The 239,405-nt window shown below is 40.1% G+C and overlaps 18 protein-coding genes and 1 long non-coding RNA gene across 24 annotated transcripts; 9 read left to right on the forward strand and 10 right to left on the reverse strand.

Annotated features, from left to right (window-relative positions):
- Positions 1-4,008: 4,008 nt before the first annotated feature.
- pirt (phosphoinositide interacting regulator of transient receptor potential channels) lies at positions 4,009-6,941 on the forward strand. The gene is made up of 2 exons (XM_014470289.2): positions 4,009-4,149; positions 6,193-6,941. Exon 2 carries the CDS (start codon positions 6,194-6,196, stop codon positions 6,647-6,649), a length of 456 nt encoding a protein of 151 aa, XP_014325775.2. The 5' UTR covers positions 4,009-4,149; position 6,193; the 3' UTR covers positions 6,650-6,941.
- A 2,315-nt stretch (positions 6,942-9,256) lies between these two features.
- LOC102227266 (transmembrane protein 238-like) lies at positions 9,257-9,763 on the forward strand. The gene has a single exon (XM_005803228.1). The coding sequence runs from the start codon at positions 9,257-9,259 to the stop codon at positions 9,761-9,763; it is 507 nt and encodes a 168-aa protein (XP_005803285.1).
- A 1,341-nt stretch (positions 9,764-11,104) lies between these two features.
- On the forward strand, positions 11,105-12,356 carry LOC111611599 (putative transmembrane protein). Its single transcript, XM_023348661.1, has one exon. It carries the CDS (start codon positions 11,125-11,127, stop codon positions 11,461-11,463), a length of 339 nt encoding a protein of 112 aa, XP_023204429.1. The 5' UTR covers positions 11,105-11,124; the 3' UTR covers positions 11,464-12,356.
- A 6,366-nt stretch (positions 12,357-18,722) lies between these two features.
- On the forward strand, positions 18,723-30,323 carry LOC102218968 (forkhead box protein K2-like). The gene is made up of 9 exons (XM_005803199.3): positions 18,723-19,230; positions 25,767-25,961; positions 27,104-27,257; positions 27,794-27,940; positions 28,018-28,211; positions 28,855-29,057; positions 29,138-29,371; positions 29,777-29,974; positions 30,040-30,323. The coding sequence occupies exons 1-9, from the start codon at positions 18,935-18,937 to the stop codon at positions 30,225-30,227; spliced, it is 1,809 nt and encodes a 602-aa protein (XP_005803256.1). The 5' UTR covers positions 18,723-18,934; the 3' UTR covers positions 30,228-30,323.
- A 2,272-nt stretch (positions 30,324-32,595) lies between these two features.
- On the forward strand, positions 32,596-42,773 carry anapc2 (anaphase promoting complex subunit 2). 2 transcript variants are annotated; one of them, XM_023349057.1, is made up of 15 exons: positions 32,596-32,939; positions 33,823-34,069; positions 34,675-34,993; positions 35,073-35,205; positions 36,132-36,339; positions 36,970-37,089; positions 37,328-37,445; positions 38,390-38,568; positions 38,765-38,906; positions 40,220-40,295; positions 40,368-40,571; positions 40,645-40,777; positions 41,227-41,468; positions 42,170-42,416; positions 42,460-42,773. In XM_023349057.1, the coding sequence occupies exons 1-14, from the start codon at positions 32,841-32,843 to the stop codon at positions 42,377-42,379; spliced, it is 2,430 nt and encodes an 809-aa protein (XP_023204825.1). In that variant the 5' UTR covers positions 32,596-32,840; the 3' UTR covers positions 42,380-42,416; positions 42,460-42,773. The 2 variants fall into 2 exon arrangements, with proteins under 2 accessions (XP_023204825.1, XP_023204824.1); XM_023349056.1 differs by having other exon boundaries at positions 42,170-42,773.
- Positions 42,774-43,287: 514 nt separating this feature from the next.
- LOC102226755 (ras-related protein Rab-35-like) lies at positions 43,288-53,062 on the reverse strand. Its single transcript, XM_023349058.1, has 7 exons — positions 52,909-53,062; positions 49,381-49,883; positions 47,427-47,477; positions 46,342-46,465; positions 46,142-46,266; positions 45,362-45,486; positions 43,288-44,227 (listed from the first exon to the last, which is right to left on the reverse strand). Exons 2-7 carry the CDS (start codon positions 49,433-49,435, stop codon positions 44,078-44,080), a joined length of 630 nt encoding a protein of 209 aa, XP_023204826.1. The 5' UTR covers positions 49,436-49,883; positions 52,909-53,062; the 3' UTR covers positions 43,288-44,077.
- A 2,475-nt stretch (positions 53,063-55,537) lies between these two features.
- On the reverse strand, positions 55,538-66,747 carry LOC102226495 (serine/arginine repetitive matrix protein 2-like). The gene is made up of 14 exons (XM_023349180.1): positions 66,540-66,747; positions 64,401-64,652; positions 64,134-64,229; positions 63,569-63,754; positions 63,093-63,176; positions 62,941-63,009; positions 62,828-62,854; positions 62,633-62,746; positions 61,683-61,821; positions 58,397-60,741; positions 56,655-57,269; positions 56,502-56,576; positions 56,019-56,126; positions 55,538-55,899 (listed from the first exon to the last, which is right to left on the reverse strand). Exons 2-14 carry the CDS (start codon positions 64,646-64,648, stop codon positions 55,845-55,847), a joined length of 4,161 nt encoding a protein of 1,386 aa, XP_023204948.1. The 5' UTR covers positions 64,649-64,652; positions 66,540-66,747; the 3' UTR covers positions 55,538-55,844.
- Positions 66,748-68,959: 2,212 nt separating this feature from the next.
- Positions 68,960-78,641, forward strand: arl6ip1 (ADP ribosylation factor like GTPase 6 interacting protein 1). The gene is made up of 6 exons (XM_005803198.2): positions 68,960-69,136; positions 72,381-72,514; positions 73,180-73,299; positions 75,158-75,275; positions 76,016-76,100; positions 77,843-78,641. The coding sequence occupies exons 1-6, from the start codon at positions 69,101-69,103 to the stop codon at positions 77,959-77,961; spliced, it is 612 nt and encodes a 203-aa protein (XP_005803255.1). The 5' UTR covers positions 68,960-69,100; the 3' UTR covers positions 77,962-78,641.
- Positions 78,642-81,298: 2,657 nt separating this feature from the next.
- LOC102225596 (transmembrane protease serine 9-like) lies at positions 81,299-101,117 on the reverse strand. 3 transcript variants are annotated; one of them, XM_023348881.1, is made up of 17 exons: positions 101,058-101,117; positions 99,124-99,144; positions 98,833-98,998; positions 97,452-97,720; positions 97,228-97,373; positions 96,852-97,146; positions 96,485-96,644; positions 94,839-95,107; positions 94,022-94,173; positions 93,688-93,946; positions 93,078-93,237; positions 91,765-92,033; positions 90,603-91,100; positions 83,659-83,830; positions 83,277-83,530; positions 83,095-83,192; positions 81,299-82,389 (listed from the first exon to the last, which is right to left on the reverse strand). In XM_023348881.1, exons 1-17 carry the CDS (start codon positions 101,110-101,112, stop codon positions 82,036-82,038), a joined length of 3,597 nt encoding a protein of 1,198 aa, XP_023204649.1. In that variant the 5' UTR covers positions 101,113-101,117; the 3' UTR covers positions 81,299-82,035. The 3 variants fall into 3 exon arrangements, with proteins under 3 accessions (XP_023204649.1, XP_023204648.1, XP_023204647.1); XM_023348880.1 differs by having other exon boundaries at positions 90,603-90,873; positions 90,949-91,100; positions 93,688-94,173; XM_023348879.1 differs by having other exon boundaries at positions 93,688-94,173.
- Positions 101,118-109,405: 8,288 nt separating this feature from the next.
- On the forward strand, positions 109,406-128,188 carry LOC111611630. Its single transcript, XR_002754135.1, has 5 exons — positions 109,406-109,604; positions 112,938-113,139; positions 126,416-126,447; positions 127,508-127,588; positions 128,152-128,188. It is a non-coding gene; the product is annotated as an uncharacterized LOC111611630 (long non-coding RNA).
- LOC102233122 (transmembrane protease serine 9-like) lies at positions 110,680-123,092 on the reverse strand. Its single transcript, XM_023348883.1, has 10 exons — positions 123,033-123,092; positions 119,956-119,976; positions 119,665-119,830; positions 115,526-115,794; positions 115,302-115,447; positions 114,962-115,220; positions 112,949-113,120; positions 112,567-112,820; positions 112,385-112,482; positions 110,680-111,679 (listed from the first exon to the last, which is right to left on the reverse strand). The coding sequence occupies exons 1-10, from the start codon at positions 123,085-123,087 to the stop codon at positions 111,365-111,367; spliced, it is 1,755 nt and encodes a 584-aa protein (XP_023204651.1). The 5' UTR covers positions 123,088-123,092; the 3' UTR covers positions 110,680-111,364.
- Positions 128,189-132,420: 4,232 nt separating the features above from the next.
- On the reverse strand, positions 132,421-155,452 carry LOC102226242 (xylosyltransferase 1-like). Its single transcript, XM_023348882.1, has 11 exons — positions 155,078-155,452; positions 147,454-147,946; positions 145,013-145,176; positions 144,396-144,598; positions 141,068-141,148; positions 140,239-140,455; positions 139,613-139,789; positions 137,813-138,081; positions 135,252-135,447; positions 134,285-134,621; positions 132,421-132,828 (listed from the first exon to the last, which is right to left on the reverse strand). Exons 1-11 carry the CDS (start codon positions 155,369-155,371, stop codon positions 132,506-132,508), a joined length of 2,754 nt encoding a protein of 917 aa, XP_023204650.1. The 5' UTR covers positions 155,372-155,452; the 3' UTR covers positions 132,421-132,505.
- A 6,302-nt stretch (positions 155,453-161,754) lies between these two features.
- On the reverse strand, positions 161,755-167,438 carry LOC102225983 (oocyte zinc finger protein XlCOF6-like). The gene is made up of 2 exons (XM_014470302.2): positions 167,125-167,438; positions 161,755-164,216 (listed from the first exon to the last, which is right to left on the reverse strand). The coding sequence occupies exons 1-2, from the start codon at positions 167,318-167,320 to the stop codon at positions 162,295-162,297; spliced, it is 2,118 nt and encodes a 705-aa protein (XP_014325788.1). The 5' UTR covers positions 167,321-167,438; the 3' UTR covers positions 161,755-162,294.
- Positions 167,439-168,260: 822 nt separating this feature from the next.
- Positions 168,261-183,457, reverse strand: LOC102217855 (ras-related protein Rab-40C). The gene is made up of 6 exons (XM_005803196.3): positions 182,406-183,457; positions 175,460-175,520; positions 174,475-174,535; positions 174,318-174,395; positions 171,136-171,358; positions 168,261-170,762 (listed from the first exon to the last, which is right to left on the reverse strand). Exons 1-6 carry the CDS (start codon positions 182,545-182,547, stop codon positions 170,488-170,490), a joined length of 840 nt encoding a protein of 279 aa, XP_005803253.1. The 5' UTR covers positions 182,548-183,457; the 3' UTR covers positions 168,261-170,487.
- A 2,470-nt stretch (positions 183,458-185,927) lies between these two features.
- Positions 185,928-197,558, reverse strand: pigq (phosphatidylinositol glycan anchor biosynthesis class Q). Its single transcript, XM_014470298.2, has 14 exons — positions 197,478-197,558; positions 196,341-196,506; positions 195,427-195,613; positions 194,571-194,770; positions 194,258-194,454; positions 193,379-193,519; positions 193,173-193,293; positions 192,220-192,346; positions 191,986-192,139; positions 188,693-188,804; positions 188,044-188,124; positions 187,590-187,704; positions 187,460-187,521; positions 185,928-187,371 (listed from the first exon to the last, which is right to left on the reverse strand). Exons 2-14 carry the CDS (start codon positions 196,491-196,493, stop codon positions 187,219-187,221), a joined length of 1,803 nt encoding a protein of 600 aa, XP_014325784.2. The 5' UTR covers positions 196,494-196,506; positions 197,478-197,558; the 3' UTR covers positions 185,928-187,218.
- Positions 197,559-198,989: 1,431 nt separating this feature from the next.
- On the forward strand, positions 198,990-203,062 carry eef2kmt (eukaryotic elongation factor 2 lysine methyltransferase). Of its 3 annotated transcripts, none has more exons than XM_023348349.1 (9): positions 199,005-199,127; positions 199,894-199,956; positions 200,039-200,119; positions 200,225-200,326; positions 200,729-200,862; positions 201,450-201,694; positions 201,932-202,072; positions 202,797-202,893; positions 202,973-203,062. In XM_023348349.1, exons 1-9 carry the CDS (start codon positions 199,026-199,028, stop codon positions 202,986-202,988), a joined length of 981 nt encoding a protein of 326 aa, XP_023204117.1. In that variant the 5' UTR covers positions 199,005-199,025; the 3' UTR covers positions 202,989-203,062. The 3 variants fall into 3 exon arrangements, with proteins under 3 accessions (XP_014325782.1, XP_023204117.1, XP_023204118.1); XM_023348350.1 differs by having other exon boundaries at positions 200,228-200,326; XM_014470296.2 differs by lacking the exon at positions 202,973-203,062 and having other exon boundaries at positions 198,990-199,127; positions 202,797-202,917.
- alg1 (ALG1, chitobiosyldiphosphodolichol beta-mannosyltransferase) lies at positions 202,906-210,473 on the reverse strand. The gene is made up of 13 exons (XM_005803221.2): positions 210,177-210,473; positions 209,151-209,228; positions 208,978-209,081; positions 208,736-208,884; positions 207,954-208,043; positions 206,888-207,001; positions 205,696-205,811; positions 205,585-205,623; positions 205,444-205,503; positions 205,194-205,304; positions 204,780-204,894; positions 204,249-204,324; positions 202,906-203,132 (listed from the first exon to the last, which is right to left on the reverse strand). Exons 1-13 carry the CDS (start codon positions 210,466-210,468, stop codon positions 202,998-203,000), a joined length of 1,479 nt encoding a protein of 492 aa, XP_005803278.1. The 5' UTR covers positions 210,469-210,473; the 3' UTR covers positions 202,906-202,997.
- Positions 210,474-212,157: 1,684 nt separating this feature from the next.
- c16h16orf89 (chromosome 16 C16orf89 homolog) lies at positions 212,158-218,688 on the forward strand. Its single transcript, XM_005803193.2, has 8 exons — positions 212,158-212,414; positions 213,239-213,391; positions 215,204-215,354; positions 215,467-215,584; positions 215,759-215,921; positions 216,117-216,221; positions 217,149-217,238; positions 218,141-218,688. The coding sequence occupies exons 1-8, from the start codon at positions 212,234-212,236 to the stop codon at positions 218,242-218,244; spliced, it is 1,065 nt and encodes a 354-aa protein (XP_005803250.1). The 5' UTR covers positions 212,158-212,233; the 3' UTR covers positions 218,245-218,688.
- A 99-nt stretch (positions 218,689-218,787) lies between these two features.
- Positions 218,788-232,445, reverse strand: LOC102225196 (tetratricopeptide repeat protein 30A). Its single transcript, XM_023348361.1, has 19 exons — positions 232,252-232,445; positions 231,878-231,943; positions 230,629-230,838; positions 229,542-229,598; positions 229,324-229,459; positions 228,440-228,544; positions 228,237-228,365; positions 226,911-226,960; positions 225,741-225,893; positions 224,744-224,809; positions 224,617-224,670; positions 224,443-224,508; positions 223,509-223,585; positions 222,325-222,532; positions 221,552-221,623; positions 221,127-221,230; positions 220,903-220,981; positions 219,954-220,083; positions 218,788-218,975 (listed from the first exon to the last, which is right to left on the reverse strand). The coding sequence occupies exons 1-19, from the start codon at positions 232,297-232,299 to the stop codon at positions 218,839-218,841; spliced, it is 1,947 nt and encodes a 648-aa protein (XP_023204129.1). The 5' UTR covers positions 232,300-232,445; the 3' UTR covers positions 218,788-218,838.
- Positions 232,446-239,405: the final 6,960 nt, after the last annotated feature.

The raw sequence follows: 239,405 nt of genomic DNA on the forward strand, positions 1-239,405 counted from the left end.
TCAGGGCCGATTGCAAAGGGAAGGACTAGACTCACCGCCGGCGCTGCAGAGGAAGATCGTTTCCTGGTTTTACTGCTGCTGACTTTTGGTTTTTATTTCCCAGAAATCTGATTTTCTTTTTCCTGCTGTTTCTGCTCAGACCGAACTGTAAGTATGAGAGAGAGAGAGAAAGTTTCAGTCTGAACTCTGCAGGAGGTTCACAGACATGAAACACTAAAACATCAGCAGGTTCTCATGTTTCTCTTTGCTCTTTCCACACTTTGTCTTTTCTGTGTTTATTTCTAAAAACATTTAATAGTAGAAATAGATTCAAGATGTAAAACTTTTTAATGTGCATTTATTTATATTGTCATTTTAATTGTTTACTGTGGACATGTTCACCACCAATCCATTTTCTACATATAATAACTATAATAATTATGCTTTTCCATTTACCTGATTTTAACATTCAAGTGATAAAAAGCAAAAACAGAAGAAAAAAGATTTTAACAGCCATAAAAGAGGAAACCAAAAGTTGTGCAAAGAGGAAAGTTTTTCAGAAATATTGTTCTCATTTGTAAATAAATATAATTTTGGATGATTTAATATTTTGTCTTTCAGGCATAACTTTTAGTTTGCATATTGATAAATGAGCAACAATCCATTCAGATCCAACAGGAAAATGAACCAAACATGGAAAAACATTAAATAACCTGAGAAATTATTTAATTCAGCATGAAAATAATCCACTCAGATTAGATCTGAGTGGAGGAAAACAGGCCGATGCTGCCCTCTGGTGGTGAATACATAGTATCACAATTTCGGACTTTATTTTATTTTATTTTATTTTATTGTCTCTGATAATCTGATGAAGCTTCAGATTTTTGCTCTGAAAGTTTCGGTTCAGTTGCAGCTGGAATCAGATCTGATTCATGCAGCAACACGATGCATAAAACTGAAGTAGAAAATAATAATTTCTCTTTCCTGGTTTAACTTCACCACACAGACCTGATTGATTCCACCAAAACTACAGATGACCGCCAGGGGGGGCTGCTTTGGATCAATGTGTTGGAAAGTCTGAGTTTGGATGATGGAGGCAACAGGGGGCATTTCCTGATCGCTGCCCCATTCTGGTGCCTCTGTGGAGAAACAGAAACAACCTGGAGCCGGAGATTTAGTCTCCTCAGAGTTTAGTCTCCTCAGGTTTTAGTCTCCTCAGGTTTTAGTCTCTACAGGGTTTAGTCTCCTCAGGGTTTAGTCTCCTCAGGGTTTAGTCTCCTCAGGTTTTAGTCTCCTCAGGGTTTAGTCTCTACAGGGTTTAGTCTCCTCAGGTTTTAGTCTCCTCAGGGTTTAGTCTCTACAGGGTTTAGTCTCTACAGGGTTTAGTCTCTACAGGGTTTAGTCTCTACAGGGTTTAGTCTCTACAGGGTTTAGTCTCCTCAGGGTTTAGTCTCCTCAGGTTTTAGTCTCCTCAGGGTTTAGTCTCCTCAGGGTTTAGTCTCCTCAGGGTTTAGTCTCTACAGGGTTTAGTCTCTACAGGGTTTAGTCTTCTCAGGGTTTAGTCTCCTCAGGGTTTAGTCTCCTCAGGGTTTAGTCTCTACAGGGTTTAGTCTCCTCAGGGTTTAGTCTCTACAGGGTTTAGTCTCTACAGGGTTTAGTCTCTACAGGGTTTAGTCTCCTCAGGGTTTAGTCTCTACAGGGTTTAGTCTCTACAGGGTTTAGTCTCTACAGGGTTTAGTCTCCTCAGGGTTTAGTCTCCTCAGGTTTTAGTCTCCTCAGGGTTTAGTCTCCTCAGGGTTTAGTCTCCTCAGGGTTTAGTCTCTACAGGGTTTAGTCTCTACAGGGTTTAGTCTTCTCAGGGTTTAGTCTCCTCAGGGTTTAGTCTCTACAGGGTTTAGTCTCCTCAGGGTTTAGTCTCTACAGGGTTTAGTCTCCTCAGGGTTTAGTCTCTACAGGGTTTAGTCTCTACAGGGTTTAGTCTCTACAGGTTTTAGTCTCCTCAGGGTTTAGTCTCTACAGGGTTTAGTCTCCTCAGGTTTTAGTCTCCTCAGGGTTTAGTCTCTACAGGGTTTAGTCTCCTCAGGGTTTAGTCTCCTCAGGTTTTAGTCTCTACAGGTTTTAGTCTCCTCAGGGTTTAGTCTCTACAGGGTTTAGTCTCCTCAGGGTTTAGTCTCTACAGGTTTTAGTCTCTACAGGTTTTAGTCTCCTCAGGGTTTAGTCTCTACAGGGTTTAGTCTCCTCAGGGTTTAGTCTCCTCAGGTTTTAGTCTCCTCAGGGTTTAGTCTCTACAGGGTTTAGTCTCCTCAGGTTTTAGTCTCCTCAGGGTTTAGTCTCTACAGGGTTTAGTCTCCTCAGGGTTTAGTCTCTACAGGGTTTAGTCTATACAGGTTTTAGTCTCCTCAGGGTTTAGTCTCCTCAGGTTTTAGTCTCTACAGGTTTTAGTCTCCTCAGGGTTTAGTCTCTACAGGGTTTAGTCTCCTCAGGGTTTAGTCTCTACAGGGTTTAGTCTCCTCAGGGTTTAGTCTCTACAGGGTTTAGTCTCCTCAGGGTTTAGTCTCCTCAGGGTTTAGTCTCCTCAGGGTTTAGTCTCCTCAGGTTTTAGTCTCTACAGGGTTTAGTCTCCTCAGGGTTTAGTCTCCTCAGGGTTTAGTCTCCTCAGGTTTTAGTCTCTACAGGTTTTAGTCTCCTCAGGGTTTAGTCTCTACAGGGTTTAGTCTCCTCAGGGTTTAGTCTCTACAGGGTTTAGTCTCCTCAGGGTTTAGTCTCTACAGGGTTTAGTCTCCTCAGGGTTTAGTCTCCTCAGGTTTTAGTCTCCTCAGGTTTTAGTCTCTACAGGGTTTAGTCTCCTCAGGGTTTAGTCTCCTCAGGGTTTAGTCTCCTCAGGTTTTAGTCTCCTCAGGGTTTAGTCTCCTCAGGGTTTAGTCTCCTCAGGTTTTAGTCTCCTCAGGGTTTAGTCTCCTCAGGGTTTAGTCTCTACAGGGTTTAGTCTCCTCAGGGTTTAGTCTCCTCAGGTTTTAGTCTCCTCAGGGTTTAGTCTCCTCAGGGTTTAGTCTCCTCAGGGTTTAGTCTCTACAGGGTTTAGTCTCTACAGGGTTTAGTCTTCTCAGGGTTTAGTCTCCTCAGGGTTTAGTCTCTACAGGGTTTAGTCTCCTCGGGGTTTAGTCTCTACAGGGTTTAGTCTCCTCAGGGTTTAGTCTCTACAGGGTTTAGTCTCTACAGGGTTTAGTCTCTACAGGGTTTAGTCTCTACAGGGTTTAGTCTCCTCAGGGTTTAGTCTCTACAGGGTTTAGTCTCTACAGGTTTTAGTCTCCTCAGGGTTTAGTCTCCTCAGGGTTTAGTCTCTACAGGGTTTAGTCTTCTCAGGGTTTAGTCTCCTCAGGGTTTAGTCTCTACAGGGTTTAGTCTCTACAGCGTTTAGTCTCCTCAGGGTTTAGTCTCCTCAGGGTTTAGTCTCTACAGGGTTTAGTCTCTACAGGGTTTAGTCTCCTCAGGTTTTAGTCTCTACAGGTTTTAGTCTCCTCAGGGTTTAGTCTCTACAGGGTTTAGTCTCCTCAGGGTTTAGTCTCTACAGGGTTTAGTCTCCTCAGGGTTTAGTCTCTACAGGGTTTAGTCTCCTCAGGGTTTAGTCTCTACAGGTTTTAGTCTCCTCAGGGTTTAGTCTCTACAGGGTTTAGTCTCCTCAGGGTTTAGTCTCGCCAGGGTTTAGTCTCTACAGGGTTTAGTCTCCTCAGGGTTTAGTCTCCTCAGGGTTTAGTCTCCTCAGGTTTTAGTCTCCTCAGGGTTTAGTCTCCAGGATTTTTAGTTTCCTGGAAATTATACTTTCTTGGAGGTTTTAGTCTCCTGGGGTCGGGTGGTTTAGTTTCCTGGGGGTCGAGGGTCAGGGGTCAGGGTGGATGGGTTTCCTGTCCGCCTGCTGCAGCATCAGGATGCAGCCATGCTGAGTGGCGGTGAGGCTGCGGCGGTCGGGGTTTCCTCGGAGGAGGTGGAGAAAGCAGAGGAGGTGGGCAGAGGGTTGCTGAGAGGGAATCTGTGGCGATGCCTCTTACTGGTTTCTCTGGTCAGGCAGTGGGAGGAAGGTTTTCTCAGCTGATTCTGAAGATTTCTGCCTGTTTTTGCTTCTTCATGTGACTCTAACCTGTAAAATCAGAAGGTTTGAACCAGATCTAAACGGTAAGTCTGTTTCCTCTGATCTAAAAGGCTTCTGACTCTAATTTGGATTAAAAATATGAAGAATGTTTGTAAAGATAAAGATTATTTTTTTACATATGAACAAATCCTTTGTTGTTCCAGTGATATGTAGTTGTGATGGAGGGTGGAGGGTGTGGCCTAACATGATCAATACTTCTATCAAAGTGTTAATAATTGATAGGGAGCTTCATTATCTCCAGTAAAATAAGCCTGACAATAAAAGAACTGAACAATTTAGCAAAGATCAATTATTTACAGAGAAGCAACGTTCCTGAAATAGTTCATCTGCCTGAAATAAACGACTCAAACGAGAATCAGCGACAGCAGGAACGACACAAACAAACTCCAGAAGATCAGGAAGGCAGAAAGCAGTTTGTTTCTGTGCAGGCAGAGACAGCATGAAGCTTTTTGGGACGGAAATCGACTGGAAGCTTCAGGCTGTTGGAAACAAACGGATGTAGCCACCATGATGTCATTTATTGATCAGTGGAATCACATTTCAAACTGTCTTCTCCTGTTTTGACTGGAACAAGAGATCTGCTGATCTGATTGAGAACAGTGTAATCCACAGTCAACCCATGAACAGAAAGGAACAACTCTGAGTTTTATATTAAGTCTAAATTGGTTCAAAACTTTGAAATAATATGTAGAACTGTTTTCCTGAAATGAAGAGAATGTAAAACTTGCAGCTTCGTCCTTGTTAAAGTCAGGTTTTTCATGTAAAACTCATTTTCCCACATGAAATATGACATAATGTACAATTCAGATGAAAAGCAAACAAATCTGTTAGAAAAATCTGTTTCATCAAATGTATAAACTTTTAAATGAAAACGTTGCTGAAGAACTAAATTTAATCAGCTTCAGTGTTCTGTCTTCCTCAGTCATCAGTTTCAGTCAAACATGAAATAAATCTGATTTTCTTTGTAGAAATTATTACAAAGGGTCAAAGTATCTCATTGTGCAAAGGTATCAGTCAGGATAAGGACAGAGTGAAGTCATTTACTTGTATTTGGAGAAAATTTGGGATTTGTTGTCATTACAAAACCTGGACATTTCTAAAAGCTGATAAAAAGACATTCGATCGCTCAGAGACGCTTCCAAACCACAGGAGCCGAAGGAATTCGATCCAAGTATTATTTAGTCATTTATTCCTGGAAAACATCCAGATCTGCTGGAAAATCTCCTCAAATTTCAACCAGGATGTTTTCTGATCTGCTGAAACGAAACGGCAAAATCTGGGACACAATTTCAGGACAACATCAGCAAAAAGACACGTTTAAACAGGGAGGCACGGTAGTGGCAGTATCATTCTGGGATCATTTACATTTAGCTGGATCTGGATGAAGTTCTGAATAGTTCTGATTACCATCCAGCTGCAACCCAAAACCTTCAGGCGTCTAAAGATGAAGAGGATTTTATTTCTCAGTATCAAAGTGAGTCGGCAGTTTTAGCTCAATTTACATTTTTACTTCATGAATAAGAAACTAAAGAAAAACTGATTTAGTCTTACAGAAAAAGGCTGTTTAGATACATAATGTTTATGTTACTTGTGGTCGAGTTATTAATGATCCTGCAATGACAATGTTCATCAAGTCAATACTGATAAAGTATATTTTAAAATGTATTCAGAAATTATTTGAAATGAAAAAAACAACAATTAAATTAAAAAGTAATTATTTAAGAGAATTCAAATCCTTTGTTTGGTTAAACATGTGAATGAACTGAATGTAAAATATGAGGCTGGATTTCTGTGTTACTGTCGCTGAGTCATGATCCGACCCACAGTAACTAGATATTATGTCTGTTGATGTTTTATTTTTATTCAAATCAAATGTTCCTATTTCTGTTCATGTAACTGTAAAACAGTGCAGATGTCATAAACTTACATTAAAATCAATATGTTCAAACATATTTACTCCACAAGGTGACAGAGATCAGTAATAAATGATCAAAATAAATAAAATATCACCAATGTGGGAAGATTCAGTGTAATCTATGATCATTTTAATAATCTCCCTGGTGCAGGATGAGCCACGTTTCTCCTCACGGACCGATTTCTCTCCCCCTGGAGGTCATGCCGGGCAGCCCAGAGAACATCCCCCTGGGGGAGTGCGCCCTCTCCCAGTCCCAGGACCGGCTGACGCCGCCCAGCCACGCAGCCAGCACCGTCTTCTCTCTGTCCCGCAGCGAGTCGCTCTGGACCCCGGAGCCGCCGCCCAAAAGATGCGACGTGTTCTGGTTCCCCATTCACTTCATGTCCACCGGGGGCAGCTTCCTGGCCTGCGGCGTCATCATCAGCGGCCTGTGCTTCGCGGGCCAGTGCCAGCCGGCCCCCGCCCTGCTGGGACCGGCCCTGCTGTCCATAGGGCTGATGGTGCTGGTGGTGGGGGTGGTGCTCATCCCCATCACCAAGAAGAACAGGAAGCGCTCCCACATGCGGAGGCCCCTCGGCTACTACAAGCCTCCGGTCGTCGACGTGTGACGTCATCGGGGGGTTTCCCGGTGACGCTGCGGCGTTTTCAGCATGAGATGAAATCCAAGAAATATTTACGATGCGGCTCAGCATGGAGACATTTCTGTTCCCCGCCGGGTCAGCGGGGGGCCGGGCGTAGAGTTACACTGTAAAACATTAACGGCAACATTTAGGTTGACTTAGTCTGTCACGTTATTCATACATTTATAAATGTCAGAATCCCAAAGTAAATATTTAGTTTACTAAATATAAAGTTATCAGGCTGCATATTTAGTTTCAAACTAAATGCTTACTTTATATTTAGCCACAAATTAAATATTTATTTTGCTAACTAAACATTTAGTTCCAAACTTAAATGTTAAGTCTGAACTAAATATTTAGCTTTCAAACTAAATATTTAGTTTGCAAACAAATATTTAGCAAACAAAATTTGGGTTCCACTGTTTTGCTAAGTTAATATTTAGTTCCAAACTAAATGTTTGTCTGAGCTAAATATTTAGCTTGCAAATTAAATATTTAGTTTACAAACAAATCTAAACTAAACATTTTGTTGGCAAAATACATTTTTAGTTCCAGACTAAATATTGAATTTGAAAGCTAAATATGTAGTTTGCAAACTACATATTTAGCTTGTGAATGAAATATTTAGTTTAGTACTCTGACATTTATAAATGTGTGAATAACATGTTGAAAATATGAGTTTGAAAAATGAAAACCCACAAAATATTGCTGTTAATTTTTTACAGTATAACTTTGTGAGCGACTTCCTGTTGCGATTTTTCACACATTTACAAGGTTTTAGCACAGATGAGCGCGAGCAAAGAGACATTTTAAATATTCATACGAGAGAGAAGTGAAGTTTCAGCCTCATGAATAATTAAAAGAGTTTATAATTATTACTCTCCGTTTTATTGTCTTGTTGCTTCCAGTAAGCAGCTCGCTGTGCAGCAGAGGAAGGAGTAGAAATACTTTCCGCCTTGAAGGATGCAAATGATCAGAGTCTGACTGGAGCGAGGCAAAAAAGATTAAAATAGTAAATGACAAGAAAAACATTCAGATTCAGCTGCAGGAGGATTCAGTGATAATCAACCGGCTGTGTGCAGAAAATAAGTCATCTTTATGAATTCATTCATAATAACAGATCCTGTAGCAACAATCAGCTGATCCAACTTTATTTCTGGAAAATCTGGGAATCAACAAGTTTCTACAGTTTCACTTTAGTTTCATCAGACGTCAGGAAATGACAGAGTTTAACCCCCAACCTCCCCATTTCCTCCAGTTCTCCATTAGATCCCCTCTGATAAGCAGATATTATTATTTATGTGTACATGAAGACTCGCTGAATGACGCACTCAGTCACCAAGAAGCTCATCTTCAATTTTCCTAAGAAATGAAATGCAAATTGAGTTTTCCCTGGGCTGCAGCGTGGCGGAAAAACCCAGGCTGGTCATGAGCTAAACATTCAAACAAGCTCAGTGACAGACATGTTGGCTTTTACTGTCATCTGACTAAATATAGTTTAAAGAAAATCTCTGCAAGCTAACCTGACTATGTGGAAAAAACTTTTACTTTCTAAAATAAAACTGAGTTCAGAAGCAAACAGGCTGGACTGCTGACAGGATGCAAAAATCATTTTAAAAAATTATACTTTTTTATCATGAAATGTAATCTTTTTTAACTTTCTTTTTAAATATAAGCTAAAATAATTTTCTGAAATGTTATTTTCCATCTTCATTTTTTCTTGCTTCTCGAGTTCAGAGCAAAACGGACAAAACGGTTCTGACCAGAAAAGACCAGAACCGTCCAGAACCTCAAATCTTCTGTTAATAAATGTTTACATGTGTAAATATTATGACATTAAACTTCTGCCAAAAACATTAATCTCATAAATTTACTAGGAAAAATTAAGATTCTGAAGTTTCAAAAGTAAAAAACATTTCGACTTTTGATCCTCAAAGGTTTTCTAGAAAATGTCAGAAAGTTTCCTTGTAAATTATCAAACATTTAAACTCTGAAGTTTTTTTGTTTTTTCTAGAAAATAAACTGCAAATAAAATGTTTTAGCAAAACTTCGATTATTCAAGTTTAGACGTTTCCTTGTTGTTTTACAAAATTACTGAGTTTAATTTCAAAATTTCTAAAAAGAAATCCAAGTTCATAGTTTTTCTAGAAAACTTAATCTAAAAGTTTCTGAGTTTTTGGGACATTACTCCTTTTTCTAATAAACTACAGACAAGAAAGTTGATCTAAAAGCCTTAAAGTTGTTGTTTCTTTCACAGAATGAAGATAATCTCTCACAGAAATGACATTTTATTCCAAATCAATCACATTTTAAGAACCAGCTCGTCCTCAGGTGAGATGTTTGCTGCAGCAGCAGCTGCTGCAGCAGCAGACCTGCAGTAAAAAGGTGAAAGGTGTTTCCCTCCTGCTGAATATTTGACAAGCAAATAATATGTTAATGTTCTCCTGGACGCCCTGCATGTGGTTGTTGCTGTAGATGCCCGCAGCTTTGGCTCAACCCTCAGCAAACTGCGCTCCGTGCGGGTGAAGCTGTTTGTCTTAAGGTGGGGCGTTTCTCTGCTGGTGCGCGGTCCCGACCTGCTCCGCTATACAAAGGATGAAGGATCCCGGCCAGAGCAAAGCCTCAGCCCGCTGCAGCATGGCTCTCCTCCAGCGCATCGGGACCTGCCTGCCCTTCTTCCTGCTCGCCGTCACCTTTGACATCCTGGGCCTGGTTCTGCTGTTCGTCGGGATCTTCGGCGACCTGCGCATCGACGGCCTCTTCTACGGAGACTTCTTGATCTACTCGGGCTCCCTCATCATCTTCGCCAGCCTGGCCTGCTGGCTCATGTGGTACGTGGGCAACATCCAGGTGTCGGAGTACGACGGGCAGAAGAGGAGCAGCATCGCGCTGCTGGCCGGGAAGATCTCGGAGAGGCTGAGCCAGAAGGTGACCGCGCAGGACCGCGTGAAGTGCGAGGTGGAGGACGGGGACCGCAGCCCTGCGGGGACGCTTCCGCTGAAACAGGGCAAGGTGACGTGGGGCAAATCCACGGCGTACCTGAACGAGGGCTACGACGGCTCCACGGACGGCGCTGACGGGGAGCAGCAGTCCGTGGACTGATCGGCTCGGTTCGCATCCAGCCGGATCCAGATGTTTAGAAGTTGAACTTCCAGGACTGAAGGTCCAGTTTTCACTAATGTCTCATAGTTCAAAAACAGTCTGCAATTATCATTTCAAGTATGTTAATGTTTTAACTAGACCCTTTGCACTACTGAACTGATTCTGATTATTTATTAGGAAATAATCAATAAGTCATTCACTTTCAGCGCCTGTAAAAGTTAAACGGACCGTTTCTCTGATCCAGTAGAACATTTTATCTTTCCTATTATAGCAGATTAATTAATGTAGCTGTGAAATCAGAAGACTGAAGCTTGAAGCTGCATCCTTGCTGGTGAAGATTAGGGTGATGGTACAGAGTCAGTCCGGAGCGCCTCTGAAAACCAGTGAAAAAATGAAACTAAAAAATGTTCTGATTTCTGAAAACTGATTATTGAGAAGAAAATATGTCATTTTTATTCAAATGTATATAAGAGCAGATTATATTCTAAATGAATATTCATTTTATTTTGTTTTATTATATTTTAGATCAGACATTTCTTGGTTGACAAACATTAAATGTAAATCTGTCAGCAGTGTGAATAATTATGGATTATGGATAAAACAGCTGCGATATTTCAGTTTATTTGATGTGAAGTAATTGTTCTGTTCATATCTTTGTGCTTTTCTTTCTGATTGTTGAAATTTCACACCAACTCAAACACACAAAACGTAACTTCAGTCTGATTTCAGTCGTATAAAGATCCTCATAAACTCAGGATTTGTTGTCAAGCAGGAGGAAATGTCACTGACAGAATGTAAAGTTTCCCCTGTTTTTGTTTCACCTGCTCAGCGGCGGCAGAAAAAGGCCCAGTCATGCTTCCTGTTGGCCTCTGGTCAGACTGGTTTGACTTCTTGGTGAGCTTTTGTTTGTTGTGGGATTAAAATCCTCCTCAGAGCCTCAGAGGCTCCTGACTCTGAAACTAAAGCTGAGACAAACGATCCCACCTGAAGGAAACAAATTCCAGCTTCCTCTAACCAGAGCCGAGACGTTGTCATAACCCTCTGCGTCTCTGACGCATCACTTCCTGTTAGACGGTCAGGCGGGACGGAGGTCAAGGTGTGAACTTTCCATGATGTCCCAGAACTGTTACAAAATCTCAAATCAGTAAAAATCGCTTTGCAAAGACTGAATTTGACCAACCTGCTGGGTTTTTCATGTCAGAGGTTCTGATTGCCACCAGGTTTCTGGTTCAGATGCAGAGTCAGGCATGCAGGGAGGAACCGGGCCGTCAGCTGGAGGTACGGCCCGTCCGTCCGGTACCGGTCCTGCCACTAACACTCAGGTATGACAGAAATGTAAGGCGTGCTTTCAGTGAATAACAATGATACTTCAGACCAGAGCAGAGTTTTCTGGAGCGACCGGCTCCGGGTCCTGTCACTCTGCCAGCAGACACCCAGCCGTCCGCACCGGCGCCGCCGGCCCAAACATGGAGGAGGGAAAGTGTACCGGCTTCTTCATCGGCCTGGCCGTCTTCCTGGACGTGGTCGGCCTCCTGCTGCTCCTCATCGGCATCTTCGCTCCGCTGCCCTACTGGGATTTCTTCGTCCTGTCCGGGCCACTGCTCATCTTCCTCAGCCTGGTTCTGTGGATATTCTGGTACCTGGGGAACCTCACCGTCTCTGAGGAGGAGCTCAACCTCCGAAAGCTGGACATCCTGTGACCTCCCTGGCCTGGACGAGGGCAGATCGGATCGGGCCGGGTCGGATCGGGTCGGGTCGGGTCGGATCGGGTCGGGTCGGATCGGGTCTGAGGCGTCAACATGAGGAGAGAATGGACGGATCCACATGAAGCAGCCTGGAAATCAGGGTTGATCTCTGGAGCCTGACTGAAGAGATTAAACCTGAACTCTTGTTTCTGGACCAGGAACCAGAACCAGCGGCCCGTCCAACTGGACCTCTGTGAAACGGCTTCTACTGAGCTTTTATCAGCTGGACGCTTTAAAGAACTGAGCCTGGTTGTGTTTCTGATCCACATGTTGTCAGTTTGGGTTTAAATTTCAGCAAGTCTTTGCACATTTGAAGGACAATAATCTGAAATGAGCGACTAAAAGTGCTTTTAAATGACTTGTGTGTGTTTTCTGTGTGACGCCGTTTCTCTGACCCAAACCAGCCGGACTGGATCTGCTGGTCGCTTTGTTCAGCTAATTTTAGCAGCAACATCAAACCGCAGAAAGCGTTTCCATCTACACTGCAAAACAACGTTTCACCAAGTGCTTTTACTGTAAATGTCTTCAAACATTTAAAATGAGACAAAACTAACTTACAAGCTTTCAGCAAAATATAGAAGCTTGTTGTAATGATTACCTTATTGATTAATTAATTACTAATTAAATACTAATTAATTAATAAGTTCTGGTTATAAGTGAGATAATCTGCCGGTGGAGCGAATCGTTCCTCCCAGGTTATAATTCAGAATAATGAAATCATCTTTGACTTGGTTATTATTTTAGGAAGGTGGCAATGTTATAATTTATATTATATAATAACTTAAAATGTGTGAAAAATGTTTGGTTTGTCTGGCAGATTATTAAAGGAATTAAACAAGCCAAACAAGCTCCTGTTTCTTGCTGAAATGTTTCTTGTTAGTGAATTTTAATTTTAAGTGTGATAAAAATATTTGAACTAAAAACTAGACAAAAATACTTCTTATGATTTTGTGTTTTTGCAGTGTTCTGGTAAATTTGCATATTTAGTAGCTAATGAGGTGTGGTGATGCAGCAGTGGCCTCATTCATATTTTACGTTTATTGTTTTTGTGGATAATTCGTTTTTGAAGTAACCAGCTGATCCAGATCCTTCCTGATTTAGGAGCCGTGATTCTGCCTGTGTGCATCAGAACAAAAACTCCTGCAGATCGTGTTTTTAAAATCCCTGCAGTTGGAGGTTATTGAATCCTTCGCCCTGGAAGAAAAGCAGCTCAGATGCGTCATCAAGGCCCTCAAATTAAAATGGCGTTCAGCGCCGACTGCATCTGGACGCTAATGGTGTTTAGAGGAGCTGAGAACGAGGAGAAGCCAGAAAGCTTCGCCTTAAGCACCACTACAGCTCCATGAAAGTCAACAGGGACGCTGAAACTAAAACTCCTCATCCACGCCCAGATCCTCCAGCCTTAATCAGCACTCAAGGCCCCATTATCTCCCTCAGAGATGGGGAAGTGTTATTAATGCGTCCATTCGGCTCCTGCTGCTGGAGAGGAAGTGAAGATGAGGAGAGACGGGCCCCGGCCCGCTCCCTCTCACATCCCATTGATCCAACGCGTCCTTACAAACCTTAATCACAACTGGACACGTTTGTGCACAATAGATTCTCTCAAGAGAGATTCAGATGGCAAGAGGCTTCTGTGAGAAGAGCCAGGCTCAGATTTCCTCCCTGCTGGTGAAAATGATGAAGAGACGCTCGGTGAATCCCAGAGGAGCGACAGGAGGGGTGAGAGCAATTAGAGGCGGTTGTTCTTCCTGGACTGAGGCAGAGTCAAGAACATGAAGAACAAGAAATTATTCTGCTAATTACAACAGAACTTAAATTAGCAATAAATGAGTGAGTTTAAACCAATGAAGACATTTACCAGATCAGACAACCTGCAAAGTACTAAATACACTGAGGTTCTAATTATATGTTTCATGTTAAACTCATAAACACATTTCTTCTGTTACAACATTTCTGGTTCAGCATAAAAGCTTCAAAATATGAAAACATGTTAAACCTTAAAGAGGATAAATGTCTCCCTCTAGTGGTTCATTTCTGTTATCACTTTAAATCTGCAGACTGGTCCTCAGTCAGAACCAACCAGGCCTGATTAAGGTCCAAATGATTATAAATCATGCTGCATATGACCACAAATATCCAGAGACTTACATCAGAAATCAGAGCTGGAGGCTCCCAAAATCTACATTTAGTTGATTTATTAAAAAATGACCCAAATCCTGCTGCTGTTGCTGAAAATAAACAGGAAAATAATTAACCCTAAAGGAAAACATTTTATGAAAACATTTCCTGTCAGTTTATTGTTGAGGAGATTTTAAAAATCATATTTTGTAGGGATTTTATATAAAGACACCTTTCTTTGTGTAATTTAGAAAAAATATATTTTAAAATCTAATATTGTTTTTTAAAATCATTTTAATGGTTTTTACCTAACACATTTTGTTTGTTTTCTTACTTAGAAAATTAAATTTTCAGGGAAGACAAAACTCCTTCAGCATTTGGGTGTTTAAAAAAATAACAATTTGGTCGTTTTTAATTTTGAAAAAAATTGGATGACTTTTTACCATGAATTTTAGAAAATCTTTTTAAAAATCTATTCTTAGGAAAAAATCACATTTTGGTGGTTTTTATTTTTAAAATCCCAATTTATTTATTTTTTTATTTTTAACTTGTTACACATTTAACCAGCTGATTTTGGCCCATGTGGCTGAACATGTTATAGTGCAGCAGGGTGTGTGTGTGTGTGTGTGTGTGTGTGTGTGTGTGTGTGTGTGTGTGTGTGTGTATGTGTGTGTGTGTGTGTGTGTGTGAGTCAGGATTTACTGTATCTGCTGCTCCACTAACTTTTCCACATCAGATTTTCCAGACCAGAGCAGAACCAGAGACGTTTCACCGTCAGTGAATCATCTCCGTTTCTCCCTTCATGCCTGGTTCCTGAAAACATTCATGTAAAAATGAACAAACTGTGAAACATTGTGATGGACCAGATCTGTAGGAAAAATAAGAGCACATAAAAAATGTTGAGCAAAATAAAAAACAACATAAATAAATTCTGACTGTTTTTCTTTCAAAGAGTCGAGTTTTTCAACATGATTTTATTTCTGTCAATGTTTCTGTTTTTATTTGGCTGCATGCGTTGCATCCTGTTGTGTCCGGTTCTTATAGAGGATCTATTATTATTATTATTACACAAAATTATGATTTCTAAATACAATCCAAGCTTTTAAAAAAATCCACCCAGCTGTTTTTAGTCAGTAAGTTCATGTTTTTGGTGTCTGGAAAACAAGCCGCTTCAAAAGCCTCACGATTGTAAAGCCACATTTAAGAAGTACCGTGCTGTTGCCTAGCAACTATAGCAAAGTCCAGTCCTGTTGCCTAGCAACCCAAGCTGAGCTCCAGCTCATTTGGTCAGCTGGTTTTCCTCTGTATTCGCTGTACAATGGCTGCTGGAAAACAGAAGTGTTCTGTTGTTGACTTACCATCCAGAAACCACTCGCTGCATTCTTGTTGGTTGTGCGGGAGGCTCCACTTATGCTTTTCAAAGATGTATTGTTGTATAATTGTGCATCTGTTTGCATCTGTTTAATGTGTGAGTGTAAACGTTGAGTTGGGGGCGTGGCCAGCAGCAGCTAATTTGGATTTAAAGTGACAAAACGCCTTGAAACAACTAAAAATAAGTAGAACTAAGCAGACTAAAATCTCATTATCTATAAATGTAATGCACTTGTTTTGTATAGGCCATGGAGCTCTCAAACTAATAAGTCGTGTTTAAATCTCAGCTCATGAAGACGGGACATTTGAAGGACAGAAAAGGAAAACCGTCTGTCTGCATAGATAAACTTTAACAGATCATTGACTGCTCAGAGGAAAATATGACAGAATAACCAGACGGTACATCCTTGGTGTTGCCCTCTGACCGACTGGACTCCGGTCCAGGCTCCGCCCCGCACGCTGCAGCTTACCAAGGCATTCACACTGATCCGTTCCGTACAGAGGAACACAAACTAAATGCAAACCAGCAAAAACCCACAGCTTCCTTCTAGCGCTGAACATTTCTGTACATTTATTATAATAAGTGTTGAGCATTTTAAATCACTCTCCCATAGTCTCTTTCTTCTTTTCCAGCACAACGTGTCGGTCATTAAAGATTTGCCTCTGGTGGGGCTTTAGGGGCAGTTAAAGTTCATCTGCATGCAGAGAAGAAATGCTTGACATCAGAAAGATAAAGTGGTTCTTTGAGACTGTCATATTGCATATGATGATATTAATAAAACAGTTCTAGTTTGATATTTTGTGCAGCTCATTTGTTATTTATTCTGATGTTTTATGCTGTGTTGACCCTTTAGATCAGGGGTCAAACTGCAGTCCTGGAGGGCCACTGCCCTGCAGCTTTTAGATGTGCTGCAACACCTGAACAGATTAATTAGGTCATTAAGGTTCTGGAGATCTGATCCACACCAGGAGGAGGTGATGAAGCCGTTTCCTTCCAGTGTTTTGTACCTGTGGCTCATCTAAAACCTGCAGGGCAGCGACTGGAGGCCTGCAGTTTGACTCCTGTGCTTCAGAGCCTGAGCAGAGGCTGAACCAGCTTTATGTGCAGGATCATAACTTTGTTCTATGCATGAAGGAATCCTCACCACAGCTAAATAAACCACTGAGCTTCATGTTGGAGCAGCAGCCCTGCAGCAGGAAGGTTCCCGGTTCGAATCCCAGCCTGGTCTGCATAGAGCTTCATGTTCTAGAATAAAACGCTCTGCTACGTTATTCACATTTGTTCTGTTCATGCTTCCTCTGGTTTTGGATGCTGTGCAGCTCAAAGGGTTTCTGCTCTTTTTTACTTTTTTTAAACTTTTGGACAGTTGCTATGATACATAACCATGGCAACAACATTGTGCTTTTACAACTGATGGCAGCTGATTAGCATCTGAAAAGCTCAAATAATACCTGAACTCAGGCCTGTTGCAATAACAAATGTAGCTGGACCATAAATCACTGTAGCGATAAACGATAAAATTGTTATTTTGAGATTATTTTCTATAACGGTAATGACACAATAATGCAAAAACACATTCTCAAATATCAACAAATTTTACATTTCTATTGAACATTTAACACAGGAAGATATTTTAAATACCCAAAATAAAGAAACAAAACAACAGAAACAACAAATAAAATAAATTATGAAGTCTGTTTGAGACCAAAACACCAAACTGAAGACTTTTTCTCTTTTCTCTCTTTCTACCAAAAACTGGATGATAAAACAGTAAATCATGCAAATGGAAATTATTGAGCTCGTTTTTATTTATCATGCGGTTAATTGATCTATTATTTATTGTGACAGAACTACCTGATCTTTGACCTTAACTCCCAGAGGAGTTTAAATTCCAGGGTCAGGATGATCATATCCTGGGCTCTTACGGCCAGACCGAGATTTAAAGAGCAGACTGACTGCTACAGTTTCAACAACTCATTTCCTTCAGGGATCAATAAAGTATTTTAATTGAATTAAACTGAATGTTTTCTCTGTGTTGGTTCTGTCTGCTGCTCCGGCCTCCCGCAGTCCAGACATGTCAGACTCCTTAGTTTCTCTCTGTTGCTCTTAGGAAGTGTTTGTGTGTCTTTCCTGCCCTGTGACGTACAAGTCACCTCTCCGCCTCTACCTGCACAGGTAAACATGTAAAGGTGGGCAACCTGACTTTACAACTGGTGTGTAAAGTGACATTTATCTGGTTCTTGTTAACAAACCGTGCGGCTGAATTGTGACATAACAGACGGCAGAGCAGATTTAACACGTGCAGGGAAACTATGTGTTGCTGTTTACAATAATCTTATAGTACACATGCAGCAGCAAGACGCTGCAAAGACCTCAGAGTAAAACCAGACATGGACTCTGGTGGAATACCACCGTGGCTTTGCAGCGCTGCGGTGTAAAAGCCACAGCAGAGCGGACTCCTTCACATCCACACTCCCACAACTACACCCAGTTTATTCCCAGGTAACAGCGAGAATCCCGGGCTGGTGTCAAGAAACTGCCGCGGATTATCGGTTATCTGTAAATGTGGTGATTTTGGAGGATGATAGCATGTGTTAACCTATCGATCCACTCCCGTCCTGCTGCGACAGGCTCCGCCTCTTACCTCAGCCCGAAGCATAGACATATGAACATAGACGCTGAGTGAAAAGCAGGGTCGACCACCCAATAATAATAATAATAATAATAATAATAATAATAATAATAATAATAATAATAATAATAATAATAATAATGAATTTTGGTAGTAGTAGCATAACGTCTTAAAGAGTTTAACAGCAATCTGTTAAATAATAGTTAATTAAAAAGAATTTATTTTGATTAAAACTGTAAATTGCCAGTACTCATCTTCAATAACTAAAAAACAACGTTAAAGGGTTTCACATCGAGCCTTAAAAAACACAAAGCACATCGTATTGTTCCTTATAAGGTTCCATACATGCAAGTATGTCGTTTATATTCTCATGTATGTTTATATACGAGTTGTGCATTGTGCATTTATTTATTTATTTATTTATTTATTTATTTATTTATTCTAGTTGTATCTTTTAGTTTAAGTTACTTTTTAACATGATGATCCTTGTCTGTTTTTAATGATTTTGTTTTCTCCCTGTTCCACTCTGCCATTATATTGCATCTTGTGGACAAATAAAATGTTACTGAATTTAATTGAATTGAACTGAATATTGTTATAAATGACCAAATAGATGGTTCAGTATATCTTCAGGTGTGCATTAAAGTATGTTTGGGTGAATTTTCAGAACATTATGAAGATATTATTTACATCTGTTTCAATAGTCACTAATATTAGTACTACTACGGACATGTATTATATATTAATAAAACTTAGTTTATCGTAAACTTATTCATTTAATCATAAAATCATATTTCCAAACTTACCTTTATGGATGTCGGAGAGGCCTGCCACTAGCAATATGGCGGACGCGCTGACGACTTGTTCCTTCTGGCAAGGAAGAAGATGCGACGTCTACTCGTTTACGTCTATGTTCCCAACAGCATATGCACGTACAACAGCTACACACCAACCGACCTTGAATATGTCCTCTGAAAAATACTCGCATGTGATTGGCTGAAGTTACAGAGTTCCATCACCTTCCTGCATTGTGATTGGCGGACGTCGGTGGCAGTTACACCCTACCCGCCTCTGGCCTCTTTTGGTTGGCTGCCTCCGCTCCCCTTTCTCTCGGCGGTGGGTCGGAGCCGCTGTCCCTGGCCTCGCATGTTTCCCTCTGGATTCCTGTTTTCAGTTTGATGCCCCTCTTGTAGATGCGCTCCGTTTGAACGCCTTTGAAGGGCCACAGTCGGGCGTGCGTGCTGTGGTGTTTAGTTGCCCCCAACATTTTTATTTTGAGGCGTTTCGAGGCTCCAACCCCGAACATGGCTGTTCAAGTTAGCGGATCGTCTGGGCCGATTGCCCGGCTAGAGGGCCGTGAATTCGAATACATGATGAAGAAGCGCTCGGTGACCATCGGCCGGAACTCCTCTCAGGGCTCCGTGGACGTCAGCATGGGCCACTCGAGCTTCATCTCGCGGCGGCACCTGGAGATATTCACGGCCAGCGACGACGGCACCGGCAGCGGGGACTTCTACCTGAGGTGTCTGGGTAAAAACGGGGTGTTTGTGGACGGAGTGTTCCTAAGACGGGGCGCCCCTCCTCTGCAGCTACCACGAATGTAAGTTCACCCTCCAGCACCGCCACCCATCGGGGGCAACGGGGGCAGTAGCCGGAGCACCCGGACAGCTGAAGTTAACATTTAACAACACTAGGTTTACATTTGCGAGCAAGGGTCGAGAGCACCACGTGTTTAGCATGTTAGCAAGAAGTCCGCATCCTGTTTCCTAAAGCCCTTCTCTTTGTTGACATTCCTGTTAGCAACGTTTTCACGAGCCTGCTGCCGTCATTCCACGCACATTCCACAGTCCACCCGTGGGTCAGCTCAGCCTTTCTCTGCCCCCGCTGCGCTTATATTGGAGCTAGTTGATGTTTATGCGCCTCTTATTGAAAATGGTGCTATTTTGCACATTTCCATTCAGAAATGTGCTGCCATGATGCAGTAAAATCGCCACTCTGCGGTGTTTTCCCACTGTGGGTTGTGTGTATTAATTGTGAATGAATCTCTTCTCGACCCCTGAACGTAAACAAACCAGCCGGTCTCCGCCCTGCGCTGCACAATTTGCACAAGCCGTGACCTCCAGTCCACTAAATCAGATCCCAGAGCTCCTTTCTCCGCGTAGTAAACACACCTGAACGCATCACGGTTGCACTTAAACTCCACTTTGCGCTTCAAGAGCGACTTTACCGATAAAACATGCGGTAGAATCTGAACAGTCTGAGATCTCAGGAAACTGGTTCCTGTCACTTTCCCAGTCGACTGAATCTCATATTATCCTCATAAATGTTTCTAGTTTAAACTGAGAAGAAAAATAATAAATGTGTAAGATTTTATTTACTAGATATCTAATATGGCGACAAAACAACAACAAACAGAAATCTGCTCAGCTTTTGCAATAATGTTTCACCATAATATAGAATGAGGAAATATCTTGTACAAATGTTGACTGTTAGTGTGAGAGCAACAGTTAAAAAATCCTGCTTTAAAGTTACAGTTCACTACGGCTCAATTAATACAAATTCAAATATGGGTTTTTAAGGTTTTTCTTGGTTTTTAAGTAAACAAATATTTTTCAGTTTCTGAAATTTATTTGGTTTCATTTTATTTTGAAACACAAACTGTAAAGTTCAGAACTGACCGGAGGTTTGTTTTGGGATGAATGGATTAAACATTACAACTGCTTGAAAACAGGCAGCATAGATATATGTATATATATATATAGATATTAAACAGAATCATGTTTGACAATAAAACATGATTAAACCCTGAGATGTGATAATCCAGAGTTTCTGCTCTGGCAGCTGCGTTTGGACTCGGACCTGTTCTGAACGTTTTGGACTCGCCTCTCTTTCTCTGCATCATGAACCTTCATCCTCCCAAACAGCTGGAAGTTTCCTCTGCTTGGTTCTGGTGTCACTTTTTAAAGTTTCCCTACAGAACGTGGCGTTACATTCTTGGTTCCCAACATAAACATTCTGCATGTGTTCAGGTTGAAGTGACTCTGTTTTCGTTCATTAATCCCCTAATAGTTTAGTATTTTCACCTATTATGACTTGTTAAAATGTTAATAAGCTCTTTTTAATTTTGTGCAGATTTTATATCAAACCATTTTCCATAATTATGGTCCCAAGCTTCATTTGATCCAGTCGTTTCTTCTGCAATCTAACTGATTAAACCAGAATAAGTCAGCGCCCCCTGGTGGTAGATGTGATTTATCAAATGTTAGAAAAGCCGATGGTGATAATGTTCGTAAATTTTTAAGTTTATCAGTTGTGATTTATGCCCATTTTCTCCTGAGTATTTTGGTTTAAGTCGTTAATGTTCAGTGTGAGAAACTGGCTAATTATTAAAAATGCAAGTTTGTAACACTTGTGTTACGTTAGCTTTCCATTATCGCTCCAAACTGTCTTCTGCAGTAGGAAAATTGTACGATATATTCACAATACATCGTTCAGCATTATTGGTGTCATAAAACCACATTTTCTTAGAATAAAAACTAAAGATCGTAAGATGTCAGATCGGGAACAAAATGTCCGGTAAGTGGTGCGTGGTCGGTTTGTTTATTTCTGACTTGCTGTTGAACTCATTCCTGCCAGTAGAAGATGTAAAAAAAAATTCTTTAAAAAATCACAGTTATAGAAAGTTACATAATTTCATGGTTTTTCTTTTAGTTTTGGTTTTTAATCCAAACTAAATGCAAACTATTTATTTGTTTTATGACCAACATCTCAGTCACATTATCCCTATTGGTTTCATTTTCAGCTTTTATTTTATTTAATCACCTCCACACACACATTCTCTCTCTCTCTCTTTCTCTCCTGGGAACTTTATCCAATTATCCCGAATGATTAAAAACGGAAAAATCTGGAATCTTGAAGGACAGAAATGGTTGTGAATCCAGATTAAAAATCTAAGTAAACTAAAGACATGAAAGGAAAATGTAAAAACGTGCATCTGATATAATATGTGAAAAACATTTCACATTAAGGCCTGAAAATATTATCAACCATTTTAATGTAGCTAAAATGACAAATTGAGTGAAATAAAACATTTTTAAGTTGTTTGTAGAATTGCAGTCATGGCAACAACATGGCTCTGACTTTTTTTATTACTATTTTTTTAATTTTTGTTCATAAAAAATTTTCGTTGAGGTTTTGTATGCTGGGACAATTCCTCTCTGTGATTTTTTAGGTGTTTTTGCTCTTATTGTTCTCCATATTCCCAGATGGGGGTTTAAAGATTAGTGGCAAAAGCAAAGGAGGTGGATTAGCAGAGCTAGCTAACAACTGATGGTTTCCTCCTGGATGTTTCTGTGGAATGTCGTCTCTGCTGCTTTCATATGGCTGTCAGCAGGTCACACAGCAGCAGTCTTCAGTCAGAGGCCTCTTTAGGTCCTTTGCAAGACTGACTGCTACCTGAGGTTCTTCTCTCTGAAGATACTTTAAGGCTGTGAGTTGCACCAGTTTCTTTTGGGATAAGTATTTTTTAATAGATGGGAAGTTTTAAGGTGTTTTTATGTCTCTTTCTGTTTGCAGTAGCTCTGTGCAGCAGAAGCTCCATCGCAGCCCAACATGTTTCTGTCGCTTTGTTTTGGTTGCAAACGAGTCGATTTTTATTTGTTCATCTGAGTATTTTCAGCGTTTGCCGCGTCCCTCACGCTGCCGGCGTTGTTTACATTTTGTTGAGACAGATTTGTTGGAATCTGGTTGCAGCTTTTCACAGCAGCGCCTGCAGTGTAAACAACCTGGCAGCTCCTGCCAGCGCTGCTCAGACTTTGCACACCGCTCGCTCTCTCTCATTGCGCAATCTCCCAACATGAATCCATTTTCTTGCGCTGAGAAAACAGCGACTTGTTTTGACTTGATGCAGTTTCCGTCCTGGGTGAATGTTTTCCTGAAACCTTGAAGGAGTTTACAGTTTTCTGCTTCTCTAACACACACACACACACACACACACACACACACACACACCCAGGTCCTCGAGTTGGAGGTAAAATAAGTGACTTTAGATGAGTTTATCTCTGTGGAGCTCTGAGTGGTTTGTGTTGAGGAAGCAGATTGGCAGCGTGAGGGAGCCGCGGCTGCTGGTGTTGCTGGGATTCCTCTGCGGTGATGTCAGTGGATCCAGCAGGGAGGAACGGCCCTTTCCCGCTCCCTGCTGCCTCGCGGCCCGAGCCGCCGCTCTTCCTCCCTGCCTGTCCTCTTTGTTTACATTCTGCTCTGCGCCGGGTGGGGGTGAAATTCAAGTGAAAGCTTTCAGTTGAACAAGCTTTGTTTGTTGCCGTCCTCGCGGCTTAGCAGCGTAGCAACTGTGTTTTCTTTCTCCTTTTTCCAGTTTGTGCCTCATTGTTGCTGTGGGAGAGAAATGGGGTAATAAAGAGGGATCTGTGACGGCACACAGGGTGGGGGGCTCAATCACACCCTGACCTCTGCTTTGATTCTGCTCCAGATCCAGAGTTTTCTAAGCATTAAAGCTTCTGTTTTATTGAAATAAACAGGTTTTTTCTCTTGGTTTTGTTTCAGTTTCCAGAGCAAATATCTGAAATAAGAGAAAACTAACTTCTCAGCAAGATACAGGAGCTTGTTTTAACTAAATAATTCCTTAATATTGATAAAAAGTTTTAGTTCCACTGGCAGATTATTTCACTAAAAATATGGGGAAAATATCTTATTTAGTGAAATAATCTTTCAGTGGAACTAGAACCTTTTTATCAGTATTAATGAATTATTCTCTTAAAAAGCTCATACTTCTTGTGAAAAGTTATTTGTAAGTTAGTTTTGTCTTATTTCGATTGTACTAAGATGTTTGCACTAGAAACTAGACCAAAACTACTTAGTAAGATTTTGTGTTTTTACAGTGTAAAGTTACTTTCTGTGATTTCAACAGGACAGCAGCAGTTTAAATCATGTTTTATTGAAAACATTTCTTATCAGAGATAAATCCCGGTTCCATAATTCCTGTTAAAAATATTCCTTTCTGTTTTTCCACTGATGATCGACCGATACTCGCAGGAGAAACCGATTTTATCTGAAAATCAGAGACGTTGTCGCTGTATTTGGTGACTTTTCCGACCAAATGAATCGGCATCAGCAGGTGTGTTTTATTGAAGACCTGTGATTGGCCATAAAACTGCAGTCAGTGCAGCAGTAAAGTTTTAGGGCTGAAATCATTAATCGATTTTTAGTTATCAATTCATCATTAACTGGAGCATAAAGATTCAAAAAGGCCATTTTGCTGAAAGAACAACATATACAGAGCAATAATAAAGCCAAAACTATGAAAATTCCAACATTTAGCATTTTAGATTTTAAAAAAACTATTTTTCGGTAAATATGTTTTTCCCATAACTCATCAAGTGTCAGTTTCACCTTTACCTGATTCAAATTCTGTAACAAATATCTCGTATTAAGTACCTTTTGCTGTCCAATTATTAATAAAAAATAACAGATTAGTAGATGGTTTTTATTTAGCTGCAGAAGCATCAAGCGTTTATTAAAATGTTTTTTTGCATTTTAGGATTAAAAAAATGTTTTTTTTCTTATTCACAAAACTAAAAGAACTTTTTGCTTATTTGCATCTTTTATTAAACTTAAGTGATTAAGTAAAAATTAGCAGCATGTCAGAGTTTTTATTAAATTAATTGATTACTAAAATAGTCGTTAGTTGCAGCCCTACAGTTCTAAAAAAAAAAATGATTTCATATGTGATAAATGATCACAGGGCGGATTTATCGTTGCACAACCTTAAGAGACAAACTGGACAGTTTGACCTGTTTTTACATCAGAAACTCTAAAAACGGTCAAATAAATGTAAAGTTCACCACCATGATCCGTCTGACTTTAAAACGGTTTTAAGTTTAAACATCCATCCGTTTCTGTTTTTCCTTCCGTGTTGTGCCGCCATGTGAAGCTGAGTATTTCCAGTATGTTTTATGAACTGCGGTGACATGAGGAAGCTGTCAGGTTATTGATGTATATTTAGATTTCATAGAGCGCTGACAGTCTCTGGATGAGTCTGATGTTATTTTTACAGCCTCGGCTCCTCCTGAGGCGCTTCAGGATCCTGGGAGACGCAGCACAGCCAGTTCAGACGAAGGTAGCTAACGCTAGCCAATGCTAACGCTAGCCAATGCTAACGCTAGCCAATGCTAGCTCTGTGAGAACCTGGTGCAGGAAACTGAAAGTATGTTTTAGCTCCTTTTGTCATGAAAGGAGATAAAACATGTTGAACAATGGATATTCTGCATTTGGGAAGGAAGAAATGTCCTAAAATATGAGCTATGAGTAAATTAGACGGTTTGCAGCTGTAATAGTTTTATTGGTGGCAACATGGGCAGTTACCCAGGGCAGCAAGAGAGAAAAGGGAGGAAGGCGGCTGTGGCAGCAGCTGAATTTTTATGTATTTATTTATTGCGCGCTGCGTCCCCATGGCAACAGATCCTACATGTTTTTTCGTTTATTTAGAAGATTCCTCATTTGCGAAAGCATAAGTTAAAATTCTGAGAAAAATCATAGAATTCCAGGAATTCTAAGAATTTTCTTAAAACAGAATTTTCCTAATTAGTCTTTGGACTAATTTTAGTCGTAGGACTAAAACGAGAAACTAATTTTAGTCCTGGGATTCTTTGGGAATCCCTGATGTTTTACTGGCCTAGTCAAAGTTCTGGTTTCCATCAGTGGGCGGATTCTAGCTACTTTGACTTATAGGAAACTTTTAATTGAGCATTAAAGGTAACAAACATAAAGTAAAGAAGAGCTTCAGGTCGGGGTAAAATGAAAAGCTTGTCCCCGGTTCTGTCCTGGTTCGTTTTATTTATTATTATTTTACTCTGTTTTTGTTTTAACAGCATGAAAAAGTTTAGATGTATTTAAAAATCTCTATATTTTTGATCAGGATCCTTTTGCTCCCTGCTGGGTAGAGGCAACATTTTCTTTAAATTCTCAAACTGAATCCAGTTTTTATGTTTTATTTTTAGTTCGTCAGCCATTTAAAACACTTTACAGCCCAGATTTTTCTTTTTCTCCACTGACGTGTCGATGAGGCGCCTTCAGGCTGACTTTCTCTGTTTTCTACGTCGTTTTCTGATTTTTCTGCAGGTGCACGTTCAGGTTTCCCAGCACCAACATTAAGATCAACTTCACGGCGCTGTCCAGCGGGAAGAAGGCCAAGCGAGAGGCGCCAGAGTCCCCAGTGAAACCAGTACAGCCTCAGATCTCCCCACTTACCATCAACATTCCAGACAACATCGCTCACCTGATGAGCCCGCTGCCGTCTCCCACCGGCACCATCAGGTACCCACAAAAAGATCCACCTGCAAAACCATCCGTCAAAGGTTAAAGGTCGGAGGAAACCAGCAGGTTGTTAAAACGCAGCTCCTCCAGAGCCGCCGCTCTGGTAAACATAAACATTCGGTATCCATGGATCCATCAAAAAGACACTATACGGAGCTCTGGTAGTGCCAAAACAAGCTTGTATTTTTTTGAGTAAAATTTGCTGAAATTATTTTCAAAAAATCCACTGAAATTCGAGTCAAATATAACAATTTCTAACTGGATAAAGAATATTGGTATTTTAAAAAATACAAGCAATTTTAGCCATTAGAACAAGTTTATCAATCAGTCAAGTTTATTTGTGTAAAACATTTCAGCAGCAAGACGTTTGAAATGCTAAACATCATAAAACACAAAAATACAAAGCAATAAAAAACACCATACAGCCAAAAGTTTAGAAACCAATAACATTCTGATGAGTGACATCATCAATATCATCAATACAATATCAATATCAATACACGTCAAATATGTTGGTCCACGTTTCATTCATGATGATTCAAAAGCAGCTCCGAACAGGACGCTTTTATTCTGAAGGGACTCGGTGTTTCCTTCTATTACACTTATTTACATATAATTAGTTAATTACAGTTAATTAGTTAATTACTGTTAATTAGTTAATTACTTATTTACACATAATTAGTTATTTACAGTTAATTAGTTAATTACTGTTAATTAGTTAATTACACTTATTTACACATAATTAGTTATTTACAGTTAATTAGTTATTTACGGTTATTTTTGCTAATTATGAAGCAAATAATGCTGAGTCTTTCTGTCTGGCCAAACATGACAGAACTTTTATTGACAGTTAGTTAATGAGAATAAATAGTAAAGTGCAATATTTTCAGAAATATTGTAGTTTTTTGCTGCTCTGAACCTTGGTGGCCTGTGATGATGGAATCATGTTTCCATTTCATCCGTTTCCATCCCGTTGCTCCTGAAGTCGTTGCCGTGTTGCCAGTCAGGCCGATTTGCGTCGCCGCGGCCAGATGAGCTCGTTTGAAGCAAACGTTACGTTTTAAGCTCCGGATCCAGTCGTTTAGTCCTGATTTGGTTGAACAACATGAAACTCATGGTGTTGGTGTGTTTGTTCCTGGCAGCGCTGCTAACTCCTGCCCCTCCAGCCCCCGGGGGGCGGGCTCCTCGGGCTACAGGATGGGGGGCCGCATGGTCAGCTCCGTGGAGCTGCAGCTCATCAACGACAACTCGCAGCCCGAGAACGACAAAGAGGCCTCCGGAGGGGACAGCCCCAAGGTCAGCAGGGTCCTGAAAACACAGCGCAGAAAGTTACTAATCACACTGGCAGCATTTCATACCGGGGGGACAAAGTGCGGCCCGTGGGCCATTTCTGGCCCGGGGACTGATTTTGTGCGGTCCCCGACTGCAATCCAAGAATGATACAAATTTTATCACAGACATTATTTCCTTACAGTGGAAACTGTTCATTATAACACAAAGTATTTGATTTTTTAAACCACGAGACTTTTACTGAACAGCCAACTTTGCTGAACCCAAATCAGCTTTTTATAATTTACTGAACTTGGCTAAATATAGCAAACATATCCTGTTCTCAAACTCAGATAAATTTGTTCAATTGAGCAAAAAAAATTGAGAACTAGACAACAAACGTGCAAAATCTGTGTTTTTATTTGTACTCTTTGGTATTTTACTGGCAGTTTTTGGTGTTTTTAATCAAACTTAGTTGTATTTCTTGTTTTCTGATTAGTTGTGAAGCATTTGATCCGCTGAGGTTGCAGTAAATGTGCCGTTTCCTGTGCTGCTCTCTGCAGGACGACTCCAAGCCGCCGTACTCCTATGCACAGCTGATTGTCCAGGCCATAACGCTGGCGCAGGACAAGCAGCTCACACTAAACGGAATCTACAATCACATCACCAAGAACTACCCGTACTACAGGACCGCCGACAAGGGCTGGCAGGTGAGTCCCACCGCAGCCCGCTGCTTCTCCTCTTCCTCCTCTTCCTCTTCCTCCTGTCACCGCTTGTCTCGCTGCAGAACTCGATCCGTCACAACCTGTCGCTGAACCGATACTTCATCAAAGTGGCGCGGTCGCAGGAAGAGCCGGGGAAAGGTTCGTTCTGGAGGATAGACCCGTCGTCGGAGGCCAAGCTCATCGAGCAGGCCTTCAGGAAACGACGGCCCCGCGGGGTCCCCTGCTTCCGGACCCCACATGGACCCCTCTCCTCCAGGTCGGCCCCAAAGATGGACGACTCACACAGCGGCACCGCACACAAACCTGAGCTTATTTTAGATAAAGGAAACATGAAGCTGCTCAGATCAGATTGAAACTTCTGGGTCAAAATGAAGCATTTAGAAATTACAACATTAACAGTTATTAGCAATCGATTATTCTATTGATTTTTCTGCTGATTAATCAAATCAGCAAACAAAAAAACCATCAAGTTCTACAGAAACTACTTAATCGTGTTTGGAGTTTTACTCATACTTAAAAAATAACATTTAATAATAAATGGATTTAACAATCCATTTAATTCCTACTAAAATGAAAAACCTGCATATTGAACCTCCAGTTCAGCTCTGATGTGTTTTAGTGATTAAATCCTTAAACACTTTAAACAAGAATTAAGATTTAAGCAACAAATAGTTTCATCTCAGGCCATTAATCAGCTGCAGCTGCTGCACATTTCCTGCAGCCTGGCTAATGACCAGCAGGGGGCGATTATCGCATTGCAGCAGGATATTTTCTTCTTTCCTCTCTTCTCAGGGAAAGTTTAACTTTTGTGTTTATGTCTCATTTTTACTTTATTCCAGTTCTAACCAAACATGAGGACAATACTAAACATTGTGTTCATTTCGCTGTCTGACCTGCAGGAGCGCTCCAGCGTCCCCCAATCACTCCGGGGTGCTCTCCGCTCACTCCAGCGGGGTGCAGACCCCGGACAGTCTGTCCCGGGAGGGCTCCCCGGTGCCCCTGGAGCCGGACACGCCCTCCGCGCCCCCCCCAGTTCCCACCGCCGCCGTCCAGCCCAAACTGGCGGTCATCCAGGAAGCACGCTTTGCACAAAACACACCAGGTGCCACATCGTCATTCTTCTTCTTCTTCTTCCCTTCCAGACTGCAGCTCTGTTGCTAACCTGTCCCCCCTCTGGTCCAGGCTCCGCAGTCAGCAGCCAGCCGGTCCTCATAGCGGTCCAGCGCCAGTTACCTCAGACCATCAAGCCAGTGACTTACACCATGGCGTCCCCAGTGAGCACCAGCAGCTCCCAGCCCGCCGTCCAGACCGTCCACGTCCTGCAACAGATCCCAGCCGGCTCCACCGTCATCGCCCAGCAGGCCGCCATCATCAAGAGCGAACCGCAGGAGAACGGGGAGCACACGGAGGTCAAAGGTGAGGCCCAGAAGCAGGAGGAGAACCTTTCAGGAAGGAGCTCTGGTCCTTTTTGGGGGGCGGAGCTTATCGATGGTTAGCGGGGAAACGTTTCTGATTGGCTGAATTCTTCCAGGGTTTAAACACTGTGTATTTAGGCCTGTTGTTATGGTAACAAGTTTTGCTGGGTCATTAATTGTCCCTGAAATAATTACAATAAATTATAATAGTCACTTTGAGACCATTGTTAACTAATAGCATAAAAATGGCACAGCAATCAAATACATCTCTGTAAACAACAATTCAAAATATACGAATCGTCAGAATGGATGAAGCTTATTTTAATTTACTATGTGACTAATTAATTATTGCATCAGGCTTATTGATTGGTGATTAATAGATAATATCTGCTTCCTCTCCGTCCAGTGAAAGTGGAGACGGTTCCCAGCATCGGTTCTTTGGGCGCCTCCAGTCGCATCATCCAGAGCTCCCAGTCGGCGGCGCTGCAGACGGTCACCATCGTGCAGCAGGCGCCGGTGGGTCAGCACCAGCTGCCCATCAAGGCCATCACCCAGAACGGCACCCACGGCCTGACCACCGCCCTGCAGGCGCCCTCCAGCTCAGGTGAGACGCCAGGTAGCCGCTAGCTGCTAGCCGCTAGCTGCCGCTAACTCTGCTGTCCTCTGCAGTCCCGGCCGCCGCCAGCCCCCTCCACCTGCTGGCCACCCACGCCTCCGCCTTGCTCCCCACCAAGCGGCAGAACGGAGACCAGCTGGCGGGGGAGCAGCCGGACGCCAAGCGAGGGAAACCCGAGGAGGAAACGCCCGCCGTCGCCGTGGAGACGGACTCGCCAGCAGCCGGAGAGCAACCAAACTAGCCGTCTGGACGCCGCGCCGCAGAGCTCCGCCCCGCCCACCGTCTCTCTCTCTCTCTCATCCCGTCGTTTGTTTCGTTTCTCCTCCCGCCGCTGACGACCGAGGTGCCAAACGGAGAACCCCCCCTCACGCCCGCCGCCGCTTTAAAAACTGGAACAAAGAAACTCAAAGTTTCCGTGTGAGCCGTGACCGAAGCCTTAGCAACAACGAGCCGACCTTTGACCTCCGGCTCGGGCTGGACGCCGCCTTTCTGTCGCATCTACCTCAGAGCAGATCGGAGCCTCCAGCAGCCAGCAGGACCCCCTCAGACCCCCCCACCCCGACGTGACCAACCAGGCGGCTCGTTTCTCCGTTTTTATCGGTCGAATCCAGACAAAGTCATAAGGGATCAACTTGGAGCCAATCTTTAATTCCTGGCAGCTAGCCGCTCATTACTGACCCTGTTAATCGCAGCTGTACGTAGAAATTCAGTATTCTGTGGTTCAACATGTGGAGCATAGCAGTTTTTTAATGTATTTACACTTAACTAGAGACGTAACAAACTAAAGGAAGCAGAGACATTTCAGAAACTAAGTTAGAGGACTTTTTACGTGAACTTTTTCTGTTTGGTGAAAACGCTGTAACAGTTTTTGGTAAACCCTCTTCTGTCCCCCCTCCCCTACATGTTGCTTACGATCCGGCTTCGTTGCTCGGCCCGCGCAGATCTGCGTGTGCAGCTCCGGGCGCCGACCCTGCATGAATCCGACGACAGAGAAGTCAGAGAGAGGCCAGAGCTGCACTTGATTTAAATTTCTCTTCCTGCTCCTCTTCTTCTTCTTCTGTTTCCATCACACACACACACACACACACACACACACACACACACACACACACACACACACCCTCATGGTCCCTCCAGGCTGTGTTGATGTTGTGGTGTTGGCAGACCCCCTCACCCCTCACACATTCATTTGCTTATTACGTATTTTGCTCTGTTCAGGCGACCTGGCGAGTCTGTTTCTGATTGTACACGTTCCAAACAATAGTAAGAAAAGAAATTGATGTTTGTTCTGCTTCAGTGGAGAAATGCTTTTTTAAAATAAATTAATTTAAAGTCCTTAAAATCTTTTTGTTTTGAACTTTTTTCATGTTGAAATTAATTTTTGGGGTAGTTCTCCAGTCATCCTGAAGAGGGCAGTGTAGGCTAGTTTTCAACATTGTTCGACTAAATCTGGTAAAAAGTTAAATATTGACAGGTGCAAAATTTAACTTTGTGATTACAGAATCTTTATTTAAATACATGGACATCAAATAAACAAAATAAAACAACATAAATTAGATTTAGAATCATGAGTGGACATACAAACATTAACTTTTAAACATAAATGTATTTATTTACTTATTTAACTCTAATTTCTTTATACTTTGAGCAATTTTGTACTGTTAAATGTTGCTGCTAACAGAATTTCATTGTCTTGCCTTTGCATTAGATGACAAAGTTCTCTAAATAAATTCCAGTTTTATTGACAACTTTAATACTGAAAGTGAACAGAAACAAAATTAAGCTACTCTGGAAACTTAATTTTTTAAAAAAAGCTTCTAAATAAGTGTACATATGTAATGTAAATTATTCACACTCTTAGATTTAAATTCAAAATACGTTTTCAACCAGTCCTGCCTTGTCCTGTCTGGAAGCTGAGGTTGGAGTTGGAGATTATTGTGATGTTTTTTTACGTCCAAATCTGGAAATCTGCGGTAAAATTGAGCAGAGCAAATAATGCAAATCAGACATAAAAAACAGATCAGATAAACAAATTTACTCACATTTTTCACGATTAAAGGAGCTAAATTTCAACTTGTTTTCTATGATGTGTGAATTACTGATTTACTAGCATGAAAATGTTATTAAAATATGTGACTTGAAAGGGCTGCACACTAGTGCAGTTGGTAGCACTGTTGCCTTGCAGCAAGAAGGTCCTGGATTTGATTTGGTTCTTTCTGCATGGAGTTTGCATGTTCTCATGTGTGGGTTCTCTCTGAGTGCTCCGGCTTCCTCCCACAATCCAAAAACATGACTGTCAGGTTAATTGGTCTTTATAAATTCTCCTTAGGTATGGATGTGTGTGTGCATGGTGTCTGAGAGGCACCGGCAGCCCATGACCCACTAGGGACAAGGGTGTAAGAAGATGGATGTGACCTGAAAAGTAAAAACAAAATTGTAAATATATTCTAATGTATATTTTAGAAACCCTCGTCAGACCTGCAATAATTTCTTTTTCACTTTGCTTCACTGAAATATTGTATTTTATTTAAAAGTAAAAATTTCTGAACGTTTATGTGATCCCTTATCATTCCAGTAGGGGGCAGCACTCAGAGGGTCCGTGTGGGAATTATTAGAAGAAGAAACCGTCTGCAAACCCGCCATGTGAATTAAGGAGTTGTTTAGCTTCCTAATAAATTAATTACAGAACTTTTGACAGCTATTAGAGATTATTATTAAAAACATTTATTTAAACTCATCTGAAATTAGATGCGTATTTCTACTTGCTTTGTTGTTAAGTCAGACGCCGAGCCGAAGCTAAAATGTTAAGCTAACGCCAGTTGGTCCGGGGTTTTGGTGAAAAAGGAGTCAGAAAATGGAGGAAATGGTGGTGGAATTAAACTCTGGGGAACCGTCTGCGCCCGGATCAGACCAGGGGGTCGCCAAAGCCTGGGAATCGGTCACTGCAGCTTTGGTGAGTGGAACCGAACCCCGGTTTGGTGCAGTTAAACAGAGATTGAAGAGCATTTTCAGAACTCTATTCAAATATCTGATTATTTAAGACTTCCCCCCATAGCTTAAGATTATTAACAGTTAGTCTCCAAACTCATTGTTTATCTGGTCAAATAAAATGTTCGGCCGAATTCGGCTGATATTTGGTAGTTTGTTTATGTTTGCTTGCATATTTTATAGGCTGATTACAGATCATTTCAAAGTAATGTGTTGTGATATGGCTCTGGAACAAATTAAAGGGAAGCAACGCATGGGATAACTTAAAATTAGATTTATTTAACAGAAATAACTGGCTAAAGAAAGAAAGAGAGGCAAGGAGACAGAAGTAATGGGCGGAATAAGAGAGAGAATAAAGCTGATGGATCTGACGTCACACTGTCCAGCTGCTTCCATTTCCAATCAGCACCAATTAGAAGCTGTGAAACAGAGTAGAGACCCAGAGGAAAGACTTTGGGCCGTTACAAATGCAAGAAAATATGATTTTATTTCAGTAATTCAGTTAAAAACGGGAAACTTTCATACTCTGATATCCTCAAGTAGGACAAGAAACAAAAGGTCATTAATTGCTAAAGAAGAGGCTGTTCAGAGTGTTGTATTCCAGTATGTTAATGGAAAGTTCAGCAGAAGGAAAAAGTGTGGTTGAAAAAATACACAAGCACCAGAGATACATGCAGTCTTAGAGTTTAGAAGATATTCTCAATGTTTGTTCATGTGAACATAGAATGAGCAGAAACTGGTGTGAAATTCTGTTTCCTGAGAAATTGGGAATCAAATATTTCAGGTGTTTAAAATAATTAGAAGTGGGAGCAGATCCGATGGGTTCTGATGGGGTTTTGTCTCTGTAGGTTTCTCCAGGCAGCTCTCTGTCAGAGCAGGACCGTCTGAACCTGGCGCTGCTCTGCTCTCATGGTTTGGGTCGGCTGCTGGGCGTCTGGCTGCTGGAGTCCCTGCAGGTGCGCCTGTCGTCCTCGGTGGTTCCGGAGTTCTGGTCCGGACTGGAGCAGCCGCAGGACCAACTGGAGGAACGGGACCGGGCCGGAGTTCTTCTCTCCGCTTTCCAGACGTTGCTGGACCGGCTGGATCCGTTCCTGAGTTAGTAGAGCAACACAAACCTCCTGGACCTGGAAGTCTATTGGCTGCTGTAAGCCAGCGGTGACCAAACTGTGGCTCAGGGGCCGCTTGTGGCCCACAGACTGATTTTTTTTTTTTTTTGCCCCAAACTGCAGCTTGTTTTGTTTATTATTCTTCGTGTTTTTAATCAGGGAAAAACTGTCACAACATTTTTCTCTTACAATTTACCTTTTTACAAACAATTTGTTATAATAAGTAGAACGTTTAAACAAACTTTTACTGAATCGGCAACTTTCCTGCACCAAAATCGGCTTTTATTTTGTATTAAACTTGGCTAAATATAGCGATCCAAGTCCTGTCTTTATGACTGAGAATTAATTTGTTCAGTCAAGCCTAAAATAATTAGAAAACTGAAACCTTTCTTTTAATTTAGTAAAGTGCAAAATTCTTTTCATGTGAATTTTGCTAATTTATTCAGTTTTGGTTTAATTGCTGGACTGACTGTGTTGTTCTTCCAGGATGTTGCTTTTCTTTGAGTCTGTTTTCTCCAGCTAACGGTGAATTGATTACTAAATTAGTTTAATTGTGATTAATTGATTAATTGTGTGGCCTGTGGTCTCGTTCAGGTGGGTTGGAGCAGCTGGGGGCGTGGCAGGCTGAGGGCCGCTGCGGCCTGTCGGGGCCGGGCCCTGGGGCCCTCCAGGACCGGGCCTTCACCACCATCCGGGCCTTGCTGCTCTTCTCGCCGCCCACCGTCCTGCAGCAGCGGGTGCTGGAGTTTTACAGCCGGACCTTCTCCGTCTACATGAGCCGGGAGGGCGGGGAGGACGGCCCCGAGGTCCTCGAGGGTCCCGACGGGGGGGCGTGTCCGGGCTGCAGGGCCCCGGCGCTGCACTGCTGGTGCCCGGAGGCCCTGCAGCGGCTGCAGCAGCTCAGCCTCGCCCTGTGAGCCGCCGCCGGGGGTTCTGGGTAAGGGGCGTGGGCGGCGGCGGGTGTGTGACGCGGTGGTTCTGTGTGGCTGCAGGTCCCGGCTGCAGCTGCTGGAGTGGGTCAGCGCCGAGGCCGTCACCGCCATCCTGCACCGCCTCATCGAGCAGCGCATGGAGCAGCACTGCCGCGGCGAGTACGAGCGCTCCTTCCTGCTGGACTTCCAGGAGGTCAGGCGCTTCCTTCACAAAATGGCCGCTAACGCCGCTCTGTTTTCAGCCGTTTGACCCGGGTTAGCAGGTCAGAACGGGTTTCTCTGAGCTGCCTTTAAACGCAACATGAATGTTGCGTTTAAACCGTAGCTGTGTTTAAATTTTCTTCTAATTTTGAGACAACAGAAGTTCACAATTGTGGTGTTTCCATTAAATAAGAAATTAATTTAAACGTGAATAAGCTTGTTGACATGAAAAGTCATTAGAATCAACAGATTTAAACAGTTAAATGAGATATATTCATAATTCAGCTATGGTGGCGCTAGCGCTCATCATCTACCAGCCAATCAGAGGAGGCATCCTCAGGTGTTGGAGCAACAAGCCCCGCCTACTGGGGTGCAGCTACATATGCAGAGTTTGGGTTAAATATTTGACATGAGAGTTATGGATTTAACAAATTGTAATGAAACAAAAACATTATTCTCCAACCACTTCCTGTCGTCTCCTTTGTCGTCTCCACCAGTAGTAACATCCGGCTGTTTATCACTTTACTGATACGATGTGAAAAACGTTACAATTTTTACAATTCCATTACAATTTTGTGAAATAAATCTATTCCGATGCAGATGAAAAATCAACTCGTGCAAAAACATTTTAGTGAAATTGGTGAGTTTTCTTTAAAGAAATTTCTTTTCATAATTTCAAAGTTCACCATTCTGTAGTGAATGGAAACGCGTGATGCTGCTGCTGCTGCTGTCATGACAGCAAAACACAAAACTTTCCTAATCTGAACAGAATTACTCAGCATTTTCTACGTCACTGTTTACATCGTTATTGTTTTTTGTATTAATAAACTTGATTATTTTATTTGAAAGGTTACGTCGATGTGTTGAATTTAAAGCCGGTCTGTCGCTCTGTGTCTGGACCTGTCTCTGGTGGAGCAGTGGTTGGAGCTGGTTCTGGGTTGGCTGGGGAAGGTGTTCGCCACAGAGGGGGGCGGAGCTGCGCCGGTCCCCATGGATCCCAGCGTTCCCAGTACTCCCAGCGCCTGCGGCAGCCCGGTTCTGAAGCAGTGGCGGTGCCACATGCACCAGTTCTTCTGCAGGATCTACGTCAACATGAGGATCGAGGAACTGTTCAGCATCATCAGAGGTGAGAACGAAGCGACTTCATACTAATCCGTTCATCCCCACCAGCCTGTTCAGTCCGCTTTAATAAAACTCCAGTCCGTTTGTCTAGAAAGTCCAGTTCTGGTGTGAATGGTAATCGACCTCTGACCTCTGGTCCTCTCAGTCTGGGTTCAGTTGAAGTGAACTCTTTTTCAGTTTGAATAGATATGTGAACACCAAGCGGACCGGAGACTGTGCCAGAAGCAGGAAGTGGACTACAGCGCAGGGCATTCTGGGTACAAACACAAAAAGCTAACCTGTTAGCCTAGCGCTAGCAGCAATAAAACGGCTCCTGGTCTTTAGCCAAAGACTAAAGAGAAAAATCTGACGCCTCCATCTTGTTTCCATCTGGTGAAGAAGGAAGTTGCTCTCAGTGTCTTCAGAGGTTTTTGTGTCGTTTCCTTCAGTGGTTCTTGGTGCAGCGCCCCCACAGGCCAGGAGGGGAACAGGTTGGTTTGGGTCAGAACCACAGCAGGAGGTGGAGCAGGTGATGGAGTTCTGGTCACTAATTGAACTGATTCTACTGGACTATCAGGAGGGAAAACTGCATAAAAGTAGTTTTTGTTTTTCATTTTGTTCTTATTTCTAAGCACATTTTTCCTTTTGTTCCCAGATTTCCCAGAATCCAAACCTGCCATTGAGGATCTGAAGTTTTGTCTGGAGCGAACCAACCAGCGCCAGCAGCTCCTCACTTCGCTCAAATCGGCCTTCGAGAGCCGTCTGCTGCACCCAGGTGTCAGGTCTAAATACCTATTAAACAAACACAGGAAAGACAAGAGAGTTAGATTCTTTGTTTCTCGCGAGGAGAGCAGACAGAGATGTGCTTTCAGTTACAAATCTCCAACCGCTCTGAAACACATACAATTTACCTAACACAGGTCAGAGTTCACCTGCTGGATGTTTCACCTCAGTAATCAGCTTTATAAAACCTGCAGCACCGGTTTCCATGACAACACCTGCTCCTCCTGCAGGTGTTCACACGTCCGACATCCTCACCGTTTACATCTCGGCCATCAAAGCTCTGCGGGAACTGGACCCGTCCATGGTGATCCTGCAGGTGGCGTGCCAGCCCATCCGGAAGTACCTGCGGTGAGTCCGGCCGCTGGTCCGGTTCAGACGGCTCGGAACGGCGGGAAAATGAGCCAGAGGCAACGGCGTTCTGGTTGAGGAATCAGAATTTCAGCATAAACATTATTTACAACAGTTTTTACAAACATCATTTTAATCTTTACTTTGCAAAAACAAACAGAAATAATTTTTTTTGCAGCTTGGAGCTGCAGGCGCTGCTGATTGATTTTAGACGCTCGTTTAGATCAGTGTCTTATAAAATAAATGTTTCCACCAAGTCTAACTACTGCTGATGCGAGGAGCGGCCATATTGAAACACCTTAAAAGTCATAACTGGGGCAGTTAGTCGCTCCCAGTTTCCCAGTGGGAATTCCAGTTTATTTTATTTTCCAGTTTCAAGTGCAACTGGAACACAGCATGAATCCAGCTCTAATCCTCAGTAAAAACAAGATTTATCACTTTTATTTGGGAAAATGTTTTTAAATATGCTTTATAAATAAATTGGATTTCAGTTCTTAACAGGAAGATTTTAAAATAATTTTGCACATTTGAAAATATTCAGAGAAAATGAGCCATAAACTCATTGAAAATGTTTTAGATTTTTTATGGAATAAACTGAACAGATTCAGAGATGAAGCATCTGAACCAAAACACAAAGGTTACTTTAAATTTCCAACTTTGTTTTAGTTTTATTTCTGTTTTGATTTGGAAAATTTAAAAAGATTTTTTACCTTGGATTTTAAAAAAGGAGTAAAAATTATATATCTGTTACCAATATGCCAACCCAAAATGCAAACATGTGATAACTTATTTCTTTTTAAAAATGGGAATTTTTTGTCTTTTTGTTAGGAGTGTTTATTTCTTGGACATTAAAAATTGTTTTGTTTTTCACTAGTAATTTTTCTCAAGTCATGAGAAAGTCATATTAACATCAATCCTGAGCATAAACAGTTTTTTTGCTCCAGAACTCGGGAGGACACGGTGCGGCAGATCGTCGCCGGGTTGACGGGCGACGCCGAGGCCTGCTCCGACCTGGCCTCCGAGCTCTCCAGAGGTGACCCCGTGACCCTGGAGATGCAGGACAGCGACGACGAGGGCAACGACCCCGAGGACTGGGCTCCGGATCCCACCGACGCCGTTCCCGGTCAGTGAATGTCAGTGTTGTAGTCAAGACCACCAAACCCGAGACCAAGACAAGACCGAGACCAAATGCGGTCGAGGCAAGACCGAGACCATCAAAAAATGGTCTTGAGACCAAGACCGGTCTCGAGTTCTACGACACCGGTGAACGGCAGGGGAACCGGGCGGGTTTCACTGAGTTCTGCTTCCACGTTTCTCAGATAAACTGGGCTCCAAGCGGCGCTCGTCCGACATCATCAGCCTGCTGGTCAGCATCTACGGCAGCAAGGAAATCTTCATCGACGAGTACAGAACCGTTCTGGCCGACCGACTGCTGCACCAGCTCAACTACAACACGGCCAGGTGGGCCCGGCAGAACCGAAACGGAACCGACAGGGCAGCAGATTTTAACAAGAACAAACTTGGCACAGATGCTGCCAGGGGTTTGAAATTTTGGAGGAAAAAAAAGCTTCAGGATGGCAGAAATTATATTTACTGAAATTATTTAGATTTTTTTTTAAGATGCCTAACATGACTGAAATGGAAAATTTATTTTTGCACTAAAATAGCCGACATATTTTGAACCACATAAATATAGAAACATATTTCTTCTTCATCTTGTATTTCCTTTTTCTGCTGGACATGTTTCAAAATGGCTGCCACTTTTATGATGGACAATAGATGTTTGCATTAAAATTGGTAGTATTATTAGAGAGGACAGCTAACCAAAAGTTAGGTTCACTAACCACTAATTCACTAAACAAGATTCTTAACTGCTAAACATAAAAAAACAATTGTGGAAGCTAATGCTAACTGCTACACAAAATATAGAGAAAGCTAACACCAAGCTTCTAAAGCAAAGCACTATGAAATGCTTTGTTGCTGAAAATGTGCTATAAAAATAAAATTGCCTTCTAAACACAAACTAGCAGAAGCTAATTCTAACCTGCTGCACTCATGAAGAATTAGCAGAAGCAAAAGCTGAACTGTTAAACATAAAAAAGGTGGAAACAATTACTAAACCTTTTTCCAAAAATTTAGCAGAAGCTAACAATAAAACGCTAAACAGTTTTAAAAATAGCGTTAACCACAAAATACAACATTAACCTGTAAACAAAAAAAATCTACAAAAGCTAATCCTAAACTGCTAAACACAAAAAATAGTGGAAACTATTGCTAAACATTTTCCAAAAATGTATCAGAAGCTAACAATAAAACGCTACGCAATTAAAAAAATTACATTAAACTAACCCTACACTGCTGAACACATTAAAAGTTATTGGAAGCTAACGCCAATTACACGCTAAACACGCAAGAAAATTAGCAGAAGCTATCGCTAACCATTTTCTCCTGCCAGTTGTCGACTAGCAAACAGCAAAATCCCAAGTTTCTGATCTTCCTGCATATTATTACTTTAAAGTTAAATATGATGACCAAGGTGAAAAATTATACATAAAGTTCATCCTAGTCATGAAAATTGGAAACATTTTCAGGCAATAGCATGTTTAACAGGCTTCAAAATGGCAGCCATTTTGAAAATGGCTGCCATTTGGAAATTTAAATGGCTGACGGGAAAAATGGGAAACACACAGCCTGACTGGTTCTGACAGTAAAACTTGGTGCTTGGACTAGAGCTGCGTTTCCTCTCTGACCTTTGACCTGTCGTTCCTCTTCAGGGAGATTCGTAACGTGGAGCTGCTGAAGCTGCGCTTCGGAGAGTCTCACATGCACTACTGCGAAGTCATGCTGAAGGTCAGCCCCTCGTTTATTCACCGACGCTCCCTGAATGCCTCACCGTGGTTTAACGTGTCTGTCGCTGTGCAGGACATGGCCGACTCTCGCAGGATCAACAGCCACATCCGCGAGGAAGAGTCGAAGCTGAGCGAGGAAGAGCAGCCGCCGCTGGCGCTGTCCGCCATCGTCCTGTCGTCGGAGTTCTGGCCCACGCTGAAGGAGGAGAAGCTGGAGCTGCCGGCCGCCGTGTGCCACGCCATGGAGGCGTACACACGGCGCTATGAGAAGCTCAAGGTGAACCGTCCGGCGGTTTAACCTGACTGTTAGCTTCCTGATGGTTAGCTTCCTGACGCTGTGGTTGTTCCAGGCCATGCGGACGCTGAGCTGGAAGCCTCACCTGGGCTCCGTCACTCTGGACCTGGAGCTGGAGGACCGGACCCTCACCAACCTCACCGTGTCGCCCTTCCACGCCGCCATCATCCTGCACTTCCAGGAGAAAAGTATGAGCTCTGGGTTTAGACTCAGGTTTGGCTTCATAAAGTGAAAGTCTCAGGTTCATTTTCCTTCAGATGGATTAGATCAAAAAAGATTCATGTGTTGCAAAGGCCTAGTCAAAGTTTAGGCCTAAATCAGATAATTTGTGACAAGAAAAAACTGATGGCAGCTCAGATTGGATGGAGAACGTGAGGTTTCAGCAGAATGTAGTTCTAAGGGGGGCTGAATATAGGTGCAGGTCACACTTTTCAGATTTTATGCATACTTTTTGTTAGCTGAAGCCTTAAACATGATCAGGTATGGAAGGGGTGTGAATACTTTTGCTAGTTTGAAAATGAAAGTCTTTTTTTTTTTCTGCATTTTAAATTCTGATGCTGATCCAAACCGATCAGGTGATTCCTTTGTGTCTCCTCTTCCTCCTCGTCTTCCTCCTGCCTGTCCTTTAACCTGGCAGGCTCGTGGACCCTGGAGGAGCTGAGCGTGAAGCTGGGGGCCCCCAAGGAGCTGCTGCACAGGAAGCTGGCGCTGTGGCAGCAGCAGGGCGTCCTGCGGGAGGAGGCGGCCGGCCGCTACGTCGTCATGGAGACGGGCGCCACACGCGACAGGCTGGACCGCGGCGTGATGCTGATCGACAGCGACGAGGAGCGCGACTCCAACACCACCACCCAGTCTGAGCAGAGGGAGGAGAAGCTGCAGGTCTGCAGTCACTTCCTGCTTCCTCCCAAACGCAGAGGGAGTTTTAAAAGTCAAAGAAAGAGCAAAGAAAGAGCTAAGAAAGAGCTAGCACAGAAATAGATAAATAATATTTAAACTGCTGTCAATGAAGGTGGACATCAACTGAGCTGAACGCCAGGAAAATCCACCTGCAGTACCACAGTTCAACCTAAAGAGGGCAGCACTGAGACACATTTAGGCCAAATAACAGAACTGAACAAAGTGACACAAAAATATGATGCTGCACTTAAAGGTGCAGCATCATATTATCCACGTCGTGTTTTAATGTTTTTCCCTCATCAGATACAAACCTGGAGTTTTATTTTGGATTCTTTCATGTTTGAGAAATCTTTCATCTCCATGGCAACCATTCAGCTGCAAAACGCCTGGGTGGACGTAGCCCCGCCTTCAAGGTGGAGCTCCTCCCCCACTCAGCTCCTATTAGCTATCCAATTAGCAGAGAACTACTGGAACTGAGCTGCTGCTCAGAGCAACGCTGGTAAAAACGTTGTAATAAAGGAACCATGTGGGAATAAATTCAAAATAACGTAGGTGTAAAGTAATGAAATTATAAGATTAGTTATGTTATTATGAGAATAAAATAAAGATGTTAAGAGAATAAAGTCATAAGCAGCATCAGTTCTGTGTAACTAAACGACCTTTGACCCTGTTTGTTCCCACAGCTGTTCTGGGCCTACATCCAGGCCATGCTCACCAACCTGGACAGCATGACGCTGGAGCGCATCCACACCATGCTGCGCATGTTCGTCGCCACGGGACCCGTTGTCACGGAGATGGACGTCAATGAGCTGGAGGCCTTTCTGCAGAGGAAAGTCAGGGAGCATCAGCTGATCGTTTCCACTGGCATCTACAGACTGCCCAAGACCAGCTGAGGAGGACGGGGCGTTCAGGGGAAACGGGAACGTACAGGACTGAGGAGGATGGGGCGTTCAGGGGAAACGGGAACGTACAGGACTGAGGAGGATGGGGCGTTCAGGGGAAACGGGAATGTACAGGACTAAGGAGGATGGGGCGTTCAGGAGAAACGGGAACGTACAGGACTGAGGAGGATGGGGCGTTCAAGGGAAACGGGAACGTACAGGACTGAGGAGGATGGGGCGTTCAAGGGAAACGGGAACGTACAGGACTGAGGAGGGTGGGGCGTTCAGGGGAAACGGGAACGTACAGGACTGAAGAAAAACACCTGCCTCCTGACTGCTACAGATAAAAACCACTGAATGAAGTTTTCAGCGTTTTGCTTCAGGAAATTAAAATGTTTAAGATGTCTTTTTTTTTCATTTGCATTTCTAAGTTTTTATTGAAATTTCAAAATGCTAAGATCTTATGAATATCTGATAAAAAAAACAGAAGCTAATTTAAGATCTCTAACTCATCTGGAGATAAAATTACAGCTCGATATTTCTAGATCAGTTTTATTATTTACTTTCTAGATATCTGCAATTTAATTTGCACTAATTGAATCAATAAATCTTATTTAAAAATAAAGTCTTTAATTGGACTTATGACTATTCAGAACATAAACAAGATCCCAAATTTAGGTTATAACTTATAATTTAATTAAAATCTGAAATATCTTTCAGTCATTAATTAATTAGATATGTTGAGTTAAAGTTCCATGCAACTTATTGGTAAATCTGTCATTTGGTCCTAATTAGAGATATTATAATTTACTAACACATTTAGTCATAACCTAACATCCTGAATGTGGTGAAGCTGATTTTATGTTAAACAGCTTGCCATACGGTCCTGCGTTTCCTCTGAACAGAAGCTTCAGTCCGTCTGAAACTTTCAACGTTTATTTTCTATTCAAAGCATCACAAACAGCAGCAGACGGATACATTTCTACACATTTCAGGCAGAACAGGTTTACATTTTTATAGACATAAAGAGGATTATTCTGGACCAGCGTCTCAGCTCAGTCACTGTCAACAGAACTTTTGGACTTATTGCTTTATTTTAACATTTTCATGGCAGCAGACATTAAAAGCTCACAGGAGGTTAAGTCATTCAGACTGAAATAAGGCAGATTACCAAACTCATCACTTCAGTAACAAACCGTTCCCTTTTGAAGGATTAAAACAGAAAAACGTAACAGGTTCAGGAGTGAAGTTAAAGGAACAGGCCGGTGTTTCTACCCTTTCAGCTGAAATCAGACCAAACTGGGCAGAAACTCTGGAAGGTTTTCCAGACGTCACCAAGATATTACAGTTCTGTTCAGGAGGAAAAATCAATCATTTTAATATTTATGTTTAGTAGGATATTTTTAAAGCTTCAGGTGGGAAAGTGAAAGCTGATCATTTGTATCAGTTTTATCCATAAAACCACAAACTTTCATCTTATTGTGTTAATTTATAAAATATGTATGAATGGATTAGATTTGCCTGAAACATCCGAGTGCATATGAAGGAATATTTAGTTTTTCTAAACGTGGAACAGCCATGCAGAGAGTGTGAAACAGCGGCCTGCTCCCTCAGCTCCTGGTCAGTGCTGCAGACTTTTCCCTCAGGTTGAACCGTGAACCGCCGGCCGCTCTGCGCTGCAGCAGCGCCGTGCCGCAGCAGCGCCGCGCCTCAGCAGCACTTCTTGGCTCGCTTGCGGTGGCCGCGGTCTTTCTGGGTGCTGATGTTGACCGTGTCTTTCTCGCGGAAGCGCTCCCTCTCGGCACGGTCCCGGCTTTCCTTCTTGGCGTGGAGAACCATGCGAGTAAACGCCATGAACATCTGGAAACACGAGGAAACCCGAGCATGAACAACAGAACTGGATATGCTTCAGAAAACGTCCCGATTAAATCTGGATGTTCTGCTCCTCAGTCATGAAGCTGCTGGTTATAAAACCCAGAAACATCTGGACTGTTTCCAATAAATAAAACATTTTTAACTGGGAAACATCAGACGTGACCTAAATGACTAAATTATTCATGTTTATGGTTTTTAAAACAAACATTTTAGTTTTCTGCTGAAAATGTGTTTAATTTTTTATTCTGTTTAATAAAAAGTCATAATTCAGTTTTGATAAACCAAAGACAGGAAGTATAAGTAACAATTAGGGTTTTTTTCTGCTCAAAATACTAAAACTTCATCAGATTAGTAAGTTAGTGTTTATATTCTTAGCAATTATATATTTAGGGTGCAAGCAATTAAAAAAACATTTTTTATGAATTTAGATTGTTTTCCAGAAATTAACTTGATTGACTTAAAAGAAAATAAAAAATCTTTTTTAAATTTTAATAATTAACGGGAGATTTTTTTTTAATTGCAACTTCTACTTTATTGCAGCTTTATTTTGAAAATCACAGAATGTGAAATAAACAACCTTAGAAAGTAGTTTGTTCTTCAACGTGAAAAATAAAAACCAGAAAATTTTGATGAATTATTAAACGGATTTTTAAAACAAATTATAAAGACATTTTTTTTCTCATCATAGCAAAAGCTAATGTTAGCAGACATTAGCTTTTAGCAACATCTATGCTAACAGTAGCTTGCTAGCTAATGTCCTTGATTCTGAAGTCAAATCAGTACAAAGGTTAAAATCAGCCATTTTAACTTTCCTTCAGGTTATTTGGTAAAAATGTTTTCTATAATGTTTTTTGATGCAGGAACTGAGAATCTCGTGAAAAAATCTTTTTCTGTTACATCAACATTTCCATAAAAAAAGCAACAATCCCATTAATGCAAAACTTTTCAAAGGTTTTCAGGATTTCTGAGCATCTGCTCAGGTTTTATTTGGACCTTTGTTCCTTTTTTTTAGCTGAAAATAAACATAAAATAAAATAAAAGTTTGACAGAAAATATAATTTTAGCTGCAGCAAGATGATTAGTTGGAATCTTTGGGTAAAAATGAATAAAATCTTTCACCTCTTCTACATTTTTATTTTCTTTGGCACTTGTCTCAAAAACCGGGACGCCCAGTGATTCCCCGAACTGCACGGCGTCCTGGGTGTCCACCTTCTTCTTGGCCGGATCGTCGTTCTTGTTCCCCACTGAGCAGAAATAAAGAAATAAGAATAAAACCTGGTTCTGATTTTCTGTTTTTAACGACTCCACATCCAGAAGGAAGTTCAGTCGGTTTGAACAATGAGAGAGCGCATCAGGTTGCAGTATGTTATCTTTTCCTTCCTCAGAGCAGACAGAGCGTCTGCATGGTGCAACAGAATAATTAATTAGAGCTGCAACATTTGATCGGTTTATTGTAAATTCCTCCAACGTCTCTGTCACATTACAACGTAAACCTTAAACTTATTTTATGCTATAAACCAACAAAGTGCATTGCTATGAAATGGAAGAACTTTTTTTTTTTTTTACAAATTGAAATCTGAAAAGTGTGGCACACACACGTTGTAGAGACACCATTTGATGTAACAACAGCTGCAGATCTTAGAAACAAACTGCTATAAAAAAAAAAACATCCAGCCGTTTTTGGTGTCTGGAAATTGAGCTATTTCAAAATCCTCCAGATGTTCAGGGTTTTGTTAGTAATTTTATTTCACACACTAGTGTAAAATATAGAAAACTGTCTGGTTTTCCTTCAGCTTCACAGTAAAGAGCTACTTTATATTAAATCCATCGCCTCTTTAATCTGCAGAAGAAGAGAAAAGGTTTCGGGGTGTGAATACTCGCGCGCAGCAGCCGACCCACCCAGGATCTTGCAGACGGTGTCGCAGTTCTCGGAGATCTCGTTCAGCCAGCGCTTGACGTTGACGAAGGACTCTGGGTTGGTCACGTCGTAGACGATGATGACGCCGTGCGTGTTCCTGTAGTATCTGTCGGCACAAGGCACAGGATCAGCGCTACGATCCGACACGCAGAACAGAAACCCAGCAGAGAGGCAGCGTTACGTGGAGGTGATGGTTCTGAATCGCTCCTGACCCGCCGTGTCCCAGATCTGCAGCTTGACGCGTTCGCCCTCCATGTCCACCGTCCGGATCTTAAAGTCCACTCCGATGGTGGTGATGTAGCTGCCTGCAGGAAGTTAGAAAAGCGTCACAAACCATGCATTCTTACTGGTTGTGTTTTTAACTCAATATTTGAATGTGTTGCTTCATTATTTTGTGTATCATTGACTTCTACGCTGAATCCATTGAATGACTAATTTATTTCTATTCAGTTCGTTTTCTGCACCTGAAGTCGTTTTTACTGTCGGTTTTTTTATCTCATGTTCGGATATTTAATCTTCTCTCCCAAATAAGGGATAAAAAAATGTTTTTACTAAAACAAACTAATAGCTAAAATTAGCTTTTTATTAGTTTGTTCAACATGAACATATACAAATTTGCATTTGATGCATATTTGTTTAGGACTTTTGTTACTCATAATTTAATCATAATAAAATATTGGAGGAAAATATGTCGATAAAAAGATTTGAAAAACATTTTTCTCATTTTGAAATGACTCAACAGATCAGAGTTAATGTTTCAGAGGCTCCTGGGTTCAAAAATGTCCCCAAATAATTCAATTAAGAAAAAGGAATAAATATTTTATTTAATAAAAAAATGCAATTTAATTACTAAACTGTCTTAAGCTTCTAATTTCAGGGTTTGTGTGAATATTTACTGTACATATTGAGGACAGCACATCAAAAGAACAAAAATGGCTGAAAATACATTTTCATTTTGCTCCTTTAATCTATTTGCTGTAAAGTTTTTATGCTGATGTTTGAAACGGATCAAATTCCTTGTTCTTTCACCAAATCTGATTCTGCATCAGTTACTGAGCGTTTTAAAATAAAACCAGTTTATAAAGGCTGTTTGTTCAGCCTGCAGGAACCCTGCGGGTTGGGAAACAGAACCAGGATAAGCGGCTCTCTGCGCCTCATTTCCAGTTTTTCTTCATAACTTCGCCCTGCAGACGTGTTGGGACGCCTGGCAGCGCCGACGATGCCTGAACCTGATCAAACGGCCGACCTGCAGCCAGAGAAACTCACCGGAGAAGGAGTTGTCTGCGAAGCGCAGCAGCAGGCTGCTCTTCCCCACATCTGAGGAGGAACAGATGAGAGAGGAGATTAGAAAGGCGGTCAAACTGGTCTGAGGAACCAGCAGGTGAGGCGGCTTCCTCCCAGTAAAACCAGCAGGGAGAGACCAACTGAACCAGAAGCTACTGGAGCAAAACTCAGATTCAGCATCAAAATGCTGATTTATTTTAGTTTTACCTTCCACTCAACTTTCCAGCAACCCACTGGCTAAACCAGCCTTACTGTCAAGTGTCCTCACTGCTTCATTAGGTAAAACCAAACTGGGAGCGTACTGGTTACCTGACAGGTGAACCTGAACAGACCAGCAGCAAACAAACAAACTGGAAACAAGAGAATAAATCTGGTCAACAGAAAAAAAAACTTTTTCAGTAAAACAGTTTGAGGTTTTTTTTTCAGCCGTATTGAAATCGGTTTAATTCGTTAAACTGTAATGGAAACGATTTTTTCTTCATCGTATGGGTCACATGATCCACCGCCAGACGGAAACGACAGGAAGATGATGCAACGCGGGTTTTTTTACCCCTCCAGGGTCTTTTGTGGCTCTAGTGTCTCTTATATGACAGCAGGCTGACAGGAAACGAGGAAGGAGGGGGGGGGAAGACATGCGGCAAATGTCGTCGGGTCCGGGAGTCGAACCCGCGACGAGGACTCAAGGCCTCCAAATACGGGTCGCGCTAACCGCTACGCCACCACGGCACACCCAATGCAACGAGTTTTTTAATGATTTTCACCTAAACAAACGTTCAGAATTGTGTTTATTATCTAATGGAATCAAAAAGATTTTTTACTTCTGACTAAATTACTAACATAAATAACTGATGTTGTAATTTACTGAGTGGCAGGTTTTGTTAACCAGGAAATGCTGACAGTGAAACAGACAAACGGTTCAGGAAACCACTGAACTCCAGGATTCTCCAGGATTCTCCAGGATCTGCTGGGTTTCTGTCCTGATAAAAGCTGCAGCCAGATCATTTTATTTATTAGTGTAACTTCACATGAAACTTATTTAACATTTCTTTCATCTTTATATGTTATTGTGGTTTAAAGGCTTATTAACAAAAATGACTTTCCAGGGGGAAATATTTAAGATTTACCCAAAAACTGAAGATAAGAATTAATGTTTTACTGAGATTTTTTTAAACTGCGATAATAAAGACACAATATCACCAGAATAAAGTTGTAAAATTACTAGAAAAAAGTTGTTTTAATGAGAAAAGCTTCAGTAGTTAAGTCGTCTAATATTATGACTTTATGCTGGTAATATTAGTTTGTCGAACTGTTACAACTTTTTTCTGTTATAACTTTTGTGTATTATTACAACAACTTTCTCAAATTAAGACGTTTTTGTTGAGACTTTTTTCTCATTATTCTTGTATTATTAGCTACTGTTTATTATTTAAACTTCATCGTCAGACATCTTAATTCTCATATTACTTTTAAAAAAAGACTAATGTTTTATTTTGACTTTATTCTTGTATTATTTCAGCTTCATTGTTGTACATTTTTATTCTCGTAATTTAATTATTTTTTCCTTAAGCTGGCTCCCACTCTGCCATAAATTAGACGCCCCTGTCCTGCAGGTAAGATACTGACTGCTCCTACTTACTTCACACAACCACTATAAACATGATGATTACGTGTTTGCCTTGTTTTTATGCACCAACATGATTAAAATGCTCAAGAAAAATGAGGTGAATAAATTTAGCTAGTCCAGCAGAAATGCTCCTCTTCCTCCTCCTCGCTGTGATGAAGGTTAGACCATAAAAATGATGTAATAATAAATATAATCTGTGGATCCTGCAGTTCAGGATAATAAACTCTACTTTATGGGGAAATAAAAACATTATTGACCCGATTCTGAGGTAAAGGAAGCAGAACTGAAGGAGTTTTAGTAAAACATACTAACTGGAGTCTCCGATGATGAGCAGCTTAAAGAGATGATTGTAGTCTTTTCCTGCCATCTGAATGGCCGTGAATCCACTTTCCCAGTAAAACCAGTTTCATATGAGGAGGTGACCTCTGACCCCCCCAGGAGCACATGCAGTTTGTGTTTACTTCAGCAGCTCCGGTCGGGGAGCATTTCCAGGTGAATCTGCTGCTGTAGTCGTCCAGACGCAGCGCGCGGCGTTTCTGCAGCGCCGCAGCGTTCAGCATGCAGGCCGCATGTCACAGCCGCCCTCCTGCAGCCGAACCCCGTCCCGCCGGAGCAGCGACGCACCCACGGCTCTGGACCCACGGCTCTGGACCCGCAGCTACTCCATCACCGAGGCATTGTGCCGGTTCTGGTCCTAAATCAACCGGAGCGAGGCGTTCCTGTTTCTGTTCCTTTGTTTCACTTCACTTTCCCCAGCGGTCAGGTGAAGTCACAGATCTCACTTCTTCTTCTTCAGGGTTTTAAGATGAGAGAACCTAAAACAGACAGGAGGAGAAATGTTAGATGAATGTGGTGATGGCTTCATTTTTACTGACTGAGCTACAGGTGCAGCTTTCTGGCTGATTACCGATCTTTAAAAGTCGGACCTGCCCATTCTGATTTTGGCCGATAATTTTTTTTTGTCAGAAATGAAAGTTGCTGAGTTGGCAACAGCAGGGTCACTAATGTTACCTGCAAACCTGCAGGGCTCAGCCTGGTGGGCGGGGCTAATCATGTGGGCGGGGCTAACCCGGTGGGCGGGGCTAATCATGTGGGCGGGGCTAACCCGGTGGGCGGGGCTAACAGCCAAACCTCTCAGTGCAGAGCAGAAGAGGACAGCGGCTGATTTTAAGGCTTTTGCTGAGGAAGATAAGATCTGCTTCACGTACAAGTATTGGCCGATCATCAATCTCCCAAAACGAAGGAAATCGGCGCCGATAGATCGGTGCGCCCCTGGACTGAGCCGCTCCTGAGTCACTACTCACTTCCGGCTCTCTGACTCAGCTGGATCCGGTGCTGGAGGAACCCAGCAGGCGCCAACCGGGCCTTCAGGGCTCCTTCCACACGTCATGGATTTGTAAATGCAGCAGCTTCTGTAGCAACCAGCGCTTCCTGTTTCCAGCGACCTGCTGGAGATCCGTCAACTCAGCTTTTCAATCCGCCGTTACGCAGGACGCAACGTTTCACAATTAAAACATTTTTATTGTACTTAGTGAGATACGACTATTATCTAATATAATATCTTATTCATTGAGAGTTGGATTGGCAAAATAATTATTTATGCTTGAAAAAAATTAAAAGTTACTCATTTGCATCAAAATCAACATACACAGAAGCTTTTATAAGGGACTGTTGACGGATTTCACATGCTAACGTTGCTAATGCTACATCACTGACCATGGAGAGCAACTCAAAAGGGTCAATGAAAGAAACTCCATTAACTGAAACAGTGAAGCATTATTTCCACTGTTGAGTTAAGCTAACACTAGCTGGTTAAATATGAGTAAACACACCAAACGGCCACAGGATTGCGCTCTGAGCGCCGTCGAGATGAGCTTCCCAAAATCCCACAATGCTCCATTTTTCTGCGGCACGAATCAGAAAAATGATCAGCTGCTCAGTCAGCTATTAAACGGTGAAACAACCAACCAAACCATTGCAAGTTTTATTTGATCACTACAGAAAATATGATGTAAAATTACCAGAAAGAAAAACTTTACAGAGCTGCTGCTTTATAGATCTACATGGAGTAGAGCCGTGTTTGTTTTGAAACTGTTTATTTTAGTGTAGAATGATTCATTATTTGTTCCTCAGCAGTAAAATTAATTTTATCAACAGCAAGCAGACAGACAAATGGAAGCAAACAATATAGATAAGCAGCTATAATAATATAAAATAATTGCAGAGGTGACTTAAAGATTAGATCAGAATGTAAATATTTTTTACTGTCCCTCTGGGTTTACAGGCTGCCAGTTAGAGGATAATAGAAGCATGGAAACTCAAATACATTAAAAAAATACATAAATATTTTTATTTATGTATTTTTATGTATTATCAGACAGAACAAGAGACCGAAGAACTCAGACAAAAACTGTTAAAACTTAGGGTTACGTTTGGAAAGTATAACACATTCACAATGTCAGGCTCCAAATCTGAGCTCATATAGTAAATATTTATATGACTATTTCTCCCATTTCAGGAGAAAAGTTGTCTGAAAGCAGGGGTTGGAGACCTATCGAACCAGGACACTATGGAAGGATTTAAAAGCGTTGTGGATCGCCCAGCCTTACTGTAATCATCCACAGTGGTGAATAACCACTTATGAAAAAAAAGAAAATCTCCTGGTAGCATTCAGATAATTGCAACTTTTGCTCCACTTCTGACCAGCATCTTGAATATGATGTGGACTAGCATAAGCGCCCCACTTTTTCCTCCAACATCTTTGTACTGGAGTCACACATAGGTTGTGGTTAGACACAGAGAAAAATGGTTTCAACTGAAGGAAGCTAATTATCACGGCTAAAGATAAAGGAGAGAATCTGTTTTGCTTTTTTCGTTATGTGGTCTGGCTGTTGACTCTGTGCGCTGCTGCGTAACGGCATTTCTGAAGCCACTTGTGCTCAGTGCATGGTTTTCTGTGTCGTCTATGAGCACACATGCATTTCTGGTTATCCTGTAGAAAAGTTTGCTTTGTTGTTAAAAAACTACAATGACAGATTTTGACGGGATGCTGTGAGGCGTGCTGCGTCACCGTCCTTTTATGGAGGTGCGTTTCCGGTTTTGAGGGCATGACTCATCAGGCTCCTTTTGCTCAGACACTTAGGGAAAAAACTATGGAAATGTTGATTATGATTCTTTTTATATTTACTTTCAAGAAGTTGTTTGGCTCTGGAGATTTTTGTTTTCCAAGGAAGTGTAGCCTAGGAACTTATAAAAATATTAATACTTACTTTTAACATAGTTTCACAATTTAATCAACGTATTTCACATTTAAACATCAATCATTTGCATATTAGAACATTCTCATTCATTACATGATCCTTCAAATGGTTTCAGTCCCTTAAAAGGAACCAATTTTTTTAGCTAAACATAAAAACGCAAAAATTATAATTTTCAGATCTCTGTATAGTTTTCTTTCGCTGACATTAATCGGAATAACTTGTAGTGAAACTAGTTCTCCATTTAACAACATGTCACTGTGGACTTTTCTGGATGTGAAACTGATGTTTTGCACCAACGGTCAAAAGTTTCAGCTACGAACCGAACCGGTGGGTGGTCCCCCTGGTCGGTCCTAAACCCCCAAAATAGACACACAAAACACATTTTAACAGCAGGACAGTCCAACAGGAAAAACAAATATCCATTTAAATGAGTTTGTTGGAGAGTGTCCACAGTCATGGAGCCCTCCAGGTTTGTTTTCCCACCCTGGAATGACGGAGTGGGCCCTGAATCTGGAATGTCAGGAAACTTCCAACGGCCCGGACAAACTCCGGAGCAGCTGCGGGAAAATGGAGCACTTACTTCGGTCATCTGGCGGACTCGGTGCTCGGACGGCGGCTCATGTTTCCAGGCCCCGCGGCAGTCGCTAGTTTTAGCCTCGGTGGAGCCTACTGGAACAGCGCTGTCTCCGGTCGGAATGCCTCCCCACCGCCGCGGCCACACCTGACTGACTGACGGCGGCTGGTGATGAGCTGATGCTGCGTTCAGGAGGGTGGGAAAATCCAGAGCTCCAACTGGAAAATCATTAAATACGTTGAATATAGAAACTTCTACCAAAAATATTTCTAACCTTTGTTTTTAATGCAAGATAAACTAATCTTACCTGCCGAAAAGTCAATAAACCTTTCTTTAACGTAACTAAAGTACAATTCGGCGTCATGATGTATGGCAAGCTGTTAGTGACAAATATCTGCACTTTTCCATACCGTCTAAAACTTGTTATAAAAATTACCTCGTCTGAATTGGGACACTGTAAAAGTCAGAGAAAATAAACAAAATATTGTAAAGTGCTCAAGACTGCCAAACTCCCACTAATCTTTTTATTTCATACATTAATGTCTATACTTATTTTTTACTGGTATTTTCATATTTTTTGTTTATTAGTTTATTATCGGCGCCTTGAACCACATGGATTTCTTTACCAGCAATTAAATATTTTTTTCTGTTATTTATATAGTAAGCTCTAAGGGTCAAACATTGGGTCCAGAAATCCACCTGGGGGAAAAAACTATAAAACATTACAGTCAGAATACTATAAATATTACGAAAACAACAATAGAAAGCCAGGCAAAATCATTTTTACACTTATATTTTTAGCAGTGAGAAGAACAACGCTTTGTCCTGTCATCAAACTTCTCTTTTTAATAGCAACAAATTACTTAACTGCTAGAAAAAGTGCGGTTCACAGACTAAACAGATTTGACACCAACGGCTTGCCGTAGGCTCCCACCAGTTGCGCTTCTGTACTGCGTGTGCAGCATTTCGTCTCTATGCTGCATTCAAGTCAACTCGTACACTGGACTATCCGCATTAATATGACTCCAAAATGTCAAAACGAGGCCTTTTTAACTTTTCCACATAGAAAATTATCACAAAATTTAAGTGTGCACTTAATCTACACTGAAAACAAAATAAGTGAAGCTAATTTTTATATATTTTTCAAACCTTTTCTGTATTGATAGTCACTGGTGTGTCTTAGGGTGTAAACAAAACATTTTGACTTCCATTTTCCATTCCATGTTTTTCTACGAAAGCCATATCCATAAAGTATGGATATGGATTTGGTTCAGTAAAACTTTTGGTGACATGATATCACCTGTGTGGTTTAGTTGTTTTTTGGTTAAAGGTTCAAATTTCACAGCGAGATTCAAATGAAACCAGCAGAAAATTTTCGGAGTAGAACTGATTTGAGCTTCAGCTGATTTGAGATGACAGACGCTGATGTGGACATCAGCTTCCTGGTTGCAACATCAGAGTCGCATCCTGTCACAGTTAGCGTTGAGAAACATTAGAGAGTTTTATAAAAACCTCAGAATTTCTGCTACCTGCTGAAGTTTTAATCCTCCTTGTTGAATTTTGATCCAAATGTCAGATGAAACTCAGGATTATTTTAGGCTACAGAAAATGCAGGTGGTTTTACAACGACATTTCTTAGAGCACACGGACTGTGTTAAATATATAAAATAGTTCCTTCTTCAAAAGATCAGGTAACTTTAGTGGCTCTAAGAGTTTTATTCTGTTGGGCGGAAAGCTAAAGTTTGGGTTGTAAATGTTGCAGACTCTTGTTCTACATACAGGGTGTCCAAAGTGTGGCTCAGGGGCCTTTTGTGGTCCTTGGAGCAGCTTTGTGTGGCTCTTTAGTTTAAGAAAGGTTTACTCCATTACTGATGCAGATGGAGACTTTTTCTGGATTTTCTTTGTCTGACTTTTTCAATAACAAATTTATATCTAGGATAGAAAATTTTAGGTACAAACCAAATATTTTTCTTTTATTAGCTGTGAAGTTTTGTCTTTTAAATTTAATTTTAATGTCATAATAAGAAGGGCACAAATCTCCAGCAACTTTTAACATCAAAACAGACTTAGTCACACCCGATAATTACAATGTGTTGAATCCAATTACGGGTTTTCAAAGACAGTTCTTATTTTTGCTCCAGCATAATTTCCATTTGCCTGATTTATAATTTTTCTCTTTTTATCAAAAACTGGATGACAAACGTCTTTAGTCTGGTGTTTCAGTCTCAACCAGAACCTTTTCTGAAGGACAATTTTATTTACAGAAACTTCATAATTCATTTTATTTGCTGTTTCTGTTTTATTTTTAATGTTTAAGATGTCTTCCAGTTCCAGTGATATATGTTAATTAGGATTTAATTTTTTTTGATTTTTGAGAATGTTTTCTTGCATTACTATTAGTTGAAATGGCCTCAAAAACAATATTGTTTATGGTAACAACTTCTGGGACAATTTATCATCCATCAAAGTTTAGCATGACAAGCCAAGTTACATAAATAAGTTAAATTGATTTTTTAAGTTCTCCTTATAATACTGAGCTGGGATTTGAGATAAAAGCTGATAATCTGCACTGATCCAAGAGTTCAATTATTAAACCAGTAAAAATGCATAAAAACCAAGAAAATTTCCACCCAAATAAAATTTACAATTACTTTTTATTAATACGATGAATCATTTTCAACAAAAGACATTACCCTAGTTTCAGTTTCTGCTCACATCGCATGGAATCGTTTACCTGTTACATAATAATAACCAAAATACAGACAGCTCATATCTACAGGAAGGACGACATTCAGCACAGGTACAGTTAGGTTGAGGCGGCTGCAGCCTGCAACGCTCCACTTTAAACCTAAAACAGATCACTGCAGGAGCAGTTCTCCAGAACGAGTGCTGGAGTCCAGGCTGGCAGGAGGAAGAGGAGGAGGAAGGTTTCTGATGATCGCTCATTTTCTCCGCCTGCTGCCGGACGAGGATCTGGGCGACCGCCGGCCTGCGCTCCTGCAGGGAAAACAGAAACACTTTCATGAAAGTCTCACCGACGCGGAACAACACGACAGAATACAGATTTATTTACTTAGAACGGAACTAGGATCGGAAATCAGGACGTTTCTGCTGACCTGGGAGCAGGAGAGGATCGAGCGGCTCGGATGTGTCTGGGAGGAGAATAACTGAGAGAACGGGAATCTCTGAGAGAGTCGGCCGGGACGCGGTGAGGCCGCGCAGGGCTGAGGGGGAAACAACAACAGCTGCATTAAACTCACACATTACACCTAAACACACACAGGAAACAGAGGAGGCAGAGAAAGGAAGGAAAGAATAAAGGAAACACTTCTGACTGAAAAGAAGAATAGGAAGGAAGACAAAAGACAGAAGGAACGACACAAAGGAAAGAATGAAAAAATGAAGGAAGGAAGGGAGAAAAGGGAAGAGGAAAGAGGTAAAGAAAGAAGGAAGGAAATAGACAAAGGAAGGAGAGGATGCATTCTCTCAGTCTCAAACTTTAGTCCATCATAACTGAATAAACATAAACTGATTTTATTCCGGATTCTGGTCTAGTTAAATCACATCACTCCATTTCTCCTCCTCCAGACGAGCATTACCTGTTTTTCTTGGCTTCCCCTTCATCGCTGGATGAGGAAGAGGAGGACTGGGAGCTTCGTCCTTTCTCTGGCTTCCTGTTGAAAAGAAAACAGTTTGATGAGGAAACCAACGGATCCAAAACACCCGTCGGTTCCTCAGCTGCTCCTGCTCACCCTTTGCCCTGCTCCGCCTCCGAGTCAGAGCTGTCTGAAGATGAAGACGAGGATGACGAGGATGATGATGATGATGATGATGAAGACGAGGACGACGAAGAGGAGCTGGAGCTGCTGCTCCTGCTGGCCTTCTCCTTCCCGTTCACAGCAGTGTCCTTCCTGGTCGCTGGCGGCGACTGCTTCCCTTCGAGACCAGCCGTTGGATGCCTGCCTTCTGATTGGCTGACGGCCGGCGACCTCCTGATGGCGTCATGAGGCCGGCGCGGGTCAGATGGTGAGCTTCTCCGGCCCGGTGCCGCCGCGGTGCGGGGGGAGTCCCTGGGAGGAGCCTGAGCCGACGAAGAGCGACCCGCCGGCTTCCCGTCGTCTGGAAGCGGCCTCTCTCTCTCCGCCGGAGGCTTCACCTCCTTCCTGTCCGGCGGCGGAGAAGGAGACGAGGAAGAGGAGGAGCTGGAGCTGGATGAGGAGGAGGAAGAGGACGACCTTTGGGGCGGGGAGGCGACCTTTGCAGGTGGTCTCTCTGGCTGCCGGCCCCTCTCTCGCTCTCTCTGCCTGTCTGTGGAGGGCGAGCGACTGACCCGCCGCCGCTGCTGGGGAGACAGAGAGCGGCGGAACCTGGAGGGCAGAAACAGCAACGTTTCAACATTTCAGGGCGTTGATAAAAAACTAAGCTGTTCATTTCTAAACTGTGTGACGGACAAACAGGCTGATTTCCTCCATGTCAGTCAAAATAACATCAGTGACTCTCCTCCTACGCAGGAAGGAAACAGCCACAAAATGTTAAATATTTTCATTACCTTCATCAGTGCTACACTCAGATTAAGTTGTCTGAATGTCAATATGTGGTTATAATCTCTAAGGAGGAAATTTAAGCCATTAATTTAGAAAAATGTAAATAATCCATAAATTAACATACTTTAGACTTTGGAACAATTCTGGGTTTGCTTCTGCTAATCAGCTAATAGCAGAGCTAATCTTTCTTTTAGTGATTTAGAAAATGTTTATGTTGTAACAATTCAATTCAAAAATACTTTATTGATCCCAAAGGGAAATTAATTGCTGATGTTTTACATTAAATATCTGTGTTTTACACCAACTGGTTTTATTTTTCACATCCGGTTTAATAATTGAGCCAGGTGAAGGTCGCTGTCATGACAAGCGTACGCCAGCAGGTGTCACTGTTGGCATTCCAGCTAAATACACTGAAACGCTGCTGGTGGAACAATAACACTTGAACAAACATCTGATTCATGTAGTAAATTGTTGCATTCTGTAGGTTAGTCACATTATTTTCCTTTCCTTTGGGTGTTCATTCAGGAATATTACAGATGAGAAATGTTGTTTTCCTTAAATTTGGATGTGAACCACTCTCTACCTTTCGGTAAATATAAATAGCTTTAGATGTGTATTAATGTAAACATTATAGTGGCTTATAATATATGTTATAATCTGCTTCATCAAAGTGAAGACCGCAGGTAAGACGTTCACTTTTAAGCAGAGCATTACGCCAGAAACTTTTCACACCTCAAGGCTCCATCCTGGAACCCCTATTTAAATCTATATGCTCTCATTGGCTCAGGTTATAAGAAGAAATCAGCATAGCTACCATAACTACGCAGATGATGCACAGCTCTACAACCCATCCAATCACTGATCAGATGCTTAGAACAGATAAATGTGTATGAACGTTTTCTTTAAAGCTTGTATTGTTGACGGCATGTTCATAACTTTACTTTCATTACCTGCTAGGGGGACTTGGCCGTCTGAGGATCCTTGGACTTCTGGACCTAGATCTAGTGCGTCTCCTTGGACTTTTAGGCCTAGATATAGGCCTGGACCCACTGCGCCGTCTTGGGCTTCTGGGCCTAGAACCACTACGGCGTCTCAGATTTCTCAGCCTAGACCCACTACGTCGCCTCGGACTTCTGGGTCTAGAACCACTGCGCCTTCTTGGACTTCTGGGTCTAGAACCACTGCGCCTTCTGGGACTTCTGGGCCTGGAGCCATAGCGTCTTCTCGGACTTCTGGGTCTAGATCCGCTGCGTCTTCTCAGACTTCTGGGCCTAGACCCGCTGCGTCTTCTCGGACTTCTGGGCCTAGACCCGCTGCGTCTTCTCGGACTTCTGGGCCTAGACCCGCTGCGTCTTCTCGGACTTCTGGGCCTAGACCCGCTGCGTCTTCTCAGACTTCTGGGCCTAGGACTTCTGGACCGGCTCCTTCTGACTATTCTGTCCCATTCTCGTCCCTTGTCCCTGTCCCATTCTCGTCCCTTGTCCCTGTCACGGTCTGATGGGAATGGAGGCGGTGACGTTCTTCTGAACCGGGACGGGGGTTCTTGATACTGCCTTGGAGGAGTGCGGGCGGCTGGTGGGATGGTAGTGGTCCTCTGGGCTGGAGAGCGTGGGCTTCTAGCATTGGGGCTGGCCCTTGTGATTCTCTTGGAAGCGTCCTTGTCCTTCGCCCTGTCCCCAGCTCTGGCCTCAGGCGGAGAGAACCTCCTGCCTCGGTTGTTTTCGGGTCTCCTGGGTGGAGAGGGAGACGGACTCCGGCTTTCCGCCTGAGTGGGACTGTACCGATCTTGTCCTTTAGCTTGAGATGGGCGATCCTGGGCGGGATCTCTGAGCGGTGGTCTTTCACGCTCGGGTTTGTCCGGTCCAGGTTCCCGGTGGGGACGTCTGGGTCCGTCACCTTCAGAACCAGCGGCGCTTTCTTTCCTCCCATTGGCCAGAAACCTTTCAACAGCAGCTCCGATGGCCGACGGCGCACTTTTCCTATGAATGCTTCTCTCTTGTTCTGGTGATGCAGTTTTATCGGCGTTATCCTCTTCCTCAGAAGAAGATGAAGAGGAGGAGGATGAGGACGAAGAGGAGGATGAGGAGCTGTCACTGTCGCTATCACTGCTGCTGCTACTGCTTTCTGTTTGTTTTAGTTTCTCCTCCCGTCTTTTCTCTCTCACCGGGCTCCTCTGCTTCTCCGGAGGTCTGGACCCGTCCCCTCTACCGTCTGCAGAAGGCCCGCCATCTTTCCTACGTTTCTCACCACTTTCTTCCTTTTGCTTATTCAAATGCCTGTCTGTCGATCGTTCTTTGTGCGTTTCTTGTCTCCTCTCAATCTGGCTTCCATTGGTGCAGGATGGGGACAAAATTGGCGATGGGAAATCCCGGCCGCCTGGTATCTTGTCTCCTCTCTGTTGGCGAGGAGACGGTTGTCTCTCTCTATCCTGCCGCTGAGCTTCACCTTTTTTGACGTCTCTTTCATTTCGTCCCCTTGTCTTTGACTGAATGTCCTTCTCACTTGTACGTTCTTTATCTACACTCCTTCCTCTTCGTGCCTGTTCCTTTTCAGGAGGAGGAGACGGAGACGAAGAGTCATGTCTCATCGTTCTATGTTTGTTCCTGTCTTTTTCCCGCTCAGGGACCCTGCTTCTTTCCCCCCTTGTTTCCTGCTGAGGAGGGGGAGGAGAAGGAGGAGAAGGAGAACAAGAAGATGAAGAGGAGGGCTCCCGTCTGATCCTCTGAGGTACGTTCTCCTTCTCTGTGTTTCTGATTTCTCGACTCTTTGACCGCCTCCCCTTCTCATTGTTTCTAGATTGTTCTCTTTTGTCCACCTCTACGCTCTTGGAGCGCCTCCTCTTCTCCACCTCCACGCTCCTGGAGCGCCTCCTCTTCTCCACCTCCACGCTCCTGGAGCGCCTCCTCTTCTCCACCTCCACGCTCCTGGAGCGCCTCCTCTTCTCCACCTCCACGCTCCTGGAGCGCCTCCTCTTCTCCACCTCCACGCTCCTGGAGCGCCTCCTCTTCTCCACCTCCACGCTCCTGGACCGCCTCCTCTTCTCCACCTCCACGCTCCTGGACCGCCTCCTCTTCTCTGTCTCCAGATTCCTGGAGTGCTGTCTTGAGTCCATGTCTATGCTCCTGGTCTGCCCTTTTTCTCGCTCCCTTTGTTTGCTTCTGGATTTTCTTGCTCTCCCCTGATCAACGTTTCTGTCTTTCTCTGGAGACGGAGAGGGGGACGAGGAGTCATGTCTCCTTTTGGTCTTCTCCGTCTCCCGGCGTTGCTCTTTCTCCCTCTCAGGATTGGGCCTCCTCTGCATGACAAGGGAAAACATGTTTGAAATCGTCCTCTAGACATTTTCACTCTAAATCACAACAGTACAGTTTTCAATAAGGATGCATTCACTCCAGCCCTGTTTGGTCCTCTGTAATCAAACTCTAGTTGCCTTAGGAAGTCCGGTTCGGTTGGTGAGGTGCCAATACTAAGCTAACTGGTCCTCCAAACCTCGGTCTGCTTTCGGTTGAAGTGAACTCTGGTTAGGTTTGAATGTGAACGCCAAGCGGACCGGCAATTGCTCCAAAAGCAGGAAGTGGACTACAGCGCAGAGCATTCTGGGTAACTACAACCAAAACAAACGCAGTAGCCTAGTGCTAGCAGGAAAAGTGACTTGTGGTCTTTAGTCAGAGACAAAAGAGAAATCCTCCCACTGCTAAAATCTGACGCCTCCATTTTTGCTTCCATTTTGTGAAGTTGGAAGTTGTACTCAGAGGTTTTGGTGTCATTTCCTTCAATAGTTCTTGGTGCAGTGCCCCTACAGGCAGGAGGGGAACAGGTTGCTCAAAGAGTTTGGTTTGTTTGACTCAGTGCAGTGTGAAAGAGAACTGCAGCAGCTGAAAATATAGCAAATGTCTAAATTTGGTCCTGAATCAAACCGAGTCTACTGGACAAACAGGTGTGAAAACACCCTAAATCTGCCTGTGCTAAATGTAAAAAGATAAAAGCTGATTACTCAGGCAGGAAACAAGTAAAATTCATATTACCCTGAATCTTGAGGATGGAGTTTTCAGGGGAAAATGTACTAAACATTTCTACTCTGAATGTTACTCTAAATCTCATTTCCTTCAGTCACCTCACCTCAGGATCGGGGATGTAATCTAGTAAAACAGAAACGCGGAGACGGAGGTATTTCTGGGGGATGAAGATTCGGGTAGCATAACGGAAACCTGGAGCTGTTAATGAACGGTGAACTCTCACCCCGTCACCCGCTTGACGCCGTGGGCTGCGCTCCTCAGAACCACGGCGCCTCCTGTCTGGCGAACGCCCCTTTCTGCCTTCTGTGTTTTTTGCGGTTTGGTCCTTTGGATGCGATCTGGATGGAGGTGGAGATCTGCTGCTGTGAACAACAGAAACAAAATAAGACATCAGCTACTGCCTGTGATTCTGGAAGTTTACAGTACTAGATAGAAGTAAATTATTTTTTATTTAAATGGAGTCAGGCTCCCTCACAATCTTTAAAAAATATTGAAATGTTTACAAAATGTTAATTTATTCCAGCAAATTTAATTATATATAAAACTGATTTATAGATTTATTAAACACTGATATATTTAAGACCTTATGTCTGCTAACTGATTACTATAGCTTTGAGGTAAATCAGTTTTTATCTTATTAAATATTGTATTTTTCTGAGTAACTTAACAGCCAGTATAAAAATTAACAGTAAAAATGTATCACTAAGTTTATTACACCTGAACAGAGTTAGTGAAATAAATCAACTTTTGAATACATTTCTAATTAATTGTGATAGCATCTGTTATTGTCCACACTTTCTACACATCAATTCAAAATCAAAACTGCTTTATTCACCTATAAGGTAAATTAAATCTTGTTGTAATACTTATTAAATCAGAATAAGTGTTAAATCTTTAAATCTCCAAGCAGAATTAAAGATGTGTGTTAACCAAAGGATTTCTGATTAGAGTTTTGATCATATTCGTGTTCTGGATGTTGAGCAGCTGGAAAGATCTTTTCTTCATACCTCTGATTTGTTACCATGGCAACAAGCTATTATTTTCATAACTGGGAGCTGCTGATTACCATCTCAGAAGCCCAAATAACTCCTGAACTACGACCACAGATGCCTTAATAAAGTTTGTCTGAGCAGAATATGAAGGCAGCAGCGATGAAGAGCGTTCGGTTCAGACCTGTGATCTGAACTGGAGGAGACGCTTCTGCGCCGACCCGACTTCACTTTCGGAGGACTGCAGCTTCCACTCCTTCTTTTCTTCTTTGACACTTTCTGCTTCTCATCTGAGGAACTACACACAAAGGATGGAACATTAGAAATCAGTTCACAGATGAACTCAGAAGACGTTTAAAATGAATTGAACAATAGCTACCTGTCGTCTTCGTCCTCTGATGCCTCCCTGAAACAGAATCACATGGAGAATTAACATAAATATAACAACAGCAGGAGAAATGTTTTGTTTAAAGGAGGAACTTGGAGTAGTACCGCTTCTTTTTCTTCTTTTTGGATTTCTTCTTCTCTTTGCGAGGAGATGAGGACGAACTTTCTGAGCTGCTTCAAAGTCAAACCATAAAAATCTCAGATGGATCCTCATAATTCTGTCCTTCCTTCTTAATAAATCAGCATCATATCCTCACCTTTCTCTGTTCTTGTTTTTCTTTTTCTTCTTCCGGCTGCGCTTCTTAGGAGGAGAATCTGAATCATCTGAATCTTCCACCAAGCTGCCAAACAGAGACACATTATAAACGGCGACTCCTTCAGCAGTGACATAAATTCACACTGGCTGCGTTTCCATCGACATTTTGACAATAAATTTGCTTAATAGAAACATGGCCATTTAGAAAAAACTCGTTTTTTGATAAAATGTTTTTGAGCTGGTCGAGGTGTTTTTGTTTGGCCGTATCAAAATTAGTTTATCTTGCAAAACTGCAATGGATTTTTTGATCAACAAGTAGTTGGAGGATGATGGCATGGCATGTTTTTTACTGACGTATCATATGAACAAACTAATTCACATGTGATTTTAATTGAGTTTTTCCAACATTAGCGGGATATTAAAGTTTGTGGACATTAGTAACAGAAATGCTGCAACATTGAGGGTGTTCCTGCTCACATGTATTTCTGCTGCTGCAGTTTCTCCCGCTCCAGACGTTCCTGCTCCCGCTTCTCTTTCTCCTTTTCCTTGCGGTCAGCGTGGAAGGACGACCCGTCCACATAGTCGCTGGAGATGCCGAAAGCGGCACGAAGACGGTCGTTCTTCTGCTGGTTGGCTGCAGCCAGGGCGTGTGTTTCTGTCACACTGAAAGGACAAGAAATCAGCCACTAAAAGAACAAATGAGATCTTGCATCTGTGCAGCAAAAACTCTCATTTGATATTGTTTATATTGCCAAAATGTCCCAGTTTCTTCTCAATATATTAGAAAACATTCTGGTTCCATCTAATGAAAGACTATGAGTCCATTATTCTTTTGGAAGAATATATTATTGCTATTAAGCCAAACATATTTTAGAATTACAGTCTAAAAGTTAAACCTTCATTTCATCTGAGCAGAAAACATCATTTTAGGGAGACTTTAGCTGGACTTGGAGGTTTTTCTTGTTATTTTCCTTCACCTCCCTACAGAGATGGTCTCCAACATAAACGCAGAATGTGCGTGAAGTTTTAGTTTCGTGCTCACGTTGGTTTCTGAGCGGCAGTGGGAGACGGCTCCTCCTTCTCCTGCAGCATCATGCGGAAACTGTTCACCTTCTCCTCGATCTCCTCGGCCGAATATCTGAAGAAGAGAAGAAACAGAAGTCAGAGCGTCAGTACACAGAACGAGAATTCACTTTTTTACATTTCAAATCACAAATCTAAAAAGACTCGCTTTTTTAAAGATCGAAATAGAGGAATAAATAGAAAAGCAGGAAATATTGCTAAAAATGGTCAGAGTTTTTTTCTTCACCCCTGCTCCTCCATCATGTCCTGCAGCTCGGCGCATTTGACCTCCAGCTGCCTCTTGCGCTGGTGCTCCAGGATGTCGGCGTTGGGCTGCCGGTTGAGCTGACTCTCCAGCCGCTCGCGGTCCTTTTCATCGCGCTCGCCTCCGCGCTCGTCTCGGGGCCTCTTGACCCGCAGGCTCGACAGGTTGCGCTGCACGTAGCCATTGGTGCCGCTGCCCCGAGGAGTCGTCAGGCCAATACCATTGTACATGGCTCTGCATGGATCAAACGTTATGGTTGAACCGATAATGGCATAAGCCTTCAAACAGAAATTATTTATTTTTAAATCTACTCACACTCTTCTCTAGTGAAATAATACATGACTGTAATAAAGGGTATAAATAAGCTTGTTTGGTTTTAATCTGTCATCAGAACCAACTGGTCCAAACAGGGATTAAAAATATGATGTTAATCTCTTTAAGTACCCAAATAAGAAATCAACTTCTGTGACATGTGAGATGATTAATTAGCAAGATCAAAATCTGGATCCAATCAAAACTAAAACACAAGTTCTGAAATCCCAGAAGAATTTGTGATAATTGTGACTATTATTTCATTTGAATGATGAGTAGTTTTAGTCGCCATTTTTAATGATAAAAATGCCAAATTCTCTACCAAAACTGACACTGATAGGCTAAATGAAATGAACGCTACAAGTAAAACGACATTTAATCCAACCAAAATAAAAAAAGGCAGAACATTCACTAAGGATCATGTGATGAATGAGTCACTGATGTTTTTTAAAATAAGTAATTTTTTGGGATCACTGGTTTGATTCAGCAGTTTATGTTTTAATCTTCACTCAATTAAATAAAAAATGATTAATCTCCCTGACAGATTTAAGGTGATATTTTAATCTTACCAACATCTTTAATGACACTAGAAAGGATATTAGCGTCTTATTGAGTCCTGATTTGTTTCTGATCCAGGAAGTAAAGATTAGGGTGAAGTTTTCCAGAATCAGAGATTTATGAGTTGTTGTAAACGATGTGTCACCAAAAATACAAGTGGAAAAATACAAAACACATTTAAGAAATTACTAAAAAGCCTTTGATTGTTGTAATAAAAATAAATGCTTTTTCATCAATTATTAAAAAGCTACAATTTTTAAAATGTAAATTAAAACAGATTTTCCTACAGAAATAGCATCCCTTTTGCATAGTCTTAATATCTTTTGGGAGAAGCATGTTTTGTTTTTAATCAGAAACAAACTTCTTGATACAATAAAAGTGTCTTAAAATTTAATTCTAGGCCAGACTGTACATAATCCAAGTATAATTTTTTTAAAATTATACTTATTTTTTTGTTCTTCCAGATAAAATCATTTACTTTGTTAGCATCATTTGAAAATGTTGCTAACAAATCTATTATTATCACACTCAGTCATCACAGTTTGTGTTTAAGGTTTTTCCTAATCTTACACTATATTTCTATTAAATCATTAAATCATCTCACATCACATTTATTGTTCCCCATTGGATTCAAAAGTTCTACCAAATTTCTTTTAGGGCTACATTTTGTTTTCCCAGCAAACAAAATTGTTAAAAGAAATCTGATATTTTACGAATGATTAACAATATTCTCCTTAAAGCAGACCACCATGATACACCGCACACAATGGTCAGACATTCAACAGTACAATTGACCTTCATAAACTGCAGTTTAAAGGTTTCTGCTCCTCATAAAGGAACAACACCTCCACCGATCCAGAACACAATAATTCCGGGAGACATTTTGTTGACAGCTTCTTTGTGCGGTCTGGGCCTCCAGATAGTAAAATGCTGAGGATATTTCAATCTTTCTGGGCTTTTTAAAAACGAACACTGTCACCATAAATTTATATTTTTGGTCAGAAAAAACGGTTATATTTGTCGCGCTTTGGCACGTGCGTCAAATCAGGCCCGTCGAAGCTAGTTTTCATGAACGTTAATAAAAATCACGTGAACCCAAATAAAATCGACATTTAACTCATCATATATATAATCCTTAACGAAGGATTGTCTAGACAGTTACTTAACTATTACGTTTAGGATATATTTAGCTCTGTTAAGAAAGAGGCCTTCTTATTACCAGCTAAGCTAGCAAACGTAATCATTACGTACCAGCAGTCTTTCTCCAGGAGAAACGTAAGCGAAATGGCTCGTTAAAGAGTCTGGTGTTTGATAACGTCCCGTAGAACCACTCAGCAACACTAATATTCACGACAACCGTTTGAGTAAAAGTGTGGCAAAATAAAAGAAATGCTGCTAGCTTCAGCTAACAGCTTCGCTTTGCAACTACAGGATGAACTCCATCTACGTCACACGTAAGTTCGCACGTTTAAACTGCGGCGTTCTGGTGCTGGAGGAAATGAGAGCTCTTCTCAAGTTTGTAATTTAAAATATAATGATTGATACAACAAATTTTCTCTATATTCAGCTTGATCAACAAGCCTGATGAATGGGCTGTACCAGAGGTCTAGTTGTTTAAACAGTTGTTTTTTTCCTACCAGGAAATATGAGATTATATACGATCTTAAGAGTCAATATCACCCATATACTATGTAGAACTAAGAACTTGTTTAATCTTAATATTATTACATTATTATTACTCATTTGAAAACATAATTTATTTATACCAGGGAAAATACAGTTTGTCATGACTCTCATCATCCAAGTATCATCAAAGAGTTGTGGATGGTGATGCTGTGGGCACTAGATAGTAAGGATTTTCAATAGCAGTCAGTCTCGCAACTAATCTAAAGAGGCCTATGACTGAATATTGTTGCTGCGTGACAGCTTCATAACTGTCATGACATGCTAACAGCTTGATATCTGGGCAGCAGAGGTAATATTCCACAGTAGCATATTCTGGATTTCACCATAATTTGTTGGCAACCATCAGTAATCCACTTTATTTGCTTTTGCTGGTCCTTTTTAAATCTCTTTCTCACTATATGGTTAGAAAGATGGATGGAAGGAAGAGATGGTTTCAACTTTCTCCTTCTCTCTGCTCTTAAGTCTTGCTCTACATTCGGAAAGCATCCTTTTCAACTCTGGGATTTGGGGGCACAATTTATGTACTATTTGAGCTTATGAGATCCTAATTAGCTGCTCAAAGTTGTAAACAACATGATTATGTGTCATAACAACTAAGAGTGAGAAAGTACCTGAAAATATTCTTTCAGTTGCACAGCATCCAGAGCCAGAGAGAATAATTGTCCAAACATGCAACACATCAATCAAAAACTATGAACAAAATTCTTCAGAACTAACATAACAGGACTTCGCCAAACTACTGCCCCCATAAGCGGCACAATTAAAATGTTGTCTCACAAAAACTAAGCAGTGTATCATAATTATTAGGTAAATATATTTTATTTTTCATCTTATTGTCGGAAAAGCAATAAAAAAATTCCCTTCTCACCCACCGCGGGTGGTTCTTATCCTCTGAGCTCGGGTCCTCTACCAGAGGCCTGGGAGCTTGAGGGTTCTGCGCAGTATCTTGGCTGTGCCAAGGACTGCACATTTCTGGACTGAGATGTCTGATGTTGTTCCTGGGATCTGTTGTAGTCATTGGTCCAGTTTGGGGGTGACTGCCCCGAGGGCCCCGATGACCACAGGCACCACTGTGGTCTTCACCTTCCAGGCCCTCTCCAGTTCCTCCCTGAGGCCCTGGTATTTCTCTAGTTTCTCGTGCTCCTTTTTCCTGATGTTGCAGTCGCTTGGTATTGCTACATCTATCACAACGGCTTTCCTCTGTTGTTTATCCACTACGACAATGTCTGGTTGGTTCGCCATTACCATTTTGTCTGTCTGGATCTGGAAGTCCCACAGGATCTTAGCTCTGGCGTTCTCCGCCACCTTTGGGGGTGTTTCCCACTTTGATCCCGGGGTTTCCAGTCCATATTCTGCACAGATGTTTCTGTACACTATGCCTGCAACTTGGTTATGTCGTTCCATGTACGCTTTCCCTGCCAGTATCTTGCACCCTGCTGTTATGTGCTGGACTGTCTCAGGGGCCTCCTTGCACAACCTACACCTTGGGTCTTGTCTGGTGTGGTATATCTGGGCCTCTATTGCTCTGGTGTTTAGGGCCTGTTCCTGGGCGGCCAGGATGAGGGCCTCTCTAATCAGAGAGGTTACAATATATATATATATATATATATATATATATATATATATATATATATATATATATATATATATATATATATATATATATATATATATATATATATCCGGAAGATGATTAGGGCCACCGAAAAAAAAGTTCTGAGATTAAAGTCTTTAAAGTCTCAGACCATTAAAGTCTGAGATTAAATCTCAGACAGTTTAACACCAGAATTCTGACTTTAAACTTTTTTTTTCGGTGGCCCTAATCCTCTTCAGTACATACATAAATTTGGTTGTAGTTTAAAAAAAGTTTTACATGCGTAAGAACCAAGGTTGAGCTTGTTTCCTGGATTTTTCGTATTTAGACCAATAAAACTTCATATCCCAGAATGCACCAAGAGGAGGGTGTGACGCAGTCAGATAAAAATTCCCTGCGTCAGTCGTCGACCGTTAGAGACGCTGCAGCAGCAGGTGGAGGGTGTTGTAATCTGTCGTCCTGCGGGTCGTTTCTCTGGAAAAGAGCCTGATTAAGTTAAGCTCACAGAACCGAACCGAACCCTTCAGTGAAAATGGCTGAAAGCGACAACAAAAGCGCAAATCTTTTAGTAAGTATGATGGGCCTTTTTTTTAAAGATCGGCTCTGACTGATCTGGGAGTGTTAGCATAGTTAGCCAAAGCTACTGCTAATCTCTGTTCTCCCGCTGCGGAGGCTGGTGGTGAGTTTGTGCAACTGATTTGAGTTATGACACTGTTTTTTTTTAGAGACACTTAAATGAACATTAGACTCAAATCATTATCTTTAAGCTACCCACCGCAGCTCTGCCGCTGGTTTTGGCCGCAGCTAGTGAGAGGAAGCTCGGAGGGTTTATCTTCAGCGCGTTCATCCTCTCGGAAACGTTACAAACTCAGTTTGACGACCTTTGTCTCGGTTTGATCGGTTCAAATCAGATTGGTTGAGTTTGTTCAGACATAATTTCCCCGGTTTGATTTCTGCTACGTCTTATGAAAGTTATTTTTTTCTTTTATAGCTGCTTATCTTTGTCAAGGCCCTCACATCCAGGAACACCAACTTAAAACGGCCCTAAACCCCATTTTGTACTCTTCAGTTTAGCCGTACACCATTTTTATTTAATTTAATTGAAAAAAATCCATGTTAAACTGTTTCTAAATGTTATACTTGGATTTTTAGTAGGCTGTTTTTCTAATATTATTACAGCTTAATTTAAGAAAATTATTTTCCATCTAATTATTTGTTTCAAGAAGGATGGAATTAGCGTATCATTAATGGGACAATTGGTATTTTATTTTTGTTTTATTATGAGTTGGTGCAAGGCCAGGGTAGAACTGAACAAAGATCTGGAAACCTCAATAGCAGCCATCCCAAAACTTTGATTCCAATAAGTACCAGATGAACCTGCACATTTTCCTGAGTGGTCTATGTAATCCCTGACCTATGACCCCAATCCAGGACGAGTTGAAAAGGAAGCTTCATGGATGCAGAGAGAGAGAGAAGGAGGTAGTTCGATCTCTTTAATTACTTTCAATAGAGAAGGATCATATCCCCTACTCCAACGTCTTTGCAATCTGGCCTAACCATGTGGCCAGAGTGAGGTTTAAAGTGTCAAAAGCAAATGAGGTGGATGAGCAGAGCTGCCTAAAACTGATGGGGTCATATATTATTGAGCTGAATCAAACTATGTTATGTAAATAGAAATGTGTTTGTAAGCTATACTGAGCTTGTCATTGTAACTCTGAGCATGGCTTTCTGACGAACATCGGATTGAAATTTGTCAGATGATGATTTTTTTCCCTCCCTGAATGCAGCTTACAGAGGATCATTTAAATAGGTCTGGAGTCTGTTAGCAACTGGAGGAAGGATGAAGGTTTGGCTGAATAAAACCATTTAAAGACTGATGTTATTTAGTAATTCAGAAGGTGAAAATCATTTTGTAGAGCAGCGTTTCCCAGCCTTGGTCCCAGGAATGCTGCCCTGCGTGATAATGAAGAGCGCTCTCTGCTGTAACACACCTGATTCAGACGAAGGAAATGCTGCAGCAGCCGGTTGATCAGGCGAAATCAGGTGTGCTGACTCAAGGAAACGCCTAAAACATGCAGTGATGGGACGTCCTTGTCATTCAATGCAGAGATGCATTTCCTACATTTATTTGTTTTGTTTCATAGAGAAAAAAATAAACTATTAACATCAAACCAATAAAAAAAAAGGGGGGGGGGTCCTGTTTGATCAGAAATAAAAAGAGCTAGAAAGTTGAGTGGAAGGAAGAAGGTTCACAAGCAGCAGGATTAAGTGGTTGGCTGGTTCTGGCCCACATTTCTGCTAGGGGTGTAGCGATACGATAATCTCACGATACGTATCACGATATTTGGGAAACGATACAATATAATATGATTCGATGAACTTTTAGGATTTTGTGAAAGATTTTAGAAGGACAGAGTGATTTTAGTGACATTTTGTGTTCCATAGACTTGGATTTAATTAACTGAAAACTGATTAAAAGCACCAACTATGCAATACCTGACTCTGATTGGACAGAGTCTAACAGTCTTCAGCTGGACAAAATGAATTAAAGATGCAGTGAGAAAATTAGTTTCTGTCATTTAATTCATGTGGATTTGACATGAAACTCAAAGTTTCCACAGTGATCCAGGAGCTGAGAGGGGAGATTATCAGCCTCTGTAGACTCTCAATATGCAAATGATTGCACTTATGTTTTTCTTTTGGACGTACTGTGGCTGCGTTTTAGAATAAAAAACGTCTTTTGGACTGTAGGGAAAAGGCTTTTCTACATTGGCTCCCGGAGTTAGCCGTGGCTGTAAGCTGTTTACTACTAGCTGCTGGGGGGGCGGCTCTGCCTCACCCCGTAGTGATCGACTCCTTGCAGCAGCGCCGCCGTTCCCCTGCTTGGATCTCTGAGTAGCTGCCTCTCAAACTGCCAGGATCTCATCGTTCTCTCAGTCTCTGATACTCTGTCAGTTGCTAATAAGAATGATCGATCCGCCATCATGACAATCCTCACTGCGCCCAGACTGCGGCTGCAGGTTTCCCCTCTTCGTTTTCAAAACAACGCGCCACTGCATGCTGCGCCTTCATTCTTCAGGTAAACCTTTATATACAGAACAGAAACCACTGAGCTAAAAACAAATTGCGAAGTGGATGCCACCAGTCGCTCCGATATCCAAACTTTGCATTAATTTTGCAATCTCACCACCGTTACCACTTCTCTTTCAGTTACTTGCGCAACTTTACTTTGTTTCTTAGCAACAAAATACAGCCCATCGTTATTTATTGAAGATTTGAGATTTCCAAAAGCAAAAGAATCTGATGTTGCGTTTCGTTTTTTTTACGTTTGGAAGCTCATTTCCTTCTATAACCGGAAAAGCCGGTTTTTGACATTTCTCTGACATTCAGAAAAATATGGTTTACTTATTTCAGCATAACTCCGGTTTTACTTGGCTTATTAACACAATTTAAAAACTGGTGTGTAGTTTATAATGTGCACTTTAAGCACAAGTTGAAAGTGAGACTGGGGGAGGCGGAGTCTTGCTGCTACGCCGTCACAAACCAGACATGTTAAAAAGACAGTACAAGCCTGTGGACCGCTATGGTTTAACGTATCGAAAAATCGATACTATCCCAGAATGGAAAAAATCGATAAATATCGTAGAATCGATATAATTATACAGCCCTAATTTCTGCAATAAAATCCTGAGGTATTAAATCTAGATTAATGGAATAAATGTTTGGATTAGAGTTTAACCTGAATTGCATGTTACTAAAGTTCTATGTGTGTGTGTGTGTGTGTGTGTGTGTGTGTGTGTGTGTGCGTGCAGGCTCAGGAAACAGCCCAGCTGGAGGAGCAGCTCCAGGGGTGGAGGGAGGTGATCCTAGCCGGAGATCGGGTTCTGCGCTGGGAGCAGCCCTGGTTCCCTGGAGCTCTGGTTGGTGTGACCACCATGGTTTTCCTGTGAGTCCGCCTCACATCACAGCGTTACCCAGACAACGTTAACAAGTCTTAAACTGTCTGAATATGAATTTTACGTGACTGAATGGTCTTTAATGTTTCAGTTTTATACTTGGAGATGTGTAAACTTGTATAAATGTGAACACATCCTGTCTGCATGGCGTCTGCTTGTCTCCCTGTGTTCTCAGTTTAAACAACTCTGATCTGGTTTAGTTTAGTTTTTGTTCTGTTTACATCATTTTTTACAGTTAGAGATCCACCTTGGTGTGTAAGCAGAGCAGGCATCTAAAAATATCTGTCATCCCGTCTGCTACAAAGAGAAAATGTTTTATGTAAAATGTTTTTGTGTTTGCTTCCTTTGAGCTGCTCTGCAGGATCTGCTGACTGATTCTGACTTTTTTCTTTTTAGTTGCTGATTCTGGTTTCTTAGCTCAACTGAAGAAAATGTGAATTCTTTTTTTAAGGAGTGTTAATTTATTCCAGGCAGGATTTGATCTTCAGTTTCCTTCATTTATCAGTTTATTTAACAAGAAGTTCCTGTTTAATTCTCTGTCTGAGTTTGATCATCAGCAGCAGATCAATAACAGGAAGCTGAAGCGTCTGCTCCATCATCTTCCTTCAGACTGAGCCTGAAGGAAGATGATGATAACTTCCTGTATGCTCTGCAGGCTGATTTACTACCTGGACCCGTCGGTGCTGACTGGACTGTCCGGCACCGTCATGCTGCTCTGCCTGGCTGATTACTTTGTTCCCACCGTCGCTCTCAAAGTGTTTGGCTCCAATAAGTGGTAAGAGCTCACGCTGCTTCCCAACCAGAGGACATTTTGTTCTCTCGAAGGTTCCTCGCTTTCAGACTTAAATGTTCCAGTCTGTTAAAAACTGGGTCAAAGTCCTCATCAAAGCACCAGTAAGAAAGCTAAAGTTCAGAATTGTTGATTTTAGTTTCAGTTCTGCTGTGTTTACTGCTGTGACCTTAAAGCAGCCCACAGTCTCCCTGGGCTTTGACTAGACTCCATCTGGCTGGCGGTGTGTATTAACGGCTGAAAACAAGACGACCGACTCAGGATAGAGTTTCATTCTGCTGGACCTCCATCCTCCAGCTGTCGTCCTGAGCCTGATGATCCTCTTCATCAATCACACGTGTTGCTATAGCAACAGAAATGAACACTGGAAGTAAATCGCTGTGTGATCTGACTGTTGATAAAAACCCAAGATCCAGTTTATTAGGAAATTAGAATAAAGGCTAATTAAACATGGGGTGAGTGAATGGTACTCATACGTACGGTTTAGTGTTTTCACTTGTCTGAGCTCCTTTTTTTTTAAAAAATTTAAAAAAAAAAATTTTTTTACCCCTCCAGGGTCTTTTTGTGGCTCTAGTGTCCCTTATATGACAGCAGGCTGACAGGAAACGGGGAAGGAGAGGGGGGAAGACATGCGGCAAATGTCGTCGGGTCCGGGAGTCGAACCTGCGACGGCCGCGTCGAGGACTCAAGGCCTCCAAATACGGGTCGCGCTAACCACTACGCCACCACGGCACGCCCGTCTGAGCTCCTTTTGCATGAATTACTGCATCAGTGTGGCAGTAAATAAACTTCACACTTCTCTAACGCTCATCGTTTTATCACATGTTTTCCTTCCACTAAACCACGTGTCAAAGTCGAGGCCCGAGGGCCAAATACGGCCCGCCGTAGCCCTCAATGGTTTTTTATGATTTTGCAAAAAAGTTAAATTCACACAAAATAAACAGATTCCTGCACTCTAATACATAGTTGCGTTGATTGCAAATTTTCATAAAACATTGTGAAAGACATTAGGTGTAAGTGATGCTAACTCCCACCTGCAGGTGGCAGTTTCTCTTCCTGCTGCTGCCTCAGCTTGACTTGATGTCGTTATAATCTGTGATCGATACAAAATGAGAAACAAAAGGTCACATTTACTGTCATAAATGCAAACATGTCTAAATTAGCTTCACAAAATCTGTAACTTCGATTGCAAAAAGTAACGAGCAAATATGAAAGTACTTATCAAACACAGCTATTTGCAACTTAATGGGTTTTATTAAGTTGACTCTGACAAAAGAAAAAAAGATGTGTGTATATATAACCCAAAATGCACCAAACTTTCCATCAGTCTCTTTCATTCGGCGCTCTGAAGAGCCAGACTCTTTATGTCAGGTCAGAATTTCTATCAGATTTTCTTTTTCAGTTTGTTTTATATCCGACTCCAAATTTCTGAGAACCTTGATTCGCCACCTCAGTAAATCTGTCACTCTGGTGAACTGGTGATTTTCACAGTTTGATAAGCCAAACTTCTGATGAAGGAGTGAAACTCGGAGCTGAAGCTTCAGCGGCGGGTCGGGGGAGGAAGACGAGCCGCTGGCCCGGTTCTGGTTCCTCTGGGCTCATCTCCAACCAGGACTGAAATAGAAACGCTGGCTCAGCAGAAATAAAGAGCGCTGAGATTTTCTCACCCGAGAAGGAAACTGAAGAAGTCAACAGTTCACACCTGAATATGGGACAAGTTTGGCTTTTTAATATGAGAATAATAAAGATTTAGGAGCAGTTTTTATGGAATCACACTGAAAGTTTTTATATTCAAATGTATTTTTGAAGTTGCTGTGTAGTTTGAGCTCCGGTTTGTGTGCAGGACCACGGAGCAGCAGCAGCGTTTCCATGAGATCTGCAACAACCTGGTGAGGAGCGAGCGCCGCGTCGTCGGCTGGTGGAAGCGTCTCTGCGCCCTGAAAGAGGAGAAACCCAAAGTGGTTCGTTTTTACTCCATTTGTCACCCTGACGGCTGTGTGCTCTGCTGCGGCACAACGACGAGCCTTTTCTGGGTTTCAGATAAAAATATCAGCTGACTCGACTCAGCTGCTCCACTTAGCAGAGATCAAACTGGGTTACACGCTGCAGGAACTGGGTTGATTCACTTCAGCCTCCAGTTGATGGTTAAACTTGGACCTGGCAGTTTGAGCTGCTTGTACAGAACCTGATTAGATGGAGGAGGGATTGATGAAGTGGTTTCAGTCCAAGATGCACCGATCTGCTTTTTTCACTTCTGATGCCGATATCTGAGGTGTAGTGTTGACAGAAAAACAGCTGAACTGACTTTGAACAGGTATAAATGTACTGAATTACACATTTATTATTTAACTCTGCAGCAGCACAACACACTCAGAAACACAGCTAGCTTCACTAGCTTGGCCAAACAAGTAAAAATCAAAACAGCTTTAATTTGTTAAATTGGGAGTTAAACAACCAATGTACCTTAAACTGACAATTAACAGGTTGACTATTTTGGTCAAACATGTAAGAATAAACTGCTACAAACCTTTCAAATGGTTCAGAAATGAGGAATTTTACGTATAATATAAATAATAAAACCTGATGTTGTAGAATTTGACTGAATAGATCTGCTCTGATGCATCAGGCTCATTGATCCCCGATCTATAACTATTTTATTGATCTGGTATTGGTGGAGTATGATGCTGTTTTCTCTCTGCAGTACTTTGCCTCTGTGATCAGCGGCCTGCTGGCGGTGGCCTGGATCGGACAGCAGGTCCACAACCTCTTCCTCACCTACCTGATCGGTAAGACTGCCCCCATGTGGCCACTAGCCTCTGCAACAAGGTGCTGATTTCTGCTGAACCAGGTTTCTCTGCCCTGCTGAAGTCTCTGTGTGTAACTCTGTAAACATCTTTATTACCTGCCAGGCTGCTGCTGTGACTCAGAATTAAAACGCCTTTTCATAAATGATGAACGCGCCTTCCTGTAACTCTGTGACGCGTCATCAGCTGCATGCGCTCAGACACGCTGGGTTTGAGTTCAGACACGACTGCCGTCTCCGACACTTCTAAGAACAATATGCTGAATGACTGTAGTTTTCTCCTGATACTGCAGCAGCTGCCGTTATATGACTGACTGCTAATAAAACCTGGTTTACATTTCTTAACTTAGTTTTTATAAATAAAGAAAATCCCCTCAAATCATCAGATCTTTCTCACTGACAGACGTCACACCTGATGCTGATGGTGTAGTAAATCGACTTTTGAGAGAAGGTGTAGACGATATAAGATTTTTTTTTTTCATTCATTTTGCTTGTTTGATCATTTTAAACCAATTGAATGAAATAAATCTATCATGTGACAACATGCTCCACTTCTATGTATCGAGTCAGAAAAATGACACAAAGATGCAGAGAATCTGAAAAGGGGACAAAATGTTTTACTATCAACACTGAAAGCTAGATAAAAAGATCCCAGGGTGTCTCCATGCATTCAGGTTAATTTAAAGAAAATGATGAGGAAGTAGGTCAGTTATGCCAGCTTGACTTTGACAACATTAAGATGTTCCTGCTGTTCAGTTTGATGTTTCGGTTCAATGGCACTAAAATAAGGTGACCTTCGCTCTGACAGGTCATCAGCAGGGCGGATGTTTATATCAGCTAATCTACTGCTGCTGTGTCCATGCGACCACTTATTAATAATCATAAAGTGAACACCAAGCTAGAAAATGTATCAGAACGTTTTGTTTGGGGTTGTATTTCTTGTGCTGTGGGTGAAATTTTTACATTTTTGGCATTAATGTTCCCTATACGGTTGAACGTCATCTCTGCTCTTTTGACTAGTGGAGCTGTTACCACGGCAGCAGTTGTGCAGTAAAGTTGAACGAGAAAAAGGAATACTACTTGTGGTTTTGGGTTGGTCTTTTGTTGCTATTCTCTAGTGGCGCTTCAAGTTCTGAAAGGTCAATTAATGACAAACTGGACTTCCTGCCTTGTTTTTGTAAATATTCATCTAGTTTTCTCTTGTGTCTTGGCAGAACTGATAGAAACCAAACTGTTTATAGGGAGAATTAATATTTAATGTATCAACACTGGAAATTTTCTCAGCTTTAATTGAAGCCATATGAGAGCGTTGCAAATGTCTTTGTGACAGATTCCTTCTCAGTGGAACAGTTTGGGTTTTGTTGACATGATTCAATGTTTAGCAATGGAGCCACTAGCTTTAGCGGCTAATGAGCGATGTCCTGTCCAGTACTATGTGATCGATGATCTTATCCTTTATTGCAAAAATCAAGGTTCAGATTGCATCAGAAATCACTTCAGAATTTAAGTATTTACAGTACTTTATCAAAAAATACAGAATATAGAAAGTAATTAAAGAAACTAATAAAATGGTTGCAATATTTGGCACATTAATTACTTTAGCGAGCCATTTATTTCTGTATTTATTGCCAACTTTAGTAGGATCGGTCCTCCATACACCAGCTCCTGTTCATGGGGATGGAAATGCTTCAGGAAATTTGTTGACGTTTTGTACTTTGTCTGCAGTGAGCTTTCTGCTGCTGCTGCCGGGTCTGAACCAGCATGGCGTCATCTCAAAGTACACCTCCATGGCCAAGAGGGAGATCAACAAACTGCTCAAGCAAAAGGAGAAGAAGAACCAGTAGAGGAAGTGTGCAAAATGGAGAGGAGAAAGAGAAGAAAGTTTGTAGAAAAGAAAAAGCAAAAACCGGAAGTTTGTGTCTGAGCAAAAAGCACTTTGTTTCTACACATCTGATAAGTTTAATTTCTTCACACTTCCCACCGTGTGACATTCAACCGTCATCACCCCTTCCACAGGCACCACATGACGTTAATCACGTGTGAAAAATCCTTTTTTCATAAATCAGCTGTGCTTTGTTTTACAGTCAGCAATGCTTTAAGCCATTCCCTCGGATTAGACGGAGACTACTGAGCAGTTCACGCATTGCTGCATATTTTAACCTGGTTATTCACAGCAATTCTTTCAGGGGGGCTTAGTTAGGGTAAAATAGCAGAATATGAACGTTTTTATGTTTGTGCTTTGTTGCTTTATATTTGAACACAGTGCTGAAAACTAACTGGATTTAAAGCTGAGCTAATCAGGAGAGAAGCTGCCTGGAGATGAAGGTTCTGCTGTATCTGCTGGATGAAAACAGATCTGATGCTTTTAAAACCACAGAGACGTGACGTTATGGGGGCTCTCTGTTTAAGACTGTCCTGTCTTGGTAGACATTTCTTTTCTTATTTATGTGTTTGATCTCTTTTCTGTTCTCATTTCATTGTCTTTGTGAGATCCCAGCAATCAATAAAGTTTGATTTTAAATGACTGGTGGCTTCTGAGGCTCATTTTAATGTCAAGAACTCCTGACCTGTTTTAAATGGCAGCTCAAAGCAGCAGCGTCTGAGGACTCCTTTCATTTTTTCTTATCGTAGTGAAGACGTCCACTTGGCATTAACCAGAAAAGCAGCCATGGCGGTATCTCTGGAGGAGCTGCAGAGTTGCCTACGCTCAACATTTTGATGCAACTTTTCTGCAAATCTAAAACTTTGTTCAAAGCTGTCAAAATTCACGATCCTATTCTGTATAAATCTAGATCAGTCAGTGTATCTGTTGCATCTTTTTATGACTTTAGTAACTGATTCCTGGTTTTCTAATCCTGGTTCCTGTTGCAGATTTCTACCATGTCTGACAGCAGGAGTTGTTTCTCTGCAGGGCTGCTTATAATTTCATCAAGTTCTCAAAGTGAAAATCTGCATAACAAAACTTAAAAGACATATTCCTGCTGAACAAAGGTCATGGGGGGTGTACTTAGTTTGATGGATGTTTTTTAGTTTGGTGAAACTGCATGAAATATGAGTCGCAGCTTAAATATCAACATTTTTGCATAAAGTGAATGTGGTTACGTAGAAAACAGGAAAAAACATTTGCATATAGACATATCTCGGTGAATCTCTTATCTCCTGATCTGAAAGAAATAAGTGGGTAAAACAAAATATTTTTATGTTTAATGATAGTTATACTGTTCATATCCATGTTTGCAATGTATAAAATATGAACCATAAATGTAAACCTGTTTTTTTCCTAATTCCTTCATCCCAACATTTCACTTAAAAAGGAAAGTTCGCCCCATAGCACCACCTGGTGGACAACCAGGGCTTCACAGCGGAGTACGTTTCCAGGTTGAAGTTTGTATTTTTCCTCTGATCAGATGTCTATCATCGTTTAAATACAATGTACAGTGCTGTAAAAAAGGCATTTCTTGTGTTTTGATCAGACTTAAATGTTTCTGATTATCAGACAATAATAACCTGATTAAACACTAAATCAGCTTTACGTAAGCAAATCAACAAACTAAATACAAAAAGAAAATTAGTAAAGCAATAAACCAACTGGAATAAATCATTGTTTAATTAATAGCTACTGTAAAATGAAAGCTGAAATAGCTCTATGCGTGACATCAGTCAGCCATTGTTTCTGAGTGGCTGGACAGCAGCAGCCGCACCACGCAGGCTTTACACATTTACCAGGCGGAAGAAAAAGTAGCTCCCATTTAGGCAAGAATAATTATCGTCTGTATTTCAGCGTCTGAGACTCTCGACAAGGAAAATAAGAGGTAAAAGTTTAAACTGGTGTTTCTTCAGCTTTCCATGTAAAGTTTCTGAATTAAATTATTTCAAGAATTTAAACGTGAATACTTAATTCTTTGACAGGAAACGCTAATAGGTAGCTAACGTTAGCCGACCAAAGATGGCGGCGGTCCCATTTCAGAAACTAGGAACGGGACAGTCAAGTGTTTGTATGTTCAGCCTTTGTTGTAAAAATACATTTGCACATTTATTTATGGTAAAATTAGATTTTCGGACACCATTAAATTGAGCTGTTAATGACTCTTTGAGGCCAACCTTTGGTTGAACCGCGAATTCACCTTTCCAGCCGTTATGAACAGCTGGAACTGCCAGGAACCGTCGTGGGGATCCTGGAAAATCCTGGGGCGATTGATGCCCTTCAGTTTACATTGAAACAGAAAAAGTATTGCAAAAAAGAGTATCTTATATTAAAAACGTAGTTTTTCAAAATGTGCCATGAAACAAATGTTGTATGAATGCTTTCCCCCTTTCCAAAAGTTAAAATCAGTATCAGTCACCTAACTGACTTCTACAGTTTATTATTTAGCCAAAAGGTCAAGTTTGTGATTGTAGAGAGTTATCTTTTGGCTGTTAAACTCAATGGCAGAAACTCTTCATATTTTGATGTAAACAAAAAGGTATTCTGCTTGATTCCTTCTCCACACCTTGATTTTATTTTCTAAACTGACGATAAAAATGTATGTTTGTATTTTGTAATGTTTCTTGAGACTGTATTTGTTGTAAATTTACAGTAGGCTGCACTTAAACTGAGTGGGATTAAATTATTGCCTCAGCAGTTAGAACCATTTTTAAATTATGACTGTTTTCAGGGTCAAAATCTAGCAAATTCTTATTTTTGTTATTATTTTTCCACTATTGATGTGGATACCAGCTTTGGCTTGGCTTATAAAAAACATTAACGTAGTTATTAGCATCTAGAATAAATTACAAAATATAATATGGGGGAAGAATATTTAAGAATAGAATTATTTAATGTATAATTTCCTTGAATTCTTTACCATAATTAAACATGATAATCAGATAAGATAACAGGGACACAAATTTGTAAAAAATAAGTTTAATTTATTGCTTTTATATATTTATTTTATTCCAGTTTAATCAAGGATTGGATAGTACACAGTGTCACATCACAAATAGATAGATAGATAGATAGATAGATAGATAGATAGATAGATAGATAGATAGATAGATAGATAGATAGATAGATAGATAGATAGATAGATAGATAGATAGATAGATAGCATTTATTGTCATTGAACAGAATTCAACGAAATTTCCATTGCAGCTCCCGTGCAAAAGGTCAAATATATACAGTATAAATAAGCAAACACACAATAATAATAATAACAATATATACAACTAAATTAACTAAAGGCACTCAACCACACCAAAGAAGTAGCAGCAGGTCCAATTATGGCAAAGTACAGATAATGTGACAGTGCAAAGTGCAGAACAATATGGCCGTGTGGGGGTGGGGAATACCAAGCAACGCTTGTTTTGTACATAGATTTTCTATCCGCAAGCTATTAGCAATTTTTTTAAGACAGCAAAATTATAATTTATCCAGATATATTTAAAATTAAACCTCAAAATCAACATATTTTAATCAGCATTATGGCAGTGAGCATGATATTAGAAAATGAATGAACTGATTTGTTTTAATAAAGAAACAGAACCAATCAGATTTACAATCTATAACAGTAATCAGGTAAAGATAAATCACACTTCAAGAAAACTGGATAAGATTAAACTTAGCTTTTTTGACTAAATTTCTGTTGGTTAATATTTATAGATCTGATGCATTTATTTAGATTTTTCAAGGTTGATTTTACAACCATGTAAGGTTTAGCCTTTAAACTATTTTTGCTTTATGTTTTTAGTTTCTTCTGTGGATGAAAAGAAAAATGTTTACAGCTTGAAAGTCGCTGCCAAACGGTTCTGATCCTTTAGATCTGCATTGAATAACCAAAGCCAGAAACAAGCTGAATGTTATCAAGGAGAATTTTGGGCTAAAATTAAAACACCTGCTATCTCTGTTTCATATCTTGTAAATCAGAGAGTGTAAATGCTGCTTATCTGAAGATTTGGAGGCATAAAGCTAAGAGGAGAAGATGATGGCCTAAGAGGATGGAGGAGAAGTGAGGCTTTGTCACTCCACCGGTTGTCGTGGGGATGGAGGTTGTGGCATTTGTGATGTTGGTGGTGACGGCGGTGACGGCGTTGACCGTGGTGACGGCGGTGACGACAGTTGCTGGAGACAAGAGCGGTCCCAGTATCTTGGTCAGGAAGGACTGAAAATGGCTCAGCTTTTCAAAGGTCTTCATGCTGGCTCGTTTCCTTCTGTTGGAGGTATTCTCAAATGAAAGCACCACTGCCTGGAACCAGGAGCCGTCCTGCTTACACATGAGCGGACCACCAGAGTCGCCCTGAAACAGAGAGAAGACGTATCATCTGCTAAATATTCTGACTCAACCTTTTAAACCATCTTACCAGCCATTATGACTGACAGAAAAAACATTTTAACTAAAGTCCCTCTAGTTTCCCCACATTCACACCTCCAGCTAAGAGACCTCCAGCAGCTAATGGTTAGAGTCCAGTTTTCAGTTATTAAGATCGTACCAAAAGATCATTATGAGCTCTCCATGTCAAAACTAAATACAAGGGAAATGTTTTCAGACTAAAGCTGCTTATTTCAGCTTATGGGAGTTTGTCAGAGTTTACAGTAGATCCTGTATCACATATAGCAAAAACATGCATAAAACTTTTAATTTATTTTGTAGCTAAATAATTTTTTATTTACATTCACTGCTTAGAATGTGGGGCTAGGGTTATTCTTTATCAGGATACCTCTTTGCCTTATTCAATAAATAAAAATATAATTTCTGCATGTAGCATACAGAACAAATACTGATATTCTGTGAAAATGACTGCTTAGAATGTCTTTCTTTCTTGATAATTTGATATGTTTTTGATAATATTGTAATTCATCGAGATGCACCTGAAAATAGAATATGATTGATTTCCTGTTTTTCTATTGAAATCATACTGGGTTCAACACTTTTATCAGCTTAAATTAGGTTTTATAATGCTGGAAAACAAAATTCAGAATTCAACATAAACCACCGGTGTACCTGTCCCAGAGTAAAGTCTCCTGTGCACATGGTGTCTGCTGCTGATGCATTCCCACAGTTTAGCACTGTTGTCTGGAACTGCTGCAGAGGTTCGTTTGCTAAAGTTGGAGAAAATAAGGAAGCTGTAATTTCTGGTGAAGTGGTTTGATTTGCATTGGTTCTCCTGATGAGTCCAGCATCACCTCCTCCTGCTCCAGAGCTCCAGCCGGCGGCCCAGCATACAGCTCCCTCTGGGAATGTTCTTCCGTTGTCCAGGCAGATCGGCCAAACGTATTCGTTCAGGGGGGGGGGGGACGACAGCGTCAGCACTGCGATGTTGGTTCCTGTCAGGTTGCTCACGCTGATATTTACCACGTCCAACGACACCTCAAACTGGTTCACACCGTTCTGATTTAGCCGACCCAACACGACCGTCCACTCAGAGGCGTTAGGGGAGCTGAGGGAGAGAGGATGGACTGAATTAGAGCTGAGCAGATATTTACCTCACCAGTTTAAAAATTGAGTTAAGTTGGTCTCTATAATGTTGCCATTTTTCTTCTCCCATCATGCTCAGCTTCAGCGTACCCTGAGAAGCAGTTGGCGTTGGTCAGCACGTCTCTCTCAGACACCAGCGTCCCTCCACACACGTGCTGGCCGTTCTTCTGTAAGCTGGCCATCCACGGCCACTCACCGGCCGACGCCACAGACACTCCACCCGAAATCCTAGAAGCCAGTGGGGCCTGTCCACAGACCACACCTGGAGGAGGAAGACACAGGTAGACAGAATGAAACATCTCTCACAAACCCAAGCAATTTAAATTTAAACAATTTAAACCCACAATTATAGAGACTTGAAAACAAGAAATAATAAAAAAAAATACAATTAAAATGTGTTGGCATTCAGTGATGGCATAGTTACTTTAAAAAAGTAACTTTAATCGGATTACTGATTAATCCTTGAAAAAGTAACTTAGTTAGATTACTGATTACTTGATTTGGAAAGTAACTAAGTTACATTAAAAGTAACTTTTCTAGTTACTTTCAGCAGCTGCTGACAGTAATGTTCCACCACCTGTGGAAATTAGATAGAGCTTTGCCAAAACTTAATTGCAAATTATTTTATAATAGTAACATCAACAATGCATCTCCACTTATAAGGTTGATCTGAAGGGGAGATTGTTTAATGGTTACAAAAAACTTTAGTTATTTTTGCATGTTTTTGTGTGTTTCTATTGTCTGTAAAAGTCTTAAGAAGGATTTTAGATTCACCCTCCCTGACCCGGTCGCCAGGTTCTGTGTTTACTGTCAGAGCTCCTCCTGCGGCTCCACAGCTCACTAGGCTGCACAGATTTGTGACACTTATCTTAATATTAAAGATCATAATGGCATTTAGTTGCTCAACTTTACAGACGCGTTCATTCATTGCTGTTTTCATGTTTATTGTGCTGTTCATATTAGTCTTGATGTTTGCAGTTTTCTGGAGCGCAACACGAAACTCGACGTCATTCACAGCAAATATATTAACTTGACATTAACAAAGACACAGCGAGACGGATCATCCGGGAATAGATGAAATTGGAAGGCTTGACCAAAACTACCTGGATGTCAGACAAATTATGGGGCTTATTATGTGTCTCTGTTTATTTCCAAGCCCAAATAAGCGTTCAAAAAAAGGCCAAACATAACCCGCGACTCATTAAATTTACTTTAGAAAAAAACAAGCCCAAAGCTGCTTATAATAATCGCACTTGGCAACAGAAACTTAATAGTTTCTGTTTTTCCAGCAACAAAATGCGCTTCTCCCTGCATTGTTTCCATTTCTGTCACGGCGCGATCTGCTGACTGTCACAAGTATTATTCCCACAAGTACGCCTGTCACGATAGCTACTTGCTAATTTTGCTGAATGATTAATTGTCTCAAAAATTATTGCGATAAACAATAATATTGTTTGAAGACCTTTTTACACTGATTTAATGGAAATGACGTAATAATGCATGCGATTTCCTGTCAAAGATAGATACACTTTATTTTCAATAGAACACTAAACACTGAAACTGATGAACAAAATAAACAAAACAACCAAAAATAAAATGGATTCTCAGTTTCCATTAACAAAAAATGTACTTGAATAAAAACTAAACAACATAAAGCCAAAGTGGAAATAAATACTGCATTCAACCTAAAGACTGCAGATTATGAAGTCTGTATATTATGTTGCCCTTCAGTAATAATTAGATTTAAATAGAGAAAATGGGCACATCGACTACCTGATGCAATAGTTCACACTACAGGTTTTTTGCTACTATTTTTCCCCTTAGACAATCTTAGAACGTTGGTGGTTCTAAGATTGTCGCTTACGATTTTGTAACCGATCCTCCTGTAGTGTGTGGTGTGTTACGGTAGATCAGGGGGCTCAATACGTGGATCGCGGGAAGGTTTTGAGTTGATCTCGGCAGCAGGTGACAAACTGAACGCCGCCAGGACGATGAGACCAGAACTTCCTCTTCTGACGCGCTTCTCAAAATATTCACTAAGATCCAAAACGTTTGTAGCTTCATTAAAGAATAATAGGCAGGCGGTTGCCACGGCAACGGGCGTGCTTAACGACAAAGAGAGAGAGAGTAAAACGGTAGGAGAATCTCACTGAGGAAGAAATATACTGCATTAGGTTTTCTATCACTTTATTATTTCTGCTATAACTGATGTATATTCGCATATAAAATAAGTCAATAAAGTTTAATTTACAATTTTTATGTCTTTGTGTCATGAGGTAGATCTCAGTCGGCTGGTGAGAGAAAAAGTAGATCTTGGTCTCAAAAAGTTTGAGCACCCTGCGGTAGATCATGGTGGCTGCTCCGATCTAAATCAGGGATTTTCCCCGACTGGGAGCTTTAACACTTCCTGTTGAATGTAACAGGGAGCGAGTCAGAAAGCCTGGATTCTCCTTCCTGTTTTCTGAGGGGAAATTACAGAGGGGAATCCCAAACAGCTGACACCCCAAGTCCAGCGGACATTGGAGATGATATGTGGAAACAACATTAATATTTATTCAACATTTTGTGCAAAGAATATAGAAATGACAAGGGGAGGAGTTGGAGCGAAATTGCTACCGCAGTTGATAAACCCGGTAACTTTTCAGCTGTTCTTCGTTAACGTGACGTAAACAGGTTCTAATGATTTTCATTCAGTCAGGACTTTACGCTGACACTAGCCACATGCATTGCAGGTAGATTGTAGTAAAGCATTGATTAATGCCTGGTTTTAAAATTAGTTCACTGAACTTGTAGCCATTATTTTGTGCCCATTGTTGGACACCACACGGCAGGAACGAACCCGATCGAACCGTTATAACTAGGATTTCTGTCGGCTAATGTTTGGTCTGTCAGGTTTTGAAAATGGGCCGACAATCAGCCGACAACTCTAGTGCGCTAGGCTTTACACTAAGGAAATGAGGAAGGGAGGAGTCAGTGGAGAGCACCGGAGTTGAGCTTTTTTTCATTCGGTGTCATTAACAGAAAGAGAAAAAGGCCGGAAGAGACAATAATACGATAATTAAAATGACGTCGATAGGGGGCGTGCCATGGTGGCATAGTGGATAGCGTGACCCGTATTTGGAGGCCTTGAGTCCTCGATGCGGCCGTCGCGGGTTCGACTCCCGGAGCTGACGACATTTGCCGCATGTCTTCCCCCCTCTCCTTCCCCGTTTCCTGTCAGCCTACTATCATATAAGGGACACTAGAGCCCACAAAAGACCCCCTGGAGGGGTAAAAAAAAAAAAATGACATTGATAGTTTTAATTTATTGTACGATTAATTGATTTATCGTTTATCGCGACAGGCCTACCCACAAGTGATTGAGATCTTTTGGATCACGATCCCAAATGTCAAGGAGATTGTCGAAAACTTGACAGCATCTACGTTCAAAGATTCAGCATCTTTAAATAGACCAGGCAACAACAAAAAGCGAAAGAAGACCTGTGCATGTAATGTCTCAGATTGAAGCTGTCCCTCTGTATCATTAGAGGATAATGTTGATCTCTCTATGATAAAAGGACAGAAAACAAAAGGCTGATAATAAATACAATAAAACATGACAAGAATCAGGTTTACTGTTACCTCTATGATAGGCTACAGAAAGGAGACTTCTGTAAGCAAACATTTTTGTTGGTGCGATTATCACAGAACTGATACATCTTAGCATCCTTTTATAGGTTTTTTGTCCATCCATCCATCCATCCATCCATTTTCTTCTACTTATCCGGGGTCGAGTCACGGGGGTAGCAGCTTCAGAATTGAGGCCCAGACTTCCCTCTCCCCAGCCACTTTTTCCAGCTCCTCCAGGGGAATCCCAAGACATAGTCCCAGGGTCCTGGGTCTTCCCTGGGGCCTCCTCCCAGTGGGACGTGCTCGGAACACCCTCCTCAACTGGCTCCTCTCGACATGAAGGAGCAGCGGCTCTACTCTGAGTCCCTCCCGGATGACTGAGCTTCTCACCCTATCTCTAAGGGAGAGCCCAGCCACCCTACGGAGAAAACCCATTTCGGCCGCTTGTATCCGCGATCTCGTTCTTTCGGTCATGACCCAAAGCTCATGACCATAGATGAGGGTGGGAACATAGATTGACCGGTAAATCGAGAGCTTCGCTTTTTGGCTCAGCTCTCTCTTCACCACGACGAACCAGTACAGTGCCCGCTTGACGGCAGACACTGCGCCAATCCGCCTGTCGACCTCCTGCTCCCTTCTTCCCTCATTCGTGAACAAGATCCCGAGATACTTGAACTTTTCCACTTGGGGCAGGACACCCCCCCAACCCGGATAAGGCACTCTACCCTTTTCCGGTTCAAGACTATTGCCTCAGATTTGGAGGTACTGATCCTTATCCCGGCCGCTTCACACTCGGCTGCGAACCGTTCCAGTGAGAGCTGCAGATCACGGCCTCATGCAAACAGGACCACATCATCCGCCAAAAGCAGAGATGCGATCCTAAGGCCACCAAATCGGATCCCCTCAACACCTTGGCTGCGCCTAGAAATTCTGTCCATGAAAATAATGAACAGAATCGGTGACAAAGGGCAGCCCTGGCGGAGTCCAACTCTTACTGGAAACGAGCCTGACATACTGCCGGCAATGCGGACCAGACTCTGATACCGGTCCTACAGGGACCTGACAGCCCATATCAAAGGGCCTGGCACCCCATAGGGCCAGGTAACTCACAGGGCTCCCCGAGGGACACGGTCGAACGCCTTCTCCAAGTCCACAAAACACATGTAGACTGGTTGGGCGAACTCCCAGAACCCTCCAGGACCCTGCCGAGGGTGTAGAGCTGGTCCAGTGTTCCACGACCAGGACGAAAACCACACTGCTCTTCCTGAATCCGAGGTTCGACTATCCGACGGACCCTCCTCTCCAGGACCCCTGAATAGACCTTGCCAGGGAGGCTTAAGAGTGTGACTCCTCTATAATTGGAGCACACCCTCCTGTCCCCCTTTTTGAACAGGGGGACCACCACCCCAGTCTGCCAATCCAGGGGAACTGCCCCCCGATGTCCATGCAATATTGCAGAGCCAACACAACCCTACAACATCCAGAGCCTTAAGGAACTCCGGGCGAATCTCATCCACCCCCGGGGCCTTGCCACCGAGGAGCTTTTTAACCTCCCCGGCGACCTCGTCCCCAGAAATTGGAGAGCCCAACCCAGAGTTCCCAGACTCAGCTTCCTCAATGGAAGGCATGTTGGTGGGATTGAGGAGGTCTTCGAAGTATTCTGCCCACCGGCCCACAACATCCCGAGTTGAGGTCAGCAGCACACCATCCCCACTATAAACAGTGTTGGTGCTGTACTGCTTCCCCCTGCCCCCGAGACGCCGGATCAGAATCGCCTCGAAGCCGTACGGAAGTCTTTCTCCATGGGCTCTCCAACTCCTCCCACGCCCGAGTTTTTGCCTCAGCAACCACCCGAGCCGCATGCCGCTTCGCCCGCCGGTAACAATCAGCTGCTTCCGGAGTCCCACATGCCAAAAAGGCCCGATAGGACTCCTTCTTCAGCCTGAGAGCATCCCTCACCGAAGGTGTCCACCAACAGGTTCGAAGGTTGCCGCCGCGACAGGCACCGACAACCTTGCGGCCACAGCTCAGATGAGCCGCCTCGACAATGGAGGCACGGAACATGGTCCACTCAGACTCCATGTCCCCCACCTCCCCCGGTACATGTTCGAAGTTTTGCCGGAGATGGGAGTTAAAGCTCCGTCTCACAGGGGATTCAGCCAGACGTACCCAGCAGACCCCTCACAACATGTTTGGGCCTGCCAGGCCTGACCGGCTTCCTCCCCCACCACCACTCAAAGAGGACCCATGTTTCCTCTTCGAGCCAACTCACCACCAGGTGGCTCCGCACCTCTCTTCACCCGAGTGTCCAAGACATATGGCTACAGATCCGATGAAACGATGACAAAGTTGATCATCGAACTGCGGCCTAGGGTGTCTTGGTGCCAAGTGCACGTGTGGACACCGTTATGCTTGAACATGGTGTTCGTTATGGACAATCTGTGACGAGCACAAAAGTCCAACAACAGAACACCGCTCGAATTCAGATTGGGGGGGCCGTTCCTCCCAACCACGCCCCTCCAGGTCTCACTGTCATTGCCCACATGAGCGTTGAAGTCCCCCAGCAGAACAAGGGAGTCCCCTGGAGGGGCACTCTCCAGTACCCCCTCTAAGGACTCCAAGAAGGGTGGGTAATCTGAACTGTCGTTCGGCCCATAAGCACAAACGACAGTCAGCACCCGCCCCCCCACCCGTAGGCGGAGGGAGGCTACCCTCTCGTTCACCGGGGTAAACCCCAATGTACAGGCGCCGAGATGGGGAGCAACAAGTATGCCCATTCCTGCCTGACGCCTCTCACCTGGGCAACTCCAGAGTGGAAGTATGTCCAGCCCCTCTCAAGGAGACTGGTTCCAGAACCAGAGCCATGCGTCGAGGTGAGACCGACTATTTCTAGCTGGAACCTCTCAACCTCACACACTAGCTCCGGCTCCTTCCCCACCAGAGGTGACATTCCACGTCCCAAGAGCCAGCTTCTGCAACCGAGGATCAGACTGCCAGGCCCCCTCCCTCAGCCCCCACCCATCACACACTGCACCTGACCCCTTTGGCCCCTCTCACGGGTGGTGGGCCCATGGGAGTGGGGACCCATGTTTCCTCTTCGGGCTGAGCCCGGCCACCAGGCGCTCGCCATCGTGCCCTCCCTCCAGGCCTGGCTCCAGAGTGGGGCCCCAGTGACCCGCGTCCGGGTGAGGGAACGCCAAATCCAAAGTTGCCGTTCGTCATCGGGGTCTTCGGGCTGCGCCTTGTCTGGTCTCTCACCTAGGACCTGGCTGCCTTGGTGACCCTACCAGGGGCATGAAGCCCCAGACAGCAGTAATCCTAGGATCAGTGGAGCACTGAAACCCCTCCACCGCAATAAGGTGGCAGCCCAAGGAGAGGTAGGTTTTTTTGTTTTATCACAAAATCAATTAAATCAAGACACTCACGCTGAGCTTCACTTGTTGTGGTTGGTGGATGCGTTGTAAGGTTGGAGGTTGTACAGGAAACGTTTAAGTCACTGTTCGTCCTGTTGGATGTGAAGGTGATGAAGCCTGGCTGGTTCGTGTTGATAACGCTGTTGATCCAGCTCTCATACTGGGACACTCTTGCATAGCCTGATGGGAAATATGACTTGGCACAATCAACAGTAAAACTCACAATTCCAGCCTGAATCCATCGATCACCCTGCTTGGTCACTAGTGGACCTCCAGAATCGCCCTGTAAGACCAGAAACATTTTGTTTGAAGAAATCAGTGCACAAAGTGGAATCTGATAAAAACAGGTAAGACTTACAAAACATGGTCCCTTCCCTCCTTCGCGAAACCCCGCACATATCATGTTGTCATTAATCAGGTCACCTAATTCACTGTAATCACAACTGCATTGGCCATTTCCCACAATATCTGCCTCAACTTCCAAAAGGTTTCCTGGTGAAGGAAGTGGATCTAAAGGAGACACAAAATCAGATTAACAATAAAAGTTTTAAAAAAATGAAGAGATCAAAATAATTGTACTACAGTATCAGGAAACTGCCACAGCATTTTAATGACAGATTTACCCAGTTATTTACGATTTAATGGACAAAGCTGTTATCTGTACTATTTTGATGCGTTTGCTGACTGATAGAAATAAAATAATAACCTATATAAATACTAATCAGTATGTTTCTGAGTATGTTGAAGGAGGACCTGCTGAAGGATGCAGAGACAGGCGGTGCCAGCTTGTTCTAATCAGACGGCTGCTCAGCAGAAGGACATCCTATTCTTCATGTTTATAATAAGATAGTTTATAGCCTAATGGTGCTGATACAGTCATACTGTTCATAGTAAATGTTCTAGTTTATCTTATAAAACTGTGAATCAAATTGCAACTGCATATGTTTTGATAAGAGCTGTAATGTGCGTTGTAACTAGGGATGATTTTCAATAAAAATAGGTGCAGCAGATTGTGTTTTCAGAATAGGCAGAGATTGTAACTGAAACACGTCTCTGTCCGTTCTCGTGAGTAAAAAGAAACTAGCTCTCTCTTGTCTTTTTCTGTGTATTTCAATGTTCTAGGTGCATAAACCTGACACTGACCATTAATGGCATTAAATTATTTCCGGCTCACCATTAAATCCGATGTTGCCCCAGCCAGTAACCCAGGATGGATCCCCGCTGTAGAAGGAGCTGCTTGAGGCCGCCAGGCAGACCGGGGAGATGTAACTGGTGAAATTCACTGGCTCAGACATCTTCAGCAGGGCAATGTCATTGTTGGGAAAACTGTAGTTAGGGTGAGAAGTGATCTGTACTACTTTCCGAACAACTTCGTTTGGGTTGGATCCCTCCTGACTCTGACGGCCCAGATATACCGTCACAAGAGATGGGATCCCAGCAAGCCTGTCAAAAGAGTTGGAAACAAAAGAGAAAGATAATTTTATACTTAGTTAAACTGTGATGGATTGAAATTTGGTTATTTCAGAGGCTGTCTAGTCTGATTTGGCTGAAGCAGTGGCCAAATTCAGCCAGCAGGGGGAGTCTAGCGCTAGCTATAGTGAAGAGCACCGGAACTTCCTCCTTAGTTAATAATTACCGTTGGAGCAGAAGCACCGTGTCCAGCTCTTTTATTAAAATACTCCCCATCTTCAGGTATGAGTATATACGTATATATACAAGCCTGTATATTGTAAATGAGTTTATTAACTTTCAGAAAGCTGTGGGGTTTTTTGGCACTCCGAATGTTAAATTCTGTTGTTAGCTCCGTTGTTAGCGCTGTTGCTAACATACTGCTGTTTCAACGTTGATATCTCTGTGTATGTTTGTAAGCTAAATCGAGTTAATAATAACCGTTGGAGCAGAAGCACCGTGTCCAGCTCTTTTATTAAAATACTCCCCTTCTTCGGGGCATTTACAAAACCACCAATGAGATAAGAGAATAAATGTTGCCTTATGTAATCTGCTATACACAGGTATTGTTAGCTTCAGCTCCTCTGTATTAAAGAGTGTGAAAACAGTCGAGCTCTCCATGATGATCTCTTATGAATCAACGTCTCCCAGCGACAGAACAGTCTCTGAACTCAACTTTTATGTTCTCAGAATATTCGTTTTCTCCACCGTGAGTCTTCATATTATTTTGGTCTGTTGCTGAAATGGAGCAACAATTTGTCCAACTTGAAGGCTTTCATTTCCTTTTTACTTTAACATCTGCTTTATTAAGTCAGAACTTTTAGCATATAGGGTACTTTATTTTAATTGCAGGTTTTATAAATGCCTTATTGCTGATAGTGTGTTTATAATAACTGAATAGAGGTATTTTTGTGTATCTTAATTTTATTTTCAGTAAAAATTAAAGAAAAACTGAAGCTGCTGCTTCACCACTTCTTTTCCAACTGATCAGTTATATCTGGCTCTCAGATGAGTTATTTTGGTGGTCTTGTTGCTTACCCTTCAACACAGTGAGCTGCAGTCAGCACCCACTGGTCGTTGACCAGAGATCCTCCACAGAAGTGGCTGAACAGGTGCAGACTGACCTGCCAGGGCCAGCTGCCTGCAGGAGCTGCCTCTCCTCCAACAATCCTGGTGTTGAGTGAAGGTTGACCACAAACTGAGAAAACCAGGAGATGGGATTTTAATTCTGCTCTGAGCGATGTCAGATAGACACTCAGCAGGCTGATCCTGGGATATATCTGAGGGATTCCCGTCAAGTCTCCCGTTTTGGCCAGGAAACTACCGTTTTTTACCCCCTTTCCTGCCGTAGTCCCATATTACTATTTCCCATAAATATCCCTGATTGTGCCGCCAGCTGTCACGTTAGTTGCTCTCCCAAGTCTTACGGTATGGTATACAATTCCCTCCTCCTGCCTTACGTAATTACTCTGTGTTCGTGTAGCTCCCCCAGGCCCTCATCGCCGGACAGCAGCATATACTGTATTCTGAACACCAAAACCTGACCAGTATGATTTGAGGTCAAGATATAGAACTGGTTTTCTTCCATGTATGAGAACTGCTTTAGTGTTACCATCAAATTGTTTAACAAAGATTATGCAAGTAGTACCTTCAGATATGTTTATTGTTGTCTGGGTGAAGGAGGGTGTACAGGAAACATTGCGGTCACTTTCAGTCCCTTTGGATTTGAAGTCAATGAAGCCTGGCTGGTTTCTGGTGATGTGACTGTTGATCCAGTCATTGTACTGGGACACTCTCGCATAGACTGCTGGGAAATATGGCTTGGCACAACCAACAGTAAAACTCACAATTCCAGCCTGAATCCATCGATCACCCTGCTTGGTCACTAGTGGACCTCCAGAATCGCCCTGTAAGACCAGAAACATTTTGTTTGAAGAAATCAGTGCACAAAGTGGAATCTGATAAAAACAGGTAAGACTTACAAAACATGGTCCCTTCCCTCCTTCACGAAACCCCGCACATATCATGTTGTCATTAATCAGGTCACCTAATTCACTGTAATCACAACTGCATTGGCCATTTCCCACAATATCTGCCTCAACTTCCAAAAGGTTTCCTGGTGAAGGAAGTGAATCTAAAGGAGACACAAAATCAGATTAACAATAAAAGTTTTAAAAAATGAAGAGATCAAAATAATTGTACTACAGTATCAGGAAACTGCCACAGCATTTTAATGACAGATTTACCCAGTTATTTACGATTTAATGGACAAAGCAGTTATCTGTACTATTTTGATGCGTTTGCTGACTGATAGAAATAAAATAATAACCTATATAAATACTAATCAGTATGTTTCTGAGTATGTTGAAGGAGGACCTGCTGAAGGATGCAGAGACAGGCGGTGCCAGCTTGTTCTAATCAGACGGCTGCTCAGCAGAAGGACATCCTATTCTTCATGTTTATAATAAGATAGTTTATAGCCTAATGGTGCTGATACAGTCATACTGTTCATAGTAAATGTTCTAGTTTATCTTGTAAAACTGTGAATCAAATTGCAACTGCATATGTTTTGATAAGAGCTGAAATGTGCGTTGTAACTAGGGATGATTTTCAATAAAAATAGGTGCAGCAGATTGTGTTTTCAGAATAGGCAGAGATTGTAACTGAAACACGTCTCTGTCCGTTCTCGTGAGTAAAAAGAAACTAGCTCTCTCTCTTGTCTTTTTCTGTGTATTTCAATGTTCTAGGTGCATAAACCTGACACTGACCATTAATGGCATTAAATTATTTCCGGCTCACCATAAAATCCGATGTTGCCCCAGCCAGTAACCCAGGATGGATCCCCGCTGTAGAAGGAGCTGCTTGAGGCCGCCAGGCAGACCGGGGAGATGTAACTGGTGAAATTCACTGGCTCAGACATCTTCAGCAGGGCAATGTCATTGTTGGGAAAACTGTAGTTAGGGTGAGAAGTGATCTGTACTACTTTCCGAACAACTTCGTTTGGGTTGGATCCCTCCTGACTCTGACGGCCCAGATATACCGTCACATCAGATTGGATCCCAGCAAGCCTGTCAAAAGAGTTGGAAACAAAAGATAAAAATAATTTTACATTTACCGGGTTTTCCACACTATAAGGTGCACCACATTATAAGGCGCACCTTCAATGAATGGCCTTATTTTAAAACTTTTCATATATAAGTCGCACCGCATTATAAGGTACATAGAATAGACTCTACAGTCGAGGCTGGAGTTACGTTATGCATCCATTAGATGGAGCTGCGCTAATGGGAATGTCAGCAAAATAGTCAGATAGGTCAGTAAAACTTTATTAATAGAACCAGCGTTCTGAAAACTCTGTTCATTCCCAAAATGAATAAACAGCTGTTTTATTATTTTCCTGAGGTAAAGTCAGTGACGTGGTATTTTGGTGACACAGTTTATCTTTTAACAACAGCAAGGTATAAGATATAGTGGAGAGGAACTTTTCCTCGATTCAATAAACACGTAAAAAACAGTCTGATGCTGTTACGATAAATCAAACGTTAGTACAATCACAATATACAATATATCCACTTCCACTATAACCATTGATTCGTTCATGTTAAATTCTCTGCTGCTGCTCTGTTCCCGTGTTCTACTGCATCACTGATCGCCTTGAGCTTAAACTCTGCGGCGTAAGCTCGTCTCTTAATAGGAGCCATTTTGGGGTCTTTACACAAAACCCAGCGTGCACCGCGCGCTTCTTCTTCTACGGGGGAAAATGAAGTCGGCGGCTGCTTACCGTAGTTGCGAGACCAGTTGTGGCTCAATATTGGTCCATATATAAGGCGCACTGGATTATAAGGCGCACTGTCGGCTTTTGAGAAAATTTAAGGTTTTTAGGTGCAACTTATAGTGCGGAAAATACGGTAGTTAAACCCCCAATGAGATAAGAGAATAAATGTTGCCTTATGTAATCTGCTATACACAGGTATTGTTAGCTTCAGCTCCTCTGTATTAAAGAGTGTGAAAACAGTCGAGCTCTCCATGATGATCTCTTATGAATCAACGTCTCCCAGCGACAGAACAGTCTCTGAACTCAACTTTTATGTTCTCAGAATATTCGTTTTCTCCACCGTGAGTCTTCATATTATTTTGGTCTGTTGCTGAAATGGAGCAACAATTTGTCCAACTTGAAGGCTTTCATTTCCTTTTTACTTTAACATCTGCTTTATTAAGTCAGAACTTTTAGCATATAGGGTACTTTATTTTAATTGCAGGTTTTATGAATGCCTTATTGCTGATAGTGTGTTTATAATAACTGAATAGAGGTATTTTTGTGTATCTTAATTTTATTTTCAGTAAAAATTAAAGAAAAACTGAAGCTGCTGCTTCACCACTTCTTTTCCAACTGATCAGTTATATCTGGCTCTCAAATGAGTTATTTTGCTGGTCTTGTTGCTTACCCTTCAACACAGTGAGCTGCAGTCAGCACCCACTGGTCGTTGACCAGAGATCCTCCACAGAAGTGGCTGAACAGGTGCAGACTGACCTGCCAGGGCCAGCTGCCTGCAGGAGCTGCCTCTCCTCCAACAATCCTGGTGTTGAGTGAAGGTTGACCACAAACTGAGAAACAATGAGATTAAAACCTGAATGGTAAATCCTTTCTGACCATTGTCAGATGAATACAAAACAGAATAACCCAGAGATCGTGTGACACGGTTAAAACTGATCTGAGGTCCAAATATAGAAGTTGATTGAACATATTCAGCAATGCAACACTGCTTATGTGTTACCATCAAATAGTCTTCTTGTAGGGTTTGTGTGTAGTACCTTCAGATATGTTTATTAATGCGGTGAAGGTGGGAGTTGTCAGAGTTGTCGTTGTGGTTGGTGGATGCGTTGTAGGGTTCGAGGTTGTACTGGAAACGTTTAAGTTGCTGGACGTGAAGATGATGAAGCCCGGCTGGTTGGTGTTGATAATGCTGTTGATCCAGCTCTCATACTGGGATACTCTGGTGTAGACTCCTGGGAAATTTGGCTTAGCACATCCTTCTCCAAAACTTACAACTCCTGATTGAATCCAGCGGTTCCCCTGCTTGCTCACCATCGGACCTCCTGAATCCCCCTGGAAGATCAGAACATTTTTCCAGATGAGAAGAGAACTACTGTCTGCAGACAGTAACAAACTGATGTAACAGATGATCACCTGACAGGAGTCCTTCCCTCCCGCTAGCAACCCGGCACATATCATGTTGTCAGTAATGGCGCTGTCCCCATAGCTAGACTTGCACTGCGAATTCCCCACAACTGGCACCTCCACCTCCATCAGGTTTTGAGGAGACGGAAGAGAGACTGAGGAGACACATTATAATGTGGTAAAAACCTGGTTTATCTCTTCACTTCTCTGTATATTGTTGGTTTACAACCCACCTCCACTCCCAATGTTTCCCCAGCCAGTGATCCAGGAGTTAACCCCGCTGGAGAAGATGCTGCCTGAGGCGGCCAGGCAGACTGGTGATATATAACTGGTGAAGGTGACTGGTAGAGAGAGCTTCAGGAGAGCAATGTCATTGTTGGAAGTTACAGAATCATAGTTAGGGTGATAAATTATCTGTGCTGCCGTCCGAGAGACTTCGTTTGGGTTGGATCCCTCCTGACTCTGACGACCCAGATACACCGTCACTGTCACACCATTAAGCCTAATAAATGAAAACATCTAATTAATTAACATTTAACTTCATCACATCAAGATTCAGGATTTACTTGAAACACCTGTTGGTGAACTTTGTATGTGTGCACTGTAAAACATTTAGTTGTGTCTTCTATCTTCTACTCTTAAGTCAAATAAATTTACAGAGTTTTAGATTTTGAACCTAAATGTGAGTTTGTGAAAGATAAATCTACAGTAGTAAGTTGTTAACTTTCTATTAATTTTGTCAAACCTCCAAAAGCTGAATAAATTCGATTTTTAGCTTAGCACTAAGAAAAAGACAGGAGTGGGAACTATTTCCCAGAGTGCTTAGGGGCATGTTTTTGTATCGTGAGTCAGATGGAAATGTGTTACATGGATCTGACTTTCATGTGTTATTAAGGCAAATGTTTATTTTAATGAAACTGACATTTTGCAAAGCTTGAAGATAATATTCTGTTCACACTAAATGTTTCTGAGCAGAATTCATTGTGATGTTTAATAAAAGTCATTATTAGATCAGACATTTTGTTCATGCAATTTGAAACAAGAATTTAAATTATTCTAAAGTAAAATAAGTAGTTATTGTAACTTGGTATTGTGAGCAAATAAAATAGAGGAATGTTTGATCTTTCACTAGGTCAGGGTAGTTTTTTTCTTGCATATTGTGAAATAATTAGTTGGTTTAAATTACAGCATTAAGTTAAATTTCACAATTCAAGAATAATAACCTTAAAAAACAATGTTTAGACATCTTGTCTCTTGTTGTTAAATCAACTTGATGAAGTTCAGTTTCTGAGTTAAAACCAAAACAGTTTTTTTGTTAATGTAAATTAATAAGAAGTCTTTCTTTCAAGTTAAACCACCTTCAATGTTTTACAGTGTAGATGACAACACTTAAAGAACATTAAACTCAGTTTTATTAAATTATTTTATACATTATCACATCCATGTTCATTAGTCATGGTAGTTTAGATGTTTGAACATTTTGTGCCTGACAGGAAAATGAAGACGAGATCTAAACTTCACATATTTACAAGTGTAACGTGAATGGATCTGAATCAGTTTATGAACTGATCAATTGTCTGGCACTGGGATGTTTCCTCTAGTCTTGTTACTTACCATACAACACAGTGAGCTGCAGTCAGCACCCACTGGTTGTTGATCAGAGATCCTCCACAGAAGTGGCTGGAGGTTTGCAGACTGGCCTGCCAGGGCCAGCTGCCTGCAGGAGCTACCTCTCCTCCAACAATCCTGGTGTTGAGTGAAGGTGAAGGTTGACCACAAACTGAGAAAAATAGAAACTCAACATTTATTCTGCTCTATTTTCATCCAATCACAGCAAGTCTGTCCCAATAGTAACTGTAGGAAAGCTGATTTCATGTGTGAAGGTTTAGAGAAGACTTGACCTACCGGAGAGCTGTGAGTCACACTCTGAAAAATGGGGAGAACAAATACATATTTTCATAAATCTTTAAAATGCATTTCTTTGATGTGTTTTCCTGTTTCAGTTCTGTACTAAACAGTAGCCATAGCTCCTGATTAAGGGATGCAGACGTGGCAAACAGGATATACTCTGCTCATACACAAATACAGCTACTTCATAATAATTAATGAATTTTTAGAAGATTTTGTAACAGAAGCAGCAGATTGCAGGTTCCTGGGTTGTGTTGGTTTGTGCATTTAAGTGTGAAATGAAACCTGCTTGTCCTTTGCTCACCTCCAGCTGTGTATGGAGAAACGTTTTGTAACGATGCAACAGTAAACTTTAGCATATTTCATTGAGATTTTACATGATGGCCCAACACAAAGCTGTACATAAAACTAGTTTTCAATATTTTTTACAGTTAATATTAGACAGCTGTGCAATGCATTTACATCCAACCTCATTAACTATGACACCCCTAGATAAAATCCTATGAAACCAGTTGCCTCCACACGTAACTAGTTAATAGGGTTAACCTGTATGTAATTTAATCATGGTGTTCAGTTGAAATATTGGCGTTCCCAGTACGACGACTGGGAATGCCTAGTCATACTGTTCAGGAAGGAAACGGGTTCTGTTTGTTCTGTTGTTGTTGGAAAACCAAAGGATCAGGTTTAGATGCTGGCTAGAGCTGCTGACAGGTCTGAATTCACTAAAGGTCACTCAGCTAGGAAGAAGCCAGTACTCTCAAAGCAACTTAATCAGAATTTAGTTTTTGTATTGTTCATGTGTGGATCAAGTAAATTTAGTTTGGGAAAGAATGTTTCCAGACTCTTTCTGTTTTCCTGGTGTGTAAAACTCTGACATTTTCCAAAAACAGTTTCTCAAGAAAGTGAAATAACTTTCCGACTGATCATTTGTAACAGATGGTGAAATGGACCTGAAAGCCTCCTGTTGTCCACTGTGATGTGGTTTTTCTCACAGTCATCAATTGGCCATGTTGATGTTTAGAAACAAAGTTCATATTTTTGAGATTTCCAATTTTAGAGGATAAAAAACATCACTGAGTTTTTCTCAACAGTAGCAGTCACTGTAAGTCGTTTAATTTCTCTGTCCTGAACTAACATTATATCTTCTGTAATGCCCAATAAACAAATAATAGTTTTTTTAAGCTGGTCGCGTTCAACCGGATTTGTAACTTGTCACGCATCATACAAGTTATTTTGAAACCTCAGCGGTTTCCTATTCTACCAATTTATTTCTGCATCTGATTCTGATAAATGAAGGTAAAAAGAGTTCATATGTTTACAAAGGAAATACTTAGAAAAAGCAGACGAGGTGAAACTCCTTGGTCAGTTAATTTACCATATAGCAGCATTATTTACTCAGTAATGACACCTGTTATTCAGGAGGAACTCTAGTGAGTCTGGGGAAATAATATGCCACAAACATTGTTAGGATGTCTTAGTTTAAGCTCTTACATCGACCTTTTGGACTGAATAAAAACCTCTGCTCTCTTAGTCATGCAAAAAACAAAAAAGCTTAACTTTGAAAGCATTTTTAAAGAGCATGCTGTATCAGGTGCTGCAGATATCAGAAGAAAAGTAACTATTTCTGTGTTAGATTAGAATAAAACATCCCCAAACAATTTAGACATTAAAACATCTTTCAAACTTTCCAGAAGATGGGTGTAGACGATCGCTGCAGTTAGTATGCTATTTCCAAGCTTATATTTTTCTCTAATACTGTAAGTTTGTCCTCACTCAAGGACAAACTTACTGGTCCTTGAGTTATTAATTTTTGTAATCTTATTGCCTTGTTTGAATCATCATCATGCCTTAATTTGTCTACAACATTGCTGCTGGTACACCTGACAATAAAGGACTTTTCTGTTCAGTTTTTCTAATCTTTGCTTTCTTACCGTTGATCAGCAGCGTCAGCAGAGCCGCCACACAGATCAGCTTGTTGAAGGCCATCACTGTCACTCGTCTGCAGCTGATCTGCTCTTGTTTATATAGCCAACATGCAACTTTTTAATGACACCCACAATGACTCATCTGCTCAGCGACATACCAACAACTCACCTGATGTTCATAATATGCAGGAAGTGAACAGGCATCTTATCTGGGTGTTATGAGCATTAATTTGTGGAAAAATGATCTTAATAAAACATACAGATGGATGTTAATGTAGTGAAAAACAGATCATTTTCTATTTATTACAGGTGCTATATTGTCCCAAGTACCAGTATAGTCAAGCAGTATAAAAATCAAGGACTGGTACTTCTGTGAGGTGAACTATGATTGATAATTTAATAACAAAGTTATGCAGGAACTTTGCCAACATACGGATGTTTTGTGTCTTCTAAAAACACTTGAGCCTATCATTAACTGAAGAAATAAATCAACATAAACCCGTCTAATCCAGTTATGTTAGATTCTATTCTGATGATTTACTTTCATATTTAATCATAATTCAGTAAGTCTGGTTTATTTAAGCACACTTTAGCAACAAGGCATTTCAAAGGGCTGCACATGAAAATAACACAACAATGAACAAACAGGAAAACATTACACTGGCATAAAAAAGTAATGTTACAGTTAAGACCATATTAAAGGGTAAAGGAACTCAGTTTTTAAAAAAAGGTTTTAAGTAACTTAATTTCATAATGTGGTGACATAAATGACCACTGAGTGTACTGATTAGTTGTTTGGTTAAACGTTTAGCTAAGACGAGACACAACATACAGTGACCGCCGTGAAGCCCAGGGTTGGTTGCAACTAGGCCTGTTTGCGATAAACGGTAAATCAATTAATCATACGATAAATTAAAACTATCGACGTCATTTTAATTATCGGCATTATCGTCTCTTCCGGCTTTTTTCTCTTTCTGTTAATGACACCGAACAACTCAACTCCGGTGCTCTCCACTGACCCTCCCTTCCTCATTTCCTTAGTGTAAAGCCCAGCACACACTACACGATCTTAGAGCTGTCAGCAGATTTTCAAACCCTGACAGACCAAACATTAGCCGACAGAAATCCTAGGTATAACGGTTCGATCGGGTTCGTTCCTGCCCTGTGGTGTCCAACAATGGGCACAAAATAATGGCTACAAGTTCAGTGAACTAATTTTAAAACCAGGCATTAATCAATGCTTTACTACAATCTACCTGCAATGCATGTTGCTAGTGTCAGTGTAAAGTCCTGACTGAATGAAAATCATTATAACTTATTTACTTCACGTTAACAAGAACAGCTGAAAAGTTACCGGGTTTATCAACTGCGGTAGCAATTTCGCTCCAACTCCTCCTCTTGTCATTTCTATATTCTTTGCATGTTGAATAAACATTAATGTTGTTTCCACGTATCATCTCCAATGTCGCTGGACTTCGGGTTGCGTCGTGTCAGCTGTTTGGGATTCCCCTCCGTAATTGGATTTACGGTGTTTTTATGAGCATCAATTAACTTAATTAACTTAATAACAAAGTTATGCAGGAACTTTGCCAACATACGGATGTTTTGTGTCTTCTAAAAACACTTGAGCCTATCATTAACTGAAGAAATAAATCAACATAAACCCGTCTAATCCAGTTATGTTAGATTCTATTCTGATGATTTACTTTCATATTTAATCATATTTCAGTAAGTCTGGTTTATTTAAGCACACTTTAGCAACAAGGCATTTCAAAGGGCTGCACATGAAAATAACATAACAATGAACAAACAGGAAAACATTACACTGGCATAAAAAAGAAGTAATGTTACAGTTAAGACCATATTAATCAATGTTCCAGTTATTATTCAAAGGTAACTCTAATCTGGTGGATTTTTTTAGCCCTGATTTAAAGGAACTCAGGTTTTTTTAAAGTTTCTTCCAGATAAGAGGAGGATAGACGCTGAATGCTGCTTCTCTGTGTTTGGTTCTGGTTCTGGGGATGCAGAGCAAACCAGAACCAGAACTAGAAGACCTGAGGGGTCTGGAAAGTTGATGCAACAACTGAACTTTGATGTATTTTATGCTAAGCCATTCAGCAATTTATAAGCTAACTACTAATTACTCTTAAAATCTGTTGTCTGAGCTACAAGGAGCCAGCAAAGAACTTTAGAACTGGTATTATATGTTCTACTTTCCTGGTTTTAATCAGAACTCCAACAGCAGCGTTCTGGATTAGCTGCAGCTGGACTACTGATTTAAAACAACTTTTTTAGGCAGACCTGTGAAGACATTGTTGCAGCAATCAATGCAGCTGAAGATAAATGCATGAATGAGTTTCTTTAGATCTAGCTGAGACATTAGTACTTTAAACCTGGAAATTTTTTTCAGGTGATAGAAGGCCGACTTTGTAACTGTCTTTATGTGGCTCTGGAGGTTCAGGTCAGAGTCCATCACTACTCCCGGAGTTCAGCCTGATCTCTGGTTATCATCTAGTTTGTAGATCGTTCCTCTTTAGGTCCATAGATAATGAATTCAGTTTTGTTTCTGTTCAGCTGGAGAAAGTTTTGGCTCATCCACACATTGATCTGTTGTAAGCATCTGTTTGGTGATTGGATGGGGTCAAAGGTCATCTGGTGACATCGTGATGTAGGGCTGTGTGTCATCTGTGTAGCTATGGTAGCTAATCGTATTTTCTGTTGTTACCTGAGCCAGTGGGAGCATATCAATAATAAATAGGAGGGGTCCTAGGATTGAGCCCTGGGGTTCCCCACATGTGACTTCTGTCCGTTCTGATGAATAATTACCTTTTGACAAAAAGAAACCCCTGTTCTTTAGGTCAGACTGGAACCAGTCCAGTACTGGAGCAGAGTACTGGAACTCTCCAGTCACATCAGAAGTATGTCATGGTCAACAGCGTAACAAGTTGCACTGAGGTCCAACAGAACCAACACGGTTCTGAGTCTGTGGTTTTTCAATAATCTTTAATGTGGTCATAAAATGAAAGTAAGTAAAATTAATTACACTTTATTTTAATCTGAAATTCTACAACTGGAAAGTAATCTAACCATAGGACAAATAAAGATGAAACACTAAATTACATGTTATTGATGATAAAATTTAAAAATGTAGTAAAAACTAAGTTACAATTGTCACTATATTATAATTATGGTAATTCTATAATATCAATATCAAAATGAAACACAAGAGAATCAAAGAAAGAATGTAATACAAAAGTTTAAATAACCAATATTCTATAAAAATAATAGAAATAGATTTATTATTGCTCCCATTTTCAATCTTTTATTTATTATATTTCTATATAAGCGTTTTTTCTAACTTAATTTCATAATGTGGTGACATAAATGACCACTGAGTGTACTGATTAGTTGTTTGGTTAAACGTTTAGCTAAGACAAGACACAACATACAGCGACCGCCGTGAAGCCCAGGGTTGGTAGCAACATGTTAGCAGCATCAGTTTTAATTGAACGGCTATTGATCAGTTTAATGAAAGAAATACGCCTGAATCGTAAAACACAGAGCCGTCAAAAGAGCATCTGTGTCGTTGTACAGCAGAGATCCAGCAGGTCTTTCAGATCACTTGTCTGAAGTTTCCTTGAATGCTTGTGGTGTTTGTCAGTTTGTCATCTTTGAAAACTTTGAGCTCTTCCAGTAAGTAGTCTGCGAGGAATGTGACGGCCGTATCTACACCAGAGTTAAGGGAAAAACTGGATCTTCCAGTTGGAGAATTTCAGACAAAAGGCAACCTGGTGTCAGTGAGCAGAAGAAAGAAGTTTCAGTCGGTGTCAAATTACTTAGCAATTACGGTAAGCTGTCAAATTACTTAGTAATTTGACAGCTTACCGTAATTGTTGATAAAGTCAATTTCGGTTTCTCTAAATGTCCTGACAGCAAGATGTCACATTGTTTTCTGTCCAGTTTATGACTCATTCAGTATCAATAGACTCTCACAAACATGAAGCAGGCAAAATTGGAAACCAGTAAAGTCCCACTGCAGGAAGGATTTTCACTTTAAACTGATTTCCATTCTGCAGACAGGAAATGAAGCAGTTTGTTATCCAGATATAACAAAATGAAGGAGTTTTTAAAAATCAGTTTTTCTTTTGTGATATGAAAAGTATTATTTTATTTATATTATAAATATATATTATTTATATGTATATTCCTCTCAATAATCAATTGAAAAGGTTTTACCCATTTCTAAAGTTCAGAAATGGCTTTGAATGCTTGTTTCACTGGTATTTTCCCATTTAACTTTGGTGAAGTTTACCTTCGTTCAGACTAGAAGCCCTCATCATCATCATCATCATCGTCATCATCATCATCGTTTCCTCCTCCTCCCCCTCCTCCTCCTCCAGCTACCTGCACGGATTCTCTCAGACTGAAGATCGGACTCTTGCCGGGCCGGTTCTGAAATGTCATAACTTCTAGTCAGAAGATTATTTTAAACCTAAATACAGCAGGACTGAACAATCTGGTGCTTAACTATATTTACACCTTTGGTTCTCCACACCAGACTCAGTTTGTTCAAACATCAGGTTTCTTCATTCCACACTGATCAGTTTCCTCCTTCCACTCCACCCAGGTATCATTTTAATTTACACTTCCTTAAGATTATAATCCAGATTTTAGATTCAATCTTTCTGCTGCAGTCTTGCACAGAGTTGGCCCAAAGCTCTGAGCTACTTTGGGGGGAGACAGAGTCCATCAGGGTGACCCTTAAAATGACTAACGACGTCTCAGATTTTGGAAGTGTTAGTTTTTCATACAGTAAAGTCACAGAGGGGAACATTTTCTATCAGGTTGATTCTGCTGAGACTTGTTCCCTCTGTCCAAATGATGGATAAACAGCATCGTACCTCTTTGTCTTTCAGCTCCAAAATACTTATCACCAAGACTTTGCGTGTCATTTCAGATGGTCGTATCCAACCTGCAACAGCATGCAGGAGTCTGGCTTGCTTTCATTTTTCACAGCAAAGAATAATATGCTCTCCAAGTAAGTGTTTTATTTTTGTTTCAAAAAGACTGAAAAGTCACAACAGTTAACTGTATTTGTTTTGCTAGGAGCAAAGATGTTGGACTGGTAAATAATAAGAACTTGAAAACTATTTGTAAAATAAATGATTCAGGATCTGTGACTGTGAGCATGTCTAACTCAACCTGGAGTGACTGTTTCCATATTAAACATTTTTAATACTCTAATGCTAATCAGGAAGAGAACTCTGGAAATAAACCCTCCAGATAAAAAAATCAATACTGGCATGTAATTCAAACTTTTTGATTATGCCACTTCAAAACTAATAAGTTAGAAAACTGGATTGTGTAATCTCATGAACACAACTAGAATTTGTCTGCTTTAATAATGTGCAGAATATACTGCAGTTCTTCCTTCTGGTCTTCCTCATACCAATATAATCTTCTACAAATAATTAAAAATTTAGCTGCACGCTTACTGATGAAACCAGGAAAGTGTTTTCATTGTTTTCATTTGCATATTTTCTTTTAAGGGAATTTTCTGACCTGTGGAGTTGATCTGTGTGGTTTTGTGTCGTTCTTTAGCAGTGTTACAGCGCCACCCATTGGCCCGCCGGTCCTATTACATCAGTTTCTGTGGCGCTGCATCCTGACCTGTGAGTGCACGTTTTCTTAATTGTTTACAAAAATATATCAGACTCGTCTCTGTGTGCACAAGGTTATGTTATGTAAATATAAAAACCTTAAAGTCAGATCAAAATGTAAGAGCAAATTTAGTCTCACTATAATAAAACCTCATATCCAGATCTGAACTGAATTTGAGCTAAATTTAACTCCAAACTAAGAGGGACAGCTACTTTATGAGTAACATTATTAAAAACAGGATACAGTTGAAGTTAATCTTCCTTAAAATAACTGAGCAACAGAAAAAGATGTTGGAGTTGTTTATGGCAGCAGCAAGAACCCAATGATTTATGGAGAACCAACAGAACCAAAACTGTTATATTTCAAGTATTTAACTCTAATCATTTGAGAAACTGTGGCTTAAAGCTAATAAAAACTAAAATTTGGTTTCTTAGACAATTTGATAATTAACAAATGTGACCATTGTTGCCCATGTCATGGATACATACTGAAGCTCTGACTCCTTGCTTCACCCTCCTATGTCAAACTTTTTCCTTCCACTCAACTTTCCATTAATTTACTGCAATACAGCTGTCAGTAAACAGCCTGATTCTGGCTTCATATGTGACTATGCATATATTATGAGTTAAAATAAATGTTTAATTTCCTAATATAATATATGAAGAGAACTTTATGAGCATAAATCTTTTACTTGTAAATAGTCTTTTTCTCAAATTTGTATTAAGCACAGGCACTTTATTATTATTCTTTTGCTGAAATTCATTAAAGGATTTAAAGCGATGTGAGCCTTTCTGCCATACTTTTTCCTTCCACTCAACCTTCCATTAATATTCCTTGATGTAGGACTCAGTCATCATGCTTTCACATGATGAAAAATATTTTTTGCTGTTATCTAATAAGCTAAATGAATTTTATGTCACAATAAATATAAATAAACATTTTCTACTTTTGAGTGCCATTAATGTACATAATATAACTATAATAACTACTGGAATAATCTGAGGAGCGCCGGTATCAGCAGCTCTTTTACTTTCACATAATATCCTTTATTATTATTATTATTATTATTATTATTTTACAAATTAGTGTCTGTAAAACAAAGATTACAGACTAACAAAAAGAGGAATTGGTCTACAAAATAAATAACTTTATCATAAGACCTGAACAGTTGTCCATGCTAAAGCGTCCAGATGTGATGTACAGTGAAACACACCAGCATGACTTGTTGTGTTTTTTTATTCAGTTTTCTAAAACAGGAGCACAGCTAAGGCGCAGCACGACTCCCAGCGAGAAACGACAAAAAAGATGAAAAATGAAAAACAATCCTCTGGGAAATGCTTCACCATTCAATAATCACAACAGAAATCTGGACATTTACACTTTAACTTAAAGTCTGTTCATCGTTTCACTTCTTTTTCTGTAATAAAATAAACATCCATCCAGATTCATTCATAGACAGAAACACGCTTCGCTCTGAGCTGCTACATCTGGAAACCAGTCGGCCTCCAGTTTGGTCCCAGTTCCATTTAAATTACCTTCAAATTAATGCATAAATAAAAAAGAAATACAGTATGAAATGAAAAAAGAAACAAAGATCTCAAACCCCCCTTTCCAATGATCTGCTTTTATTTAAACTCTGATATTTTTATTTATTTTATTCTTTTTTCTGTGGAAACAATCAGAAAATCTGTGTTTCTGTTTTCAGGGTTTATCTGATCCGTTTATTTTCCTTCTGAATTTGTTCTTAAAGTTTTCACTTCAGCTTCAACTTTGGATGAAATCAAAGTGAAAACTTTAAACTTCTAATAAAAAAAGAAATAATTCAACATCCTCAGAGTTTCTTTCATTTAACTAAAAACCAACAAAAACAACAAACATGTTTTTTTTCGGTCATCTTTTTTATGACTTTAGAAACTGATTCCTGGTTCCTGTTGCAGATTTCTACCATGTCTGACAGCAGGAGTTGTTTCTCTGCAGGGCTGCTTATAATTTCATCAAGTTCTCAAAGTGAAAATCTGCATAACAAAACTTAAAAGACATATTCCTGCTGAACAAAGGTCATGGGGGGTGTACTTAGTTTGATGGATGTTTTTTAGTTTGGTGAAACTGCATGAAATATGAGTCGCAGCTTAAATATCAACATTTTTGCATAAAGTGAATGTGGTTACGTAGAAAACAGGAAAAAACATTTGCATATAGCATTTGCATATAGACATATCTCGGTGAATCTCTTATCTCCTGATCTGAAAGAAATAAGTGGGTAAAACAAAAATATTTTTATGTTTAATGATAGTTATACTGTTCATATCCATGTTTGCAATGTATAAAATATGAACCATAAATGTAAACCTGTTTTTTTCCTAATTCCTTCATCCCAACATTTCACTTAAAAAGGAAAGTTCGCCCCATAGCACCACCTGGTGGACAACCAGGGCTTCACAGCGGAGTACGTTTCCAGGTTGAAGTTTGTATTTTTCCTCTGATCAGATGTCTATCATCGTTTAAATACAATGTACAGTGCTGTAAAAAAGGCATTTCTTGTGTTTTGATCAGACTTAAATGTTTCTGATTATCAGACAATAATAACCTGATTAAACACTAAATCAGCTTTACGTAAGCAAATCAACAAACTAAATACAAAAAGAAAATTAGTAAAGCAATAAACCAACTGGAATAAATCATTGTTTAATTAATAGCTACTGTAAAATGAAAGCTGAAATAGCTCTATGCGTGACATCAGTCAGCCATTGTTTCTGAGTGGCTGGACAGCAGCAGCCGCACCACGCAGGCTTTACACATTTACCAGGCGGAAGAAAAAGTAGCTCCCATTTAGGCAAGAATAATTATCGTCTGTATTTCAGCGTCTGAGACTCTCGACAAGGAAAATAAGAGGTAAAAGTTTAAACTGGTGTTTCTTCAGCTTTCCATGTAAAGTTTCTGAATTAAATTATTTCAAGAATTTAAACGTGAATACTTAATTCTTTGACAGGAAACGCTAATAGGTAGCTAACGTTAGCCGACCAAAGATGGCGGCGGTCCCATTTCAGAAACTAGGAACGGGACAGTCAAGTGTTTGTATGTTCAGCCTTTGTTGTAAAAATACATTTGCACATTTATTTATGGTAAAATTAGATTTTCGGACACCATTAAATTGAGCTGTTAATGACTCTTTGAGGCCAACCTTTGGTTGAACCGCGAATTCACCTTTCCAGCCGTTATGAACAGCTGGAACTGCCAGGAACCGTCGTGGGGATCCTGGAAAATCCTGGGGCGATTGATGCCCTTCAGTTTACATTGAAACAGAAAAAGTATTGCAAAAAAGAGTATCTTATATTAAAAACGTAGTTTTTCAAAATGTGCCATGAAACAAATGTTGTATGAATGCTTTCCCCCTTTCCAAAAGTTAAAATCAGTATCAGTCACCTAACTGACTTCTACAGTTTATTATTTAGCCAAAAGGTCAAGTTTGTGATTGTAGAGAGTTATCTTTTGGCTGTTAAACTCAATGGCAGAAACTCTTCATATTTTGATGTAAACAAAAAGGTATTCTGCTTGATTCCTTCTCCACACCTTGATTTTATTTTCTAAACTGACGATAAAAATGTATGTTTGTATTTTGTAATGTTTCTTGAGACTGTATTTGTTGTAAATTTACAGTAGGCTGCACTTAAACTGAGTGGGATTAAATTATTGCCTCAGCAGTTAGAACCATTTTTAAATTATGACTGTTTTCAGGGTCAAAATCTAGCAAATTCTTATTTTTGTTATTATTTTTCCACTATTGATGTGGATACCAGCTTTGGCTTGGCTTATAAAAAACATTAACGTAGTTATTAGCATCTAGAATAAATTACAAAATATAATATGGGGGAAGAATATTTAAGAATAGAATTATTTAATGTATAATTTCCTTGAATTCTTTACCATAATTAAACATGATAATCAGATAAGATAACAGGGACACAAATTTGTAAAAAATAAGTTTAATTTATTGCTTTTATATATTTATTTTATTCCAGTTTAATCAAGGATTGGATAGTACACAGTGTCACATCACAAATACGAAGCAACGCTTGTTTTGTACATAGATTTTCTATCCGCAAGCTATTAGCAATTTTTTTAAGACAGCAAAATTATAATTTATCCAGATATATTTAAAATTAAACCTCAAAATCAACATATTTTAATCAGCATTATGGCAGTGAGCATGATATTAGAAAATGAATGAACTGATTTGTTTTAATAAAGAAACAGAACCAATCAGATTTACAATCTGTAACAGTAATCAGGTAAAGATAAATCACACTTCAAGAAACTGGATAAGATTAAACTTAGCTTTTTTGACTAAATTTCTGTTGGTTAATATTTATAGATCTGATGCATTTATTTAGATTTTTCAAGGTTGATTTTACAACCATGTAAGGTTTAGCCTTTAAACTATTTTTGCTTCATGTTTTTAGTTTCTTCTGTGGATGAAAAGAAAAATGTTTACAGCTTGAAAGTCGCTGCCAAACGGTTCTGATCCTTTAGATCTGCATTGAATAACCAAAGCCAGAAACAAGCTGAATGTTATCAAGGAGAATTTTGGGCTAAAATTAAAACACCTGCTTTCTCTGTTTCATATCTTGTAAATCAGAGAGTGTAAATGCTGCTTATCTGAAGATTTGGAGGCATAAAGCTAAGAGGAGAAGATGATGGCCTAAGAGGATGGAGGAGAAGTGAGGCTTTGTCACTCCACCGGTTGTCGTGGGGATGGAGGTTGTGGCATTTGTGATGTTGGTGGTGACGGTTGCTGGAGACAAGAGCGGTCCCAGTATCTTGGTCAGGAAGGACTGAAAATGGCTCAGCTTTTCAAAGGTCTTCATGCTGGCTCGTTTCCTTCTGTTGGAGGTATTCTCAAATGAAAGCACCACTGCCTGGAACCAGGAGCCGTCCTGCTTACACATGAGCGGACCACCAGAGTCGCCCTGAAACAGAGAGAAGACGTATCATCTGCTAAATATTCTGACTCAACCTTTTAAACCATCTTACCAGCCATTATGACTGACAGAAAAAACATTTTAACTAAAGTCCCTCTAGTTTCCCCACATTCACACCTCCAGCTAAGAGACCTCCAGCAGCTAATGGTTAGAGTCCAGTTTTCAGTTATTAAGATCGTACCAAAAGATCATTATGAGCTCTCCATGTCAAAACTAAATACAAGGGAAATGTTTTCAGACTAAAGCTGCTTATTTCAGCTTATGGGAGTTTGTCAGAGTTTACAGTAGATCCTGTATCACATATAGCAAAAACATGCATAAAACTTTTAATTTATTTTGTAGCTAAATAATTTTTTATTTACATTCACTGCTTAGAATGTGGGGCTAGGGTTATTCTTTATCAGGATACCTCTTTGCCTTATTCAATAAATAAAAATATAATTTCTGCATGTAGCATACAGAACAAATACTGATATTCTGTGAAAATGACTGCTTAGAATGTCTTTCTTTCTTGATAATTTGATATGTTTTTGATAATATTGTAATTCATCGAGATGCACCTGAAAATAGAATATGATTGATTTCCTGTTTTTCTATTGAAATCATACTGGGTTCAACACTTTTATCAGCTTAAATTAGGTTTTATAATGCTGGAAAACAAAATTCAGAATTCAACATAAACCACCGGTGTACCTGTCCCAGAGTAAAGTCTCCTGTGCACATGGTGTCTGCTGCTGATGCATTCCCACAGTTTAGCACTGTTGTCTGGAACTGCTGCAGAGGTTCGTTTGCTAAAGTTGGAGAAAATAAGGAAGCTGTAATTTCTGGTGAAGTGGTTTGATTTGCATTGGTTCTCCTGATGAGTCCAGCATCACCTCCTCCTGCTCCAGAGCTCCAGCCGGCGGCCCAGCATACAGCTCCCTCTGGGAATGTTCTTCCGTTGTCCAGGCAGATCGGCCAAACGTATTCGTTCAGGGGGGGGGGGGACGACAGCGTCAGCACTGCGATGTTGGTTCCTGTCAGGTTGCTCACGCTGATATTTACCACGTCCAACGACACCTCAAACTGGTTCACACCGTTCTGATTTAGCCGACCCAACACGACCGTCCACTCAGAGGCGTTAGGGGAGCTGAGGGAGAGAGGATGGACTGAATTAGAGCTGAGCAGATATTTACCTCACCAGTTTAAAAATTGAGTTAAGTTGGTCTCTATAATGTTGCCATTTTTCTTCTCCCATCATGCTCAGCTTCAGCGTACCCTGAGAAGCAGTTGGCGTTGGTCAGCACGTCTCTCTCAGACACCAGCGTCCCTCCACACACGTGCTGGCCGTTCTTCTGTAAGCTGGCCATCCACGGCCACTCACCGGCCGACGCCACAGACACTCCACCCGAAATCCTAGAAGCCAGTGGGGCCTGTCCACAGACCACACCTGGAGGAGGAAGACACAGGTAGACAGAATGAAACATCTCTCACAAACCCAAGCAATTTAAATTTAAACAATTTAAACCCACAATTATAGAGACTTGAAAACAAGAAATAATAAAAAAAAAATACAATTAAAATGTGTTGGCATTCAGTGATGGCATAGTTACTTTAAAAAAGTAACTTTAATCGGATTACTGATTAATCCTTGAAAAAGTAACTTAGTTAGATTACTGATTACTTGATTTGGAAAGTAACTAAGTTACATTAAAAGTAACTTTTCTAGTTACTTTCAGCAGCTGCTGACAGTAATGTTCCACCACCTGTGGAAATTAGATAGAGCTTTGCCAAAACTTAATTGCAAATTATTTTATAATAGTAACATCAACAATGCATCTCCACTTATAAGGTTGATCTGAAGGGGAGATTGTTTAATGGTTACAAAAAACTTTAGTTATTTTTGCATGTTTTTGTGTGTTTCTATTGTCTGTAAAAGTCTTAAGAAGGATTTTAGATTCACCCTCCCTGACCCGGTCGCCAGGTTCTGTGTTTACTGTCAGAGCTCCTCCTGCGGCTCCACAGCTCACTAGGCTGCACAGATTTGTGACACTTATCTTAATATTAAAGATCATAATGGCATTTAGTTGCTCAACTTTACAGACGCGTTCATTCATTGCTGTTTTCATGTTTATTGTGCTGTTCATATTAGTCTTGATGTTTGCAGTTTTCTGGAGCGCAACACGAAACTCGACGTCATTCACAGCAAATATATTAACTTGACATTAACAAAGACACAGCGAGACGGATCATCCGGGAATAGATGAAATTGGAAGGCTTGACCAAAACTACCTGGATGTCAGACAAATTATGGGGCTTATTATGTGTCTCTGTTTATTTCCAAGCCCAAATAAGCGTTCAAAAAAAGGCCAAACATAACCCGCGACTCATTAAATTTACTTTAGAAAAAAACAAGCCCAAAGCTGCTTATAATAATCGCACTTGGCAACAGAAACTTAATAGTTTCTGTTTTTCCAGCAACAAAATGCGCTTCTCCCTGCATTGTTTCCATTTCTGTCACGGCGCGATCTGCTGACTGTCACATAGAAACAGCGATCACTCCCCAAACGCACAGGGGAAATGAATTACAAAAATAAAAATAATAGTAATGTACAGTGATTTGGACAAGTAACTTTATTCTCATTACTTGATTTGAAATAGCAACGTGTTAGATTACTTGTTACTGAAAAAAGCGATCTGACGGCAATGTAGGCATCATTGATAGACCACAGGAAAAACTGGAGTCTGTTCCGAATTACAACAAAACGAAATACGATCTGAAAAATAAACTTTTTCTTTCTAGTTTGTCTTTATGTGAACTTGAATGCCACAATATCCCATCACTTTGCTGCTGCTACACCTGAATTTCCCCACTGTAGGACAGTAAATATAATTCTATTTTTCAGTTTTATTTTATTCCCACAAGTGATCACGATCCCAAATGTCAAGGAGATTGTCGAAAACTTGACAGCATCTTTAAATAGACCAGGCAAAAACACAAAGTGAAAGACCTGTGCATGTAATGTCTCAGATTGAAGCTGTCCCTCTGTATCATTAGAGGATAATGTTGATCTCTCTATGATAAAAGGACAGTAAACAAAAGGCTGATAATAAATACAATAAAACATGACAAGAGTCAGGTTTACTGTTACCTCTATGATAGGCTACAGAAAGGAGACTTCTGTTAGCAAACATTTTTGTTGGTGCGATTATCAAAGAACTGATACATCTTAGCATCCTTTTTATAGGTTTTTTGTTTTATCACAAAATCAATGAAATCAAGATACTCACGCTGAGGTCCAGTCGTTGTGGTTGGTGGATGCGTTGTAGGGTTCGAGGTTGTACTGGAAACGTTTAAGTTGCTGGACGTGAAGATGATGAAGCCCGGCTGGTTGGTGTTGATAATGCTGTTGATCCAGCTCTCATACTGGGATACTCTGGTGTAGACTCCTGGGAAATTTGGCTTAGCACATCCATTTCCAAAACTTACAACTCCTGATTGAATCCAGCGGTTCCCCTGCTTGCTCACCATCGGACCTCCTGAATCCCCCTGGAAGATCAGAACATTTTTCCAGATGAGAAGAGAACTACTGTCTGCAGACAGTAACAAACTGATGTAACAGATGATCACCTGACAGGAGTCCTTCCCTCCCGCTAGCAACCCGGCACATATCATGTTGTCAGTAATGGCGCTGTCCCCATAGCTAGACTTGCACTGCGAATTCCCCACAACTGGCACCTCCACCTCCATCAGGTTTTGAGGAGACGGAAGAGAGACTGAGGAGACACATTATAATGTGGTAAAAACCTGGTTTATCTCTTCACTTCTCTGTATATTGTTGGTTTACAACCCACCTCCACTCCCAATGTTTCCCCAGCCAGTGATCCAGGAGTTAACCCCGCTGGAGAAGATGCTGCCTGAGGCGGCCAGGCAGACTGGTGATATATAACTGGTGAAGGTGACTGGTAGAGAGAGCTTCAGGAGAGCAATGTCATTGTTGGAAGTTACAGAATCATAGTTAGGGTGATAAATTATCTGTGCTGCCGTCCGAGAGACTTCGTTTGGGTTGGATCCCTCCTGACTCTGACGACCCAGATACACCGTCACTGTCACACCATTAAGCCTAATAAATGAAAACATCTAATTAATTAACATTTAACTTCATCACATCAAGATTCAGGATTTACTTGAAACACCTGTTGGTGAACTTTGTATGTGTGCACTGTAAAACATTTAGTTGTGTCTTTTATCTTCTACCCTTAAGTCAGATAAATTTACAAAGTTTTAGATTTTGAACCTAAATGTGAGTTTGTGAAAGATAAATCTACAGTAGTAAGTTGTTAACTTTCTATTAATTTTGTCAAACCTCCAAAAGCTGAATAAATTCGATTTTTAGCTTAGCACTAAGAAAAAGACAGGAGTGGGAACTATTTCCCAGAGTGCTTAGGGGCATGTTTTTGTATCGTGAGTCAGATGGAAATGTGTTACATGGATCTGACTTTCATGTGTTATTAAGGCAAATGTTTATTTTAATGAAACTGACATTTTGCAAAGCTTGAAGATAATATTCTGTTCACACTAAATGTTTCTGAGCAGAATTCATTGTGATTAGGCCCGTCACGATAGCAAATTTTGCTCAACGATTAATTGTCTCAAAAATTATTGCGATAAACAATAATATTGTTTGAAGACCTTTTTACACTGATTTAATGGAAATGACGTAATAATGCATGCAATTTCCTGCCAAAGATAGATACACTTTATTTTCAAAAGAACACTAAACACTGGAACTGATAAACAAAATAAACAAAACAACTAAACTAACAACAAAAATAAAATGGATTCTCAGTCTCCATTAACAAAAAACTCACTTGAAAAAAAAAACTAAACAACATAAAGCCAAAGTGGAAATAAATACTACATTTAACCAAAAGAGTGCAGATTATGAAGTCTGTATATTATGTTGCCCTTCAGTAATAATTAGATTTAAATATAGAAAATGGGCATATCGACTACCTGATGCAATAGTTCACACTACAGGTTTTTTGCTCCTATTTTTCCCCTTACAATAATCTTAGAACGTTGGTCTTTCTAAGATTGTGTGGTGTGTTACGGTAGATCGTCTCCGATAACGCAGCCTGTTGAATGTGACAGGTAGCCAATCAGAAAGCACAGATTCCCTCCGTGTTTTCTGAGGGGAAATTACGGAGGGGAATCCCAAACAGCTGACATGGCAACCTGAAGTCCAGCGGACATTGGAGATGATATGTGGAAACTAGAAAATTCCTGAAGAAATTTAACCGGGGCCTGCCAAAGTGTGCCTGTCGGTTTGGACCCAGCGTTCTGATGCTAGAAATTAGCACCAATGCTAAAGAAAGCTGCAACGTAATCAGTAGCATGTGGAGATTGACAAGAATGTTTACTAACATGGACTTGCACCATTCAGTAGGCTAAAGTAAGTGTATCAGCTAAAATTAGGAAAAATGCTAATGTTAGCGTGATTGCTGTCACTAGCATGTTGGACATCACTAGGATGTTTTCTATAATGGTATTACTCCATTCAGTAGACTAAACATGGTTAATAAGTCAAATAAATAGCTAATAGCTTATATAAGCTAAAATGCTAATGCTAATGAACTGCCTTGCTGTGCAAGGCAGTTCCCTAACATGAGAGAAACAGATAATGCAGAATAATATTATTGCACCGCCTGCGGCGGTGCACTAACCTCAGGGGCATGTTGAGGCTTTTATTTTGAAATTTTTGTTAAGCTTAATTTCAAAGGTCCAAACTAATCCCATGTCTAATAGTCATTGGGTTAAATCAGTTATTTATTGCTCAAAAGAGCAATTACCTAATTTAAGATTTCTCAAGGCTTTTATTTTGAAATTTTTGTTAAGCTTCATTTCAAAGTGCCAAACTAATCCCATGTGTAACAATTGCTGGGTTAAATCAGTTATATAATGCTCAAAAGAGCAATTATCTGATGTAAAAATTGTCAAGGCTTTTATTTTGAAATTTTTGTTAAGGTTAATTTTAAATTGCCACACTAATCCCATGTGTAACAGTGCTTTGGATAAAAAAGTCACATAAAGCCAAAAAGAGCAATTATCTGTTGTAAAAATATTCAAGGCTTTTATTTTGAAATTTTCAGTATGCTTCATTTCAAAGAGCTAAACTAATATCATGTGTAACAGTGCTTTGGATGAAAAAGTCAAATAAAGCCAAAAAGAGCAACTACATGATGTAAAAATATTCAAGGCTTTTATTTTGAAATTTTCAGTAAGCTTCATTTTAAATTGCCACACTAATCCCATGTGTAACAATGGTTGGGTAAAATCAGTTATAAAAAGCCCAAAACACAAGTAGTTCTAAAGGCCAGCTCAGTCCTCCTCTGTAGTAACTGACAGTTCCTCCATGTTGTAGTTCTAACCTTCAGTCATTGTAGTTCTAAAGAGCAGTTCAGAGAGGCAGACTAAATTCTATGTCTATTTTGAGTCTAACTGACACTGTTTTGTGTCAGTTAGACTTTTGTTTTGAGTTAAATTTGGCTCGTTTTTTGTTAATTATGTCGCCACAGTTACTCGAAATGCCAACAACAGTAATAGCTCCCCTCACGGGATTGAGCCTCACGTTTTGATATATATATTGTGAGGGGGCATGCAGCGGTACGAGCCGCATTAACGGTAGTAGGCAGCGGCAGTTATTTTGAGGTGTAGAACAATAGGTGCCTGCCATGCAATGCATAGGGATTACATCCCTATGCATTGCTATGGGCAGGCCCCAATAACATTAATGTTTATTCAACATGCAAAGAATATAGAAATGACAAGAGGAGGAGTTGGAGCGAAATTGCTACCGCAGTTGATAAACCCGGTAACTTTTCAGCTGTTCTTGTTAACGTGAAGTAAATAAGTTATAATGATTTTCATTCAGTCAGGACTTTACGCTGACACTAGCCACATGCATTGCAGGTAGATTGTAGTAAAGCATTGATTAATGCCTGGTTTTAAAATTAGTTCACTGGACTTGTAGCCATTATTTTGTGCCCATTGTTGGACACCACACGGCAGGAACGAACCCCATGGAACCGTTATACCTAGGATTTCTGTCGGCTAATGTTTGGTCTGTCAGGGTTTGAAAATGGGCCGGCCGACAGCTCGTGTGCGCTGGGCTTTATGCTAAGTAAAATGAGGAAGAGAGGAGTCAGTGGAGAGCACCGGAGTTGAGCCTTTTTTCATTCAGTGTCTTTAGCTGAAAGAGAAAAAGGTCGGAAGAGAAGATAGTGCCGATAATTAAAATGAGGTCGATAGTTTTAATTTATCGTACGATTAATTGATTTACCGTTTATCGCGACAGGCCTAATTGTGATGTTTAATAAAAGTCATTATTAGATCAGACATTTTGTTCATGCAATTTGAAACAAGAATTTAAATTATTCTAAAGTAAAATAAGTAGTTATTGTAACTTGGTATTGTGAGCAAATAAAATAGAGGAATGTTTGATCTTTCACTAGGTCAGGGTAGTTTTTTTCTTGCATATTGTGAAATAATTAGTTGGTTTAAATTACAGCATTAAGTTAAATTTCACAATTCAAGAATAATAACCTTAAAAAACAATGTTTAGACATCTTGTCTCTTGTTGTTAAATCAACTTGATGAAGTTCAGTTTCTGAGTTAAAACCAAAACAGTTTTTTTGTTAATGTAAATTAATAAGAAGTCTTTCTTTCAAGTTAAACCACCTTCAATGTTTTACAGTGTAGATGACACTTAAAGAACATTAAACTCAGTTTTATTAAATTATTTTATACATTATCACATCCATGTTCATTAGTCATGGTAGTTTAGATGTTTGAACATTTTGTGCCTGACAGGAAAATGAAGACGAGATCTAAACTTCACATATTTACAAGTGTAACGTGAATGGATCTGAATCAGTTTATGAACTGATCAATTGTCTGGCACTGGGATGTTTCCTCTAGTCTTGTTACTTACCATACAACACAGTGAGCTGCAGTCAGCACCCACTGGTTGTTGATCAGAGATCCTCCACAGAAGTGGCTGGAGGTTTGCAGACTGGCCTGCCAGGGCCAGCTGCCTGCAGGAGCTACCTCTCCTCCAACAATCCTGGTGTTGAGTGAAGGTGAAGGTTGACCACAAACTGAGAAAAATAGAAACTCAACATTTATTCTGCTCTATTTTCATCCAATCACAGCAAGTCTGTCCCAATAGTAACTGTAGGAAAGCTGATTTCATGTGTGAAGGTTTAGAGAAGACTTGACCTACCGGAGAGCTGTGAGTCACACTCTGAAAAATGGGGAGAACAAATACATATTTTCATAAATCTTTAAAATGCATTTCTTTGATGTGTTTTCCTGTTTCAGTTCTGTACTAAACAGTAGCCATAGCTCCTGATTAAGGGATGCAGACGTGGCAAACAGGATATACTCTGCTCATACACAAATACAGCTACTTCATAATAATTAATGAATTTTTAGAAGATTTTGTAACAGAAGCAGCAGATTGCAGGTTCCTGGGTTGTGTTGGTTTGTGCATTTAAGTGTGAAATGAAACCTGCTTGTCCTTTGCTCACCTCCAGCTGTGTATGGAGAAACGTTTTGTAACGATGCAACAGTAAACTTTAGCATATTTCATTGAGATTTTACATGATGGCCCAACACAAAGCTGTACATAAAACTAGTTTTCAATATTTTTTACAGTTAATATTAGACAGCTGTGCAATGCATTTACATCCAACCTCATTAACTATGACACCCCTAGATAAAATCCTATGAAACCAGTTGCCTCCACACGTAACTAGTTAATAGGGTTAACCTGTATGTAATTTAATCATGGTGTTCAGTTGAAATATTGGCGTTCCCAGTATGACGACTGGGAATGCCTAGTCATACTGTTCAGGAAGGAAACGGGTTCTGTTTGTTCTGTTGTTGTTGGAAAACCAAAGGATCAGGTTTAGATGCTGGCTAGAGCTGCTGACAGGTCTGAATTCACTAAAGGTCACTCAGCTAGGAAGAAGCCAGTACTCTCAAAGCAACTTAATCAGAATTTAGTTTTTGTATTGTTCATGTGTGGATCAAGTAAATTTAGTTTGGGAAAGAATGTTTCCAGACTCTTTCTGTTTTCCTGGTGTGTAAAACTCTGACATTTTCCAAAAACAGTTTCTCAAGAAAGTGAAATAACTTTCCGACTGATCATTTGTAACAGATGGTGAAATGGACCTGAAAGCCTCCTGTTGTCCACTGTGATGTGGTTTTTCTCACAGTCATCAATTGGCCATGTTGATGTTTAGAAACAAAGTTCATATTTTTGAGATTTCCAATTTTAGAGGATAAAAAACATCACTGAGTTTTTCTCAACAGTAGCAGTCACTGTAAGTCGTTTAATTTCTCTGTCCTGAACTAACATTATATCTTCTGTAATGCCCAATAAACAAATAATAGTTTTTTTAAGCTGGTCGTGTTCAACCGGATTTGTAACTTGTCACGCATCATACAAGTTATTTTGAAACCTCAGCGGGTTCCTGTTCTACTAGTTCATTTCTGCATCTGATTCTGATAAATGAAGGTAAAAAGAGTTCATATGTTTACAAAGGAAATACTTAGAAAAAGCAGACGAGGTGAAACTCCTTGGTCAGTTAATTTATCATATAGCAGCATTATTTACTCAGTAATGACACCTGTTATTCAGGAGGAACTCTAGTGAGTCTGGGGAAATAATATGCCACAAACATTGTTAGGATGTCTTAGTTTAAGCTCTTACATCGACCTTTTGGACTGAATAAAAACCTCTGCTCTCTTAGCACTACTATAGCTCAGTTTTCGAGTCCTTCCCATATCGGCTCACCAGGGCCAAAAGGCCGGAGTCCACCCTGACGACTCTGATGGCTCAAATTAGCATCCCTTCTTCAATTGTAAATGTGGTCGTTGACCGTCAGGCCAGAAGGTAGGAGTGTGAATAGTCCATGTTGGGGGTGGGTATCTATGATACCAGCAGGAGATCAGGTCTCCTGTAGGTAATCATGCAAAAAGTGTAAGCAAAAGAAATCTGGGAGACTTTGCACATGCAAATTTGCATGCAGCCTTTTGTGCTGTGGAGGATAAATAGGTGACTGCTTCACCTATTTAGTTCACAAGAACTAATGGCATTTATTTCAGTCATAATCTTGCGGGGGGTGACCAAGGTTCCATCACTATGTGACAGCTGGTCAGCAAACCTGGCAAACATGATTGACATGGCAGCACTGAATGCACATGTGCTTTATCAGGCATGCATTGGGGTGCAGGAGAGACGGGTGGACTTCCTGGTTGAGCTTGCAAAAGAGTTCGGTAACTCTCATGTGAGTGAGAAGAAGGCACACAAGGAGAAACTGCTTCGGCAACAACCTTCCACACCCAGCTCAGGCAAAAGGGCGAAGTGTCAGGTCAACCATCGATGCAGGATGCGTGTCCTGAGGCTGAAACATCATCAGTGACCCCTCACACCCCCACCATGGACTGTTCTCCCTGCTGCCCTCTGGAAAGAGGTTCTGCAGCATCCGGTGCAGGTCCACCTGGTTCCGAAACAGCTTTTTCCTACTTGCCATCAGACTGCTGAACTCTTAACTGGACTGCACTCAAAAACTGGTCTCCACTTTATACCTTGCACATGTACAGAGCTAAATAACTTCTATTTTACTGTCAGTCCTGCACTTTATATTTTATATTTAGATTTATATTCATATTTTATACTGTTGAAAATGACAACAAAGTCAGTCGAAGTCGAAGTCGAAGTCTAAGGAACAATTGTGCAACTGTGAGATGCGTTGAGGCCATTACCAGGGTACTGATAAGGTAATGGCCCTATTTACTGAACAAAAGCACCTGCTAGATAAAATCCTTCAGGCCAGTTGGACTATCGAAGCCGAAATAGGTATACGTCAAAGTGGACTAACTCAAGCTATTCTTCATGCAAAAAACAAAAAAGCTTAACTTTGAAAGCATTTTTAAAGAGCATGCTGTATCAGGTGCTGCAGATATCAGAAGAAAAGTAACTATTTCTGTGTTAGATTAGAATAAAACATCCCCAAACAATTTAGACATTAAAACATCTTTCAAACTTTCCAGAAGATGGGTGTAGACGATCGCTGCAGTTAGTATGCTATTTCCAAGCTTATATTTTTCTCTAATACTGTAAGTTTGTCCTCACTCAAGGACAAACTTACTGGTCCTTGAGTTATTAATTTTTGTAATCTTATTGCCTTGTTTGAATCATCATCATGCCTTAATTTGTCTACAACATTGCTGCTGGTACACCTGACAATAAAGGACTTTTCTGTTCAGTTTTTCTAATCTTTGCTTTCTTACCGTTGATCAGCAGCGTCAGCAGAGCCGCCACACAGATCAGCTTGTTGAAGGCCATCACTGTCACTCGTCTGCAGCTGATCTGCTCTTGTTTATATAGCCAACATGCAACTTTTTAATGACACCCACAATGACTCATCTGCTCAGCGACATACCAACAACTCACCTGATGTTCATAATATGCAGGAAGTGAACAGGCATCTTATCTGGGTGTTATGAGCATTAATTTGTGGAAAAATGATCTTAATAAAACATACAGATGGATGTTAATGTAGTAAAAAACAGATCATTTTCTATTTATTACAGGTGCTATATTGTCCCAAGTACCAGTATAGTCAAGCAGTATAAAAATCAAGGACTGGTACTTCTGTGAGGTGAACTATGATTGATAATTTAATAACAAAGTTATGCAGGAACTTTGCCAACATACGGATGTTTTGTGTCTTCTAAAAACACTTGAGCCTATCATTAACTGAAGAAATAAATCAACATAAACCCGTCTAATCCAGTTATGTTAGATTCTATTCTGATGATTTACTTTCATATTTAATCATAATTCAGTAAGTCTGGTTTATTTAAGCACACTTTAGCAACAAGGCATTTCAAAGGGCTGCACATGAAAATAACATAACAATGAACAAACAGGAAAACATTACACTGGCATAAAAAAGAAGTAATGTTACAGTTAAGACCATATTAAAGGGTAAAGGAACTCAGTTTTTAAAAAAAGGTTTTAAGTAACTTAATTTCATAATGTGGTGACATAAATGACCACTGAGTGTACTGATTAGTTGTTTGGTTAAACGTTTAGCTAAGACGAGACACAACATACAGTGACCGCCGTGAAGCCCAGGGTTGGTTGCAACTAGGCCTGTTTGCGATAAACGGTAAATCAATTAATCATACGATAAATTAAAACTATCGACGTCATTTTAATTATCGGCATTATCGTCTCTTCCGGCTTTTTTCTCTTTCTGTTAATGACACCGAACAACTCAACTCCGGTGCTCTCCACTGACCCTCCCTTCCTCATTTCCTTAGTGTAAAGCCCAGCACACACTACACGATCTTAGAGCTGTCAGCAGATTTTCAAACCCTGACAGACCAAACATTAGCCGACAGAAATCCTAGGTATAACGGTTCCATGGGGTTCGGTCCTGCCCTGTGGTGTCCAACAATGGGCACAAAATAATGGCTACAAGTTCAGTGAACTAATTTTAAAACCAGGCATTAATCAATGCTTTACTACAATCTACCTGCAATGCATGTTGCTAGTGTCAGTGTAAAGTCCTGACTGAATGAAAATCATTATAACTTATTTACTTCACGTTAACAAGAACAGCTGAAAAGTTACCGGGTTTATCAACTGCGGTAGCAATTTCGCTCCAACTCCTCCTCTTGTCATTTCTATAGTCTTTGCATGTTGAATAAACATTAATGTTGTTTCCACGTATCATCTCCAATGTCCGCTGGACTTCAGGTTGCACCATGTCAGCTGTTTGGGATTCCCCTCCGTAATTGGAGGGGAATCCACACTTTCTGATTGGCTACCTGTCACATTCAACAGGCTGCCTTAAGCTCCCAGTCGGGGAAAACCCCTGATTTGGATCGGAGGGGCACCAGATCTACCGTAACACACCACACACTACAGCACAGGTGTCAAACTCCAGTCCTCAAGGGCCGCTGTCCTGCAACTTTTAGTTGTGCCTTTGCTGCACCACACCTGAATGGAATAATTAGGTCATTAGCAAGGCTCTGGAGAACTGATCTACATAAGGAGGAAGTAATTAAGCCATTTCATTCCAGTGTTTTGTACCTGTGGCACTTATAAAAACTGCAGGACACCGGCCCTTGAGGACTGGAGTTTGACACCCCTGCACTACAGGATGATCGGTTATAAGATCGTAAGCGACAATCTTAGAACCTCGGACGTTCTAAGATTGTGATAAGGGGAAAATCTGGGCAAAAAAAACCTGTAGTGTGAACTATTGCATCAGGTAGTCGATGTGCCCATTTTCTCTATTTAAATCTAATTATTACTGAAGGGCAACATAATATACAGACTTCATAATCTGCAGTCTTTAGGTTGAATGTAGTATTTATTTCCACTTTGGCTTTATGTTGTTTAGTTTTTATTCAAGTACATTTTTTTGTTAAAGGAGACTGAGAATCCATTTTATTTTTGTTTTTAGTTGTTTTGTTTATTTTGTTTATCAGTTTCAGTGTTTAGTGTTCTTTTGAAAATAAAGTGTATCTATCTTTGACAGGAAATCGCATGCATTATTACGTCATTTCCATTAAATCAGTGTAAAAAGGTCTTCAAACAATATTATTGTTTATCGCAATAATTTTTGAGACAATTAATTGCTCAGCAAAATTTGTTATCAGGCCTAGTTTCAACATGTTAGCAGCATCAGTTTTAATTGAACGGCTATTGATCAGTTTAATGAAAGAAATACGCCTGAATCGTAAAACACAGAGCCGTCAAAAGAGCATCTGTGTCGTTGTACAGCAGAGATCCAGCAGGTCTTTCAGATCACTTGTCTGAAGTTTCCTTGAATGCTTGTGGTGTTTGTCAGTTTGTCATCTTTGAAAACTTTGAGCTCTTCCAGTAAGTAGTCTGCGAGGAATGTGACGGCCGTATCTACACCAGAGTTAAGGGAAAAACTGGATCTTCCAGTTGGAGAATTTCAGACAAAAGGCAACCTGGTGTCAGTGAGCAGAAGAAAGAAGTTTCAGTCGGTGTCAAATTACTGAACTTAGTAATTTGACAACTTAATTGTTGATAAAGTCATTTTCGGTTTCTCTAAATGTCCTGACAGCAAGATGTCACATTGTTTTCTGTCCAGTTTATGACTCATTCAGTATAGATAAGATTTATTTGTCATTGTCATCAACAGATTACAACGAGATTGAGATTTGCTCGACTCGAGTTAAGATGCAGGTTATGTGTATATACATAATATACCAAGATAAAGAAATAAATAGTACAAAATGAGAAATAAATAGACATCAGAAGATGGTTGCAGCGCCTGGAGGTGTCGCAACAGAATTTACATTTTTAACAAAGTGGTGTCAAGAGCAGAAGTTCTTATGCCTTTGAATTTAGTGCCATGATTGCCATCGGGTAAAAACTGTTTTTTAGTGTTTTTTGTCCTGGTATCAACAGTTTCTCACAAACATGAAGCAGACAAAGTTGGAAACCTGTTTCTGTTTATTAGTTCACACACATCTTGATGTTTTACTTAAGAAGTTTTCTTTTTCCAGATCCTTTTAAGTTTCTTCATCTGACTTTGTATTTGATAAACTCTTTCCTGATCTTAATGAGCTGCTCCTTTTTAAACAATAAATGTTCTTGTTCACTGTTCTAATCCTGTGTGTTTCAGAAACAGGTTGGATCAGCTGCTGCGACACCAAAGTATGTAAACATATTTTATTTTGGACTTCTTTTAATAACTGTAGGAAGCATGGAAACTTAGATTGAATCATAAGCACAGACATAACTTAACGTTGAAAGTGCTGATTCAAGCAGCAGTGAATCAGCGCTTTGTTCAGTAAAGGAAGGATTTTCACTTTAAACTGATTTCCATTCTGCAGACAGGAAATGAAGCAGTTTGTTATCCAGATATAACAAACTGAAGGAGTTTTTAAAAATCAGTTTTTCTTTTGTGATATGAAAAGTATTATTTTATTTATATTATAAATATATATTATTTATATGTATATTCCTCTCAATAATCAATTGAAAAGGTTTTACCCATTTCTAAAGTTCAGAAATGGCTTTGAATGCTTGTTTCACTGGTATTTTCCCATTTAACTTTGGTGAAGTTTACCTTCGTTCAGACTAGAAGCCCTCATCATCATCATCATCATCGTCATCATCATCATCGTTTCCTCCTCCTCCCCCTCCTCCTCCTCCAGCTACCTGCACGGATTCTCTCAGACTGAAGATCGGACTCTTGCCGGGCCGGTTCTGAAATGTCATAACTTCTAGTCAGAAGATTATTTTAAACCTAAATACAGCAGGACTGAACAATCTGGTGCTTAACTATATTTACACCTTTGGTTCTCCACACCAGACTCAGTTTGTTCAAACATCAGGTTTCTTCATTCCACACTGATCAGTTTCCTCCTTCCACTCCACCCAGGTATCATTTTAATTTACACTTCCTTAAGATTATAATCCAGATTTTAGATTCAATCTTTCTGCTGCAGTCTTGCACAGAGTTGGCCCAAAGCTCTGAGCTACTTTGGGGGGAGACAGAGTCCATCAGGGTGACCCTTAAAATGACTAACGACGTCTCAGATTTTGGAAGTGTTAGTTTTTCATACAGTAAAGTCACAGAGGGGAACATTTTCTATCAGGTTGATTCTGCTGAGACTTGTTCCCTCTGTCCAAATGATGGATAAACAGCATCGTACCTCTTTGTCTTTCAGCTCCAAAATACTTATCACCAAGACTTTGCGTGTCATTTCAGATGGTCGTATCCAACCTGCAACAGCATGCAGGAGTCTGGCTTGCTTTCATTTTTCACAGCAAAGAATAATATGCTCTCCAAGTAAGTGTTTTATTTTTGTTTCAAAAAGACTGAAAAGTCACAACAGTTAACTGTATTTGTTTTGCTAGGAGCAAAGATGTTGGACTGGTAAATAATAAGAACTTGAAAACTATTTGTAAAATAAATGATTCAGGATCTGTGACTGTGAGCATGTCTAACTCAACCTGGAGTGACTGTTTCCATATTAAACATTTTTAATACTCTAATGCTAATCAGGAAGAGAACTCTGGAAATAAACCCTCCAGATAAAAAAATCAATACTGGCATGTAATTCAAACTTTTTGATTATGCCACTTCAAAACTAATAAGTTAGAAAACTGGATTGTGTAATCTCATGAACACAACTAGAATTTGTCTGCTTTAATAATGTGCAGAATATACTGCAGTTCTTCCTTCTGGTCTTCCTCATACCAATATAATCTTCTACAAATAATTAAAAATTTAGCTGCACGCTTACTGATGAAACCAGGAAAGTGTTTTCATTGTTTTCATTTGCATATTTTCTTTTAAGGGAATTTTCTGACCTGTGGAGTTGATCTGTGTGGTTTTGTGTCGTTCTTTAGCAGTGTTACAGCGCCACCCATTGGCCCGCCGGTCCTATTACATCAGTTTCTGTGGCGCTGCATCCTGACCTGTGAGTGCACGTTTTCTTAATTGTTTACAAAAATATATCAGACTCGTCTCTGTGTGCACAAGGTTATGTTATGTAAATATAAAAACCTTAAAGTCAGATCAAAATGTAAGAGCAAATTTAGTCTCACTATAATAAAACCTCATATCCAGATCTGAACTGAATTTGAGCTAAATTTAACTCCAAACTAAGAGGGACAGCTACTTTATGAGTAACATTATTAAAAACAGGATACAGTTGAAGTTAATCTTCCTTAAAATAACTGAGCAACAGAAAAAGATGTTGGAGTTGTTTATGGCAGCAGCAAGAACCCAATGATTTATGGAGAACCAACAGAACCAAAACTGTTATATTTCAAGTATTTAACTCTAATCATTTGAGAAACTGTGGCTTAAAGCTAATAAAAACTAAAATTTGGTTTCTTAGACAATTTGATAATTAACAAATGTGACCATTGTTGCCCATGTCATGGATACATACTGAAGCTCTGACTCCTTGCTTCACCCTCCTATGTCAAACTTTTTCCTTCCACTCAACTTTCCATTAATTTACTGCAATACAGCTGTCAGTAAACAGCCTGATTCTGGCTTCATATGTGACTATGCATATATTATGAGTTAAAATAAATGTTTAATTTCCTAATATAATATATGAAGAGAACTTTATGAGCATAAATCTTTTACTTGTAAATAGTCTTTTTCTCAAATTTGTATTAAGCACAGGCACTTTATTATTATTCTTTTGCTGAAATTCATTAAAGGATTTAAAGCGATGTGAGCCTTTCTGCCATACTTTTTCCTTCCACTCAACCTTCCATTAATATTCCTTGATGTAGGACTCAGTCATCATGCTTTCACATGATGAAAAATATTTTTTGCTGTTATCTAATAAGCTAAATGAATTTTATGTCACAATAAATATAAATAAACATTTTCTACTTTTGAGTGCCATTAATGTACATAATATAACTATAATAACTACTGGAATAATCTGAGGAGCGCCGGTATCAGCAGCTCTTTTACTTTCACATAATATCCTTTATTATTATTATTATTATTATTATTATTATTTTACAAATTAGTGTCTGTAAAACAAAGATTACAGACTAACAAAAAGAGGAATTGGTCTACAAAATAAATAACTTTATCATAAGACCTGAACAGTTGTCCATGCTAAAGCGTCCAGATGTGATGTACAGTGAAACACACCAGCATGACTTGTTGTGTTTTTTTATTCAGTTTTCTAAAACAGGAGCACAGCTAAGGCGCAGCACGACTCCCAGCGAGAAACGACAAAAAAGATGAAAAATGAAAAACAATCCTCTGGGAAATGCTTCACCATTCAATAATCACAACAGAAATCTGGACATTTACACTTTAACTTAAAGTCTGTTCATCGTTTCACTTCTTTTTCTGTAATAAAATAAACATCCATCCAGATTCATTCATAGACAGAAACACGCTTCGCTCTGAGCTGCTACATCTGGAAACCAGTCGGCCTCCAGTTTGGTCCCAGTTCCATTTAAATTACCTTCAAATTAATGCATAAATAAAAAAGAAATACAGTATGAAATGAAAAAAGAAACAAAGATCTCAAACCCCCCTTTCCAATGATCTGCTTTTATTTAAACTCTGATATTTTTATTTATTTTATTCTTTTTTCTGTGGAAACAATCAGAAAATCTGTGTTTCTGTTTTCAGGGTTTATCTGATCCGTTTATTTTCCTTCTGAATTTGTTCTTAAAGTTTTCACTTCAGCTTCAACTTTGGATGAAATCAAAGTGAAAACTTTAAACTTCTAATAAAAAAAAGAAATAATTCAACATCCTCAGAGTTTCTTTCATTTAACTAAAAACCAACAAAAACAACAAACATGTTTTTTATTGGTGATTTAGTTTATTGGTTCATTTACTTCAGTAACTCAGTTCAAAAGGTGAAACTCAGATTTACATCACAGAGTATTTCTAGTATTTTTCATAAAATGTTGATGATTCTGTTCCACAGTTAATAAAAAACCCAAATTCTGTTTTTCAGAAAATTTTAAACAGTTTTTTTCACAGTCATGGAGAAAACTTGACCGATGTTAACCAAACTGAAATCTCCACATGGAGGGGAAGCCACAAGACATGATTTCTAAAAATAAATAAAAATGGCTGGTGGAAAATTAAGTGGAAGGAAAAAGTGTGGTAGAAAAAGATTCAGCACTTCTTTTCTCTTCTGCCCAGACCAAGTAGAGCGCAGATACGATCCAGAACATGTAAATATGGCATAGTTCTAAATACTTTGTTATCATTTAATGCCATATTCTTATTTTCTGAAAAGCTACATTTTGGAGTTTTATTATTAAATTATAACAGCTAATTTATGAATAAATCACTGTCTTTCTCTGTCACAAAAGTTAAACTTTTAATGGTTTTCAAATTCAAAACATATAAAGAACATCAGATTTTTAAACGTCTATCAAACTTTTACTCTTTCCATCATTTAAACGTTTGGTTTTAAGTTGACTGTATTTACATGGTTTGTCCACATGATGGCGCCCTTTGTAAACAATGAAAAGCCTCCAGTATTTCTATTTAAATCAGTGGGAACTGTTCATCAGTTCTGTTCAGTTTAAACCTTCTGGTTCAGTTTGTTTGTCATGTTGACATTTTTCAATCCTTCCTGAATTTAAACATCTAAAATTTGTTTTTCTCTTCCTTATTTAGCAAATAAGACAAGATTTAAATCCCAGGATCAGCAGTTTAGTGCTGCGGTGGAGTTCAGCCTCCATCATTTGGACAACAGACCATGAATAAAGACATCATGGCGTCCTGAAGTCTGTGGTCGACATCATTTAATCGTTTCATCAGCCTTCAGAAACAAAGGCACACATTTTCCTCCTAAAGAGGAAAAATTAGTTATATAAACTTTTTAATAAATTAGTTCAGCAGTTTTTAATGTTTCACTCAGACAGAGATTTTTTTTTTAAAAAAAGAAGAAGATGAATTTCTTCTTGGATGGCTTCAAGTCTGAAGGATTTTAAAATGGCACAAAAAACCCGACGTTGACAGAACAGAGCAGCTGGAGTCCAGGAAGGAAAACTTTAAACAAGTTAGAAGAATGTCCATCAGGAAAGATCAGAGGCGTGATTTTTAATCCGTGAAAAATATCGGTTTTAATATCTAAGCTGATTCCTCTGCACGTGAAATATCCCTGTAATTCCAACATATAATGAAGTAATAGCATCTGGCCAGCAGGTGGCGATCATGGCAGCATTCTTTGCTTGTTGTGTGTTACGGTAGCAGTTCTTTATTTTAATAAATAATGAGGAAACGCTCCAGCAGGACGGCTGGTGGCCTCCTGCTGAGGAGCTTTACGGTTTATTACGCCCAGATCAGGATTTCTACTGGAACATGGAAACATGGAGCTGGAGCTCAGTGTTTTCCAGATCAGGATAAGTATGGAAAAAATAAACTATGGAAACGTTGCTATTCCCAGATCCCACTTCCCTAAAGTACATATTTGACCTTTGAACTCTAAAATATTGAACAATTAATTACAGATCCTGCAATCACACTTTGGATTTAAAGCTGCCTAGAAAACAACAGAAACATCAGAACAATTTGTTTTTGTTGTTTTCACATAAACGACAAGCAGCAACTCTGATCTCAGATCCAAATAAGAAACTCTAAAAAACAGTCATGAAATATTTTCTGAGTAAAACATGATTTTTCAGGGGGAAAAGAGGAATTTCTCCTCTAAATGTTTTAAAAAATTACAGTAACTGTTGGCACTGAGGTCAGACTTTAACTATCTGAAAGCTGCAAAACCCTCACATCAGGAACTTCAGTGAAGTTTTTCTTTTAAGGCTCACAGAACTTTTAAATGAAATTATGAAGTTATTTATGGTATCTGGTCTGCAGCTATATTCTGTAGTTTATTTGGAGAAAAGTTTTCAGTGTGGCCACTTACATGTCGGCGCCACCAGGGGGAGCTCTTCACCCCAAAACCCAGTTTTTTTCCATACTTATATCCTGGAAAATACTAGAAATAAATTCCCAGGAATCCTGTGGAAAGCCGGAGCTGATTTTGGTCTCAGTTCAGACATTAAATAATGTCATAATTAGACTAAACAACTAATAAATAATCATTTTTGTGAAATTGACAACAAGAGGTATGAAGTTCTGGTTCTGACATTCATTGGGCCGTGTTGTCCCAAACCGAACTGGGATCAGACCGGGTTCAGGTCCTCCTCTGTTCCTGCCACCTTCAAATAAATAAATGTTTCCTCCGTCCGTCCTGCTGCTACCTGATCCGTCCGTCCGCTCTGGGCGCGCTCAGTTCGGATTTGGGGTCCGGGCTGGCGGAGCTCCACCTGGTCCGGGCGCAGCGCTGCATGACGGGGCAGGCGCTGGGGCCCAGCGAGCAGACGTCCGCGGCGGCCCAGTGGCCCTCCAGGAGCCCGTCCAGCCAGCGGCGCAGCGGCGCCCCCGTCAGGCCGGAGTTGGCCTCGGCCTCCTCCACGGCGCGGAGGCTCACCGGCAGCTGCAGCACCGGGTTCAGGCCGTGGAAACTCTGCTCCATGTAGGAGTTCCTGGGCGGGCCGGCGTGGAGCCGCAGCGTGTCCTCTGGGTGGACAGGGGGACAAGCAGGACATTCAGCTTCTAGGCACCACAAATCTGGAACAAACTTACAGAAAACTGAAAAACTGCTGAAACACTGCCTTCCTCTGAATCAAGGCTAAAACCCACCTGTTTAGAGCTGACTTTGATCAATAATCAATGGAATATTGATCAACATATTAGATGCATATTCATGTTGTTGGCACTCATCAAATGTAATGTTTGTTAATGGTTTCTCAGAGAAATTAGAGACTGTACGATGTTTTTATGACTTTATGTGTTTCTATGATGTAAAGCACTTTGAACTGCCTTGTTGCTGAAATGTGAACAGAAATAAACTTGATTGATCGATTGATTCAGAAAACAAGTTTAATCAGTATGTTTAGGGTCCATGTAGCTTCCCACATCTCTCAGCCGGTTTTCCTCGGCTCCGTCCTTCAGCTTCCTGACCTGCTGGTCTCTCTGGTCTCCATGGAAACCAGAGAGCATCATGGAACAAGCTTTTTAAAGCTTGAGATCAAACTACACTGATGTCTCAGTTACTAATCAGGTGCCTTCGGAAACATTCGTTGCTCTGGATTTTTATTTAGAGTGATCAGAGTAAACGGAGTTGATGACAAATACACACCACACTTTTCAGATTTTTGGTTCTGGAAACGGTTCGTTTTGCACCAGCTGCACTCTGGTTGTCACGTAACAAAATGAGGGGGATTTTTAAATAATTTTATGAGTCATGTAGAGCTGTTGGTTTCAGTTTTGTGGAATCAGTAATTCTACTTTCTGATTTTTTCTTGAGTTCAGCTGTAGAAATGGCAGCTCTGTTCAGGCTGAGAGTTAAAATCGGTCTTTAGTTCAGCAGCTTCTTCCTGCCTGAGTAACGTCTGCCTGGTCTTTAAAAAGTCCTGCAGTAATCTCTGGACCGCCAGCTGGGGTCAAACAATGAGGGGGTAAATCAGGCGGCGGTGACCCCGTGTCGCCATGGAGAGCCGGGATGGACGGATATAAATCGATCTGCTGGCAGCTGCGGCTTGAAGTTTGTCTGAGCGGCACCGGCTCGTCCGCAGCGTTCAGACGTTTTCATTTACAGGTCAGGTGACTTCCTGCGTGAAGTTGGACCAGCCACATTCCTCCAGTTAAAAGAAATTGGTGTCAAACGTTTTCATTTGTGCCACTATCAATTTAAAGATATTAATAAATGTTTTCAGGGATCATCAAAGGCCAACTTTTCACAAAATCAAACAAATTCTGTCTCAATCAACTGTGCTGAAAATATTTATCTGCAACTTCTCTGCACAAACATGAAAACATTATTTACATCAATTTTGTTTCATTAGTGAGATGTTTGGTTTAATGAAAAGACTTTTTTATTAAACTTTAACAATTATAATGACAAACATATAATTTAATTAAATATAACAAACATTTTTGCGACACAAAGGTGTGTCAGTGTGTCGCCGCTCACCTTTCTGGATGGGCTGCCGCCGGTGGAACTCGAGCGGAGCGACGATGAAGCTGGTCTGGCCCAGCAGGTTCCAGTGGTGAAGCACTCTGAGCGTCCAGACGCCGGGCCGCAGCGGCGCCGTCAGCGGCGGCCGGTAGTGGGTCACCTCGGCCGACGCGTCCACCAGGATGTCGTAGGTGGCGGCGATGACGTTGGTGGGGTCGATCCAGACCACGGTGGCGGTCAGGTTGCTCTGGCTGCGGCTCCAGCGCTGAACCGCCACCGGCTCGTCTTCGGGCCCCAGCAGGCCGCCCCAGTTCCTGAAGAGCCGCTCCTTCGGGTCCCAGTCTGACCCGACCTGCAACAACACGACCCGGGTTTGGATCGCTTCGTTTTAACTGAACAGACTCTTTCTAAACCTGGGGTGTCTAAAGTGTGGCCTGGGGGCCATCGGTGGCCCTTGAAATGATTTTGTTTGGTCTCTAAAGTCCAGAATGATAAAACAATTTGGCCAACAAAACAGAAAACAACCGATCACACACAAAAATATTAAATTGTCTGTTTCTTTCTTAATAAAACACAGTTTGAAGCAATTTTTATGTTTTGGATCTTTAATGATATACAGATTTTATAAAAGTTTTATTTTTGAGGAGATAAAACTTCACAATAAACTAATTTTTGCATTTTTTACTTAATGAATTTTGTGTCCAGCCTGTAGAGAAAATTAGCCAGTTTTGGCCCTCAGGACAAAAAGTTTGGACACCCTGATCTAAACAGATCAATGCTGATCAATAATTCAAGACTCTGAATCCATCAGGCCAGGTTTGACATTTGGGCCACACTTTATATCAAGTTTGCCAACCGCCATTAAACAAGAAGAAGAAGAACACCTAGCAACGGGGTCAACCACACCTAGAAACGGGGTCAACTCCACACTAAGCAGCAGCTGGATGAATCACTGAGGTGGGAACGCAGACTGTGGCCTGACCTGGATGTGCTGCAGCCGGTTGCTGCTGTGGGGCTGGCCGGCCAGGGTGAAGCGGTCCCTGGGAGCCACCCAGGTCTCCAGCGTCTCCATCTGGGTGGAGGCTCGGTTTGTGGCCGCGTGGCGCACCAGGTAGCCCTGGAACTGGTCCGACAGGAAGTAGACGTGCACCGACGTCGGGTGGCTCATGGCGGTGTACCTGAGAGACAAAAGTGGATAAATGTTTCTTTATGTTTAATTACGGGGAAATTAGATGATAATTGATCATAAAGAGAAATAATAAAGCCCTGCAGCATCTGCATTAAATAAAAACGTGACAGCAAGGATAAAACCTCTGAATTCAAAATAATTTTAGCGTGAATTATTTTCTTTTTACTGATCAGTAATAAATTAACAAGTATTTTAATTAAAAAGACCAGAAAAGGTTTCAAAGTTGTACAGTTTCCTAAGTTGTTGGTCAAAATATCTATTTAAATGTTTTCCCTACATCAAAAATGAGAATTGTGTTTGAAAACCCCTCACTGTATTTGACCCATTTTAATTATTTGGTCTGTTTCTGATTAAAAAGTCACTGGAGGTTTGTGGTTGCTAACTATGACATTAAAATCAAAGCAAAACAAAAAAACTTGGCTCATAAAACAAAAACACCTAAAAGTTTCTATGTAAGACATCAATTTGTTGTTGAAAATCTCATTTTATAAATTCCTGAACTCTCACCAGAGGCCACAAAAAACTACGCGGTGGGCCACGGACGGCCCCCGGACCACACTTTGGACAACCCAGGCCAGGGTGTCAATTCAGCCCACATCAAGATCATGAAGATCCTCAAAGGCTGGTTTTGCTGGACCCATAGAAAACTGTTAACTATTAGCTTTCAAATGAAAACTGATTTGATTTGACTGATAAAATAAAATTAACCCTAAAATAAAATTTAAGTAAACTAATATTTTCTTAAAGCTCAATTTATGTAGACGGCCACATAAATAGCTACGGAGGCTGGATCTGGCCCGCGGGCCCCGAGTTTGACACTTTGGACCCCCCTGTGATGGAGATTCAAGCCCAGAAGCTAAAGTGTTTCAGAACCACTGATGTAGCTAAAAATCATTTAAAACATGTTTTAATTCTGGAGGGAAAAGCAGCAGCTGACGGACCTTCCAGATGAATCACAGCTGCTGCTGCTGTCGCTGCAGCAGCTGCTGCTGCAGCTGCTGCAGCGACAGCAGCAGCAGCTGCAGCAGCAGCTGCTGCTGCTGCTGCAGCTGAGGAAAAGGACGCAGCGTTTCCAGCCGGCCGCTGCTGCTCCTGCCTCCACCCAGCCTAACCACCAATCCCCACCCAAACCAGCAACAACAGCCTCCTTGTAGCGGTGGGTCTCCGCCCGCAGCGCACACAGAAACCCTCAGTAGGCAGAGACTGAGGCCTGCTTGTGCTGCAGAACAAGCGCGCCTTATCTTTATATTTAGTTTGGAGTGAATAAACTCGACCTGCGGTGAGTTTAGTGAAAAGATGCGTCTCTCTGTTTCCCTGGAAACTGGAGCAGCAGCTTCTCTGAAACCGCTGATTCTACCCAGAATCTGTGAATCTTTATGCCGACTAACAAAAATATGGGATTTTCCACAAGCTTTTCATTTCTACCTGCAACTTCATCAAGTCATGATGAAGAAAGTGAAACACAAACTGATTTATAGCATTTAAAGCAATTATTTCTTTAATTGTAGATGATTATGTCTCACGGCTACTGAAACAAATCCTCTAAAAATAAATCTTACATCAGATTTGTTCATTGCTAAACAAGCTGGCTGTATCCAAAATATTACTGGAAAATTAAGTGGAAGGAAAACGTGGGGTCGAAGGTAAAGTCAATTCAGCAGCAATTTGCTATATAAACAAAGTATGAAACAATTAATAATGATTAATCACTTATTAAAATAATAGTCAACTAATTTAGTCAGTGTTTAATTGTTAACTGGAGCATACAGACTCATAAAAGTGCATTTTCTGAAAACCCAACATATTCAGAGCTGTAATTATCAATATATTTTAAACCAGAACTCCTCAGGTTACATAGTTTTAGCTTCACCTGGATCAAATTCAAGAAATTGCTTTTTAAGCAATAAAATTTTTTTTTCTTATTTAAAAATGTAATAATTTTTTTTTACTTGTTTGCATCTTTTAATGTATTTCTAATGCATAAAACGGTTTAAATGGTTAAATGAAGCAAAGTGTAGAATGGGTCTCTGTCTCTTTAAAAACTCCTGCTCTCTCTGAAGCTCCGCCTCCAGGAAGTCATCCCAACATGGCTGCTTTATTAACCCTTTAACATCGTTTTCACCACTGAGAAGCGGCTCCGATAATGTGCTCAGAAGATGTTTGCTAATTGCTGCTGGCTAGTCTGAAGGAGCTGAGTGGGGGAGGAGTTTTGCCTCGAAGGCGGAGCTACGTCCATCTAGGCGTTTGCACATCTTAATGGAGATGAAAGGAATCCATGATGCTGCCCCTTTATAAGTGTGTTTGTCTGGATAAATGAATATTTGGACCTCTGTGTTTTTGTGGACGCGGCGTACCTGCAGCTGTGATCGGCGGGGTGTCCCTGCAGCGACCCGGCGGCACGCGCCAGGCCCATGCGGGCGAAGGCGTGGTGGTGGCTGAGCGCGGCGTCGGACAGGCCGGAGACGCCGTCCGTCTGCTGGTGGAAGACGTTCTCCCAGTAGGCCTGCAGGCCCGGCGTCCCGGACGGATACGCGCCGAACAGGAAGGCGTCCAGCTGGCTGATGATCTCCTGGCTGACGCTGGCCTCGAACTTCCGGGCGAAGAACGTGGGCCTGGAGGCCTGCTGCGGATCAATAACCAATAATTAATCATCCACATTAGCATTTTATCTATTTTTTATCCTTATTTTATGTCAGCTTGTGCACATGTGTGGTCGAGAGCATGACTTCCAACCCCGACATTAGAATAAAAACCTCAGTGGCTGCCTGGATCCAAAAATACCTGCAGCTGCCTCCAGAACCAGAACTCCTTATAGAACCCGTCCGCAGACGCTGACCTCAGATCTGCCAACGCAAACGCTCCGGAACCGCCTCAAAGCGGCGCTGCTAATTTGTGAATACGCGTCTATTCTGGGCTCCTCTGCAGGATCGGTTTCGCCCCAGAGAGAGAACCACTCTGCCTCACCGGGTCGGAGCAGAACTTCATCCTGATTTGGTCTTTTTATGGATTTTTTCTCGTCTTTTTTTGTTGAATCATTGAATGTTTGGACAATTATTTCCTCTGTGAAGCGATAAGGATTTTCTTCTCTTAGTTTTTTATCCTCAAACTGTTGTTTTAATACGTAACCATGGCAACAAACGACTTGTATGGCACTTTAATTGTGTAACTGCTTGTAATTGTTGTATAAACTTTGTTTCCTCTTGGTCTGGATTCCCTTGGAAACAAGGATTTTAATCTTAATGGAACTTTTCTGGTTGAATAAAAGTCAAATAAAAACTAAATAAGTAAAAACAAGATGTTGTTTTTTCAGGCGGCAGCTTCTTAAAAGCTCAATAATATCTGAACTACATAATGTTTCTTCCATCACAGGAAGGATCATATCCCCTACTCCAACAGAAAGGAGGCGGATTAGCACAGCTAGCTAACTGATGATGTCGTCCAGGACGTTCCTGTGGAACACCGTCTCTAAAGTCTCTAATGTCTCTAATGTCCAGTTTTGAGCTGTTAACGTGTCATGAAGCTGTCCTACAGAAAGAGTCTTCAGTCAGAAGCCTCTTCAGATTCACTGGAAGACAGACTGCATCGTTTGAATTTATTTCTTCTAATTAAGCTCAAAAAAAGAATCTTCATTTTTTTAAACTTGAATTTAAATGTTTTTAAAATGACTTTAAAAATAATTAAAATGTATTAATTTAAACATTTTTAACTTAAAAATGTGCCAATGAGGAAATTGGCACATTTATAACCTTAAAGATTTTATTTCTAATTAATTTGTTATTGAACATTTTAAACTTATGTTGGAGCAGTAAAATAATAATTGTTTACTTATTTACAAATTTAATTGAACCATTTTAGTTGATTAATAAGGAATTTTAAAGCTTTCTATTTAAATAAAGATGAAAAAGTTCGTTTTAAAGATTTGTTTTTACATTTATTTTTAGAGAAATGACAAGAATGTCCCATTTCTGTCAAAATGGGAAAGACCAGAGAACCTGATGTAGAAATTATGTGCCAGAAGAATTAGTAAGCGGTCTCCATGGCAACCATTAGGCCTTATCCACATGCTAACTGGCTATTTGGTCAAAATAAATGTAAACAAACATTTATTCTGTGGTTGAAGCGACTGAGTTTGGCTGCAGGTGAGGCGGACTCACCTGCAGGCGCGGCAGGTCTGAGGGCTTGAAGTCGTTCGGGGAGCAGCCGCACCAGTCCACTATGTGCTTGTACTGGCACTTGCATCCCAGTTTGCGGTTCCAGTTGGTGAGCCTCAGGTTGTTGTCCACCATCGTCTCACAGTGGACGCTGTTCTCCAGGACGGTGTGGAAAAACGACTGAAGACAGAAGAAAAACGTTTTTACAAACAAAAAGAAGAGTTAGTTCTCTCCTTCACCAGATGAGGGCGCCAGGCTGCACGGTTAGCGGATTAACATCAGGAGAAGAAAAGTGTTCACCTGGTAAAGAGGGAGAAGCAAAACAAAAGAGACAAGAAACTGTTTGGAATTAAGATACTATTTTATTTTCTTGAAGATTTTAAATGTTAATTTGCACTTTGCAAAACATAATAAATTATTAATGCTTAGTTTTAATTGAAACTTATTTTTACAATTGTATTTGAATAGTAAACTAAACACATTTTTAGGATTACCAATAAAAAAACTGTATTTTGTTCTCTACCTTCTTTATTTTTAAAATAATCTACAAATCCTGATTTTTAAAATTTGAAACATTTTCTTTTTAATAAAAACTGAATGAGTGTGATGGTGTGTTTGTGTGTCGGTACCTCGGCCGGCAGCAGCGTGAAGCCGTAGAACCGCTTCATATTCCTGACCAGATCGTCCTGCGAGTTCACCACATAATCCACAAACGGCCGGCTGAGCAGGAACCAATCAGAGCCTCCGTCCACCGACACGCCCTCCGGGATCTTACGGTCGCCCAGGCGCCACATGTGGGTGTCGCACTCGTAGAAAACCCGGTCCAGGCCCTGTTTACGGATGAAACTGGGACAAAGCAGCGTGCGGTTCTTAACTCCCAAACGTTAATCAGAGGCTGAACCTGTTAGAGTCCCTGGATTCATTCATTCATTCATTCATTCATTCATTCATTCATTCATTCATTCATTCATTCATTTATCCACTGAATTTATTCATTGGTCTCCTTTGGTTTCATGTGCCAACATCTTAGAAATGAAAAACTTTAAAAACATTCAAAACCTGCTCAACAATAAACAACAATATTTTAAACAAATACAGTAATCACTTTTTTTTTTTACTGCAAATGGATGTTGCTGTAAATCCAAAACTGAAAAAATGTTTTGCATGTTTGTCTTATTAACAGTAAAGCAACCAGTTTGCAAATTCTGAAAACAAAAAAATATAAAAAAAACGACTTTAAAAGACAAAAATATTTTAAAATGATTGTAAAAACATTTAAAGTTTTTGCGCAAATGAAATGTAAATAATCTCCATTTGAGCTGGCAGGCCAGACTTGTGTTTAGAAAATGTATTTAGGGCCTCATGAAATCAGTCTAGGGGCCACAAATGGCCCCTGAACCACACCTTGGACACCCCTGGTTTAATGAAGGTAAAACAAGATGGCTGCTGCGTTCTTACCGAGCGTTGTCTCTGCCGTGAGACTTGATGAAGTTCATGTTGCGGTGTTTGGAGAGAAACGCCACCAGCTGGTCGTTGGTCCTGAGGACAAAATCAAATTTACAAATTCATAAAAAACATTAAAAAGCATCAGATTTTACACAACAGCTGCAGGTTTTTATGCAGAAATATCGTGTTTACCAAGAGTTTAAGGAACAGAAAGAGGACGAGGATTCCCGGGTCTCTGCTCCACCAGAACCAGAACAATAACAGAACAGAGTTACTGCGAACCGAGCCTCATGTCGTTTCATATGGACACAATTTAGCAATAAACATTCAAATAAATAAATGGCTTAATAAAATAATTCATGCGCCAAACATTTCAACTGAAACATAAAAATAAGAATTTTAAATTAAAGTTATTGTTTTATCAGTTTTATTTTTTATTTCATTATTCTTCTCTAATTTTTTCATACTATGTATTAATTTAATTTAATTTAAAAAAATTTACTTACTGTTACATTTAATTTGCTATTTATCTTTTCCATATTCTGTTTCTATTACTGTTTGTTATTTATATTTATTTACCGTCACCTCCATGTCTTGATGATGGATTTTACAGAATGTTCTGCACTTTAGAGATTTTTTTGTATCCATCCCCTGACTGATACTTTTCAACAACCTTTTCTCTGATTGGTTGGATGTCCTTCAGTCTTCATGCTGTGATGGAATACTGATGAACCAGTGATTTTGTTGATTGATTGATTTGCAAAAGCAATAAAACTAATTTGTTTGAGCGTCAGTGGCTTCGTCCGGACCAACATGGTGAATCCTCAGGATGAAGCAGTGGAACCAGCAGCTGCTCTGTGCGTCCGTATGGAACAGGAAGTCTGATGCAGCTTCCTGTGGACGCAGCGCTTCCTGCTCTGAAACCTACCAAAACAATCTTCCATTAAAGGGAAATGTGAGTTTCCTCGTTTGTTCGCAGCTGAACTGATTTATTTCATCGGCTGCAGAGAGAAACGCGAAGAGGAAACGGAAAACGTCGTCAGATACTTCAGAGGCGACGGCGATTTTATCCCACTGCAGGGATGTGACTCTGCTCTGTTTAGAAAAAAAACAACCAGACGATGATTTGTTCTTTCTCCAACAGGAATTCCCTGATTATTCCTCTGATTTAAGGGAAAATAAAAATTAGAGGAAAAAATATTTAGATTTTATTTCCTGTCATTTTGTCTGCATGTTCCTTCCAGCTTGATTCTTTTTTTAAAACCAACATAGAAACCTGCAGCACAGAGCTGAAACGATTAATCGGATTAATCACGATTAATCACGATTAACTGATTATTGATCAACTAATTTAGAAAAGATTGTTATGATTCTTAATATTCAGACTCAAAAAAACCTAGTTTGCTAAAAGAACAACAGAGCAGAAATTAAGCCAAAACTGTTCCAACAATTAAATACATTTTGGATTTATATAAATATGTCTTATGTTTGATACTTTTAACCCATTTTTCTTTATCTTTAAACCTGTTTAATCTCAACGTGTTTTTTCTTCATGTATATTGTTTTTAGTTTCTGTGTATAAATACTTTGAGTTTCCTTTGGCTGAAAGTTGCTATTTCTATAAAGTTGCTATTTTAATAAAGTTGCTATTTTAATAAAGTTGCTATTTCTATAAAGTTGCTATTTCTATAAAGTTGCTTTGCCTCGTCGTTCCCAGAACTCCTCAAGTTCAGTTTTAGCTTCACCTGCTTCAGATTCAGTGAAAAAATCTAAATCTAAAACCTTTTTCTACCCAATAATTAATCAATTAATCCAGAAAATAATCAATAGATCAGCCACACACTGCTGATGGGTTTTAGCTGATGATCAAATTTTCACTAAAGAAATTCTGTTGTTGCATTTTATGCAAGAAAATATTAATTAAATAAGAATTAAATTGTTTATTTTCTTTTTTTGTTGTATTTCCAAATTTGTACAAAAAAGGCTCAAGCAGTTCAATAAATCAGCAGAGCGTGTTTTTGTTTCTATCTGATTAGTCGTCAGAATAATCGATTATTAAAATAATCACGAGCTGCTGCAGCAGATGAACAACGAGAAACGTTTGGTCCAGTCTTCCTGACCTTGACCTGTGACCTCACAGGCATCGACTGATGGTGGCGCCGGAGCTGCGGCTGCGTTATGGATTTTAGCCGGAAGCGTTTTCAGACTCTGCTGACGATCATCCTGTGTGACCCGACGGTGGAAAAACAGAAACCAGGCGCAGGAAACGTTTCCCAAAAGAGCCCCCTCCAAAATAAAAGCGTTTCATTCAGAAACAGCAGCTGCTTCCACCGAGCAGCAAACTGATAATCCGGTTTAGTCTCATTTATTTATACTTTCATTTCCAGCAGATTTCTTCATTTTTTTATGCAAAAGTTCATGCAGCTGCACAAAAAACCCAGAAGCAAAAATATTAGTGACATTCAGTCATATTCAATAAATTAGATTATATGTTCTTAGACAGTAACTCTTCATTACAACCACTTTTAATTTCTGTATTTAAAGTATTTTTTATTTTTATCTTAAATGCAGGTTTTTATTAACTGTAGATGGAAAAATAATCATAATGAACAGAAATACAGGCTTACAAACATCAGTCTGTGTGGAATAATCTATAAAATAATATTTACTCTGTGAATTGAATTTCAATAATATTCTAATTTACTGAGCAGGTCTGCACTGCAAAAACACAAAATCTTATCAGGTATTTTTGGTCTTTTTTCTAACGCAGACGTCTTGATACACTGGGAATAAAACAAAACTAACTTACAAAGAACTTTTCTGCAAGACATGGAAGATTGTTTTACATCAATAATTCTTAAATATTGATAAAAAAATATACTGGCAGATTTATTTCACGTAGATCAAAACGTTTTTCCAACATTTGAAGTGTAAAAATCTGCCACTGAAGCTAGTAGTTGTTATCAATATTAAGTTATTATTGACATAAAACAGGCTTCTATGTCTTGCAGAAAAGTTATTTGTAAGTTAGTTTTGTCTTATTTTCAGTGTAGAATGAGATTTTGTGTTTTTACAGTGCAATTATAATGGCGAAAATGGAAATTTTACTAATCCTGTAATTTTTTTTTGTAGATTTTTAGAATTTCTGAAGTGCTTCTTTTCATTTCCGATGTTTTTCTATACTGATAAAATCCAAATAAAAGTTTGAAGGGGCTCAGAAAGCCTGGATCTGACTGGAGGACAGAAACTAGAGCCGCATCGAACAAAACCACAGAAGAAGAACCGATAAATGTTGAGTCGAGGGGAAAAGCAGAACATGTTCTAAACGAGCGCCTCTGACCTGATGGGGTAGTCGGCGGCGCTCAGGTTGATGAAGAAGTCCCAGGACCAGTCGGCCATTTTGAGGAGGTCGTCCATGCTGCGCAGGTACATGGTCAGGAGGCTGGCTCCGCCCCAAATGGTCGCCATCCTCCAGGGAGTCACTCTGACGTTGGGGAACCGGCCCGCCAGAGACAGAACCTCTTGGTGGAGGTAATCGGACCTCTGAGATTAACGGAAACCACCAAGACGGAGTTAAACTTTATCAAGGTTGGCGTTAGTTTTATACTATATTAATAATTTATATTAATAATTTATATTAATAATTTATACAGCTTTCATATAATGAAGGTTCTTCGTAATAAAAAGCTTGAACACGTGGGGAGCAGTTTCTGTTTTATATCATCTTTACATTGTTTGATGTTTGGATTTCTTTTCAGCAGACTGCCCCGGTTCTGACGGACTCACCTGGTCCTGACGGACTGCCCCGGTTCTGACGGACTCAGCCGGTTCTGACGGACTCACCTGGTCCTGACGGACTGCCCCGGTTCTGATGGACTCACCTGGTCCTGACGGACTGCCCCGGTTCTGACGGACTCAGCCGGTTCTGACGGACTCAGCCGGTTCTGATGGACTCACCTGGTCCACATGGATGTAGTAGAAGTGCGCTGTGTGGTAAACGGCCTTGAAGAGTCGCTGGAACTGTCGCGCGGCGCGGCCGTGGACGACCAGGACGAAGGCGATGCGGACCGGCGGCGAGGTGGCGGCGCCGTCGTCCCACTGAACGTTTACGTTAGCCTTACCTGGACAGGGAGGAGACGGGGTCAAAGGTCACAGCTCACATTTCTATACTGTACACTGAAAAAACACAAAATTTAACGAGTTTCTAAGATCTTAGTACATTTTAAATCTGACAAAACTGCAGAAAAATAAGTTTGTTTCTAAGTCAACAATTGTTGGATATTAGAAAACAAAGTCCCAGTTTCATTGGGAAAAGACATTTTTCCCATAAGTGAAATAATAAACTGATAGTTTTTATCCATATTAAGGAATTATTGATTTGGTGCCTTTGGTGAAAATGTTGCAGGAGAAAAATTTAAAAATGTTTAAAAACTTGCATTTGTTATTACATTTATATTTAAAATGTTAAAAAGTTATTAAGAGACTTTTTCCACTTGTGGCACTAAAAGTACCAGTAAATTGATCTTTATGAACTTTAGATCTGTTTTTCTCGAGCTCTAATCTATGTGCTTTTTGAAAAGAATTTTTAAATCATCATCTTAAAAATTAAAAAGAGTAAATTAATGTTTTTAAATTCAGATATAATAATAAATGGAAGTTTTAAACTATTTTTTAGACATTTTTTCCAGTATTTACACTGAATTTCCATAAAGTAGTGCTATGATTTTAGATCTCATTAGGTTGGAATAGATCTGCTACTTTATGTTGTTTTTATGTTTATCTTTGTTTAAAATACTAAAAATAAAATAGAACACTGGTTATTTAAAAATGGCAACACATTAACTAAACTGAAGTAGATATTTGTCTCAAAAGTTGCCATTTTTCCACTTTAAATAAGTTTCATGTGGCTGACCTGAGAGGAAAATGATGTAAAAACGTTGTAAACCTTTTAACTTTGGGGTAAAATCCAAATAAAACCCGTGGAAACCGGGTGTAAATACTTTTCTGAAGCTCTAGAAAGCAGAAGAAATGCTCTGTGAGCGTTTTCCATGTTTTAACGGCTGATGTTGCTCAGTGAAACGGGCCGGGTCGACGTTTGCAGAACAATCGAGCGACCTCCTGGCTGCAGGCCATTCTGGCTCAGCCGCAATCAGCTGAGCCGAACGCCCTCAACGTGGCCCGGAAGCCTAAACCCGTCTAAAGGAAATCAGAACCAGCGCCAGTCCTTGGACCTAATGACTACTGTGTCATCAAAGGAAGCTGTAATCATATAAATGAAGCGTGGGGCGGCTCTTACACCGAGCCATTAGTCAGCCTTTGCAGAGTAAGACTACAAACGGGTTGTTTAATTAGGGTGTAATTACCCAGCATCCTCTCTGCGTCTCTTCGTACTACAGATCCTGAAAATAGAGCTGCCAACCACAGAGATGGCTCTCTGCTGCTTCTGCTAAAAATGTTCCTCAAACGGTAAATTTAGAGAGAAGAGCGAAGAGCAGCTGGATCCGCGCGTTTAAAGAGCCGCTGTCTGCTGCCAGATGGAACAATTAATCGGATTTATCAGATTAATCGTCAAGTAATTTAGTAATATGTTCTGTTTTTTTAGTATATCGTCTAAAAAAGCCATTTCCTGAAAGAACAACAAACTCAGAGCAGATATGGAGCCAAAACTGTACAAAGTAGATAAAAACACGTTTGTCTGAAAATGTTTCTCCAAAACTTCTGAAGTTGCAGAGTTTTGGCTTCGCCGGGTCCAAGTTCACTAAATGGATGCTATTTTATTGCACTTAGGGAAATAAAATGTTTATTTTCTTTATTTAAAATGAATTCAAGTTTCTGTTCATATGCATCTTGTATTTCTAATATTACATAAAATGCTAAAGTCGTTGATAGAAAAATATGGCAATTTGTCAGAATAATCATCAGATTAATTGATTACTAAAATAACAGATACAGTGCTGGCCCAAGGCATATGCGTGTTAGGCGTCTGTTTAAGGCCCCCACACCACCAGGGGGCCACCAAGAGCAAAGAGCAAAGATTTCAAATTTTGACCTTTTCAAGATTTTTCTAGAACATTTGTGATTTTTTCCAGAAAATGTTCAGCCGTATTAGAGTCACTGTAGACGTTAAAAAGGTGTAAATTTCTGACAGAAATTTTCCACAACAAAACAGGAAAATTTCTGAGTTGAAAAGTTTCTAGAAAAAATATGGAAATTTCTGATACTGAAAAGTCAAAAATCGTCAAATCTTAAAACGGAAAACTTGGACAATTTTCCTAATTGAGTATTTTCCAGTAAATTTTTGACTTTTGAGACTCAAAAATCTGAAATCTTTTTTTCTAAAAGAATTCAGATTTTTTTCCAGTAAATTTTGGACTTTTTAAACTCTGAATGGTTCTGACCTTGGATCGGACAGTAGCGCGGGATTTTCTCCGGTATCAGCGCCCGCTCCTTGTGCTTGCAGTAAACCTCGACGATGCGCTGCCGGCACTCGCGGCTCTTGGCTCTGGACAGAGCGGAAATGGCCTCCTTCCCGCTGACCTCGCACTGCGGCCGCTCCCTGTTGGGCTCCGGACCCGGCGGCAGCGGGGGCGACCCGGGCCGCTTCGTCTGGAAGAAGGGGGCGTCCTGATTGGAGCCCTGAGCCGGTGCCGGGATGGTCAGGATGTGGGTCTGGTTGGGAGCTTTGGAAAGGACCGGAGCATGCTTTATGACTTCATTTCCCAGCATGCCTTGGTTCTTTTCCAGCTTTCGTTTGCTGTTTGCGGCAGCGAGACGCTGACGCTGCGACCGCGCTCCCAGGTTGCTGTTGCTGTCGATGTTGTCAAAGTCTTTGGGAACCGAGTTCTCGTTGTTGTTGCTGTCGGGACGGAGACGGTGGGGACGGTGGACATCCTGCAGGCAGAAGACAAAAACGAACTGCTAATCCACAACGACACATTAGATACAGAACAAAGAAATACATTTAGAACAAAAACACTCTTTTCTAGGAAAAACAACCAAGTTTCTGAGCTTGAAAAGTAGAAAATATTTTACTTTTGAAAGTCAAAAATTCTTAGTTTTTTTCTTTTTTAAAATCATTTAAAAAAATAAAATTTCTGATATTTTTTGGTGCAACTCTACTTCTTTTTTTCTATCTTCAGTGACCCAACAGTTGTACTAAACTCACAAAGTTAAAAGTTCATAGATTTTAGTTTTATTTAGGATTAAAATTGTACATATTAGATTAGAGAAACAAAATGACGGGTTAAGATGTTTTTCTTGTTCAGTCTCATTAAAACAACAGCAGTATAGTTTAACTTTGGCTTTAAATTGTTTCTGGTTCCCATGAATATGAATGAAAATGTGGGAAGAGTCGCAGTGCATTCAGAGTCTTTGTGTTCCAGCAGCTCAGCATCGTGACCTCGATGGATTTCCTAATCCCACAAATCGACCCATTTCTGTCTTTCCCAGAGATAAACGATGCGTTCGAGTGTGTGGGAGAAAGCAGCGGTATCAGCTCCGACCACCTGCTCCACACACAACCTCTCATTATCTCATCTCTAATATCAGCTTAGAGGAATGCGTGCGTGCAGAGAAGCGGTGAATATTCCCGGCTCTCCAGGCAGCGCTGTGATTAAAACAGGAAGAGATAAAAACCTCAGGACGAATTAAACTCTGAGGATTTATTCTTCTCCTCCTGAGCTTTCACAACCTGAAACTGCAGCAGCTGACAAGCTGGTCATGTTTTAATTACTCAGGATGACCAAACACTACAGATGTCCTACCAGCAGCGACCCAAAATGGGGGCCACCAAGGCCCCCATTAAACCTGCTCAGTTTATACAAACGTACACAGAATACTTTGAAATCTGAATAATTAAAATATAAATGGATATAATTTAAAACTTGAAAAAAGAAATGGGCGGTTGGTCTTTTTTTGACACAAACTTTCTGAGTGGAACCTTTATATTCACATGTTTCTGGTACACCCATGAACATGACGCGCAGCACCAGCTACATCGGCTGGCGGTTGACTTTTACTTCAAAAATGATGTGATTGATCACCAGAAAACAGTAATGAAAACCAGAAATTGATTAAATAAGTGATATTTTAAATTTAAAAACCTGTTTTTGCTGCTATGTTATTGAAGAAATGCATGTAGGAGCTGAAAAACAAAAATATTTAGAGTTTTTAATCTGTTGTTCAAGTTCTTCAATCATCTGATTGGAGCAAAGAGTTTCAGGAAGTCCTGATAATTCATGGAGATTCTTTAGGAATGTGAACTGTCGATGCTAACATTAGCGCTAGCTGCTACATGATTAGCATTGAGATGCTATTTTAGGCTTGATTAGCTTGGCTATGTACATTTAACAAAACTTAAACATGACAGTAGTCTTTTCCAGCGTCCAATCAGATCGTTTTCTAAGGCACAACTTAATTAAACCCCAGCAGACGTTGTTTGTGCATCAGATTTGTGAGGGTACCGGAAACACGTGAATACAAAGGTTCCGCTCAGAAAAAAGGCAAAAAACCAACAAAAACAATTAATTACATTAAAATGTTTTACACATTACAATCCATAATGAAAATTGTAAACAAAAAAATGTTTTTAATTGCAAGCTAAAAGCTCTTGACAGAAAAGGTATTTCTCTTCCCTTCACAGAAAGAAAAGCGGTGCATTTTTTCCCAGAATGCCCTGCAGTCCTTGGAGACGGTCTGCAGCTAAAATACCAGCATTTACCTACAAACACATCCGTCTTTCTTCCAAGCAGAGTCCGTGGCGTCCTGCTGGGAGACGCCGGCCTCCCAGCAGGACGCCTGCCGGTCGACACAAAGACAGCAGAACAAAATCATCACAAACGGAGGAGAAACGAGTCCTGGAGGCAGAAAGGTCAACAAGACGAGAGACAGAGGCTTCAGAGGGAAAGAGTCAAGATGTTGGATCAGGAAATCAATGTTATTTATAAAACAATGAATATTAAATAAAAATACCTGAAATATTTGTATTTGTAAATGATCTAAGACGAGTCTAGGAACTTCTACTGATGCATTTCCTTGTTTCTCTGGGTGTAAATATGATGTGACACAGAAACATTTAGTCTCTTGGCTGAGTTTAGGACAGATTTATATTCATCTTTGAACAAAGATAAAAATGTTCAAAGTGAACTGATAAGTTGAGCAGGTTGGTGCTCAGCTCAGATTTTGTTTTTTGATCAAAAGTCTTTAATGGTTTATTACGGATAGAAAGAAACTAAGCATTCTAGACAGAAAAAAGAAAAACATTTCAACTAAAAAAACAAAAAACTTTTTAGATTAATCTCAGAAAAAAAAAATTGAAACTCAAAGATTTTTCACTTTTGAAACTCTGAAATTTCCACGTTTTTTTAAAGAAATTTCTGAAATTAATCTCAAAACTTCTAAATTTTTTCTAGCCAATATTTGACTCATTAAAAAAAACTAAAACAATTACTTATCCAGGAGATTTCACAGTGATCGTTTCTCCCTGGGAACAGAGTTAATGCAATGCATTCTGGGATTCAGAGTTTTTACGATTCTCTTTTCTGTTCAGGCCTTTAATCTGGTTGAGACAGAAAAACGGAGGAGCTGCAGGTGAAACAGAAGATATTTGTGATTTTTTGATCTGTCAGATATAAACTCAGAGGTCAGTGAGGCGGCGCCTCCAGCTGCAGTTATGAAGTGAGTTCAGAGAAGTTGAAACCGTCATAATGAGTCCTTTCATCGGATGTACACTGCCGCTCTGTAAGGCAGCGATTCGTTAGAAAAGCTCCGGGGACGACGTGTTTGCACTCCGGGACTCTGAAGGTAATGAAAACAGAACAGTTCAAACTCCGACCTGCAGCTGGAGGATCAGAACCAAACTGGTCCAAATGAGACTTCAGACCCTCACAGTGTTTCATGTCAAACTCACAGAGATGCCCTCCTTTCTAAAGGTATAAATCCACATTTTTACCAAACATTTACAGAGAATATTTCTCTGGTTGTTAGATTTTGGATCTGGAACCTGAAGAAATCAGAAACTAAGACCTGACGGCTCAGTAATGTTGCTTATTTAGATTTATGTCTGAGTTCATCTGCAGAAACGCATGAAGGCCTGGAAATGATGAACATCTTAAAAAAATAAAGCATTAAGTCTAAACAAAAATATGTTAAAGTGGAGAAATTAACTCATTATCACAGGATTTTAATTTGAAAAAGTGTTAATTTGTCACATTTAATCAAATTAAGCTGGTCAAACTAACTTTATTTACGTTTGTTTAACATTTCAGTTTAATAGGTTTTCTTGGATAAACTTCATTTGTGGCCAGTTGATGTAATTTATGTGAGTTGGATCAACCGTTTCCTTTTTTCAGTGGAGTTAAATGTTGAACCTGCTGCTTGATGCCGATGCTGAGGGCAGATGGAGCGTTTTATTTTAAAACGGTCGTAATGTGACGGTGAGACCTGCAGGGATTACAGCAGGGATGTCCGTCTGTTCAGGAATAATCTCTAAGAAATGCATAAAAACATTAAGCAGCTTTTTAGTTTTTATGTTAGTGTTTGAAGCTGATTCACCAAAAATAGAGGAACAGATTTCCATAAATAAACACTCATTGTTTTACCTCTATTTCATCTGACATTCAATAAACTTTCCTTAAATCTCCTGCAGAATAAAAACACTAAAAATGTTTTTTTCTTTTTGAACCTCTGGTTATTTTATTTTCCATTATGATAAAAATGATTACAGGCAAATTAAAATCTTCTAAGAGTAATTAAAGGAAACGTTACTCAAAATCAGAATTTGCTGAATTTAAACTGATTTTATTTTAATTGGGAAAGTTTTTTAAACTTTCAGTAAGAATAAATTTATTCTTATTGCAGAGAAAATAAACACCTTCAAAATGAATTGTTTCCTTTTAATCTGCAAACTTCCCTACAAACGACTGACTGCTTTATTTGTTTGATTGAAATATTGCACCTTAGTGACATCATTATAATTCTTTGTGATTTTATTGTATTTCATTATTTCCTCCTGATTTGAAGTTTTGATTTTTTGCTCCACTAACAAAAAGTTTTTACATCCTGACATCATGGAGTTCAATAAAACGGACCAAAATGTCACTGCGATGCAGAGTCTGCATGCATGAAAGTTCAAATATTATACAACAAATATCGCTCCAATGCAATATCAATATATTGTTTTGATCTAGTCAAATCACAGAGTCATACAAGCACAACCTACGTCCAACAGGAAGCCGTTAAACAACCAAACCGAGAATCTTGGAAATAAATGAAAAACAAATTTAAACCAACAAAACACAAAACATTAATGGAGACATTAATGAAAACATTAAATCTCAAAACTTCCTGTTTTGTGTCACTTTATTTTATCTGGACTTTCAGAATCAGTTTCTAAACCCAATCAGTGTTTGAAAGTTATTAATCACTAAAAATGACTTTCATTCGTTTTTACAAAAAATATACAAATCACTTTCAAAGAGTAAACTGAATATTTAAGGATTAAAGATCTCAACTTCACTAGGAAGCAGAAATCCCATCAGTCAAACCGGATCGGAAGTAATCCTTTAATCTGACCGGACCCGGCCGTCAGAACAGAATCTGAATCAGGTTCTGATTTACAAACAAACCGGTTTCACTTTAAAGCAACTTTAGGATCATTTTGGGACGAAACCAACCGGCCTGCAAACTCAGCTTCCTGTTTTAGCCACCCAGAAGAATCAAACTGTGGTGATGGCCTAGTCAAAGTCCAGATGTGAAGCTGGATGTGTCATAAAACTGATGGCTGACCTCAAAACAAATCAATGTTTTAACTGTTTATTCATCAGATTCTTTAATAAAAAGTTCATGCAAACAAAAGTCGATCTAAAGAAACATTTTCTGCCTGTTTCAGGTTTTCTAGGAGTTTATTCCAGAGGAGCAGAGAAACTAAACGCTGCCTCACTTTGCTATATATGGAGTAAGAAAAGTGTCTGAAAACCTGAAGCGTTTTCGTCACAGCTGATCAGAAAGGCGTCCAGACTCAGTGATTTACAGACTGGCAGCAGAAATAGTTCATTCCAATAAGTCACAGAAACCTGAAAACCTCCACAGTTAAAGACATAAATAAACTACAGCGGCTCATTTTGTGTTTTTTGGTTCTATAAAACAATTTTCTACCACAGAGTCTCTGGAGCAGGAAGGCGCGACCATATATGGACGGTCACATTGTTGCTCTTTACGTCTGCAGACGGTTAACAAACTTCTCTTAACAAAATTAAATATTTTTAAACAGAAATACGTCAAATGTGTGTGAAGCCACTTATCAGCGACACAGAAAAGGAACCGGATCACCAAGGCAACCACAGGTGTTGTTTGTGAGCATAAAGTGTATCAAATATGAACAAGCTGATACGTTCACACAGTCTAAATGATTCCGATTTAATATTCAGTTTAACATGACAAATACAAGGTGATTCTTTCTGTTAGCAATGATTTGCATAAATAATATGCAGGAGAAAATGATTTTAACATTTGGGAATAAAAATATTTTGAAATATAAGCTGTAAGTTTGTTGCACCAGTTGCTTCCTGTCCTGTAAATATTTGAAAGAGAAGAAGTTCAGAAAATCTCCATGAAGCATTTTCAGCTCATTTAGATCTAAATTCATCTCACATTAAATCAAACTAGAGCCGGATCAGAGGAAGAGCTGCTGGTTCTGGATTCCAGTTCTGCTCCTTCCTGAGCACAGACACACCCACGCACCCTGAACGCCTCACAAATAACCCCATCACTTCATTTTTCACTTTAATACACAGAATATGAATTTACTGTTGGAGAAAATCAACTAGAAGCTCTGAAAACAGAAACGTTTGTGTTCAAACTAATTTTAGATGACAAAATTAGAATTAAATGCAAAAGTTCATCGATGGACAAACAAACAATTGGGAATTTATTTGTTTGTCTAAAATATTTCATTTTTAAAAATCTCTTTTCTTATCCAATGTATATCCAAACCATATAAATAATAATATTCCATATTTTTCCAAACAATCCTAAAAACTGTTTTATTTTTATCACATTTAAACACCAAACATTGAAAACAGTCAAGAAGCAAAAATAAATTGTCAAATTAAAAGCAGCAGTTCAGGAAAATCTGAATGAACTTCAAACTTATTTCCAATATATAGACAATTATAGATGTTTTAATAAATGAAGTATCTGAATATTTTTGCTTATTTAGTTTGATGTTTCAGAGTCTGAAGCAACTTTTCCAAAAACATCAAATCATCTGATAAAAATAACAAATCCGATCATATAATTAATGATTCTAATTATAGTCATTCAGAAACATCAAACAACAGCAAAACGATCTCTGGTTTTAAAAATCATTAAAAAATCATATTTCAATGATTTGATAAAACTACAAACAGAATATTTCAAAACAACAACACAGTTTCTAAAACAATTCAGTCACTTTCAGTTTAATTCTTTAAATCTAACTCAGAATAAAAACTGCAAAAAGATTCAACCTGCTGTTGTTACAAAAACAAAATGTGAAGCTGTGAAGCATGGAGGTGGCAGCATGATGCTGCGGAGAGAAGAAGATTTCCTCCAGATCCTTCAGTTTTAAAGCAAATCATCCAGTTAAAACTGAGACTCCTGGAAAAACTGCAGCGTTTTAACAATCCGGCTCAAAGTGGGAAGATCACAGCCTCACCGAGTGACCGAGTAATGACAGGACAGGAAAGTGGATCCCTGCAATAAAACATCTTTTTCCTCTTACAGTGGATTCATGTTCTGACAACACGGGAACACCTGGAAAACTGGAAAACACGATCTGAATCCGCGCTGCAGCACAAAGAGCAGCAAAACCTCTGGAAATGTTCCGGCTTCAAAATAATCAGATGTTTAAACAAAGACCCGGAATATTTAACCCAGAACCAGAGAGGCGGCTGGCGCGGCTGCCTGCAGGAATAAGATGCAGTCCGGCCTCAGAGAGAACAACAGCGGCATTAAACACGCGTGGAAATCATGAGTGAAACCCACCGGCTGCAGTTTGAGTCGAGCGGCCGCCTTCCCGTGCAGCGCGGCGGCTTCCCGCGGCGGCTCGTCCCTCCGCTCCGGCCCCCTCCACCGGCGCTCCGTGGCGGCTTTGTTGAGCCCCCCGCTCCGCTCGTCCCGCTTTCCCCGGCTTCTGGCGCCCGCGTCCCCGCCGGCGGAGTCCAGGCTGCTGAAGTTCCACACCACCAGGGTCTGGATGAGCAGCAGCGCCGCGGCGGCCAGCAGCAGCGCGGAGCGGGAGCGGCGCGCCAGCCGCCGGGCGCACGGGGTGCCGACCATCTCCCTCCGGTTCACCGAGAGCCCCGTCCGCTAAACGCAGACAGCGGGGTGTGAATGCTCCCCTCCGCGGCCTGAGAGGGGCTGCAGGCGGGCAGACAGGAGGAGGAGGAGGAGGAGGAGGAGGAGGAGGAGGAGGAGGAGGAGGAGGAGGAGGAGGAGGAGGAGGACGAGGAGGAGGAGGAAGGATTTGGCACATGATCGGGATGAGGAGAGAGGACTGGAGGCAGAGAGGAGGCCCTCCTGTGGTATTCCAGGGGTCAACAGGGCTTATTCCTGAACTGAATGACGTCCTGGGGGCAGAAATGTTCCTGATTTCCCCCACTTACCCCCCACTCACCCCCCTCCTGTCACACTACGCATTAATCCAGCATCCAATCAGAACCCAGCAGCTGGAATCATCACGTTATGATCTCCAAAACAAGGTTATTATCAGAGGTGGGTGAAATACCCAAAAACTGGACTCAGGTGCTCCTTCCAGGGCCGGTCCAAGCCTTTATGGGGCCCTGAGCTGAGTTTTATTTGGGCCCCCAAACCAACACATCAATTTGCTTTATCGTTCCTAAGCTACTCTGTTATCATTAGCATCATTTGTAATTAGCTTACATTATTATTTTTTACATTTTATTTTGTTTTCTAAATGGTATGGACTACTTAGTGTTATTATGTTGATTTCAATCCTACAGCAGTAATAAACTAGAAATGCAGATTGCTACATTATTTTAACTATTTGAACATAACATCCATTAATAAACGCTAAATTTACAACTTTGATATTTTCTATTTCCCCAACAAGAACTAACTGGAACCATAATGAGCATTTAGAAAACTAACTAAAACATGCTGAAATTATAACATCTTTGGTTTTGTGATTATGAATCTATTTTTTATCATTTCAAACTGATGTTTACTTCAGCGCTCCTCTTACACTGGTCTGCAAAATGGCGACAGGAAAAATATGAGGAAGCGGCAGAGTCAGTCGGTGGTTCAACAATAACTGGATCATTTTAAAATAATATTTCCTGTTGAATATTCATCACCCAGTCAATGTAAATATAATCACAATACTTTGACCTTCTTTAATTCTGCTCTTAAAAATGAACCAAAATGAAAAAACAAAAACTATAACCAATAAACACAGAGAACAGCTGTGAGCTCATATATTTATATTTTTACAGATGTGTGCAGCAGCTGAACACGATAATAAACGAGTATTTGAGGATAAAGTTGTGCAGAATCTCATTGTTTCCTGTTTCTGTTCTATTCTTCCTCCTCTTCCTCTTCCTCAGCATGGAGGAGAACCAGCAGATGTTCAAACTTCACAGGAACGTAAAGCTGCTTTAGCACTTTTCTGTTCCCAAACAGAAACTCGGTGGTTTCCTTCACAGTTTGCAGTTTGGTGACAGTCGACATGTTGACTCTAATGAAGAGGTCGCGGGGTCAAGGCCCCATCCGACCCACTTTAAACGATTCTAATTATAGTCATTTAAACAACGACAGTAAAAGGTTTTCTGGGAGTTTTAAAAGTCATAATGAAAAGGCAGAAAACACATTTGTTGATTTGTTGCAGCTGTTCTTCTATGGTTTAATAAGCACACAAATACAAACTGGCTGAAATTTTATTTAAAATTATTGTGGATTTTCTCTCGTCTAGACAGACTCAGCATTTTATATAATAAAACTCAGTTATTGAGAGCATTGGGGAGTTTCTGTGGGGTTAAAGGTCAGGGCAGTTTGCTGGATGATCACCAACAGGAACAACAAGCAGCTTTTTGTACCTTTGGGTTAAAGAGGCAGCAACATGTAAAACTGCTTTACATCCTGTTATAATGTCATAATAATATAATGTTAGAATGTTGCTGTAACATTATAACAGATATGTTATTATACCTGGAGTTTTGCTTTTTGATTGTATATGTATAAATTTTACTTTCTGAAATAAGCAACAAACTTACTGAGCTTCTTCACATTATTCATGTTTTTCACGTTTCGGTGCATAAAGCCACGTCTTCGTCTGGCAGCCCTCCGTCTCATGACCCTAATTTCTGAGCAAGTCGTTGGGATGATTCACCGGAAATGAAACTTAAACCTGAAACCTGGCCAGGCTGTTGGTGTGTTTAACTGGTGTTGAGGAAAAATGATTATTTTTAGTGCTTAATACAGTTAATCTTACGGCATGTGTAAAAGGTATATTGAACTTTCTTATTTTGAACAAATTTCTTAATTTTGAACAGGTTTGTGTTAAGGATTTAAAACTAAACTATTGATGGGCAAGCATTCAGAGAACAGGAACCAAATGCAGATCAAAGGAGATCTCTCAATGAGGCTCCTGCTGTGTTATCAGAGGACAGGAGGCCATAAAATTAGCATCTCCTGAAGGGCAGTATCACTTGAGCCTGGAGGAGAGATAACGGGAGAGACTCTGGATTTCACAGGTATCTGTGAAATCTTATCTTATGTTTTTCTTTACCCAAATGACCGTAGAACCCAGAAGGCCAGGATGAAGCTGTTGGCTCTTTTGGTGAACCAGAGAGCAAATGGCCTTTGATCTTTGGCGTAAATTAGGGGGAGTTTCTAAGTTTCTCTGAGTGTCCAAGGTAGCTTCCAGTTGGTCAACCAGAGGTACGCCTTAATTGAATATATTAAAAAGGAAAGACACACCTTCAGTATAAGAGTTTGTGCACAGGAGTAAAAATTCAGATAGCTGCCACTATTTTGCTTTTTTGCATCAGCTCTCTCCAAAGACGCATCTTTGCCTTTTTCTTTCTCTATTTTTTCCTGTCTCAGGTAATGAATATATATCTCTGTTCCTCTGCAGTTTTGTTGTTAAGTCATACGTTGCTTTGTATGGGATTAAACTCTGTGATTCTGTGACGTCAACACGCATTGTTGTTTCTTTGCAGCAGCACGTCGCCCACTAAGACGACCCAGGAGTTTGAGGAAGAGAGAGCCAAACTTTTTTCCAAAGTTAATTTGTAAATAATATTCTTCCTTAATACTGGCAATAAACTCTTTTGTTCCTGCACATCAGAAACATTCAAACTCACTTTAAAAAACAGGAAAGTCCTGAAAAGTCCTGATGTGTTTATGATATTTTTATCCGGCAGAAATGAAAGTTACATCTGGCCGACCACACCTAAGAAATACCCAACAGGAGAAACAAAAGTGAAACAAAGCAAGTCCATATTTGGAGTTTCCTCCTGAAGGTTTATATAAGAAGCAGGCGAGATTCTGGCGGCACACTGAGACGGACACAAACGGCGGTAAGTCAAAGGCCACAAACTTTAATATTTCTCTAAAAATGTTTTACTTAAACAAGAGATATGATCAGCAAACGTTCAAAACCAAACTTCCTGAAAGATAAAAACGGTTTGACGTTTAAACGACATGATGACAAAACTTTTTTCTGAGTTAAAGAGAAACAAAAGCAGCAGAAATCTGGGATTTATTTTATTATGATTTTAGCAAAATTTGATTAAACTGAAAGATAAAATGCGGTTTTTAAAGTAAAGTTGTGTTTTTTACGGTAACTGATTAATTTCCTAAAGTTTTTCCTGCCAACATGTTTTCACTTTCATTTTGATATTAAAATTAAGTCAACAGACAAATTTATAAAGTTATGGGCAAAAACAAAAATAAAAACATTTATACAAAAAGATTAAAACAACAAAATTTCAAACTGAAAAAATAGTTTTGAATTTTTTTTCTTAATTTAAAGTAGGTGATGTTTTTAGAACAGGGTAAAAATGACTTCCTGTTACTAAGGATATGTTAAATATTCACTTCACCTTTAAACGCAGATTAAAACCATTAGAATAACAAAGGTTTTGTAGAAACAAGAGGTCTCACTTTAACTAACTTTGAGTGTCAGTATTTTGGTTAAAACTTGTTTCTTATTCATTCAGTGAAGTTACTCACAGAAATATTACAAAATATAAAACTTACTTTGTAGAATAACCACATTTTAAAGTTACTAAAGTAAGTTTAGTAACTTTAAAGTTACTTTACTGCATGTTAGACGGATAATTGTTTTCTTGTGAGTCATCATCGGCCTGCAGGGACTCATTTGTTCCAGCAGGTGGCGGAGTTGTAGCATTTAGTGGTTATTAATTGAAACTTTTTTAACTTTCTTTTTTCAGGATCAACACTGTTATAAAATGAGGCAAAACTTTCAACTGTCATTGAGTTTAAGAAAAACTATAGAACATAAAAACTATTCAGATATAATTTTTGACCATTTAATCATAAAATACATGAATGAATTTAAACGTTTCTCCTCCTTTTCTGCAGGGATTCTGACACCATCATGAGCAGAGTACAGTGGGCCGAAGATGACTTTGATCTTCCTGCTGGAGTGATTCGGTTGGTCACCCCGCAGCCAACTGACGACAAAACCTACGCCATGTATCATGGCACCACCAGGGCGAGCGCTCAGAGAATCTTCGCCTGTGGTTTCCGTCAGTCTAAAGACGGGATGCTTGGTCGTGGAGTCTACCTGAGCAGAGACCTGCAGAAAGCCAGTCGCTATCCTATTGGTCATCCTGAGTGGGACAAGGTGGTCATCAAGGTTAAGGTCAACGTGGGGAAGGTGAAACGCATCGATCGTCAGAATCACCCAATGCAGAAGACCTGGCATGACCATGGGTACGACACCGCCTGGGTGCCGGCCAACTGTGGGATGGTGCCAAGCGGCCTGGAGGAAGACTGTGTCTGGGATCCCCGTCGAATCACCATCCTGGGTGTCATTAACCCCACTGTAGTCCCAGCCCAGTATCCACATGGCTACATGTAAAACAAGACAGGATTGATTCAGTCAAATATATTTTTATATATTTGGATAATGAAAACCATTGTGAATCATTTTGACCTAAAAAAAAAATAAAAGTCTTAGAATTGTGATATTACTGGAAAACAGTGTGGTTGGTTATTGCTAAAATAGTGTTAAAACTGCATGATAAAAAATGATATAATTATGATTCAGTCCGCTCACATCGTTCCTCATAATTTCCAGTTTGTTGTGGGATTGAGACTGAAAAGAAAATGTATTACATTTATAGTTGTTGGTCTCAAGACGGGCAGGAAGTGGGCCCCATGTGTTATTTAATCAAATCATGTTGAGTGAGAACAAAAACTGGACCCATGTGGGTCAGTTTGAAGTGATTTCCTTTAAACCCATTTGGGGCCCAGTAAGGACCTACACTGGGTTTCCACCTGTATTAACCAGTAAGAGATTTATTTACTCAACCTAAGTGGTTCTGACCCGCAGCGGCTTCCTTCAGGTTGGACGGGCGCTGAGTTCCAGCTGGTACATTACTGCCACCTTGTGGTAGCAGACACACACTGCAGTCAGTTGACTAACCCGCCATGCTTATCTTACGTCGCACCCATAATTCACGCAAAGCCTCATGGGAGTTAGGAATAAGGTGGATAATACACTGGGGGAAACTGTAGTCAGTGTTAGCCAACATGCTATATTGATTAGATTTTACACAGTTAGCGCTGCAGCTAATTTTCACTTATACACTAATGTTTGCTGACTGAATGTTAGTTAATGTAATAGTGATAACTAGTGGTACCATTTAAGCTAACTTTAGCATTTTAGCTAATTTTCACTTATGCTTTGCTGTTTTTACACTAAATGTAGTACAGTATTTTACTGGAGCATTTTAGCTGTCAGTAGCATATTGACCACCAGTTACACACACTAGCTAGTATGCAAACAGCTCTGTGTATGCTAAAATCATCTTAAATTATGATTTAAGATGATAAATCATAATTTAAGATGTGATTGATGATGATTTTAGATGTGTATGCTAAAATCACAGCATATTAGCATGTTGACTAACACTGACTTTCTCCATTCAGTGTATTAAGGCAAACACTCTGTTGTTTTAGGCAGTTTAGGCCGGTTTCCCTTTCCGCTGACTTGAATTACTTAATTGGTCTTTAGCCTCAGCTTCTCAGTCATTTGAATCAGCTGAGGGACGCGTCTAAAACCTGGAGAGAGACACCACTGGGCTGATTTGACCTCCAGGTCAAAATCATTAGATTCAGTAACCAAGGGAAAGTTGATCCAAAACACAAACACAACAGCCGTTCTAATCTACAACAGAACAGCTGAAAAAGAACAGAATCAATTCGGTGTAATGGCCTAGTGAAAGTCCAGACATGAAGCTGAACGAAAAGCTGTTTTTGGACCTTGGGAGAGTTAAAACTCACAGCATTAATTCTCAGAAAGTGTTTTCAGGACCTCTCAGACTTCAGAACCAAGTCCTGGTTCTGGTCTCAACCTTGCTGTTCCTGGCTAACATGCTACTGTTAATCTGTTTCCTTTACAAATCACCAAATTACATCATATTTTATTCAAATTCATTTTATTTCAGGAGTCTGGAATAAAAAAAGATTACTTTTAAATTGGATCCATTTTAAGGGGAAACATAAAAAAAAAATTGATAAAAATTAAGTCCAAGAAAGAGAAATCATTTTTTTTCAGTCTTAATATCTTGATAGTTCGTCTAAAATTGCTCATTTCACAGGATTCCAGTCCAGGAGGAGTTTATGGTCCGGTTTGATCCGACTGGAAAAGGATTCCTGAACCGATTTAAACCAAATCTTATTGATGTAGAGAAGCAGCAGCTCTAGATATGATGGATCAGAACCGGGTCACCCTGAAAAGGAACAGGTCCGTTTTATTGAAGTCTTTTACATCTTTGGATTTTCCCTCCATGTTGTCTCATTTCAAACCATTAGAGGGCGACACTGAGTCTTTTCCTGGTTTTAAAAGAAACAAATTAAAATCATTCATGAATGAAATTCAGTACGTTTGTTCTTATGTTGTCACAGTTATTAATCTACGGTCAGAAATGCACAAACACCAATTATTCCTAAAAATGACTAAACTTCTCCACTGGATTGGAAGTTCAGGCTCAATCTTCCAGCTTTTTCCGGGACTTCTCCGAAGTGTGGATCTTCATCATGTGGAGCCGGACGTAGGTCTTCCGGTTGAAGGTCTTCCCGCACACCTGGCAGCGGTGGCGTTTCTCCCCGGTGTGCGTGTTGCGGTGCTGCGTCAGGAAGCTGCGGTCGCTGAAGCCACGGCCGCACACTGTGCAGACGTGTGGTTTCTCCCCTGAGTGGCCCCGGGCGTGACGCAGCATGTTCTGCCGGAAGTTGAAGGACTTCCCGCAGTAGCTGCAGCTGAACGGCTTCTCCCCTGTGTGGACCCTCAGGTGCACCTTCAGGTGGCCCTGCGAGTCGTAGCACTTCCCACAGACGTCACACACCCGCTTGCTGAGATGGGTCTTCAGGTGGAGCTTCAGGTTCTCCTCGGAGTCGAACTGGTTCCCGCAGACGCCGCAGAGCTCAGAGGTGTGAGTCTTAGCGTGATTCACCAGAGAGACGATGGAGCGGAAAGTCGCTCCGCAGACCTTACACGCCACCTGTGGGCGTTTTGGTGACGAAGAGGAGTCAGTCTCTTCGCTCTGCGTCACAGTCGGGCTTCCTGGGTTGCAGTCTTTGATGTGGATCAGCAGGTGGCGCTTGTGGGTTGTGTAGTCGTTGAAGCTTTTGCTGCAGAATTTGCAGGTGTAGGGTTTCTCACCGGTGTGGATCCGGCTGTGGCGCACCAGGTGAGGCCGGGTGGTGAAGAATTTCCCGCACTCGGTGCAGGGGAATGGCTTCTCCCCGGTGTGGATCCTCGTGTGGATCTCCAGGTGGCCCTGTGAGTCGAAACACTTCCCGCACACCTCGCACTCCTTTCCGTTCTTGTGGGAGTCCAGGTGACCCGCCAAGCTCTCCGGCGAGTCGAAGTGATTCCCGCACACGCAGCAGAGCTCCGTCTCGTGCCGCTTGCTGTGATTCAGCAGGGAGAGCACAGAGTGGAACGTCAAGCCGCAGACCTTACACGCCGTCCGTGGTTTCCTTGCCAGTGGACTCTTCCTGCCACCGTTTTCCGGCGAAGACTCACCGAGGCTGCTGTCCTTCACGGAGTGGACGAACAGGTGGCGCTTCAGGGTTGTGTAGTCGTTGAAGCTGCGGCCGCACACTGTGCAGGTGTATGGTTTCTCCCCAGTGTGGATCCGGCTGTGGCGCAGCATGTTGGCCCGTGTGGTGAAGCGCTTCCCACACTCGCTGCAGACAAACGGTTTCTCTCCCGTGTGGATCCTCATGTGGACCTCCAAGCCGCTGGAGCTCGAGAAGCACTTCCCACAGACTTTGCAGCTCTCTGCCTTCACGTGCGTCTTCAGATGGGTGTCGAAGCGCTCCTCGCTGTCGAAGCGCTCTCCGCACACACCGCAGACATCCTTGGGATGCGCCTCCATGTGGTTGACCAGCGACACAGTGAGCAGGAAGGCTCGGCCGCAGACTTTGCAGCAGATCTGAGTCTTGTTCTTTTTGGTCGGGTTGAGTTTAGGAGCCACTGGGAGACGAGGAAGCTTAATCTTCAGCATTGCTACCTTTTTCTTCTTCTTCTTCTTCTTCTTACTGCTGCGTTTGCCTTTGGATTGGGAGTTGGCCCTCCATTCTTCCTCACTGTCAGCATCAGAGCAGCTCGTTGAGGCGCCATCGGCAGCGTCCGGCTGCGTCGACGTGCTAGGAAGAGGATCCTCCTCTTCCTCTTTCACTATCGCCTCGCTGAACTCTGTTGAACTGCAGACATTTCTGACAAAGGGAGGCATGAAGTTGACCTTGATGATGCTGCTGTCCTCCAGCTCCTGACTCCGCCCACCGGAGCTGGAGGGATCGCGGTTTGTGTCCACGCTCCATTCCAGCTCGTTGGGTTCTTCTTTCTGCTGATGGTCAGAGGTGAAGTCTTCGTCCCAGACGCACAGCGTCAGCTGGGGTTCCTCTGCAGGGAAATACAGAAAACCAAATTTAACAATAAAAGTTGTTCCTTAGCCTGTCACAATAATAAACTGAGCTGGACGATACATTTTCCCAAAAGTTATGGCGATAAAAGATAATGTTGTTGTTTTGAGACCGTTTTCCAGTAATATAATGGTAATGGATTGACTAACAAACTTTGAGTTCAAATGAACATTGAACACTGGAACTGGAAGACATTTCAAAATGAATAAAACAACAAATAAAATGACTGATGGAGTCTCTGTTTTCAAAAAGGGCTGGTTGAGACCAAAGCACCAGACTGAAGACTTTTATGATCCAGTTTTTGGAAGAAATAGAGAGAAAAAAAAAAGATAAATCATGCAAATGGAAATAACTGAGCTTGTTTTAACTTATCATGTGATTATTTAATCTATTGCTTATTGAGACAGGCATCGCTGCTTCAAATCAATAGAAAATGCATCCTATGAACCACAAAAATAATCAATATTCATGTTTTGCCAAACATCTACAAGCTTTCTGAAGTTAATATCATAATGTTATTAACATGACGTCTTCACAGTTGCTTTCAGGTGAAATCCAAGTGTTGAAGTAAATTATTAATGACTATTATTTTCATAAAGGTTTCGAATACTTTTATTATTATTATTAATTACTTTTACTTGATTACTTTTATTATTTGTGTTTATTGATTACCTTACTATTATTACCTTACTATTGATTGTTTTATTCATTTAATCCTATTACTCATTTATTCTTATTTCATTTCAGTATGCGTTAAGTATGTTAAAGATCACAGTTTCTGACACTGACTGCAGTTAAGGGTGACAGTTGTCTGTTCTATAGGGACTGTTTTAACAGGAAACTTTCTGATCACAATCTAGCCCACTCAGCAGCTGCCGTTAATTGGGGCCTCTGAGCTGCGCGGATGCGAAACTTCTGAGTTGAACGGAAGGACAAACAGATAGGGGTTTTTGTCCCACTTAGCTATCCAAGAACAAACTGTTGGTTCTGCAAGTAAACCGCATACAACAAAAGGTCAGTAAATGTAGGAGTATACTGGGGTTAAGGTGTCAACGTCTCGAACCTGCAGATGTTTCCACTGGGTAACCTGTGTGTCACCTGTGCCCTATTGTCAAGAAGAAACTGTCTGTACTTATGTTTTTTTCTCCCTTTGTGTGGTTGATGCTCCCGTACGGTGGCTGACAGGTGCAAATGCGCAGCAAAAGAGAAAACATGCAAACAAAAAAGAAGACACCCCCGAATGAAATGCAGCAAATAAAAAGAGAGACGCAAACACCCCCGAATGAAATGCAGCAAACAAAAAGTGTTGAAAACGGAAGTGCTCCAGACCACTAGGGGGAGTCAAAGAAAATAGTATTCATTTCTATGGGACCAGATGCAAGATGCTTCTTCTTCTTCTTCTTGGTATTTATTGGCGGTTGGCAACAAACTTACAGTAGCATTACCGCCACTTACCAGTATGGAGTGTGGTTCGAGATGGTCTATAAACTTTCACTTTCTACCTTTTCCCTCCATTAACTCCTGATTAAACATACCCCCACACATACACACCTGCTTATATTATCCAACTTGCTTATAACTTTATATACCCCTCTTTGATATTCTTTACACATTCACACCCAACTTGCTCTACTCATATCCTATGAAATAGCTTTGTTTTTTTAAGATACCGAATAATTATTTGAATATGTCTACTCCCGAAATCTCTCCTCAAAAATTCTATTAAATTAAACCTTTCTTTAATACCTACACACTCTATCAGCATGCATCTTTTCTCTTCTTCATACTTACAACACTCTAAAATAACATGCTCTATTGTTTCAGACTTCTCACAATAATCACACTTTCCAGATGCAAGATTCAGAGAGATACCTTTACTTTCTTTCAAATTTCTTTCTCTGAATCTTGCATCTGGTCCCATAGAAATGAATACTATTTTCTTTGACTCCCCCTAGTGGTCTGGAGCACTTCCGTTTTCAACACTTTTTGTTTGCTGCATTTCTTTCGGGGGTGTTTGCGTCTCTCTTTTTGTTTGCTGCATTTCATTCGGGGGTGTCTTCTTTTTTGTTTGCATGTTTTCTCTTTTGCTGCGCATTTGCACCTGTCGGCCACCGTACTCCCGCCATTGGCTACGTGTTTGACTCTGTATAAAAGGAGGCTGCCCAGGCGACGCAGTCAGAGAGGTTCTTTGACACTCATGTGTGCTGTTGACCGCTGTGTGTTAAATGGCCTTTCTCCAATTGCAATTGTTTTAATAAACTTGTATCTTTATTCTGATATCTGCCTCCTAGAGATTTGTTGCTTTAACACAAGACAAAAGTAACGAACAAATCTACAGACTTCACAGCAATTTCCTGCATTTTCATAAGTTTTATTTTTAAAAGTGACTTTTCTCAACTGTTAAAACATCTGCAAATTATCGGGGATTTTTAATAAGTTATCATTTTAATTCCTGAACATCTGTCAAGAGAAAGTTGTTCATTTCTGTATAAAAAGGTGTACTGTGATTAAAAACAGACGCAGAATGTTAAGGTAAATTATACTTTTTAAAAACTTATTAGACTTCTTTTCTAGGCAATTATCAAAAAATAGTTTATTTATAACGATCTGCAAATGGAGTTTGGGATAGTGATTACATAAAAGTCATAAAAACGAGTAATAAGTCATTATGTTAATGACATAATGGCGTCAAATTTAGGGAAAATATTAACATCACTATAGCAGAAATGAACAAGAAAAGAAACTGGACAAAAATCTGATTCTATTGTGTAAATTTAGTCAAACAAAAATCGATAACGGGCCTCCAGCTGCTTGAGATCCGGGAATTAGACGGAGCCGCAGCTCCATCGGGAGGCCCGTGTTTAAAACCCCGCCGAGAGCTCACGCACCTGAGTGTCCACCTGGACTGCCTGGAGGCTCGGCCACCACCTGGAGCATCCTGCGCTGCCGGTGGAGCTCCTGCTTGGAGAGCAGCAGCTCCTCCTCATAGTCTGAAATGGTTTTCTTCACCGCCTCGAAGATCTCATCTGCGGCCGCGGAGAGCCGCTCGTTCACCAGCACCCGGAGCAGCTGGATGCTGGACATGACGCGGGCGGAGACACTTTAATACGGGAAAAAATGCAGCTTTGGAAGAATTTTCTTGGCATTAAAACCTAAACACGACATTAAACTACAGACTAGTGTCTTGCTCTTCCAAATCCTTAAGGCCGGTGCTGCCACCTGGCGTACCGGAGAAGGAACTGCAGGAACTTTATCCAAGGTTTGAGGAAACAACATTTATAATTTTTAATCTTGGCACAGCACAAACAAATTAATAAAAAATAAAAATAGAATAAAAAATATAGTGAAACGTTTAATTGTTTAAGTGACCCATAGATTCTATCTCCATATAAATTAATCTAAAAGAGCAACACCTCAGTTTCTAAATCATTGCTATAAACTACAAACTTCTGTAGGAGTCCTGCAGTGTTTGAGGCTCCCAGGGATCATCTGGACTTTGTGCAACCAAAGCAAGAGCTAGGTTTGTGTCCAGGATGTGTGGGGTGTGCAGAGGCTTTCCTGACCCTTGACTTGTCGGCCTGAATGATCATCTCTTTAGACCTGATTGTTCGTTGTAGTTCAGACCTGTCCTGTTTAATGAACGAGCCAAACCTGAAATGAAAGTTCAGGTTTTATCTGAGCTTCTGAGATGCTAATCAGCTGCTCACAGTAGTAAAAACACCTTGTTGCCACGGTTACACAGAGAGAGAAAGAAAATGATGTAGGAAACAGAATAAGTACAAGAGTTGATTTTGCATCACAACCATTTTCCCTCCACTCAACTTTCCACAACTATGACCATTACTGTAAAAAAAAACTTGAAACATACCAATCTGTTTAATTGTGTTATCTAAACAGGTAGTTTTAAGTGAAAGTTCAGCAGAAACCTTTTTCATTCTTGGCGCGTCCAGCAGGTGGCGGCATTCTCCCATAAACTCATTACAGCGCAGAACAAACAGAAATGTTGAAAATAAAACAGAAACTCAGACATTCAACAGTTTTATTGTGAAAAAGTATTTTCATACACGTTGTCTTAAACTGTACAATCAATAATTTAAAAACATCATCATCATCATCATCATCATCATCGTGTTTCATCACTCAGCAGCTTCAGCGAGTCACGAATGAACAGGAGTGTTTGTGCAGCAAAGATATTTGTTTGTGCTGTTATTGTTTTAAAGATATTAATAAATGTTTCTAGAGGTCATGAAAGGTCAACCAGCACTCCACCCCCTTCAAACAAATTTGGTGCTATGTTTGTGCTGCAAAAATTCTGTTTGTGCTGCTTTTGTTTTGAAGATATGAATGAAATCTTGAAGGTCAAAAGGGCAACCAGCCCCCAAACATGAACAAAATCAAATTTGGTGTCAATCAACTCCGTTACGTTTGTGCCGCAAACAAAAATCATCACTATCTTTAAAATGATAGCAGCACAAACAAAACTTTTGCAGAACAAATATTTGACTTTTCATGACCTCAGGAAACTTTTATTAATATCTTTAAATTTTGCAGCAACGCAGCACAAACGTTTGACACCAATTTGTTAGATTTACAGGTTGACCTTTAAACTTCAATATATTCAAAGCAAAAGCAGAACAAACTTAAAATTTTGCAGCACAAACATTTGACACCAATTTGAAGAGGGAAACGTCACTCAGGTGAGCGAACAGCAGCAGAACGGGTCGGCGGGTCACAGAACGGGTCGTAGTGAGATCTGTGCTGGAAACCACTGAGAGGAACTGGAACAGCAGCTTTTCTACAAAACAGGACAATTTCTGGATCCATTTTTACAGAATCAAAACAAATAACGAGCCAGAACCAGAAACGGACCGGGAAGATTAGTGTCTCTAGAACAAGCAGAACCGGGTCAGAAGAAGCAGGACTTATTGATCAGAACCTGCAGGAAAACGTTGAATAAAGAGAAAATAGTGGCAGCAGCAGGAAAAGAGGAGAGACGGAGATGAAGCCCTGCAGAGCATCTATTATTAAACAGCAAGGCATCATGGGACGGCAGGCGGAGGCAGCGATGCGGATCACAGGCAGGAAGAAGAAGAAGAAGACAACAGCGATGGATCCCAGGGGAGATCCGATCAGATGAAAAGCGGCGGCTCTGAAAAACTCACGTGTTCCAACTCATTTAAGCACGAGCGCACTGCAAAAACACAAAATGCTACCAACATTTTTCTCCAGTTTCTACTGCAAATATCTGAGTAGACTTGAAATAAGAAAACTAACAGGTCATTTTTCTGTTTTGCAGAAAAATGATTATTGTTTAAGTCAATTATTTAATGAAGTTAACAGAGTGCTAGTTCCACAGGCAGATTATGTCACTTATAACATTTTTATAAATTAAATAATCTGAATGGAACTAATAAAATCATTATTAAGAAATTATTGACTTAAACTCTCATAAGTTTCAGAAAAAATCCCTGTAAGTTAAAACACTTGAAATGAGACAAAACTGACAAAACAGAAACTAGAGCAGAAATTATTTGTAAGATTTTGTGTTTTGCAGTGAAGAAAGAGTGAAACGTCCTGCAGCACCTGAACGCAGCGCAGAGAGGAAATAACAAGGAAAGATGGAGACATCAGGATCTAAAGCCAGTAAAACTGTTTTGGCTTCATTTGACTTAAATAAATGTTTTTTCTTCATCACTGAAACAAAAAAAACAAACAAACTGATAAAACCTGAAATTTTATCATTCAGATTCAAAGTGAAGCAGATGAAGGCAAAAACAAACCTAAAAAGTTTAAAAACGGGTCAGAGTTTACTGTCAGTGAGGCCCGGTTCTGTCTGAACCCGCCCAGTTTCTCCGACTGGGTCGATGTTTGGGAACAGGAAGGAGCTCATCCGAGGTATTTCTGACAAAAATACTGAATATGATCAGGTCTAAAAAACTGAAACAAGTGGGAAGATAAACCTGAAGTAAACAGAACCGTCCGACCCAGTTAAAGTCCCGTCCAATCAGAACTCAAAACGCTTCGATTAACCAAGAAATAAAAACCATAAACGTAAAACCAGAACCTGGGAGCCAGTGGAAGTGGAACCGGAATGTGTTAGTGAGAAAACGTGGATCAAGGCACCAAAGCGAGCCTGGACCGGAGTCTGCTGTGGTTCTGTAGTGTGAAACGTTGCTTAGCTTATCGGGAGCGGAGCGGTGAGGTTCTGTACATGTAGTGACGCCTCTGCGGTCCGGCTCTCCGCCCGTCTCCTAGGAGATCTTGCAGTTGCTGCGGGTGCAGTTCTGCGGCGGGCTCTGCGGCGGGCGGATGGGTTTGGACCGCTTCAGGCTGTTGGCCTTGGAGCCGCCGGCCGGGTTGGCCAGCGAGTACGAGCGTCCGTGCATCATGACGGCGTTCATGCCGTTGGCCATGGAGAACGACTTGAGGTGGGACTTGATGGCGACGGGCAGCGGCAGCTTGTCGATGAGGTGGACGGGCGTGCACGACACGATGGCTCTGCAGCACAGGTCCTGCAGGCTGAAGACTGAGGGAGGGAGACGGGTCAGAACCACAGAACCGGATCGCTGGAAAAAGCAGCCAATCTGCAGCTTCGTTCACACAGCAGCAGAATTCGTAAACGTGTCACCTTAACTAACAATAAAATGTTCCAGAAATCATTGGAATAAACAATAACATTGCCATTTTGAAACTGTTTTCAACTAGCATGATAATAAAGCGGCCATTTTTACTGCCGTAATCAGAGCGAGGCTGTGGAGTCGTAAACTGTTCACACAGAAGTCATTCATGACCAACAACGCAGAAAAAAAAGACATTTTAAAAACTCTGAATTGATTAAAGGTTTAGCTGAGCGGCTGGACCCTGAGCCGGGAAACAACGGCCCTCCTGGGCCCACTCACCTCTGTTGGGCCTCCAGAACTTCTCCATGCCGTGCCGCATCAGGACGATGCGCGACAGCTCCGTGAAGGACTCGATCACGTTGAAGTTGCAGAGCGGGCTGACCTCGAAGAAGGTCATGCCGTTCTTCTCGGCGTAGGCCCGGGCCTGCTCCGTGGGAACCTGCCGCTTGAAGGCCAGGTGCAGCCGGTTCCCGACCAGGATCCGCGGCACGCCCGGTGCATGCTGGGAACAAAACGCGGCCGGTCAGTCAGGAGGTTCGGTGTTAACTCAACAAGCTGCAGGTCTGAAACATAAGACTCTGCATTTCCTTTGAATGTTTCAATAATCTAACATTTAGGAATCTGGAACCAGCAAAGAATCATTCAGTCCAGCACCTCACTGTTCAAGGGTCTCTCAATCTAAGGAGGCAAAATAAATGATGGAAAATGTTTCTTTGTGTTTATATAGATAGAAAACAAATAAAGAACCAGAATTAAATGGAGAATAAGTGTAAAAACTTCTTGAAAAAAATGAAATATCCCTTCAATGGTGACAAATTATGCTTCCTTGAACAGGTTAGGACAGATCTATGGCCCAAACGTACAAAACATTTCTTGCACAAAATCATTCCTCGATAATGAGATTTTATTCTGCTCAGTTTTGCATTTTCAGCTATTTTAGGGCTCTGTCACTTTCTTGTTAATCTGACATCAGCTGCAGCAGAAAAGTCATCTGAAAGCTGCAGGGTGGGCCTTCAGGCCCAAGGCGGCAACATCCACAGAACATCAGGAAAGCTCAGGAATAATTCAGACAGGTTGCATAACTGCTCCTGGGAAACCAAGGAGCATAAAAATATTTCTGCTTTGTTTCGTCCATTAAAGGTGTCAGAAGAGCCGAGGTGGAGCAGGAAAAGCACAACTGGAGCCCAGTCTCATTATGTTTAACATTTATTCACAATTAAAACACAAAAACTAATTATTTTATGATGATTTATTTAGATCTAGCTAGAAGAGGCACTTTATATTTTGAACATTGAATCCACAACTGACTCAGAAATGCCAAGTTTTAGTCAATATTTACTGGAAAAACGCAGTTAGATGACATCAAACTGTCTAAAAGTCTAGAAAAATCAAAGCAGATCTGTGGCTCAGAACCTTTTCAAAAGATTAAATTCAGATTCCATGCAGAGAATTAAACCATCAGGTTTAGTTATTAACAAACTTTAAAATATTTCTGCTTTGTTTCGTCCATTTAAGGTGTCAGAGGAGCCAGGAGAGCCGAGGTGGAGCAGGAAAAGCACAACTGGAGCGCACATTCCACAGACCAAAAATACCACCACACACACACACACACACACACACGCACACACACACACACACACACACACACACACACACACACACACACACACGCACACACCCACACACACACACACACACACACACACACACACACACGCACGCACGCACACACACACACACACCCCCACACACACACACACACACACACACACACGCACACACACACACGCACACACACACACACACACACACACACACACACACACACACCGATGCAGCAGACATCCTCTTTGTCAGCAGGAAGGACACAAAGCAAGAAGCTGGAATTCCCTGTTTGTGTCGTTTAGCTTTGCAGCGCAGCAGCAGAAAAGTTTTTCCTCATCCTAATCTCATCCTTCAGGCTCCTATGCAGCGAATATTTTGTTCAATGCAGCATAAAACCTTTTACAATAGAAAGAGACAGAAATATCTAACAGTACCTGAGATCTATGTTTGCTATTCACTAGGGCATAAATGGTTATAATAACAATCAAGCCATTAAATGAGTAACTGTCTGTAGCAGCTACTAAAGCAAGTAACAGAAATACATGAGAAAAATAACTTTTAGTCTCGACTTTTAAGTTTGATGTTTTTTAATTGAAAAACAGATAAAGATTAAAACATTTAATAAATATTTAATATTTGATCAATCATCTTCTTGATCAGCAAATACATGAATTGTTATCCAAGATGTATTTAAATCCGTCCAATAAATGAGAATATTATTAACTTTATAACCAAATGAAACACATTATACAGATTACACAAAGAATGATGTTTTAACACTTATTTTTCTTAATTTTGATGATTTTTTGCTAATAGCTAATAAAAACACAAGATTTAAAAATAGATTATTACATCAGTCCAATAAAAATGAAAATATTTGTAAAAATAGAAACGTGAGCTTAATGAAAATTAAGTTAAATATCTGCTTAACGGTTGTTATTTTCCCGCTGAGGCGTTCAGGGACGCTCAGACGCTCAGAGACACGTTTCTACTTAGCTTAAAGAGATCCCACACTTTCTGACATGCTAATAGCACTTAGCATTCGTCAGCAATTCATTGATGGAAATGAGAGCGTTGCGCAACACAAATAATTATCCAGTTGGAACGCAGTGTGCCAAATAGTAAAAGATAATTTCATAAAGTCTTCGTTACAGTTCTACTATTTACCCAAAGCAGGAAGTTAGTCGGTCAATCCAGGAAGTAATTAATGCAAATTCACTCATCTCAGCTTTTCCACAAAACTGACCAATCACATTAAACTTTTCTGTATTTCCTTATTTTCTGACCAATCACTGCCACTCGGATAAATTTTGAAGCTTAATTAGCTTCTTTCTAATTTAACTTCCTGTTTCATGACGTCTCTTCAAAACCGAACCTGTGAGATTAATTAAAGCTTGTGTGACATTAAATCGTAACTTTTTTGTTATTGTTGACAAAAAAACATGTTAAGATGTTCTGCAGGATTTGTTTCTGCAGCGTAAACAGTTCATGCTAACTTGAATGACCATGTATGAAATGGTTCTTTTGCACTTTGACCTTTCCTCAAGACATGCTTTCATTTGTATTAAGTGTGATATTTCAGGAAGTTGCATAAAATTGTAATTTGAGCTTAAAATATGAACTAAAAGTTAAAATCCTGTCTTTATGCGAAGATTATCTGCAACAATTACAACTTTCTTAATGAAACAGGTTTATGGCAAAAATAAAACTTATGAAAACTTTGTGGCAGCTTTTAGAAAAAGGGGCTGAAAAAAAAATCAGTAATTTTAGGCTGCAGCAATCACAACTGGAGGATTTTTATAAATGAGCTGAAAAAACCTCGATTGTTTGGTGATTATTGGTGCAGCGTCTCTCACCTCGTCAATTTCCCTGATCCAGCGGTCGATGCCGTCGAAGGACCAGCGGTTGGTGATGTCATACACCAGCAGGATCCCCTGAGGAGAGACGGAGTCACCAGAATCAGAACGAGTCAAACGGTCCCTAAACGTTAGCTTAGCAGGCGCTAGCTCTCACCTGAGCGCCGCGGGAATACGAGCGGAAGATGGTGCAGAACCGACCCTGACCCGACGTGTCCCTGTGGAGCAGCGCAGGGCGTTAGCACGACGCCGAGGCGGAAACACAGCAGCAATGGCACGATAACGCAGGAACTCATTCTCAAAGATCAATAAACTTTAAATTCTAATAAATATTTAACACTGGAACTGGAAGACATTTTAAATATCCAAAATAAATAAACACAACAAAATACATGTTTTCAAAAACAAACCAAAACACCAGACTGAAGACTTTTATCACCCAGAGAGAAACAATAAATCATGCAAATAGAAATTATAAAGCTTGTTTTAATTTATCATGCAATTAATTGATTTGTTTATTGCGACAGGCTCAGCTAGAATCATTAATGCCCAACGTAAGAAGTTCACACTCAGTTTTCTCAATCGCTTCAAAGTTCTGCTGCTGATGATGATAATTTGACGCTGACATAAAAAGATAAAAATTTTCTTTTAAGCATTATTCGTAGTACTTACAAAGTATAACGTATAACACAAGATGCTCAACATTCCTCATTCAAATTTGTTATTTTTATTCTGGAGTTCTCATAAAAGTGTGACTTTTTTCTGGTAATGAGTTTATTCATGTATTATTGTGATTCTATTTTCATACGACTGTATTTTGGAAATATTATGACTTTATTCCTGTAATAAAAAATTTAAAAATCTTAATATTCAGTTGCAGAGTTGACCTGAATTCAAAGTAGAAGCTGTAAAACAAAATGGCTGCCCTGGTACTTTGACATCTGGACTAAGGAAACCCAAAGAGCGCATTGGTGAAAAAAACAAATTTTCCAAAAATTAAATCTCAATTTCAAACGGCTCCCTGGAAAATATTTCCTCCAGAAACATGATGGAAACTGAATCTTTTCGGTGGTTTGTGGACCAACTTTTTCCTTTTTCTTAAAGGTTTTTAAACAATCCAGACGCGGTTGGTGTTCGCTCACCACAGCTCCAGCTTCACCCTCCTGCCGTCCAGAAGGATCGTTGTGGTTTTATAGTCGATCCCTGCAGAGAGACAGGAGCAGCTGTTAGCAACACGGAGACGTCCGTCAGGAAAACAGTGACTCAGCACCAGCAGGAAGCATTTAAACGCCACAGCGCTGCAGGGTTTCCCCCAGTGGATTAGAAGCCTGGCGGGCCACCAGGCTTTACTTGTCCCCCCACCAGGCTAAGCATTGTTTATTTATTATAGTTTGTTTTTAATGTTTGCCTTTTTTTTAAGACTTTATAGTTGGTTTTCAGTTATTAATCTTAAAATAACACGTTGTCATGTTTTCAAACTTCCTGCCAACTTTAAACATTTTAAACTTAAAGAAATGTCGGCCGTCCAGCAGCGTACCACCGGGTTCAGAGCGTTTTCTGGGAGAACCCAGAACTGTAAACCTAAAACATGTCAACAAGCCCCAGCACCAGCTGCAGATGAAAACTTCTCTCTTCTACCGAAGCGACAGCTAACATTTCATCAGCCAGCGCTGACGCAGCATTTTTCACAGGAAGCTGGATGTTAAAAATAATTCACTTTCCAAAACAACATCTATGTTGTTCAGGTGACTCATGTTGACTTTCACTGCTGCTGACTCAGTAAAACGGAGCAGGAAACTGACTCTGCCAAACCTGTCTGACCTGCTGCAGGCGCCGATCCGCTGCTGCGGTTTTCATGAAGCACATGAACACCTGAGGACAAACAGGTGCAGAGCGGAGCGGCCCGTTCCCACCTGGGAAAACGTTTATGTAAAGACTCAAACTGGGACTTTAATGCTTTAATTAATTGAATAAATTTTCACTTGTTGAAAATTTAAATGCAATTGCATTGCAGGAACATTTATTGTTCTTTGTGTTTTTAATAACCTTTCTAGTGGAACCTTTCTATTCGTATGTTTCTGGTACGCCTGTAAATCTGATGCACTAGCTACATCCGCTAGCTTCCATCACTAACAGCAGCGATGGAAGCTGCTTCTCATGACCCACTGGGGGTCAACATCTGTTTCTAAACGATCCGACTGGAAAAGACCGTCATCATGTTCAAGTTGTGCTAAAGTAAGCTAGCCTATCAGTGAAGCTATTGAAGCCTAAAATAGCAGCTGAATGCTAACCATGTAGCAGCTAATGCTAATATCAGCTTCCACCTTTCTAAAGGATTTATTCAAAGAGAAAATCAGATGGTTGACTAACCTGAATAAATTAAAAGCTAAATGTCTCTGTTGTTGAACTCATATGTTTATTTAGTAAATAAAATATCAGGAAAAATGGTTTTTAATGAAAAATGTTGCTTATTTTGATGATGTATAGTTTTAGATTAAAACATGATTAATTACAGACTCTGCAATCACCTTGATTGTAAACTGTAAATATTACATTATATTTTACAATATGTAAACAAACAAAAGAAAGTAGAGAAATGCTATTTGTCCTGTGTTGGGTTTTAGATTTCCAGTGATGCAGAGAAAAGCTTTTTTTTTTTTTTTTAGAAAATATTTATTTTATTTTGCTATATAAATATTTGATTATTAAAGCAGTCCCACCAGCTCAGATCAGAGTTTTACAAACAAAATCTCTGATCAGTGCAGCTCTAACTTTCTAAGAGGTTCAGATAATTAAAATGCAGCCAAATTTATGCTTAGTAAATAGAACAGAGGATTTATTTTTATAAGTGCGTAGAGTTTAATTTCCCTCCCAAAGTGAGTAGACTGGATTATCTGTGTCTAAATGAAGCTGCAGGAAGAGGAAGTTAGAAGGGAACATGATTTATTATGAAGGTCAGAGAAAATGTCTGCAGCCATGAAAAACAAAGTTCTTCTTTACATCAGCTGACAGAGAAACGGATCATTAATTCATAAAGCTTTAATTTTACTGCTTCAATTGTTATTTAAGGTAAACTGTTGAATCCTCACATCACCCTGCTAATTCACGAGGCTTTACAGCGAGGATCTCCTCATCAGTCGGGTTTTTAAAACGACAGCATGACTGCTTCAGGTTCTGACGGGTCACCGCTGCTGGCTAACAGCGTTAGCAACATCTCCCAATTTCCAGGCAACTTAAAGCTGCAGCTGACCATAAGTGCTGCTCTGGCAGCCTAATTGAATTGGAGTGAGTGCAGGGCGGCGGTCCAAGAGCCGTCTTTCCTCTTAATGCCGGACCTCACTTAGAAATCCCAGATAATCGATATTCTTCTCTGGTGTCTTCAATTGAAGCTGCTTCCATTGAAAAGGAAATAAAACTCAGACTGGAGCAGATTTAACTTTAATCTCTATTAGATTTTAGAGAGTTCATGACATTAAAGGAACATTTTCTATCTTTGACCGTTTCTTTTAAACTGTGAAGAGAAAATCTGAAGGCCATCAGTCATTTTGACAGATTACAATTCACACACAGACGTTTTCAACTTTTCACAGTACACTGCAGAGGAAACTAAATCAGTAAATACTAATAATAATAATCCCATCTGAGTTTCTTCTGACACATTAGGACGGGACGCTTCGTTCAGAGTGTACCGACTTCTGATGGCTTCAATTTGAGGAATGTTCCCAAATTTCAAAACTTTGGCTAAAGTGCTGCTTGTAATCCCAGTGTCCAGTAGAATTAAATATGATGATTCAGATCATCATATTTAATTAGTTCAAACAGGTGAATAATTCATTTATTCATCTGTTTGATGTGCGACTCCACCAAGTGGATTCTCTGTTCAGCTTGAATATGAATTAAACCAAATTAAATGCAATTGAATGTCATCACTTCAATTTAAAAAAATGGTGGGCAAAATATTTTTATTTTTGATTGCAACTGTCAAAATGAAGGACAATAAACATACTGTTTTATTACAGCCACGCGTAGCATCAACATCTGACAAAATTATGCTTGATTCGTTTAAACCAGCAGGTGGAAACATTTGTTTTGCATTTTAAAATGTTCACATTTTCCCATAATATTTAGCTTTAGCTGCAACTATTTCTTCCATGTGTCTGGAACAAATGAAGGACAAAATATCAGACTAACCAGCAGCATGTGTAGCATTAGCATTAGCTGGATGCGACTCTTTAAGGCTAAACAACACGTTGCTGTGAGAAGCTGCAGATGAAATGGTAACGAGTTTGAGTTAGCATTGCTACTCAGAACCGGAGCAGAAATTACAAACTCTGAAAAATGTCATTGGTTCAGATTAGAGCTCAGAGCGCTTTTAAAACCTGCGGTAGGGTGCTTGTTTGTAAAGTCTCTAAGCTACCACTGCCAGACACCTGCCCACTATTCTGTTGCTACGTTTGTTTGTTTTTATTTATTTTATTAAATACTGACACCAAAGATCCCCAACATGAAACATCAATCAAGTGTTTTTGCTTTTTACATTTAAATTTTTTCCAAATTAAAGCATAAAAACACTTTAGACTTTGCTGAAACGGTTTGAAAAGTAGACATATTTAAGTAGATATTAAAGCAGATGATATTTTGATTCTACCAACCAAATAATGTTTTAAAAACATATTTCATATTTCCATAATGAAAATACTCATTTCTGCGTAATTATTTTGCCATTTCTGCAGAACAGGAACTTGAGTCGGTACACAAATGAACTCTGTGGTTTTTCTGGCTCTGCAGTGTTTAGTAATAAATTAAATCGGTGATGCAGGAGAACAGTTTGAGGTTCCTCACATTCTGGGAAACATAAGTCATTTTTATTATGTAGGAAAAACACGAGAATGAGAACTAGAGCAAATTCTAAGAAGTAAGAAGTGAAAAGAAAGTGAAGAAAATAAATAAAAAGTGTTGCAATAACAGTCTGGCTGCGTCTTTAAAGAGGATTAAAGAACATTCTGCTTTTTATTTATCTCCAGCTCTCAGTTAAACCCAGTAAAGCTCCTGGTTTATCTGGATCCAGTGATAAATGCCACCAATAAACTTCTTCATCCACAACTGAACGATGGAGCAGCAAGCCTGGAAACTGATTATTGATACGAGTCAGGAAAAAAATAGAAGCTTTGTCAAACCATCTACGGAGCAGATGAACTGAAATGTATCACTTTAAACTGAAATTACTCTACATTTTTAAACAGGATTTATACTGGGATCACTGGGAGAAATCATAACTTTCTAATATTCTACTGAATTCTGAAAAACGTAGTGGAACATTGCAGCATACTGATAATTTTCTCAGAAAGATTTTGTTGCTTTATTCCTGGAACGGGTTGAGACAAAGTTAGCTAATATAAAAGCTTGATAAAAACCACTGGCAGATTATTTCACTTATATGGGAAATTATCTGTTTTTATCTAAATTAAGAAATTATTGGCTTAAAACAAGCTCCTGTTTCTTGCTAAAAAAAAGTCACTTCTGAGTTAGTTTTGATTTATTTAAAATGTAATAAGACATTTGCACCAGAAATAAGACAGAAATACTTGGTAATATTTTGTGTTTTTGCAGTGTAAGGAGTCATGTTTCAACTAGCACCCCAAAAATCAGGACCAATCAAAGCCTGCGGGCAGCTTCAACCAATCAGAATCTGTTCTCCTGAAATATTCAGGGTGCACAGAACACACACACACACACACACACACACAGCCCCTCTGCTGATGGAAATCAATAGCACCGCCGTCTCTGAGCGCGTTCAGCTGCGATCCGCTCAGCCTCCATATTTAATGAAGCCGTTTGATCTCCCTCACTGCCTCCTACTGGGTTCAGGCGCCGATCCGATTTTTATTTATGTGGAGAAATGAGGAAATTATCCAGAAACATCCAGAAGTCCATATGAAACGCAAACACAGTTATACGGAGCGTTTCATCTAAAAACAACTGGAAACTCTGGATTTTCCCTCCATTAGTCACAGAAACAACATTCCAGCTACCAATCAAAGCCAAATCATTATTTATATTGATACGATTAGGACAATGAACAGATTGTAGGTTACTGGAGTTCCTGGGGGCGCTGCAGAAAAAGCGGCCATCCTGCAGGCTGACATATTTTTCATGAACTGTTGCTGTTTTTGCAGAAAGGAGGAAAGAATCCGACTCATCTTCAGCAGATCAACCGTTTCTGTTTCAGCGCCTGACTCTGACATCAGCCACGTAATGAGGAGGAATTAGGATTAATTAGTCTGAGTGTTTGTCCAGCTGTGCTCCAGCTGTTCGATGCATTCCTTAATGCGTTCCTTCCCTCCGAGCTGCCAAAGTGTTTCACACCGTCCAGGTTTCCTGATGGAAATCATCCATCAGCGGCTGAATTATCCAGCCATTTCCAACACCTTCCATTTTTTAATGACCTACTTCTCAAACAGCAAATTTCCAAAGATCCCAGTTAATTTTTAATCATATTTTCCAGTTTGCACCACTCAGCTTCTTTAGCCACCAATCACCTTCCAGCTGGATGTTTCACCTTGAATGCAGGTTGAACTGGGACAGATCATTTAAACTGGTTCCCTTCCACAGTCAAACCTTTCAGTTTCTATTAACTGGGCTTTTCTTAGCATCAACTTCCTTCGTCTGGTTCTGATCTGGTGACGACACTAAAAAACTTCAAATCCATCCACAGAAGGCGGCGGCCATCTTTACTGCCATAAACAGAGCGCTGCGGCGGCCATCTTTACTCCCATAAACAGAGCGCTGCGGTGGCCATCTTTACTCCCATAAACAGAGCGCTGCGGCGGCCACCTTAACTGCCATAAACAGAGCGCTGCGGCGGCCATCTTTACTCCCATAAACAGAGCGCTGCGGCGGCCACCTTAACTGCCATAAACAGAGCGCTGCGGCGGCCATCTTTACTCCCATAAACAGAGCGCTGCGGTGGCCATCTTTACTGCCATAAACAGAGCGCTGCGGTGGCCATCTTTACTGCCATAAACAGAGCGCTGAGGCGGCCATCTTTACTGCCATAAACAGAGCGCTGCGGTGGCCATCTTTACTCCCATAAACAGAGCGCTGCGGTGGCCATCTTTACTGCCATAAACAGAGCGCTGCGGCGGCCATCTTTACTGCCATAAACAGAGCGCTGCGGCGGCCATCTTTACTCCCATAAACAGAGCGCTGCGGTGGCCATCTTTACTCCCATAAACAGAGCGCTGCGGTGGCCATCTTTACTGCCATAAACAGAGCGCTGAGGCGGCCATCTTTACTGCCATAAACAGAGCGCTGCGGTGGCCATCTTTACTCCCATAAACAGAGCGCTGCGGTGGCCATCTTTACTGCCATAAACAGAGCGCTGAGGCGGCCATCTTTACGGCCAAATAAGTCACTTTGGAGACGTAAACTGTTCCTACGGAAATCTGATTGCAATTTAATTAATAGCATGAATGACCAGGCAATAAATAAATAAATAAAAATAATTAAGTCTGTCTTGCAAAAAAAAAAAAAAAAAAAAAGGCTAGTTGAGACCAAATCACCAGACTGAAGACTTTTGTCATCCAGTTTTTGGTAGAAAGAGAAAAACAATAAATCATGGAAATAAATTTTTACATTTATCATGTGATTAATTGATTTATTGGTAATTACAGCAGACCTAATCAAGCAGTGCAAACATCTTCCTTTCTGGGGTTCAATGCAAACAAAGTCCCAGTTTGTGTCGATCCAGAGACTAGAAAAAATTTATTCAGTGTTTTATTAAGTTATATTTAAAAACTGCAGTCCAAGCAGCTTTTTGTGATAATTCATTAAGTCATTTTGCTGTAAACAACACTGAGGATAGTTTCCACCTTAAATCAATCAGATAAGGTGGAAATTACACCCAGTTTTGACAATTAGTTTTCAGGTTTAGACAACAGAGCATCATGTGCTACATTGGGGATGTGAATGAGAAGCATTGTTTACTCTCCCCCACTGTGACATCCACACACAGCACGAATGTTCAGGACTGTTTTGCCAAAGCGGGAGCCATCACAAAAGCAGGTTTTTCGGCCAGCAGTGACTCACCGCTGCTGTAAGCATAGGGAGACTCTGCAGATCCGTCCTGCAGGCTGTCCAGGATCTCCCCTTTGCCCACGTCGCTGTCTCCTACCAGGAGGAACTTCAGCAGGTAGTCGTAGCTCTTCACCGGGCTGCCCTGGCTGCCCATCTTCACCTCTGAACCCGGGAGGCTCAAAATATGTTATTTCCCTCTGGCTTGATCCAAAATAAAGTCTGTTTTGCCATGAACTACCTGGATGTGGGTCCGGCTGCAGAGGCTTTGTTTTTCACTATTTCTAGCTAAAAAAAATTAAATAAAGTGAGTGTCCTAAATGTGTTAAATACTGTGAAGCTTGATTAAAGGTAGTGCACATTGGGAGTGAAAAACCCCATGTAAATAAGACATTATGTAATCAAAGTGAAGCTGAGCCTGCCTTTAAATACCGATTGAAGAAACTGACAACTCCATCTGAATCCGGCTGGAAACTCTAAAAAAGCAGCAAAAACATGTCAATAATTATATTAAACTTCTCATTGCTTTGTGGTGAATTTATTTTGAAACGTTCTCAAACTAGAAATGCGTCGTTTCTTTTTTTCATTCAGGAGACGCTTTCGTAGCAACGAGAAGCTAGCTCTGCATGGGAGCTAGCGGGCTAGCCTAGCTCTCCCACAGCTGCTTTCAATCAAAATAAAATTTACATAAAAGACAGCTTCGGGATATAACCCTAAATGAGTTAAAATGAGACTTTAGAGTCAATCTAAAATATATAAAGTAGCGCTATTTCAACGAGCAGTAACGTTTTCCCCCCAGCTAGCCCAACTTCCCCCCAACGTCTGTATAATTTCAGGCCCCCTTCTCTTCATTTGCTCCGGGAACAAAACAGTCCGTAACTTCAAATCCAGGGGAACGACCCGAAAAAAGGCTGGAAGTCACGCAGGTTGTTGCGTCCAGTCCAGATCCGTGTGGGTGCACTCCGAAATCTCAGCCCGCGATGTTTCCATTTCTCTTCATGGTTGTCTGTCATAATCACAGATGTTCCTCCTCCACGAAGCGCCACAACAACACTGCCACTCGCTGCTCCGCCGCTCTCCCTACGCAGCACTAGCCACGCCCTCTTCCCCGCCTACTCTCCTGTGATTGGACGCTGGGTTTCGCGGGGGTAGTAAACAGGCGCGTCTATTGGACAAGAAATATGTCTCTCGCAGATTGTTGTCAACAATGCGCAGATGGTGGAGGGGGTATGTGGACACAAAAAGATATTCCATTCTTTCCAGAATGCTGTTAGAACAAAGACAGAGAAATTTTATCATGTCGATAAACAAGATTAAATTAAAGCCTGCAATGGGTTGTAAAGGGACAATCAGACCCTATTTACATAAGTTTATTCTAACGTCTTAAACATTTTTTATGAGCTGTTTCAGTTTATAAAATAATCACCTCAATTTAATCATGTTAATCAGCACCAGCACATAAAATAGGACAAAGTGAGATTAAAAGAGGTCATAATTTCATTCCAGTTCTTTTTATGTTGTTGCCTGTCATCAGAGACCATTTTGCATAAGAACAACTAGTTCCCAATCAGTTCCCATACAATTCCAGTGACAACCAATCAATTAATTTTATACACAACAGTCAGAATCATATTCAAATCCAATAAAAACTTCCAAAGAATCATATTTTTTCATAGTTAGTCAAATATTTTCTAAATATGAAGACCAGAAAATTGAACTGAGTCTAGCCTTTTCTGCTAGTTGCCTCTGAGAGCAAGCACAGGGTGACAGTAGTGAGGAACTTTGAACAGGATGAAACTTCCAGCTGAACCAGACCTAGTGCTGCATTTTAGATAAGCCAATTTTTTAAATTAAAGATTTAGTATATCCTGATAAAGAAGTAAGAAATAAGTAAGAAATCATGGAATAGTTTTTGCTGAATCAACCTTGAATATTATATTTATTATTTAGACGATGCTGTGAAAAATAGCACAGAAAACTTTATTTGGGATTTTAAAAGAAATGTTCTGGGGAAATAAACTGACTGGATTAATTTAGTTTTATGTAACTGATGGCATGTTTGATCTCAAGAAGTTCAAATAAATCTTTTGCCCCTTGAATTGAATAGGATACATGTCATATTATTTGGGGAAAATATTTAAAAAATGATCAATCATGGTTTCATGTTATACTTCACAAAAAGCTGGGATTTAAAATGAGGTGTGTAGACTTTTGAGAGCCACTGTAAATCAATATGATGGGTTAGCTAACATCTCTGCAGACCCCACACATCCTGGACACAAACGGTCAGGTTGGAGATAGAGAGACAGGTTTTCTCTTTCAGCTACTGCAAACAGAATAAGCATATTTCCATTACCAAAACTTAATTTCTTGGTGTCAAAATGGTCAACATGGAGCATTAGCATTGGCTTCTATCTATGTGAAATCAGTATTTATATCAGCATGACTCATCTCCCTACCCTCAGCTCAGCCAGAACACCTACACACATAATGAATGAAGCATGCAAACCTGCACTGACAGCAGCAGCTTTAACTGCAGCTAGATGCAAATCTAGGAACTAAGCTGCATTTAGAACAATAAACAACTTTAATATTTACTCAGCAAACCCATGTGATTTTTCCAAGCCAGCAAATAATGAATCAAAACAAATGTGTTTGCTGACCAGAAAGATGTCAGGAAATATAGATGGGTTTTTATTATTTACCCTGCGTTGTCGTGCAGATTACCGACATTCTTAAGGTGCTTTAACGTTTCTGGAAGTTCTTGTTTATAGAAAACCTGAAAGATATTGAGATTCATTTAAAAAATATTTTTGCATAAATGCTACCCTGGACAAGCTGATTTGTTTTGCATCTATTAAAAAAACATCAGACACAAAATGAATGACTGCATAAAAAGTGACTGACCTAATTCAACAGCGATCCAGTCAGTTGGTGCTAGAATCAAAAATATCTTGAGGAAATAAGAAAACAGAAAATTACAACCCTAAGCATTCAGCTAAAGATTCACAGACAACAAGATTGAGGTTCTGGAGTGGCCTAATCAAAGCCCAGACCTGTTTGTAGCTGATGTTACAGTTTACAGAGCTGGAACAGTTTAGCAGGAAGAATGGAAAAAAACTCCAGCATCCAGATCCACACAGACTCCCTGCTGTGACGCAATCAGAAATGTAAATACTAAATACTGACTGGAAGGGTGTGAATATTTATACAATCACTTATTTTATGTTACAGATCCTTATCCAATTATTATTATTTATAGAAATAAGTTTTTACTTGGATATTTGAGGGTTTTTTGTCAAAGAAAGTTAATCATGAATGATTTGTAAAACATCCAAGGAGGTGAATACTTTTCTCTCTACGTCGCCCTGTGAAGAAATGCCACCCTGGGTGGAGAGCCACACCATTCATATTAAAATCAATCACTGAAAACAAATAAATTCTGCCTTTTGATTCCTGATGATCGATCTTGTTTTGTAACTGTAGTTCATCAGAATAAAATATAATTAGCAATGGAAAAAAGGCTGCAAAAAAATATAGATTTTATTCAAAATAAGTTTATTGATTAGGATGAAGCTACTGATCAATTATATACAACATCAAAAAGGACCAACATCAACATTATCAGGGAAAGTATCTGAAACTCAAACTTCCTCCTGAAGGGCTGAGAAACTTCTGGTGCTATTCGTTGATGAAGATGAGAAAAAAAACGCCTTAAGCCAGAAGTTCAAAGAACAAACAGCAAACGTCCTTCCACAGAATTTTCTCTGCATTTGTTGCAGATGTTTTCAGACGAACTCTGGTAGATCAGCTGGGAAAGCGTCTTAAAAACACAGGCAGGTTTTACAAAGCGGAAAGCTGGTCACAGCGCCACCTACTGGTCACACTTCGGAGCGGTGAATAGAGAGAAATCTTTTCACATCATTTCTGAAACTATAAATCATTTTAGGGAAACATCTACCAGTTTGGCACCAACTGGTTCTGCTGCCGGCACAAAACAAGTTAAATATAAAATGATTTTTTAAAATAGAGACAAAACCATCAAGGCTTGGAGAAAAGCAGAACCACAGTTTATTATCCAGCAGCAGAAAAAAACAAAACGGACTTCGGTGCTGCTTTTCCCGCCACAGGATTCCTCCACATCTTTCATCTGAACATCTCTGAGCTGATGTTTGGGTCAGTTCTGATTTATTTTCAAGAATACATTTTCTCAAATTGTCATAAAACAGGTTAAAAAACAAACAACTAAAACTAAAGAACAAAACAAGAAAAGCAGACATTTAGCCAACTACACCAAACCTGTAACCCATTTATTCATCCGACCACCGGGGGCGCTGTTATACGACGAGTGTTGCGATTAGATTTGGATAAATACACTGTGATGCAAGCATTAAATTGTTTTGATCCACTTTTTTTTTGTCTCTATCACATAAACAAATGTTTTAACAGAACTCCATAGTGGGATTTGGTTATTTTTAATAAGTTTGTGTATAAAACGATAATGAAAAAGGACTAATTATTATTATTGGTTAATCTGTTAAGGTTCCTTAACAATTCAACTAAACTTGATTCATTTTCAATCAGAAATCATCTTCAGTCTTTTAACAAGCTAAATCTGTAACATTTTGTTAAAATTTTATCAATTTTTACTCACATTAGAGTGAAATTAAATGAAATGTTCAGTGATGGAGCAGCATTGAAACTATGTTAGGAGTGTTCCACATCTTTCATAAGTGTGGACAAAAATAAAAATATGTACTAAAAAAGATGGAATGAGTGTTCATAATCAGTCATTCAAGTTGCTCAGAATACTTCAGAGTTTCTGCTGTCAGTCAGACTTAGTGGTTTTGTGTCTCCAGGGATAAATCAGCTCCCCGATGAACAGCTTCTTGACGAGCGCCACCCAGGAGTCTCTGGGGTAGCAGCTGTAGGTCGGCGTGCGATAGGTCTGGACGACGCTGCTGCACTTCAGAGGATTGATCTGCAGAGAAACGGCAGCGTCAGGGAACAGGCTCCACCTCCAGCACCAGCTAACGTCCAAAACGAAGCGTCAAACTGGGAAATCTCACCTCCATCAGCAGGTGGAGGGCGGTGCCCGGCTCCTCACACAGCACTCTGAACTTCACACCCTCTGAAAATGGAATAAAAACAAATTTACACACGCCAAAGTTTCCGCTTTGCAGAAGTAATGAGATTTACCAGCCAGTCTGTAGGGCCGACAGATCCGCAGCGCCATGGCGAACAAAGGGAAGGAGTTGATGAAGTCAACGCTGAGATGCAGGACGCCCTGGAACAGCACCACCACCAGGCGCAGCTGCCCCACACACAGGCACACAGAGGTGTGAAAAACAAACCAACACCACAGCTTTAACAAATGTTTCTGCTTGTTCTCAGAGAAACCTGCAAATAAAGTCAGTTTAAAGATAAACAGGAAGGTAAGGGAGAAGTTCACAAAGCTGTTCTCCTGACTGGACCACTGGAGATAAACTAAACAGCAGCAGACCCAAAACTGATCTCCAGGAAAGGAGAAACAGAGCTGGGGTTCAATTTATTTATGATTACATAAAACATGATTCACTAAAAACTGTCGGTTAAGTTATTAAAAGTCACTGAGATGAAAACTTTTCCAAATCCCAGCTTCAGCTTTTCTTACCAGGGTGAAGACCAGGTAGTACAGCGCTGTGGTAGGAAGCAGGAACAGCAGGATGGTGAACAGCAGCGTTCCGATGAAGAGCTGCAGCAAAAACACAACCGACCACAGGACTGAAAATGACTGAAAAACCTCAGAAAGTCAGGCAAACTGCTGATTAACACCATCATTAATGAAGAATACTTAGTAAATCTGACCGCTGACTTCCTTAAAGAGCTTTCCTTCATGGACTGATGGTTTCTGGCTGTTTTCACAATAAAATTGCAAAAACTAAACAATTTGAGCAATCTGTTCCCCTCTTCGCCTGTGGAGGCGCTGCACCAAGAACAGCTGAAGGAAACGACTTGAAAACCTCAAAATAAGGTGCTGAGCGCAACTTCCTTCTTCAAATTTAAACAAAAAAGGAGTGGCGTCATATTTTAGTGTTTAGAGGATTTCTCTTTTTAGCTAAAAACCATGAGCCATTTCTCCAGCTAGGCCAGTGTGTTGGTTTTATTGTATTTACCCAGAATGATTTTAAAGAATCTTTCCTTCTTTAAATTTGTGACACAAATCTCTTTCTGAGCGGGTTTTCTTACATTATGTGATGAATTTTGCGATTGAGATAATTCAGGTAGATGTAGTACATCAGGAAAGTCGAGGGAAGACTCACCTGGTCCAGGTCGTAGGAGCACGAGTCGACTCTCTGCCGCAGGACGTTCCACTTCTTCCCCCTGAAGAGCCTCCAGAGAGACGACAGGCCGTAGATCTTCAGGCAGTAGAGCCTGACGGAGAATCACAGAGCCGTCAGTCACTCCTAACTGTCAGCCAGAAAATGACCGTCCAACGTTTCCATTCACTCATGAAGATCATTAGTTTTGGGCATTTATATATAAACATAACATAAAACAAATTTGACACCTTGAAATTGAGCCTCTATCTCTTTAAGTAGCTTCTACTCTTTCTGCCTTCAACAATGGTTCTCATTATTCCATTGACAACCGTTTTTTGAGGTTATACGTAATCCTCCCCTTTATTTAGAGCAGAGAAGTCTTGATCCATCCTGACCAGGAGAAACTCAGCCAGGATCAGAGACAGGAAGTAGTTCAGGAAGGTCCAATCCAGCTGAGAACGAGTTGGACTTTCCCTATTTTATCACTAAGAGAAATCTCTGTGCTCCTTATTTCTGGGTTGGAAACAAAGAATAAAACATTTCTAAACTTTATCTGCAAGAAGCAGAACAAAGGCCGATGAACCTTCAAATGAAGCATAAAAAACAGTTCAGCACAAAAAGCCTGAGGAGATAAAGTCTCTTCTTTGAAGCTTTTAATGTAAATTTCCAAATTTGGTTCATCGGAGTTCCTGGAGACAGATAATCTGCTCCCAGCCATCATAAAATAATCATCATGAACTAATTTTCCATGAAGCTGCCTGAAGTCAGAGGCAGGCGGCTCCGTCCTCCTCCTGCTGAGAAACTCTGACAAAGCTTCTCAAAGTGAAGCTACACGCGTGGCTGCTCAAAGCGGAGCAGCATGCATGCAGCAGGAACGGGGAAACATTTCAGCGTGACGCAGGCGAGGGGCACTATCTTTAGAGCAGATGTTTAATTCAGAGGTTCCTTCCTCTGCTTTCATCAGGATCAGGCGCTGATTCTCCAGAACCGAACTGGAGCTGCAGACAGGCGAGCAGCTGAGAGGGGAACCAGGAAGTAAACATCAACAACCAACCATCCATCATCCATCCAACCAACCAAACAACCATCCATCATCCATCCAACCAACCAACCATCCATTATCCATCCAACCAACCAAACAACCATCCATCATCCATCCAACCAACCAAACAACCATCCATCATCCATCCAACTAACCATCCAACCATCCATCCAACCAACCAACCAACCAACCAACCATCCATCCATCCATCCATCCATCCATCCATCCATCCATCCATCCATCCATCCAACCAACCAACCTTCCATCCATCCAACCAACCAACCATCCATCCATCCATCCATCCATCCATCCATCCATCCATCCATCCATCCGACCAACCAACCAACCAACCAACCAACCAACCAACCAACCAACCATCCATTATCCATCCAACCAACCACCCATCCATCCATCCATTGGTTCTGATCTCATAATTTAACTCAGGAAGCTTTCTTCAGTCCAACTAATTATCCAGACTGCTCTTTGAATCCTGATCAATAACTGATAACCATTAGAGAGAGCTGGAACATTGATTAGCTGTAAATCAAAGCTTCAAGTTTCCACTTAGCTCCGTCAGACTGAAGCATGAAACCTCAATCCGTCTCTGCACTTCCTGCTGCAGCAGAGGAACCGAATAACTCCTCCAGTCAGACCAAACTTCCACCATTTTAGTTTAGTTTGATTTAACTTGAGACGGTGAAAAACATTGTGTTTTTATTCAGAGGATGTAAATATCTGGTTTCAATGGCACATGTGTGAATTTTCACTAGGAACACCACTTCTCTATTTGCTCCTGGTGCATGTAGAGATCTTTAACAGGAGGCACATATCCTCACAGCTGGACCGTATCTGGATAAAAAAAATGAAATCCAACCCAAAAATGTGAAGAAAACGTGCAGCTGTGAAAGTCAGAACCTGCAATTACAGAAACAACAACAACTACGGTTCTCCTCTGAGAATAAAGGCAAACATCTCTAAAATAACTCAGTTATTTTTATTTAGTCAAGTTTAAAATCTTCTGAACCAAAATCTGATGAAAATATTTGAGTTTTACTCAAATAAACAGAATAAGTCTCTTTACAGACGTCCTAAATTAAAATGTCTAACAAACACTGCCCCCTGCAGGCTTTTAAACATATTACAGTTTTATTACAAATCTAGAAACTGGATTAAAATCAGAACAAATCAGATGTTGGGACGACACTAAAATGTACAACAGAGTATTAGGCTGAGATTTTTTGTAGTCTTATTATGAAAATAAAGATGCAATATTACCAGGAGAAAGGGATTAAAATTATGAGCTTCAATGAGTAAAAAGCTTTGATAGTTATAAATATCAGACATGATCAGTTCAGCAATTCAGTGATTCTTTCTGCTACTCAGTTGTTTGGAAGATCATTTCAAAGTGATAATAACTTGATGCTGATGTGATAAAAGATGAAATATTTCCTTATTTGTAACAAGATGCTCAGCATTCCTCATTTTAACCCAGTGGTCAGACTGGTCTTTCCTGCAGGAGTTATTATAAAATCACTACTTTATTCTCCTAATATTACGACTTTATTGTCAAATCAGTATAACTTTATTTTTAATTTAAAAGCAAATATTTACTTAGAATGGCCCTGATAATCCATTGTACAAAGGCTTTAATTCCAACACATAGCTGGCCTTTTGGTTTGCTTAATATGAACGAACGTCCATCCATCCATCCATCCATCCATCCATCCATCCATCCGTCCATCCATCATCCATCCATCCATCCATCCATCCATCCATCATCCATCCATCCGTACATCATCCGTCCATCCATCATCCATCCATCCATCCATCCATCCATCCATCCATCCATCCATCCATCCATCCATCCATCCATCTATCCGTACATCATCCATCCATCCATCCATCCATCCATCCATCCATCCATCCATCATCCATCCATCCATCCATCCGTACATCATCCGTCCATCCATCATCCATCCATCCATCCATCCATCCATCCATCCATCCATCCGTACATCATCCATCCATCCATCATCCATCCATCCATCCATCCATCCATCCATCTATCCGTACATCATCCATCCATCCATCCATCCATCATCCATCCATCCATCCATCCATCCATCCATCCATCATCCATCCATCCATCCATCCGTACATCATCCGTCCATCCATCATCCATCCATCCATCCATCCATCCATCCATCCATCCATCCGTACATCATCCATCCATCCATCCATCCATCGTTACCTGGCTCCGTAGACGTAGAAGCAGTAGATGTGGAAGGTGAACAGCGCCACCATGTCAGACAGCAGTGAGAGGGCAAAGGTCAGGCCGAGGCAGGCGGACAGGCCTCCGTACCAGAGGATTCCTTGGATGAACGGCGCCATCAGGTGGATGTAGCCTGCAGGGCGACAGGCAGAGATGAGCCTCATGTTGGTGAACGCTGCTGCTGGTTCTGGTTGGTTCTGGTCCGAGACTCACTGATCCACAGGTGGATGTGGTAGAGGAAGAACCGGCCCAGAACCTGGTCCAGGGCCCGGTTCATCTTCAGGCCGGCCGGAGCTCCCATCAGCCACTGCAGCAGCTCCTCCAGCTTCTGCGCCACGCGCTGTGGAGACAGAGCAGGGCATGCTGGGAAATTACCCGGCTACGAGTCACAGGAAGGAACATTTACAGTTTAATGACTTGAATGCAAAAATAACAAAACTGAATACCATACAATTTTTTTATCTTAAATGTCTCGTAATTTTTGTTTTTAAATCAGTTTTAAAAAATAAAATATAAAAATTGATTTAAATGTTATTTCTGATTGGCTGCCAGTGAAATTCATGAAGCCACTTTGCTGCTCAAGCAAGAAATGAAAAAGTTTGTGACAAGAAAAAAACCAAAGGAAGCAACACTGCTGCAAAAAGCCGTAAGAACAGTGGGACTAAAATTAAATTTAATATGATTAATAGAAAACATTACATATTTTCTTATAATCAAAACAGTGGATCATGTTGAAAAGTTGTATTATCTGGTAATAAAATTATTATTATTATATTAAATTATTAATAATTAAGAATTATTAAGAATAATTAAGAATTATTATATTATAAATTTTTCTGCCAAAGAACTAATGGCCGACTAAAATCAGACAGTAGGAGGCAGCATTTATGCTACATAAATATAATAATTACTGAATAGTGACTAAAAAACATTCTAAAATTTGATGTTTATTTACGTGTTTTGTAGCATTGTCTGTGGGATTGCTAAGTAGGTCAGAGGTCATCGCTGCTTGGAAAAGTTTGGGAACTCCTGGTCTAATCTCACTGACTCTTTGGTTGGATGGATGTTCAGACATCCAACCCAGACCCACCATTCTATATCTACAGTATATCTTATATAATCTCTATGTAATCTCTATATAATCCCATATGTCTGCTGTGACTCACGTCGGCGGCCGGCACCATGTTGCTGGCCAGCATGGCGATGTTTTGGTCTCTGTAGAGCCACGACATGAGCAGGACGCCCAGCGAGACGTCCAGCAGGACGGACACCAGGACGTTGGCCTTCCTGCAGACAGACAGGGGGACAGGTGAGAGGGACGGACCCGGTCTGACCCGGCCCCGTGTCCCTCTGGGACAGAACCTCCTCCCACCTCATGAAGTCCATGTGGGCGGCGGCCTGCGGAGCGGCCTGCGGAGCGCCCAGCGTCTGCAGCCGCTCGGTTCTGTAGCTCAGCTGGACGCAGGTGGACAGCTTGGAGAACAGGAAGCGCAGCGGGAAGACGCTGAGGATCCTGGGAGAGACGGCAGGAAGTTAGAGGGAGGCAGCAGAACCAGAACCAGAACCGGAATCGGACCGGGTTCAGGCTGGAACTATGACTCACTCAGGTTGAAATTAGTTCAGACGTTAAAACGTCTTCAGGGGATTTTCTCCATAAAACGACTCGATTTGGACGAGAATAAAACCTGATTAAAAATAAAAACTCTTTACTTCATAAAAAATTAATTTATTTCTGCAAATCATAACAAGAGAAAAGATGTTTCTAATGTTCAATGAGATTATTCACAAATTTGATCTTTTACTAACAACTGGAGAAAAAACAAACAACTAAATTAATAAAATTATCCGTATTTTATTATATTATTAAGAATCTGTTGTCACAAAGAGACACATTCTGTAGAAAAGTGTGGCGGCCATGTTTTAGCCAGCTGACTGGCAGTGTGCAGGAGGGGTCTCTGACTTTTTCCTGGCTTCTCATTTAAAACCAGGAGGAAAATTTGACCCATTTTTAATTTTTCAGAACCTTTTTGTACAGTGAAGCCAGAAATCAGTTTTGAATGTTTTTCCTGTCTGAGACGATTCGCATGTTTTCTTCAAAACTAATAATCATTTTTATTTACTGTTGTTTTTATTTATTTTAAATGTAACTAATAAGACGTTGAAGAAAGTTGTAGCTCTTCCAGTTCAGAGTGCATTTCTCAGTGGTTCTCCCTGATATTTAAAGTTTGCGCTCCAACCCGGTTCTCCTCACCGGGCGCTGCAGATCCAGGTCCAGACGGAGAGCATCCGGCCCAGCAGGAGGCCCAGCGGAACCGAGGCCCGCTTCAGCAGCTCCACCACGATGCTGGCCTCCCGGCCCTCAGACTGCCAGTGGGTCGACCGCAGCGGCCCGTCATCGTACCGGTCCAGGACAAAGAGCGGCTGGCTGCGCGCCACAGTCCCAAACACCTGAGGAGGAGGAGAAGGAGAAGGAGGAAGAGGCCACAAAAACACGCCGCACGTTTCAGAAATAACAGAACCCTTCAGAACCGTCAGAACCCGGATCGTCTCTGGTCCTCCAGTACCTGTCTGAGCTCAGAGTTCGGTTCTGATCCGTTCCCAGACTCCTGGGCCTCCACAGGATGAAGCTGCGACAGCATCACCTTCCTTTGCTCGTAGTGGACGAAGATCACCTTCTCCTCATCCTCACGCTCTGCGTCGCCGCCGTCCTCTTCGCTCTTCTTCTTCTTCTTCTCTGCTTTTTCTCCTGGATTCTTCCCACAAACTGGAGGAGAGAAAATCTTACAGTTTTTATCACCAAGAAAGAAATTTCTGAGTATGAGATGATTTTAGTTTGACTGAAATAATAAAACAGAATATTTATTACATGACTGAATAAAAATCCAGCTAACAGTTCTGAATAATGAGCATAATTTCTGCTGCTTCTCCAATTCAGTATGAAGGTTTTATTCTGTGTTTTATTATTGTTACATTTTTTATCTGTATTTGTTGTTAAAATGTTTGAAATAAAGATTTCAGTCATTTCAGAAAATATGTTTCTAAAATTCAATGAGATTATTCACAAATTTTATCTTTTACTGACAACTGGAGAAAAAATAAACAACTAAATTAATAAAATTATCCATATTTTATTATAGTAAGCATCCATCCATCTGTTGTAACAAAGAGACACATTCTGTAAAAAAGTGTGGCAGCCATGTTTTAGCCAGCTGACTGGCAGTGTGCAGGAACAGGTGGAAAAATGCTGATTTTTCCAGACTCAAAGGAGGAAAAAAGGAAGGAAGGAAACAACATTCATTTTAATAAATGAATGCTGTTTTTCATGTTTCAGTTTACTGTCTGTTTTCAATAAATGATTGCTGTTTATAAAGCTGTTTCTGACTGCTGCTCTTGTCCTGAACTCCAGCAGGGGGCGCTCACTCTGGTCCCGGCTGAGCACCTCGCAGCTGAAGCCCGTCTTTCCGAACTGCCGTCTGATCTGGAGCCAGCGCTCCTGGGGGAAGATGGTGCTCAGGTCCCTGAGGAAGCTCTCCATGCCCTCCTGCCCGTCTTTAGGGAGACTCCAGGAGCCGAGAACCGTCAGATCCACGCGGCTCTGAGCCTGCATCTGGGACGACAGCATAGAGGGAAGAAGTCCAATTAGTTACTGCGTTTTATTTAACCGGACCCTGATTCACCCAAACAAGTCTTTAAGCTGCAGAATGTAAATCAAAAAAATATTTTTTAAATATTTGTTTAAACTGTCACCAGGCTGAGACAGTTTAATATGAAACTGATAATCCACTTTCTTCCAGTGATCAGAAACAACCAATCAGAACAAAGAGGCGGGTCTTAGTACTGTCAATCATCCAGATTATATCACTTATAACAGGACATTTTTCCCATAAGTCACTTTATCTGCCAATGGAATAAGTACTTTATTATTATTATTAATTTTTAAGGAACAAACAAGCCTCTATATCTTGCAGAAAAGTTAGTTTGACTTGTTTCAATTTGCACTAGAAAGTAAACCGAAAATACTTGGTAACATTTTCTGTTTTTGCAGTGTAGCTGAGGGAGAAGGTGGAGGAGATTGATCTTTTCACAGATCTCATAGCAAACTGTCACAGTTTCAACTAATATGTAAAAAGAACATTTAAAAAAAAATAAAAGTTCCATACTGCAGATTTGATTCGTTATCAATCATATTTCCAACATTAAAGTCTCAACTGATCGTAAACACACCCAGAGAGCACAAAGAGATTTGGAAAATCAGCACATGAAAGTAAAATAAATTTATATCTATAGGATCTATTTTTTATTCACCACTGGACAGTATTTAGTGTCGCACCAACCTGCTGGATGTACTGCTTGACCTGCGCTGGGATGAACGGGTAGTGGATGACCGCCAGCACCACGGCCGAGTCATGACCGGAGATCCAGCGGCCCACCAGCAGCCCGCTCTCCGCCCGGTTGCAGCACTGTGGGAAGAAGATCTTCAGCACCATGGCGTCCGCAGCTCTGATGATAAACAGAAGAAATATTCATTTAGTTAAATGCTAACGAGTTAAAAACATTGGAATGAAGAAAAGGAAATGTTTCAGAAATAAATATCTAACTTGTCTGTTTGCAATAAAGATGTACTGTATGTTTCACTTTTTGAAGTAAATAACTGTAATAAATTGATTACATTTCGATTTAATGAGATGAACAGGTTCCTGTTTTTATTTTTGTACAAAGACTAAACTGAAAACAGGACAATTCATCCTTCTTCCATTGGGTTTGAAAGGTTAAATCTAAATCAAAGCAATTAGTAATCTTCATTAGCAGCAAAGTTAACAGCAAAAACGAATAAAGGTAGGAAATGTAGCATGCGCTGGGCGGTGATAAAAAGGTCAAAACAACTGGAGACATCTAAATCCTTTTAGGAGACATTGTTGATGAATTGAAAACAAATGGAAACGACATTAGATTAATGTAATGACGATTTGCCGAATCAAAGCTTGAAACATTCATTCATTTTAGGCAAACAGAGTCTATTGACAGATAAGCGCAATCCGAGGAAAATCTCCAAATCGGACAGTATTTGAGGGGAGTTTGGTGAGAAGGCTGGCCTCCTTTCGCCCTTCACTCGCCCCGTTGTGGTTGTCATAGCAACACGGGGAGCCCTGGGCTGGAATCTGATTGATTTCTGCGGCAGCGATCTGGATTTCACAACTCAGGAGCAGAAAGTAGGTTAACTGTAGTGCTAGATGATAACAAAATACGAGGCTGACACCCGAAAAATATTTATTAGCAAAAGCGATTAAAATGAAGAGGTAATGTTCGTTTATTAGGTTCTTCCTGTCAAACTCCTGCTGGCGGCTCATTGATTTAAAACGCTTAAATCTTCGCTAAATTAAAACGAGAAGCTCCATTAAGCAAATAAACTGTTGATCTGACAGAGAGCATGATGGAAAACGAGGCGAGAGTGTGATAAACTTTAATTTTACCTTCCTTAACGCAATTAAATGGTGTCTCCTTGAGAGTCCGGTTCTTCTACTGCAACATCGCCGCCATTTTATTTGTTTATAGTCCGTCACTTAAAGTGTCCGGACAGAAACAGGCGTGTTTGTTCTGTTCTCTTCTACAAAGGTGTGAAAAACCTTTAAAATGCATGGAGAGCATTTTGTTGATTGAAAAATATATTTTAATATATGTTTAAAATTACTTAATCCAACAGACAGAGTCATAAAGCTATGTGCAAAATCTGCGATTTTAAAGTATAATGAATAAAACATTTGTATAAATAAATTACATAATTACAACATAATAAATTCAGGCAAAATTATAGGCTATCTTCTCCAAGTCATTTTTTTCAGTACAAAACCTACGAAACTAATACTTACAGTCGGTAATATATATATAATATATATATTTGTTAGAACTGAGTGAAATACTTACAGGGCAATATTTATTCTTTTGTCATTATATATTTTATTTCTGAGTTCTTGATTCAACTTTATTAATCATTTTTATCAAAGCCATGGATATTGACTAGGCTCAGTTTTTAATTATTTATTTTATTATTTTTGACCTTTCAATATTGCTACTTATTTTGTTCTTTTAATATTAATTGTTTAATATTTTAGTATTTTCTTATCAAAAGCTACTTTTGCATTTAATTTTATTGGTTAACCTATTTAATATATTTTTTAACAAAATTGTGGTCCATTTATTAATATGTATTTTTTATTCCTTCATTTACATCTGAGTATTTTTACTATTTGCTTAATATAATTGATATGTTGTAGTTACTTTTAACTACATAATAAATTATTTCAATAATTTTACAGATTTTTTAATGATTAGTAATTCTATTATTTGGTTTACATCAGGCTAGTTCTATCATTTCTTTTGAAAAATAATCTACTGTGTGTCTTTGTAACAACTTTAAAACCATAGACAGACTTTTAAAAAACTGTAATGTTATACAGAATAATAGTTTTATTATTGCAATGAATAAATTGCAGCTGATTTGTTACACTTATATGTTGACGCACATGGTGTTAACTGTTTGTTTCAAAGCAGTTGCATTTGACATTGCAGGATTATTATCTGATATTTAAATTTATACTAAATGTAAACTTTTTTTAAGTTTATGTAAGAATAAATAGAAAGTTTGATCTGTTTTTTACTCACCAGGTCAGGCTGCTGCTGTTAACATCCAAACTGTAAAGAGTTTTATCTCCTCCCGCAGTGACACCGCAATAAAAGAGCGGGAAGGAAACTTTCAGCTGATAAAGAAGATCTAAGCTCCGTTTCATGGAAGTTTGTAATTTCACTATTTTATTTGAAATGTGTTTGATTTAAATGTCAACATTTAATTTGAAAAACCACTAAAACATTTTAATAACAACTTTTACCCATTATTAACATCATTAGTAAATCATTTTGATGTAAAACAATATTAATTCAATTGAAACTACATTACCCAGCAGTAGCAGTAAACCTCGCATTGAATTATGGGTAAGCAGGAAGTAAACAAACACACGTGGAAGATGGCGCTTTCAGAGCAGAAAGAGGAGAAACCTGAGGATATTTTAAGGGATTTTCGTGCCTCGTTTTTCTCCATGAACCGATTGGCTTCGTTTCCCTGGACGGTGAGTTTGAGGCGCCGCCAAACTCCGTTGAAAATCTGCCTGATTCTGCTGCGAGGCGATAATTTAAAACACCCACTGAGATCATCTGCTGGGCATTAATCACACATAAAATGTTTAAGTGTTTGAAAGCTCCGGCTGCGAAAATACTCAGCAATAGGTTTATATTGCAGCAAAAATGCTTATTTTTATCGTAAAATCTTCAGTCTGGAACTAATTTCTAGAAAACCGCAAAGATGCTGAAACACTGAGTTCCTTTAAATCAAAACTAAAAACCAAACTGTTTAGAGTTGATTTTATTGGTAGTTATCTGCGCATTGAACAACTTATTTGATGTGCATTTCTAGATGATGGCGTTTTCAATAATGTGTGTATTCCTCGATTTATAATTGGTTACTGTATTTTGTTTTTATGGTGTAAATCACTTTGTTGTTGAAATCAAATGAACTTGATGTTTAGTTTAGTTTAATATTTAGATATCAGGACAACATAAGCAAATCTGGTCTGATATACAAAAAAACTCACTCAACTATTAAGAGCCAAATGCACAACTTTCTCCATAGCACTTCAATCAGATTGAGGTCTGGACTTTGACTTGGCCAATACAACAGTTTGTGTCTCTTCTGTTGCATTTGAGGTTCTGTGTTTTGGATTATTTCTGATTTAGTTTTAGACAATGGCTCCAGAACTTATGTCTCTTTGCAAATCAAAGTCATGCAGCCATGTTGTTTTCTAAAGGATGAATCTTGCTGGGTTTTTTTTTTAACAGTTTCTAGACAGCGAGCTGCAGAGCAACAAGTCATCAGAGTTCATCTCAGAGCTGCTGAAGCAGGTGGAAGGATCCTCACAGAACTTTACTTTCTGTTTAATCTGAATTAAATCTAAAATAATCCAGGGTTTTTGTGTTTTTACAGACATGTCTTCATCCTCTGTGTGGAAAGTTTCCACCATCGGTCCGATTCAGGAGGATTTTCCTCTCTGAGCTCATCAAACGGGTCAGTTTCATTAAGTTCACAACAACAGAAATGATTTTCTTTCCCAGTAATTTCTGATTTTCAGTGATTCCTACTAACAGGCGTTGTTGTTGTGTGTCTGTGCAGCAGGAGGCTGCAGGCTGCGATCCTCTGGATGAGCTGTACGACGCCCTGGCGGAGGTGCTGGGGGTGGAGGAGACGCTGCACTGCCACAAGAGCTACTTCCTGGTACTGAACGCCTCCGTCACTGGAGCAGAGAACCAGAATTTAATAAGCAGAATCAAACTAACAGTTTCAGTCCATCCACTGCAATAAACAGCACAATTTCATAAGTATATAAATCATTTTTTAGTCATAATTTAAATGGAATTTGAATTAAATTAATTGAATATTTGTTTAATAATTTATGTAATAATTCATAATCATTTGAGTAAATGTACAAGTTGTGTAATTAAATTATAACATTTGAACTTTTTAATTCAATTAATGCCTGAGCTTGCAGTTAATGATAATAACATGCTAATACTAACAATTACATATAGTTTAAATGACTAATTTAAATTTAGTCATTTAAATTATGACTAAATGCATTTGGTTGTGATTAGTTTGGATGTGGTTTTTGTGCCGCAGCCCACCGGAGACGCCATCAGCCTTCTGGAAAACGTGGCTGTGATCTCCGAGGGAACGACGGGCCTGGTGACCTGGGAAGCTGCTCTCTACCTGGCTGAGTGGGTTCTGGAGAACCCACAGGTGTTCACCGGCAGGTGTGACCTCACCTGAACCTGAGCCACGCAGCGGAGCCGTGTGCAGCTACACAGCAAAAAATTAACAGCAATAATGAATACTTCATACTTATGAATTTATAAATGTCATGGTTTCAAACTGAATTAGCTACAAAATTAAATATAAAACTAAATCAAGTAATAAGTTTAAATTTTTAGTTCCAAACTAAGCATTGCATTTTCATACCAAAAATGTTCCTAAAGTAAATATTTAGCTTAAGCTAAATATTCAATTCATAAGCTCAATATTTAGCTTAGAAAATATTAAGTTTGGAAATTTAATATTTAGGTTGAAATTAAATATATAACTATCTATTCCAAATCAAATATTTATTTTAAATGTTTAGTTCCAAATTAAATACTTATTTTCCAAACTAAATATTTAGCTTTTGTGTTATTTACTGTGACTTTGTAACTGAGTGAACAACATGGTGAAAATGACTTTTCAAAATGAACACCCAGTTTTTTCTCAAAATCAAAATATTGCTGTTATTTGTTTTACTGCGTAACTTTAGAAACGGGTCCCTATAGAACTCTGGGTCCTGTTTCTAACAGACTCTCTCCTGCAGGTCGGTTCTGGAGCTGGGAAGTGGCGTCGGATTGACCGGAATCACTGTGTGCCGCTCCTGCAGCCCGGTCCGGTTCGTCTTCAGCGACTGTCACGCCGTGGTTCTGGAGAAACTCAGAGAAAACGTCCGTCTGAACGGCCTCGGCGGCGGGAAGAGTCCATCTGTCACGGTGGACCAGCTGGACTGGACGACGGCGCCGGAGGAGCAGATCCGCCAGATCCGACCCGACACGGTGATCGCTGCAGGTCCGGTCCGGCTCGGCCCGGCCGGGTCGAGGGCTGTCATTATATTGAAATGTTAACAAATCTTCTGTTGCCCTTGGTTACAGGAGCAAGCTAAAAATAAGCCTAAGATCCCAGATGAGCAGACTAATGATATCAACAAAAGATAAATAAATTGAATGACAAGTTAATTTTGTCCAATCAGGCGTGGTCCTTTGTGTGGCCACGCCCCTCGGCTGACTCTCCTCCCGTCTCCTGCAGACGTGGTGTACGATCCAGAAGTCGCAGGAAGTCTGGCGGATCTGCTGCTGAAGATCCTGAAATGTTCGGCGGCGGCGGAGATCCTGATCTGCTCCACCGTCAGAAACCCGGAGACGTACGGCGGCTTCAAGCTGCGGCTCGGTGAGGATCACATCAAGACGCTTCAGACCCGGAACCGAGTTACAGAGTCCCGGTCCGGTCCCCCAGAACTGGGTAGAGGACCCAAAAACTGTACTCGAGTAAGAAGAGTAGCACTACTTTAGCATATTTTTACTCAAATTAGAATAAAAAGTGGACGTCCAAGAAGTTACTCAGTGAATAAAGTATTTGGTGAAAAGGCAACTAAAGTACGGAGAACTTGATCGAAAAATCAGATTCAATATTTTACAGTGTCATCAGATTACAACAAAGTGTTAGAACCAGAATAAAGAACACGAGAAAAGTCGTAATAATACAAGAATAAAGTCGTAATAATGCGAGCATAAAGTCATCACAATAATAGTTGTACGGAATTACAGTCTTTGTTGTCTTATTATGACTTTATTCTCATAATGACTCTTATTCTGGTAACATGACTTCTCATTATTACAACTTTTTTCACATCATTTTTAAAAATTTTTTAGCATGGCCCTGATTTAAAAAAAAAAGCTTAAATTCTGGTATTTAGAAGAAAAATAATTAATACAAATAATTACAAAATAAAAAATTACATCAGAATCAGCACTTTTCTGTTTAAATTTTTATCAATATAAAACTTATAAAACTAGTACTTACAGTCTGTAAAGTGTACACAGTTTGTTAAAACTAGAGTACTTAGAGTTGCTCTAAATGTAACTAGTTACCATCCAGTGGTTCTTCCCTGCAGAGGCTGCAGGTCTGGGCCACCAGGTTCTGACCGGACCCGTCGGCGCCGTGTTTCCCTACAACCGGCTGGCTCCAATAGAACTCATCAAAGTGTTCAGGTGAGCCGACGCTGCAGGATCAACATTTTATTTACAAATTCACATAAATCAGGATTAAAGTCTTTTCTGTTTCTGTCAGAGTCCAGGAAGGCTGAAGCTGCTCTTCATCTGGGAGCCGCCAGCAGAGGCAGAACGTTCTGGTCCCAGTTATCGTCCCAGCGCTGCCCCCTGCTGGCGCGGAGGTTCCTCCGGAAAACTCCCAGTCTGCCGTCTGAGCTGGGAAACTCTGAGAGGAGAGACTGGAAACCAGCAAGGAGAAGAAGACGACAGATTGAGTCACTTTCTGGGACCTGAGTGGAGTTTTCCTCCAAAACCGTCTTCAAATCTAACAAAGTCAAACGTCTGTGCTGCAAAAGGGGTTTTGTGCCGCTATCACTTTAAATATATTAATAAAAAAGTTTCCACAAGTCAGAGGTAAACCCAAACTCAAGTTTACAAAATCACATAAATTTGGTGTCAATCAACCAGAGGTGGGCAGAGAAACCAAAAATTTAAAAAAGTAAGACTAAATATTACTTCAGCATATTTTTACTCAAGTAAAAGTAAAAAGTAACCGTCCAAGAAATTACTCCAGAGTAAAAGTATTTGGTAAAAACGTCTACTCAGGTACAGAGTAACTGATCAAATGATCAATCATTTAATATTTAAAAATTACATCATCAGATGGACCAAAATATAAAGTTAAGTGGAACTTTCTGTATTTTAAGGACAATAATCAGAACAATTCATATAATTAACAAAAAATAACAAAATCGGGGAAAAATAAATTTTTGTTAATCGTTTTTTTTCAATGAAAAACTAAATAAATAAAAGCTGCAGGTGTGTGTTTGTGTCTGGTGAGTTTTTGGTTGAAACATGTTTGTTTTTCATTCAGTGGGAAGAAAATCCAGAAATTTTACTCAGGAGTAAAAAGTACAGCGAAGTAAAAGTACTACCAAAAGTACATGTTTTTCCCCAAAAAGTACTCAAATGTAATTGAGTAAATGTAACTAGTTACTACCCAACTCTGTAATCAACTCAGCTACATTTGTGCAGCAAAACATTTTGCTTGTGCTGCCTTTGCTTTGAAGATATTGATGATGACCTCTGACCTTTGAAAACTTAATATTTTTAAAACGGTAACAGCAAAAATCTTTGACACCAATTTTTTTGGATGTAAAGACGGAGCGGGCCGACTTCGCTCACACAGACGACTGAATATCTTCTCTGGATGCTGGAACTGGATTCCAATCAACCGTCTGCTTCATTAATGTTGGACAAACATTAATAAACTACATGTTTTGGGTTTGCGTCAGTAAAGTTGTGAACGCAGCTGCGTTTGGTCCTGCGGGTCGAGCTTCAGCGGATCGTCTCACCTTGAGCTGCTGGGCAAGTTCTGCAGAGTTCCTGAAGATCAAACCGTTCACTTCGTGCTCCACCAACTCCTGCAGGCTGGAGGAAACATGGACGCTCTCACTTCATTTGAAAATCTAAACTAATATCTGTGCAAACACGAAGAATGGAAGAAAACAGGAAATAAAGGATGGAAGGAAGGAAAAGCAAATTAATGAGGAAAAACAAAAGAAGAATATAAGGAACTAGGGAAAATATAAGACAAGGAAAAATGGGGCCAAAAGGATAAAAAGGATATTATCTAGAGAAGATATAAAGAAAATTAGGAGAGAAAAGATGAAAACAAGAAGAGTAGAAACTAAGGACAGACGTAAGGAGAGATGGTAGGAATGATAAAGGAAGGAAGGAGAGAAAAGGGAACAAAGTGAAAAACGGACAAGAGATTGGAAGTTGGGAAGAAAAAACTCAAAGGAAGGAAAGTGGGACAGAAAAAAAGGATTTAGAAAGGAAAAGGAAGCTGTGGGTTCTGGCCGGTCCGATTAAAAGGTTCTGACCAGTGGAAGTGGACGGCGCAGACAGGAAGACAGCAGCCGAACATGTCCACCACCTTCATGGGCAGGTCCAGACCGCTGGACGACTTGTGGAGGCAGACGCCCAGATCTGCTGAACCTGGAGGATGAAAGGACAAAAACGACGATGAGGGACGAGAACACATGATGAAGGAGACGGTGAGGGATGGCACTTTCTGCCAAAAGTAAGTTTTGATTAAAAACAAAAAAGATGTCTGGCAAAGAAAAATCACTTTTAGTGAAGAATGACTTGGGTCGTTATCTTAGGATATTCAAATGAGGGGCGGGGCTTCCTCTATGGAACAGATCTTGAAATAAATAAAACTTAATAAATAAAAATATGAAATGGGACATTTATTTATCTGACGGATCATTTTTTGACTCCAGAGTTTTTCCTACCCAGCAGCAGCGGGTAATCCTCGGCCTCCAGCCACGGCGTGCAGATCTTCACGCGCTCCAAACGCAGCGAGGAGATCAGCTTCCTGTAGTGTTCCTTCTGAGGACCTTTTCCTGCACAAACGCACCATCGGACCCGTCACCAAAGCTTCAAACAACTTTATTCCCTCATATTTAATGAAATGTAGCTGAATTAGTTTGATGCTTCTGCATTTTTCTTGCATCTGGATCCGAAACGATGCTCCGGTTTCACCTGTGATGACGCAGACTAGCGACGGCAGCGGCGCTCCTCCTGCGATGAAGCCTTCGTACTCTGAAACAAACCGACCTGGTTCAGGTAAACCAGAGAATAAACCCGGTTCGGGTCGACTCGTTTCAGAAACCAAACCTGTACCTTGCAGAGAATCCAGCAGGATGGAGAAATCTTCGTCCTCTGCAGAGAGAAAACATCACCGGTCAGGAAGGCTTCAGGCTAAACATGAAAGGTCACAGGGAGGTCATTCACCCGTCCAGCTGGTGCTGCTGATCAGCAGAGCCGGCCGGTCCGACCTCAGGGTCACGCCGCCGTCGCCCAGGTTACGGAAGGTAAAGACGGTCGCCTCCGTCTCCCGAGAGTCGGACCTGAAAACGGATCAGGATCAGATTATTAAACACGTTTACAGTAAAAATATTAACAAAGGTCAGATTCCACCAGAGCTCCCAGTCATTCCAGTTCATTGTGAGGTGAATGTAAAAATTCACTTCGGATTCAATGGAGACATTTTTACCGAGTTCAAAGTTTAAACACCAGACATGAATGAATGAATGACTGGATGGATGAATGAATGAATGAATGGATGGATGAATGAATGAATGAATGAATGAATGAATGAATGAATGAATGAATGAATGAATGAATGAATGAATGAATGAATGATTCATTGTTTGGACGCTCAGTTTTCAGGAACAAAACTGAATGTTGAGACAAATGGATGGATGAATAATGGATGAATGAATGAATGAATGGATGAATGAATGAATGGATGAATGAATGAATGAATGAATGAATGAATGAATGAATGAATGATTCATTGTTTGGACGCTCAGTTTTCAGGAACAAAACTGAATGTTGAGACAAATGGATGGATGAATAATGGATGAATGAATGAATGAATGGATGAATGAATGGATGAATGAATGAATGAATGAATGAATGAATGAATGATTCATTGTTTGGACGCTCAGTTTTCAGGAACAAAACTGAATGTTGAGACAAATGGATGGATGAATAATGGATGAATGAATGAATGAATGAATGAATGAATGGATGAATGAATGAATGGATGGATGAATGAATGAATGAATGAATGAATGAATGAATGGATGATTCATTGTTTGGACGCTCAGTTTTCAGGAACAAAACTGAATGTTGAGACAAATGGATGGATGAATAATGGATGAATGAATGAATGAATGAATGAATGAATGGATGAATGAATGAATGGATGGATGAATGAATGAATGAATGAATGAATGAATGAATGGATGATTCATTGTTTGGACGCTCAGTTTTCAGGAACAAAACTGAATGTTGAGACAAATGGATGGATGAATAATGGATGAATGAATGAATGAACTCTTCCTCCTTTCATTTTCTCCATCCCATAAAAATAATAATAATGGTGATGATGATGATGATGATGGTCTCCAGCGCTCACCCTGAGGCTCTGAACTGCGGCTGAGTGTCGGCCATCTTGAGGAAGAGTTGGTGCTGCAGATCCAGAGGAGTCTCTCTGAAGATGGAGGCCGGCCGGTCGTACAGAGTGGTTGCCCTGGAAACCACAACATTCATCGGTCTGTTTTAAGCAGGTAGACACGCGGCCACACGGCTTAAGAACTAAAACGCAGATTTATCATAACAGCCAATTTTAATTATTCGTTTTCTCACTTTTCTTTCTAAAAAAATAAATAAAGTATTTGTGAAAAGCTACAGGAATTTCTGTTTAAGTACAAGAATATAGTCATAATATTAGCAGAGCAAAAACTCAATTTCACCAGAAAAATCTTATAAAATTATGAGAAAGAAAAGTTGTTTTAATGAGTTCTTATATAATTACTACTTTACCCTCCAAATATTACAAATTTATTCTTGTAATAAGACTTTACTGTTATACTTTTTCATCTTCTGGAATTGCTGTGCCTGTTTTCTTGTAACATTATGATTTTTTAGTCTTGTAAATTAAAAAAAAATGTATATAAAAACGCAGCCTGACCCTTACGTTTCATCATAGAGTTACCTGAATTCAAAGTCCAAATAAGTAGACGCTTTAAAACATGTTTGTCAAACAAGATGGCTGCCTTGGTGGAAAAACAAAACAATTCAAAAAAATTGACTAACTAATAAAGCTGAATCATCGCCCAGCCCCAGGTTATTTAACAGGAAAAACCTTTAGAGATTATAAACTACAACATTTAATATTTAACTCTTGAGTTAAAAGAGTTTGCAAACATCTGCAGATCATTAAAATGAGACGAGAGATTAAACGGCTTCTTCTTTCTGTAACATTTCAGTTTTTAACAGTAAACTGTCGGTAAGCTAATTATTTTTTTCTTGGTTATGTAAGCACACGTTTTCCTCTTCTACTGATTATTTGTTTTCTTAGTTTTTAACACCTGTTTGAGATAAATGAATAAAATTTCAGTTTTGAAGGTGCAGATATGAAACGGATCAGAAGAAGAGGAAGATGTGACGCCAGGAAGCTGATCTGAAGCTAACAGTCTTACTCGACGCCCCAGTTTTTCTTCAAGTCGTCCTTCATGGCGTTCGTCACACACAGGCTGTGGGAGGCCAGAGGGCCGAACAGGTGTTCATACCTGGAGAGTAAAAAAGAAAAAAACTTTAAACAAAAGAGACTCGACAAATATTATTTAAATGTTTTCTCATCTGACTTTCAACATTTCAGGCTGCAGATAAAACTGATTCTGAGTTTTCAGTCTTTATTTTGTTTCGTTCTTCCTGTTCTGCACTGGAGCTGCAATAAAATCCAGATTGTATTTTCTACCTGTAACGTCTGGCAGGTAAAAACACTTCATGCTCCAGGCATCAACACTCTGCATGCTGTCAGTTTATTAGGTGGAAAGACACATGGTCCAGATTTTAATACAAATATCTAAATACTTTTGAAATAAGACAAAACTAACTTACAAATAACTTTTCGGCAAGATGTAGGAGATTGATTTAAGTAAACAATTCCTTAATATTAATAAAAAGTATCAGAATATTTTATTTATAACATGGGAAAATATTTTGTTTTAAGTGAAATAATCTGCCAGTGACTGGCCACTAGGGGGCGTGACTGACTTTGTCTTTCCTCTGCCTACATTTCCCAGAATGCTGTGCGATTCTGGCAGGAGTTCAGTGAATATTCTATGTATTGAACACTCCGTCAGGTGCATCATTTACTGATATTGATCTCATGCCTATGACGATTGATTGATTGTTATTGATTAATTGTCCAGCCCTGTTTGCACATAAACAGAGTTTCAGCTGCAGCCGAGGCGCTGACCGCTTGGCGAGTCGGACCAGAGGATGCGACGCTCCGAGGCTCAGAGCCATGATGGTGTAGCCGTAGTTGTGCCAGTCGATGATGAAGGTGCTGCCGCGCAGAACGCACACGAGCCACGCCACCGCAATCCCGGGCAGCCCAGGAGGATTCTGGGAAAAATAAAACATTACGTTTGTAAATCTGCAGCACATTTAGAGCCAATCCTCCTCTTCCTCTGATGATGATGATGAGGACGAGCTGACCTGCATCAGGATGTGCGCCTGCAGCTCCATGGACAGCAGAACGTGAAGCAGCTGCACCGCCTGGACCATCGTCTTCGTCACGTAGGTCAGGAGTTTTGGTCCGACTGGAAAAGCAGCAGCCGGTTTTTATTTCTGAACTTTTGCTGCAGGAAAACAAACACGGCTCTGTTTACCTCGAAGACCTTTAACCTCTGAGATGCCGACTATCTGGATCTTCTCCTGCTTCAGCACGTCCTGATGGGGCTTCGAGTCTGAAAAACATCCACTTTCGTTCTTAAAGCTGGTTTTATTAACTTCTTCTCAGATGTTTTGCATTATGAGCAAAGAGAAAATTAATCATTAACGGGATTAAAAGTTATTTCTGTTTCACAATTAATAGAAAACAAACTGTGGTAAAAGTTCAACAGCTGCTGAAAGGGAAGTAATCTGCAAATTGACAAAAGATTCTGTTTCAAATTTCATACAAGAACTGAGATTTACAATAATCAGAAGCTGACAGATGACAAACACTTAAACTCTTCACTGTTTCCATGATCAGAAATTGACCTGATGTAGCGTCATAAACCCCGATACTGAACAGATAAGAAAACTGGGTTGATATTAGGATTGTTAGCACCGTCCAAATGAGATGTGTGTGTAGCAGCAGCAATACTACAGATAATATCAGATATCAATATTGGTCCAAACTGTCATATCGGTGCATCTTATAATTTCATTAATTTAATATTGTGTTTTATTTTAAAGTGGAAAGAACGTGACATATAGTAGTAAAATTTTGGTACTAGCCCATAAACAACCAAAAATGTTAAATAAAAAGGAAATTAAAACCAAAGGTCATCATATTATTTAATCTCATGTTAACTCTATTTACTAGTTAGTTGATATCTGAAGCCAATACTGGATTTCATTTAGAAGAATCCAACAAGTGCACGCCACACTTTCCAGAGGTTTTTTTTTTATTATTTATAAGCAATATGGATAAAATACATTTAGTTATTTAATGTAATAAAAGTGAATGCATATAGTATGAATTTTTTTCTGACAGTTGTTCGCATCTTCGGAGATTTAGACTTTCCAAAACATCTCAGTCATTTAGGTTTTCCAAATATTAACTCATTGTAAACTTTCTCTATCTTTATCTGTTTCATTCAGCAGATAAAATGTTTGTAATTCCAACAGGTGACAGTTTGGAGTCTCACCTAAAAACCCGACAAAAGTGACCTGGTACCGGTGTTTGCTGAGGGACAGAGCGTGATACTGCATCCGAGGACTGCGTCCGATGTCCCCCAGCACCAGGACGCAGACCCGCCGGTCCGAAGCGGCGTCCCGCTGCCGCAGCCTCCGCCAACACATCGACAGGATCCCGGCTGCCACAGCCAGGCAGACAGCCGGACAGGTGACACCGGAGTCCGCCACACAACACGAAACAAAGACCGCAAAAACGGCAGAAAACACGGAAAGTAGCGCCACGGTGGAACCGCACGGCGCCATGTTTGCTCGAGTCAGGAAGTGTGTAAAGGGGGCGGGGCTCGAGATTTAAAGAGACCGCACCAATCAGAAATACCAAAATAAAAGCCGTAAAAAAAGATAATTTAGCTACATATTTACTTCATTTGTTTTCTGGACAACAGGATGTTTTAAAAACATTGCTATATTTTGAATATTCTTTATGACGTCATACTATTATTAGTAAAATATTGAACTTCATTTGTTAATATCGTTGACATCTCAAAGTTAGTTTTTCTCCAATAAAAATGACTAAATATGTCACTTTTATTTTTGACGGTGTAGTGGTGGCTGCAACTTCTGCTACTTTTGTTGTTTGCTTATATTAGAAGCTGATTTTGGTGCGTTAAAGATGACCTAATTATTATACATTTAACTTCTGGTATTTATAAAAAGGCCATAAACATATTTAGAATGAGGTTGACTGATGTCACATCCACCATCTGACATCAATGACACTTTTCACTTTATAAACTTTACATTCAGTCCACCTATCTGAAATTATGTTCATCGCATTGATTCCTGCAGCAGCGTCTTCACAGGTCTGTCCAACAAATCAATCCTCCAGCTGCAGCTGATCCAGAATGCTGCTGCTGGAGTTCTCACTAAAACCAGGAAGACAGAGCACATAACACCAGTTTTAAAGTCCCTCCACTGGCTCCCTGTAGCTCAAACAATAGACTTTAAAATACTGTTGTTAGTTTATAAATCACTGAACGGTTTAGCACCACAATACATTAAAGATCTGCTGTTGTTGTATCAACCTTCTGGTTCTGGTTCTGCTCTGCATCCCCAGAACCAGAACCAAACGAGGAGAAGCAGCTTTCAGCTTCTATGCAACACAAATTTGGAACAAACTTCCAGAAAACTGTAAAATAGCTGAAACCCTGACTTCCTTTAAATCTCGACTAAAAACCCACCTGATTGGATTCGAAACGTAATAAATTACGAGTTTAATGATGGATCTTGACTTAATGTCGTGTTTTATTGGTGATTCTATGTTGCATGACTTTATGTTCCTATTAATAGTTATTTGATGTAAAGCACTTTAGATGCCTTGCTGCTGAAATGTGCTATACAAATAAAATCTGATTTATAAATAAATAAATCATAAATCATACACTTTGCATATGATTTTCAAAACAAAGTAAAATGTTTTTTTCAAGGCCAACTGACCTGAGAATATTTGAACAAAGTTTATTAAACTCTGTTTAACTTCACTGGTTTAATGTAAGACAAGATTTAACTCTTTCTTGTCACATAAGTTATAAATAAATACAATATTTCTATTTTAAAGTTTGTAAATACTCGGATCATTTTTGATGAGTTGCTCATCAAATCAAATTGCTGAATCAATCAAGAAACTACAACGCCTACAAAACCTTCAGGCGGTAGAGGTCACGTGTTTCCGGTGGTTATTTGCCCCCCAGGAAACTGGGACATCACATCCACATGTAAATCCTATTAATAGTTTAATTATTTCCTAAATTGAATGTTGACATTTCTGGGAATATCTTCATTGTCTTTTTGGTCTTAAATTTGTTTCTTTTGTGTGTTTTAAGTTTAAAGCCGCAGAAAAAAACTAGAGTTTATCTTTAATTATGAGTTGGGAAGTTGAGTCTGAACATTGTGACCATATGTGAAGGTCCGGCTGACGTCACCGCTGACCCACCCCCTGTTAGAGGACACCAGACCATCTGTCCTCCTGGTTATTGTCTCACCGTCTGTCACCTGCAGGCTGCAGAGGAACATGCGGACTGCGGCGCTCCGACCGGCCGCGGCGCTGGTTCTGTTCGGCGCAGCGCTGTGCGCCAGTCGGGCCGAGGTGATCGATGACTTGCTGGGCAGCCTCTCCCGCGGGGTGTCCTTCCTGGAGCGGCAGCATGAGCACATCAACCTGGACGGGGCGGTGGGCTTCGTCATGCTGCAGGGTAGGTCTGCAGGAGCGCAGCTGCTGTTTACTAGATAAACCTGCAGCTTCAGGGGGAAAATATGCATAAAAATGCAATTATGCATGTTTTAACCTTTAGACTATTAAAATCTTAATTCATGAAGCAGAAATTCCCTTCATGTTTTACCAAAGAAAATTGTAAAAACGATCATTGTTTTTGTCTTTTGTGTATTTTCACAAGATTTGATTTTGTTAAAAAATCTTTAGGTTTATTTTAATCACTGCAGCAACAAAATCCCTAAATCTGCACAAGAATCACTTAAAATCAGAATTATAATTAAATATTTAAATGATCTTTTTCGGATTTATTCTTGTAAAGCAGTAAACACAACAAATGAGATAACAACATGTTATTGTATTATTTGGATAATTATTTGAATAATTCTGTAAGTGATTCATTTAATATCTCCAGTTGCAACCATGAAGGTTTTAAGCCGTAAGAAAATACATTTATTTACAAAGTGACTATATAGGGTGCGCTGGACAGGCCAAAAGCACCTCATGGATCAAATTACGAAATTAATTAATCAATAAATAAAAATAAATATCTCCACCTAATGTGGCATATTTTTCATATGTAAATAATATTTGGTCCCTTGCAGATTTCTTCCGTTTTTCTATCTTATTTATTTATTTGTCAGAGTTAAATATTTGAGGTTATTCAATATCATACCAAGATCACCTGAGTAAACCAAATTAATATTATATTATTACAGGAGTGGTCATAAAAACTCTCTGACCATCCCAGAGTTTCCAGTCCAAACATCTCCCTGTGAAACCTGGGATTTATTCTGTTTGTTCCAGCCGAGCTGAAGGAAGCGGTCCGGACCTGGCCGCACACGGACCCGGTCAGCTGGGCTCAGAGGACCGCCGCTGTTGCTCTGCTCAGCCGCCTCGATCAAAGCCTGGACAAGGCTGTCGCCGCCCTGAGGCTCAACGACCCCAAATACTACAGAGGTCAGCAAAACAACGATAAAATAAATGTTACTTTTCTATAATTCTTCCTCTTTTGAGTTCATCAGAGTAAGAATGTTTAATCAGTAATCAATCACTTCCTGTTTCCCTGGGGTGTGAATATGACGTGACACAAACCCGTTTCTATTAGAGAACATTTCATCCAGTCAGTTAGATGTGTGTGATGTTTTTTGGGGAAAGAAAGCAGGAAACTCATAATTCTGTTAACTGATTTTCACCCATGCTAAACAATCACGCCCATATTTTTTCTCATTAGGTTATAAATATAACTACTAGGCTCAGGATCAGGACTCTCTGAACTTTTCTTTGAGGTTCCAGAACCCATTTTTGTCAGGGAGACGTCTCTCCACTGGCTTTCTTTCCTTCAAGGTGTAGAAATGCTAAAAACCGCTATCTTCATTTGGATAGTTACGTTGTTTCTTTAGGCGAGAAAACAGAACAAAAACTCCGACTATCTTCATTTGGATCGTTACGTTGTTTCTTTAGGCGAGAAAACAGAACAAAAACTCCGACTATCTTCATTTGGATCGTTACGTTGTTTCTTTAGGCGAGAAAACAGAACAAAAACTCCGACTATCTTCGTCTTAGATAGTTCACTTTAGTTCAGCAGCAGTCGGAGCCTGTCCCAGCAGATATGAAGAAAAAACCAACAAAAAACAAAACAAAGAAGACAACAAGCCCAATTGAAAGAGTCCTCACCCGATAAATATATTGAGGTTCTTATGGATCCGGTCGGTCAGCAGTCGCAGGGACGAGACCTCGGACTCCCCCCGTTCAATTTGGAGGTGGACTGAAGACAAACTCCTCAGATTGGCCAATGCATCCGACGTCTCGTCGCCCTCGACCTCTCCAACTCGCCGGATCCTGTTTGTGATGCCAAACTGCTGTGGAAATTTTCCTTTAACAAAGAGTGAGGGAAAACTGTTCCAAGAACCAGAGGAAGAATATATTCTTAATCAGTATATATTCGAAGGCTCTACAGCGTTCAAAGTCTCTGCTCACCGATCGCAGTCAGGAGAAAGAGCCTCGATCAGAACGCAGCTTTCAGTTTTATAGGGAGAGTTTCATTCATTCACATAGTTTGATAATCTACTCGGTTACAGAACAGACACCAAGAACAAGTTTTCTTTCACTAGGAGCCATGAGAGATAAAGGAATAATTCAGTGGCTTCATTGTAATGTTAGGGCCAGAGAAACTAAACTCCTTCAGAAGTCTTCTTGATCTCATGCATCACACAAGAATCATAATACTGCTATGCATAGATTCAGCTAATTATCATAGCAACCTTCAAATTTTACCACTACATGTGTAAAAACACTCCTCTGTCCTACTATCTCAAATGCTTGGGTTGCTAGGTAACAGGTTGGGCTTTTGCTGGGGTTGCTAGGTAACAGGCTGAGCTTTTGCTGGGGTTGCTAGGTAACAGGCAGTACCTGCTGATTTATGACGTTTCATTCTGAAGGTTTCTGAAACGGCTCATTTTCTAGACTCCAAAAATTATTGATTTATTCCCAAAACTGTCTGAGTGTTTTTTTAAGTGTTTGGTCTGTTTTTCAGAAGCAGTAGAAACCCAGACTGAGTAGAAAAATAATACATACTCTTTAACAAAACCATCCTTCCCATCTGAACTGACGCTCAGTTGGGAGCGTCAGTTTAAATATCAAAGTTTTAACCAGGTTGATATTTGAAAACAAGCTGATGAAAATGTTTTGCCACCAAGTAAAACAAATTTAAGACATTATTCTGAAAAGAGTCGGCTGTCGCTCACAGACGCTCACATGGTTTCTCTGCAGAGTTTGAGCCGCTGCTGACTTGGACGTTTTGGATGATTCCTCAGGAGTGGCGCTCTACGGACCCCAGCCTGGTTTATCCCTCAACTTTGACCTCTGAGTGTTACGACGAGCAGCTGAGCGATAAGTGCCTGACGCTGCTGCTGGGGACCTGGTACGACCAAAATGCTGTAGATACGTTTGAAGGTTTTATAATCTGGGAGATACATGTTAACTATGTAGTTTGGAGTCAATCTTAATCTGTTTGTGTGTTTGTGGTTGAACAGGAAGATGAACGGGACGCCCTGCATCGTCACCAAGCCCTGCCGGGACACCATGACCCGCTTCGGTTGCCCACATTACTCCCTGTCCCACCAGCTCCTCTACTTTATGATTGGCCGAATGGTAAAAGCATCTACAGTCTTTCACAAAACTATAAATTTAAGTCTAATTGATCTCTGATAAAAGTGTGTACACAGTGAATTCCAGTAGTCCAACCACGGAGCCCTGAGGGACTCCACTTCCATCTGAAACCTACAAACCTTCTTCATTGTTGTAACTGGTTTGTATTTTCATCAGAGAGGTTGCAACAACTTGTTGAAAGGTGACACCCGAGCGTCCCGAGCCAACATGACCGAACAAAACTACCAAGACATTTTCTGCTCCAACATGATGAAGGCTAACCAGGACATCGTCACTAACGGTTTAACCGAACAAACGGTCGACATCTTCATTGAAAACAGTGAGCATCAAGAAACATTTTGTCCAATTATGATTATATTTTCTACTTTATCTACCCTACGCTCCCTCCACACATCCACAATCTGGTGGATCTGTTTAATATTATAGTGCATAGTAATCTAATTTAAAGTTTGCATAAAATACCTTGAATAAATAACAAATTAAAACTTCGCTCCTCTTTTATTTTTTTTGACAGTCCTGATTTGTGGGTTAGCTGGTTTTTCCGACTTCCATAAAACCGACTGGCTGCAGCACATCCTCAGGCTGCAAGACGACGAAGTCGGTTGTTTTGGGAGGGACAGTGAGTATCTGCCGCCACGTCCCAAAAAACAGCTGGTTACATTTTCACAATAAGCAACAAATCAATTAATCATGATAAACATGATAAACTAAAACCAGCTCGATAATTTTCCATTTGCATAATTTATTATTTCTCTTTTTCTATCAATAGTATAATAGGATAGTAAAAGTCTTCAGTTTGGTGCTTTGGTCTCAACAAGCCTTTTTTTTTTAAAGACAGTTTTGTTTGCAGAGACTTCATAATTCATTATATTTTTTGTTGTTTCTGTTGTTTTGTTTATTTATTTGGGATTTTTAAATGTGTTCCAGTGTAAATGTCAAATAAAACTGAAAATGTATTGATCTTTGAGAAAGTGTTCTTATGCCATTACCACTAAATTACTTGAAAATGGTCTCAAAACAACAATATAATCGAGATATCTTCTGGGACAATTTATATTGTGTCATATTTATTGTTATTGTGACAGGGATAGTTACATTTAAGCTTGAAATATTTTTGTCACAAGCGAATGATAGGAACATAATGAATCTTGTTCTGATATCTGTTTAAGGAGATAAATATATATATCCTCTGCTTTGTCTGGTTTAGTTGGTGCAGCTTAAACCGGAACTAATTGTTAAAAATATGGTTTCAGTGTGATTTTAAATCAGAAATGAAATGCTCAGTATAATCTGCATAGACTGATTACAGTAACAGTTACTTTGTAACCAAGTTTAAAGACGAAATATCACTTAAAACAAATGTGATATCTTGTGTTGCTTTTATAATAGTTTCTGAATGATTAAAGTAAGAATCATTCAGAACTGCCTTTCTGTAAATAAGCTTTTTTTATTACTGTATGCACTTTGTTTAGTGGTTTCATTTTACCCACCATCATCTGTCAGCATGTTAAAAATCTGAGAGCGGTTTCCATGTTTGTTTCCCCAGAAAGCTTCATCTCGCAGATTATTGGAGATGAGCTGCTGGAGCAGCTGCAGCCTCACCGGAGAGTAAAACGGAGGGAGAAAATACTTCCTGGTCAGTTTGTTTGCTTCCCTGATAAAAACCCAGTGCACAGAATCAAATAGCAGCAAATTATCAGCATTTACACCCAAATATTCTTCACTCCAGTCATTTTACAACTTCTAGTTTAACTTCAATCATTTATTTCAGAGATTGTGGTCATGGAAATTTGGAAATAAGATTTAAAAAAGTTCACGCTAACATGTTGTTAAGGTCGACACAAGCCGCATGTTTAGCATGTAGCAGCTAATGCTAATGTCAGCGTCCAGAGTTCACATTTCTAAAGAAGCTCCATGAATGATCAGGGCTTCCTGAAACTCTGGAAATCTCATTTTTAATTTCTTCTCAATCACTAATATAAAACACAAGTTAAAATAATTTATTAAAATGTTATTTGCATTCTGATTGGCTGCCACTCAATTTCCTCAGGCTACTTTGCTCGTGAAGCTAGCATAGCATGGCCAACTAAAACCAGAAGATATGAGGCAGCATTTTTGCTAAACGAATAATTATGAAAGTATTAATTATTCAGTAGAGAATAAAGGTAACAAAAACATTCTAGAAGCTGTAGAAGTTTATTTACATATTTAGTAGTATTGTAGGTTTGCAAAGAGTCCCTGCCCAGAAGCTAATGCTGTTTGGGGGGATTAGCAAGGCAAAGTTTGTGAACCTCCGACCTAAATAAGATTAAAAACAACAAATATTTTTATGTTTGAGCTCATATTTCTATTTATTCAATAATTTAGCAGCAGAAAAAGCTTTTGAATTGAAAATATTGCCTGTTTGTTTTTATTAAATCAGTCAAAATGTGATTCAAACATACACAGTCAGTGTCCATCACTAATTGAGCTCAGATACATAAAGGCCGGATGTGCTGATGAATTATGCTGCTGTTGTGATGTGGTTTGTGTTTCCAGACGGTTGCTCCAGTCACATGACGGCGGTGGCGGTGGGAGCTCTGGGAGGATACCTGAACTTTCACCTGACAGAGCAGGACATAACAAAGAGGCCGCTGTCCTGAACAGACTGTCCACAACACCTGTTGAATCAACACATTTGTTGATGTTTAAAAAAATGCTGGAAGTTTGTGTTTTAATCCTCTTGGTAAAACTGGATTAAGTTCAGCTAATGTAAAAGCACACACACACACACACACAGACACACACACACACACACATTTCTTCACTGTAAGTATACAAACTATTTGTGTCTGTGACTGATTTAAGTTCATATGACAAATAATCCTGATTGTTACTAAATTTCTGCATGAACTCGTCCCTGATGCCAAGTTTCACCCATTTTATTCATGTCGCTTTAAATTATTGCTAAACAAGTTTTCTGACTCCAGAAAACATTTTCTGTTTTTACAGGCAGAAAATGTTGTTAAATAGCTAAGCAGTAAAAATCTGCAGGAATTTTCTCCAACATGAAACTAACTTCAATTAAAAACCTCCAGGCATCTGCATTTGAAAAGCGTATTTTATTTATTTTATTATCATAAATATCTGTTTATTCTTTATAAATTATATTATTTGTCCGAGTATAAAACTAGAAAACACTTCAGGAAACTGAAGCTGACAGATCGTTGCTGTTTGCAGGAAGTAGAGCTGAAGTTTCATTTGTTCCAGCCGGTGACCTCGTAGAACAGCGCCTTGAGCAGCCGCGCCTCGTACGTCACCGTGTTTTTCCCGATGTGGACGTGGATCTCCTCCAGCGGCTGCTCGATGATGGCCGGCACCCCCTTCCCATAAACTGCAGGGAGACGGGGAGGAAATGAGGAAAATGGGGAGGAGACGAGGAGGAAACGAGGAAAATGGGGAGGAGATGAGGAGGAAACGAGGAAAATGGGGAGGAAACGAGGAAAACGGGGAGGAGACGAGGAGGAAACGAGGAAAATGGGGAGGAGATGAGGAGGAAACGAGGAAAACGGGGAGGAAAAGGGAGGAAACGAGAAGGAAACGGTTACGAATCAGTGCTTCCTGCTTCTGTGGTTCTCAAATGATAATCTCATTTATGAAAAACAGAATCAATCCAAACCAACTTTTTCTTATTGTTTATGAATCTAAATGGTTCTATGGAAGCAAGGCAGCAGCAGACCATCACACTGCCACCACCGTGCATTATTGGAGATATTATAATCTGCTTTTGAAATGTTTTTTTTTTTTTTAAGTTCACTTTTGTCTCATCTGTCTTGGGGATTATTAAGATGTTTTTGGTAAAGTTTAGACGAGTTTCATGTTCTTTTGGGTCAGCAGTGGTTCTGGTCTTGTAACTCTCTCATGGAGGCCATTTTTAACATGACCTTTGACCTTAATTGAGGCAGCGATGCCTGCAGAGTCTAAGGCAGGGGTCTCAAACTCCAGGCCTCGAGGGCTGCAGTCCTGCAGTTTTTAGATGAGCCACAGGTACAAAACACTGGAATGAAACAACTTAATGACCTCCTCCTTGTGTAGATCAGTTTTCCAGAGCCTTAATGACCTAATTATTCTGTTCAGGTGTGCTGCAGCAGAGGCTCATCTAAAGGTTGCAGGACTGCGGCCCTCGAGGACTGGAGTTTGAGACCTCTGGTCTAAGGGTTAATTCCCACCAGTCCTGTTTAGTTCGTTTTAAACCAACTCCAGTCCGTTTGTCCAGCAATCCGGTTCATTTGGGGAATGCTAACCAAACAAAAAAGTAAACTCTGCCAGAGTGTATCTCTCGGTGTGTATCTGTTGTGTAACCGCGGCTCACCCTCGCAGTGCTCCAGGAACTGAATGCACTCGTTAACCACGGCGTCCCGCAGCATGACCATGTGTTTGGACATGTTCTCCAGCAGAGAGAGGAAACAACGCTTGGCGTAGAACCATGTGTCTGTCCCGAGCTAAACACACACACACACACACACACACACACACACACACACACACACACACACACAGAAATTAACTAATTGTTTCAAACATTTTGTAATTAAACTCTTTAAAAATAAGCATCTGTTTGAAGTGAAGCCAGTTTTCCTGTTTGACTTCACATTCCTGAGTTGATTGTGTTTCCAGCTGCAGCTTAGCGGACTCAGCTGCAAACAGAATCTGGACCGGATCAAAGATCCCAACCAGAACCGCCGAGTCCTGCAGAGCCGCTCACTTGAGCTGGAAAACAACCGGACCTGCAGAAGTTTTTATTGTATTAAGAGGCAGAGCAGGAATCTGATCAACATCTAAACACACAGTTACATTGACTTTAATGTTTTATCTTACTTGAAAATATTTTAGAAGTTGACAGATTTTTAATAATAATTTTAAGCAAATAGTCATTTTTGATTTGAGGTTTTTGTCGCATATTTATGTAGCCTGGTTGGAAGAAAATATCTGTTACCGTTGGAAACAGCGGATAAAGTGTGTTTCTATTCACATATCCACTTTGCACATGATCAGTGAAGCACATATTTGAGTTTCTGCACATTAATCTAATTTGTCCTGATTTTGTTTCCTTTGAACTTCAAAACTGAGCTGCAAACGTCGATGACGAGGAGAAACTAGCCAACTGTGTAAATGTTGGAGAATCCACAGCCCAGCACTGCTTCAGTCGCGCTCTGGATGTTCTTCTTTGATGTAGGTTTAATGTCGTAATCTTGGCGCTACCGCCCCCTGCAGTGCAGTTGGCTGAGTTCATCAGGAAACGACAGATTAAAATGATGAACCTTCTTGTTGTAAGGCTCCAGGCTCTTTATGACTCGAGAGACGCCGAAGTCGTAGTTCCCTTTGGCGCAGTACAACGTCCTGAAAAACGGTTCAGAAGACGAGTTTAAAAGCCTCATTCAGCAGAAATGACCAGCAGTTTTACGCTGGGTATTCACTAATCTTTTAAATTATCTTTAATAACTCAGAATATTCCTGCTACGTCATAAAGTCCCGCCACACTGACCCGATGACCAAGTTGACGATGCAGAGGTGGAAAACCTTTTTGTCTGGATCATCGTAGGAGATCTGCTCCTCCTCCTTCTCAATCTTCCTCATCAGCTCTTCAGCCTGGAAAACAACGATAAAATGGAAAAAGTGAGCCGATCAATGCATTAGCAAAAAAAAAAAAACTTTAATGTCATGGCTTCTCACCATGCTGGTTATTTTACTACGCCATTGATTAATGATTATTAGTTATTATTGACGTTCAGCTGTCAGCAATTCACTGTGATTGGCTGCTTGTATAAACGTGTTTTTATCTGGAGAAACAAGCAGACAGAGCAGAGCGCTGTCCTTTTCACAGAGAACATCTCTCCTTCCTGTCCATCTGTCATCCTGATGACCTTTAACCTCACAAAAAAATATAAATATGAAGGAGTAGATCGTCACCTCTTCGTTCTGGCTGGTCATGATGTAGGAGACACACAGGTTGGCCAGAACCACAGCGCTCACGTTCAGGATCTACAGCACACACACACACACACACACACGCACACACACGATTCATCAGCAGCAGCTTGTTTGGAACCAACAAAATGCAGGAAAACTGTTAAAGGACTCAGGTAGCTAATTTAGTTTGGAGCTAAATATTTACTTATTTATTAAATATTTAGTAAGAACTTATTTCACCCACTAAACTTTTAGTGGATGAAATAAATATCTGGCTCCAAGCTAAATATTTTGTTTGCTAACTAAATAATTAGTTTAAAATGGTACATTTATAAATTAATAAATAACAAAGTGAAAATGTGACTTTTGAAAAGTCTCACTCCTTTCCTGTTATTGGAGGATAAATAACCCAAATTAATTATTGCTGTTAATTTTTGATTGTGAACTTTACAAGTGGCGCCGCAAACCTTCTGGACCTGCATGCCTGAACACGACTGGAAGATAAACGGCTAAAAAAACAGATGAAAAATCTGAATTTGTGTCTAATTAGTTTCTCCTGATGCGGCGGATCTGAAACGACCCAAGAAGAAACACAGCAAGCAAAGACTCAGAGGAGGAAACACTGCAGAGGAGTGGTTTGGATTTTACCGAAGGTTTGCATTTGCAGGGACACTCCTGAATGCTGCAGTGCTCCACCTGGACAGAAAGGCAGGCCGTCATCGCCCCCCAGCGCTACAGCCCCCCGCCTACCCGCCGTTGCCATGGTAACTCACGGAGTCGTAGTGCTTCTTGACGATGGGCTCGTAGAAGCTGATGGCCTCCTTGTACTTGTTCTGCATGAAGAGGACGTGAGCCACGTTCAGCTTCCAGGTGTCGTCGTCGTTGCAGAACTCCACCGACTTTCGGAAAATCTTCTCCACCATCTGGAAGTTCTCGCGGTTCCAGTAGATCTTCGCCTGCGCCATCAGAACCACGACATACCTGAGAGAACAACCAAAATAATTCACAACATTTCACTGAAAACAGCAGAAAACAAATTTACTGGTTTTCATCAGTTAAACATGAGCTGCTGTGTTGATGTTAGACATAGAAATGTGTGATTATAGTTATTACACTGCAAAAACAAAATATTACCAGTTAATTTTGGTCCAGTTTCTAGTGTAAATATCTTAGTGCACTTGAAATAAGACTAAACTAACTTATAAGTAGATTTTCAGCAAGATATCCGAGCTTGTTTTAATAAAGAGTTCTTTGATATTGATGAAAAAGTTAGTTGCTCTATTGACAGATTATTTCATTTATAAAATGGAAAAATGTCTCGATCTAAGTGAAATAATCTGCTAATGGGAATTTCAATCTGGAGAGACTCACACGGAGAAGAAAATAGCAGTTAAAAAGATTTAATGGTACAATTTCTTTGGCGCTCGGACCCGGCAGAAGACCGTGAGCCGAGGATCGCCGTGAGCAGGCGGTCTGCTCGGCGAGCTCGGGATAGTCTTCCCCCCCGGGACCGAAACTGGTGGTGGAGCGGAGCTTGGAGAGGAAGAACACAAGGGATCCTGGAGGACGACCCTCATGGTGGAGGTGGAGAAGGGGAGGAGGTGGGTTGAAGCACGGCTGACGAGCAGGAAGACCCCAGGGTAGCTTGGACTTTTGAAGGTGTCTTTGGACGACAATTGGCTGGGGCGGCGTGAAGCTCCGGTCCGGATTGGCTGCGGTCGGGCGTAGTGATTAGATGATCTGGTGAAGCTGGTCGAGTCTCCCAGTTTGAATTTTCGCCAAGGCTCCATATCAAAGAATTACCAACTTAAAACAAGCTCCTATATCGTCCAGAAAAGTTAGTTGTATCTCAGTTTTGTCTTATTTCAAACAAACAAAGATATTTGCACTAAAGCTGGTAATATTTTGTGTTTCTGCAGTGTATCTGGTGGTGTATTGTAGCAGTGAGAGTACTCACTTCTCCTGCATCAGGTCGTAGTCCTGCAGCATTTTGCTCTGGGCCTCGTCGTCTCGAGTGTGTCTGGTGTCCTGAACCTGAGCAAGGACCAAATTCAGACTGAGTTAAACTCTTTTCTAATTTTATTTTGTTGCTTCTTTACCCTTTCTTACACCAGTTATTAAGATAAAAACAAAAATAATCTCTTTTTAATATCTGATTAGACATTATTGGATCACAGAAGTTCTCCATCCAATCAGACTGAGTTTGAGATGTTTTACAAAGACTAAAGAGTCTCAGTCTGGATATGTGCAGGAAACCCATCAAAGATCTACAGATGCTTCTACAATAAAAGCTGCTTCAACATTAGTCAGCCCCTCCGGGTTTTTTTAATCCGTAATTGCGGAAATTAACGCAAAATCAACAGAAATCCACATTTTTCCACGCAAATGCATAATTGTGAAAGTTTTTTTGAAAATCTTCCACAAAAATGTTCAAACCACCAGGTTTAAGTGATGCTTGGTGCCTCACTTAAGGATTTCTGACTTCTACTCTGCTACCTCAGGTTTCTGATAGTCTGTAATTGTATGACTTTATTCTCATAAAATTATAACTATTCTGGTATTATTACAACCTTTTTCTCATATTTTAACAACTTTATTCTGTTATGACTTTAATCTTGTATTATTACAACTGTTTTATTGTAATATTCTGACTTTATTCTGGTATAATTTCTCATATATTAATTTTATTCTCATGATGTGAATTTTCATCGGACAACTTCATTCTGATATTATGACTTTAATCTTTTATTATAACAGCTTTATTCTGGTATTATTATGACATATTCGCATAGCATTATGAGGTTATTCTCATAATTTCATGATTTTTTTCTTATCTTGTCTCTTACAATCTGTTGTAGGATTTAGAAATAATCAGAGGAAAAATCAACAACCTGCTTTGCCAGTTTGCGAAGTTGCTCTGTTAGTTTGCTGTTCATCTCTTCAAACTTTCTAAAGGCCTGAAAGAGAATCAGAAGGAAAGATACAGCTGAACACCAAACCTTAACGTTAAGATGCTTTCAGGGTTTTTATTCTCTGAAATAATGCAGTAAATGGTCTTGCCGTACCTCCTCTGGTGCCGTCTGGCAGGTCAGTAACGCGTCCAGGAACTCGTACATGTACTGGAAGCGTAAAGCGAGTCGGTCAGAGTTGGGTGGAAAACATGAGACTCCTGCAGAAACATGGGAAACTCACCGGAGAGAGGAACTTGTAGGTGAGGTGAGCGTTTTCTGCCAGGACGTCGGCCGCCAGGTCGAAGTACTGCGAAGGAAATCCAGCAGAGGCGTTAATCCTGATTAATGAAACGACAACGTCTCCCTGCTGACAATTCACAACATGAACACAAAGAATCGGGCTGCAGAGAAAACCCGACACTCACAGGACATGAACAGATTCACTCAGCTATGAACAGATTCACTCAGCTATGAACAGATTCACTCAGCTATGAACAGATTCACTGAGCTATGAACAGATTCACTGAGCTATGAACAGATTCACTCAGCTATGAACAGATTAATTCAGCTATGAACAGATTCACTGAGCTATGAACAGATTCACTCAGCTATGAACAGATTCATTCAGCTATGAACAGATTCACTGAGCTATGAACAGATTCACTCAGCTATGAACAGATTCACTCAGCTATGAACAGATTCACTGAGCTATGAACAGATTCACTCAGCTATGAACAGATTCATTCAGCTATGAACAGATTCACTCAGCTATGAACAGAATCACTCAGCTATGAACAGATTCACTGAGCTATGAATAGATTTTTAAATAAACCATTTATTGCCTAAAATGAAATAATATTTCTTTACTGAACAATTGATCATTTGTAGGAAAGGATGAATCTGCAGGTAAAAAAACATTTCTAATTTCATCAAGCTCAGCTTTTTCTACTGGACTGAACATCAACAGAATGTAGGGCTGTAAATCTATGCAGCCATATAAATTTTGCTTTACAGGAGATTTAAAAATATGCATATACTTTTATTTTTTCTTTTACAGAACAAGGTAAAAATGCCACTTGAGGAGTTCTGAGTAGGACAGATTTACAGATAAAGGTGTTTTTTTTTATCATCTTAAAAGCAGTTTTAGTTTAATTACTGAAATAAATTCACGTGCCTCTTCCAGGCTGACAGAGCTGACCGTAGCAAGGCAGACGTTTTGTTCCTGGTTGTTTCTGTACCTCGTGTTTGCAGTAGAGCAGCAGCAGGTTTCCGAACGTGACCCGGGGGAAAGACGGCTGCTGCAGCAGAAACGCCATCTTCTCAAATCCCTCTGAAGGCTTCAGCTCCATGTTCACCAGGGCCTGGTTGTGCAGCGTCACGGGGTCCAGCTCCTGCAGAATAACAGAAAATAAACATGCATGTGTCACAAGTCACTTTTATTTCGCTTATTCATAAAGTTTTTGTTGCTTTAATTCACAGAAATCAGACAAACTGGGGGAAGACGTGCACTACTCCAAAATCCTATTTTGTTTTATGAAATGTTTGTTTTCTATTGAGAAATAGAATGTTGGAGTTTAATTTCAATAATTTCTATTGAGTTTACTAATACAAAGACAAAACAAAGAACACAGAATGTGAAATAAAGTATTCCAATAAATGCATTGGTACCAAAACCAATAAAAACATTATGATGAATTAAAAACTTTTAATGACATGCATTTGTGTTTACAGCTTTTTTATTTGCATTATTGGAAATATTGGATAAATATAGTTAAATTTTACTATCCAAAAATGTAAAAAATGGTAAAAATGATGAAAATGTACATTTGTGGGTATAAAATTTTCTAAATATAATAATTTTGATTAATTACTTTCTTTTTGAATTTGTATTCTTTCCATGAAAACTATATTTTCATATCTTAGTGAAGATTTGGTATCAACATTACAGATTATAAACTTATTCCAGACAATTCCAGAATAAAATGGTAAAATAAAATTTACCATTAAGATCTTTTGATATATTTCACCATGTGCTGATTAGCAGAATAAATTCTGAGTAACAGTTTAGATATCATTCATTTCGCTGATGTTATTATAATGTAATTTATTTAATTTCCCTTTGGGATCAATAAAGTATTTTTGAGTTGAATTTTAATTAAGACATTTTTCCTGTCGCTATCCAACACGACCACCAGGGGGCAGCATTGGCCAGTCATTTCTCATAATTAGCATCTGGTGAAGCGAAGGAGAGTAAATTTATCTCAACAACAGCCTGGTATGAAGATATAATGATCATTCCTGCCATGTTCTGATGCCGAGCTGCTGAGAAAAGAGTCCAGGCAGCTTCAGATTAAACCTGAACCCAGTGACCTGAGGAGGAGACGGTGATGAAGGGCGATGAAGGTTACCTCCTCTGACCTCGGCGGCATGTCAGTCAGCGCCTCCTGAGCTGCTTTCCCTGCAGGAACCAACAAGCAAAGAACCCAAAAATTTTACTCAAGTAAGAGTGACAAGTAGTCATTCAAGAAATTACTCAAGACAGAGTAAAAAAGTATTTGGTAAAAAGTCGACTCAAGAACTGAGTAACCGATCAAATGTCAATCATTTAATGTTTAATACTACACTACCAGACGGACCAAAATATAAAGTTAAGTGTAAATTTTGGTAATTCAAAAATCAAAATGACAATAATTCTTATAAATAACAAAAAATAACAAAATCAGACCAAATAAAATAGTTTTTCAAAACAAATGTATAAACCTTTAACAAAAACTGCAGGTGTGTGTCTGTCTGATGAATCTTTTTGTTAAAACATGTTTATTTTTCCTTCAGTGGGTAGAAAATCCAGAAATTTTACTCAAGTAAGAGTAGAGATACTTCATAATAAAATTACTCAAGTAAACATAAAAAGTACAGTGTAGTAAAAATACTCCTAAAAGTAATTTATTTCTAAAAAGTGACTCAAGTAAGTGGAACTAGTTACTACCCAACTCTGCCAACAAGAAAGAGAACGTCAGAGCGTCGGACTCTAGAAAACTTCTGCCCCACATTTTCACAGCAAAGATGAACCGAACCCTGAAACTTGTTCTCAGTTTGACCTTTGCTACTATTCCTGAAACGGAAATAAAGACATGAGACGGAAAGAGAAGCAAAGTCCTGCAGCCGTTTGATGTGGGATTCATGTCTCCTCTGATCACCGTTCTCCAAGCTTTGCTCTGATAATGTGTCAGAGAGGATTCTAGTTCAGGATAAAAACAGGATTTAGGAGTTTTGTTTCCCCAGATAAATTCTGTCTTTGTTTTGTTTTTTCGTCTTTCTCTCTCTGGAAGAGACATTAAAGACGAACACGCAGCTGCATGAGCAGAACTCTGGAAAATACTCTCTGTTGGTGATTCTTTCAATAATCAGTAATGATTAATTTGATTAATAGTTTCAGCCCTGTGGATAACAGCTCTGTCCAGTATCCCGGCATAAACCCAAACTGTTTTGGGTGAAAATTCTTATAAGGAAAATGAGAAAGCTGCTCCACTTCTGACTTTTTAATGACTTCAGATATACAGTATATCCTTCTTTCAGCCAGCTGACCAATAGTGTGTAGCAACTAGTGGGGGAGGAGCAGCGTTATACTCCAGACAATCAAAAAAAGGCTCAGGTGGTTCAGGTATTCCTCTGTTAAAAGCTCTTTAAACCTGTTCAGTCCTTCCTGGTGTTTATGAACCAGAGGTTCTTCTCACCGTTCTTCATCTGATATTCAATGGCTGCTTTGAGGTTGAAGGCTTCGATCAGAGCCGACTGATGCAGGACCAGAGTGTTTCCCACGCTGTGAACGTCGAAGCCTTCCGTTTTCACCCCGACGTCCAGCTCTGCCGCACAAACAAATCACAAACGAGTCAACGAGCTGAAGAGGTTTACAGAGAAAAGCAGAAAGTAATTCCACCTGGATGTTCTCTCATTCCTCGGTCTATGATCTCTGTGATGTATTTGACGGCCTGCGGATAGTTCTTCATGCTGTAGTAGGTCAGGGCGATGTTGTAGGACAACGCTGGCACAAAAAACACATGAACAAAGAAAAACAGGAGATTTATGGTCATTATGAACGGACTTCTGCAGACAGAGGTCCATTTTTTGTGTGGTCGTTCAAACTACTACTTAAACGCAAACGCACTCAGACTTCTGTGTGAACGCTTTACGACCCCAAAGCGACCTGGATGTGCAGAAGAAGAACGCTGACATCACTCAGCAGTGCTCTGTTTAGAGCAGTAAAAATGGCCGCCACCGTCTATGGATCAATTTAAAGTGACAGAAGCCGATTTTAACGTCACAAAATCATAACAAGACGAAGGAAACTGATAAAAATAAAGCCCAGCTAACAGCATCGACCTTCAGTGGAGCATCGACTTCTATGGAGAAATCTGATTGGATGTGGAGTCAGAGCTCAGAGTGGTGCGTTCACTGGCTGCTTTCATTAGTTCATTACTATCATTTTCATCCACTGTTTATGTTCAGATTTACCATCTGGATTCTCCTGATGCAGAAATATGACGCATGTCTCCCATCAGTGACGTGAAAGTCGGGTAAAGTGCAACATGATAAGACGCTTTGAAAACGATCAGATTCAATTTAGTTCCACATTTTTAAGTGGAACAGATTGGATTTTTTTGTGGCTGAAAAAGTTGGATTTGGGTCGCATTCGCTGTATTAACCTAACAAAGTTTTTTTGGAGACCAATCAGATCCTGTGAATGACAAAAGTGACAACAAAAAGTAAAGAAAACTACAGAGATTAACAGGTTTCCTGCTTCCTGTGTGTTTGGCTGATCACCTGGGACGTATCCCAACATCTGCATGGCTGTCATGAACTTCTTGCTGGCCTCCTCATACTTGCCGTCCTGATAGAGCAAGCAGCCCATGTTGTAGACGTAGTCCGGGTCGTCCTGCGGCAGCTGCTGCAGGAGCAACTATCAGCACAAAGAGACAGAGAGAGAGTCAGCAGAGAGAAAATCACTGAACAAAATGGCTGCTGATGGGAACGAGCTTCACCTTGGCACCAGAATAATCCTCCTCACAAAATTTGATACATGCCTGGAGCTTCACCATCTGGGATAGAAACAGCAGGAATCAGAAACAGAAACAAATATAATGAAAAAACAGATAAAGTATAAATTAAAACATATTTCAATTTATTAGAGCTGTTTTTATGGAGACCTTGGTGTCTGATTGGCTGCTTCTAAGAGCAAGTCAACAACTTATTCCAGATTTGTAATTAATGAGTTTGATGGGTGAAGGTTAGACACTGTAAATTAATCCATGGGTAGGGTTAGGGACATGAAGCACAGGAACATGAAATAATTTATTAAATCACAAAATAATTAGGTCTAGTTTTTTTTAATGAAATCACAACACATTTAATTATTTCTGTATTTATTTCCTGCTTTAAAAAAATGTATTACACATTTAAATCAATATTTTATAAGTTATGTATTTATTGTCTGCAACAAACCGACAGCCTGAGCAGGGTGACCCGCCTCTCGCCCCAAACGATGGATGGATGGATGGATGGATGGATGGATATGTATTTATTGTAACTTGGCAGCCTTAATTTTCCATACTTCACTCATGAAACACAGAATAAATATTACAAAAATATGTCTTTTTCACTGTACTTTTTCCTCAATATTAAGGAATTATTGACTGAACACAAGCTCCTGTTTCTTGCTGTAATGTTACTTGTGAGATAGTTTTGCTTTATTTCAAATTTACTAAGAAACTAGACCAAAATTACTGAGAAAATATTTTTATTTTTGCAATTTTATTGTTAAATTACTGAATAAATAGTCATATAAGCTCAACAACAAAGATATTAATTGTTTTTATTCTGTTATTTAGGTCATTTAACCATTTAGTGCTTTTATAACCTCTGATCATTCATGGAACTTCATTGAAAAGGACAGACATAAAACACTTTCTATATTTTGGCAGGAAAACTTGAACACAATATTCTGGATGCTCTTCTTATCTCTTCTTTTATTACCGTTCTTAAAAATATTCTGTTTTTGTCTAAAGTCTCCCCCGGCAGCTCAGAGCTTTGCCTCGATTAAGCATCAGGATCGGATCAAACATGTGGCACCTTGGTGTGGCTGCTGGGGTTGTCCAGAACAAACGAGGCCTTGGTGGCCTCAGAGTAAGCTCCGGCTTTGTACAGCGACTGGGCGTAGTACAGCTTGTACTCCTCCACCTCCGGGTGCAGCTGGGTGAGCTGCTCGTAGCACTCTGCGGCGCTGCTGAAGTCCTGGATGTGGTAGTAGCAGAACCCCAGCAGGGACAGCGCCGCTCTGGACTGAGACACACAAACACACGGAGATACTTTTAACACAAAAACAACAGAATGTAGGTTAAATAATCCTAAAACCCTGGATTAAGTTTTAGTTATTGGCACTGACTGGCAGATAGAAACTCACAGCTGGGTTATATTTGATCCAAATCAGAATTTCTTACATCACAGTAAAAATGTTAGGAACAAAGTGTTTTATCCTCTAAGTAATATTCCCAGAGAGTGACCCAGTTCCAATCCAGAGATACGTAAAATGCACAATCTGCCAAACTGATGACTGTAATGTTTTGCTTTCTGCCCTCCTAAGAAGAGATTAGCTCCAGTTATTATAAAACTCAGCTGCAGAAACACTGAGCAGCTCCAGTCTGATCGGCATTCAGGTCTGCTGTTGAAGTGAAAACTAAAACTAATTCTGAGGCGTCTTTTACTTTATTTAACCCACACCTTCGGATCCAGCAACCTCTCCAGGGGTGAAACTTTTTCACTTCCAATAAGATAAAACACCGATATTGCAGTTTTGAGCATTGGCCAATACAAACATTAACCCGACATCAGCCCAAATAATTCATAGTTACTATTATGAGTTATTACTTATTTTGTAGTGTGGAATATTAGAAAAAGCTTGATCAAATGATACATAGAGATGATCTATTGGTTATTTTTGGATTAACTAATTAATAATTAGATAGCAAAAGGTTCTTCATAGTAGATTTTATTTTATTTTATAATTTTTTACAGAATTTGAACCATGTGAAGCTAAAACTTAACTGCCACTGGATAGAACAGATTAACAGACAAGAGTTTTTAATTTTAAATGCAATTTATTAAAAAATGATTAGGTTTATTTGATAGTGACAGGCACATGGTAACATAAACAAACTGAATAAAACAGCAGTCCCAACATCTGACGTAGTCAGAATTCTGTTTGTTTGTTGAACATATTGAATGTGATTATAGACTTTAAATTAACAGTATAGTGGCTCAGTTTGCTTTTACATCCCTGGATATTATGTTGGCAGCTTCTTTGGATCCCTCAGCCACTTACCTTGGTGTGTTTCTGAAGTTGGCCGTTAAGTATGTGAATTGCCTCCACATATTGTCCGTCTTTAATCTAAAACAGATAAAATAAGCAGAGATGTAATATCTATCAACACACTTTAACAAGCTATTAAATTAATGAAAGAAAAACATCTTGTATTTGAACATACGGTAGAACATATTTATTTCAAATACGTATGCCGAATTACAGAGATGATAGTTATGATTGAAAAAAGCGTAACTAAGTTGTGTTTCCCTTTTCAGTTACGGACGTACACTAAATTTAGAACAAATCTAAACGGAGTTTGGCCTGGCTTTATCACTACTAATGTAGCCGTTGACCTGAGAAACTAACTTCTATCCAAACAACGAGCTTCTCACCAGTGTGTAGATGGTCGCCGTGTATTCTCCATCTTTAATCGCTGCCATGGCTCCCAGAAAGAAGCTTTTTAGAAACACAAACTGCTCGTTTTTCTCCGTAAACTGTAGCTGTTTATCATAGCATTTATGCTAGCTCCTATAACGGAGACGAGACGGAATGCATAGGAGCTGTTACCTAGCAACGACGTAGACCGGAAAGAGGAGAGTTGGCAGGCGTCTTCGGCAACTAATAAAGTAAAATGATTTGTTTTGTTTGGTTTGTAAAGGATATTAAACTGCGTATTGTTTTACTCCTTCATAGTCCAGTGCTGCAGCATATTGTGAATGTATTTAATTTCTAAATTTTATTCATAAATTTGAGTAGGCGGGCCTAACACTGCTTCAGAAAAAGTGATTGGTTTACAGTTAAACTGCTGTGCAGATTAACCAATCAGGTGCTACGTTCTTTTTCAACGGCCACAGCGACGGTGTAAGGTTTTTTTTTTAGGATGGGTTGTAGCAGTGGAAAGGTAAAATAATTATTTACTGAAATAATAAAATATATTTTAATACAGAAGTTTAAGTTTTAAATAATTATTTACTCATTTTTTTACTTGTATATTTAACAAGTTCCAGACAAACTCAGCTGTTAATAAACCTGTTTTTATTCATACAATTTTCATTTCTATTAAGTGTCAGTTACATAACGTGCAATGTGAATAAGACAATTCATTTGAGCACATTTATTTTTATTTAAGCAAATACAAATCAGAGATAAAGTGAATATTAATGCAAATTAACGTCCTAATTGCTAATTACGCAAAAAAGCTATTAGCAAAATATGTTTTCATATTTTATCGATTAAAAACTAAAGGGAAAGATTTATTCAGATACAAACTACAAAACAAGAAACTAAATAGTTTATAACAGCAACTGTCCTTGTGTTGGATGTCTATAGATACCAAAGAGAACAAATAATTTTTTTCTCTTACTAAAATAATAAAATATAACATTATATCAAAGAATAACAAAGATACAATACCTTCTTTCTTTGATATTTATTTCTATATTCTGCTCAGTTTTCTGTCATCATACTATTGTTGTTGTTGTTGCCAGTTTTTGTAATTTTCTGAGTTTTTCAACTTTTTAATATTAAGTAAATGATTCCTTAATATTAATGAAAAACTACTAGATCCATCGGCAGATTGTTGCACTTATAACATGGGGAAAATGTCTTGTTATAAATGACATTATCTGCCTAAGGAACTAATACTTTTTCACTAATATTAAAAAGTAATTGACTTAAAACAAGCTCCTATATCTTGCTGAAAAGTTACTTGAAAGTTAGTCTTACTTAAAGTGTACTAAGATTGTTGAAATAGAAACTAGATAAAAAATACTTGGTCAGATTTTGTGTTTTGCAGTGTTGGAGGAAATGCCTGGTCCTCCAGTTTCAGCAGCAGCTCTGATTCATGTTCAAAATGAAGCAAAAAGTTTTTCCTAACCCAGCTGCCTGTTATTTCCATTTCTCGCTGCTTAATGAAAGAGATTCTGCCTGTTTCAATCCTTCAACAACAGCACAAGAACAGACTGGTGAGCTTCACAAAAATGATCTCATGAGTTAATTATGTACGACTTGACTTCATCCAGAGGTTTAAAGTAAAGAACACACACACACACGCACTCACACACCCCTACACACACACACACACACACACACACACACACACACACACACACACACACACACACACACACACACACACACACACACACACACACACACACACACACACACACACACACACACACACACACACACACACACACATAAAATTAAAACAAACCAAGGTGCTGGAGGTTTGCCTTTGACCCAAACCACACTGCTGACCACTGGGCCTCCATAATGATGGGGGAACGGGTACATGCCTTGTGAATGTGCTTGAAAGTGAGAGTTTACATTTCTCTCTCTGTGTGTGTGTGTGTGTGTTGCGTATGCATGCATGTCTGCAAGCTGCAGGGATGTGTGTGTTTCTGCTGCCTGTCTTTTTCCAGCTCTTTCTGCATGCTGATCATTGAGTTCAGTTAGAGCGAACAGGAAGCCTCAGTGAAGAGGATCTGCAGAACAAAAGGTACTGATCAATAATTTTTATATTTTACAGACATTTGACTCAGAAAAACCATTAAAGGGGAACTGAGCAACCATTTTATTACTGCCTTTAGACCTTAAAGTGAACCAGGATAGTTATTCTTTATTTTATATTTAAAATTTGTTTGGTGGAGACGAAGATTTTAACCTCAAATAATTTGTGTAATTCTTTGTTCCTTATGCTGCTTATTTACAGATTATGTCAATATTTGAGGATTTGTTAATGAACTGAATTTGTTCCACACTTGTTCTTGTTGCAACCAAAAACTTTTGATGTATTTTATTGGGATTTAAAGTGACATGCAAAGAAAACACACAAATTTTCCAAGTATTTTTGCTCTAGTTTCTAATTCAAATATCTTAGTACACTTGAAATAAGACAAAAGTGACTTAACACTAGTTTCATTAGTAACATGGGGAAAAAGTTGTAAGTGAAATAATGAAGTATTTATAAGAAGACCCATTCATACTGTGCCTTTTGGTCATCTTTGTTCTTGACCTTTGGCCTGTTGGTGTTATCATAGTGAACAGGGATTTTAATAAAGTTTGCAACACAGAGGAACAAAAAACTGGATCTTTACACACAGCAGAAGATCTGAGACATATTTACGCTTGGGGGGGAGATTACTGGAAGAGCTGAGGGACTGGATGAATTCGATGTTAGAAATAAATTGGGAAGAAAAATTCAAACAATCGTGTTGTAAAATGTTTTGGTAAAAACAGTAAAATATTTAATAGAAAATAAATGAATCATAAAATTATACAGATTCCAACGTATGGCAACCAGTTTTGCATTGAAATGCCTTTTTTAAAACTAGGAGGAATAGCTTTTATTTTGAAACAGGAAATGGAACTGCAACGTGTTTTGTTCTGTTTAAATGTTCCTCTGATTTAGTTGAACTGTTAATCTTTGCCTTTACCTTTTAAATGGTCAGAAAATAACAAAATCAACAAAATAATAATCATTATTATTTTAGTTTTGTTTATCATTTGTTTTTTCTCCTCCATCTCTTTTCTCTCTTCTTCATGGTCCTTTACTGCCTGTACTGATATTACTAATTACTTTTTAAGAGCAAATCTGTTACTGACACTGCATGGCAACCCGACCCACCGTGTTTTCCACATGGAAACCGATAGATAAAAATGTTTGTGAAGGAGTGAGGATGCTATAAAGTGGGAAATGATAGACTTTCAGACAAAAAACAAGACATTTCCTATTAGAAGATTTTTTTCTGAGTTTTTTTTTTTTGCACATTTGCTATAAATATCTGTCTTATATTCATTCTACCTTTAGAGATTGAAGGAAGATTTTCATGTTATTATCCTCACAAATGTGTTTAACTTCAGTCTTTTGCAGCTTTCACTTCTCCAACACATGAGCTTTATTTAGTCTGCTGCTGCTTCTGTGTATTATTGTTGGCACATCTTGAATAAATCCTGACATGAAGGTGCAGTTTTTCCCCAACATGCCTCTGCAGCTCCTTTCTGAAATTTCCAATCAGTTCAGGTTTGTGCATCAGCTCTCCGACTCCAGAGGCTGGGAGTTTTTCAGCCCTGGGGCTTTTGCCTCTTTCTAACCTCTGAAAGTCTCTGAAGTGTATAGAACAAGGAATTAAATTTCTTTTCTTTGGATTTGTAGCCACACAGACTCTTTCAAGCAGAGAAAATCCCTGCAGACACCTGATTGAAGCAGTTTGGTACAAAACTCAGCTTTTAAAAGCTGCATAAATTCAAGAAAACAAAGCAGGAAACAAACTGATGGTTGCAGCTGTGGACTGATGATGATGATGGTGGTGGTGCATGTCGAAACATCAAAGGTTTGAGTTAGTCAGATTAAACTGCTGCTCTGACTCCATTAAAATGTTTCTTCCTGGAATCAGAACAATCAGGTCCATCCAGAAGTGAAAAGTGTCAAAGACATCAATCTGAGCTTAACAGGAACAAACCAAATGTCTTCTGGAGAAATGTTTTATAGTCAAAAACACTGCACCAGTTGTCAACCATGGCAGTGACAGCATCATGCTGTGGGACAACAATCATCCCAGTGCAAACTGGTTTTAGACTGGAAACAGCAGGCGAACGCTTCTGAATTAACCTTTGACCTCAGCGTTGTTTGAAAGGTGTGGATGCTAAGCTTAGAGTCGCTTCAGATGAGTTTTACCAACCCGTGTTGAAGCCGTCAGAAACAGGATGAAATCTCGTCTCTCTCTCCAGGCGCTGACCTCATAATGACCTTCAAACTGAGCGCGCTGCTGCTGGTTCTGGCCGCCATGGCGGTTCTGGCGGCGGCCCAGAGGCGACGCCCAACAACCAAGACCAACGATGAATGGAACTACAGAGACGGAGGTGAGCGGCTTCAGATTACTGTCTGACTCCACCAAAACAAACACTGATTTTCCCCAATAAACACTGTAAAAACACAAAATCTTACCAAGTATTTCTGGTCTAGTTTACTGCAAACACCTTATTACACTTGAAATAAGACAAAAATAATTTAAAAGTAACTTTTAGCTAGAAATAGGAGCTTAATAATATTAATATATTTTCCAATTGTTTTAAGATATTTGCTCTAGAAACAAGACAAAAATACTTCATAAAATTTTGTGTTTTTGCAGTGTAAATTTATTTTACGTTATCTTTGACATAAGCCTGAAGGGTGGTAGAATAGCTACAAATTTTACTCTTTAGAAGTAAAAAGTATTTGATAAAAAGGATACTAATTACATCTGAATAATATTTTTAACAAAATACAAAATAATTAAAAATTTAAATATAAAGTTAGGTGCAAATTCTGGTATTTTAAAGATTCAGTTTCAAACAAGAATACAAATAAATTCCATAAATACAAAATAACACATTTTAAACAGAAAAAACACTTTTACAAATAAATAGCTGGTAAATATGAAGCTTATATATATATACTGTATATATAAATACTGTATATACTGTATATATATATACATATACAGTATATACTGTATATAGTAACATGAAAACAACAAAGCTTTTGTACAAACAAGAGGTCTCACTCTTACATAAACTGACCATGTCTGGAGTATTTTTGGCTGAAACAAACATTATTTACTGAATTTACTCGCAGATATCCAGAAATTTTACTGAAGTAATATTAGTGATGCTGTATTTAATATTACTTATGTAAAAGTAAAACATATGGTGCAATAAAATTAGAAGTAAATGAAGTAGAAGTAAATATAACTAGCATTTTAATAACATTACTTGCTTGTGGTAGAAAATGTCTCTAAATGCCTGAAAAATATAAAATATATCCTGTTAAAAAGCTATACAAATATTTAACCAGATTAATAACCATTTTTAAATCATTTTTCTTAGTGTAAGTTTTCAGTTTTTTGTATTTCCTGTCTCAGCGGAGCGGGTCAGCATGCGGGGCGTGGCCAACCTGACCCAGGTTCTGGACGACTGGCGGTTCGACATCCTGACCCAGATGAAGGGTCTCCTGCAGAACGACCATCAGTCTCTGCTGCCCGACTACGGCAGGTAGGAGGCCGGGCACAGGTGTTAGCTCTTAACCTTCAATATGCAACTTTTATAATAAAAAAAATAATAAAAATGTTTTTTTTGCACATTTATTTAAACAGAAATGTGGATAATATGTGAAAAACATCGAGCTGCTATCTGCAGATATACCATGTTCACAACTGATGAAGTAAAACATCTTTGAAAAACAAACACAAACATCCAGCTGTTTTCTACTGAAGCACTAAACTGGAAAACATATTTTAATCTTTTCTATAAAAATATTGGCCTGATATCGAGGATTTATCCAGATTTCTGCTTTTATATGTAGATTTTGAACATCCAAACTTAAAGAAAACAAACAAGGATGAACAAAAAGTTCAATAAAGTAAAACAATAACAGAGAAAACCAGAAGATCTGACAATTTCTGACTCAAATGAGGAGTATTTATGCTTGGGAGAGAGATTACAGGAAGAAACAAAATTAAGGTAATAATTAGATTATGACATTATCGTCTTCTTTTTCCTTTCATTATTTTTGTTTAGTTTGTAATTATTGTTGTGGTTTCGAGTTCTCTCTTGTTTTTTATCAGGGGACAAAAACCCAAATGTTGAGCTGAACAGAGAGGGAGTCCAGCTGTCCTTAAATTAAACACTCAGGATTAAATCGGGGAAACATATTTTAAATTCATGTGAGAAAACATTGGTCTTATGTTGAGTTTTCGTTCTTGTCTGTATTTTTTAAGAGCAGACTTAAATAAACCAGCAAAGTCGCTGAGCGACGCCACAGGAATTTGGTTTCTCTTGTGGTTGAAAGTGAAGTTTTCTTTATTTTCCTGCAGCCGATGTCGTCATAAAGAGCAGCGAATCAAACTGTGACTTAAACGTCAAAACAGAAGCGAGCAGGAGTTTTCCACGGGGAGTCCTGCTGCTTCTGAGACGTCAGTTCGGTCCAAAAATAAGACTTTTAAACACCGGAGAACTCATTTCAACGTTATGAGAGTTTCTTTCTTTTCTTCTCCCACACAAATAATTCTGGAAGCTGGTCTAAGCCAGACTAAGGAAATAAAAAACGTACTTGTAAGAACATTTCATTTGGTGGTTGGGTTGTTGCTACAGCATATCAGAGGGACACAGGAAAACATTCACAGAGTCCATAAACACTCGCATGTAACAGCAATTTACCGTGACTAAGCAACCTAACATGTGCGGTCCAAGACTTTGGGGAAAATAAATGATCAAACTGCACACATTTGCAGAAAGAACCAATAATCTGTGAGCCGCCTGCTGCACAAAACAAAATTAACATCTTCAGCAATGTGCTTAAATAACAGTGAATATCCTGTAAAATACACAAATCTCCATTAAAAAATCTGACAAATGGAAAGAACTGAAAAATTACAACAATGAGCACAAACTACTTGAGCATGTTTGATTTTAATGTGTAATTTTAAAGCAAAAAGTCCTTTAATACACCAAAAACCTCCATCGTGTTTTATTATGATTTCATCAAATAGACCAACATTTTGTG

The sequence above is a fragment of the Xiphophorus maculatus genome, chromosome 16 (assembly GCF_002775205.1).
Source record: "Xiphophorus maculatus strain JP 163 A chromosome 16, X_maculatus-5.0-male, whole genome shotgun sequence".
Taxonomy (NCBI): domain Eukaryota; kingdom Metazoa; phylum Chordata; class Actinopteri; order Cyprinodontiformes; family Poeciliidae; genus Xiphophorus; species Xiphophorus maculatus.

Bases quoted from the DNA above. Each gene is read 5' to 3' on its own strand.
- pirt (XM_014470289.2), top strand. From the start codon at position 6,194: ATGAGCCACGTTTCTCCTCACGGACCGATTTCTCTCCCCCTGGAGGTC.
- LOC102227266 (XM_005803228.1), top strand. From the start codon at position 9,257: ATGAAGGATCCCGGCCAGAGCAAAGCCTCAGCCCGCTGCAGCATGGCT.
- LOC111611599 (XM_023348661.1), top strand. From the start codon at position 11,125: ATGATACTTCAGACCAGAGCAGAGTTTTCTGGAGCGACCGGCTCCGGG.
- LOC102218968 (XM_005803199.3), top strand. From the start codon at position 18,935: ATGGCTGTTCAAGTTAGCGGATCGTCTGGGCCGATTGCCCGGCTAGAG. The intron at 25,962-27,103 runs GTACCCACAAAA...TGTTCCTGGCAG, and splicing joins TCTCCCACCGGCACCATCAG to CGCTGCTAACTCCTGCCCCT. The intron at 29,975-30,039 runs GTGAGACGCCAG...TGTCCTCTGCAG, and splicing joins GCAGGCGCCCTCCAGCTCAG to TCCCGGCCGCCGCCAGCCCC.
- anapc2 (XM_023349056.1), top strand. From the start codon at position 32,841: ATGGAGGAAATGGTGGTGGAATTAAACTCTGGGGAACCGTCTGCGCCC. The intron at 34,070-34,674 runs GTTAGTAGAGCA...GGTCTCGTTCAG, and splicing joins CCGGCTGGATCCGTTCCTGA to GTGGGTTGGAGCAGCTGGGG. The intron at 36,340-36,969 runs GTGAGAACGAAG...TTTTGTTCCCAG, and splicing joins ACTGTTCAGCATCATCAGAG to ATTTCCCAGAATCCAAACCT.
- LOC102226755 (XM_023349058.1), bottom strand. From the start codon at position 49,435: ATGGCAGGAAAAGACTACAATCATCTCTTTAAGCTGCTCATCATCGGA. The intron at 47,478-49,380 runs GTTAGTATGTTT...GTTCCTCCTCAG, and splicing joins GCTCATCATCGGAGACTCCA to ATGTGGGGAAGAGCAGCCTG. The intron at 44,228-45,361 runs GTGAAAGATTTT...TCGTGTTTCCAG, and splicing joins AAAATAAAAATGTAGAAGAG to ATGTTCATGGCGTTTACTCG.
- LOC102226495 (XM_023349180.1), bottom strand. From the start codon at position 64,648: ATGTACAATGGTATTGGCCTGACGACTCCTCGGGGCAGCGGCACCAAT. The intron at 63,177-63,568 runs GTGAGCAGGAAC...TCTGTTTGGCAG, and splicing joins CTGCAGCAGCAGAAATACAT to CTTGGTGGAAGATTCAGATG. The intron at 56,577-56,654 runs GTGAGCAGGAGC...TCTTTTCAACAG, and splicing joins GAGGCGGAGCAGGGCAAAGG to GAAGCCAGAGAAAGGACGAA.
- arl6ip1 (XM_005803198.2), top strand. From the start codon at position 69,101: ATGGCTGAAAGCGACAACAAAAGCGCAAATCTTTTA. The intron at 72,515-73,179 runs GTGAGTCCGCCT...TATGCTCTGCAG, and splicing joins GTGACCACCATGGTTTTCCT to GCTGATTTACTACCTGGACC. The intron at 73,300-75,157 runs GTAAGAGCTCAC...GTTTGTGTGCAG, and splicing joins GTGTTTGGCTCCAATAAGTG to GACCACGGAGCAGCAGCAGC.
- LOC102225596 (XM_023348879.1), bottom strand. From the start codon at position 101,112: ATGGCCTTCAACAAGCTGATCTGTGTGGCGGCTCTGCTGACGCTGCTG. The intron at 97,147-97,227 runs GTGATCATCTGT...CTGATCTTCCAG, and splicing joins GAGGGAAGGACTCCTGTCAG to GGGGATTCAGGAGGTCCGAT. The intron at 93,238-93,687 runs GTACTACTTGCA...TGGTTTTCTCAG, and splicing joins AACAATAAACATATCTGAAG to TTTGTGGTCAACCTTCACTC.
- LOC102233122 (XM_023348883.1), bottom strand. From the start codon at position 123,087: ATGGCCTTCAACAAGCTGATCTGTGTGGCGGCTCTGCTGACGCTGCTG. The intron at 119,977-123,032 runs GTAAGAAAGCAA...CCCATTTTTCAG, and splicing joins GCTGACGCTGCTGATCAACG to AGTGTGACTCACAGCTCTCC. The intron at 115,221-115,301 runs GTGATCATCTGT...CTGATCTTCCAG, and splicing joins GAGGGAAGGACTCCTGTCAG to GGGGATTCAGGAGGTCCGAT.
- LOC102226242 (XM_023348882.1), bottom strand. From the start codon at position 155,371: ATGGTCGGCACCCCGTGCGCCCGGCGGCTGGCGCGCCGCTCCCGCTCC. The intron at 140,456-141,067 runs GTAAGAACGCAG...GCTTTGTCCCAG, and splicing joins CACGGCAGAGACAACGCTCG to TTTCATCCGTAAACAGGGCC. The intron at 134,622-135,251 runs GTCAGGCCACAG...GTGTTGTTGCAG, and splicing joins ACCGGCTGCAGCACATCCAG to GTCGGGTCAGACTGGGACCC.
- LOC102225983 (XM_014470302.2), bottom strand. From the start codon at position 167,320: ATGTCCAGCATCCAGCTGCTCCGGGTGCTGGTGAACGAGCGGCTCTCC. The intron at 164,217-167,124 runs GTGCGTGAGCTC...ATTTCCCTGCAG, and splicing joins CAGTCCAGGTGGACACTCAG to AGGAACCCCAGCTGACGCTG.
- LOC102217855 (XM_005803196.3), bottom strand. From the start codon at position 182,547: ATGGGCAGCCAGGGCAGCCCGGTGAAGAGCTACGACTACCTGCTGAAG. The intron at 174,396-174,474 runs GTGAGAGCTAGC...GTCTCTCCTCAG, and splicing joins CGTATTCCCGCGGCGCTCAG to GGGATCCTGCTGGTGTATGA. The intron at 171,359-174,317 runs GTGAGAGACGCT...TTTTGTTCCCAG, and splicing joins GGATCAGGGAAATTGACGAG to CATGCACCGGGCGTGCCGCG.
- pigq (XM_014470298.2), bottom strand. From the start codon at position 196,493: ATGGTGCTGAAGATCTTCTTCCCACAGTGCTGCAACCGGGCGGAGAGC. The intron at 192,140-192,219 runs GTGAGTCTCGGA...GTCGCCCTGCAG, and splicing joins CCACATCCACCTGTGGATCA to GCTACATCCACCTGATGGCG. The intron at 187,522-187,589 runs GTAAATCTCATT...TTCCATTTTCAG, and splicing joins TCGGCCCTACAGACTGGCTG to AGGGTGTGAAGTTCAGAGTG.
- eef2kmt (XM_014470296.2), top strand. From the start codon at position 198,990: ATGGGTAAGCAGGAAGTAAACAAACACACGTGGAAGATGGCGCTTTCA. The intron at 200,120-200,224 runs GTCAGTTTCATT...GTGTCTGTGCAG, and splicing joins TCTCTGAGCTCATCAAACGG to CAGGAGGCTGCAGGCTGCGA. The intron at 200,327-200,728 runs GTACTGAACGCC...TTTGTGCCGCAG, and splicing joins GCCACAAGAGCTACTTCCTG to CCCACCGGAGACGCCATCAG.
- alg1 (XM_005803221.2), bottom strand. From the start codon at position 210,468: ATGGCGCCGTGCGGTTCCACCGTGGCGCTACTTTCCGTGTTTTCTGCC. The intron at 208,885-208,977 runs GTCAGCTCGTCC...TATTTTTCCCAG, and splicing joins AGGCGCACATCCTGATGCAG to AATCCTCCTGGGCTGCCCGG. The intron at 205,504-205,584 runs GTACAGGTTTGG...GGTTTGTTTCAG, and splicing joins CCTGCTGGATTCTCTGCAAG to AGTACGAAGGCTTCATCGCA.
- c16h16orf89 (XM_005803193.2), top strand. From the start codon at position 212,234: ATGCGGACTGCGGCGCTCCGACCGGCCGCGGCGCTGGTTCTGTTCGGC. The intron at 215,922-216,116 runs GTGAGCATCAAG...TTTTTTTGACAG, and splicing joins CGACATCTTCATTGAAAACA to TCCTGATTTGTGGGTTAGCT. The intron at 216,222-217,148 runs GTGAGTATCTGC...TTGTTTCCCCAG, and splicing joins CGGTTGTTTTGGGAGGGACA to AAAGCTTCATCTCGCAGATT.
- LOC102225196 (XM_023348361.1), bottom strand. From the start codon at position 232,299: ATGGCAGCGATTAAAGATGGAGAATACACGGCGACCATCTACACACTG. The intron at 228,545-229,323 runs GTGATCAGCCAA...TTTTTGTGCCAG, and splicing joins GATGTTGGGATACGTCCCAG to CGTTGTCCTACAACATCGCC. The intron at 221,231-221,551 runs GTGACGATCTAC...GTTGTTTTCCAG, and splicing joins TGACCAGCCAGAACGAAGAG to GCTGAAGAGCTGATGAGGAA.